Source organism: Tubulanus polymorphus, chromosome 2 (genome assembly GCF_964204645.1).
Source record: "Tubulanus polymorphus chromosome 2, tnTubPoly1.2, whole genome shotgun sequence".
NCBI lineage: Eukaryota > Metazoa > Nemertea > Palaeonemertea > Tubulaniformes > Tubulanidae > Tubulanus > Tubulanus polymorphus.
This window is the reverse complement of record NC_134026.1, coordinates 13,831,395-14,072,961: the sequence shown is the minus strand read 5'-3', so window position 1 is coordinate 14,072,961 and position 241,567 is coordinate 13,831,395. Positions and strand designations below refer to the sequence as shown.

General features: G+C 36.5%; 3 protein-coding genes and 3 long non-coding RNA genes across 8 annotated transcripts; 4 read left to right on the top strand and 2 right to left on the bottom strand.

Moving 5' to 3' along the window:
• The first annotated feature begins 46,902 nt into the window (after positions 1 to 46,902).
• On the top strand, positions 46,903 to 48,702 carry LOC141900558 (uncharacterized). Its single transcript, XR_012618720.1, has 6 exons — positions 46,903 to 46,943; positions 47,661 to 47,730; positions 47,806 to 47,890; positions 47,970 to 48,052; positions 48,179 to 48,249; positions 48,537 to 48,702. It is a non-coding gene; the product is annotated as an uncharacterized LOC141900558 (long non-coding RNA).
• Positions 48,703 to 64,662: 15,960 nt separating this feature from the next.
• On the top strand, positions 64,663 to 70,513 carry LOC141898938 (uncharacterized). Its single transcript, XM_074785091.1, has 2 exons — positions 64,663 to 66,966; positions 67,133 to 70,513. The coding sequence occupies exons 1-2, from the start codon at positions 64,663 to 64,665 to the stop codon at positions 70,511 to 70,513; spliced, it is 5,685 nt and encodes a 1,894-aa protein (XP_074641192.1).
• Positions 70,514 to 75,646: 5,133 nt separating this feature from the next.
• On the top strand, positions 75,647 to 215,401 carry LOC141900754 (cytosol aminopeptidase-like). 3 transcript variants are annotated; one of them, XM_074787780.1, is made up of 14 exons: positions 75,647 to 75,863; positions 95,128 to 95,490; positions 98,105 to 98,229; positions 101,087 to 101,247; positions 107,334 to 107,514; positions 108,640 to 108,786; positions 127,924 to 128,079; positions 141,768 to 141,892; positions 164,274 to 164,362; positions 173,791 to 173,893; positions 183,139 to 183,218; positions 185,813 to 185,962; positions 212,691 to 212,790; positions 215,272 to 215,401. In XM_074787780.1, the coding sequence occupies exons 2-14, from the start codon at positions 95,305 to 95,307 to the stop codon at positions 215,334 to 215,336; spliced, it is 1,668 nt and encodes a 555-aa protein (XP_074643881.1). In that variant the 5' UTR covers positions 75,647 to 75,863; positions 95,128 to 95,304; the 3' UTR covers positions 215,337 to 215,401. The 3 variants fall into 3 exon arrangements, with proteins under 3 accessions (XP_074643881.1, XP_074643882.1, XP_074643883.1); XM_074787781.1 differs by lacking the exon at positions 95,128 to 95,490; XM_074787782.1 differs by lacking the exon at positions 108,640 to 108,786.
• On the bottom strand, positions 86,446 to 86,780 carry LOC141898505 (uncharacterized). Its single transcript, XR_012618567.1, has 3 exons — positions 86,691 to 86,780; positions 86,576 to 86,608; positions 86,446 to 86,499 (listed from the first exon to the last, which is right to left on the bottom strand). It is a non-coding gene; the product is annotated as an uncharacterized LOC141898505 (long non-coding RNA).
• On the bottom strand, positions 86,809 to 88,763 carry LOC141900547 (uncharacterized). The gene is made up of 7 exons (XM_074787501.1): positions 88,692 to 88,763; positions 88,131 to 88,335; positions 87,858 to 88,045; positions 87,537 to 87,783; positions 87,409 to 87,459; positions 86,963 to 87,142; positions 86,809 to 86,881 (listed from the first exon to the last, which is right to left on the bottom strand). Exons 1-6 carry the CDS (start codon positions 88,757 to 88,759, stop codon positions 87,038 to 87,040), a joined length of 864 nt encoding a protein of 287 aa, XP_074643602.1. The 5' UTR covers positions 88,760 to 88,763; the 3' UTR covers positions 86,809 to 86,881; positions 86,963 to 87,037.
• On the top strand, positions 87,139 to 87,667 carry LOC141900548 (uncharacterized). The gene is made up of 3 exons (XR_012618718.1): positions 87,139 to 87,220; positions 87,394 to 87,501; positions 87,563 to 87,667. It is a non-coding gene; the product is annotated as an uncharacterized LOC141900548 (long non-coding RNA).
• Positions 215,402 to 241,567: the final 26,166 nt, after the last annotated feature.

Genomic DNA, 241,567 nt, shown 5'->3' with positions numbered 1-241,567 from the left:
TTATTCAAAAACGAATAACCACTAGTTTGTAAATAAACAAAATGAATTATTTACTTGCGTAGAAGTAGTAATGTTTATTTTCTTGCAAGACTTATAATGATAAAATCAAATAACTCTTGCTAGTAGACTATTGATGTGTTTTTAGATACCCATTCAACAATAGCCAGAATCATAGAATAGTTCAAAGTTCTTCAATTCGTCTTAAATTTAGTATGATATGTGAAACTGGGTCTACTGAAAATTCGAAACCCTGCCCTATTTCAGTAGTATGAACTAACTGATAGCTTATCATAAGAGATTTCAGAAAAAAACAACATAAAACACGAAACAAAACATTCTATTATTTTTCTTCTCAGATAAGCCTTCTCAGTAGAGTTCGATTCAGACCGACATGTCTTTTGCAATCCTTCACAGTAAAGAATGGATTAAAAAACGATGTTTTAGGTCAACTGCCAGTCCTTAACCCTGGGCCCAGTTTCACAAACAAGTTCAACTCAAATTTTTGGTGTAATTGCCATTGGTTACTTCATGTTTTCAATGAGGACAACAATTAAAACATAACTGTTTTAGGCTTAAACTGTTTCGTGAAACCGGGCCCTGATCAGACTTTTTATCAGGTATTTACTATCAAGCCCGACTGAACTAGGCCACCGTCTGATGCTCTCTCTCAAGTCAAGTTGAAATAGACATTTCCAACTGCTCTAACAGATAAGAGCGCGTACCAGGACGCACGTGGTTATGTTATTATTTATATATGACGTCATCGACAAACTCGTCTTGGAACTAATGACGACCGTATTAATCGGATAGAATTGATACGAACTTATTTCCACTTTATTCCTATGGAAGACCTCAGACGACATTCGGGATAATTCAATTTCAATTTAATCTTTATTGCACCGTAATATACAAATGACATTATTGGCTTTTTACAATAAAGAGGAAAACAAAGAAGAATACATGTATAGTATATATCAAAACCAGATAAAATTTATAGCAGTCTATATACAAACATGATAAGATAGGCAGATACACTAGTTTCTCTATACGCAGATACACTAGTTTCTCTATACTTATGACTAGTATTCAATATTCCGAGACGGTTCATATGAGTAGGTTATGTACAAGTAAAAAATCTGATTCAGTAAACAACGTCATATCATATCATATACATACACATAGCTGAATCTAGCAAGAAGCCTTTATAAATTTCCCAAGGCTATACGCCATCTGTACCTAGTTGACATAATGGTTCTGAATTTACCCTCACTTGAGGACCTCCTCATTATGAGTTTTCCGGTTTGCTCGGCTACCCGTACTGGCGGGGTAGTCTAGAGAGGCCAATGAAAACTCCGGTTTGCTGAACCACAGTAATAGGGATAATAGGCTTTCAGATCAAAGGTCGAAGGGTCGAGCTCGTAAAAAAATGAAAATAACAATAATTTACAGTTGAATTAGTCGCGCACACTCCTAATTCAACTGTAAATTATTGTTATTTTCATTTTTTACTCACTCGCCCCTTCAACCTTTAACCTGAAAGCCTATTATCCATATTACTCTTAAAATATTCATATATATATAACATAATTTACATGAATAACATTTAAATTGACAGATTATTCAATATAAAAGTGTAAGCTCTTATAGAATAGATATATAGATATATAAATAGTTATTTTATAAATTTATATTCATATGGAAATTGTAATCTCAGTAATAATTTTGAACCTTTATTATTCTTTAATTTATTCATATATTCATCATGCAGCTTCATCTCGATTATGGGTACCTGATATCAATGCGGTTGATATAAGCTTAGTTTCAGGGTTGAATCGGAATATTATAAACGTTGATATTAATAAACACTCCCAACGAGCATTAGTCGATGCAGGTGCATCAATTTCATGTATTGCTAGATCAACGGTCGAAGGATGTATCAAAAATCCCATATATAGTCATTCGGATATAAACATTATTAGAGGAGTTTGTGGGGAAGCACATTCAGTAATTGGTAGAATTGATGTACCCATTTGCATTCAATCTCATGTATTAACACATAAGTTTTATGTATTCGATAGGCTACATACAGATGTCATTCTAGGACTGGATTTTTTTGAAGGAAAACAATGTAAACATTGACCTTGCATCAGGCACAATTGAATTTAAAGATGTTTCGATTCCATTAAAGATTCTTAGGAATAAACAAGAGCTGTACAGAAATAAAGCTAAAACGATTAACAGCATAGTTATTTCACCAAATACTAAACAAATAGTTCAAATAAGTGTAGATACGTTGGCGGAAGGTTCATTGGTTGTTTTTGAACCATACAACCACAAGTTATTGAATAAATGTTTAGGTGGAGGTAAAACATTATGCAAAATCACGGACGGTAAAATTTTCGCTACTATTGTGAATCCTACTAATGAACCGATTCAAATTTCAAAAGATTATGTGCTTGGATTTGCATACAATGTAACTGACGATGATTGTTTCGATTTCGCAGATGACAATACTAGTGCAAACATTTTCTCCGTTGATACTGATATACCACGGAATTATGATGAAAAAATTAAAATAGCGGAAAATTTAGGCATAAAAATTCCAGAAAACTCAGGATTGACTCTGGAACAAAAAGAGAGATTAATGTATTTAATTGGATGTAATAGGTCAATATTTGCTAGTAACTTACAGGAAATCGGCAAAACTTCATTAGTTACCCATAAGATAGAAACAACTGATGACGACCCTATAATTCAAAGACCTTATCGCAAAAGTCCACACTTGAGACAGGTAGAAAACGACTTGGTTAACGAACTGTTAGATGCCGATCTTATTGAACCAACTGATTCTGTTTTCAATAATCCTGTGGTTTTGGTCAGAAAACCAGACAATACGTATAGGTTTACTATTGATTTTAGAAAACTGAATTCGAAGACCGTAACGCAATCATTTCCACTACCTCATTTTGATGATGTATTTGACACTATAGCCGATGCTAAACCCATGATATTTAGTAAATTAGATCTTAATTCAGGATTTCACCAGATACCGTTACATGAAGAATCGCGTCATAAAACAGCTTTTCAAACGACACAAGGCAAAATGTGCTTCAAAAGAATGCCGATGGGAATTAAGAATGGTCCTATGGCTTTTCAGATGCTTATGTCAAAATGTTTAGGTCATTTGAATTGGCAATATGTATTGTGTTTCATTGATGATCTAATCATATTCTCTCAAGATTTTGACAGTCACCTAGTTCATTTATCAAATGTTTTTGAGAAGCTTAAACAAGCCGGTCTAACTGCCAAACCGACTAAGTGTGAATTTGCAGTCCCAGAAATTGAATATCTGGGTTATACCTTATCTGCTGAGGGTCTTCGTACTTGTAAAAAGAACATCGAAAAGGTTAACAGCTTTCCAGTTCCGTCCAATGTCAAACAATTACGAAGTTTTCTAGGGTTGACAAATTTTTACAGGAAATTCATTCAAAATTATGCATCAATAGTTTCTCCCTTGAATGCTTTGAACTGTAAAGATGTGAAGTTCAAATGGACCCCTGATTGTCAAAAAGCTTTTGATACGCTTAAACAGGAATTAACTAGTGATCCAATTCTGATATTCCCTGATTTCAATTCTCGTTTCTATCTCTCAGTTGACTCTTCGGACTATGCTATTGGTTACGTTTTGTCTCAGAAAAAGAATAATTTAGAACATGTTATCGGATATGGTGGTCGCGCGTTACGTGTAAACGAAAAGAAATGGCATATTAGTGATAAGGAAGGATTAGCTTTGATTGAAGGAATTCAGAATTTTCATCCCTACCTGATTGGAAATGAATTCACTGTGTATACTGATAGCAAAAGTTTAACGTATATTCATGAAAACCGACTAAACAAACGTATAGGACGTTGGGAATTGGCTCTTCAAGCATATAATTTTTCTGTTGAACACCGACCGGGTAAGAAAAATGGCAATTGCGACGGTTTAAGTAGACGAGATTATGATAAACCTCCTCCTCCTAGACCTGATGATCCTTCACAAGAAACTGTTTTCACAGCAATGACAAATGGATCTCAGTCTTATGAAGTCGTGTTTGATTATACTAGCCCCGTGGTGGCTGAGTTAACTCCTGATACTTATAAGGAGATTGAACTGATTAAACCTGCTAATATAACTCAGTTACAGCGGAATTGCCCTGAAGTTTGTCACATGTTGGAACATAAGTTAGATCCATCATATGCTGTCAACGATGAAAAACTGTTTCGAAAGCTCAGTTGGAGGGCCGACCAATATGGTATTATCGATGGCACGTTATATTATTTGTATACGCCTAGAGTTACTGGTATTCCTAAAGCCGAGAAGGTCATCCCAGTTCTTGAAGTTCCTAGGTCATTACGGTCGGAAATATTGAAAGCTTACCATGATTCATTATCGTATTGTAACCAGGATCAGACTAATTGGGATACACTAATGCCAAGTGTAATGATGAGTTATAGGCATGTTCCTTCAACTGAAGGTTCAGGTTTTAGCCCTTACCACATGTCATTTGGTCAAGAAATGCGTCTACCAATAGACACGGCTTTAATTCCACGGCATTCGTTAGCTACTGATCATAAGGCATACTTATCACATATATTAAGGCAGCTGGTCATATCACGAAATATCGCTAACGAGAATATTAAAAGAGCTCAAAATAAGTATAAAACTCAGTTCGATAAAAAGGCATTAAAACCTCAGTTTCAGATTACTGATCGCGTTTGGCTAAAAGTCATGAAAGTTAAGAAAGGAAAATCACCAAAACTGTGTAAAAAATACGTAGGTCCCTATTTCATTCAGTCAATAGCTAGTAAAGGGGCTTATCAATTACGAAGAATCTCTGATAACGTTTTACTCCCATCGCATGTCAATGGGAACCGTCTTAAGTTATACAAAGATCCCTCATCGCGTCCAAATTATGAAGAGGTCGCATGGGATGGTTCAACAGCTGAGGAAAACCCTGAATTATTCGACGAGATTCATGGGCGCTTAAAATATAAACCTAGCAATTTAGCTGATACTCCAACTGACACTCAAATTTCGGCTGACGATAACAAAGATAGACCGGTAGTTACTGAGACTTTCAATGAATCAGATATTCAGAAAATTCTACAGTACAAACTAGAAAGTGGTTTATGTAAATATCGCGTAAAATGGAAGTCAGATTTAAATCGTGGAAATTCTTGGGAATTAGGAAAATGGATCCCAAATAAACTAATTCGACACTTTCACGAAAACTATGCGGCATCAGGCAAAAAACGTAAGAAACCTTGCAAAAGTAAGTTTTTTGATCGCATTACAGACAATTCTGATAATAATCAGGGACATCAAAACGATCGAAATGAAAACGAGAATGACGTAGCGAATATTATAATCACAAATAGAGATAGATGTCAGGATAGTGAAGTAGAGATACGTGAAAAACCTAGAAGAAAATTAAATGGAACCGTAATACAGGGTGTATATGTTACTAATGATCGCTTCCAGGAATTTGATAATCAGATGTCTAATGAAGACTCATCAAATAATGAGAATGTAAATAGTGTATATTGTTCAGCTCGATCGTAAACTCACCAAGATCATACGAATCAGGATAGCGTTAAGAGTAGTTCAGATTCAAGTAATCGAAGAAGCTATCGAAGAAGCTATTCGGACGGGAAATCGTCGAGCATTATGTCCGTGCCCTACAGGAAAAACGGTTGTTGCTACCAAATTTCAAAATAATGTGCTATTCGTAAAATATTACCATGACAGTCCATGGTACCGGGCATCAAAACGAGATTGGTTTGAAGTAAGTGATTACGGAGAGAGTCTTGAACATGTATGGGGTATATATCATGTCATCTTGGAAAATGAAAGGCCTCCCACCGAAACCGAGCTCAAAAACATTATACCTACTGCCGCTCGAGCCGTATCAACACGTTTCAACGACCAGGGAGTCTTAGAATACTATGTTTTATTTGGGCGGTTCGCTCCCCCTGCATGGCGGCCTTGGTATGAAACACCTCCTGGCACACAAAGTCAGTACGCTTCTCGTTTAAAATCTATTTCTTCGAAACTCAGTAGTAGCTACAGTAGGTTTTCTTAAGCTTTCCAGGATATCATATGGATATCAACGATGAATTGATCAGCTTATTACTCGTACGTATATTTTCAGTTTATTTACGCCCTGAACGGTTCAAAGATCGGATAGTTCATACGTTCAATTAATATATACTAGTCATTTTAAGTAGAGTGCATGAAATCTTTCGTAGAAAACACGCAAATAACGTCATTGTAAATCTAATACGAGACATAACTGAGATGAGTGTACGGTACGGTATGAATTTATCAATGATATAATATAACGTGGATTAATTGAGACTGCGATGATAGGTGTTAAAACAGTTCAGTTATGCTGGTGGTGTCATCTTTGCTCAATTACTATGGTTATTCTTTATTTACTTCTGACCACTTATTTTGGATGATGATAATTTTTTCCTTTTGGCTGATAAAGGTAACTGTATTTGTGTTGTGTCATTGCCTGAACTCTGCTCTGATGTCAAATGTTGCATGTTACTATCATTGTGTCACGAAGTTATTTCCAGTCAGTAATCGAAAGATCTTCAAAACAGAGAAATGCGTACTACTTGCAACTTGCATCACCAACTGATCTTCGGGACGCTATAACAACACAACACGTCGCTACTTCTGTTCGTCGCAGAACCAACCAGAATTCGGGGATCGTTTGCAGATCATTCAAAATTACAGTTAACGTATCATCGCATCGTCCGTATATAACGACAACATGTGACTCTTTCGTGAATGACTGATAATCCGGATGTTACTGTCCAGCGTTTGCACATTTTTGCGCGGTGAAAGTCAATCTTTCATGTTTTCGCGATGGAAGGAGTTTTGATGAACTTATAGTATCTGCGTTTTCCGCAAATTTGGAGGACCAAATTTAATTGGACATGGGGCATCTGTCACCCTGATATAATTTGCATATTTCATTATCATATAGATCTACAATGTCATATCGAACAGTTCATAACATTTCATAGCTCTACTACATATTATTAATAATAATAATAATAATAATAATATAATATAACTTATGACTATAGTGTCAATATGTGCTTTAAGGTCGTAATCAACATGTGACATTACTCAACATGTTTTCACGATAATTAGCTATAGTCAGTGCTCATCGATAATTAATTAATGTCTCTCAAACATGTCGCTAGGTGTTTATTTGTGCGTCCTGATGTCTACAACTTGTCTGACACCTAGTTCTCACATTATACTCATGATTCTGTATATAAAGACTATGTAAAGCTTTGATAATCATTCTCATTCCGGGATGCAATAAAGATTGTACATATAAGGTTTAACTGCCTTGTTGTTCCTGATGGATGGAATCCTGTACCGCTGGTGTAAATGCTAGTTCCCCAGCCAGCCTGCCGATACAACAACCAGCCGGTTACACTTTTTCTATTTTGTATTCTATTTCATCTGGATTTGGTACAAGTGATAATTCTTGTTCATAGAAATAACCTAATATTTCTTCATCTTTTAGATCTTCTAATTTATAAACAAAAGGTTTAGTTAATATTATCTTTTTAATCTTGAATATTTCTTCAGTAAAATTTGGGGTATAACCTTTGTAAAAGGTTTTTCTATATTTAGATATTCTAACGTGTTGTCCTATTTTAAATTTAGGTTCTCCGAAATCATGTGTAACAAATGCTCCATACAGATTATTCCAAACTATTTCCGAATTATCTTCTTTTCTAGCTTGTATAGGTTTCATATTTATAGAACTATGTTTAGAATTATTATAACCTTTCACTAAATCATCTAATACATCGATATATTTATATGTTTCATTAGCAGTAAAGTATTTCCACATTCTAGTTTTCAATGTTTTATTAAATCTTTCTATAATAGATGCTTTTTTATCTGAGTGTGTTGAAAAATAGTCTACATCGTTATCAGATAATAGTTTTTTAAAATGTTTGTTATAAAATTCCTTACCTTCATCAAATTGTATCTTATCTGGAATAACTTCTTTAAAGTTAGATTTAAAAGAATTTGTCACTTCTATACCAGTTTTAGTTTTGATTGGAATTGACCAGGCGTATCGACTGAATATGTCTATAACATTTAATATCCAGAAATATCCTTTGTTGTATTCTTCTAAGTTCTTCATGTCAATTAAATCTGCTTGCCATTGTTGATCGATATATGAAACCATAACTTTTCTTGTTAAATAAGTTTTATCCATTTTCTTGTAGTTTTGATATGTTGGTTGATTTTGTAACCATGATTTCAATTCACTATATTTTATATTACCATGTGGGTGCCGTACGGCACCATTTTCATTATCAGATTTAATTTTATTCCATAATTCTGAAACGTTAGAATATGATACTTCACTTGGATACTAATCATGGATTATTATTTGAATCAATATCAGATAAAGTCTGTGATTCATTTATATCAGTTAATTTCTTTTCTTAGCTTTTTTTAATTCTGAAGATCTTTTACCTAATTCTCTTGCCCATTTAATTTGTTTCATGGATCTAGCCTTTTTCTTAACGCTATCACTCATTTATTTTAGTTAATTTTTGTTCTGATTCATTTTCTGTTTCGATGTTTGGTTGTAGTACATCTGTTTCGTTCTTACCTGATTTATATTCCATAGGCTTGATGTTCGAAAATGTTATGACACCAGTAGAAATTAATGTCATAACCGATCCTAATTGAAATGAAGCATAACCAACCCATTTTTGTAATTCAGTCATAACTAAGTAGTCATTTTTCAAATCACTATATAATTTATTTTCATCATCAATTGGTATTAACTGGTTACATAATTTTGAATAACATTTGACAATACCATCTGAAATAGAATCATTTATTCTAGCTAATCTAGCTTCTTCATAAATCTTAAAATATTTTATTACTTTATCTGGTTTCATAGCATCTAATTCTTGAAAAGTAATAGTCTTAGTTAAAAACTCTCTACACTTTCCGCTAGCAATCAATAGTTCTAGATGATGCTTACAATATAAATAGTATTCCTAATCTATATTGTTCTTAACTTAAAATGGAATTAGAAACAACTGGATCCTTATTATCACTGATACCTAAATCATCTAATGTTTTTTCAATATCAATACTATTCTTACTCGATTTCTTTGACATTTATATTAGAGAAATTTAATAAGAAAAATATTATAAGTATTATAAAATGATACTAGATAGTTAAAATTAAAGAATTCTAGTATTGACTACTGATACTAGCTATTTGAATTTAAAGAATTTCTATTTGAATCTATTCAAAATATAAAGTATTCTCTTTTTGAAAAGAAAATATTAAAAATATAATAGAATTCACTAGCTAGTTGAAGTTATTGTTTTTTAAATATTTTTTATTTAAAATAGGATTTAATATCTCACTACTATTGTTTATCTATAGGAGCAGTAATCATAAATGTCCAGATAAGTCATTTCGGATTCTCGATAATAAATCCTAAAACTGAAAATAAATTCAAAGAAACGACTGGTGGAAATACTATTTCATAAACACACATATATTTTATTCTACAATCATTATCGATTTCCACATTCCAAGCCGCTCCACTCAGGCCCGGTAAGTTATGCGTGGAATGCAGGAATCAATAAAGTATAATACAACATCTGTCACTGTGTGTCATTAACAACAGCTTAATGACGCAATTGAAATTCCGACAAACGTAATGCATTGAAAGCCTATACAGTATGGCAAACGACTACAGTCTCATGAGTTGAAATATCCTTTATTTCTGATTCCACGTCCATCTATCTTCACTTTCTTGATTCAATGGTCTTCATTTTGTTATCTAAAAGATAAATATCTAGCGTAGAATAAAACTAACTTGAAGTTGTAGTTGTAAAATATTAATTACAACACTTAAACATGACCATTTGTGGCGCATCTTACCAGGATAAGTTTTACATGTTTAACGTTTCCCGACGCCTTAATAACAACAAAAACAGTACTTACATTTATAACTGTAAACTCCTAAAATTGTGTTTATAGAGAGGATATCCTATTCGTTCCTATGCTTATGTGCTGCGCGTTTATAGCTGCCAGTTATTCACTAGCTAAACACTGTCTGTGCAACAGATGTTCCTTTGTAATGTAATTGATTAATCCTTTTCAACTGAAATAGCACATTCGATCAATATTCAAATGAGGTACACCCTATTCAACTGAATATAACGTGCGACAGATGCTTTTGTAAACAACCTAATACAATTACATACAGGTGGTTTGACATAGATCGAGAGTAACCGGTTTTCTAAGCGCTTAAGCTTCAACGTATTTTTCATTATGTGTTGAGTTCCATAATTCAACAAATGTCTTTGCTTTATCCAGTTGATCTAAATATAACTGTAAATCTAGTTTATTAGATTTAATTATGTTTTCCTTCTTTTCTAAAGGCCTTAAATTTTTCCAACTCCAAATAAGTTTTTTATTGTATTCATCATTCATGTTAAATTTAGATATTGGTACCACATGATCAATATGGTAATAATCCCCATAATTATCTATATTCATTTTATCATCGAATTGATATATTATCCATGATATGAAAAATTCATCTGAACAACCCAATAAATTAGATAGTGTTTCTGAATGTGTTTCTTTGTTGAATAATTGTGTTAATCTAGATCTTAAGCATTGTTTCAATCTAAAATTAAGATCTGTTTGATATCTTTCTCTCATATATTCTGTCATATAATCATTATAAGCCTCTCTATTATCTTCTCTGTATTGTTTGGTATATAGTTTAAAACAAGTTTTACAGCAATATTGAAAACCATCTTTGCTAATCTTACGCTTACTAAATTCTGTTAAAGCTAATTTATCTAATTCACATTTAGAACACTTCTTGTAATATATATTTATAACACCAGTGTTATTTGTAATATTTATAGTTTGTGGTTGTTCTGGTTCCATTTATTATACATATTTTTTTATACTAAAATGATTTTAGTAAAAAATATACCTATATTTAAAATATACCTATGTATTAGATACCCAGGATTATAATAATTATCAACATTTATTGCGCCATTAGTATATGTTGCAATGGTAAAAAATATTAATATACCTTTAATAGATCTTCTTGGGAAGTTAATATTCTCATTAATTATTTCATCATTTGCATTAATAGTTACAGTTTTAAATTTATCAATATAATCATATAATAATGAAAATCCTTGATTGTATTGAGTTTGAATTATACTTGAAATATTTTCATCAGTTACTGTATCATATTCTAAACATATATTCGATAATTTATAACTCATATCTTTATTAACGCTAGATATTACAATTTCATTAACAGGAGCAAATGTTATTTCGAATATAACATCTTCTTGAATTGCGTATTTATATAAAGGTGCATTATTATTTATCAATTCAAAGTCTAATGGAATTTTATATTTGCTTCCATATATACTTTTTATCAATTTATCTATAGAATTAGTTAATATTGCATTATGTGCTTCTGATCTTAATTTATTTTGGTTTTCTGATTGGATGCCTTGAAATATCATATTATTTCTATTTTCTTCAGTTAACCATAAATCTTTATAATGCATAAATAAATTATAATCATCTAATGAGAAAACTGTTTCTGGACCAATCTTTATTGTTAATTTTTTAATCAAATATCTTCCAACATTATCAACAACATAATTATTATTATTACCGATTACTTTTATATCGGCTGATAAATAAATACTATTTGGAACATAAAAAGTATTTTGTGTTAATCGAGGAATTCTAACATATAAAGTTTCATCGGGATTAATATTAGAAGGGTTATGAGTAATTATATGATGTGATCTTTCTGCTTTAATAGCATTAGATATTCTATGATTCTTAGAAGGATTGATATAACTCCCACTCATTTATTCAACAAAAAAATTAATTATTTATTTTTTATCATGTTTACTAACCCAAAAATGATAGCACTTACAACTGTAATTTAAAATAAAATAATATGTTCAGCAGCAAAGTTAATAATGTTTCCTGCAGATTTCAATATAAAACCAACAATTGATGCAATAACTGCTGGCAATGCTGCAGCAGATTTTTTAGATAGTTCCCATGAATATTTTGCTAATTTCTTTAAACCATCCTTAACTTTATCTTGTATAGAATTATTATCATTCGGGGGATTATCTGGTTTATTTGGAGTAGGAGTAGATTTCAGTGAATTTGATATAGCTAAACCTATTGTTGTAAATAACATAGTTACAGCTGTTAGAATTGAAAGAATTGTTATTCCTTCTAATTTGAATAACAATTTTATTCTATCTTTTAATGATATTTTAGAATCTGGTTTTATCAACAAATCTTTAAAAATAACTTTTAATCTATTAATATTAAAATCATATGATTTCAATAATGATTTAATTTCTTCTTTTTGTACTTCTAAATTATCTTTTAAATTATTAATTTCTTTTTCTAAACGTAATTCTTTTTTCCTATATTCTATTTCATCAATTACTTGACGATCAAGATCAGACTTTAATTGTTCTATTTCTTTATTTTTATCAGTTAATTCTTTTTCTAAATTTCTAATTTCAATATCTCTTATACTTTTATCATGCGCAATTTTATCAGATGCATGTCTTATACTTTCAATTTCTCTAATTACATCAACAGAAAATATATTATTTAAATCTTCTAATTCTTGATCTGTTGCATCAAGTAATCCATTTGGTAAAAGTTTTTCAGTTTGAACTTCTCTTGAATTAGGTTTACTAGTTTTGGAATTAATAACTTCTTTAGGAATTTTTTTGGTCTTAAATTTTCATTAATTATCTTCAAAAAATAATCATTTCTTTTTTTAAATTCTCTTATATTATCATCTCTTTCTTCTTGTGTAACATCAGTTATAACATCATTAATGATTTTCTTAATTCTATCTGGTTTTGATAAATTAAAAGTTGATTGTTTTATTATTTTATCGTTACTTTTAAGATTTGAAATCTTAAAATAATAGTCATCTTTCAAATGCCAATAATAATCACCATTTGAATATTTTAAACCTTCTACTAAATAATCCATACCTTTATTTGTTATATTGAAACCAGATCTTTTTAACATTGGTTTAAAATCGTCTTTTAAATTTTCATACTTTAATTTTTTTTTCTAATTCTGGTACTTCATTTTGAATATATATTCTCGATTTAGCTCCTCTAATATATTCATCTGTTGATGGGGCTTTAGAACCAGGAACAACTTCTGGTAAATTAGTATTATATTCTATTTTATTATCATTACTAAAACTTGGTTCACTAAAATCAGGTGGTTGTTCATCACTTATACCAGGTTCATCTAAAGGACCCAATGGAAAATCTTCTACACCTTCTACATCCATTTACATAATAAAAAATTAAAATTTAAAATATAATATTCCTCCGATTACAATTCCTATAAAAGTTATAGCTAATTTAGTATTTTCCTGGGATTTATTATCATCATTTAGTTTAATTATATCATGTTGAATAATATCAGCTTTTATATCTTCTGATGTATTGTAATCTTTTATTTTAGAATCATTATTTAATTTAATATTATTAGTTTTAGTTTCGGTTGATTGAATGTGTTTTTTATTTTTTTCACCTTCCATTAATTTTGGAGCAGTAATAATCTTTTTATTTATATCATTTAATCCAAATGAATTATTTATTGTTGCAGTTTTAATTAGATTATTATAACCAATTATGCTTCCCATCTTTAATACTAAATCATTAGAAATAATTAATAGATTAGGGCCTATACAATAATTTAATCTAATATGTGATTTATCTAAATAATTTTGATATCTTACAATGTTTTCTGGAATCGATCTATTTTTATCATAATGAATTGAATCTTCAAATAATACTTTGAATTGTTTCTGCGCATCGAATGAAGGTTATCATTTCCAATTATTGGGGATCTTGTTTCAACTTACGCACCTAAAGTACATATCAAATAAGTTCTAATAGATTGATTTATTCTTTGTATACCAGCTTTAGTAAAACCTTCACTATTTTCTAAAATGAAATTAACCCAACCATTATTATTTTGTTGTTGTATATTATTTTAATATTTTGGTAATTCATTCCAATTTAGTGTTCTTATATCTGAATTTGTCATTATTTTTCCAAATTCTTTAGTATATAATATTCCTAATCCACCCATTGTTCCAATTTTTGCTCTAAAATCTTTATTTGAATTAATATTAAATTCATTACATATTTTATAAAACTTAGAAAAATTAATATTATTATTCAATTCTTTAAAATATTTTGAACCTGGTAAAGGACATTCTAATTCATCTAATATTAATTTTATTTGAAAATAAGTATGAAATCTAAAAAGTGATAACATCAATGGTAAACTTGGTTTATTCAAATGATCATTCCAACTAATTCCACATCCTGTTGTTGCGCAATAAACAGCAAAATTTAATTGGTTCTGCCAATACTTCATATTAGATTTTAATAACCATTGTTTTGCCTCATTTAAATTTTTAAAATTAATTGTATACACATGAAATATATTTTCCATCTTTACATGAAAATTATTACTTTCAGTAACATAAATATATAAATCAATTAATGAATTTAAAACTTCATTTCTATATGTAATATCCCTATTAAAATCTATTGTTGGAATATTATATTTAATTGATTTATTATATTGGGAAGCTTTTGGAAACCCCATTTATATAATTAAAAAATTAATAATTAACTAATTCTTTTAATAATTTATCTTGTTCTTCAACTGTTATATGACCATTATATAATCTAGTGTATTCTTTAATTTATTAATTTCTTTTATATTAGTTTTCATTTTTTCTTTATTACTTTTTATATTTAATTTTGAACTTATACCAGTTAAAACACTTGAACTTAATCCTAGTACGCCAATTGATATAGCTAAAGGTGTTAATGGACTGAATATTGCTAGAAATGTTATTACAGAACTAATTGTAACCGAACCACTTATGATCAAATAATATATAATTTTACTTTTTAAATATTTTTTCTTTTTTATCTTTAAGTCACTTTCAAATTCTAATATTTGTTTTTCTAAATATATTTTTAATTTAGTTTTATTTATATCATGAGGAATAATATCAATATTATCATCCATTTATTTAGCAAAAAAATTACTAATTAGTAAACTTATAATCAACAAATATAACAATAACAGTTCCGCCTAAAATCCAAATTATTTCATATTTCTTCTGTTCATTACTTGGGGTATAATAATCTGATAATTTAGGTTTACATAGATGTAATTTTTTTTTATTTGTTACTGCGTTATATAAACTCATTGCATCATCAACTGATTGAAAATCTATGTGAAATCTTCTGATCATATAATTCCTTGTTAATATAATCCATATAGTTTTGTCTCTTTTCTCTATATTCTTCTGCTGCTTTATTGTATTTCTCTAATGCTAAGTTATGTCTTTTTTGTTCTGTTAATGATCCATTTTTATCAATATGTTTAAATAAATAACCGCCACCAGTAAATGCTAAAGCGTTAACAATTGCCGATCCTATAATAGTTATAACTGCAGAAGCCATTTATTTAGTAAAATAATTATGCATTTATATGGGAGGAATATATTTTTGTTTTTCTAAATAATCAATAGTTAAATTAGATAAAGTAACTGCTAATGTTAATTTTAAAATATCATTGATATCAAATCTATCAACATTAACACTTCCCATTTTAAATACTTTTTTTAATACCATTGAATAACCAACAGTTCCAACTGATAGTAATGCTCCATTATATAATCCAGTTATTATCCACTTATTATCACTCATTTATTTATCAAAAAAATTACTATCATCAAAATATTTAGTTATCTGATTTATGATTAATTCAACATTTATTTCATTACTAGTTTCATTTGTATATATTTCAATTATTATTTTTTTAATATCATCGATGATAAAATCTTCATCTAATTCATAAAATCTTAAAGATTCTGTAATTAAATTAGTAATCTTTTCTACATTTAAAGTTTCTTTATCTATTGTTGTTTCATACTCAAATGTTGTTTCATTAGAAAATGTTATATTTTTGATATGTGTAATTACATCATTAACGTTAAATTTCATTTCTTTCTCACGTTTAAAATCAAATCCAAAACATATGCTCGGCCCAACAGTTATATTCATTTATATAATGAAAAAATTACTCTCTACATCTTATAACTAATTCATAAATTACAGGAAAGTTATTCAAATCAATTAAATATCCATTGTGATTTCTTATTTCTAATTTAAAATTATTAAATTGAGGAATACAGGGTTTAAAAACACATTCTGTTAAATTATAATTTATTTGAGTTCCAAATTGTTTAACATTTTTTAGCGGTAAAATATTTAGTATACTAGAACTACAAATTGTTTCTTTAGTTGCTTCGAAAGTTTTTGTAGGCTCGATTAAATTGCAATAGATATAAAAGTGTGTAAAAGGTATTATATTTGAATTACCATCTACGTTTCCTGTAACGGTATCTGGTACAATTCCTAACAGTTTAGCTATAGGTTTTTTTACCATAAATGCATGTTGACTTTCATCTTATACCTTTATTTTAATTTTATTTGTGCTATCACTTTTTATAAATCTAATTAAAAATTTATCATCTCTTCTAATTTTCAACCGTGCTCTACGATTAATTTCTTGAGCTAATGTTTCTAAATTATATAATCCTGGTTTTAAAATTAGATGAAACCATTTATCTACATTTCTAATATCAAATAAAACAGTATTATCTTCAATAGTTTTATCCGATATATTATAAAAAGAATTACATAAACTTATATTAACTAATTTTAAATCTACACAATTCTTAAATTCTCTATCTAATTGTACTAGTAAATTATGAGATTTATAATTTGTAAGTCTTCTAGAATCAACAAATATTCTGTATTCTTTTAATTCTACCATTTATTTTACATATTTTCTTATTCGAAATCTATTTCATGGTGCCCCTTTTCATTCTTACCTTTGTATACGAAATAGAAATCTCCAGAACATAATTCTTCTAGATCTTCACTTGATAATCTATGAAATCTATCTGGTAAATATGTTCTGAATTTATATGTATTTCCTTTTAATCCTTCATATTCTAAGTGTATAACTAATTTATCTCCATATTTGTTAGTAACTGTATCAATATTTGTAATTAGATATTTCTTATGGATTATTAATTCTTTTAACTTCTTAAATTTATAATCTACTGATTTGACATTTGAAGTATCTTTTATTCTATCTAGAAATGATTTGTTGTTCTCACTGTGTGTTTGTTTACTCTCCATTTTAATAACATATTTTTATTAAAATTTGATTAACACGTTAGAATTCTTTTCATTATCTCGTTCTCTTTTGTTTCTTCTCTTTTAAATTTTAAGTATTCATCTAAATTACAACCATAAGCAACTGTATGAATTCCATCATCTAGAATATATCTTTTATCATCAAATGGGTTTAGACTTATCTTCTCTATTTCTTCAATAAACATTTCATGATCTTCAGATCTTAAACATCTCATTTTATGTTTTCTAACTTCTTCATTGAATATACAATTGATGTAATCTTTGAAATGAATATTCTCCTCTACTACACTTTTGGTTATTCCTTTTAACTTTTTAGCTTCATGTTCTTTAGTTTTATATGAATACATTTTAGTTCTAATACCGATGAACTCTATCATTTCTTCACCACCTAATTCATCCTTAAACTTCCGTGGAACTTTTTTATTATCATTGCTAAACAATTCATGATCTTTAGGATAATTACTGAAATCAAAATGATGTTTTAATGTTTTTAAATCATCAGTTATGTTATCAGTTTTTATCTTTAATATGTAAGAATCTGTATCAAAATATAGTATTTCTATATGTTTTTCTCCAAAAAGTGGTTGTAATACATTATAATAGAATTCATACATTAGTAATTTTGATAATTCTAAAACTGATGCTCCAACATAGATTGGTTTATTAAATTTCATTGATGTTCTTCTCATCTTAACTGCAGCTAAATTTTCATCAAATATTCTGTTACCTAAAAACTTAGAATATGATTGTAAATGTCTAATTCTTTTACCATTACTAACTTACTCAATATCATTTCTATTTCTAATATTTTCACAAGTCTTACCATAGAATGCATTGTTCATTAACTTGAAGAAATCTTTTTCGAAATCAGTTTTAGCTTCAGTTCTCTGTTTGGTGTTGAAATCTATATATTTTTCTAACCACTTAGATTGACTAAATGAAATATATCTATGAGTTACCATTAACTTTTCTGTATGAATATGATTTTCAGGTTTAATTCTTTTTTGGTAATTTGATAATTCTTCATGAGTTACGGTTTTATGTTCGGGACAGTAAGCTATATTTCTAGATTTAAATTTTTTATCTTCAGGATATTCTAAATCTACAACAAAAAAGTAACCAGTATCTGAATCATCTGCAATATCTAGAATTCTTTTCTTCCAATCAAATTTATCATTATTTTCATTCTGTAAAACTTCAGTTAATTCAAATACTCCATAAGGTTGTGGTTCCATCATTGCCCAACCATACAAATTATTTGCATCTATATATAATAACTTATATCCGGGGTTATCATTTACATCGAAATATCTATCCCCTAATACACCTGAAACTCCTCATCTTATAGATTTTTCAAATAATAATAATTGATCTATATTTGTTAACAAATCCATTTTTATATCTGTAAATTTTAAACCACAATCCCATGTTAAACCAGGTGATGAATAACAATGACATGGATCAATATTGAAATATTTTAGGTTTACATCTCTAAACCTTTCGAATATATCGGTTAATAATAATACATCTGATTTTAAATATAAATCTACTAATTGTCCATGATTTTCTATTTTGAAATGATTCCAAATATTCAATGTTCTATTATATACTTCATCTTTAATATATTCATTTTTTAATTCATCATAGAATTGTTCTTTCAATAATTCAGTTATGTTAAAATCATTATGATTTTTATAGAAAGAATATGGAATTGCGCCTTTATATCTCATTAATTGGAAATCATCATTATTTGGGTAGTGTTGCTTTAATATTTTTAATTCATCATCAACTAATGATTTTGATAAGTTATCTAATGAACTATTTAAAAATCTATATGAATCTATAAATCTTAGGCAACCAAATTGGAATGATATATAATTCTCAGATGTTTTAGCTAACATTCTAAATTTATAAGTTGGTATTTTATCTTTTGATCTATTTGAATTTAATCTTTCTATTTCATTATTAATTTCTTCTATTTTATGACATAACTGTTTGATGAATAAATGTGCATCATATCCTGATAGATTATGAAATATAACTGGTACAAAATTAATTTTCTTAGCTTGTAAGTTACAATTCTCATGTGCAGCGCCTCTAAACTTTCCGTTCAAATGATCATGGTCTCTTACTTTTTTATCTTTATAATTAAATATCTTTTCACAATAATAACATTTATCTGCAGACGCAAATTCTTCTTTATCTTCTTCTGTCATTATAATTTCTATATCTGTATTCAATAATTTACTAAATCTTATTTCATATTCAATTAATAAGTCACAAAAATGATTGATAACATTTTCATTTCTATAATTATAATATTCACTTTCAATTAGTTCTGGATAATCAGATTTAATATATAACCCGAAAGCAGCAGCTGATTGATGAATCTTTTTAATAGTATTTGTTATTGGCGGTTCATCTGAAAAATCATTTTCATTAGAATTTAATTTCTTTCTTTTATAATATATTTCTTTTCTATCTTGATCAGTTAATTCTTTATTTAATGATTCAAAATCTCCATATATTACAAATGGTACTTTATTTTTGTAATCATATTTTTTGAATTCTTATATTTTATCCTTTTCATTTGGTAAAACTAATTAACAATAATCATGATTTTCACATAATTGTTTATGATTTAATAATGTACTTTCATTGCTGAATTTATGTAAACATTTTCTACATAGATATATTTTATTATGGTGATCATTTTCTGTTCTAAAGAATAAATCTATTTGTTTAATCCACATATAATGATTCTCATAATATAGTATATCTATAACATCATTTGAATCATAATCTTTTGATAGATATAAAGGTTCTAATGTATAATGTTTATGTTGTTACCTTTTGTATTTGGTAATTAGATTAAATCAAATACATTTATCTTTATATTATTATCTCTCACTATTTTTGGGATGTTTTTAATTATAACAGGATACTTATCTATCTTATAATTATTTTCAAATGGTTTATGATGAGTTAATCTACAAATATTATAAGTTGCAGGATGTAAACAACTTATTATAGCCCATAGAAAACATTTATCATCTTCATTTTGTACATTTATTACAGCATTAGTTTTAAATGGTAGTTTAATATAACTCGATGCTTCAATATCTGGTTCTTTATAATATGATACATTATTTTCATCAATTGGTTTTGATTTAGTTAACTTATTATATTTTGTGTTATAAACATGTAAAGTCATAAATATTATTTCATCAAATATTAAACCAGATCCTTCAAAATATTTCTCTTCTATTTTAGTTTTTACTTCATTATAACATTTATCTAATTTATCATCTATATGTTGTTTAGATATAATATGTTGTGAATGAGAATTTATATTATGTATTGGTTTATCTTCAGATTTTATGAATTTAACTTTAGAAGATATACTTATTTTAGGATATTCAACATCAGTAATTATTTTTATTATTTCTTTCATATTTTCTAAATGTTTTTTATTTTCTTCTAATGTTTTTCCTTTATGAAATTTAAACTCGATAGCTGCTGGACCAATATCACTTTATCACGGTTATCTCTATATCTTTTTTATTATCTAATGAATTAATATATTTTCTTACATCTTCCATGTATGGTCTTTTATTGTTTAATTTATTTTTTATGCTTTTAATTGTCTTCTGTTTCTTATCATTATCTTTATCAAAATAATCTTCACCTAAAATATCATTATTCTTATTTCTAATATGACTTTTAGATTTTAAATGTTCTTTATAATATCTTTTATCACTGAATGATTAATTACATGTATCACATTTGTATGTTTCTTTTTCATTCTTTAATTCATCTAATTTAGTTTCTAATATATCATCTTCATACATCGACCTTTGATCTGAAAGCCTATTATCCCTATTACTAACCACCCCTCTTTGCAGGGATGCGGTATGATGTTTGATCTGACAGTTTCAAGTGGTTAATGGCTGATTCAAGTGCTTACAACGATGCTTATTACTTCGTGGTACATGGTGGTTTAAAAAAAGATTTCATAATAATACGCTCACCGCGTGGGCTTCGTAGAGAGACCACTACCTGTGACCTTCCCAAATTTTAATTGTCCTGTCCGATTTGGTTTCATCCAATTGAGAGACTGCCTTTTCACGTTAGGGCATTTTTGGATCACGTCACTCCAGGAAATGGCTTTTGTGCCCCTTCGTCGGTTCCACATGTTTCATTTGAGCTATAGACCACAATGGTGACACCATGATGGTCAGTAACTGACCAATTGATATATCCCCGAGTCTGAACACTTGACTTCGAATTTCGGAAATTTATCATGTAATGTTTGTTTTCAAACAACTAAGGAATCATCATTGCAAATTCATCACTGACCATCACTGACCACCACTGACCAATTGAAACTTCTTGAAAGAACGATATACCGGTACCGCATTTGGTGTGAAACTAGAAAGGATTCGCCATTAAAATTCATAAATTGACCATCACTGACCACCACTGCCCAAGTGAAACTTCTCAAATATCGTGGTCGAATTCGAAAGTGCTTGTCGTCGTATTGCTATTTCTAGAAACCAGCAGAAAGTTTTTCAACTGTTTTTGAATGGCGTTGACATGATGGAAATTTATTACCCATAAATGGGTTACACATCTGGATCACAGCACCTCACTTGCCGCAGTGCGTTATTTTCACTGCATAGTAATGCTAATACATAAACTTTTTTACTACTTGACTCGTATCATCTGAACAGTACTGCGTTTGAAAACTCAACGAATAGAAAATGTTTGCGGGAAGCGCCTACAAATAAGTTATAATAAGATTAATTAATCGATGCATGAAAAACAATTAAATCACAAGGTGACTAACACCCGTCTTTTAACCAATCTGTGCGATACCAATTAATTAAATCATTAAACGCATTGGGTTCCTAATATTTGAAATCATGTGATACAATAGTTGTTCTTTAGACTTGGCCACTTTCATTTCAGACAACCGCGTACTAGACCAGTGGTCACCGAGGCATTAACCATACCTTCAAGTTTTGAAAATTCGATGGTAACGCGGATTCTTCGCCTCTAAAAACTGTTTCGTTAATAGTTTTCTTTATATGAAAAGTGTTCATAGGAATTGAAATTTGGAGTGATATCAGTTACAGCTGTAACCCTTTATCATTGTCAGTTCTTTTTTGGAATTCTAGTAGATTAGTGAAAATATCAATGATGAAGTTCACTTATTATATCAAGTACCGTTTTTACTGTCGCATGCGAGTCGAAACAAAAATATCTATCCAACTGCATATCTTCGGGTATAAACTGTGATATCCTTCAGTATGTTATGAATATCTTTAAAAATTTGTGTTCTAGTATAATACCCGAAGGTTAAACTATCGGACACATAAAAGATTCGCCATAATCAAAGTTTTTAAGAAAATCTTTCTTCGAGAAAGAAAGATCTTTAAAAGAAGGATTGGCGTCAAACTAATCCATAATGGACTGTTGTGAATTTATTGAATAATCCACCTGAGAAATTTCGGTACTCGAAAAACGCCTATTCATATAAATCAAAAATGCATGAATAACTTGACGTTATTTGCGGGTCTCATGAAACACTTTCGTGCGCTCTTTTTAAATCTAAAATAGCATAAATACATGCGTGTTTCGTTATAAACAAGGTTAAATTCCAAACGCACATGAAATATGGAGCCTGTATCACACGATATACACATCTTGAATTTTCTCTAACTACCTCGGCCTTTTCCAATTGGGAATGGTTCAGTTTTTTAACGGCCGACATTCAGAGGCACCTAAAAAACCGGTTGTATAGCACTTGAGATTTTCAGTGTAGGGCACATCTCACATCGACTCGGCTCGCGGTCGGTGGTTTAATGGGAACACATCTGGTTGCTACTAGTTTAACAGTTGACGAATTCAGAAAACTTTTTTCAAATGTCTTTGATAACTTTTTAAACATAGTATTCTTCTTAATTACATTTCGCTGATTCCATAGATATTTTTTCATGAAAATTGCTCCAGTTATAACGGATTTAAACATACATGTAAAATGATTATTTTCAAAATATTCAATTTTCTCCGATTTTGAAGAAATTCTGACACAATATCATCTCCACTCGACACATGATTTTACTTCGGCGCCTTTGAAGGGAGTGTCACTTGTTGTTGAGTTCATATTTAGTCAAACAAGAAGATATGCCTGATTCCTTTTTAGAATTTAGATTTCAACGGATATCATCAAATTACTAGAAAGGGACAGCAGCTTTCGGTCATCCGCAAAAAATACCTAAAATGCTCTCCTAGGGTTATGGAAAAACATGTCACGAAACATACGGAAAATCCTTTGTTTGGTAGACTGAAATTATTGAACTCTTAAATAGCAACATTCAGAGAAACAAAAACATAAGAATATATTCTCGCCCACCCTTTAAAAAAACAACGTGATTTCAATTGAAGATGACACGTAGCCTCATATCAAATGATATAAACGCATCAGAGCCTATATATTCATTCTCTTTACGAGGATGGGTCTCCACATTCATAGGATACGATACGAGATTCGTGGGTACGAATGATGAATACAACTGATAAAGCGCCAATTTCACTGATTCTTGCACATAAAGGTGTTTTAGAGTAATCTAGTTAACAGGTGTGTTTTAGGAGTATTTTGAATTTAAATTCAAAACGGGGTTCATGACGAATATTGAGCATTCTAGGGCTGGAGCAAGAAACGTGTGGGATCGTCCGCCAATGGTATCGTCAAAGAAATAATAAGGAGCCAGTCCGTGGTGGCTATTGAAAGCGACGACCGCATGTGAATGCATTGATTGAATGACATCTCAAAAGTCAGATTATATAAAATTGAACATGATATAAGGATAGGTTATTCCATATATACTGGTAAAAATGATGCCCAATATGTGATATAAATGTTCAATTAAAAAGTAGAAACCGAATCCATAATTCAGTCTGGTATTGTTATAACACCAAACACTCAAATTTAATCCTTTGTTAGATTGGTAGCCAGTGTAGATGAGCAAGAATAGTGGTCCCTAATTTTAATGTGGACTGTTCAACAAGTTGGAGTTTGTGTAGAGATGAATGAGTTTAAAATGGAGTGGAATTTAGATAATACTGTTTGAATGTCTATTACTCAATCTTTTTATTGATCATAAAAAATTGTGGTAAAATATTTGACTCTAGGGTTGGTTTTAGATTGTATCTCTCCACGCCAGAGGTAATCACGGATATTGGACTACACAAAATTCCTGGTGTACAGCTCAACTTTTTAAATCCCTGGAAAATCTCGCCACGGATATATCTCAGTAATGATTAATTTTCCCACAAATTCTCCCCTTCGAAAAACCTAAACAACCAATATACGCTTGCTCTAAGTTTGCCAATGCACTATTGTGACCTTTTCTAGCTATTTGCACTAGCTGTTTGTCGCAAATAGATTGCATCCTCTATTACAGGAGTAAAGGATATAGCTCTGGGACCCGTTTCTCAAAAGATAGTTTAAATTAACCATCATCCAATATGATACATGACTAAATACACTGAAAAAGATCAACTATGTACACATTTCAAATTTCAAACCATGTTTTATCATTAGAAAATTACGACACAACGTTCGATCTCTCACTAGAGATAATCTTTTTGAATTTGTACACTGAGTTTTCGTATCGTATTATCGTATTTTCAATTCTCTGCTTTTGAGTCAACAAGTACAAAGTTATTTTAGCAATGAAAATTTAATTGTCATTATAAATGTTAACTATCCGCTGGTAAACTTACTAACTTTTGGCAACTGACCTTAGATCGTGGAATGGTCTCAGGTGGCCTGCTGATCCACTCTTTATTTATACTACTAAAGAAATATACAGTATAAGACGTAAAAAGTATATGAACATATTATTTATCTTTATATCGCGATAATTCGTGTACGTATGATTGAAAAACGATATTCTATCGAATCTCATGGTACTTATGATTATTGTGTATAGAATCAATAATTAGCAACCCTCCACGGATACGAAGCAGCCTAAGTTTACATCCTACCAAAATTATCCTCGAAACTCTCAGCATTATTTCAAGGGTCGGTCTTAGAAAATATATGAAGGACGTGCTCACAGGTTAACGAGGCCAAAAATCTTCCCCAAAATTTCAAATTTTTACAAGCAAAGATAATATACTTCATGCTTTTGGTACAGAAAAAAATACATGTCCACAAAATGCAAATTGTGTTATCAAAGTAAACGATTGAGTGTGGAATTGTTTCGAATTCAATGTTTTCCCATTAACATTCCGGTATTTTTCAATAAGATAAGTCAAACTATTGTTGTGATGGCCAGTTGAATACTTCATCATTATATTAAAAGATATGTTAGACTTAATGCATCTTTTCTTAGGCCTTACAGCTTTCTCTATTGGTTAGCGTTGTGATCACTCAAAATTAACCATAAGTTATTCTCACTGATCTACTACATCTCTATAACAAAAATATATTTCATATCAGGCAATTAGCTTTGATCTGTGGTCAGTGGACAGCAGCTACGAAACATTTAAAACTACTACATTATCATTCCATCTATTCATGTATATATAATATGATATGATATCTTCTTTGTTCAGTTTAAAAGTCTTGATCGTAAAAGTTTGACAAGTTTCGCATGTTGGTACGGATACGCACGTTCACGCGAGTGAAATGTGCACGTTACAGGCCCAAATGCGCACGTTACAATTACAAATGGAAACGTTGTTCGTTCAAAACCCTACGTAAAAATCTTATGCATTTTAGCGGAATTTCAAAGTTAGCTCGCTACCTACAACAAAAATCGGACAAGACTTTTTCAAGCGACAAATTTAAATGTAAGAGCTAGTAGTACTAACGAAGGATTCACTAAACATATAAATTACTTATGGGGGTTCTGGTTAGCACTGGTAACTGGTCTGTACTGGTCAAGCATTGGTCAGTTACACAATTTTTAGATTAATGCCCACATCATATCTAGTTATTTGACACCAAACAACTTAATTGTTTGCAAACAAATAATTTACTATATGGTCAGTACTGGTCATGCATTGGTCAGTTAAAAGACCATAGTCCACGCCACATTTGATACCAAACATGATTGGATTGTTTCGTTTCGAAAATTTATCTGTTGGGCAATTTGTGGTCAGCCCTGGTTCGTTAGGTTCTTATTTTGCGGGCATTTTATCTCGAACCACCGAAAGACCGAATCAAAATTAATTCACCAGATCGATAATTGCTGAAAATGAAGATTAGTGTTTAACTAATAGACCTTGTCTGAACAAAATGTCTCTGGTATGGGTCCTATGGAATCATGTCCTTAACTGTACACCGAACTGTATCTTTGTACTGTATCTTTTTATGTTCACTACTACTCAGGGGCGGATCCAGGGGGATGGGTAGACAGTATTGGAAGGAAATTTAAGGGCACCTTTCTGATCTTAGGGCAACCCAGTATCCAGGTCAATGCGAGCGCCGAAGGCGCGAAGTCCTTAGATGGGGTCTGGGGGCCCACCCCCATAAAATTTTGAAAATATGGTACCATTTAAAGGCTTTTAGAGGGCTTCTAGAGGCTAGCAGAGCAATCCAGAATAAACGAATTCGAGACAAGATTTCAACACATGCGGATAAAAAATGAAGCTGGCGAACCCATGAAAGAATGGTTGTCGCCAACTTCGCCTAGTGCCCCTATAATCTTTAAAAGTGCCCCTTAACAATTATACAGAATACGGCTAAGTGCCCCTTCATTGTTAACAATCGGCAAAAATTGCCTCGTCTTCACATTTATCCTTATGTCGTGTGCCATCTTCCAAACCGAAATTGCCCCTAAAATTTTAAAAATTAGGCAAAAAAGTGCCCTTTTCTTCAACATTTTCCGCGTATAGTGCCCTCTTCTAAAGTACGAGTGCCCCTTAAGCCCTCCCTGAAAAGGCAAGGAAGGACAAGGTGCCCTCATCTAAAGCATGAGTGCCCCTTGCAAAAGGAAAGTGCCCTTTTTAATTTATCATGATTAAAGGCTTTACAAATATGATTATCTCTCCTCACTTTCTTGGCAGCAGTATATACCGATTAATTTCATAATTATGCCCGGATTACGGACACGGAATTAGCGGTTGTTGAGATAATGCCGTCAAAAATATTGCCGGTGAAATTTCGAAGGGCACTTAAAAATTCTAGACCGTATTGGGCAATACGGCTAATACGGTCTGGATCCGCCCCTGACTACCGTAATTGACTATGATGTTTTCAAGTGGTCTTAAGTAGCGCTAATAGCCGAAAGTCGTTGATTTATGTGAAATTTATATACAGCGCCACCCGTTGATAGTAAAACTAACCCGAGCAATACGGGTGTTAAATAGATACGCTAGCAAACCGGCATTCTCATAATTTTTCGCCACAACACCCCCTCCCAGCCTCCAACCTCTCCAGGCGGAGGCGATAATAAGCGAAAATCGGATGTGGTGTCGTCTTACTCTTAGATATTGAATACTTTCCGGTCGATCAAACACAGCGCGCACGATACTGATTCACCACTGAATTCATAGATTTCGACGTCACCGGCCGCGTTAGGGTGGCTATGTAATATCCTGAACGCCGTAGGTCGCGTCACCTCCACCTGTCGTACAAACTCCGGAGTTGGCCACTGTCTTAAATCTCGACGATTCGATGACGCACTGATTGCATATTACTCTGTCGCACGGTGACCCAAAATACCTATACGCACTGCGACCAGGAACAGGATGACAGTGCAGAAGGACCAACTGCTCGCACAATGCTAGACTCTCGTTGGCCTGACCACTCACTGATGACTCATGGACAACGACGTCTTCCGGCTTCGACGTATCTCTTGCTATCTCTGATGGCTCGGTCGACGGTTCCTCGGCAATTACCGGCAGCGACTCTGCAGACGACTTGGCGACGGATGTCGGAGACTGTATTGCTGACGTCTTTACACTAGTGGGCGGTTCGGTCGGTAGGCTATCGACGACGGTTGATAGTTTAACGCTTGCGACAGTCGGTGGATCATCGCTGAGGACGGGTGGAAGCTTCTCCGTTATTGAAGGTGGAAAAACTTCCTCCATGGTGCCCGACATCTCTCTCATAATTCGGGTGACGACGTCGGAGGCCGATCACCCTTCCGATTGACAGTTGGCGGGAGTGACCTCCATTGCCTGTTCTCTCGTCGAAGTTGCGGCCGGTTCGGGCGTCGACTTGCTCATCTTCTTCTAGTATTTCTTTTGACTCTGTTCTTCGCGTTTAAACTTTCTCTTGCCGGATACCGCGGTGACCGTAGACGTGACGTTCGACTCGGACAAGACTTGTGCTGGCGGGTCTCGGTCCCACGAGTCTTCCGCAACTTCGAGAATGCGCACTCTTTCCTCATGGTACTTGACGTGCCTGCGAGCCTTCAGCTTAGTGGCGAACTGCTTCCCACATTTCTCGCATTCGAAAACCTTTCCCTCGCGGGTCCGGCCTTTGCAATACCGATTGTGCGCGTGGACGTTTTCTTTGTCCACTCTTCGCGCACAGTAGATACATTTAACTTTAGCTGATTTATCCCTACAAAATAAAACGGATAAAAACCATGAAGATTAATAATGTAGGCGACGCCTGGGCTAGCACCTGTCGCCATATCTATCAGGTGGTCTCGATGTACGCCCGAAAAATGTGGTTCTAAAATCTCTGAATAGTTGGGAGTCCTCAGGTCAGTTGCGGTTAGCTCAAGGTAAGGTTTCAGTCGGTCGAAATGCACGGTCATACGCTTGTTCGAATTAGGAAGCACTATAGTATAGACTACGTCGTTTATTATCTTGAAAATCTCGCATGGTCCTAAATCCGGTCGAATCATGTGTCGACGCTCGGTACGCCATCGTTAAGAATGGTAGCTGCTCGTCCCAGTCGTCCTGGTTTTTATTCACAAGCATGGCGAGCCCGTTCAACAGGGTGCGATTATACCGCTCGACTAGTCCATCAGACTGCGGATGGTAGGCAGTAGTTCTAGTCTTAGGCCTACGCATTTCTAGCATGCCGCAAATTTCAGTCATTAGTTTTGACTGGAAATTAGACCATTGATCGGAGTGAAATTGTCTTGCTACTCCAAACCTACTTATAAATTCTCGGACGAGTGTTGCTGCTACAGCCTTGGCTTCCTGATTAGGTAGAGGATAGGCCTCTACCCAACGAGTAAAATAATCGGAGACAACTAAAATTACTGTGTTCCCGGCTTTCGTTTCGGGTAGCGGCCCCAAAATATCTAAAGCTATTCTTTCCATAGGTAGTCCGATGCGATAGTCTTTAAGTTTTGCTTTATTACTTCTAGGTGGACTCTTCCTGGTGGCACATAGGTCGCACACCAGAGTTTGACATCGTCCCGAATTTCCGGCCAGAAATATCTTTTATGAATACTAGTGAGGGTCTTCTTGTAGCCAAAATGTCCAGCGGTTCTAGAGGCGTGAATCTCGATGAATACTTCGTGACGGTAAGTTTTAGGCAAACCTAACAACGTGGACGGTTCTAACCCTTGTCTTTCCTTGGTGATATACAGTACGCCGTCGACCAATCTTAATGGTTCCCACCGGGTTGCTAGAAATTTGCTGGTAGCGCCCTCACTCGCCACATCCTGCCAGCCTGGTCGGTTTTGGGACTTATACCGCTCTACAATCCATCTCAGATCAGGGTCGTTTGCTCGTGCTTGGCCTAGTTCTGTCGGCGACCATTTTGGCGCGCATGATAATTCAGTGGAACAGTCTCTGATAGCTCTCACCCGCTTGACGTGGCTGCATGGACTCTCGATTGTCTCATATCTCTCAGAGGCCCTTAAGCAATGCTGACATTCCCTACGACTCAGAGCATCTGCGTTCGTATGAAGACGGCCGGGACGATGTTGAACCTTAAATTCATATTCTGACAGTAAGGTAATCCACCTGGCTATCTGTCCCTCCGGATCTTTAAAAGACATGAGCCAACGTAGGGAACCGTGGTCAGTGCGGAGCAGAAACTCTCTCCCTAATAAATAATGTCTAAAATGCTTGACGTACGTGACTACTGCTAATAGCTCACGTCTCGTGACGCAATAATTTCGATCTTGTTTTCACAAGGTGCGACTTCCATAAGCGATTACTTTCTCTACCCCATCGTGTACTTGTGACAAAACAGCCCCCAAGCCTACCCCACTAGCGTCTGTATCTAAAATAAACAGAGTATCCGGGAGTTGATACGCCAGTATTGGCGCTGTCATGAGCACGTTTTTCAATTCCTCAAAAGCGTACTGACATTCCGTAGACCATTCAAATTTCCTTCCCTTCTCGATAATCTGTGGAGGGGTTTGCAATCGATGCAAAATCCTGGCAAAAACTCCGGTAGTACGATGCTAAACCCAAAAATGATCTCACGTCGGTTTGACATCGCGGTACAGGCCAAGTCTTTATTGATTCTATTTTATCCGGATCGCACGATACGCCGTCCTCGGAGACTACATGTCCTAAAAACGCAACTGATTTCTCAAAGAAGTGGCACTTCCTGGGTTTAAGTTTTAGATCAGATCTTCTAAGCCTTTCGAATACTTGGCGCAGGTTGTCCAAAGTCTCTTCAAAATTCTTTCCGAATACTATGATATCATCCAAATAAACTAAGCAAATCTCATACTGCAGGCCACAGAGAACCTGTTCCATGAGTCTTTCGAACGTCGCGCCGCTATTACATAACCCAAAAGGTATGTTTCGAAATTGAAATAGACCATCTCTCATGACAAATGCGGATTTCTCTCTTGTAGATTCTGATAGCTCGACCTGCCAATAACCAGATGCGAGATCCATAGTCCAAAAATATCGAGAGCCAGAGAGAGAACGAATAGAGTCATCAATTCTGGGTAGGGGATAAGCATCTTTCATAGTGACATCATTCACACGCCGATAATCTAGGCAAAATCTAATTCCCCCGTCCTTCATTGACACAAGAACTATCGGACTAGCCCACGGTGAAGTTGACGGTTCGACCACCCCGCGATCTAGCATCTCTTTGACTAGGCGACTAGCTACTTCTTGTCTTGCTGGTGGTAAGCGACGAGCCTTCTGTCTAACCGGCTTAGCGTCCCCTGTGTGTATATCATGCGTAATTCCCGGGGCTACACCTAAATCTGCGTCGGACCGAGCGAAGATGTCTCGATACTCTAAAATTAACTTTTCGACCTTTGACGCTTCGTCTGGTTGCAAATCTTTCGTGCTTCTCTCGACAAGATCATTTAAAAATTCGGGAGTCTCTTCACTTGGAGGACTGGGAGTATGCATGGCTCTCACATTACTGGGTTCCACTCTAACCACGGGTCTCAAATAGCCAAGGGATGTCCCCTTACAAACAGTAATCTTGTGTGGAGTAGGATTCAAAACTCTTGTGGGTGATATTAGATTCTCGGTGTCGACGAGACTTCTCGCTGTCAGAAATCGATGTTTGTGGCTAAACTCAGACGGTTCTATCATAGCCCACTTCCCGGAGTGGTGCTGTACATCAGTCGTTCCTTCCAGCACTTTTTCGCTGAAAGGTGGAATAACGACCCGTTGACGGCTTCTGACGTGAGTATTGTTCTTATCCAGCTGGCATTTCTTCCCGTAGATAATTTGTTCACCGTGGCACGTAATACTTTGCCTGGCTGGATGAATCTGGCAGTCATAGTGTGAAAGAAAATCTAAACCTAGGACAGTTTCATCTTCGATGTCAGCCACAGCGAACGGCCAGGGCATTACCTCACCGACCTCAAGTTTACCATATGTTTTCAGATGGGAATTACTGATATTGTACAGCTGTAAATTCGATTTTTCTAGATTCTCTTTTGATGCTGGGTGTAATTTCTCGAAAACGCTTTTACTTAGAACTGAAACACACGCACCGGTATCGACTAAAAATTTGGTTTGTACACTATCAACTTTCCCGTTGATAATTATACTAGATACGGTGTTGCTGATCGCGCTCACAGCAACTCGTTCATCTGAGTGGGTTGGTGATGAGAGTTTGATTTTTAAGCTCTCCTCTGGCTTGACTCTTTGAGCCAGGGGTCGCCCGTTTCCCCGTCTCGGTCCTTCTCGGCAGTTTCTAGAGATGTGTCCTGCTTGACCACAACTATAACATACTATAGAATGATTGTCTCGACGAACGCTCTGTTGAGATTGAAGGCCTACCAACTGCTTCACCATTGTCGTTAACTCGGTCACCTGAGATCTCAATGTCTCAATTTGGTCATTCTCTTCTACTTTCGTTGCTCTTACAAACCCGTGGGAGCCACGCTCTCTATCTTCCTCCAATCTCTTAAACCCCTCTAGTTCTACGGCTAAACGGACTAACTCGTCGAGCGATTTACAATGACTCTGATACAATTGCATACGCAGCTCTCTATCGTCGATCGCGTCTGTAAAATGAGTGCGGACCAAACGGTCTCTCTGAAATGGGTCTAAATCAGGATAAGCCTGTACCGCAAGGGAAAGTAGCTCTTGCCCCAGTTCTCTTAGGGTTTCTGTCCTCTTACGCCTTCTGTTCTTAATTTCAGCTAAGAAGAGTTCAGATTGATGGCCAAAACCAAATCTCGAGCCGAGTATACCGACTAACTCACCATAATCAAGCCGGCTTCGATGCGACAAAGTGCAAGCTAATTGACGGGCTGGGCCTGGAAGGTGTACGAAAAGAAAATCTGCCTTGGATCCATCGTCCCAGCGGTTGATACGTGATACCGTCTCAAAAACTTAAATATAATCTCGCCAAGAACCGTTACAGTCGAAGGTTTCGGGCTTGATTCTACATGCCGGGTTACGATCTTGAGCGAGGCGCTGACTCTCAAAATCAAAATTTGACCCCAAAGGAATTCGGTCAAGACGATCGCTCGTTTCGACATTGCGCTCGAAACGGTCTGCATAATGGGAACTCTGGTCTCCGGAGCTAACTCTACGAGGAAGCGTTGTCGTCTCAAACACCTCTGAACCTTTCTCGAGTGCATCAGTCGCGGTAACTGCTTCCGTTACGGCTGGGGAATCTCCTACGACTGTCGTCTCTCTGTCTAAGGGCTGACGACGGGTAAGATTCCCATCTCTTCGAGATTGCGATACCTCGTCGCTAAGACTTCGGGGTTGTCTACGAGCATTACTCCTAGTCGAAGGTCTACCTCTCAGATCACCATCCACGTCAACGGATTGAGTACTCATCTTTTCTAAGTCACTAAAATTCGAATAATAATCTTAATCATCATGTACGAATTCTGAACGAGTCTATGTTCCACTCAGTGCCAAAATAATAAAGATAAAAGAAAGGTTATGCTAAAATTCTCGTTGAGTTTCTTCTGTGCAGGTCTATCAACTAATCGATCAAATCAAATCAATTTCATCCCACCGCAGTAAATAGGATAATAGGGGTTCAGGCCAAAGGTCGAAGGGTCGAGCTCATAAAAAATGAAAAATAAATTCACGCACGCTCGAATTTATTTTTCATTTTTTACTCGCCCCTTCAACCTTTAACCCGAACCCCTATTATCCTATTTACTCTTAAAATATTCATATATATGAATAACATATAAATGAATAACTTCTAAAATCAATTTTAATAAAAAATTTGATATTTAAATGGAAGCAAATAAGAAGTACTACTGTCCAATATGTAAAATCAATAAAGATAAATCCCAAAAACCAAGACACAATAAAACTAGAACACATTTAGAAAATAAATTTAAGTTAGAATATAAAGATGATATATTAGAAACTAAATTAGATGAATTAAAGAATGAAAAAGAAACATACAAATGTGATTCATGTAATCAATCATTCAGTGATAAAAGATATTATAAAGAACATTTAAAATCTAAAAGTCATATTAGAAATATGAATAATGATATTTTAGGTGAAGATTATTCTGATAAAGATAATGATAAGAAACCGAAGACAATTAAAAGAATAAAAAATAAATTAAACAATAAAAGACCATACATGGAAGATGTAACAAATTATATTAATTCATTAGATAATAAAGAAGAAATAGAGATAACTGAAGCATTTAAAAGTGATATTGGTCCAGCAGCTATTGAGTTTAAATTCCATAAAGGAAAAACATTAGAAGAAAATAAAAAACATTTGGAAAATATGAAAAATATTATAAAAATAATCACAGATGTTGGTATACCCTAAAATTAGCATATCAGTTAAAGTAAAGTTTATAAAATCTGAAGATAAACCAATATATAATATAAATTCCCATTCACAACATATTATTTCAAAACAACATATAGATGAAAAATGAGATAAATGTTATAATGAAGTAAAAACTAAAATAGAAGAGAAATATTTTGAAGGATCAGGTTTAATATTCGATGAAATAATATTTATGACTTTACATGTTTATAGTTACAACACAAAATATAATAAGTTAACTAAATCAAAACCAATTGATGAAAATAATTCATCATATTATAAAGATAATAATATAAATGGATCAAGTTATATTAAACAAATGCTGTTATAAACGTATAAAATGAAGATAATAAATGTTTTCTATGGACAATTATAAGTTGCTTACATCCAGTTGAAGATTACAATAAACATACTTATAGATTAACAAATTATATACAATTTGAAAATAATTATAAGATAGACAATTATCCAGTTAGAATTAAAGATATCCCAAAAATAGAAAGATAAAATAATCTAAGAATAAATGTATTTGATTTAATCAAATTACCAAATACAAAAGGTGATAAAATTGAACACTATACATTAGAACCTTTGTATTTATCAAAAGATTATGATTCAAATGGTGTTATAGATATATTATATTATGAAAATCATTATATGTGGATAAAACAAATCGATTTATTTTTTAGAACAGAAAATAACCACAATAAAATATATCTATGTAGAAAATGTTTAATAAATAGATTCAGTAATGAAAGCACATTATTAAATCATAAACAATTATGTGATAATCATGATTATTGTAAATTATTTTTACCAAATGAAAAGGATAAAATATTAGAATTAAAAAAATATGATTACAAGAATAAAGTACCATTTGTAATATATGGAGATTTTGAATCACTAAATAAAGAATTAACTTATCAAGATAGAAAAGAAATATATTATAAAAGAAAGAAATTAAATTCTAATGAAAATGATGTAATTGATTATTCAGATCCCCTAATAACAAATACTATTAAAAAGATTCATCAATCAGCAGCAGCTTTCGGGTTATATATAAAATCTGATTATACCGAACTAATTAAAAGTGAATATTATAATTATAGAAATGAAAATGTTATCAATCATTTTTGTGACTTATTAATTGAGGATGAAATCAAATTTAGTAAAGTATTAGATACAAATAAAGAAATTATAATGACAGAAGAAGATAAAGAAGAATTTGAGTTTGCTGATAAATGTTATTATTGTGAAAAACTATTTAATTATAAAGATAAAAAAGTGAGAGACCATGATCAATTGAATGGAAATTTTAGAGGCGCGGCGCACGAGAATTGTAACTTACAAGCTAAGAAAATCAATTTTGTTCCAGTAATATTTCATAATTTATCAGGGTATGATGCACATTTATTCATCAAGCAACTGTGCCATAAGATAGAAGAAATCAATAATCAAATAGAAAGATTAAATTCATATAGATCAAAAGATAAAATACCAACTTATAAATTTAAAATGTTAGCTAAAACATCTGAGGATTATATATCTTTCCAATTTGGGTGTCTAAGATTTATAGATTCATATAGGTTTCTAGGTAGTTCATTAGATAATTTATCAAAATCATTAGTTGATGATGAATTAAAAATATTAAAGCAACAATATCCAAATAATGATGATTTTCAATTAATGAGATATAAAGGCGCAATTCCATATTCATTTTACAAATCGCATTATGATTTCAATATAACTGAATTATTAAAAGAATGATTTTATGATGAATTAAAAAATGAATATGTTAAAGATAAAGTCTGTAATAGAACATTGAATATTTGGAATCATTTTGGAATGAAAAATCATGGACAATTAGTAGATTTATATTTAAAATCAGATGTATTATTATTAACTGATATATTCGAAAGGTTTAGAGATGTAAACCTAGAATATTTTAATATTGATCCTTGCCATTGTTATTCTAGGCCAGATTTAACTTGGGATTTTGGTTTAAGATTTACAGATATAAAAATGGATTTGTTGACAAATATAGATCAATTATTATTATTTGAAAAATCTATAAGAGGAGGAGTTTCAGGTGTATTAGGTGATAGATATTTCAATGTAAATGATAACCTTGGATATAAGTTATTATATATAGATGCAAATAATCTATATGGTTGGGCAATGATGGAACCTCAACCTTATGGAGTATTTGAAATAACAGAAGTTTTACAGCATGAAAATAATGATAAATTTGATTAGAAGAAAAGAATTCTAGATATTGCAGATGATTCAGAGACTGGTTACTTTTTTGTTGTATATTTAGAATATCCTGAACATATTAAATTTAAATCTAGAAATCTAGCTTACTGCCCCGAACATAAAACTGTAACACATGAAGATTTATCAAATTACCAAAAAAGAATTAAACCTGAAAATCATATTCATACAGAAAAGTTAATGGTAACTCAGGAAGATAAATATAATTATGTAGTACATTATAGAATGTTGAAGTTTTATTTGAATCAAGGAATGGTTCTAAAAAAGTACATAGATATATTTCATTTAGTCAATCTAAATGGTTAGAAAAATATATAGATTTTAACACCAAACAGAGAACTAAAGCTAAAACTGATTTCGAGAAAGATTTCTTCTAACTAATGAATAATGCATTCTATGGTAAGACTTGTGAAAATATCAGAAATAGAAATGATATTGAGTTAGTTAGCAATGGCAAAAGGATAAGGCATTTACAAACATATCCTAAGTTCATAGGTAACAGAATATTTGATGAAAATCAAAGAAATTTGATGAAATATCAAAGCTATTGATGTATGAATTCTATTATAACGTGTTACAACCTCATTTTGGAGAAAAGCATATAGAAATCTTATATTTTGATACTGACAGTTACATATTAAAGATAAAAACTAATAACATAACAGATGATTTAAAAACATTAAAACATCATTTTGATTTTAGTAATTATCCTAAAGATCATAAATTGTTTAGCAATGATAATAAAAAGGTGCCTGGTAAATTCAAAGATGAATTAGGAGGTGAAGAAATGATAGAATTTATAGGTATTCGATCTAAAATGTATAGTTATAGAACTAAAACTCATGAAGCTAAAAAGTTAAAAGGAATAACCAAAAGTGTAGTAGAAAAGAATATTAATTTCAAAGATTACATCAATTGTATATTCAATGAAGAAGTTAGAAAACATAAGATGAAATGTTTAAGATCTGAGTACCACGAGATGTTTATTGAAGAGATAGAAGAGGTTAGTTTGAACCCATTCGATGATAAAAGATATATTTTAGATGATGGTATACACACAGTTGCTTACGGTTGCAATTTAGATGAATACTTAAAATTTAAAAGAGAAGAAACAAAAGAGAATGAGATTATGAAAAGAATTCTAGCGTGTTAATCAAATTTTAATAAAATTATGTATTATAAACAAGCACACAGTGAGAACAACAAATCATTTCTAGATAGAATAGAAGATACTTCAAATGTCAAATCAGTAGATTATAAATTTAAGAAGTTAAAAGAATTAATAATCCATAAGAAATATCTAATTAAAAATATTGATACAGTTACTAACAAATATGGAGATAAATTAGTTATCCACTTAGAATATGAATGATTAAAGGGAAATACATATAAATTCAGAAAATATTTACCAGATAGATTTCATAGATTATCAAGTGACGATTTAGAAGAATTATGTTCAGGTGATTTCTATTTCATATACAAAGGTAAGAATGAAAAGGGGCACCATGAATTAGATTTCGAATAAGAAAATATGTAAAATAAATGGTAGAATTAAAAGAATATAGAATATTTGTTGATTCTAGAAAACTGTTAAATTCTAAATCACACAATTTACTAGTACAATTAGATAGAGAAGTTAAGAATTGTGTTGATTTAAAATTAGTAAATGTAAGTTTATGTAATTCTTTTTATAATATATCGGATAAAACTTTTGAACATAGAGGGTTTATGATTTATATGAGAAATAAAGATAAATGGTTTCATCTATTTTTAAAACCAGGATTATATAATTTCGAATCATTAGCGCAGGAAATTAATAGAAGAGCTCGGTTGAAAATCGGGGGAACTTCTGTATTTGAAATTAAATTTATTAAAATTGATAGTACTAATACAATAAGAATAAAGATAGCTAATGAACAACATAAATTTATGGTAAACAAACCAATGGCTAAAATGTTAGGAATTAAACCGCTTACAGCCCCCTTCGCGCTGAGAAATATCTTATTCCCAGTCAGCAAAGGGTCTGACTATTTCAGATGGCTGGGAGTCACCTTCATTTCGGTCAACGAATTATACATCTAGACTTCACCTACGATGTAACGTAGCACAATACACTGGGTTCGAATCCCGTAAATCGTTCCACGAACTCGGTCCCTCAGCGCAATTCGTTCAAACAAAGTTCCCATTTTTTGTCTGAATGAAATTCAATTAAATGACCAATAGAAACTTATTTCCAATCAGGAGATCTGCTATCCAAAAGGAAATTCCTTAAAAAGTCCTCGTAAATTACATTCAACTTGAAGAAAAATATAAACTAAAACCATATATATGTACCATACAAACTTTTTTATTTCACAAATTTCTAAATTTGAATAAACACCACATTGTTCTGATATAAATCAACTTACACAATTTTAAAATTTGAATATACATGTACATAGTTCTGATTGACTTGGAAATTTGAAAATTGGATTACAACACGGCCTTACAGCATTTTAATAGTGCATACGGTTCAGATGATGTTAGGTGACATTGAGTACAATATGGTGAATATTACAAGTCATTGATATACAAATATGGTGATTGTCAAACATTTCTCTACAACGATCGGGTTACTAAGATATAAAAAATTATTATGTGTAAAAAGTTAAAAAGCAAACCAAAATGGCCAAATTAGCTCACCTGTTGCCGAAGTGTGCAGAAAATAAATGTTATCATATATATATATATATATATATATATATATATATATATATATATATATATATATATATATATATATATATATATATATATATATATATATATATATATATACCGGTATATATATGCCAATGAGTCCACACATTTACAATGGACAAAAATTTTCCACAACTTTAAATGTTCCTATATTAAAATAATTAGCATATTTTTTATGTAACTAATCGACACCACATTTGTGCTGTGTAATGATCCCAATAACCATTATCAAAAATACATCATATACATGTTATATGGAGTATTAGACAAAAACATTAAGTCAAAAAGCAGTAAGTGAAAGAGAAAAAAGCATGTTGCACCCCCCAACAAAAATATGTTTTGGTATTAAGTCCATTCAGGTCAAGCATTTATAGAATTAAAAATATAACCAGAAAATTATAGTTTAAGTAGGCTAGGCCAAGCAAAACTGGCAGCTTGTCAAAGCGGCATCATAGGGGGGGGGGGGCGATGAAGCATCTGCCCCCCATAATTTTGGTTACGACCAAATTTTTTGTAATGATCACCATTAGGCTATATATTGTGATTTCGCTGAAATGAAATGAAGTGGTTTGCCCCAATAATACCCGTAATTCCGGTGACGCGCGTGCATGTATTAGCCTAGAGACATACGATCATATCGAAAAACAGTACAGGAAGGCTTATTCGTACTGGTGTATATATGCTGTTTGCGAGGCCATATGTCAACACGACAAGTGTTTTCTTAACACAACACTCATCAGCTTATAAGTTATTATACTGTACTATAGGCCTAGATAGATAGAACAGAAAACAATTAACAAGACTAGAGTCAGAGAGACATTAAAATTACGTACGGTAAAAGATAAACATACCACCACAATATTCAGAGAAATTTTCCTTCCACCAGACGCACCACTTAGTTCTTGACTTCAATTCGTGTTCATTGATGAGTGATGACACCGCCATAAAATCATGACAATCATGACAACAATAAGACGGATCGGAAGATGAAGTTGAATCGTCCGCCATTTTAGGTACGTAGGTAAAGTCTAAATGTATAATTTGCAGACCGAAATGAAGGTGACTCCCAGCCATCTGAAATAGTCAGACCCGTCAGCAAAGACAGGTTTTAAAGACGCCCGCGATTGTAGTCGCCGAGAAGTACGCTCCGTCAAAAAGACAACAAAAACAACTAACGAAAACACGTAAGATCGTCACCGATAGTAGTATACGAAGCATAAACATACGGAGAATCTAATGAAGCCAATCTGTAAGTTCTCTACTCGTTAGAATTGTTAACTTTACCGTTGAAAGGAAAACAGCAAAGTTTCGAAATTCAAAATGGCGCCACCCTCTCCTACTACACAACAGCACAGCGGAAGCGCTACTTCCGCCCTACTGTCGTTGTTGGACCTAGAAGAGATGCCAACGTCACAGGATGTTCTACGGCTGCAGTACTTAACTCTTGCTCGTGAAATACACCCAGATAGGAATAATTCTCTGGACTCGACCTCTAAATTCCAAAAATTGAATGCAGCGTATATTCAATTGCGAGAAATATTGCATAACAGTCAAATTTCATCACCGTCAGGCAGTGACAAACGTCGAAGATCCTTCCGCGAGGACGATAACGTCGGTATTCCAAACAAAAGTATAAACATTAGTGAGAAATCGCAGTCACTCGTTATTGATCTTTCGCATTGCAAGGACAAAATTAAGCTATTTCACTCGGAATTTAGATCGCAGTATGGAAACCCTGTTGATAGAGGGGATCATGGCGTACATTTCAGCGGTGTGTATGTTGACACTCAAAACATTGCATTGGGAACGGTACACATTACCTTGTATAAGGGATCAACTAAAAAATCTCCGAAACTACACATTCAGGGTTCCTCCTACTTAGTTTGGCTAAGCGAGGCCTTACCTCAGTTGTTGGAGAGAATCTTCAAGAAAGTTCCATCGCAATCTGCGTTATCCGTGAGTTCTTCAAAGCAGAATGACAAAAAATCCTGCTGCTCCGCATGCACCGGGCCGGACACGAACAGCATGATCCAATGTTCACTATGCGAAGGTTGGACCCATAACAAATGCACCAGCCTGTCGAAAAATGAACTAGCACTTGCGACATCAGATGTTAGAGAGCTCTATATATGCAACCCCTGCGGCACCGCACTTACAGTAGCGCCGGCCAGCGATGCTAGTTCGGGGCACGCGTGCGCATCGAACAAGACAGAAGCACAAATCCAAACTGAGCCACAACCTTCGAATACTCGTACCGCTAGTTGTCAAACCGATATGACAGTAATTGACGGTGAAGACATAATGAATATGTTTAACTCGATGCAACAATCAACGGTAAACTTATTGCAGCAGGTAAATCAATGCTCACAGTCTTCTCAAATAAAACAGCTGCAACAAAAACTTGAAGATTGCACAAAACGCGTAGACCACATCAACGAACTAATGGTCGCAGTGAGTGAAACGGCTAAGACAACTGAACATTTAAAGAAAATCTCGGACCGGAGTGTTAACCGCACACGCGATATCTTACAGAAAGTCTGTAACACAGAAACTAGACTCGATAACCTGCAAGATATAGCCTCGAAATCGCTTGAGGCCATCCAAACGTTTCAGTCACAAGGAACCGACCTTGATGACAAATACTCTATGATATCATCGACGTCGTCACTAGGATTATACGGGGACAACGAAGAATCTAAATCGAAGCCAGCCGGAAAAACTGTGCATAATCTAACGCGCCGCAAAAGAGATAAGTACCGCGAGGTTCACAACAATACGTATTACAATCAGCTAGAACGCCCCTTGTACAGTGAGAGGCGCCATGGACTGGAAAATAGATGTGACAAATATCCGCCGGAAATATCTAGAGAGAGCAACCGTGATATCCGTGACAACACAAATCCGCCAGAACGCGTGCGTCGCCAAAATAATGTGTTTATCATCGGAGACTCGAACATCCGATATATCGACACTAACCGCTCTGTGAACGATCAATGTCAGGTTGAAAAATTTACGGCGTATACAATTAAAGAAGCAGGGCAAGTTGTCGATAGAATTAGAAGCGAAAACCCTGCATGCATCGTTTTGCATGTTGGTAATAACGATATCCGAAACCTACATTGTGCCAATACCTGTGTAGATCGCTTTGTTAGCCTTGTGAACAAAATTAAGTTCTACTTCCCAGATACACGATTGGTTATTTCCCAGATACCGCCTAGATTCGACCATCAAAGTCTTGGTGACCAGTCTGCAACCTTTAACTATACCGTCGAATCGCTTGCAGCTGCAGATAAAAATGCTTACGTTATCCGTCACGACAACCGGAATGACCGACGTCGATACTACAGAGACGACCTCCACATTAACAACAAGAACGGTATAAGGCAATTTGCGAACAATCTAGCCACTGGTGTAAGACGGGCTCTAAAATTATTTACCCGTCCAAGAATACATAATTAATTTAATAACCACTACTGAAATTTGTTTATAACACTCCTCCGGTTAGGAAGAAGTCTCCTGCCTGAACGGAATAATAATGCTCCTACTTAATATATGTGCATGGAATATACATGGTCTCTCTAGCCAGTACATGGATAAATTAAATGATGTATGTTTCCAAAACCTGGTAAAACCATATGATATTGTATGTCTTACGGAAACCCATACCGGTGAAGATTTTATCCCCCAACTTGACGGCTACTTTACGATCCAGAGAACGAAACCCACATATTAATAGGAACTACGGCGGTATTGCAATTCTATGTAGAGATCATCTAAAAAAGCAGATTAGAGTGACCGAGAGGCCCTCCTCAGAAATAATCTGGCTAAAATTCACAGAATATCCTAAATCTAGACCTATCTTCATTGCTATATGTTACCTCAGCCCTCTAAATTCATCATTTGGTGTAAAAAAACTCAGAGGAAAACTTTGGGATATTGGAGCGTGGATGTGTAAAGTACTCAAGCTTGGGGGAAGTGTTGCTTATAGGTGACCTGAACGCAAGAACAGGATTGAAAAATGAATGTACCAATATTGATGAAAATGATAGAAAGTATCTGCCAGGAATATCAGAAATGAATTTGTCTATTCAGAATATCTCCCCACGGAGAAATAAGGATTGCACTACTAATAAAATGGGAAGAAACATTATCAATTTGTGTGAAGGCAATAATCTATGTATTTTAAATGGTCGTTGTCCTGGTGACAGTTTTGGGGAATATACATGCCATCAATGGAACGGCAGTAGTGTGGTTGACTTAGCTATAGCCAATGAAAGCCTATATCCACGCATTAAATATTTCTATGTGCACCATCTGACTGAGCTATCTGATCATTGCGCTATTTCACTCGGCTTTGAATACAAAAGAGATGTACCTCCTAGACCCAAGAATTCCTCGGTTGGTCAGTCTAATTTTTATAACAAGCAATTTTCTAAACTCAAAGATGTAGAAGAGGTCAACTCTTACCTTTCTAATCCGGAAATATTGTGTAAATTAGATCAATTTCTTAAGGGTGAAATATGGACTACTGAAGGTGTAAATATCGAAACGTTAAATGAAATAGTGAATAATTTTGTATCCATATTGAATACCAATGTCAAAACAAAGGTTCAGAATCCTAAGGTGCAGAAGAATACCGGTAAGAAGAGTTGGTTTGATAAGGAATGTATGTCGTTGAAAAAGAACTTACAGTTAACAGGCAGAAAATTACGTTATGAAACAGATGGGGAGAAAAGGCAGAAATATTTCATTTTAAAAAAACGATATAAGAAAACTCTTAGGACAAAACGTGCAATATTCAGACAATCTGAGCTGTCAAAATTAACTTCGCTAAATGTAGACCCAGGGAGTTTTGGAAAATTATCAAAAATCTAAACAAGGATGGTGAAAAACCAGTCAATGACAATTATACCCCTAATTCTACGGAATTTATCAACCACTTTAAGTCGCTGAACGCTGCCAAAATTTGTCATGAAAATGTTGTCGAAGACAACTTACCTGAAGCCGACAATGTTTTTACAGAATTAGACTACCGGATTACTGAAGAAGAAATATCCAATGCTCTGTCTAAACTTAAAAACAGTAGATCCCAGGGCTTGATGGAATAACTAACGAGCTACTTAAATATGGCAAAGACTACATTATCAAACCACTTGCCAAATTGTTCAATTTCGTTTACTCAAACGGTATATTCCCGACATCTTGGTCCGAAGGTCTTATTGTACCTCTGCTAAAAAAAGGCGACAGAACACTGCCAGATAATTATAGAGGAATCACACTGGGTAGCTGTTTGGGTAAAGCTTTTTGCCAGGTTCTCAATAACAGACTTAGTAATTACCTTATAAATTAAAACCTAATAACCCCCAACCAGATTGGTTTTATGCCAAAAAGTAGAACTACAGATCACATGTTAACTTTAAAAAAACTCGTAGATTCCAAATTGTCCACCTCGGGTAAATTGTATTGTTGCTTCATAGATCTCAGGAAGGCATTTGACTCTGTATGGCATCAAGGTCTCATACATAAACTAAGAAAATCTGAAATTGGAAGTCACTTCAATAAAATAATTAAAAGTATGTATGAAAACATGACATGCCGTCTAAAACTAGGACCATTTTCTGCATCTGATAAATTTGAGTCTTGCATTGGAGTACAGCAGGGGAACGTGTTGAGCCCCATGCTTTTTAACCTTTATGTGAATGATATTGTATCGATTTTTGATGAAGAATGTGATCCAACCACCATTGGGAAATTACTTGTAAATTGTTTGTTGTACGCTGACGATTTGGTACTCGTGTCTAATTCGGAAAGGGGTCTCCAGAAATGTCTCGATAAACTGTCAAAATACTGTGAAACATGGAAATTAGAAATTAACACTGAAAAGAGCAAATGCATGATTTTCAACAAGAAAGGACAAATGTCGATTCATTCTAAATTTTACCTAGGCAATCAAGAAGTTGATATTGTAAAAGAGTATAAATATCTTGGTTTGATGTTTTGTTCAACAGGTAGTTTCCAAAGGGCTAGAGAGGAACTATTCAAGTCAGCGAGTAGGGCTATGTTTGCAGTACAGAGGTTAATAGGTAGCCAAAATTGCCCCCCTGATATATCGCTCCAATTATTTGACACTCTAGTAACCCCTATACTCCTATATGGATGCGAAATATGGTTACCTAAGAGAAACTTAGCAAAACGAATCCATAAGAATATGGACAAAAAACCTTTTTACCTAGAAGAATCATTCGAAAAAGACGACCTAAACAAACTAATGGTTAGATTCTGTAAATATATTTTGATGGTCAATAAAAAAGCTACCAACTTAGCGGTTCTGGGCGAGTTGGGTAGACTACCTTTGTATATTAATGCATTTGTACATATTGTCAAATATTATAAACACCTGGTTGGCTCTGTAAATAGTATGGTAAATATTGTGCTAATGGACTTAGATGTAAATAGTGACTGGAATACCTTCCTGAAATGTATCATGACATTAACTAACTGTGAGGATTTACTAGACAAAGGTGGATTCATCTCATTTACTGACATCAGAAACTTCAAGCATATACTCCAGGAACGCTACAAACTATTTTGGAAATCTAAATTACATTCATACAACAAATTGAACCTATACAATCAATATAAATTTGACTTTACTTTGGAATACTACTTACTTTCGGATATACCTAAATCAAATAAAAGAGCTATCTCAAAATTAAGAATTAGCGCACACAAGTTAGCCATTGAAACAGGAAGGTATACCAGTACACCAAAAGAACAAAGACTTTGCACAAGTTGCAATGTAATAGAAGATGAGCTACATTTTCTACTTGAATGTACAAAGTTACAGGAGCTCAGGAAAGACCTTTTGACGGAATTTGAAAAATATTATCCTCTTCATGAAAATGAGATCAATTCTGAAAAATTCAAAATTATCATGTGTTCCCCTAAACTAACCAAAGCTCTCGGAAAGTTCACCGCATTGGGATTCGAACAACGTATGTAAATAATCGATCACTGTTATTGTTATTTAAAAAAAAAAATGTTTATTCATATTTTTCAACTGCGTTTTTAGTATGATTTCCTATAAATTTTGTATTTTACCCTTTTCTCATCTTTATTGTAAAAAAAAAAAAAACCTGACTAGTATTTTATATTACTCAAAGGACAATAAAGATATATTGAATTGAATTGAATTGAATTAGAGTGCATCGCTGGAGGGTTTCCGATCCAATTTGAATTGGTGCGGTGGCGCTCTCAATGCGGAAGTTTTTGTGAATTTTTCAGTCGGCGACGGACGTTTATCGTTGTAAGTGATGTAATATGTAAAAAAATGCGAGGAAACCTATCTCAATTTGTTTTTAGCGTTGCAGCGGAACTAATAAGGAACATTTTGATATATAACATGACTATAGTACACTATCCCTGATGGAATAATAAGCTCCACTCGACAAACTCGTTCCCGTGCATTTTTATCTCTCTGTTTTACACACACAGCCCCTCTACCATCAATGCCTAACCCCTGTTCGACCAACTGTGGGCGTTTTCCTTTGAAACATAAGCCTAATTGTAAAAGATAAGCATTAATCTATGTTAATGCTGCATCTTTATCATGAAACCTAAGAAAGATAGATTATTCTTTTATTTAGGCCTATTCAAATTTTCTGTCCACTACCACGTGGAAATAAGACCCAGTCAAAATTATGCGTCACGCTTTGACGAAGAAATTGGTTCTAGGCTATAAATTTTACGACTCAAACGAATCTTTTCCTCAACAAAGCTGCTTTTAGTTTGATGCAAAATGAAATTTGCTTTTAAAATGTGTAACTGGGCCTAATCAAAAGGATATTTCAAAAGCAAACTTTGCCGGGCCAAGAGCCATATTGAATTCAATTTTTTCCGAACCATTATGCCTCTTTCATCATAACATTATTTATCCTATTTCAAGATCTTAGGCCTACAAGTAGAGAGAGGACCTACGTTGGGTTCAAATCGGAATTTTAAGATTTATTTCATTTAATTCCAGGTTTTCACTGTAGATTATCAAAGACATGTGGCGTTGTGGGAGTTCATAGTTGTTTGATAATCCATCATTTGTAAGTGTAAGGCTATTTGAGGGATTCGAAACCGACATTTTGTAAGTTTTGTAGCTTTATTACGTTTAATTCCAGATGTTTATCATGACACGTTTCATTTTGGGGGTTTGTCAGCGAGTTGGTATGCTGTCGGCAGAAGTAGTTTGATAATTCGTTTCATGTAAGTAAACAGCTATTTGAAGGATTCGAAACCGAAATCTGTATTGTGAATTTTTTAGTTGTATTTTGTTTGATTCTAGGTGAATAGGACATGATTCATTTTGGGAGTTTGTCCGCGAGTTTGTATACTGTCAAATGAAGTTTCTTCGTCAATTTGTCGTATGTAAGTATCAATCTATAGGTTATATAGGCCCTATTAGGGGTTCGATACAGAAATTTGGTGAATTCCTCAGATTTATTTTAATTTATTCCAGGTTGTTATCAGAAAAATATGTACTTTATTTCATAGGTTGGTCTTTGATTGAAAACTAAAAATGGATGATAGTTCTAAATTTGATGTTGATTCACATGACCAATCTAGTAAGTATGGCTCACTCGTCTTTTAGAATAAGAGACCTATTGCATTAATCCTTCAATTCAAGTTGCTATACAACCTTTTATACAGATATTTACCTTATCAATATAAACATGTATTTGCCATTAGCCATACAATTCAGTAAAACTTTTCCCGTCCAGATTTTGAAACATCATTTGACTCAATTTTTCCTCCTAGAAAATTGCTTTAGCTCATTCCAATGTTCGCAGTAAGAGTGAATGTAGCATGTATGATTCCCATCCATCAATTTTGTCTTGTTTCGTATTTTTAGCGAAAATCTTGAAAAAGTCTGACGTCGAGGCAGGTGGTGGCCAGACAAAGACATATTCTTGGGAAATATTTAAAGACGCATGGCAAACACACTTATTGTTCAATTTTTTCCTATCCTTATTTTGAAATTGAAGTATTGTAATAAACTATTGATTTATTTTTGTTGATCAACGCAACTAGTTTGTTGTTTTCTTTCTTAATTTACATTTGAATTGGATGGTTATCTTGCGTAGGAGTCAGTTTGTCATCGAAGCAATACAGTCTAACTTGTTGACGTCTCAGATGCAGCGGGGCAGGGCGGTCATTATATTGTGGACTTATCCAAATTACACTTAACCAGCCCAACGTGTTTCAGTGTGTAAACTCTGCCGTACTCGGCATTATAAGACAGTGAGGAATTGAGTTTTAGTCACCCGAGCCCTCGGCTTGATTCGACCAAAAAGACCTTAACTGACTTCACAGAATTTGATTATGAGTCAAGGATTTTCTAAATTTCTGAATGCTTTCTCTGGTTTTAAGATCAATTCAAATTCAATCTTCAAAATATTTTATTGAAAGAAATTCTACTGAAGACAGATTTTGAAATGAAGGATATATCCAGGCAAATAATTACAGCAAAATCAACTGATGATCATCAAGGTGAAGTTTTCATTCATCTTCGGCTAATTTGTCTACCCCTGATGATTGAAGTATTTTGGTTACTCGTGCCAATTAGTCAGCCACAGTCGATTTTCATGCCATCTGACCTCTTTCAATCTGTAATTAAGCAATCAAATGTAAGAATTACTTAGGTAAGGAGCGAAATAATATATAGATAGCTTAGGAGACTATTTGAAATCATGAGTTTGTTGTGAAAATCTATTACTACAGTCTCGTAGAGCATAGACACCAAGCCACGTGGCATTGGTATTTTAAGGGCTATTCAGTTTACTCCAAAACAAGTCAATGATTAACATTAAAAAAGCTTCATATCAAGGGTATGTCGCAGGACTCGTGACGCCCATGAATTATCATCCCATAATTACAATGAATCCAATTCTGCATGTACCGGTACGTTAGTACGACTGATTACTAATCCAAATATTGCATTACAAAAAAAAAATTACGCAAAACGTCAAGTACTTACAGCATCTGAGACTGTTGCGCTTAAGTTAGCGTGTTAAGTTACGTCTTTGGCTGTCAATGTCGAAAAAGCCTAATTTGAAACATACATTTGCGCACTGTGGTTTAATATTCCTGCAAGAATCCGCAAAGGAATGGAAGACCGTAGTGACCAGTTCATTCTACGAATAATAGCTGGAAAGAAAGTAATCAAAATAAATTGTCATGCACATTCAGTGTAAACCAGGCCATAACTAGCTGCTATTAAGGCATTCCACTGACTGGCTCTACCCATTATATTTAGGGCCTAAATCTATTCTAGGCGCATCCCCCCAAAAAGCTAGGCATTAAGTAAGTAGCCAACAATGATCATTGCTTCACCAAGTAGGCCTACTCATTTGCTACCATACTCATATTATTAAAGAAATCATTTAATACATTCCCTGGTTAACGGATTCTCACCTTAAAATACATCATAGAACTATAACGGAATATCCGTTATAGTTCTATGAATACATAAACTCCGCTGTCGTTGTCATCGATACGAGTCGTCAACTGAACGCGGAAGTAAAATTCCGTGTGAAAATTCCTACAATTTCTGTCCGTATCACGTTGATTTGACCCCGAAATCTTCAGGAAATGTAGCCAACGTAAATTGATTTACGAATAGAATTAATCAATTGACTCATTTTAGAAATCATGGTTTCGTGAAATTCATTAAAGTCCTAAAACTCGCGATAAATTTAAGCCGAAAATGATTTCAACCATCCACCATGTCGTTTCATTAGTAAAACAATTGTTGCGCGCCGGCGCTGTACTGTGATAATGCATGGTTTCACTAGAATTCGAACCCTCGACCACTCAGTCGGGAGTCAAACACCTTATCCACCATGCCACAGGACAGGACGCTGTTGTTATCGTTAGTGGGAGTACCGGACAGGGCGAGTCGCGATTGCTACTATCATCCGGTGTTATCTTTCAGTAAGTAATTTTAAGTTTAAAATAGGACGGAGAGTGCATAGGTATAATCTACGCGGAGCGAATGCGTGTTATATTGCTATCAGAATTCTACATTTCAATTAGAAGCAGTTAGTTGTCGAATCTGATAGAAGATGAATTTTATGTGCGAAAAAAAAGTGGAAAATATGTAAATAATAATAATAACAATCAACAGAATTACAAAAGGGTTTTCGACGAAAGTCAGAAAACCCTAATTAGAGAATCTTTAAGATTTGATGAATTAGATGAAGATTTTATCATTGATGATATTAAAAGAATAATAACTGGAATATATGAAAATGAAACTAATAATACTATAAATGTTGAAATAATTATAACTAAGATAATTAAATATTTTGAAGATAGTAATTTTTTTGATAAATAAATGAGTGATAATAAGTGGATAATAACTGGACCTACTCTGCGCGGTTGCGCCACCGCGCGGGATTTACGCGAAGCAGCAGAACACAAACACGGCCACTCTCAATTAGAAAGTTGTGTGCATTTCAATTATTTCGGCTGTTAGGGTTTTAAGGCTGAATATGATGTGATATGGCGATGTTAATTAATGATAATTCCGCAGTGAAGCTAGTCACGTACGGTGCCGATTGAGTGTACAGCTGCCAAAAACACTGAAATGTGCGTAGTTGCGTAACTATTTGCAGTGAATTGCAGACGAAACATGAAGCCTTGACGGCCGTTTAGAAAAAATTTATACCAATCGCAATTGTAAAATAAAAATGAGATAGAACCTTAGTTAAAATTCTGGCCATTTCTAAAATGTTATTAATTATTATTACTAATTTTTAGTCAGTGCGGAACGTTTACTTTTCCAACAATAATGCGGGGTGGTAGGTAGTCATGCAATTCAAGTCATCATTCATTACACGTTACTTCCGTGTTGTTGAAAATCTCGCGAGTCCTGGACCAAACCCCATTGAACAATGTGATCTGTGTGCTGGCCACAAATGCACACAGATCACACTACACTACCCATTACACACTCCAGTACCCACAGCTTTCATATATCCATCCAAATATTTAGAGTGTCTTTCTTCCTGGATTATATAATGGAGCATTATTATCAGTTGGAACTGTTGGTTATTCAATGGTATTAAAAAAAGTATTTAAAATGGGAAGTGTTAATGTTGATAGATTTGATATAAATGATATTTTAAAATTAACATTAGCAGTTACTTTATTTAATTTAACTATTGATTATTTGGAAAAACAAAAATATATTCCTCCTATATAAATGCATATTTTTTTGCTTAATAAATGGAATCTGCAATTATAACTATTATAGGATCGGCAATTGTTAACGCTTTAGCATTTACTGGTGGTGGTTATTTATTTAAGCATATTGATAAAAATGGTTCATTATCAGAACAAGAAAGACATAATTTAGCATTAGAGAAATACAATAAAGCAGCAGAAGAATATAGAGAAAAGAGACAAAACTATATGGATTACATCAATAAAGAATTATATGATCAGAAAATTTCACATAGAGATTTTCAATCAGTCGATGATGCAATGAGTTTATATAACGCGGTAACCAATAAAGAAAAATTACATCTATACAAACCTAAATTGTCAGATTATTATACCCCAAGTAAAGAACAACAGAAATATGAAATAATTTTGATTTTAGGTGGAACAGTTATTGTTATATTTGTAGCATATAAATTTACGAATTAATTATATATTATTTTTTGCTAAATAAATGGATGATAAAATTGATGGTGTTAATATTATTCCCCATGATATAAATAAAACTTAATTAAAAACATATTTAGAAATACAAATATTAAAATGTGAAAGTGACTTAACGATAAAAAAGAAAAGATATTTAAAAAGTAAAATTATATATTATTTTATTATAAGTGGTTCAGTTACAATTAGTTCTGTAATAACATTTCTAGCAATATTCAGTCCATTAACATCTTTAGCTATATCAATTGGTGTGCTAGGATTATCATCAAGTGTTTTAACTGGTATAAGTTCAAAATTAAATATAAAAAGTAATAAAGAAAAAATTAAAACTAATATTTAAAAAATTAATAAATCAAAAAACACATTAGATTATATAATGAGTTTAAATGGTCATATAACAGTTGAAGAACAAGATAAATTATTAAAAGAATTAATAAATCAATAATTTTTTAATTGTATAAATGGGGTTTCCAAAAGCTTTCCAATATAATAAATCAATTAAATATAATATTCCGGCAGTAGATTTTAATAAAAATATTACATATAGAAATTTAGTTTTAAATTCATTAACTAATTTAGAAATTTACGTTACTGAAACACAGTTTTTTATTTCTAAAATGGAAAATATATTTGATACATATGAAGTTACTTTTACTCGAGATGAATATCATATATATAAAGTAAAATATAATATGAAATATTCGCAGAATCAATTAAATTTTGCTGTTTATTGTGCAACAACTGGTTGTGGTGTAAGTTGGAATGATCATTTAAATAACTTAGATAAAAATTTGAATTATTCTGATTTAAAATTAATTCACACAATATTTAGATTTCACACATATTTTCAATTCAGAATGATATTAATTGAATTAGAATGTCCTTTACCCGGATCTAAATATTTTAAAGAATTGGATAATAATATTAATCTATCTAAGTTTTAATTTAAGTAGTAAAATATGTAATGAATTTAATATAAATATTAATACCGATCTTAGAGCGCATGGTAAATAACAGGGTATTGGTGAACAGTATGAAATAAAAAGAATTGATTATATGCATAGAATTGGGGCTTATATATAATTATAAAATTGATAATAATAATGGTTGGATTAATTTCATTTTAGAAAATAGTGAAGGTTTTACAAAATCAGGCATACAAAGAATGAATCAATCAATTAGAACTTATATGATATGTATTTTAGGTGCGCAAGTTGAAACAAGATCACCAATAGTTGGAAATGATAACACTTCATTTGATACACAGAAACAATTCAAAGTATTATTTGAAGATTCCATTCATAATGATAAGAATAGATCGATTCCAGAAAACATTGTAAGATATCAAAATTATTTAGATAAATCACATATTAGATTAAATTATTGTATAGGCCCTAATTTATTAATTATTTCTAATGATTTAGTATTAAAGATGGGAAATATTATTGGTTATAATAATTTGATTAAAACTGCAATAATAAATAATAAGTTTGGATTGAATGATATAAATAAAAAGATTTTCACTGCTCCAAAATTAATGGAAGGTGAAAAAATTTAAAAACATATTCAATCAACAGAAACTAAAACTAAGAATATTAAATTGGATAATGATTCAAAAATAAAAGATTACAATACTACAGAAAATATAAAAACTGATAATATTCAACATGACATATTTAAAACTGATCATGATAATAAATCCCATGAAAATGCTAAATTAGCTCTAACTTGTATAGGAATTGTAATCGGAGGAATATTATATTTTAAATTTTAATTTTTTTATTATGCAAATGGAAGTAGAAGGTGGAGAAGATTATGAAATGGGAGAAATGGGAAATAATAATGATGGGTATATTGATGATGATTATAATGATGCAGAAACTAATATTGATAATGATGATGGATCAGCGCTTAATTCTATTTTAGCAGAGAGCTTTGGTTCTAAAGGCCAATCAACAGATGAATTTGATAGAAGAACTAAATCGAGAATAAATCCTGAAAATGAAAATCCAGATTTAGTAAAAAAAAGATTAGAATATAATGAATATATTTATAAATTCAAACTTGTATTTGAAAGATCTGGGTATAGTATAAATGATAGAGGCGCCAGACTTTTAGTAACAGAATTAAAATCTTTAGATGGTGAATATTACTATCATTTGAAAGATGATTATTATATTAATATCACTTATAAAAATCAAAATAAAATATTAGCAGAATCAACTTCGAGTATTTTGGGCCATCTAGAATTAAAAGAATAAGTAATAATAGTAATGAAATAGAAAATGTTACACAAGAAGAAATAAATCAAAATAAAAGAGTATTTAAGACTATTTTAGTATTTTAGAAAGAATAAATGAATTATTTGTAACAATCAATAATAATTTAGAAACAGAAACAACTTCTGAACAGAATATAACTTCCAAAACTAGTAAACTTAAATTAAACGAAGTTCAAACTGAAAAACTTTTACCGAATGGATTACTTTATGCAACAGATCAAGAAATAGAAGCTTTAAGTATGTTTTCTGAAAAAACAATTAGAGAAATAATAAGTATACGAAATGAAGCCGATAAAATTGCACGCAAAAAAAATATTAGATATAATAAAATTAAACCTTTAGAAAATAAATTATTTGACACCTGAAAAGAATAAGAACAATTAAAATTAGATAGAGAATTTAAAGTTATTGAAGAAATTGAATTTAAAAAAAGAAATGCATATTTAGAAAAAGAAATTGATGATTTAGAATATAACATAGAATTTCAGAAAGAAAAAATGAAATTATTATCAAAATCATATGATTATTGTATTAATGGATTAAAAGTTGTTGTTGAAGAGTTAATAATAAAACCAAATTCTAAAATATCATTGAAAGACAGAATAAAATTATTATTTAAGTTTGAAGGTATAACAATTCTTTCAATTGTAACAGCTGTAACTATGGTATTTACAACAATTGGTTTAGCTATATCAAATTCATTAAAATCTACACAAATTCCGAATAAACCGGATAAACCACCTCCAAATAATAATTCTATACAAGATAAAGTTAAGGATGGTTTAAAACAATTAGCAAAATATTTATGGGAACTATCTAAAAAATCTGCTGCAGCTTTACCTGGAGTTATTGCATCGATTGTTGGTTTTGTTTTGAAATCTGCTGGGAATATTCTTAACTTTGCTGCTGAAAATATTATTTTATTTTTAATTACAGTTGTAAGTGCTATTATTTTTGGGTTAGTGAATATGATAAAATTAAATAATTAATTTTTTTGTTAAATAAATGAGCGGGAGTTATATAAATCCTTCTAAGAATCCTAGAATATCTAATGCTATTAAAGCAGAAAGATCTCATCATATAATTACTCATAATCCTTCTAATATTAATCCTGATGAAACTATATATGTTAGAATCCCGAGATTAAATCAAAAATACTTTTTATGTTCCAAATAGTATTTATTTGTCAGCTGATATAAATGCAACTGGTAATAATAATAATTATGTTGTTGATAATGTTGGAAGATATTTGATTAAAAAATTAACTATAAAGATTGGTCCAGAAACAGTTTTCTCATTAGATGATTATAATTTATTTATGCATTATAAAGATTTATGGTTAACAAAAGAAAAAAGAAAACCAAAATAAATTAAGATCAGGAGCTAATGACGCAATAGTAACTCGTACCGCAGATAATTTGATCAAAAAGATTTATGGAAGCAAACATATAATTCCATTAGATTTTGAATTGATAAATAATAATGCACCTTTATATAAATACGCAATTCAAGAAGATATCCTATTCGAAATAACATTTGCTCCTGTTAATGAAATTGTATTATCTAGCGTTGTAAAAGATATGGGTTATAAATTATCGAATATATGCTTAGAATATGACACAGTAACTGATGAAAATATTTCAAGTATAATTCAAACTCAATACAATCAAGGATTTTCATTATTATATGATTATATTGATAAATTTAAAACTGTAACTATTGATGCAATTAATGCAATTATTAATGAGAATATTAACTTAAGAAGATCTATTAAAGGTATATTAATGTTTTTTACCATTGCAACATATTCTAATGGCACAATACAGGTCGATAATTATTATAATCCTGAAATAACAAAAGTAGAAATAACTACCGAAGGTATAGCAAATAAAATATTTTGTCAAGGAATGAGAATGATAGATCAGTGGCCAGAAATTAGAAAACATTTTATGAATGAAAACATCTGAAAATTGTTATATTAATCAAATTGATTATTATACCGGTAATAAATATGCATTATGGTTAGATTTTAGAACAACAGAGGATAATTCATTACATGGTTCTGGAAAAAAACACTAAAGATGGAATGCAATTATTCATGATAAAGAATAAAGGAATCAAAAATTTTAAAATGCACATTTATATTATATCTGATGGCAATTAAATATCATAAATTCTCAATTGAATAGTGTTATGTATTGAAATTTTAATTTTAATAAAAAAAATTATAATAAATGGAAGGAGGAATATATGAAATACAAAGTCCAAGTGAAATGATATCAGATATATATTATATAATACCTTATGATGAATACAGTAAGTATTTTGGATAATACTTTAATCAATTCAAATATAGAATAAGTAAAATAGATAATAATATTGAAACAAAAATAGAAGATAATATTGAACCTAAAATAGAAGATAATATTGAATCTAAAACAGAAGATAATATTGATTCTACATCTAATGATAATGAAAATATAGATATTATACCTTCTACATCTAATAATGATATAAAAGTTAAATCTGATACCAAAACCAAAAAGACAAATGAAAAATATTGTGACTTATGTAAGAAATATATATCATATAAAAATTGGGCATCACATAAGAAATCAAAGAAACATGTAGAAAAAGAAAAGAATAATAATCATAATAATATATCAGATAGTAATATAATAGATAACTTAATAAATACTGTTAATACAATTGAAACTAATGATACCATAGATATTATAACAGATAATGTAATAAATAATGTTAACCCAATTGAAACTTATTATAATGATATAACAGATAATGAAATAATTGATGATTCTAAAAAACATGGTAACATTTGTAATTTAGATATTTCAAAAAGTAATTTTTCTAAACATAAAAAAAATCTCAAGCGCATATAGAAAATGAAAAGGTGTTAGAAGAACATGAAAAGAAATTAGAAGAAATAGAAAGAAATAAAACGTGTCAATATTGTAATAAGAAAATTGAACCTGTTGATGAAAATACTCATTATAAATCAACCATTGTTAAATAACCCAAAGAAATATATCAAATATTTTAATCCTAAAACTAAACAATATTATATATTCTATAAGCTGTTATTTGATAAATTATTAGCTTATGCAGAAGATAATCCTGAACAAATATATAAATTATTATATTTTAGAAAAATAGATTTAAGTTATCTAATAAAAATTTTGGATATCATTTTGATTTTGATGATTTTGATGAATACTTTGAAAAATTAAGAAAACAAGCTAATATACCTACTAATTATCGTTTAAAGATGGCTCGACTAGAATTAATAAATCTACCTAAGAATTATGGTGAATTAGATATAAACAAAGATGATTTTATAAATGTATTAGAAACAAAATTAGAATAATTATTATAAAACTATTTATATATCTATGTACTAGACGTACGTAAGAATCTTGGTAAGAATCTTGGCAAGAATTCTTACTCGTACGTCTAGTACATAGATATATAAACAGTTTCAGAATAATTATTCTAAATATAAATTATATATATATTTGTTCCCCTGTGTAAACATAAATTATAAACATAAATTATAAACATAGTTTTAATATATAATTTATTCATTATTATATATTTCATTAAATAATTTATATATCTATGTACTAGATGTACGAGTAAGAATCCAAGAATTCTTACTAAGATTCTTACCAAGATTCTTACTCGTACGTCTAGTGCATAGATGTATAAATAGTTTCTATAATCTTGCAAATTTTATTTTATAAATTTATATTCATAGGGAAATTGTAGTCTCAGAAGTAATTTTGAACCTTTATTATTCTTTAATTTATTCATATATTCATCATGTAATTCAGTAGGTATAATTTGATTTTCTTCCAATGATTGTTGCATAGATTTTCTATCTTTGTTATAAAATAAAACTAAAAATCTTATATTCTCCCTAAAGTCTTTAACAATTGAATTATATTTTTGATTTAAAACCCACGTTGTTATCCCAAAATGTCTCCCAGAGAAAGCTAGATAACATAACTCACTTTCTCTCACTTTTAAATCATGTAAATTTGCACAATCATCTATAATGAATAATGTATTTGATCCTTTATAAATATCAATTGCTATTTTAATACAATTATCTAAATTTTCTTTTACTGTTTTAGGATCTAATATAATAAACTTTTTTATCTTAACTATATCTCTATTATATGTTTTATTCATTTCATAAGTGGTGCAGAATAATATTATATTATCAAAATGATTCTTATAAATAGTTTCTAACAAATCTAATATGAAATGTGTTTTACCACAGTTTGTTACCCCAGTAACTAACATATTATGCGGTTCAAATATAAATAAATCTTTATTAATTTATTCTTTTAATTTTACTAGATAAAATCCATTCATTAAATTTATCATCATACCCTTTATATTTCACGGAAGAATACTTGTTTCCTTTAAGAGTTTTTGTTTTCAATACTTTTTCTATTTTATATTCTATTTCATCTGGATTTGGTACAAGCGATAATTCTTGTTCATAGAAATAACCTAATATTTCTTCATCTTTTAAATCTTCTAATTTATAAACAAAAGGTTGAGTTAATATTATCTTTTTAATCTTAAATATTTCTTCAGTAAAATTTGGAGTATAACCTTTATAAAATGTTTTTCGATATTTAGATATTCTGACATGTTGTCCAATTTTAAATTTAGGTTCTCCAAAATCATGTGTAACAAATACCCCATATAAATTATTCCAAACTATTTCTGAATTATCTTCTTTTCTAGCTTGCATAGGTTTTATATTTATAGAACTACGTTTAGAATTATCATAACCTTTCACTAAATCATCTAACACATCGATATATTTATATGTTTCATTAGCAGAAAAATATTTCCACATTCTAGTTTTCAATGTTTTATTAAAGCTTTCTATAATAGATGCTTTTTTATCTGAGTGTGTTGAAAAATACTCTACATCGTTATCAGATAATAGTTTTTTAAAATGTTTATTATAAAATTCTTTACCTTCATCAAATTGTATCTTACCTGGAATAGCTTCTTTAAATATTGATTTAAAAGCATTTGTCACTTCTATTCCAGTTATATTTTTGGTTGGAATTGACCATGCGTATCTGCTGAATATGTCTATAACATTTAATATCCAGAAATATCCTTTGTTGTATTCTTCTAAGTTCTTCATGTCAATTAAATCAGCTTGCCATTGGTGATCGATATATGAAACCATAACTTTTCTTGTTAAATAATCTTTATCCATTTTCTTATGGATTTGATTTTTTGGTTGATTTTGTAACCATAATTTTAACTCACTATATTTTATATTTTCTTTATCAGATTTAATTTTATCCCATAATTCTGTAACGCTAGAATATGATACTTCACTCTCTTGGTTACAATATAAATCTCTTAAATATTGTTCTTTTTTCATCTTATTTCAATCCATTAATAATAATTTAGATTTAGTTTCAATTTTTTCAATTGACTTATTTTCTGGTATAATAGGTTAATCATCGGAATCATTATTATTAGATTTATACTTATATTTATATATTACGCCGGAGAATATAATAATATATAAGTAATTATTTCTTCCACTATTAGAAGAATCAGATGGATTGTTATTTGAATTAATATCAGGTGATTCATTTATATCAGTTAACTTCTTTTTCTTAGCTTTTTTAATTCTGAAGATCTTTTTCCCAACTCCCTAGCCCATTTAATTTGTTTTTCAGATCTAGGCTTTTTTTAAATATCATCACTCATTTATTTTAGTTAATTTTTGTTCTGATTCATTTTCTGTTTCACCGTGTCGGTGTCGTACGGCACCATCTGTTTCGTTCTTACCTGATTTATATTCTATAGGCTTGATATTCGTAAATGTTATGACACCAGTAGAAATTAATGTCATAACCGATCCTAATTGGAATGAAGCATATCCAACCCATTTTTGTAATTCAGTCATAACTAAGTAGTCATTTTTTAAATCAACATATAATTTATTTTCATCATTAATTGACATTAACCGGTTACATAATTTTGAATAACATTTGACAATACCATCAGAAATAGAATCATTTATTCTAGCTAATCTTGACTCTTCATAAATCTTAAAATATTTTATTACTTTAGCTGGTTTCATGGCTAATTCTTGGAAAGTAATAAAAACTCTAGATTTTCCACCAGCAATTAATAATTCTAGATGGTGGTTACAATATAAGTAGTATTCATAATCAATATTATTATGAACTTGAGCACAATTAGTAACAACTGTATCATTATTGCCAGTAATGCCCAAATCCTCAATTGTCTTTTCAATATCAATACTATTCTTATTCAATTTCTTTGACATTTATATTAGGGAAAAAAGCGAAAAAAAATATTATACCTTCAAATGATACTAGTAACTCTTTAGTTAATACTAGCTTAGTTAAGTTAAAAGTAGTATTAGTAGTACTAGTATTAACTAGATTTGAATAGCTATTTGAAGATATGTAATTTTCATTCAAATCTTATCAAAATATAAAGTATTCTCTTTTTGAAAAGAACTATTAGAATTCTAATGAAATAAAAATAAAAATAATGGCTAGTTGAAGATATTGTTTTTTAAATATTTTTTATTTGAATTAGGATTCAATACCTCACTACTTTTGTCTATCTATAGGAGCAGTTAAAATAACTGTCCAGATAAGTCATTTCGGATTCTCGATATTAAATTATATTCCATAATTGTATAAATCTTTCAGCTTTAATTATTTGATTATTATATAATTCATTATCAATTTTATCACGTTTAATTCTATTTTCTATTTTGGATAAAGGTTGAATATTCATCCAATTACATATTGTTTTTATTTCAGATTCATCTTCTATTGATGATAATGGGATAACATGATTCAACTCCCAATATTCTCCATGATTCTCAAATTTCATGTTATTATCGAACTGATATTCTATCCATGATTTAAAAAATTCTATAGAACACCCTAAATAACCAATTGATCTATCAGATTTTATATAATTTCTGAAAACTCTGTTCAAACTAGTTCTGTTAGTATGCTTTAATTTGAATAATTGATCTGAATTACATTTTACTTTTTGGTAATTATTGATATGTTCGCGGTTATCTTTTATCCAATCTCTCATGTATTCTGGGTTATTTTCTCGATATTGTGCATTATTTTGTTTCCAACATGTTTTACAAATATTTCGTAAACCATCTTTGTAAATCCTTTGTTTATAATATTCTGAAGATTGTTTATTTAATTCACAATTCAACATATCTTATGATAGATATTTATAACACCAGCGTTATTTGTAATATTAATAATTTGTGGCTGTTTACTTCCAAACAAATCAAACTCGGCCAGACAAAATCAAACTTGGTCAACATCAAACTTGGCCAGACGATCAAAAAGTGAATATATCTCTTCCTTCGGGTTGGACAAGACGACCATATCCAAAGGCAGGATAGAGAGGCGTTTCTTGACCAAGTTTGATTTTGTCTGGCCGAGTTTGATTCCGGCCCAGTTTGATTTCGACCGAGTTTGATTTTTCCGGTCTCTTATCCTAGCGAAACCAACCGACCGAGAGCGTCACTACGATGGACAGTCATAATCAATTTTGTTTTGTTTAGTCGAGCAGACTTTTGTACATACGTAAAATCATTTGCCGGGCGTATCGATCGTCACATCATTTTCAACTACGACTGTATTGATTCGCTCTCGGTTGAGCGATTTCGCTTCGATTGTATATAAAATGTATATATTTCTACATTTGATCGCGATTGAATAATGATTTGAGATCGTCGCTATAATTTTCTATTCATCTCTCACCGTAGGCCTACGCCCGAGTAAGGTGACTTTAAAGTAATTTCGTGACTTCGTATAATTTGACGTTCCCGACGCGAGACCGTACCGAGACGCGTCCGAGGTGTAAACTTTATGAACTGGAGAAATGATTAAATTCAGGAGTTCAACTCTTGACATGATAAATTTTATACAAGTCTTACATTTTCTTCTTTTCTGAACGAGGAGAGGAGTTCCACCGCTATTTTCTGTCTCAGTGCCAATTATTATCATTCGTCTTAACGAGAGGACCAGTTCGATCGGGGACGTATCGGCAGTAGTTAGACGAAGACCATCAATCGAGGATTCGAACCCTCAATCTTTTTATCGACTGACGGCCTTTATCCGTGGGTAGTCATGACAAAGTGTCATATACGTGAGAGAACGGTAGATGTTGGGAGAACTACGTTCGAACCCGTGCGAAATCCTGGCCAGGTAGTCGCTACGAGGACGCCGAGCCCTGATCATGGAATGAGAAGACTGAATATTTTTATTTGATTATAATTTCGACGAGAACTAATATCTTTTCCCTGAGGAGGAATTACTTCCCTCAAAATTTTCGTATAACCCGATTATATTGTCTCAGGGCGAACCCTAGTAGCAAACGCCTATTTCATTTATTATATACATAAACACATAAAGATACGCTACCCAGGAGAGAAACGCTACAAAAGCACGAAGATTTGAAATACATGTTTGAAAACCATCAAAAATAAAAATTGTCGTTTCGTCATGGAAGTTTTAAATAAATCCTTGTAGGTCACCTTGTCTATCATGCCACATGTATGCAATACACAGAAATGGCGGCCAATGGCGAAATTTGTGGAGAAATTAATTAATTTCTCAAAATAATGTTGATTAATCATTCGAAACATACATAGAATTGGATTATTTCGAAATGTACCTGTGTTAGTTTGTGAATTAAGCCATTCATTGTGAACTGAAGTGAATAGAAAGTATATTTTTGAAGTGTTACTTTTTTCAACCGTGTTTTGGTCCTTGTCATCCCTAACGTTGGTATAAGCCCATCCGATTATAAAAAGCTTACCACCAACGATTAGGTAACTAACTAAATCATCACATGTGTTAAATGTTTGTGTTGATGAAGGCGATTAGAGGGACACATGGCATCCACTACATATAAAACAGTAGATAGATTTCTGGAGATTTAAAGTTTGGATGCTCTGATGAACTCTATCAGCTGTTGGTTGGTTAAGGCATAGCTCAGTGCTAAATTTCTATGGTTACAGTACATTGCAGGTGACACAAATTATTCGCCTGCTGCCTGGCTACGATGTACCTGGTACCTACGTGCATGGTCTCTTTTAGATGGATGTCTGGATGGTATAGTACAGTGTTCATGACTATAGACCCGGGTGACCCGAATTCCCCACCTGCCTGAAAATCTCATAGCGGAGGTAACGCGTATATCTTTGCTGCACACCGATCTCCTTGAAAGGTCCAAATGCTATTTTTGTGAAAAAGTACACGGGCCTCTCCATCTGATACTTTTAACACAGGGTAGATTAATATTTAACTAATACTTTTAAACAAGATTTCTTCAGAATAAAAAATACGTCTGATAGTATCATTTTTTATGCATGTTGCCACAGGGGTTTGGCGATGGGCTTGGATTTAATTTCCGGGTTATTGATAATCTCGCGAGAATGGCGCTAAATATGAACTGCGAATAAATTCAAAATATCACGGAAATACCTTGTGTTTATATTTGTAAGGAATAATTCCTGAAATTCTGCTTTATTGTATTCTGTATACTGTATTTGATATATTTCTATGGTTGTTATTTCATGGTTTCTGGTCATGGTAATTCTATAGCCTGAGAATTTGTATAGTTCAATAGATATATCAGATATTGAGATTTTTGGTCACTTGTTATATGGATTTAGACCTGTAAGGTTGTGTTGCTGTATTTGAGTAAAGGGTGAAGATTTAAATTGAAGGTTTAGACAGCCAAATATTACGGTAAATTGCTAATATAAAGATATTCTCTTATGTCAATAATTATACAAATTTATTTATGATAATTTTCTATTTGTTTGTAGTTAATCGTGCATCCGTGTTTGTGACGTCTGAAAATAAATGTCCTAATGATTTTTTGCCACGGAACATGAATCTTACGTATCGGTTGATCTTCACATTTTATTAACGTAATAATGGCTACAGCAGCAACTGGCCAACAAGATGTTAGGCCAAAAGAAACAAGAAATAGGTCGCTGACCGAAAAAGGTGTCGAATACCAGAAGGAGAATAAACTGAAAGATAGAAAAAGTCTCCTGAAGAAGCTGAACAACCTGTCTAGTACTCTTCTGTCAGTTATTGAGCACAGTGACTATGATGTTGTCCAGAATTCATACAAAGACTGGATCAAGACGTACGAGAATTTCTTGCAAGTTTCAGATGAGTACTGTCTTCTACTCAGTTCTAAAGAAAAAGAGAATTTGTCGGTCGAAAGTAACGAGATGAATACATACTTCAACCAAGTCAAAATGGCGGCTGAAAATACTTTGTCGGTACTCGCAAGATCGAAACGGTCTGCTGAATCCAGGAAGTCTGTTAGATCAAAAGCTAGTTCAGTACGCTCTGATTTGAGTAAGGGTAGCTCCATAATATCTGCTCGTTTGAAAGAAGAACAGAGAAAAGCAGAGCTTAATGTCTTGCTGAATAGTATGAAGAAAAAACAGACTCTTGAGCTTGAGAAATTGCGGCTGAAACAACAAGAAGAGTTTTTAGATTTGAATACGCAGCTGGAAGTTAGTGAAGCGAAGAGTAACGTGATTGAAACACTTTTAGATAGGGAATCGAATAAGTCAATGATTGATGATAAATCGTTCCTTCCTGAACCATTTCCTACATTTCTGAAAAATGAAATAGCTGAAAATGATGGTTCTTACAGACCTTTGAATCCACGTGCTACTACGTTCATGCCATCTGATGTCGGAAGCGTTGTTAATGCGGAACCAAGAGGTCTAGATTCGATTGTGAAGCATATCAAAAAGCCGTTTGTTGAAATAAAAAAATTTGACGGAAATCCTCTTGAATACCGGCGTTTCATCCGTCAGTTCAATTCTAGAATTGCTGAGAATACGGACGACGACGATGAACGGCTAAACTTTCTCGAACAATTCACAATTGGTGAGGCAAATAGAATTGTAACAGGTCTTAGCTATATTGGTTCAACACGAGGATATCAAGCTGTTCTTACAGAGTTTGAAGAACGATACGGTGACTCGGCGATCATTGCAAATGCTTTGTTAAAGAAAGCTATAAACTGGCCTATGATTAAGTCAGACAACAGTAAAGGCTTGGACGAATTCTCGATTTTCTTGTTAGAAGTAGAGAATGCTGTGAAAGATATAGATGCATTGAAACTTCTTGAGTACCCTGACAATCTGAGGAAGTTGGTGGGTAAATTACCATGGTCGCTTCAAGATAGATGGAGAACTATAGTACAGACAACGCGCTCTGCTGGTAATACTATAAATCTGAATACCTTAGTGAGTTTTGTACGGAAGGAGTCAAAAAAGGTGAACGACCCGATTTTTGGTAAAGATATGATGGCTGCTGCGTTAGATCAGAAGAAAGACAAAAAGTCTCTGCGAATATCACAGGGTAGCCGAAATACTGTTGCTGCACAGACGGGGAGCATTTCTCATACGAATCAACAAAACTCATTTAATCTTGCATTGAAGAAACCATGTATATACTGCGCTGGCGATCATGTATTAAATGATTGTAAAGACCTGTCTAATGTGGTCTTTGAAGAAAAAATATCTTTTCTTAAAAGAAAAGGCCTCTGTTGGGGTTGTCTCCGATCTGGACATCAGAAGAGAAATTGTAGATTGAAGATGAACTGTGATATATGTAAACGGTTGCATCCAAGTGTACTGCATGATGATTCTAGGTCACTTCCTGAAAACCCAGCAATTATGACACGAAGAGATCAGAATCAGAACACGATATCAGATGTAAAAGATGGAATTCCCTGTGGCGCCATAAATGATGGTGAAAAGAAGACAGATGGATTCTGTACTATGGCTATACTTCCAGTTAGAGTGAAAGTGAAGGGAAGAATTCCAGAAGTGATAACTTTCGCCTTCCTAGATCCTGGAAGTAGTATTTCTTTTTGTACTTCGTCGTTGTTGAAGCAGATCGGCGGTATTGGCAAGAAAGTGAGATTGAATCTCGACACTATGGCGAGGTCTACAATGCTTGATACTCAGATTGTTCATTGTTTAGAAGTCAGAGGTTTGGAAACTGAAGACGTAGTTTTCATGCCTGCTGTTTATACTACAGAGCAGATGCCAGTTTCACCACTGCATGTGCCAACAGAAGATGACATCCGTAAATGGTCGCACATGAGTGATGTTAAATTGCCTAAGATAGATGCAGAAATTGGTCTGTTGATTGGCAATAATATTGCGGATGCATACACACCGTTCGAGTTACGCATACACACCGTTCGAGTTACGGACAGGCCCTGCTGGATCACCACATGCTTCCAGAACTAGACTAGGATGGGTCGCCTGGAATGTTTTTAGATCTGGTGATGAAGACGATGATATAGTTACCGACACTGTTGACAAAATCAGCTGTGCTGTGAGTTCTCTTGATCAATTGGTTCAGGAAGCTATAGATTTTGACTTTCCTGAGCGAATTGCTGAAGATAAAAAACAATGGTCAGTTGAAGATCATAAATTTATGACGATGATGGAGTCCAATGTAAAAATAGAGAATGGACAGTACCAATTACCAATGCCATGGCGTGACAAGAATTTGAGGTTTCCCAATAATATTCGGCATGCTGAGAAACGACTGTCAAATCTGAAAAATAAGCTGTTGAAAAATGACAAGTTTCGACATGACTATAATGTCTTTATGGACAATATATTGGCTAAAGGCTACGCGGAACAGGTTCCTAATGAAGATTTGCGTTTGGAAAATGGTCGTATATGGTATATACCTCATCACGGGGTATATCACCCCAAAAAACCTGAAAAAGTCCGTGTCGTTTTCGATTGTCCTGCACTTTATGGTGGAGTGTCTTTGAATTCTCAATTGTTACAAGGGCCAGATTTGACTAACACTTTGGTTGGTGTGTTGATACGTTTCAGACAAGAAAGAACCGCAATAATGGCAGATATAGAATCTATGTTTTATAGAGTAAGGGTTGCACCGGATGATAAAGACTGCTTGAGATTCTTATGGTGGCCGGATGGTGATTTGAACAAGAAAGCCATACCATTCCGTATGTTAGTTCACTTATTTGGGGCAATCTCATCCCCGAGTTGTTCTAACTGGGCTTTACGCCGGACAGCCACTGACAACGTTAGCAAGTATGAAGTAGAAGTTACCAATACAGTCTTGAAAAACTTCTATGTTGATGACTGTTTGAAGTCTCGTGTACAAGATGGTCAAAATCCAGAATTTGTGATGAAACTGATATCTCTGTGTAAAGAAGGGGGCTTTCGACTCACCAAGTTTGTAAGTAATGATCGTTCTGTAATTGAAAGTTTGCCAGAAGAAGAGCTTGCTAAATCTTGCAAGGAGTTGAAGAGTCTAGATTTTGGTTCGCCAACAGAAAGAGCATTGGGCGTCCACTGGAATATAGAGAACGACACTTATGGCTTCAGGATAACTTCTAAGCATCAACCAAATACACGCAGAGGGATTTTGTCAACGGTCAGCACAGTCTATGATCCTTTGGGTATTGCTGCCCCATATGTACTGCCGGTGAAAATTCTGCTACAGGACTTATGTAGAGAGAAGCTTTCATGGGATGAAGAAATTCCTGAAAAATATCTGAAAGTTTGGGAGAAATGGCAGGAAGGTTTACCTGGCCTTGAAGAGTTGGCTATATCACGATGCTTCAAACCTCAATGGTTTCATGGTTCTTCGAAATCTTGTCAGCTGCATCATTTTGCGGACGCAAGTGATGTTGGGTACGGCACTGTATCATATTTGCGCCTTGAAGATGAAAATGGTCAAGTACATTGTTGTTTTATATTTGCTAAAAGCAGAGTAGCTCCTTTGAAGAAAATGACAGTTCCTAGGATGGAATTAGCTGCAGCTGCATTACTGATTAAGATGAATAAGATGATGTTGGAAGAATTGGAGTACAGTGTTTCAAATGTATATTTTTGGAGCGACAGCACTGCAGTACTGAAATATATTGCTAATGAGACTGCTCGTTATCACACTTTCGTAGCGAATAGAGTGAATTTAATTAGAGATGGTTCAACTATTCAGCAGTGGAAGTTTGTAGATGGTCATCTGAACCCAGCAGATTATGCGTCTAGGGGTTTGTCACTGGATTGTATAGAACAAAACTCAGTAGTATGGTTACACGGCCCGGAGTTCCTTTGGAAGCCAATATCTGAGTGGCCATGTCAACACGGTGTTTTACGGTCCCTGAGTGATGATGATGTTGAGTTGAAGAAGACTTCTAATGCTGTACTTTCGGTTTCTGATGATGATCCTATAAAACATCTATTTAACTACTACTCAAGCTGGCATAGACTCAAACGTGCCGTTGCATGGTTTTTAAGGTTGAAAGATTGTTTGCTGTTGAGAGTAAGTAAACGTCTTTCTGGTGAAAACGCTAATGCTGAACGATTGAATACCAATAAGCTGAGTACTGATGATCTTCAAAGAGCCGAGCTGGCAATTATTAAATGCGTACAGGAAGATTATTTCAGGAAAGAATTAGTGATTCTCCGTTCAAATGATAGAAAGTTGATTCCCAGAGGTAGTCAATTGTATCAACTAGATCCTGTTTTAGAAGACGATATAATCCGTGTTGGTGGTCGGCTGAGAAAAGCATATTTTCTTGAATATGAACAACGACATCCGGTTGTATTGCCTAGATGTTCTCATGTGTCGAAATTGATATTGTTGAGTGTTCATGCATCGGTCGGGCATCTTGGTAAAAGCTCAATGTTAGCCCGATTGCGCGAGCGTTACTGGATTTTAAGGGCTAATCAACTGGTTAAGGATATAACGAGGAAATGTGTTTTATGTAAAAAGTACCGTGGTCAAGTTTGTAATCAGAAGATGGCAGATCTTCCTCAAGAGCGATTGTTGCCTGACAATCCGCCATTTACTAATACGGGAACAGATTACTTTGGCCCGTGTGAGGTAAAACGGGGTCGTTGTATTGAGAAGCGTTATGGTGTTATCTTCACCTGCCTGGTAACTAGGGCTGTTCATTTGGAGGTCTCGCCTACTCTGGACACATCTGGTTGTATTAACGCTTATCGCAGATTTATCGCACGACGTGGAAATGTACGTCTAATTCGATCTGATAATGGAACCAATTTTGTTGGAACCAATCGAGAGCTACAGAGGAATATTGATTGTTGGAATAAGGACCAAATCCATGATTTCTTATTGCAGAACAATGTCAAGTGGATTTTTAATCCTCCAGGTGCGAGTCACTTTGGAGGTGTATGGGAACGCCTCATTCGTTCCGTCCGTAAAATCTTGTTTTCATTGATGAAAGAACAAGGTTCAAATCTAAATGATGATAATTTATCCACATTGTTCTGTGAGGTCGAGTCGATTTTGAATAGTCGACCTATATCTACGTTATCAAATGATCCAAATGATCTACAACCTTTAACCCCGAATCACCTATTACTGTTACACAAAGGATCTACTTTTCCTCCCGGACTATTTGACAAATCCGATTTATATACTCGACGTCGTTGGAGGCAAGTTCAGCATATTGCGAATGTTTTCTGGAAGCGGTGGACATCTGAGTATTTGCATCTCCTGCAGATTCGCAGTAAATGGAATACTGCGAAACGAAACTTATGTGTTGGAGATATTGTCTTCATCGTCGATGGATCCATCCGTAACTCGTGGACTCTATCGCGTATTTCAGAAGTCCATCGTGATCGAAAAGGTTTTGTTCGTTCGGCTTCAGTAAGAACGGCAAAGGGTACTATTTTTCAGCGTCCTATTGATAAGCTGTGCGTTCTCGTCGAAAATGAAATTAAACTTTAGATTCTCTTTGTTACTTTAGATTCATCGTGCTTAACAGTCAAGAATAGGTTTTTGTTTTTGGACATTATCGTTATTATGTTAATTGAGTTTCTCAATTAGGGGGCGGGTATGTAAGGAATAATTCCTGAAATTCTGCTTTATTGTATTCTGTATACTGTATTTGATATATTTCTATGGTTGTTATTTCATGGTTTCTGGTCATGGTAATTCTATAGCCTGAGAATTTGTATAGTTCAATAGATATATCAGATATTGAGATTTTTGGTCACTTGTTATATGGATTTAGACCTGTAAGGTTGTGTTGCTGTATTTGAGTAAAGGGTGAAGATTTAAATTGAAGGTTTAGACAGCCAAATATTACGGTAAATTGCTAATATAAAGATATTCTCTTATGTCAATAATTATACAAATTTATTTATGGTAATTTTCTATTTGTTTGTAGTTAATCGTGCATCCGTGTTTGTGACGTCTGAAAATAAATGTCCTAATGATTTTTTGCCACGGAACATGAATCTTACGTATCGGTTGATCTTCACAATATTGTTTATTTATCCGCTATAAAGTTCCGATAAAAGATTGGTCGTTAAGGATCATTATCAGACGGTCGTGACGCTCTATATAAAATCACAAGGGATGAAACGGAAGTTGAGACAGTCACGTGACTTAACGCTTCTTATTTGACAGAATGCAAACCTGAAGCATCTAAGATGGAAACTATGATACGAAAAATATTTGAGAATAACTTATACATTCAAATGCATTTTTTGTCTATGAATTATATATTTGATCATAAATTATTCTTTATTAGTTATTAATTTCATATGAATCATAATCTGACAATTGATATCGGTCTGTGAATATGTTAACTTTTCATGTCAAAGTTTTAAATGTGATGACATCATCAGAATGTCACGTGACTGTGCCAACTACCCCTGTGAAGCTGGCTACCGGTTCCCGGTTCAAAACCATTTTGAATCGGGAGCCGAATCGGGAACCGGTAGCCGGCTACCGGTTCGGCTCCCGATTCAAAATGTGAAGCTGGATACTCATTCGATTCGACTCTATTGCGGACAGCAGGTAAACATAATTACATAACTATGTCTGCTGAAATGAGTGCAACCTTGACTTCGGCCACCAGGCTAATCGAGACGTCTGAATTAACACCATGCGTGTGACGATTTCCTCCCGATTCAAAATCATTTTCAATCGGGAGCCGAACCGGGAACCGGGAGCCGGCTACTGGTTCCCGGCTCCCGGTCCAAAATCATTTCAATCGGGAGCCGAACCGGGAATCGGGAACCGGCTACTGGTTCGGCTCGAGCCCCCAGTGAAGTTCATTACTTGTTCCTTATTCCTTATTACTTATTCAGAATTCATCTCCCAATACAAGTAACATGTTACTTGTTCCTTATTGGGAGAAGAATTCTGAATAAGTAACGGAATAAGGAACAAGGAACAAGTAATGAACTTCACTGGGGCAAATAACAACACCTGTTGGAATATCACATTCCCGAAGGTTTGGGTCCCCGATTACGACAATTTCGGTTGTAGGCGCTTCTTCGGGCTTCTTCGCATCATTGGTTTCGGTTTTTCCAGGTTCAATATCACGCTGCTTGACTAACGGACAATCACGCCTTATATGATCCGGTGATTTACATTCATGGCACAATCGGTTATTAAAACGGTTTGGACAGTCAAACAATTTATGATCACTGTTCATGCCCATAGACATACAACGCTGGCAGTGACTGTCACAGAACAAGCGCATGAAAAATCCCCAATTTTCGTGTAGTTGGGCATCACGGTTTTAATGTTATTTAACTGCAAATATCTAGGTCCAGTGAATATAGAAGTTCCTTTGATGACACCATTTTTATAGAACCGCTAACATAGTCTCCGAACTGAGATATAAAAGCTACGATTGTTCTATCATCCATTTCGATAGGAGCGTCTACGACTTTAATATTAATCACATTCACATCAACGTCAGTAAATCTAACGTTAGTTTTCAGCACCTGGAAGGTCCCGTTGGACAGTGTAGATTTCGTATCATTATCTGTAGCAGTCACTATACAATAAGAGTCAGTAAGTTGAACTGAAAGAATCTTACTCACATCGACTTTCGACTTGAGACCACCTACAACATTCAAATGAGACAATTTTCCTTTACCAAACTGTCTCAAATCAAATTTAACTGAATTCTCCCTGGTAATACTTGATTTTTGTTTACTTTCCATGGTAATATCTCCTCTAATCCACTATTAATCAACAATATTTGCGGAGGTCCAAATTAACGTGTCTACTAGTAATCCGCCATCTTGTTCAATGTCTATTAATCTTTTTATTGATCATGAAAAATTGTAGTAAAATATTTGAATCTACGGTTGGTTTTAGATTGTATCTCTCCACGCGGGAGGTAATCACGGATATCGGACTACAAACAAACTCCTTGTGTACAGCTCAACTATATCTCAATGATGATTAAACATTAATTTTCCCAAAAATTCTCCCCTTCGAAAAACCTAAACAACGTGTACGCTTGCTTTAAGTTTGCCAATGGACTATTGTTACCTTTTCTAGCTATTTGTTCTGTTTGCCGCAAACAGATTGCGTCCTCTATTACAGGAATAAAGGATACAGCTGCTCAAAAGTTAGTTTAAATTAACCATTCACCATTATACATGACCAAATACACAATTAATATGAAAAAGATCCACTATGTACACATTTCAAATTTCAAACCAATATTTATCATCAGAAAATTACGACACAACGTTCGATTTCTCACTAGAGATCATCTTTTTGAATTTGTACAGTGAGTTTTGGTATCGTATTTTCGTATCGTATTATCGCATTATCGTAATTCTCCGCATTTGAGTGTGACTATTCTACAAGTATAAAGTTATTTTAGCAATGTTTAGCAAGTTTTAATTGTCATTATAAATTTTCGCTATCCACTGGTAAACTTACTAACTTTTGGCAACTGACCTTAGATCGTGGAATGGTCTCAGGTGGCCTGCTGATCCACCCTTTACTTACACTGCTAAATAAATATACAGTATAAGACGTAAAAAGTATAGAATATAGAAATATAGAAGTACTATTTATCTTTATATCGCGATAATTCGTGTACATATGATTGAAAAACGATATTCTATGGAGTCTCTTGGTACTTATGATTATTGTGTATAAAATCAATAATTAGCAACCTTCCACTGATACGAAGCAGCCTAAGAAGACATCCTACCATAATTTTCCTCGCAACTCTCAGCATTATTTCAAGGGTCGGTCTTATATGAAGAAAATATATGAAAGACGTGTTCACAGGTTAACGGGCCAAAAATCTTCCCCAAAATTTCAAATTTTTACAAGCAAAGATAATATACTTCATGCTTTTGGTGCAAAAAATGCATGACCACAAATTGCAAATTGTGTTTTCAAAATATCGATTGAGTGTGGAATTGTTTCGAATTCAGGGATCTCCCATTAACTCTCCGATATTTTTCAATAAGATAAGTCCAACTATCAGATGGCCAGTTGAATACTTCTTCATTATATTGAACGATATGTTATACTTAATGCATCTTTTCTTAGGCCTTACAGCTTTCTCTATTGGTCAGTGTTGTGATCACTCAAAATTAACCATAAGTTTGAATTCTCACTGAACTACTACATCACTATAACCAATATATATATTTCATATCAGGGGATTAACTTTGATCTGTGGTCAGTGGACAGCAGCTACGAAACATTTAAAACTACTACATTATCATTCCATCTATATTCATATATATATGATATGATATCTTCTTATGTTCAGTTTAAACGTCTTGAACGCAAACGTTTGACAAGTTTCGCATGTTGGTACCGATACGCACGTTCACGCGAGTGAAATGTGCACGTTACAGGCTCAAATGCGCACGTTACAATTACAAATCGAAACGTTGATCGTTCAAAACCCCACGTGAAAATCTTTTGCATTTAGTGGACGATTTCGCTCGGGGAAGTTAGCTCGCTACCTACAATAAAAACAATTCTGACAAGACTTTTCAAGCGACAAATTTAAATGTAAGAGCTAGTAGTACTAACGAAGGATTCAGGCAATACACCGTGTCATTTCTAAAAACATTTAACCGGAAATTAGACAGGACTTGTGTAGCTTGTACAGGTAAAAGATCTTGTTATATTTACGTTTAGGCCAAATGAAATTATTTGATACCAGACACGACAAAGTTGTTACCGAAACAGATAAATATATCTATGTGGTCAGTATTGGTCAAGATTTGGTCAGTTGAATAGTTGTTAGATACCACACCATATCTAATTATTTGACACCACACACGACTGTGTTGCTTCTAAAATAGAAAAATTACTTTAGGGTCAGTATTGGTCAAAATTGGTCAGTTAATTAGTTGTTAATTCATAGCCCGCGCCATATTTAGTCGCTCGACGTCCAAACACGATTTTATTGCTTTACTAAAGTAAATATAAATTACTTATGGTGGGCTCTGGTTAGCACTGGTAACTGGTCAGTACTGGTCAAGCATTGGTCAGTTAAACAATTTTTAGATTAATGCCCACGTCATATCTAGTTATTTGACACCAAACAACTTAATTGTTTGCAAAACAAATAATTTACTGTATGGTACTGGTCATGCATTGGTCAGTTAATAGACCAAGGTCCACGCCACGCGTTATTTGATACCAAACATGATTGGATTGTGTCGTTTCGGAAAATTTATCTGTTTGGCAATTTGTGGTCAGCCCTGGTTCGTTAGGTTCTTATTTTGCGGGCATTTTATCTCGAACACCGAAAGACTGTATTACTAATCAATTCAACAGATCATTAATTAATGGAAATGAAGATCAGTGTTTAACTAATAGTCCTTAGTGTGAATAAAATGTCTCTGGTCTGGGTGCTATAGTGCTTACTGTATCTAATTCTTTTTATTTTCACTACTACCGTAATTGACTATGATGTTTTCAAGTGGTCTTAAGTACCCCTAATAGCCGAAAGTCGTTGATTTATGTGAAATTTACATACAGCGCCATCCGTTGGTGGTAAAACTAACCCGAGCAATACGGGTGTTAAATAGATACGCTAGCAAACCGGCATTCAGACCGGCTACCAGTCTTCACGCGACTCGACTCTACCAGTACCGCTATCGGAGCCATCCTTTTCTTATCAGTTGGAATTACGATGATGATGGCGTCGCTGGCGACGGCGGTTAGGCATGGAACGTTTCGAAATGTTCTGTCAACGAGGCTTATTAAAGTAAAATCTGGATTAGAGCATCCGAAGCCTTTTTCAATTTGCAAGTGGTATTCTATAACAGCATCGTCTAATACGGTAGGCCCTAATGATATGTAATAGATGAAATCTAAGTGACGGACGCCTCGTCACAGCTTGATTCAATTTTTCATAGTAAGAAATGATAGCGATTGGGGAAAACAACCTCAAGTACGGGGTAACGAAGTCGAAAACACTCAAAATATTGTCAGTGACAAGGAGCACACTTAAATGTTGTTAATGAAACCACAGGGGTTTGGCGATGGGCTTGGATTTTATTTCCGGGTTGTTGATAATCTCGCGAGAATGGCGCTAAATATGAACTGAAAATAAATTCAAAATATAGAAATACCTTGTGTTTATATTGTTTATTTATCCGCCATTAAGTTCCGATAAACAATTGGTCGTTAAGGATCATTATCAGACGGTCGTCACGCTACTATGTAAAATAACAAGGGATGAAACGCAGTTCAGAGTTGTGCCAGCCAGTCACGTGACAGTCGCGCTTCTTATTTGAATGAATGCAAACCCGAAGCATCTAAGATGGAAACTATGATACGAAAAATATTTGAGATTAATTCACATTCAAATGCATTTTTTGTCTATGAATTATATATTTGATCACAATTCTTTATAAATTATTAATTTCATATGAATCATAATCTGACAATTGATACCGGTCTGTGAATATGTTAACTTTTCATGTTAAAGTTTTAAATGTGATGACATCATCAGAATGTCACGTGACTGTCCCAACTTTCTGGCTGGCATGAATTGAACTGCGTTTCATCCCTTGTTCTTTTATATAGTAGTGTGACGACCGTCTGATAATGATTCTTAACGACCAATTGTTTATCGAAACTTTATAGCGGATAAATAAACAATATAAACACAAGGTATTTCCGTGATATTTTGAATTTATTCGTAGTTCATATTTAGCGCCATTCTCGCGAGATTATCAACAACCCGGAAATAAAATCCAAGCCCATCGCCAAACCCCTGTGAATGAAACTGGAAAGAGAATCAACTCCAATATTTCATATTGAAATTGTACTGTAGTTGAACCCACAGCAATGAATTAATGAAGAAATTAAATCAACTTAGTCAAAACTTGGAAAATTTAAAATTAATGCTCGAGTTAAGGGGTGGGAAGAAAGAAGATGAAACTGTAACTCTGTAACTGTAAATTTGATTCATTTCTGAAATTTGAGCTTGATATATTATAAGCCCAAATTTCAGAAATGAATCAAACCTCATAATTCTTGAATCTTATATTATAAGATCAAATGAAATTTAATATTTTAATTTTTGCGAGAAAAAACTTGAAAAATTTCTTATAAATCAGGTCTCGGTACCACTGTCTGCTAAAAAGATTATTCTTTCGATTTAGATAAAGTGTCATTTTTTAATGGTTTAAAACTCTTTGTGAAACCATAATGTAACCAATGACATTTCTATGGTGGGAACTGAGAGGGGTTTTTGCAATATTGAAGAATTTTGACATGGTAGTTAATTTAGAAATTAGCTCCATTTGGAAATAAAAGGAAGACGAGAAGAGTACAACGCATTTCTTAATTACCTTCAAAAAGAAAAAAAATCGAATACGCGTTGAAACGCACAAATCGGAAAATTATTTTCTGCTAGAAAAAACTCGAATTAGCAGGAAATGCGAATGTCAGTACAAAAATTGATTTCTCTTGCGAAAAATATACATTTCTTTCTAATCCGCCTGGAATACGGTTCAAAATAAGCAGTGCACGCGGCCAGCGGTTCCGAATTCCTTATTTGGTGAAGAAGGGGCGGAGACTAATGTTTTTGCCGACCGCGATGATGTTGCTGCTCGAGAGCGAGACTACGCCGTGCCGATCCGCCGCCGCGCTGGCCGAGGAATTTTACGACTAACGCGACTCACCGCAGTTTTTAGGGTCGTTACTTTTGATTAAAAAAGTGTATTTCAGTGCTGCCGCTGAGAATGACAGCTGCGCGCGCGAGAGCGTAATTCTCCGGGATTCGAACCTGCGTGCCGAACCGCGTGGCACCGGGCCGCGGCCGCGTTTTGTTATTATGAATTCGCCCCTGTTGCTAAGGGAATTTCAGCTAATTTCAACTCGATCAATCAACGCGGTTCATTGTTAAACTATTCATCAACCCAATCTTGTTCGAAATTTCATGAAATAAATACATTCTAAAATAACCCGATCCATAAGTTACCGTATTTTAGTTAGTGGAATGCCGGATTTTAGCGTGACGTAATTCTACTTCCGATTTCCCCATGAACTTCAAACCGGACGTCAAGTGACGTCATTTTTTTCTGACTTTGTCAGCTAGTCAGAATCGGTTAAGAAGACACTTCGTAGTATCCACATATACGCGTTTACCAAAGGGACGTCCTCCAGGCGCCTTCGGCGCCCGGCGTCCGTCTATTAGTGATAGTTCTCGCTATATGTCATTCCCTCCCTGCAGAAAAAACAGCCCTAAACTTCAGTGTTGCCAGACTTCCGGAAATTTCCGGAGTTCCTGGAATCGAAACTTTCAAAAAAAAATCCGGAAATTTTCTTCTCCGTACTGCGCGAAAATGCCGTTAATTTTTATTAGAACGGCCACCGATACGCATTCGCTGTGATGATTGCACCACCACTCATCGTCATGACGACGCCGCGCAGCTCCGCGGTCGAGAGGCTTTTGTGTAAGTATACAGAGTAGTGCTTATAACTTTATTGATTTTATACTCGAATGTGTATTGTAAAATTTTGGAGTTCAATAAACTTCTGTACTGTAACCACGACTTGACTTGCTGATGCGCCGCGCTTGTATTAGATCATCTTTATCAGAGCATTCATAGGTACGTCCCTTCAAGTTACACATCTATGATCATCTATATAGGCTTAGACCTAAACTATCTATGATCCGTCCTTTTTTGAATGTTCCATTTTTTTTATTTTCAATAGGCCCGTATGCAATAGTTCCCCGGAAAATGAGTTGCATAATATTCACGGATAAATTGATTATTAACGAAATTTTAAATATTTCCTTGCCAACTAAGCGCTCAAGCGCTACGATCTTGAATTTGTGAGCGTTCATCGGCGCATTTGAACTGCAATAATTCAGGACTCGACCCGTAATGCGTGAGAAGATGCTGATCGTCAACGAATGAGGATGTGCCACATTGGAAATAGCCATTACCTTCCAGAATATAATAAGTTGTTCATGGGTTCACGATCGCTCTAAGTGCTCGGAAAACGCTTCTAATTTCTGAAATTTTCTTGGGGGGGACCCCCAAACCCCCCGAAATGGCTTCGCGCCTACGGCGCTCGCAAGTTTGTGTATGTCAATAAATACTTCCGGATATAGCAAAGCTAGGTGCTGGCAACACTGAAACTTCTACAAATTCATTCTAGGTGTAAACAGGAAAACCTCAAATGCAGCAACCAGAGGAGAACTTGGCCGGTTTCCCATTCTCCTGTCTGTCATCCCTCAGCTTATTAATTATTGGTTCCGTATATGCAAACTCTCCCCCTCCACTCATTAGGAAAGCATATATTGACTGCCTGAGTAACTCAACTGTTAACTGGTGCTCGGGCATCAAATCCATACTTGACTGCCTCAATCTTGAGAATACCTGGCTGAACCAAGGCTTTAGTCTCCGACCGAGCACAATAAGAACTATAAAACTACAGTCACAACGCCTTTACTCAGACAAATGGCTCCAATTCATCAACGATCCCTCCAATTCTAAACTCCGTAGTTATAAACTTTTCAAAACTGCATTCTACACGGAAAATTACATTATGTCCCAGCCCCTCTACATTAGACGGCAATTCACAAAATTAAGAGTTTCTAACCACTCACTTCACATAGAGACTGGTCGTCACATCCGCCCAATTACCCCCATTGAAAACAGGACCTGTAAGCTCTGCAACTCAAATCAAATTGAGGACGAAAACCATTTCCTTCTCGACTGCACTGCTCTCTCAACAATCCGTGCTAAACATCTCACCAACATCAATGATATTATCCCTTCCTTCTCAACCCAAAACCCTGATGAACAATTCGCCCTCCTCTTCTCTAATTATAACAATGGTTCTGAAATAGGCAAAGTTGTATGTAACCTGGTAAATGATCTAGCTACCTTTCGTCACAACTCTAATTAAACACGGACACAGATACCGCTTTACTCTGGGTTGAGTGGACTATATAGATACACATGTATGTGTGTGTATATGTGTGTATGTGGATGTATACGTATATGTGTATGTATGTATATTTGTCTATGTGCGTCTCCTTAGCGAGCTTCTCGCACAATCAATTTGGAGCAACGTCGGTCCTCTCGTTGAGGGTCAAACAGCAGCGCCCCCTTAGCGAGCTTCTCGCACGATCAATTTGGAGCAACGTCGGTCCTCTCGTTGAGGGTCAAACAGCAGCGCCCCCTTAGCGAGCTTCTCGCACGATCAATTTGGAGCAACGTCGGTCCTCTCGTTGAGGGTCGAACAGCAGCGCACCCTTAGCGAGCTTCTCGCACGATCGTAACGGTCCTCCCGTTGAGGATCGAACAGCGGCGCCTCTTTAGCGAGCCTTTCACACGATCGATGTTGGTCCTCCCGTTGAGGATCGAACAGCAGCGTCTCCTTAGCGAGCTTCTCGCACGATCAATTTGGAGCAACGTCGGTCCTCCCGTTGAGGAACGAACAGCAGCGCGCCCTTAGCGAGCTTCTCGCACGACGGATGTCGAGCGATGTCGGTCCTCTCGTTGAGGGTCGCACAGCAGCGCCCCTTAGCGAGCTTCTCGCACGATCGATGTCGATCCTCTCGTTGAGGGTCGAACCGCAGCGCCCCCTTAGCGAGCTTCTCGCACGATCGATGTCGAGCGATGTGGGTCCTCTCGTTGAGGAACGAACAGTAGCGCGCACTTAGCGAGCTTCTCGCACGACCGATGTCGAGCGATGTCGGTCCTCTCGTTGAGGGTCAAACAGCAGCGCCCCCTTAGCGAGCTTCTCGCACGATTAATTTGGAGCAATGTCGGTCCTCTCGTTGAGGGTCGAACAGCAGCGCAACCTTAGCGAGCTTCTCGCACGACCGATGTCGAGTGATGTCGATCCTCTCGTTGAGGGTCGAACAGCAGCGCCCCTTAGCGAGCTTCTCGCACGATCGATGTCGATCCTCTCGTTGAGGGTCGAACAGCAGCGCCCCCTTAGCGAGCTTCTCGCACGATCGATATCGAGGGATGTCGGTCCTCTCGTTGAGGAACGAACGGTAGCGACTACTTCAGCGGACGTGTACGGTGGACACGCCAGCACACTCCGCTTAGGAAAACTCCAACTCCTGCTCCTGAGAACTAGAGATTAAAATAAAAAGCATAGACTGATAGAATATGCCAGTAGTTTTATTACAACCGTCTCCCCGAACAACCAGTTTTCGACTGGCTAAACAACTCTGGAAGACGACTCCCTCTGCCTGCGGACTACCACCCGGACCCAAGATGGCAGCACCATCCAATACCCGACTGTACAAGTTACACTACCACATAAACACTCAGCCGTATACGACACGTTACTTGATCTTGGTCTTATATTTCCCAATAAAATCAACTTAAGGTCTTAAGTCCCAAGTTAGTCTGAATACCAGTCGTTGTTACCGAATACCGGTTCCCTACAACCAACGGCTAGGTACTAGACCAGTTCCAAGTGGGCTTAAAAGATATGAAATAACTAAACTGATTTACCATCGGTTGCGGCAAGCTGACTCATATCTGTCATAAGACTCTCCATGTGGTTCAACTGCGGATTGATTGGAATCTTCCACACGACTTGTAGGCTTATCGAATTGCTTTATAGGCCTAAAGCAATTGAGTAGTAGTTAAAATATACACATGATCAGGGATGAAAATGGCCCATACTGAAAAAGTTGGAAAATATTGAAAAAAAAATTTTTTGGGAAACAAAAATCAGTAACTTTTGGCCTAAAAACTTACTTTCTTTTGGTCAAAATGTCAATAGTTTGGGCTTGAATTACAGCCGCTCTTTGAATGAGATGCCATATTGGTTTCTCCGACTCCACAGTTGTGCTAACTACTGCCAAAAGCCGGCTTAGGGAGCACTCCTAACTACGGAGCACTCTGATGTGAATCCTTAGTTATGCCATCCAATAAGCCTAAAAGTTCCACCATAGACCTAGGCCTATCTCTTCGCACCCCCAAAATGAATTGGCTGTGACTGTGTAGGACTACCGGTGCCGACCTGATTACACTTCACCTGCGGTAGGCCTAAAAGCCTGGATTAAAATATCATGCCAAACGAACGAAATCAAGAGTAAAAGTCGCCCCGAATATGTCCGGTTTGTTTAGGCCTACCTACGGTCCATGGGTGTATTGTTCGGCAACTGTTCAGTGACATAGAATTGGCCTACTGAATTGAATTATTCAAAGAACATTCAATGAGTCTATTGTTAGTCTAGTTGATAGCCTAACCTGTCAGTGGTTTAGTTTCACGATCGGATATTTTCACAAACCACACGTTGGTATAAGCCCATCCGATTATAAAAAGCTTACCACCGACGATTAGGTAACTAACTCAGTTGATACGAGCAAAAAGATTTCATTTATCAATAGTACTTACCCAACAAGCCGTGCATAAACGCTAAACATAATTCCGAATCGAAACAACGATAATGGCCGCCACGTTGATGTGATCCTTGAATCTGATTGGTCGAGTCATACGAATCAATCTGATTGGTCGATAGATATATATCAAATCTGATTGGTCGAATCATACATACCGTTTCCGGAGTTCACCACCAGAGGGGTGTTGTGTCGCTACTCAACGACCCAATATGCATTTCTACCACATACGATATAATAATGTATGGGTGCTAACCACGTCAGCTAAATAATTGGGGCCAAAATTATTGGGTCCTAGTCCCAATAAATAGAAAATGACCCAATACGACAGAGAGGACCCAATACTCCGAGTCTCAGAATCACGCATGTCCCGATAAGTTGGCGTTTATAAAACTATATATATATATGAGTCAAAATATGATGTCCTAAAATTTCGTTACGTCCTGAACAATTCTAAATTCAACCCATTTATATTGTGGGATCACTCTTGTAAAATATCTCAAGAGAAGGTGCGAGGAATGGCCATACAACAGCAAGAATTTGAAGTGATGACTACTGAATACAATTAAATGAACACTTTTTAAAAGTAGTTTGTCCTAATTTCATTTCAAAAATTTTTGGTGTCTTTTTTTAGCAGATAAAATCATCGATATTTTTTCATACTTTGGGTTGCACACAAGACTGATATCTTTACTCCATTGAAAATTGCTATAACTTTTGCTTTTTATTAAGACGTATGTAGTACAATTGTTAAAATAATAAAATGTGGAATTGATGGCGAAACAAATTTGATCCGGACGTAACATATGGAGTCCTATTTGTTACGTCCAGGAAAATTCCTATAAATAAGAACGATTCCGGATAGTACTTAAAATTTTGCCGCTAAAATAAGCTTGACCTTCCAGAATCATCAATCGTAGATAATATTTGCATTGTTCAGAGGATCTTTCTTTATTCTGCATATAAATCGTTGAAGAATTATTTTGGTGTCAAAAAACGTGCGTCCCGAAATAAAAAAGTTGTTTACGTATGGAGCTATAAGCCGGCAGACGATACCTTACACCGCGCAAGATTAGCCTCTACAATGTATCCGTACAGTAGCGCCACCCCAAACTAAGTTTGTTTCAAGATGGCAGACGATGTCGCGGTCGATGGAAAGTACGTATAAAAAAAACTTTTGTTACGTCCTTGACAAATTGTATGTATGGTTCGTTTAGTATTGAAATGAATATTTATTATTGCCTGCATACCTAGAAATGACTCGTACCATGAAACTTTCTCTCATAAAGTAGCAGGGGGCAAATAAATTGAGTTATTTCACGTCAACTAGCGTCAGCAACAAGCGCTTGAAATGAGACGGTGCTGCTTTTACTGTTATTTCGGGTCGTGTCCTATTTACGTCCAGTTGTAAAAATAACTTCTGCTTACAACTGGAAGGTATTTTTACAGGTTACTGCCTTTGATTTGAAGAAAATCACTAATGAGTTGCTCAATTTCAATTTGGAACATATTTCCATATTTGCATTGCCTAGGCCTAATTCTCAATGCATTGGATGTAACAAAGACACTAATAATGAAGAAATTCCTTTTCAAAATTTAGAGTCACTGTTACGTCCTTGTTGGAAACTATAAGATTCGCCCAGAGAATGCTATTTAGACCTTTGATTTAGACCATAAATGAGAATCTGCATGGCATTATACTCGTCACAACAGACCTAGATATTTTTTTAGGTGATTTTATGGCAACAATAGCAAGGATGTAACAAAGACGCTAAATTTTTGTGTCTTCGTGCATCCTGAACTTATAAAGAATAATCTGTAACGAACCAAATCTGTAACGAACCAATTTACTGATTTGCGGTATAGAAGCAAGTGACGTTAACGGCCTAGAGGCCGCAATTGATGGCCGATTTTTTTCAAACTTGGTAGACAACTAGGGTATCACCTGGGGCAGAACCCTATTTAAAATTGGGTCGATTCGATTCAAATTATGGCCACCAGGGGGGCCGACATGAAAATGGACGTTAACGGCCTAGAGGCCGCAATTGATGGCCGATTTTTTTCAAACTTGGTAGACAACTAGGGTATCACATGGGGCAGAACCCTATTTAAAATTGGGTCGCTTCGATTCAAATTATGGCCACCATTGGGCCGATATGAAAATGGACGTTAACGGCCTAGAGGCCGCAATTGTTGACCATTTTTTTCAAACTTGGTAGACAACTAGGGTATCACATGGGGCAGAACCCTATTTAAAATTGGGTCGATTCGATTCAAATTATGGCCACCAGGGGGCCGATATGAAAATGGACGTTAACGGTCTAGAGGCCGCAATTCATGGCCGATTTTTTTCAAACTTGGTAGACAACTAGGGTATCACATGGGGCAGAACCCTATTTAAAATTGGGTCGCTTCGATTCAAATTATGGCCACCAGGGGGGCCGATATGAAAATGGACGTTAACGGCCTAGAGGCCGCAATTGATGGCCAATTTTTTCCAAACTTGGTAGACAACTAGGATATAATATATGCTGCAATGGAACCATATCTCTTTTCATCTCATTGACTCAATGTGTCTTAACTTTTTCAGAGAAAATAAGAGATCCGTACGATATAAATTAGGGTAACTCCACGTAATTTCGGAAGCCGTTTTTTAATCAACTAATTTCACGGGCATTAATCTTCGACTATAGGAATTGCCAATAGCACTTTTTTTCATAGCCGCATATTTCTGCGGTCTAATATCATTAAGGAATCGTTTAAAACGAGTTCCCTTTAAAAGATATGTCAATTTATGTCATTTTAAGAGATAACATAATTTCGGAATACCTGGTTACGTAAATTCGGAAGCACTCCACATAATTTCGGAAACGAAATAACGAAAATATTTGCTATCATTTATATGTACTCACAACGCGTCGTTCTTGGACAATGTCATGTTGGTAAAGTAGGGGAGGTAGCTATATGAACGGTAGTTGGACAATGCCATTTTGGTTAAGTAGGGGTGGTAGCAATGTCATTGAGGTTCGAATCCCATTATTAAACTATTTTAATTTCGCGCAAATTTTACGACGATTAATCAATGTATATGTCATTTCATACAATGTTTTTATATAAAAGAAATTCTTTTTATATAAAGTTGATGAGATTAAAAAATACTGATGCTTCATAGCAATATGGCAACGCTAGTTGGACAATGCCATTTGGGTAAAGTAGGGGTGTTAGCAGGTGATTGATGTTCGAATCCAATAATTAAACTATTTTAATTCGCGCAATTTTAGCCGATCAGCTGATTGAGGGTAAACAAATAAACAGAAGCAGAAGTTAAGTATTTCAAACTTTTATATTTCATAACATATTCGTATTGCACAACCCATATATTATTGCTGTTATGTATTTTGAAAAAATAACTTATATGCCTACCTGATTAATAAAATATCAGGCTCATAAAAAAATAAGATTTGTACCTATAAAACTAAAAACTTACCAAAAACCTAACATTTACATCCATAAATTAAAAATAAAACATATATTCCACTGATTAAGTTGACAAAAATATTTTGATTTTAGAATGTAGCGAACACGTCCATCGTATTTTGGAATTCTTCTTTTGGAAACTCTAGCTGCATCCTGTTGTTGATGACTTTTGGAGGGCTTAAATCATAGATGATGTTTTCTGTGGGGTGCTCCTCGATGATGTCTACATCCGGCCATATAAATGAATTTTTAGTTTCACATGGTTGGTTAAGAAACTGTACCATCACTACGTCTCCAAAGGCAAGAATCTCTAAGATCTGAAAACAGATTTCATGAATTGGGTAAGCCATTGAATGCATTTGTTCTCAGAACTAATTTCAAGGAATCGTACCACTCCAAAATAAAGATGTTTTCGTCCACGATTGCCCTCTTGGTATAGCGCTATGTAGACACCCTCACTGTTAAAAGAAAACGACCATTTTCAAGTCAGTATACAAACAAGATCTAAACTACAATTCTACAAGCCTACCTAATATTTATTTCTTGTACTTTAGGCATACTTGCTTCAGGAATTTGATCATCATCTTGAGTTTGATCATCATGGCCCTGAAATGCATGTTTTTCATTGACAAATAATGAATCATTGAATTAACATTCTCAAATGGTTTTGTTATCTACTTACTGGAATATTTGATTCCTCTGGTCTCGATGAAATCTGCAAAAAGAGCGTGACAGGAAAAATGTAAATAAATGGTACATTAAAACCATAACCTATTTGCAGCACTATTTTAACTTACAGTTGTAGTGAGTCTTTTTTGCCTCTTTTCAATTCTCTCTTGTTCTTTTTTTTCTTTTAGATTTTGCTTAGCAACCGCATTCGCATAGGCATCGTCAGCAGTAAGTATGAAGTATCTTTTCTCTTCACATTTTCTCTTCTTTTTTGCTAGTGTGACCACAGGGTAATCCAAAACATCGTGATCTGGATCAGCTGATAATGTTTTGAGAATCGAAATGAGATATCTCATATGGAAAAATATTTGTATTTAATTCATTCTAAATTCTCTGTTACCTGGGGACGAGTTGTTATCAAAAGGAAATATAGGTGGCGCTTCTGTCTCCGCTGTTAAAAACTGAAAGATATATTTCATAAACATATGTGAATACTCCATTTAGATGTGAATGTAATGTGAGGAAAACAAATCATGAAAAATAAAAGGATATTTGTTGATTGTTCGTCAGCACTTGAAAACTGAAATGTAAAATCATTAGGTGTAAGTAACAACAAAGAACACAATAGAACCAATCTGAATCTGTTATTCCAACACAGGTAAAATAATAATACTAATTAACAAACAATGAACCTATAATTAATAAAGTTTTTTGTTTCACACCTGAGATGGATTTTCACTCGTTGATTGATTCTAGATAGTAATTAAGGTTACAGGTCATTGCAAGATATTTTAAATGATTTTGTCTATATTTACGTTTTGTATGTTTTAGTGTGAAAAGTCATACCTTATTTGATTCCGACAACGGAACATCACTACATGGTGTAGGATCGGCGATCTAGAATACCAATACACATCATTGTATTCAAATAACAACTTGGTGAGATCATATGACCCGGATAGAAAATAACTCACATCAGCAATGACTGTTGCAATTGTAGTTGTAGATGGAAGAAATGCCTCTGGTGGAATTATAGAAGGATCGAATGGATAAATCCCGCACGACCTGAATCCATTAATTAAGTGTTCAGGCGAGATACTCTGCCAAGTAGGTGTAAAGATTTCAAAAAAACAACTCTTGTTGATGATCCGACCTGGATTTTGATTTGAGAAGTTTTGACAGAGGCGATTCCATGAGGACTTTAATGTCTTAAAACACGATCTAAAAAAGAACACATACCGCCGCGGTAAACATTAAATTAGATTGTATAAATCAATAAGGGCAAAAAGACCTACCGATCTAGAGGCTGTAGCCAGTGTGATGTGTGCTCTGGGAGTTCAACTAATTTGATGTTATTTTCGCGAGCCAGTTCCACCAATTCTAAGAAATTGTGGCTATTATGACCATCTGATATCAAAACTTGCGGGCGAACTCGGCCGATTGCTGGTAAAAAGCTCTTCTTAAACCACAGTGTTGCGATTCCCTATTATGATAAAAATTATGGAAAGTTAGATAGATTAAAAGTAAGTTGTTGATTCCTGGTTATGTATAGGCCTATTATTTGTAACCTGCTTTGTCCATCCACTTTCAGAAACAGACACTGTAGTTCCGGGAGGTGCTCGATTGGAATCAACAGACTGCAGTGATGCTGCCGTTTTCCCTTTAAAAATTACATTCGGTGCTAGCATCTGCCCTGCCGCATTACCACAAGCCATGATGGTAATAGTTTCACGATTGCCACTAATGCGTGCCTGCACATATCTGCTTCCCTTTCTGTGAATGAAACACAATTCTTAGTCTTATTATCAAACCTTTATGAGATATCTGTTTTATATTTTCAGAGGACTTGGTGTGCATTTTATGACAAATTTACAGTTGTATTTGATTCAAAGGGTCATTGATTCCATTAAACTATGATAATAAATGCCACAATTGATACAATATGTTAGTTTATTTGCTGAAAGTTCGAGATTTTGACTAAAAAATTGGTTAAAAATCATGCATGATAGTGAAAAAATGTACGGGTATGTATAGGTATATATCTACATATTGCACTGAGGAATATTAGCCTACCTATCTATTGACACAATGTCTAGAATTATCATTGAGCTAATGTTCAATTTTCATACCTAGCAACTATTTTCCCAGGGACATGGGAAAACTGCAGGCCGGTTTCATCCATGTTCCAGATGTGCATTGGTTGAAGTCCTGCCAATGCAAATTTTGCTGCTCCAAAAAACATCCCCACTTTTTTTACATTTATACACTGATGCCTGATGGCAGCAGTGCCTTCGGGCTTGCGCAGTGTTACTGACGGATTTCTGGATTTAAACCCAGCCCAAAACTGATCACTTGGGACAATCTAAAAGAAAAGACTGCATTATTAAATTCATGCTTTCAAATAACAAATCCTAATGATGTTGGCTAATTGACAAGCACCTCCTTGAACGGTTTTCCACGTTTCAACGCAAGATCTCCAGCATATTTCAGGAAATTATTCTTTGAGAATCCGTATCCCAAATCAGCCCTGTTTTTGGCAAAATCGGCGAGCTTTTTCTCATCTGCCTCCGTTAAATGTGTCGGCCGGCCTAGTTTTGAATCTGCCGGTATTTTGCCACTAACACCGTCGTGCAGAGTTGATTTTGGAACTGCAAAATTCTTAGCCGCCGATAAAACTGATGAGCCATTTCTGAGGGACTCAATGGCTTCACGCATCTGAGCTTCCGTCCACTTTCGATACACTTTTGGCATTCTATAAAAAAGAAATGAAAACATGACCTTCTTTATTATGAACCGAGGTGAAAGAAAATTTAAAAAAAATATTTCGTTAGGCCTGGATAGATTGTTTCTGTAATTTGTTATGACAGCCTAGACCAAGATCTTATTTTGACTGAATCTGGATGGTAGTAGCCCTACCTGAATTCATGAATGAATGAGCCTAGAGAAAATAGTTCTAAACCTGACTTTCTTTCTTTGATAGGCCTAACTAATCAGCATCACAGTCTTATTTAATGTGGATAACAGCTGTGTAAACATACGCGTAACTAATCTAACATAATTTCGGAACTTCCGAAATTATGTGGAAGAGCCGTGAAAGCTGGGTGTGGGATTTCCGAAATTGTGTAGGCGAGCGAGTTCTTGAAAATCGCCGTTTTTTTTTACGATGAGCGTATTCCGATAGAAAATGAATGTTTATAAACAAACTATCGACTTCCTATCAATAGGCCAACTTCTTGGCAGTGTTTACGTATCGGCTGCCACGAAATTCCGTAAAAGCGGGGCGAATCAATAATTTACTTACATGACTGACTTTTTCGCCCTGCCGCGCTGATTTCGTGTGCCAGAAAGAAATGCGTACTACGTCATCAAAATGGCGCGGAATCCCGTGGAATTCCCGGGAAATACCAACCTACCTCCCCTATATCTAATTTGGCCTAATCCACGTAGGTATTCCCTCTCCGCGACCGTGGAGATGCTGTAGAAAAAAAACTTCCGAATTTATGTGGTCTTCCGAAATTACGTGGAGTTACCCTAAGAGTTCGTCAATTCAGCCCTGAAAGACCGAAGAGCCGTCAAGAGAAGAGACAGATGTACTACCACTTAGAGAAAGAAAGACGAAAAGGAGATAAGGAGGCTTATGAAGAATTTTTACGAAAAGATGCCGAACGTAAACGCCATTACCGCCAACAAATTTCCAGTGAGAAAAAAAAAGAGCTCGCAGAAAAGAGCAAATTAAGAATGCAAGATTATCGGCAAAGATTGAAAGAAAATAATGGGCGGCCAGTTACAACAAGAATGGCTCGTGAGAATTTGAGAAAATCTTGGCGGGAGTCCAAAAAAAGACTTCGAGAGAAACAAACTCCGCAATCGAAACGACGTGAACTCGAAAAAAGAAGAATGAATTACCAATTGAAGAAAACACAAAATGAATCGAAAAAAGAACCTGTTAAGTCTGAATCAAGTTCCACAGTTGACACTGAAAAAGAAATTGTCAATAATATCAAGAAAAATTTAAGAGCACATAAGGTATCAAAGAAGTACAGCAAATACAGAACATTAGTAACACTTGTGTGTGGAAAGTATAAAAACAGTCGCGCAGCTAGAGCCAAACTTGACATATCATATCAGCACTGGAAGTATGCCTCACTATTAGAAGAGAAACCTTATCGATGTGACAAATTGTCCGAAGAAAGACGAAATTTGATCAGAAAGTACTACTTAGAAAAATCGACGATTTTGCCAACTAAGAGAACCGTCTCCCGAAATGGTATTCAGAAATGTGTTCTGAGTGCCCCGATTAAGATGATCCATTCAGAATTCGGGGATTTTAAAGTAGGATTGTCAACATTCGCGAAGCTTCGTCCTAAAGAATGCCTGACTATGGATAGGAACAAATATAATCGCTGTTTGTGTGAATACTGCATCAACATTGAGTTCAAATTAGATGCCATCAATAATTTAGCTCACAGAAAAGGAGTAAAAACAGCTGATGTTGGTAACAAGTTTCAATTGGTCAATACCAGTATGTGTCCTAAAATAAGGACCTCGGCATATCATGAACCTGCATGCATTAAGCGGACCTGTAATAAGTGCGGTCCTAAGCTTACAAGAAGTATCTTGAATGAAAGAAAACTGGATGGAAAGCTGCCCCTTCAATGGAAAAAATGGGTGGATGGTAATGAAAAAACCAAGGATGATAAAGATAAGAAGGTGAAGGTTTTGATGGAGAAAAATGGATCATTGAATGAGTGCATTGAAGAATTGTTGGTGGAATTGGTACCATTCGCTGAACATCTGTTCAATGCCAGATGGCAAAACGATCAGTATAAATTGTTGAAAGAAAACCTACCACCAGGATGGGTGTTGACTGTGCAGGATTTCAGCCAAAACTATAGGACAACATACCAAGATGAAATACAATCAGTGTATTACCAATATAAACAGGCAACGCTGCATCCAACTGTTGCTGTCTATAGGTGTCCAAACTGCCAAGATCTTGTAGAAGAAAATATTTTCTTTGTATCAGATGACTTGAAACATGATGAATATGCCGTTGATTGGTTTAAAAGAAAGGTACATGATCATCTAAAAACACGTGGTGTTAAAATAGAACACGAAGTCCATTTTTCAGATGGATGTGCGAATCAATATAAAGGGAAAAACCTATTCTACTTAATGTCAGAATTCTCATTCATGCTCTATCATTACAATCAATTCTCGGATAGCCGGGTAGCCTGTCGGATAGCCTACTTACTCGTTAACTTTTACTACTTAATCTGATTTACTTTAATGAAATAATGAATAGTGCAATCTGGACCAGGGTTTGTAGTTATTGATGTGGCAATTTTTGTTAAGTTTTTTTGTTATTTCTTATTATTCTTAATAAACTTTTAAAAATAATCTGTGTAAGTTGTTATGAGTGAGATTTCAGAGTAATTTTGAGCAACTGCGAAAATGCTATCATGCGCATAATGATATTACCCTAGTGAAAGTAAAACCATTACACTATCCATCGTGGTGTTTGAAACAGTAGAACTTGCTTAATTCGGGACTGCCCAAAACCGGATTATTTTGAGTAAAATACATGTAATTTGAATGCAATTAATCTAACTGTGCTAGAATATCTGTCCAGATAAAATGAAAAACTGATTATAAGAGATCCGGAGTAAGCAAGTTTTGTTGTTAGTATAATGTGCTGGTTGCCTCCAATGGACAACATATTCTTCCTGATATCAGCTTCTGTGTGTAGTTCAGGAGTCAGTTGCTCAAAAGTTCGTTAAAGATAACCAGTGGATAAATACCATAGTAACATTGAACTTTTAATTGTCACTATGTCAACTATCCACTGGTTAACTCCATCCTGCTTCTGAGCAACTGAACAATTCCGTTGGTTTGATGATAGCAGAAACCTGCAGACACAAAGGCTTAGAGGGACAATATGAAAACGATGTAACATACATAGCGTCGAATTTTGGAAATTTATATCAACATGGACTTTTCTCGATCAAATATGTCAAAGACATATTGACAACAAATATTCAAAGCGTAATTGTCAATTCCAGCCTCTGTGTTTCGGCCCTTTATTAAGAAAGATGGAACAAAATCTTCCTTGACTGTTTCATTTCATTATACCTAATTTTTTATTAGATTTGATGATAATATTTATTGTTCCATGTTTCTTGGGTTAGTTGTTAAGGTGCATCACCGAGCCGTGGGCCTGCTGTACATGCTAAAGCAAAATGGAAAGCATATACAACATGTTCATCAGTACAGGTTAACTCGGATACTCACAACAATAAACTTGAATACAAAGTGTTAGTAAACAAATAAATAAAATGCAATTAAACTAGAAAAAATTAATTTAATTCCGGCTGCAATATTTTTTCAACATTCTTACATCTTGCATTTAAATTTCTTGCCAATCCTATTCTCTGGAAAATTAGGGAGTTCCAAATGTCTCCCAAAAGTCTTATTAAATGATATTTAACTTATTTAACTCGTTTGCACAAACTAAACCTGCGAAAATTTGAAAAATGTAACACTTTGGAATATCCTTATCGCGTCCTGTTACATCCAGTAATATTTTTGGAGATAATCTCTGAAAATAATGTTTCAACTTCATAGTTTCATGTGAAGGGACGTCTAATGATTATTAATTTTTACAGTGACATTGATAAAATTATGAAAAGAATAGAACATCATGCCGATAAATCAAATTTTTGATTTACATTTTGTGTCCCAAGTTACGTCCAGGAATTTTCATTAATTACATAATTAAGGTTGTTAGGACTGATGAACTATCTTTTCCATTTTACTTATACTTAGGTATACTCTTAACTACAGAATAATACTGTTGGATTCAATTTTGTTCATGATTAAATTTGTAATTTTGGCATTTCCCGGACGTAACAGGAATTTTAGGACACCATATTTTGACTCATATATATAGATGCAGAACAATAACAGGGGTGGCGGTATATACGGGGTGATATATATATATATATAAGTTTTTCACATTAGGCCTATATTGATACCTAAGCATATTTTGTTTCCATGATCAATTGCAAAGTGTAGCCCATTGTCTATGATTGTGGTGAGTTTCAAGGTCATTAGTTGTTCTATATGGTCATAGAAGAATAACTAAGTATTTCCTTATTATTTGGTACGTAGGCATACTTTGTTACGATGATCAATTGCAAAGTTGTAGCTCATGATATATTCTGTGATTAAGGTGAGTCTCAAGGTCATTGGGCTTTGCATATGGTCAGCAGGGGGTGTTGAATACTAGAAAAACCTAGTATTTCCATATTATATTGGTAACTAGTCATTTTTTGTTACCACAATCAATTAAATAATCATAGCTGCTGACATGTTCTATGATTGTGGTGAGTTTCAACTTCATTGGTTTTTGAATATGGCCACCAGGGGGCATTGAACAATACAACAACTTAGTATTTCTACATTATATTCGTACCTATGCATATTTTGTTTCCACAACCAACTGGAAAGTTGTAGCTCAGGACATGGTCTATGGTTGTGGTAAGTTTCAAGGTCATTTGTTATTCTATATGGTCACCAGGGGGCGTTGAATAATGGAATTACTTAGTATTTCCTTATTATATTGGTACCTAGGAGAGCGAGGGAGGGAGGGAGGGAGGGAGGGAGGGAGGGAGGGAAACATATGTCTGGTGGGCTAAAACGCTAAAACGCTCATCAGATTTTATGAAATCACTTTTCAAAACTGGTTTCAAAATAATAAATTTCATCATATAAGATTTGAATCGTTGGACTTCTTCAAATATATACAGTGTATGCACACCAAAGATGGTAAGCCCAAAGTATCCACGTCAATTCAATGAAAATGTTTTTATTGAAATGACAGGTATACTTTTGGGAGGTATCTCAGAAGCATATCGTACAATTTTCAATTAGTCATCCATCTAAGTGTAATCAACCCTCATCCATAGATAGAAAAAGGTTGTTTGAGAAAAAGTAATGTTCTCACTGTCAAATGTTTGTTTACCCTGTTTTTGTTTACTTAAAACTCGAACCAAGGGAAAAACCCATGTGTCAGAAAACATCTCAGAAAAACATTGCACTAGGCCACACCAAAAGAAAACCCTGCTTCTTGGGCCCGACTGACCCAATATTTCATCAATTCAAATAATCATTTTCAGAATAAAACATTATTATCATATCCCTGACTAAAAATTTAGTCCATTAAAAATTATTTACGGCGACCCACTGTTAGAAGAATAACCGATATTTTTTTTTCTATAAAAAGAAAAAAAAATGTCCTACCTACCTACCCACCCATTTTGGGATCATTCATTTATTACGTACGCATAAAATTTTAATTTTTAAATCCCTCTCCCCTTTGTACGCAAAATCGGCCATTTTTTCATTATACATTAAGCATTACAGTACGCAATTGCACTGACCCATCCCCTCCCCTAATGCATACAGAATAAATGAATGACCCCTTATAGAGCCTTACAGGCTCAAGGAATGAAGAATCTATTTGGTATGCTTACGATGCTAATAACATTAAATTTTCCTTTTCAGAGATGGTTGGAAAAGAAAAAAGTGATATACGACCAAAATTTAAACAAACAACAACTTGTAAAACTATGTCAAACTTAATAACCAAATAAAGTTTACAAATCAGAGCAGCTGATTCTCGATTCTGGACAAGAGCTACTGATATTACCAGTCAAACATTGCGAGCTCAACTCAATTGAAATGGTTTGGCACCAGATGAAAGCATATGCAAAGAAAAGAAACACTACAAATAAACTGAAGGATGTAGGAAAGTTAATCATTGAAGGCAGAGAACAAGTCACAGCGGAAAATTGGAGTAATTACGATGATCACATGAAGAAAATCGAAAACGAATTATGGATTAAGGACAAATTATCAGACAATCTAGTAAAAAAATTTGAAACTTATGTTGTTATGAATCTGAATGTTAGTGATGAGAGCGAGGATGAGAGAGAAAATAAGGAAGAGAATCAGGGTGCGGAAGATGACAGTGAGAATGAAGGAAATGAGTCTAGTGAGGGAGCTGAGAGCGAGAATGAGGTTTGTGCAGTGTGTGGAGAGAAGGAGGATTGAGGAGATGATCAGCTGGTTGAATGGGTAGCTTGTAGTATGTGTGATCGCTGGTTCCATGTTTCTTGTTTAACTAATCATGATTCAGAAAATTTTAAATGCAAAAGATGTGAAGATATTCTATGCAAATCAATGTATTTTTTGGAACCGTAAATTATCTTATCATATCTAATCATGTCTAAGAAATTCATTTACTTCAATCATTTGATGTACATGTATATACGATCTAAACTGGTTAATTTCGTTAAGTAGTCAACCCTATACAAATGGAGCGAATTTAAATGACATGGTTTCCAGAGCAAGGGCTCTTTGACAGAGCAACTGAGCATATATTCATACAAATCACTCATTAAAGCATTATCCATTATCCAAATTCTACGAAGCTGAATTTTGAAAGAGGGCCTCGTTAAAATTTATATGAGCTTTTTCACGAAAATCCGATCGCAATAATATCTGTTTTAAAAAGCCAATCAGAAAGCAAAGACTCCTCTATGATTGGTTTCGCCGCAGAGATAAGCAGGTGTTCACGTGAACCCGCGGTATCGTCTACTGTTTTACTTTTGGGTTTTATTTTAAGATCTAAAATTGTATTTCAATATAGATTTCTGTGAAATCTTTATTTGATTTGATTTTTGGGAGGGATATTTTTAATTGAACCACAGAAAATATCACTGACAATTGGCAAAGTCCGGGAAAAATAGCTTTTTCTCAAATCAGATGGATGACCTTGATATGCTATTGTGTTAATTATTAGGTATTGACTAGTCTGAGTGCCCCTTGGGGCTCTTGTTTTTATCTGACCCGTAAATATTCGATATGGCTAAGTGGCGACAATTGTTGTTCGTCATAATTAGCCATGTTTACACATTTGTTTTCAAGTGAAATTTTGAAGAGGCTGATTAATCATCTGCTATGCTAGACTCATTTTAGACTGAAGAAGGGAGGTAGTAACCACCCGAAATATTTCTTATATGTTTTAATAAACATTTTATCATCTAATTCTTTTATTGTGGGATTTTACTCGTATCTGCTATGCTAGCTGCTATGGTAGGAGTTACTATCACAAAGTCACTGTTAACAGGCGGGTGGTTTTACAGTCACCTCTACTGCTAGTGTGCACTATCAAAACCAGATGTTTCAAAATGGTCACTTTTCAATAGTAGACTCTTTGAAACAGCCACTATAGAAAACCAACCGAATTGAAAGGAATACTATTTCAGAGTGACTGTTTTGAAATGTATACTTCTGGAAAAGAAGCCGATATCGTTAATTGCTTATTGTTCTCAAGTGGCTACTAAGTAAAAGTAGACGTTTGGGCTCAAAAGTGCGATAGACATTTTCTTGAATTCAGCCTTTCAAGTCCTCCATGTTTAACAATTCTGCTATCAAATTATCATTTTAATTGATGAAAAATAATCTATGACTCGCAAATCAGTTTTGTCGAATTGATTATCTTCATCTGAATGACATCCTGAATCAAAGTAAATTGCATCAAAAGGGCTATGGGATATGCCTTCACGAAAAACAGCGAGGCTCGTCATAAAAATCTAAAATGCTTATTTTTAGGTAGTTTGATGCATATTTAGTGCGTTTAATGTGGACACAGATTATCCGGTGATCTTTCGCAACATACTAACTGACAAGCTGTTTGTACGTTGTGACAATCAACAGATATATATCTAATATAATGATTTTATTGTTACTTTTATGAATAATATAGGCCCTATACGATCAAATAGCAGAGATAAATACTTTGCCGTATACAGCTAAATATTCACTATGTCTAATTCGGCCTAAATCACTGACGCATGGACCTGTAACTAATGATAGTGAATGAATAAAACCAGTATCAATGACCGACCACAGGCACTCCTCGATGGGCTTTGGGTACAGTTCCCAGAGTTATTGATAATGTAGCTGTGTTATGAGTGGTTATTCTGCAATCAAATAAAATGAACAACAAAAAAGCATTGTTTATTGCAAAAGCTATTATAATGAATAGTTCTTTGCGATATTAGTTATGATATTATTGTAATAATCATGTTAGGCCTATGATAATCTCATTCATCCAAACTGTGACATTTATTGTAAATGAATGGAATAAGCAAATAAAACGAAAGAAAATTTACCAAACCCTGTGTATTACATACGTGCTAGTTTTGTGCGCCTTCACGCTGATAGTGGATAAGTGAATGACGTTTCATAAACGTCATATGGGCAGTATCTGTCACTCATATGTTTCCATAATGTCATGCGCAGCGAAAGGGTTAAGGGGAACTGCTGATGATGACAATGATGTGTAGAAATGAATGAGATGTTTGAAAAGAAAACTAGCACACTTGGACTTTCTTACAGTTCTGGTTGGTTTTTAATATACATATACTACTAATATGAAATCTCTGTTGAAATTTCTATGATTCTTTTCTTCTAGGGACGAGGTTTGGTATTAGGAGTTTTCGAAGAGAAAAATGAAGATAGAAATGTGTTGTTTACTAAATGTGGAGAAAAATATAATGAAGAAAGAGTTGCAGGAAAAATCGAACACTTATTAAACATGTATGTTTTTATTTATTTACAGTATATCATAGGCCTATTACAGTGATCATCTCATTTTCTAATGCTTAAGTGTTGGGTTTAAGCTCCTAGGTATAATTCCTGTTGGTTAACCGTTGAGTCTTGAATATTTTTTGACTTCTTCATAATGGCTTTAAAGACCTATCCAGAAATACCTTGCTCACAAAATGCTGCGTGTCTTTTGAGGGTGAGAAGAGTATAAAATTCTCATCATCCGTTGTGCAGGCATGCTGCATATGTATAGATATGGGGTACAAGCCGGGCTCTGCACCAAGCACGCACTTAAAGGACAGGAATTTTTTCGTTTTTTTTTTCTAGTCCACTTGGGACTTAAGTCCCAATGGGCTATTGCGTTCACTTTTCATCCGTCGTCCATCCATTCATCCGTAAGCCGAATCCAGTTATTTTGGGAATTTTAAAGATGCTTCAATGTAATGTCTTGATATTTGGTTTACACTTGTATCAACCCTAGGGACATCTTCAGCCCAAAAACTGGCTCGGTGACCTTGTGTGTCACCTGTGGCGCCATATATGTTGGACTGGCTGATAATTTCAGATGTTCCAATTTTGTGCAGGTACATATTCATTCCTGGTTAAGACCCTGGACACCAGGAGGAGTTTAATATGCTTATTAGCCATATGCTTATTCAGCAAAATAAATTCAATTCAATTTTACTTCCATTGAACAAATAAAACAAATCCAAATCAATTTCTAGTTTTATAGAGCAATTTTCAGAAAATTCAATTCCGCATTCAAATCAATAAAGCTAAGCGTACATTGACAAAGCGACTGGAGACAACTTGTTGCTCGTGAGTGAATACCTCGTGCACATCGAAAATCTAGTAAAAGCCAGCAACTCATGCTGGTTCATGCTGGTAGCACGTACATCATAGCGCGTACATCAATAGCAACTGAGATGTGTTAACTAGCAAATATCCTTGAGGGCATCTGATTATGGAGCGTTCACATCTACGGATATGACAGTAACTGAGTACAACTAGTTGCTCAAAAGTGAAACATGGGCAACTGGCTGGAACTGGAGATAGATGGACGCTAACCAGTCATTAGCTACAGTCGTTAGCTTGATCGCATCAACAAATTTGAGTAACTGATTGTATCCAGCCAGTTCCTCGCATTCACCGAAAACTGTTGCTGTCTAGTTGTCTCCTATCGCAGTGTCGATGTACGCTAGGCTAGACCAAGCGAAAAGATTTATTTGAGGTATTTGTTCCTGCAAGCTCCAGTTGCTGTCTGAGCTAAACACAATTGCATTGTGTAAATTAATGGTAATGACTGTGCTGAGCTGGGGTGTATTTTGACAAATATGATCCACATAATGCGTCATTTGCCATTTTATGAAAAGCTGACAGGCTGGCCATAGTGCCCCTTGGGGCTCTTGTTTTCTCATTTATACTTAGGATTTTCCAACAATTCTGCACATGCGTATTTAGCAACGTCACTTCAGTTGGAATAAACCCTACCTGAAAAAAGGTAACTCATTCGTCCTGGAATTAACGCTTACCTTTCAATAAGTAACTGAACAACATACGACCTTGGAGTAACAGCAGATTTATGAACAGTCGCTGGTGAACTCTCCAACCCTTCTCTTTATCAACCTTAACCCTTTCGATACCACATAGTGTCTCGGCTGTTGTACCGGAGGGAATTTAGGGGATTATAGGGGGTATATTTGAAACTTCATAGAATAGTTACCAAAGTATCTGACACAAAATTTATATAGCATGTTGTTGATAACTTTTGGGCCAACAATGTAGACATAAATAATTTGGATATAAGTGAACTTGAGGTCAAGGTCACATACTCCAAGATGGCCCCCATGAAAAAAATTCATGAAAAATTTTCAGATAAACTGCTCTGTCTCCCAGCAAAATGCACTGATCTATTCAATTCCAACTGAAATTGTATGCCATATATCCTTCCTTTATGTAGTAAAAATTTCAAAGCAATAGAACAACTGAAAAATGTATTTTTCCACCCATTTACCAACCGATGTAAACAGACTTCGCAGAGGGAAGTGATGTTGACAGACGAAAAATCCCGGGGCCCTGAAAAATCCTGAACAAGATTTTTCACCCAATTCCCTTTTGACCTTGTAATTTAGATTATCAATTAGAAGCTTACCATTGACAATTTCAACATTATCGAGGGCATGATCAATATTTGAAACTGCAATTCACAGCCGCCATGGATGCTGTGAAACGAGCTTGAATCTTTGAACATATCGATGATGATGTTCGTTCTTTCCGATATGTTTATAGCAGGTGGTCCACCACCAGTCTTTGACAGGCTTTGCCGTTCCTTGGTAGCGATTCTTGTTGCGTTTTGTTGATCGTTTTTGAATTTTGATCGACATTCATCTGGTGTCCTGACAGCCTCTCCTAATGCTGTGATTTGATCGGCAATTTCACCTCACGCTTTCTGTTTTGCCACTTTAGTTATCGACACGCTGAATTAATTGAATAGTACATTCTGGTTTTCTTGAACCAGCTGCGTCAAGAGCAGTGCCTCTGCCAAAGTAAAATTCTTTCGCTTGTTTTTGACAAGTGTAGCGCTTGCTGAACTTTGACGTGACGCCATTTTAATTATAATACTAATTACACTTATTATATGCGGTGACGTCACTTAACCAGTTTAGTTAATTCGCTAGTTACACTACTTTGTGAAACTTGATTTACACCAAAAATTAACTAATTCGGTTTAAATGTTTACACTTTTTCGTGAAACTTGGCCCTGTCTCAACAATACTTATTTTGTACTTGGCCCTGAAAAAAGGTATCAAATGCACAAACCCTGATTTCTTAACTTTTTTTCCAACAGATCCGGGGTTCCATTGAAAAAGGGAAAGAGCAGGATTTTTTATGGTTTGGACGATAACTTTCCTAGCATAGCAGTTGTGTGTTTAGGGGAAAAAGGCAAAGGATACAATGAGGAAGAGCAACTTGATGAAGGGCGAGAACATATACGATCGGCTATAGGTGGTATGATATACTTTTATTACTTTTTAGGATTGATTGTGTTGATCCTTATGCAGCTGTCAATCTGCTGTCTGTACATTGTCTGTATAATTCAAATTTCCAATTACGTTTCAATGAATTATTTAACTTTTTACCTTTAGAGAAGTTATTGCCATTGCTGTTATCTTTAAGAGGCTTTCAGTGATGTGAACTTAGAAAATGGAATGATCGGATAGAGCATTAAAAATAAACCTAAAGGAATAGTTAGCCAGAGAGTTCTAGCGGAAAATTCTCAAAGCCTTGGAAAAAGTATTTGGGACTTTATTTGTTTTCTGTCTTGGTCGAAATAATTAAGTCTTACTATGTTTGCCCTTCAACAAGGAAAGAAAAACAAATGCTGGTAAAATTTGGTTACATCTTGTTCTTGTTTATCCTCGGGTCCTGGCGTATAAACTATAAACTGGCCCTTGAATCAGGGAAACTAATCTATCTGACTCTAACGCCTGCTTCCATATTTGATCAACAACTTTATTATGCAACAGCTATACAAAAAAATCAACTCAAAAATTTGATATGTAACAGATGTAACAATTTTCAATATAAGGTCACAGGTCCGAATCTTCATCCTTCCCTCTAAAGTGACATCCTGTCTCTTTAATCATTCTTAAGTCAATATCCACTAAATTAAACAAAATCTAAATTAACTATAGCTTAACATTAAACTTTTAAGAGCTAAACTATTTCTATAAATTTTCTGAAGAAATTACTAAACTTAACACTTGTAATATACATTAATTGGAATGATTCTTTGTAATTTTACCAAGATTTGTATATGAATTATATCTAAATCTATTTCTATATGTGCATACACTTAAAACAACTATCTAAATACAATGTAGTCATACAAATCTAATGTTCAACTTTCAACGCAACACGCGAACCGAAAACGAATTATTGAGACTAGATAATCTCAAAATTGACTTTTAACACAAATTACTCTTCGGTGAGTAATCAAACATATTCATGCGACAATATATGTTTGCTGATTTCTAATTCCGACCAATGAATGAATTACGCTTCAAATTCGGTTTTTCCTTCCGAATGATTGTTTCACTGTTTATACAACGCACAACTGAAATTATTCGAATTAAATTCCAGAGGACAGATGTTGCCTATGGAACGCTTATAAACCTTTTTCGAGGTTTCAACATCAACGACACGAATTAATCCATCTTTTCCTGGATAGACCGATTTGATTTCTCCCAATTTCCACTGCCGCCTAGGAAGATCCTTATCGATAACTAGTACAATATCTCCGTTTGCAATGGAGACAACCATTTCTTTCTCGCGCTCAACTGAGGTAGAATCTCTTGGATCCACCTACACCAAAACGGACGAACGACTTCTTGACTATGTCGCCACTTGTTACGCAAATTGTACGGAATGCAGTCTACACTACTCGGTGCAGTATCTCCGCTGACTCGTCCCATGATAAAATGATTTGGTGTCAACATAGGTTCATTTATCTCTACCAACGGTCTCGAGTTCATTATTCCTTCAAATAATGTAACGACTGTACGAAACTGCTCATCGTTTAATTCACTACCTCCGATTATTGCTTTTATTGAACGCTTTGTGGCTTAAGTATTTGTTTCAAATACACCACCGAAATGTGGACTAACAGGTGGATTCCAAATCCAGTTTACTCCGTTATTTGCTAAGTTATTCGATATCTTATCTTGATCAAGACTATCAAGACAATCAACGAGCTCCTTCAACTCTGATTCTCCTGAAACAAAACTTCCACCGTTATCTGATAAGCATCTTTTAGGCCAACCACGCCTTGCCGCAAATCTTGAGAATGCGCAAAGGAACGAATCTGTATCCAGGCTATCAGTAGCTTCGAGATGTACCGCTCTGACTTGCAGATTGACCATCAAAAGGAGGTAATTTTTCGCCCAAACTCTGCCTATCTTAACTGAAAATGGACCCGCGAAATCCAGACCGATGTCTGAAAACACATTCCATGATGGGTTTACTCGAATACTAGGCAGAGGAGCCATCTGTTGACTGAGATGCTTCTTTCGTAACCATGTAAGACAATACGCACAGTTGTTCACGATTTTCTTAACCGCAGTCAACCCTTGTAAAATCAGATATTTTCTACGAAGAGTGTTAAGAATTTGTACTGGCCCTACACTATGTGCAGTATCATCATGTGCCTGTACTATCAAAAGTCTTGTAATGTCCCTCGATTTCGACAGAATTATCGGAAATTTTGTTCTTCTGGTAATAATTTGCATCTTTCGACTCTCGTTTGCGATCGAAGAACTCCGTCCAGGTATGGGTTCAACCATGCGATTTTACTACTGAGTAATACATTTTTCTTCTTTTCTAATGCTACTTTTTTTTCACTGAAAGCTTCTCTTTGACCTACTTTCACTAACTCTACTTCCCCTGCTTTCAGTTCATCAGGAGACAATACACGATCATAATTTATGCTTGAGTTACACGTTTTACAGTTCAATACAAATCGCTTAACCCACGCATAAATTTGAACCAGCGAAAACTTTCCTGTTGAGGATGTACCACCGTTTTGTACGGGTAACCATCTAGACCATCGACTAGGCTTCAAACTCCACACAAATTCATCGAGTGGAATATTTGTCATCGAATCATCATTTTCTTTGCGATTTTCTGTATTTTCGATGTTTAAATCCAACGCACGAATCATAAACCCAGTAGGTGCCACCATAACTGTTCATCTTTCAACGGAACTATACTGCAGCCTCTTGACGCGACATCTGCCGGATTACAGCTTGTTGGTATGTATCTCCACTGAGACGGAGAGGTAACTTCATGAATTTTAGCAACACGATTTGAAACGAAAGTCTTGTAACTTCGACTTTCTCCTCTTAACCAGAACAAAACATCATAAGAGTCGCTCCAGAAAGTAGCTTCTATTGGTAATTTCAGCACTTTACATACTCATCTTGTCAACTGCATACCAATTTCCGCAGCCATTAACTTGAGCTTTGGAATTGAAATACTCTTTGTTGGAGCCAACTTCGATTTTGCAGTAACTAGTCTGACAGTAACTGAACCATCTTCATATGTAGTTAACTGATACACTGCTGTGGAGTAAGCTCTAATCGAAGCATCACCGAATGTATGTAAAGTCACTGATTTTACATCTTTTTGAGTCTTCAAACATCTTGGTATGTGGAGACATGAGATCGATGACAAATCTTCACACCACGATTTCCATTTCTGACGTAATTTTGACGTAAGAATCTCATCGCATTCTAGTCCTTTCAGCCAGGTTTCTTGCAGAATGATTTTCGCTTCAAGGACTTAAGGTGTTATAAGTCCCATCGGGTCAAATATCCAAGCAATATGACTGAGAACTTCACGTTTCGTTATACTGTCGTGGTATTCTGGTATGTTAACTTGATATTCAAATGTGTCTGATTCTGCTTTCCAGTAGACACCCAGAACTTTGGTTTTTGGCAATACATCGTCTTGAATCTTCAATCTATCGGATTCCGGAATATCTTCTAAGACAGACCTGTTATTTGAAATACATTTTCTATAATGAAATCCTCCATCTGTAGCCAAAGCCGTTAACTGTTGTCTGGCGGCTATGGAAACATCTGGGTCATCCATTGAACAAATGGTGTCATCCATGTATGTTTTTTCGAATCAACTTCATCAGCTGCAAGCGGATAAACTTCTTTCTTCATTTTCGCATGAGTCTGCCATACATACTGAGCACAGCAAGGAGAGTATGTTCCACCGAATACATGCCTTTTAAATTCATAGACTTCAATTTCACCGGATGTCTGATTTTTCCAGAGAAATCTATGATACTTTCGATCTTCTGGCTTCATTTCTATTTGCAAATACAAAAGAAAGATCCGTGAAAGATCTGCACCCATAGCCATGAGTCCACTTCTGAATGGAATCAAAACTTCAAATAAATCAGCTTGAAGTTTCGGTCCTGCATATGCTTCAGAGTTCGGACTTTTTTCATTGTACTTCGACGATCCATCAAAATCGGAAAATGAGGTAAATACCATGCATCAACATTTTTGAACAATTTTAACGGACCTTTGAATTCGATATAATCTTTGGTCAGGTATTCTGCGATTGTTTCTTCATACGATTTTTTGATGTCCGGATTGGAATCAATTTTCTTCATTAATAATTTGAAGTCTGTTCAACGCTACTGACTGATTATTTTCCAGATAGGGACTTTCATCCTTCCAAGGAACGCCAATTTCATAACGCTTGCCGTTGAACTTCAACGATTGCTCCAGCTTTTTCTGAGCTATTTCTTCGTCAACCGATAATTTGGATCTTGATACATCGAGACCCGATTTTTCTATCTCCCAAAACGCTTTTAGGGTAGAATCTAACAAAATTTCTTCTTCATTCGGATTTTCACGATTAGCGAAAATCGTTTGACATGATGCAACATCGAACTGTGTGTTAGAGTACAGCCAGATACTCCTCACTGTCGTCTACTATTACAATTCGACCCACGATGATACGGACGTAAACATCGAAAACATAAACCAAGCCTTTTTGCAGTAGTCCAACGTTCATCGATTTTCATCTTTCGGAAACGGTTGCATTTTACTTCAGTGTGTTCCATTCCACACATGCTATATTTTACTGAATTACCCACGAAGGTACCACTACGTTTATTCGGTAATTTTCTATCAACAGTCTTCGAATCATTCGATATTCCATGAAGACCCTTAACTGCTTCACGAGCTTTCACCTTTCGCACAACAACTTCTGAAAAACATTCACTTAAGGAAGCTAGACCTTCGTCACATGATCTCGAGCTTAACCAGTCATAGTACTGTACGAGCAATATCTCAGGAATCTTTCGAGATACAATGCTATACCAAGCACCATCACCGAGATCATCACCTTTTCCTCCAGCTTTCAATTTTGTAACTGCAATGACGAGATTATCTGACAATATTTCTAATTTGTCAATATCATAAACTGACGGCTTTTCTGACTTTTCCAATTCATCTAAATATCCCTGTAGTTTCCTACGATTACCACTGAACTTCTGAACAAGTAATTTTTTTGCCGCTTTGTATTCCTCTAAGCTATAACCGAAACCCTTTATCGTATCAATAGCTTTTCCTTTCAACGAGTTCATCAACCGTAGCATTTTATTAGCTGCTGGTTCTATTATCTCTAGTACTTGACTACTAATCAGTATCTTCTTTACTTTCTAAGACCTTTGCTATTGTTAGGAGTCTGGTCAAAGTGCTTTTTTCTATTTTCTTAAGTTTTTTCAGCTCACCTAAACCACGGTTTTGAAGTACTTACTGTTGCATCAACATTAGCCATGATTGCGAAATATTGTCAGCAGTTACTGAAGTCTAATTTTCTGATGTTTATACTTGCTGTTTCTGATGTTCTATTTCTATTTCATGAGTCAGCTTTACAGTTTTCTTGTGTTCCCGGGTTTCGGCACCATTTTATATTCTTGTTTATCCTCGGGTCCTGGCGTATAAACTATAAACTGGCCCTTGAATCAGGGAAACTAATTTATCTGACTCTTAACGCCTGCTTCCATATTTGATCAACAACTTTATTATGCCATTGCAAAATGTCATTGCAGTCCTATACAGATAAAAATTACTGTTTCGAAACATTTGGTTCTTAATGTGAAAATTATTTTTCCCGATATTTGTGATATCACCTGGTTATATCGTAACATCATAACCAAAACTTCATAGCCCATGGGCCTCTTGTTTTCGAAAAGGCTGATCCCAGGTGGTCACTTATACACAAAGGTATTATTTCAATAGTAAATGTCAAAAAGTAGGAACCAGAGGGCATTTGACCGTTAAGTGATTTAAAACTTGTTACAATGTTATGATGCAAATCATTCTGTTAACTGTGAATACGCAATAATTCTACTACAAATATGTCTCAATGTATAAAACCCATGGGCCTCTTGTTTTAGACATTTTTTGATTCATGAAATGTTTCTTGAATGAATAACCTACGATAAATGACTGGATGTCTTATTTGATTATCAGTTTTCAAACTTGTCTCATTTATCTTCATACATTTAGTTGGAATCAACCAGCTTAGAGATATTGGCGTAACGGATATTGATGTAGATTCGTGTGGTGATGTTGAAGCAGCGGCAGAGGGAGCTAATTTAGCTATATATAAATATGAGGATTTGAAGTCAAGTGAAAGTCATTCAAAACCACTTTTTGTAAAATGTTTCCATGATGGAGCAAATAAATGGTGAGTATTCTTTGACCACTAGTAGTGTACCCCCAGTGGGTTGCAGTGTTCACTTTTCGGGTTTCTGTGAAACGTGGGGTAGCAGATTGGGAGCACCGCATGGGGTACCATCATATATATTAAACCAGGGGGGTTTTGATATCAGATATTGACGGCGATAAACGTGGACTTATTTTTATAAATTGATTTGGAAGAGCCGGCTATAAAAGAAATTAGGCTTAAAAGATTCTGAGATATTAGTAACTGAAGTTTTTAAGTGGGCCGCCAGATCAACGGAATCGGCTGTATGTTGTTTTTATCAGAAACATGTGTATAGAAAGTGATTATGTTTACTTATGAAGTTCAACATAATAGAAAAGTGAAGACAGCTTTTCACTTTACCATATATATATATGTATTCGTACAAAGGGTGTAGTTGATGGTTCGTATCTGTAAAGTTTGATGTAAATGTCTGGTGATAATAAACAGCCGATGCCATGTTTTCGGTTTTCCGTTTCACTGTTTCCCGGTGAGATCCAGTTGCCCGCTTCAAAACTTTAGTTACCGATATTTCAGAATTTAAAGCGATTATTAAGCCGGCTTTTCTAAATCAGTTGATTTAGTCCACGTCCACGCTTATCGACGGCAACACCTGGTATTGAAAAACCTGGATTTAATATTAATGATGGTACCCCAGATTGGGGCCCCATATGGGGGCCCCAATGCGCTACCCCAACACTTCTGCAGGGTTTAGGAAACTAAACGAAAGTAACACCTTTCATATTCTTCCTAACTTGATACCTGCATGACGAAAGTGCTTCTTGTAAACCATACTTGATCAAAATATTAAACCAGACTCTTAAATCAACATTTTAGAAAATATACTTCACAATATTCAGCTTGCAGTTCAGCTATACTGGTGAGCTGGTTCACTATACTGGTGAATGTTGGAGGGTGACCTCGGTTCATCACTTGCAACTAGAAATAGATCAGGTGTGCTGCACTATTAGTCCAAAATGGATAAGAAAACGTTTGATATGTTTTAGGGGTAATTGAAAATTTTGATTTTCTGGATTATTTAAGGGCATATGAAAAATGTATCTAGCTTTAAGACAATATATTGTAGATTCAATTCTTCCTCTGCAGTAAATGGCATCGTGGCACGGTTTTAGCAGAAGGTCAGAATTTTGCAAGAAGACTGACTGATGTTCCTGCGAATAAAATGACTCCTACAATTTTTGTCGAGGAAGCTACAAATAAACTTGATAAATTTGGTGTTAAATGTGTTGCTAGGTAAGTGAATTGAATGAATCTTTTCATCCAATATGAGTGAGCTTATTTTTCATTGCTCCAACATGATTTGCATTTAGTAATATTGTTTGACTGTAGAGGTGAATTATAGTGTAGAGGTATGCTTTTTTCGTCTGGTAATGAATTTTAAGTATACAAATTTAATCTTATGCGGATCATTCACTGTTCGTCCAATCAAAATCCTAATTGAAGTTTTGAAGCTGTTGGGTTTTGAATTTGAAACTCCCCATATCCTAATTTTGTTGATTTGGCTTGACCTGACCTTTTGAACCTTTGCGACGATCTGCGGCGATCACATGGGCTCCCCCAGCTACTCACTGCTCTTCAATGGCGCACTTTGATCTCAAGTAGGTAAGTAGGTAAGCATTTTGTCTCTTGCCGAATATGATTGAATTAGCTAATTTGATATACTCAGTTTTTGAGTGTGCCCATGTTGGGACTTCGGCTGATAGAATTCTGACTTTGATTTATTTCAGCAATGTCTTGAGCCTGCAACATTCTTTGAAAATGAAACGACTGCGACGTGATGGTCCACAAAATAATTACAGAGTTGTGATTAGCAGTGAAGTTTTGGCTCGCATTAGCGAGCTTATGTCATCGGTCTGGCCGATCGATAATCATTTGTATGCTGAATACACTACGCTCAAAGCTATTTTTAGCACACTCTTTAGCAATTTCATTAGCCTGTAATGTCACTACTAATGGGCGAGTAGAACGGATTAAGCAAAAACATATTTTGTAATTTGTTTTTCTTTATGGTGCGCAAAGTTGAAAGCCGTGGGTTTCATATTTTTTTAGTTAACCAAGTTAACCAAAAATTTGATTTATCTGAGCACGTTCTTTTATGCAGCATCTTTAATCGTCCAAAATTACACATATGAAAATTCAATGCTATTTGCGTCGGAAGAACTTTATCTCCTCAAGATCCAACGCTTTGTTCGGTAGTTATGGGCTTTCAAAGACGAAACCCCCACCTCTCGGTTATGTATAATTTCTGTTGACCCGGTTTGAACTCCATCATGACGTCATAGCATTTGTTGAATATGTAAATGATGTGGATCAGCAGGTGCTAAACAAGATGGCGGCACAATTGAAGAGGTTCTTATCATTTCTAGCGTGAAAACTGATACTCAAGGCGTATGATATAACGATTTATTGTGTGTTCACAGGGCTGCCAAGTGTTTCAATTTTGGCGGAATCGTTCCGATTCGGCCAATGAAAATACGCCATTCCGACAGGGTTAAAAAAATATGAATTCCATCGCAAATGTCCTGATGTCCCGGAAATAATTTCAAAAATACGATTTTTATTATAAAACTTCTTCATTTCCTCATAATGTCTATGAAATACACTAAATCAAATAAATTTGATGGAAAAAAATTGTTACGGAAAAAGCGTGAAAGTAAAGGAGTGAATTGAATTGACCTTCGTTCAACATCAGCCGTATTCACTTTTGATTTGAATTGAATTGGGTAAAATTGGTTTCGGTCGGTAATTAGCTCAACCATCAACAAGATGGCAGACGCTGGGCCGTCGTCGCACAGCGATTCGGGATCCGCCGATGAATCTGGCCCAACAACAAAAAAACGAAGCGAATGCAAAAATTCCGAAAAGACTATAAGTTGACATTTCCTTGCGTAGCCGAAAGTAAACGGGGAGTTAACTTTGCGTTCTGTTCGTCTTGTGGCGCTGATTTCAGCATCTCTCACGGCGGCCTGAACGACGTAAAAAACATTGCGATTTTGGAAAAAATAAAAGCACATTGAAGATAGGGAAAATATCTTCTTTTTTTCGTCCGGACTCGAAGGAACTGGAGGTATTTAGGGCTGAAACCTTGTTTACATTTTTCCTAGTTGAACACAATCTGCCCCTGGCTGCAGCTGATCACGCGAGAGAACTATTCAAAAAAATGTTTCCCGGTCATTATAATTCAATGAACTATCATTGCGGGCGTACTAAAACTTCACACATAGTTGGCGCTCTCGCTGAGAAATTGCTTCATCTTAGTAGGTTCCTATTTGACCCCCCAAAGTTCCTTCTAAGATATCCTTCTGTCCCTATATGCGTAAGGACAAGGTTGGCAGCCCTGTGTTCAATGATTCATCTAGTTTTGAAATCCTGTGCACAAGGTATCATTGCATCAAGATATCTTACGAAATTCTGGTTTCAAATTGCGGAAATTTACTTCTGTTTTTGGCACACGGCTGATTCACTGATGATACTGATCGGCTGATAGCATTGAATTTTTTAAGATGAGTCAGATATTTACATGACTGGAATAATTGTTTTATCATCATTAATTGAAGTCATTTTATTGACGTTCGCATTAATGATCCGTTTTGGAGCCTGATTATTTGTATTTGTTTGTTAATCGCGGTATAGTGATGAGCGTTTGCGTTGAAAACAGTTGTGCACAGTGGCCTAGGCAATATTGCCTCATACTCTTGTGTTGACTGCGTGTATGTATCAGTTAAAGATAACGTGCAGCGCAGGTCGTGCGTAACAACGATCTTGAGTGAAGATGTAAGCTTGCCCGCCTACTTAAAATCCTATCGTGAAACCATGTCAGTGGATAAACTTAATTGTGTCATTAACCGGCACTGGCCTCAAATTTGCATACCTGGCAGCTTCTGTCCTAATTTGGGCGTATGATAATGATAAACCGCTGATGAAACCCAGGTTTTCACTTTGCCGGGTCACTCATAGTCCTAGTTGTTTTATATGTCATTCTATGAATGTATAAAAATTATGAATATTAATTTGTTGAGACGAAAATTCCCGAAATCAATTTTTCAAAGATTTCATTCTCGGTAAAAAGTCAGTTATCACTGACCAAAATTAAGTCCTTTTTGATACATGTATATCTTCTCTTTTCTAATTTTCAATGAAATGAATTTGTGCGTACAAGTAGCGTATGCATGGATCATTGGTCCTTTATATAGGAGAGCAGTGAAATTGGGAAGGGGTGTAATGAATTATTGTTCAATTTATTAATTGATAGATTTTCTTCAAACTTCATACACCGTGTTCGTAATTGCGCATTTATCCCAGAGAATCATGCAGTTGTGTGATTATTACATGCAATTCTGAGACACAGTTAAACTTCGTTATAAGGCCACCAATGGGACCTGGCTAACTTTGGCGTAATAACGAGAATGGCGTTATAAAGAAAAACGCAACTTTATGCCAATTCATGAGTTATTTGTGAATGCAAATTCCTTACTGAACAAATTGATGCTTAATATTTACAGATAAATTTATTATTTACGAAATTTCGGACCAAAACCCCGCTGCGAGAGCAGTGTCGTGTGACAGACAGTGTCAGTAGCAATTATTTTTAAACATTTTCTTGCTAACTAAGCGTTCCGAACCCACATTGGAACATTGGAAAGAGCCATTACCTTCCAAAATATAATAGTTGTTCATGGGTTCAAGATTGCACGGAAAACGCTTCTAAATTCTAAAATTTCTCTTGGGGGAGGGCCCCCAAACCCCCCCCAAAGAGTGTAGTGTAAATAGTGTGGCTCTGGGCAAAAAGCGTGGGGGTGTTATGATGGCAGCATTTAACACTATATTAGATAAGGCTGAACGGTGCCACAGTGATATGATGGCGGTAGATGAGAAAGGCAGTAATATGAGGGGTATTATAACGAGGTTAAGATCTATCTCAATTGTAGGATTTTGATGAAAATTGTTTGGTTAGGTTTTATTGGAGACTGTAGTGACCGAAGTACAGGACCAAAGCCTTATGTTCCCATATAATTACCTCGCTGGTTTATTTCCTCTATATCTTCCGGTTGTACTAAGTACTTACAATAACCGTGTATACATACACTACACAGACACGTAAGCTTTTTCATGCCCCCGGCTCAAAATAAGTCGAGAGGGGCAGATTTACCTCACGCATGCAAACAGCCCTAAAACTCCAATTTTTTTAGTGCCTCCCTAAAATTCCCTAAAATTTTAGCCTTTTTGCCAATTTTCCTAAAATATCCCAATTTTTACTTTCCGGTAACATCCGCGCTGTGTTGCATCGCATCGTCTCTGATGATGTTGAGGGACATGGCATGGTCTGATGTCTGAAGTGAAGGACATCCATTCTTCTGTCTTGTTGATCTCACCCATATCAAATGGCCAGGGGAAATTACACTACCTCATGTATTTTTGCAGGTATGGAGGGATATCAGCTTTAGGTGTCTTACCTATTTTGTATCTCAAAGGTTAACCAGGAACTGGGTATAGTATGGGTTTCTCATAAAGTTTGTTACCAAGCTTTCAGATTAGTTATTCATTAGTCATAATTAGGGTTGTAAGTAACAATTTTTAACAATTACCCATTTTCTTCATCAGTACACTCTAACGATCCACAGGATATTTACTACTCTAAATATTATAAGCACTGTCATGCTGTAAAGATCGATGAATCAAAGTGTGTTTTAACATCGTCGTTCGGCGGATCCACTGTTCTCCTCTCCATGAGAATCAAATCAAGTACTAATAAATTTATTACTCTTAGCTGCGGGCTTCAAACAGTCAGTTCCTTTATCGCATATTAACTACAATAAATCATTGGAGTACCGGCCAGTGGTATAGGCCTAAACTAAACGAGCCGCACTGATGCAGCAGAGAAGAGCTGTTGTGGTGAAGAGGTATCATAAATGGATTTGTTACACTACCAGTGATTCGACAGCGGGTTTCATCCATTTATGAATATTGTATTTTTCCTACAGTACATAATGATCTTTACCAAATCCACGGGATATTTACTAAAAACCTCTATATTACACATTCTTATCCGTAAGCTGGACTCAAGCTTGATATTCGGAGTGAGCGTCTTGGATGCCGCGGTGGATAGGAGATGGTTTCTAGGTCGCTTGAGGTGTTCATTGAGTTGTACGCGACCTTTAGGCCTACTGAGCTTGACTGTTTCAAGCAACCATAGTATAATTGTTGTGATTATTTACGGAATTTGCAATAAGAAATTTGGCGACATTGCTGCGACGCGAAGTAGGCCTACAAAAAATTTGTTTCTTCATAATCCGAAAATAAACTTGATTTTACTGACTGAATACCCCAGAGACCTACCCTGTTAAATAAGGTGTAGGAATACAATGTTTAGGAGGGTTGAAGTTCAATAGGCCTAAGCTTCTGTCCGGTAGACTAGTAGCCTCTACTAGGTTAAACTATATTCCCTGTAAACGAGGAATCAGATTTATTAGAATACATTTGGGCTATTAGTGATTAACTGGTTCTGACTTGCAATGATCAATCACAATTATCAACGATATTTGATTGGCAAAGATGAATATTTCATGGAAATTTCATCTGAGTAGGCAGCTTTATAAACTAGATTTCAGTTTGAGTTTTTTCATCATTAATAGAACTGCCCTTGTACTAATTCCTGATGAGTTAAGTTACTACGGAGCCCCGGATAAAAAGATCTTTTTGCGTTTGAATTTCTTTTTGTTTGAACAAATTTTTTGTCAGAACAAAACGTTTTTCGTTCGAACCAAAAATATTTTGTTCGATCGAAACAAAATTGATTTCGTTCAAATAAAACTTTTTTTTGAAAAATTTGAAAAAAATTGTTTTCGCTCACAGTATAAATATTACATAGCTTTTTATTCGAACCAATTTTATTTTCAGAATTGGGGCGAAAGGTTTTTCGTATGAACAAAAAAGATATTGACGAATGAACAGAATTGTTTTCATTCGAACAAAATTGTTTTCGCTCAACAATTTTTTCGCTGAAGAAAAAGATTATTGTTCGATCAAACAGAATTGTTTTTTTTAACATTAGTATAAAAAATTGTTTTCGCTCAACAAATCCATTTTGTCGTGACGTACATTTTTTGTGCGAACTATAACATAGCTTTTTTTCGAAACTATTTTTTTGTCAGAACGAAAAGATTTTTGTTCGAACAAAAAGTATGTTGTTAAATCAAACAGAATTGTTCTCATTCGAAAAATTTGTTAGAACAATAATGTTTTCTATCAAATTTTTTGTTGGGGACAAAAAGTTTTTCTTTCGAACAATTACATAACGTTTTATTTGATCAAATATTTATTTACAAACGAAAATCGAAAAACACACATTATTTCTGTAGAAACAGTTTATTTCCTATCAGTTTTGTAGTTAAGACTAAACCTCATTATTAGTTAACTCTACACTGAGATTTATATCAGTTCACTACAGTCATCCATATCATACCCTTTTAAGTAGGCCTTATTGACTGTAGACCTTCCTTTTATAAAACCGTGTTTACTGTTGAACAAGATTCTATATTGCCTTCATTTTCAATAGGATGGTGTGCTTGCGTCAGGATACACGCAATCGTGTTCGAAGGTGTCCTGACACTAACAAGAATACAAACATGGTTGTGCAGAAAACCTGTTATCGCTGCTTTGCAGCTATATTTGAAATTAATCTTTGTGGGTGTAAGGTTGGTAGATCTGGTTGTTTCCTTCAGAATGCATTGATACGCACGCCATGCATGGCTGAGCACTGCCGTGATTTTGAATGGCTCTGATAGTGGACTTGCACCAAAAAAGAAATATAGAATGATTGTTCCTTTGGGTACATTTAATGTTTAATGACCAGCTCCCATTTAAGACATTGATTTAAGACATTTCTTGTTTTATTTTTCTGTGGAGAATTGTAAAACCCATGGTTATCAAAACACCGGCCAACCAGTACGAACCAAGGACTTTAGTGTCCGGAAAGTAACAGATTTTGTGAAATAATGAATTTGATGTATTAAAAATGATATGAGGGAAATGAAACCTGGGAGTAATCATTTGAATGGAGGTCGCTCGCGCTATTCAAATGCATGGAATGCGCTGTATCAATCATCGAGTGCGATTTGGTAAGCAACGCCTTCGCTTCATAGATAGCGCCTTTTTAGTGGAAGTGCCTTTTTGGAGCGATCCGATATGCGTGGTCCCATTGAATATGCCCTAGTTTAGACATACGCAGTGAGCTAATTTTTCGTCAAATTTCTTCGCAATTTGGTACAAATTTTGTGAAAATCGACCGAAAATTACCAGATTTATCGACGATTGATTAAATTATCACTCATATCAGTGCTGTTAATTGGTAAGTTCATTTAAATAAGCATAAGTGAAAAAGCCGGACGTTGCGGTCAATGACGAATATACCATCTTAAAGTCGTTCATTTGTGCTATTCAAACCTACGATTTGTTACGTGTTGCATTGCGTCGCAAAAAAATTTCGAGCACTTAAAAATGCTTATATACCACCTAGATAATGCATAAGTGCAGAGTGTCTTTACTTTATTGAAGAACTATCATGCTATTGTTAATTTTTAAGCAATATGTATCTTAGCCTGTAAGTAGTAGTATTGGACTGACTTGTTTTCTTTTTCAAAAGATATATTGTGTATTTTTTTTTTCGTTTAATCAGAATCTATTGATTTTTTTGAAAAACGTAGAAGCGACGCAAATATTAACAGCCTGGAAGTGAATATTATGGATGGTTAGTACACTTTAAACAAAATTATCTTTCATACTGGAAATACAATATTTCAAAAATGTTTTGCTAATGAATATTTTTTATTTTGGCTTTTAGGTGAACACTCTTGTAGGATCAGGCTTTGCTGGATATGTGGGGTGGATTGCGCATTTTATCGCAGAGAGAGAAAGAACCAGATAATCACAAAAGGGACACATCAAGGAGATATAATCGCCATATATATTCTGCTACTATAATAATAATAATATGTGTCTTATATAGTGCTAAATCCAGCCAGGCTGCTCAGAGCGCTTTACATTTTTCGATATTATTACCCCGGCCAATTTTATACTCTAACATGTATCAGTCATCTCTCCCTGGGGAGAAGTAACACCGAGCTGCTAACAAATGCTCAGGAGTCATCTATCAGGTCAGGTACCCATTTACTCCTGGGTGGAGAGAGGCAATGAGGATAAGCGTCTTGCCCGAGGCCACTACGGCAATGTACGGGGTTCGAACCCACGACCTGGCTTCCCAGAGTCGAACGCTCTAACCACTCGGCCACACCGTTCCACTAAATCTCTACTAAATATAATAATAAATCTTTAGCCTCAAGTTGAAGTTCCTCGTATGTGTAGTTTGCTTTGCCTAAAAAGAAAAATTGTTATGATACCTACAATTTAATTACAGGAAAGAATGAATATTTTATATTATATAGTAAATAAAAACCAAAGTTACTTTCATACTTCTGCTGTTTTGGCCTATTAAAAAATTTAATAGGCCAAAACCCATCATGGAAATCCATAGAAGCAAAAACAGTACAAATCTCATTTTCTAATGAGTAATATTTATTTATTATAGCATACCTTTTCGAATTTAACACACATCAATCTTGATTTAATCACGTATTCAATATGGCCATTGCAATTATATTCATTTCAAATCTCGAAAAAAGTGATGGTTCAATTCTTTTTGTGACAATAAGTAAGTTGTACAAGTTAAAATTCCAAATCTTATACTTTGCTTGTGATAACAAGTAACCTTTAAATCCTAATAGCAAACGGCAGTTTGCTTGATTTTTATGCCCCCAGCTCAACTCTAGTTGAGAGGGGGCATATAGATTTACCCCTGTCTGAATACACCGCTGCCGCCGCCGCAATTGACGTAAACAGCCTAGAGGCCGCAATTGTTGACCGATTGTTTTCAAACTTAGTTCACAAGTAGGCTATCATTTCGGCCAGAACCCCATTTAAAATTAGGTTGATTCGATTCAAATAATGGCCACCAGGGGCCAACATGAAAAACGACGTTAACAGCCTAAAGGCCGCAATTATTGACCGAATAATTTCAAACTTGGTACACAAGTAGGATATCACTTGGGCCAGAACCTTATTTAAAATTCGGTTGATTCGATTCAAATTATGATTCGATTCAAATTATGGCCACCAGGTGGCCAACATGAACAATGACGTTAACGGCCTAGAGGCTGCAATTAATGACTGAATCATTTCAAACTAGGTACACAAGTCGGATATCACTTGGGACAAAAGCCTATTTAAGATAGGGTTGATTCAACTCAAATTATTGCCACCAGGGGGCCGACATGAAAAATGACATTAACAGCATAGAGGCCGCAATTGTTGACTGATTTTTTAGCCCACTTGGGACTCACTTGCGTTCACTTTTCGTCCGTTGACTTTTCGTCCGTCCATTCGTTCGTTCGTACGTCTAGTGGACGGAATCCAGTTACTTTTGGGAAGTTTTGAAGACGCCTCAATGTAATGTCTTGGTATTTGGGTTACAAATGCATCTACCCAAGACGCATCTTCAGCCCAAGAACTGGCCCTGTCAGATTCAAGATGGCCAACTGGCAGCCATTGTTGTTTGCCAAAATCACTTTTTACACATTTTTGAACTTTTTGAGGAAAATTTTGAAGACGCTTTGATCAATTACCTTGATGTGTCGTATGTATTTGATTCCCCCAAGGGTCCATCAGCTTAAGAAAAATTGGGTCGATCGGATCAAGATCAAGATCAAGATGGCCGTCCTATGACCTTTTTCGTGCCCAAAATCTCAATTTTGGTCGAATTCTGAGTTCTGTAGCTTCCTACTGGTTTGCCATTTCTCATTGCAATTTGTGATGGGTATTCTTTGGAAATGGAAATTTTATACATGAGACAGGTTTTTTTGATCAGCCAATTATGACACAATTTGCGGCCATTTTGGTGTCATCAGTACTGATTCGTAGGTGGGAAAAAGTTTTTCCACATTATATTGATACCTAAGCATATTGTGTTACCACAATCTACGAGCAATTATCTCACTGGAGGAAGCTCGCCCTATATCAGTGTACTACACACTGGTACGATCAGTAACGCTGTCAATCATACAGTCAGGGGTGTTTGGGATTCGACATCGCTGGACAGCAGTGCTGCGCGTTGATTCTAAAAGCAATCCATTGAGGTAGTTTTAAGATGACGTAGCCAACTGACGCATGCGTATTTTGCACCAGAATGACCGCGCTTACGAAATCCACAGCTCAGTGAAAACATTTTGAAAATCGGTTGATAATTAAGATTTTTACGATATTATTGGATCTCCAGAGATTTTTAGTAAGTTCTGCAATAAATATATTTTATAAATCACATATTTTATATGTTCCTGACAGTTCCTGTGAATGAAGTATGCAGTTTTAAGTATGAAGTGTTGATGAATGCTGGGATGACATTCCGATGAATGCGGAATTAGGGTAAAATGCTGCAAAATCTTACAAAAATACAATACATTCACCTCAAATATGGCCGATCATCATTTCGACTGATTTTTTTCTAGAAATGGTGATCACATAGGTAAATAGTTGGTGTATCTTCTTAACAGAAATTGATTAGAAACTGCATGGACACTGTTTATTTACTACAGAAATTCAGAAAAATATATCCTTAGAATACATCAATCACGGACAACCAACTCCACAGTTTTTCATCGACAAAGTTGTATGAAACATTGTCGTTCTTTCCAATTTCACATGATGTCATTGAATGTTTTGTTGGTGTACTAAACAAATATAAGTTATCTCGAAAATTAAAACAGAAATATACTGAAAATTGTCTTGATGCAATACATGTACACAACATGGAAATATTAGATTAAAAATATGAAAGAGTAGTTACCTCTATTATACCTTTATAAAAGATGAAAATTACTTCTTGGACCATGAAATACTTTATTTTGTAATTTGTACATATACTGAGTTTTGATATTCTATAGTCTGGCTCATTTTATCCATGTCTGTTGAGGTGAATACATCACACCCAAAAATCCGAACAATAGGCTCATCAATTAGCCCTGCCCCGACTAGTCAGCCATCCAAGACCAATCTTTCGGCATTTTTGGGTAGAGCTTGGCACCCAGGCTTAAATGAAAGGTGAGACTCCCCTCACCCTGAAACAGCTGTCTGCCGCTCTGTGATTTTTCACTTTCGGCCTATAGGGGGCGCTAAATACGGGGTATTCGTTAAGAAGGAAAATCGTCAAATATATTGCAAATTTACGTGAGGCGTGACGACGCCAACTGAAGAGTTAAAAAGTTGTTGACCTTTTACACGTCAGCAGAGTATGGTTTCATATATATACGCATGAATCGTTCACGATATGTTTTGTCAAACCCAGGAATCCAACGTTTAAAATCATATATTGTTGGCTGTTGCCTAGCGACCTAATTTTTGCGCTGTTCACAGGGCTGAAAGTTAAGTTTCTGTTAATGCAAAGACACGGGAATTATATTTATCAGTTTTAGTTAACCAAATAATACCATAATTCATTTATAGAGACTGCCCGTGTTCCATATGACGAATCATAATGACCATCATTGTTGAAACGCCGTTGCTATGACACCATAGATTTGGATGTCTCCATCCTTTCAATTAATGGATAAATGGATAACCGACACTCCTGTTGCTGTGAGACATCAACATCAAACAAACTCCGTTACCATGGAAGCACATACTGTTAAAGGTTGTACTCCAACATTGTTGACTGTCTCCATGGTAACCAAGGCGGCAAATGCATGAAAATGCCTATGAAATGATTTTGGTTACGGTCCGATCTTGAGTTGTCACAGAAAAGTGATACTGGTATCGATTCCTATGTTTTTGGGGTCGCTCTACCCGTTTTTGGGTAGAGAAAAAAGCTACAATCAACTTATCACCAGGTTTTTAAATCTAGATAATCAAGTAATCTAAAATATTCATTTCTGCATGGGAAAAAAAGGATAAAATATCTTAAGTCGGTCAGAATAAATTCATGTTTTTATATTGCATAATATCTAAATCGTTTAGCACAAACCGTGACAAAGACATAATTTGATGCACCTTTTTCCCAATTTCTTACATTTACACAATTTTTTACAACCCTTTGTGCATTTACAAGTGACTATCTCATCATAATTTGTTGGTATAGCCTCGATGAATCTGTGAACAATAGTCAGTCGCCCATTATCAAGCGCCCAACCACCTGAATCTTTAGGCTCTCCAATAGGATTTACTCTATCAGCTGATAACCAAACTTTACATTGATAATTTGCTCTCAAGTAGTGAAGGTTCAGTGCATCTCTTGTAGGTGATAGTGCCGTTAGTTCCTTCGATTTTCTCTGTACAGTTCAACACATGCTGCATTCACTTCCGTACAATCTACAGATAAATCTCTCAATTTCATCTACCGTAAAAACCGGCGTATAAGTCTACACGGCGTATAAGTCGAGGTCGATTTTTAGACCTACATTTCATGATTTTAACATATATCCGGCTTATAAGTCGAGTCCCTTCTCTTAGAAGAATAATTACTAGTATCATTGTATTGAATAGTTTGTTTTGATAAGGATGTGTGCCTTCACGCACGCCGCCACGCGTCAGCCTGATTGCTGCTGTGTGTTAATCAATAGACTGTTACACACACTCAGGTATAATACACTACCATACAGTGATACAGTAGTGTGAGTCACACGCTATATATAGCCTAATGTATTAAGCGCTGCTATGAGCGCGCATATATGAATACATGGTTTTAAATGAAGCTGTGTCAAAATGAAAGAAGTTTTTTTCATTAAATAACTTTATTTATCATGAATAATTATTCAAACTGTTATAGCAGTAAGAAGATGAACACTGTCTTTTTTGTCTGGTAGAATCAATATTTCTTGTGACCTGAAAATACTTCGTAGAAAACTGTACTCGGCGTATAAGTCGAGGTCAATAATTTAGTGGTAAAATCAGGGGTTAAAAACTCGACGTATACACCGGTTTTTACGGTAAATTACCGTCCCTACCAACGCCTTCAAGAAGCTGCGATGAGGCCTTGAAGATATCCCAAGCAGTTTTCTTGCCTATTCCTGTCAGCGAACTTGTTGTGTCGGTACTGGTAAGGGCATGCCATCCGAGGATATTGGTCAGGATGTTATCATTGATTGATGCTCTTAGTTTCTCAATCACATAAACTTTGTTTCGACTGATCATTACCGCATCGATGTCTTTAGCAAAATGTAGCAAGAGAAGCAGAACATCCATATCATCAGCCAATACCACCACTCTAGTTGCATCTATAAATAAAAATAGACAGATAAATATCGACATAACATGATACATGTAAGCAGCTTTACAAATGTGAAAAATCAAAATATTGATGCTGAGGTATATGCAATTTCAAGCCAGGAAGTTGGGATAGGTTGTTGATTATCGAAAAAAGCAATGATATTTTACTTGCCATTTTTCACTGCATGAAACATGTGAAATATGATCCTGGTGTCAGCTTCCTCATGTAAGCATTCCAACGCAGCCATTTCCCCGGCGAATGACGAGGTGGGGTTCCTTCTTCCTCCACTGGTAATTATATTTACTTCGTGTTCCGATTTAATCATATGCTGACGAAGGAAATCTACCAAGTCTGCCTTGTTTTCCTCGCATTTGATGAAAGCTTTCCAGACCTAAAAATTTACATTGAAGATTACCAGTACTATCTTGATAGAAATGCAATTAATCAAAATTGAAATTTCGAAAATGAAATTTATTAATGATATTCTACTTTTGTAAAAGGTGTTTTCTCTGTTATTAATTGTCGTACTCCAGGTGTGTTTATCTTTTTAGACCTCTTCTCTCTAGTAACTCTCTTCATTGATGTTTCTCCATAATATCTATCAAACAACATCGATCTGGAATGTATCATCAAGCTTCTGACGGTAAACCTGAATATGATAAGAAGTACGCATTTAGAAAGGGAGCTTTGTGGTTAGGGCAATAGGTGAATAGACACTCTCGTCTGGTCTCTAAGTGAGGTGACCCCACGATATCTCATTTCATAAAATGAAAACTGACTATCCATCGGTGTTACCTTTTGACGGAATAATTCTGCATAATCTCCAAATGTGGTACACAGTTTCGATGGACTGCCAATTTTTTGAATCATTGCACATCCATCAATTATCACTACTGATTTTCCAGTCAGCTTTCATTTAGTCATGATCTATCATACACATCAACAGAGCCTTCCTTCGCCAGGATATTAACAATCATACTTTTTGACGTCTGTCTTATATCCCCACAGTGGGTGGTTAGTGCAGGTGGAAATTCTGCCAATTCATGCTTGAGAATATATGCCATGTCTACGTCACGACCATTCTGTGAAGCGATAAATAGTTTCCGCAAGAACTTAGCAGAATCAGAATCTAATTTGTACTTTTTGGTAGTCTTTGGCTTTTCTACAGGAGCATCGTATAGATTTTTGAATGTCTGTGCCTTCTGTTGTGGGATTGGATGAAAGAAATCAGTTGATTTGTCCATAAGTCGATTAGTTATCACTGCCTCGACATGTTTTCTACCCAACTGTGATGCGGAAAGAAGATCCTTCGTTATCTTAACTGTGGCAACTTCGTTGGTTACGATAGATCTAGGAAGTCCCGATGGAGCACTTTCAAAGACCTTCAAAAAAAATAAAATGTGATCATAATTGAGCACATCATGTACGAGCGTATCGAATTAGAAATCTCACATTGAAATCGGTAGTATACTTACTCTAAAACTATTAAGGAGACTGAGTTTTTCGATTGCTGCTTTGTCGCTGGATACTCTACGAGGCAATGCCTCCTTTCGTGTAGTAATATTACTGTCTGAATCTGCATCTGCCAAACCTAACAACATCTTTGTCTCTTGCATTATTTGTGATTTAGTCGCCCACGTGATGCAGAATCGATTTCTTGCTTTTTCATCTAGAATGATAATGTATGGTGGTTGAGAGCCTGTCACTGAAATTAGTTTATTAAACCACTTTCCCCAGACTTAACGGGATCTGAAAAGTATCTTACTAAAAATGTAAACAAACATTTAGAAGAATGTGACCCCCATTGCAACTGAGTGTGCAAAAATTCCTAGTTTTCAACCAACCTGTAGAAACCCCGATAATTCCATTCGCCAATTTACAGATCCTGTTCATCCATTCCGTCGCTGGATCAAACGAGACTTGATTGAAGCTGGTGGCACTCCTCTTTGCAACAAAATTTCCCATGACAAATTCTCTGAAGAAAAGATGAAAAATTGAAGTGCATTTTACAAAAAGTAGGAGTATAGATCCTGTATTAATATCTCTACGTATTATTACAGAGGAATTCTCAATAGTAGATGTGTATGCGGCCACATCTAGCCACTTTAAAGAAATATTTTGTTGGACATAATGGCTGCAATATTTCTGTATTACCTACCGATAAACAGTTGGTGCTGTTTCTTCCACGTCTTTCATCTGAGCCAGATATACCCCAGCGTGTGTAGTTTGTATGGTCGTAGACAGTTTGATTGACAGCGTTACTGATCTTGTGTACAGAGATATAGGGCGAGCTTCCTCATGTTAGATAATTGCTCGTAGCCACAATCAATGGGAAAGTTGCAGCTCATAATGTGTTCTATGATTTTGGTGTGTTTCAAGGTCAATTGGTTTTTGTATATGGCCACCAGGGGGCGTTGAATAATACAATAACTTCATCATCATCATCATCATCATCATCATGTTGAGGCCTTTTGATGTCCGGCTCGTTTGGTAATTTACATAAATTTAGGTGATATTTAAGATATTTCTCGATGCTCATAGTTTGATCTGCACCTAGCCCATCTTAAAGATGCGTGTTAAATGTTCTTTAGATCAGTTAGAATGGTTAGAATTATTGTAACATTACATGACTAGTTAAAAATATTGATATCAATAATCTATCGGTATCATTTCGAGTTTAGATTTTAAAGAATAATAAAGTTATCTATATATAGTTAATAAGTTCTAATAGTTTTTTAGAGAAAGACTTTTGAGATAGTTATCAATACTCAAGTTATCTAAATAAGTTTTTCTCAGTTATTTCCACATTGATAAAAAATGTGATATCAATATTTAGATATAGCATGAATATTATAAATAGTGTCGTTTTTGATATATTGTTCTGTTCCGGTACACATCCATGCTGTAGTTGGGTTCCACTCTTCTTCTTGACATGCTGTTGTTGCTCCTTTTTTTTTCTGTTCTTAGCTAATTGGATCCCGTTGAGTGTTGCAGGTTCGATCCTTTTTAATTTTATATAATTCTCTACGCATTGAACCCGATCATTTACATTGGTAAATATCACTCTTATGGGACGTGGTCTCGTTTGATTTTTATTGCCAATTCTTCTGATGTCTCTTAAGTTGGCTGCACCAAGTTTAATGATACCATTTAGAAATCTTTCCACCCGAGAAGTGTCGTCACAAATAATCTTATTATCTGATTCAGGTATGTTATATATGATAATGTGTGACCGTCTCTCATCATTTGAAGAGCTATTTGAAACACTGATTTCCTCTGTCAATGTTTTTGTTGAAGTGTTAAATCCAGCTTCCATTTTATGGGTAGATTTCTTGAAGACCATATTTTCACTCTCAATCTGCTTAATTTGATTTGAAAGAATATCGAGATTTTTTGAGTTCGTATCCAATAGTCTACTATGAGTCTCGATTTTTTCTCTGATGTCAGCTATGCATTTATTTGTTTTATAGCTTTCTTTTGCAGAAACTTTTTGATGTATTTTGGTAATCCGGGATTCTAAAATTTCTATAGCGTTAAAGAATATTTCTCTCATGTTCTTTATCTCCAATTTAATGGTCTCCATCTCTTGAAATTTCTGCTCAGTTTGAAAATCAGTCAAACATCGACTACACAGATATTTAACCGGCAGATTCTCTGCATTTTCAGCTGCGTTGGAGCAGTTATTACAAATTGACTGACCGCACTTGGAACACTGGACGATCTCGTTTTCAAAATTAAACAGACGGTTACATTTAGAGCACGGTTCATAGTTTTCCCATTCATCATCTTCTAGTGTTGAATCACAATCACTGTCCAGTTCTGCTAGACTCTCAGCAAACTTCAGAGCTTCTTCATGAATTTGCTCTTTTTTGTCACAGCCCTTTACCTTTGTTGCCATGGTTTCCCTTGTCTGAAATGGTTGCTGACTGGTGGTTGCTAAGTTGCTTGGATGATTTCCCACAGATTTCACTTTTAAAACACTCACAGATTTTCTTAGGGAAGATCGTAGTTGTTGAAGCAATATTCAGAAGAATCCCTGTGTATTATTTAACATTGTCCTGCTAAGTTAGATGGCTGGAAGATGTTGTTTCTGTTAAATATGTAGAAGTTACATGGAGCTTAGATGTTCATTCTTCCTTCCATCCCCATGGTCACTAGGCAACTTAGTATTTCTATGTTATATTTGTACCTATGCATATTTTGTTATCACAATCAATTAAAAAATTGTATCTGCTGACATGTTCTTTGATTTTGGTGAGTTTCAAGGTCATTAGTTTTGTATATGGTCACCAGGGGGCGTTGAATATTGAAGTTGTTAGATTGTTGAGCATTTGAAACCACTTTCCAAGTGGGCATGGTGTCCCTGGACCCTTAGTTTATTGAAATAAATATGTAATACTACTGATGTTGAAATTTTTGGGTAAGCAGGTCCATTACGTTAGCAAACGTTGGAGCCTGGCTATCTTGTAGTTAGTTTACAACACTGATGATTTTGATATCTTTAATACTCAGTGCACGACGCGTGTTGATTGCATTGTCAGCAATAACGCATTAACCGTTAACCATTTATGTATCGATTACGTGTAGTAATAGATAACGCTTCCCACGCTTTACTATTAAAAGCTATCATGAATGAAACTATTGAAAGCCACATTCATTCAGTTGATGAACTTGATTTCAACAGTAACCGGCCATCCTGGTTTAATATATGTACTGCCCTGAAATTGAAAAAGTTATATAGCAGCTTCTGATTTTGTTTGTCCCGAGTAGTTTATGTTCAAGTTTTAGTTGTTTTATGTCATTGTCTCACGGGATCAAAATTGTCAAGTCCAAAATGCCCATAATTAATCTTGCGTTTCTGGTGTTCTTCCGCTGTTTTCCTGTTCCACTTGGTCAATCGTAAGACTAGCTATAGGCCCTCAGGGTACAGCTAGCAGTTGGCCTTAAGGTGTCTGTGAACTGCTTCAGGACACTCTTGTTTAATCATGGATGTGAAGCTTGCACCCCATGGACTGCATGGTGTTTGGCCTATATCATGGGTTCTTGGCGATTGTGCCGAGAGCAGACTGTATCCAGTGGCCATGGTAAGTATACTTACTGACGTTTTACCTTGATAGTATGGATTTAACATGTACTGCATCAACACAGTTATTTCCTCTCACTTTTCTAGTTCTGAGTCAACACGTAAACCCATCATGGAAAGTTTCTTTCTGGTTTACACTTAGTACACATGTTCTCTAATATCATTCTTATAGAAATAATTGTGGCCATGATATTTTTAACGTATTTACAACAAACCCTGTAACTTCACGTGGCAGTGAATTTCAGGCCGAGGGCATACAAGGCTTTACCTCATTCTAGTTCTTTCTATCTCAAACAATTAAGTTCTAAAGCAAAATTGTTCAAATATTATTGTTGTTACTGTTACATTGTGACGACAAATAACTTGACATTACGAGGTGTAAATGTAATGTTTATTTTTTATCAATAAAGTTTTAATAAGTTGTACAATTGAGTACCTCACTTTCTCTGAGTTTTTGCTGTGGCTTTAATTAGTGTGCTGTTAAGAGGCATTCGGTGATGTGAAATATGAAAAAGGAGTTAACGGATAGAGCATCAAACATTAATCTACAAGGGAATTACTAGTGGAGTTCTAGCTCTTGATGAAATTAAGCCCAGAAAACACATTTCGGGACTGTCTATTTAGTTTACTTTTTTCCTCAAAATAGTGAAGTCCTTCTCACTGTCCTGTTCTCCTGTGATATCTTCATGGAAAGACAACATGATCTGCTTGTAAAAGCTAAACCACTATCATTATCAAATCACTTGTATTAAGTTTTTTTCGTTGTAACAATCAGCAGTAGTAACTACGATATTCCATGAACGGTTTCATAAAGTTTAGTCTTAGTCTTTAAGCCAAGCCCCATGTTAAAGAGATCCGAGTTAGGCAAGTTATACTGTTTTTTCCATGTCTAATGATTCTCTAATGACTCTCCTTTGCCCTAATGAAATGCATGCTGAGCTAGCCACTGTACTAATTGGTCCATTTATTTCTATTCCAGGGACAAGAAATGGGTTCAATCTGAAAATATGGGGGCATTTCTTAGTGTTGCAAATGGTTCGAATGAACCATTGAAGTTTTTAGAGCTTTCATACAATGGTACAAGAGAAACGTCCAGATCATTTGCTCTCGTTGGAAAAGGTATTACATTTGATAGGTATGTATATTGTAACGGATGAAACTCCAGGGCCAAAAAACCCAATTCCTTTTCGGACACAAAATCCAGGGGCGAACTACACCCACAAAACTAATGACAACACCAGACGTATACTATTAGAACGAACGTACATTTATGAAAGTACCGTGGCTGGGACTGGCTATGGTCAGTAACAGACATTTATATAGGTTCAGTTTATAGGAGTCATTCAAGTATACTAATTCATTCTGAACGGACTGATGTCAGTAAACCATACATACACTTTACATACAGTAACTATACAATACAATCACTGGGTAACACCCTCACTCTAAAAAGATTCAAGGATGTATTTTTTGAAAATAACATGTACACACGTTCTAGAAAATCTGACAATGCTATAAATTAATACAGATTCAATCTTCAAATCATAATGATTTGGAAGATACAGCACACATTAATTTTAAAGTAAGATTACGTGCGCGAAAGGGCATCTGAAACAACATTACAGCGTCTTTTGATACGTCTTATGTCTAAATCATACGACTGCAGTATCACACTCCAAGCCATGAGACACTTATTCTTGTTCTGCATCTTGTACAAGAAAGTTAATGTAAATATAACTACTGGAAAGATTTTCATACTTGCATAGACATCAAAATGTTCCAAAGCTAAGATTATAGACAGGCATTCCTTCTCAATTGTCGAGTTATTTTTCTGCGCGGCTACAAACTTTGAAAAGAAGCATAAAGAATGTTCCAAACCGTCGTCATCATCTTGAGCTAAAACTGCGCCTGCACCCAAATCACTGGCGTCAACTGAAAGCTTAAATTGTTTATCGAAATTTGGAGCTGGGAGAAAAGGAGTTGACATCAATAAATGTATTGTTAATTGAAAAAGATTTCTCACAAGTTTCACTCCACTCAAATTGTGCATTCTTTTTCACTAACTGTGTTAAAGAAACAGGGACTTGTGTGAAATTTTTACAAAACTGTCTGTTGTATCCCGCCATTCCTAAAAAACGCATGATGTCACGCTTGTTAGAAGGTGGTGAATACATCTTAAAGTTCTTCAACAGTTTATGGGCTTAAAATAGATTTCAACCTTCATGTTATACATTAAATATTCTTAGCCTCCTTGAATGTGCCCTCTATTTTAATCATCATTATCCTTTTTTACGCCTTGGGTAGGTATCCGTAGGTACCCAGTGGTGGAATTGATGATATTGTGAGCATATACTTTTCCTAATATCAACTAAGAAATGCTCAGAATGCACCTAAATGCATCTCATTTTCAAAGCTTAGACCAGACCCCCTTTTTGGTGAATTGCACCTGCGGCCCTTTCTCCAAAAGCTAGATTCTGAATATTTATCTAAATTGCTTAATGGCATTCTTCATTTATTTCAGGTCTGCCCCCCCCCCCCTCCGTTCTTACAGCTCTACAAAGTGTCTTCCAGTTTGGATTCGCTTGCCCGATTCCCTGTTATAAATAGCGACATATGCTTCTGATTTGCAGTGGTATGTGACAATATAAACCGTAGCGAAAGTGGCTTTTTTGGCTGGAAAGTGGACCATTTATAATAATAATAATAATCAACAGAAATACAAGAGTAATATTAAATTAAATATTTCTTACCGAGTCTTAGACTGATCTAGCTCTTCAACAATAATGCAACAATCCTGACAAAACTTGCCCCTTTGATAAACTTTGTGGCTATACAACTAAACCAGAATTCGTGTGATTTTTATATCAGGAAAGTACCCACATTGTTTGAGTAAAAATCACCAGTTTCCCCTGAGATAGGATAAAACATCAGGATTTCTCTGTATGACTACTGCTTATTCAGGGAAAAGACATTAACAGAAGGACTTATCCAACAGGAACTGAACCACAGAAATGTCATTTCAGTGCTCAGTAATTACAACAAAGGTAAAATTCAATATATGAAATAAAATAAATATCTCTAAAATAAAACTAATTCTACACATATCTCAAATAACAGAATTAACTATAAAAACATTGTTTTGACAGTCAACAAATTAACTTCATCTGTATCTAGCCATCTTTTTAGATTAGTTTCAATGGACCTCTTACTTGGTGACCAAACACCAACTCAAAAGGACTAAAACCCAGAGAATTTTGAACCGCTTCTCACATAGCAAAAAATAGAAATGGTACTGCTTCATCCCAATCTATGTCATGTTGTGTACTATATGTTCAAAGTATGTTTTTGGGGTTTGGTGGAAACGTTCAAGAGACCCTGAGATTCTGGGTGATGAACACTAGAAATATTTTGTTTAATTCCTAACTGATACATAACCTGTTGGAATATATACCTATAATATATATCAGACTGCACCGATGTCGGTACCCCAAACAGTGTTAAAGAATTTAACACTGATTTTTCAAATTTCCATTTGGGAAAATTGAAAAATCACCAATGAAGTACTTGGGAATCTTAAATTCATTTAACTGTGGGAACCATGGTCTGTGATTTCTGGTTCTCACCCCGCTTATTCTTTTTCTGAGGAGAAAAACATGTACTTAGAGTATGACCAGATTTTTGGTTTACCTTAAGGCGGGCGTAGGTCGGCCTTCGACGGCTTGCGACTCACTACGACGCGACTCGCTGCGACCGCCAGCGACGAGCGCGTTGCAACGAGCAACTGACCTACGCTACCTTGCGACTGCCAGCGACGGGTTGCGACTGCCAGCGGCGCCAGTCGCAATGAGTCACACATGTTCTACTTTCTGCGACGCGACGCGACCGTCGCAACCGATATACGCGCGCTTGCGACTGGGAGCAACTAGTCGCACACAGTCGCTGACAATCGCGTCGCATCCGACTTGCGCGGCCACTTGTGACGCAACGCGATGACCACGTCAGGTCGCAAGGCCGACCTACGCCCGGCTTTAGGACCACAGTAGGTAGTACACGTTGCCCTATTGTTATCGTGAAATCCATCACGTCTAACGATTACGTCCGTGTAACGCCACATACGCGTCTGAAACTTTCACAGTCGCTTATATATGAAACATAGAAGTTTGAGTTCGTATATGGTGAATTTTTGTTACTTGGTTAATTGAATATTGCCGAAATGAAAAAATTTAAACTCTTAAGTAGTGCCGCCCCTGTCAAGAAGAAAACCTGTGTTAGTCCGCACTTAAAATAGTGCCACGCATACATTTTTGAAATAGCGATTTACATAGGCATATTCTCTGACTTGAAGGCATATTCTTGACTGATGTATTTTGTCGTTTCGTGGTCGAAAGTTGGGTATTTTCTTGGTGTGTGTGTGTGAGTCAGCGGATTAATTGAAATGTTTACATATTGGTGATATGGACCTCAGGCACTTGAATATGGGCTTTGACCTTGTTGGTAAAAATGATAAAATTTACCGTAATCTACGCTAAAACACCACCGGGGTTGCCATCTTAATCATCCATGATGCAACTGTTTTACCCATGATCCAATGCACACCCCTCGTCTAACTATACTATACAGAAAGGCTGGAAACGATCCTATCTCTGTAATGCTTAAATCTACCCGCAATTATTAAATGACATGGTTTCCAGAGCAATGGCTCTTTTACTGTGCAACTGAGCATATATTCATACAAATTCATTAAAGCATTATCCATTCTCCAAACTCTACGTAGCTGAATTTTGAAAGAGGGCCTCGTTTAAATTTATATGAGCTTTTTCGCGAATATCTGATCGCAAAAATATTGGTTTTGAAAAGCCAATCAGAAGGCAAAGACTCCTCTATGATTGGCTTAGCCGCAGAAATCAGCAGGTGTTCACGTGAACCCCCGGTATCGTCTACCGTTTTACTTCCAGGTTTTATTTTTAGATCTTAATTTGTATTTAAAGATCAATTTCTGTGAAAGCTTTAGTTGATTTGGTTTTTGGGAGGAATATTTTTATGAGCACTACAGAAAACATCATTGACCATTGTGCAAAGTCCGGAAAAAATAGCTTTTTCTTAAATGGATAGATGACCTTGATATGCTAATTAGCCATGTGCTCAAACTACAAATACAATCAAATTCTATTCAGCAAAAAAATATTAAATCCAATTTAATTTTACTTTATTGAACAAATTTCTGAAAATTCAATTCTATTCCGCATTAAAATCAGTAAGACCAGGGGAAAAGATTTATCTGAGGTATTTTTTCTTGCCAGATCCAGTCCCTGTCTGTGCTACTTTTGTATTCTACGATTGATTGTGTAAATTATTAGGTATTGACTCTCAGCTGAGAGTGTATTTTGACAAATTTAACCCACAGAATGCATCATCATTTGCCATTTCATGGAAAGCTGACAGGCTGGCCATAGTGCCCCTTGGGGCTCTTGTTGCAGATCGCAGTACGTCGAGCAACACTGAAAACTCTCTTACTATTACCATAAAGTAAAATGATTAATCGTCATTAATTCTTTGGACTTTCCCGTTAGCAATCCGTTCTTAGAGCCCGATTATGTGTATTTAGTTTTGGCACAGTTATGAGAGCGTGCGTCAATAACATTAGTTACAGTCCTGTCGGCAATATCACTTTATACACACGGTTTTCACCGTGTATGTATCAGTAATAGATATTGCGCTCTACGGAGCGAGTCGCGCGTAGTCTACAATCCACACGCTTGTTTTGTCAAAAAGGTCTTGAATTAGCAGAAGAAACATTATTCACAACTCTTAATATAAAAAAATTTTCCTATTGTGAAACCATTAAAAACATTTAAGTTGGTAAACATAATTTTGTCAGTAAGTTGTTTTAAACTCGAATGTGGCCGGTTTAGTTTCAGATTCGAAATTTTCACAAATATCCCACCCGATTATAAAAGCTTTAACCACCAACGATTAGGTAACTAGCTTGTCAGTAACGTGCCTACGCCCTCATCGTAGTTGTTTTTAATTGTATCATTCTCCTGGCTCTATCAAGTCATAAATTCCCATAATCATTCTTTCGAACAAGAATGCTAATGAGACTGCTGGAAAATATTCATTCTGTTCCACTTGGTCGATGGTTAGACTAGCTCCAGGCCCTAAGAGTACAGCTAGCAGCTGGCCTTTGGTTCAGTCTGTGAAAAGCTTCAAAACAATGGTATAAACACACGGATGTGAAGCTTGTACCCCATGGACTTCATGGTCATTGGCCTATGTCATGGGTTCTTGGCGATTGTGCCGAGAGCAGACTGTATCCGGTGGTATGCTAAGTATAACTTGATAGTGTATGGATTTAACATGCACCGATGGCTAAAATGATACCTTCGTTTCACAACCCTTCTAATCGTATCTTAGGCAATATCAATCCTTACCGCAACGTTTTTGTTGATTTTGTTGATCGAGCTTACATATTTCATGTCTCAGGACCTTGAGTCCTCTAGTTTTCAAACTTGCAGGGATGCTAACTGCTCCGTTTTGCCTTAACCCTTACAATACCACAACCGTATGGCATACGGTACAAATTGGCAAGCTAGGATACCCGTACCGTATGTGATACGGTATCGCTTAACCCTTCTTCTAGAAAGGCATATCTATCAGTATCAGCTGGTGCATCTGCATAGAATCCAAGATGGCAACAGCCAGGAAAAAAACAATTTGGCTGGATGAAACGGTTCAGTAGCTCGAAGTAACGAATATGACAGCAGCAGTTCAGATGATCAGACTTAGTCAGAAAATAGGTTTATAGTGCCGGCAATAATTTTGATGATGAAAATGAAATCAGTGACAATTTTTTTAGACCCTGTTGATACGGTTGTCATGGCAACGGACACCAATAATAATGAAGAACCAGAAACTGTCCCTCCTCAAGGTCACATATATCCAACTATTTGTCTTATATGTAAGCCCAAAGGTTATCAACACCATGGTATACAATGTATCTGTGTCAAATAGATAGGTAACAATTTTCTGAGGCCTGAAATTATACCCCAATGAAACCCCTTACATCCGGCCTTCCGTCCTATCGGTGGAAAAGTGGGTAAATGAGTGGAAAAATAAATTTTTTAGTTGTTCTATTCTTTTACTACATAAAATGAGGATATATGGCATACTATTTCAGTTGGAATTGAATAGATCATTGCATTTTGCTGGGAAACAGAGCAGTTTATCTGAAACTTTTTCGTGAATTTTTTTCATGGCGGCCATCTTGGAGTATGTGACCTTGACCTCAAGTTCACTTATACCCACATAATTTATGTATACTTCGTTGGCCTAAAAGTTATCAACAACATGCTATATAATTTTTCTGTGTCAGATACCTTGGTAACTATTCTATGAAGCCTCAAATATACCCCTATAAACCCTTAAATTTCCTCCGGTACAGCAGCGGAGACACTATGTGGTATTGAAAGGGTTAAAGGGCGAATGCCATCAAAATTGTACTTTCTGCGATTTCTTAACCAGAAGAAACTTCAGTAGAAGAAACTGATGAGAATATAATTATTTCACGTATCTGCCATAGGTATTGTTTCATTTTGATAGCCTGCGATTGTTTTAATTGACATTGAAGTGTAAGCGAGCATTCACCAACTCATAAGGCCTCCACGTGCGCTTGAGCGCTAATAATTTTTACACAAGGGCTTGTCATGATTTGATGGGAGGATGGATGACACCAGTATCCCCATATAAAAAAGAATAGGGATACTGGTGTCATCCATCTTCCATCAAATTGTGACAAGCCCCTGTGCATTTTTAGACTGTTGCACATACACATGACTACGTCATGAAGGTTATAAGATGGTAGTGAGTCGATGACGTCATTTTCGTGTCGCCACTTATAACTTGTTGGTGGGAGTTCAGAGGAAGATTTGTCAAACAAATGAATATTTTAATATTATTAATGCAGAGTGTGAAGTTTCGCTTTTTGGTTTACCTTTGTCAGCGATATGATGTTGGCATTGAGCCATTTCATATAAAATCGCGGTATGTTTTTTTATGTGAGCATTTGTTTCATTGGTTCTCGGCTTAAACGACGTATAATCGATGCGATTGAAGACATGGCGAACCTCCGTCGATGACATGGTCAACTGAATTAAAATTCTACGAAAAACTGTTTTTGGCAGGAAAATTCTTAGCTCTCGTGTATAAAATTGCAATGACCTCGATTGGGGGGCATCGTCCTATGAGCGAATGGGATGGGCTGTTTTTGGGATATACGGGGAATTCCGGCGCTACCAAAATAATTATGGGAAAGCCATAGAATGGCGTACGTTTCATTGGACTAGGTGCCGTATACGTGCGAATTTCAAATGCTCATTGCTGGTGAGGATGTAATTATTTCACACATCCGCCATAGGTATTGTTTCATTTTAATACCCGGTGACTGTTTTGATTGACATTGAGGTGTAAGCGAATATTCACTGCGCGCGGAGTGCTACACGACACACAAGCTCGTACAGTACACTACTAAGGGTGATGCTATAACGCGTGCATGTTTACAGTACACTACTAAGGGTGATGCTATAACGCGTGCATGTTTGACATGAAAATAGGCTGAATAATCATTGATGAAGATGAGCGCTGTGTTTTCTGTTCGATAGAATTTGTAATAAATTGAAATTTTGTGGCTGTGAAAATACTAAGTAGCTAACTATAAGGTCTGTCGAGGTCTGAATATTGTAGTGGAAAATTCCAGCATTTAAAACGATCTAATAGCCGATTTCTTCTGTACCGGTATTTTAGCTTCCGCGGCCAACATTGGAAGAGGTTTCCAAGACCCATTATTCAGCCACCCTCTGATATGTGACATCATATGAATTTTCGGCCATCCCAAAATAATGGTCTGTTTGCCGTAACCCTACCGACCCGACTTCAAAGGTACTGAGTGAAAATGTTTTTCTGTGATTCATTGAAATAAATTTTATTTTTGATAAAAACGGCCGACCGACCAACCGACCGACCCACTGCCGACGTATGAGCATCGTGTGAAAACATGCCTTGACAGGTGGCCCAGTTTAAGTTTTCCAGGAAACTGGCAGTGTTCCAATAAGCTGCCATTCATTCTAATAGTGACTATATTCAAGCTGGTAAGGTAAAAGCGCGCACATATTCAATGTACTGTTTCATTTTTAACACAGAGATGACGCTCTGGACGAAGTTATAATTTTAGAATAATTCTTAAAATCTACGCTATAGGACAAATTTCTGGTGCACAACGTAGATGATTTTTTGCGATATTGTTTCCATGTAAAAAAGCCCAAAGGTGCAAAATTTGTTTTTTTCTTTGCCCTAAAATTTAGCAAAAAATAAATTTCTACCTACCTACCGACTCCTTCTGAAAAGTTGAGTCAGTGTTACGGCAAACAGCCAATTATTTTGGGATGGCCTTATTTGTACATTTTTTCATATTGTGAAACAAAATTTTTTGAAATTAAAAAATAGTTATCCTGCCGCGCCTACCTGTATCCTACAAAATTTTGGACGTGGACCGTAAACAAATGTATATCTTTGGTCTTATTTGACTGCAAAATAATTCTTTAAGAAAGATAGGCCTAAAATACAATATAAACTTGTGGAACTTTGAAGTCACTTATTAAAAAGATTTTTCAAGCAATTCCCTTATTCCAAACAACCTCTAGCTTTCAAGGTAAACCACACTTTGCCCATGGGCAATTTATTTGAAATATTTCCCTAAATTATTAGAAAATGCCGATAGTAAGACCGTGGGCAAGTTTTTATCTTTGAATGGGCGAATCACGGCTGCAGAGTGCACCTGTGATAAGGCGGAAATAGTTCCACGTGAAGGCAAAGTGTTTAAATGATTAGACAGTCGGAGGTGGTTTATCAACTTTTTTCAACTATAGTGCTGCTATTTTCCCAATCAAATTGCTAGATTTCGATCGTTTCTCGTAAGTCAACACTTTTCAAGTGTAATTTTGATGTGTGTAGAGATACATCAATTCAATTCAAATCAATTTATTCATCATAAAAAACAGACAAGTTTGTTGATGATACATGAATTAAAGGATTACAATATAACACATTTAACATGATAAAATATGGATTATATACATAATGAAAAACCGACGTAATACTTTCAAATGAGGTTAACGCAAATAACAATTTACATTATCATTATCAATCAGATGTTGACATTACGAGTCGTATTAAAATGACACTACTGTTTAATTAATTATTTAATACATTGATTGGTGTATTTCGCCACATTCAGTAAATCACTACCAGTACTTATTTGGTTGTTAAAAACAGCTGACAATTCTTCAAGATTATTTATATTTATCATATACATATCACGTTGAATGGAAAATTTATTGCACCTAAACAGGAAATGTTCTTCATTTTCTACTAATTGACAACTTGCACAAAGACGATCGTTGGGCTCTAGACCTAAATGTCTCCCTTTTTCAATCATAAGTCCATGCGAAGAAGTCCTCAATTTGCAAACAGATGATCTCATAGAAAAGTTTTTAATACATATTAAGTATTTTTCCAGATAGAAGCCTTTTTTGATTTTGTTATAGAAGATGTATCTGCTGTGATTAATGTCGTTAATTTCAGATTTCCAATAGGCTATAAAATGATTTTGTAATGACACTTTTACCAGGTTAATATTTCCTCTAAAGTTATCCCAAATATGCGAGAGCTGCAATATATACAGAAGTTCTTTAATACCTGACTGATAATTGTTAGGCTTATCTATATCACCTATACTATCCAGGAATGATATATGTACAAGCGATTCATTTTTTGATGAACTCATAATGGAGCACCAATATATCACGACTAGCGTATTGAATGGCGGCGCCATGTTTAAGCTGCGCGTGTATCATTGAATAGTGGAATTACAGGGTGGAATTATCTTGATTGTATCCATATGAAGTTTATTAAAGGTTAGTGTCAACAAATGGTCCATTACAGTCCCTCTAATTTATGTGGAGAGATGCTCTTAACCTGCAAAACCGTGGTGTGTTTCGTGTTATCATTGACCTACGTGGTGACTGACCTTGACCTTGCAGCACGTCCTAGTGTGATGGTTTTCTGACGATTATTAGCTAGTACGGTGCCAGGTATGGCTCGCAGCTGCTGGTGAATGAGTGCTGACGTCAACCCGGTGCATACCGGGAGTGGGCAGGAAAGAGTTAAAAAAGGTACCTACTGTCTGACATTCTACTGAAAAATTCCGGATTGATTCACCGCATAGTTTTTTCATAGGGAGCATTTTAGTATATGAATCAATTAAGATGATTGACAGACGTGGGTGCGGTTGTATCAGGTGTTGAAGACGTTCGATGTAAACAATAATTTCAACCACATGCGCGACGAAAACAGGGACATCGAACTAAGAAGCGCTGAATTTTTTAATTACATGTGATTTGAATAGGCATCTGTGCTGGTTTTTCAAAAAGCTGAATCTTAATTGACTCCTCCTATTGCATAGGCCTAAGCCAGGACTTCTGGAATTGAATTGAATTCCACATAGTTATTCTTATTCGCCTGTAATTTGCGATGAATCTTTTTGAAAATTAGCTTGAAGATTGGGTCTGGCGAGATGTCCACCCCTATTGGAAAAAAAGGTCATTGGTGTTCAAGTATGGCTGCCATTGGGGTGGCCATCTTGAATTTCTTGTTTGCCGATGCAACCCGCAATTCTTGATGGATTTCCACAAAATTTGGTGTGAGGATCAGGGTCAAGCTGTCCATGCCTTATGTATATGGAGGTCATCGACCTTCAAATATGGCCACCAGGTCAACCATCTTGAATTTCTAGCACGGAATCGCCTGCAATTCTTGATGCATTTCCAGGATACTAGGTGAAAGAATTTTGGTAGGTGAAATGTCTACCCTTTATTGAAAATTGAGTTCAAGTATGGCCACCATGGTTGCCATTCTTCTTGGATTTCTTTTCAGCACGATGCCTACACCAATTCTTGATGCATTTTTTCATGTAATGTGATCTTTGGGGCAGCTAAAATGGGCTTGTCTTTTCATGTAAAGATATATTAACAGAAAATGAACATTGTCGCCACATAGCTTATACCTCTTAACTATTTTAAAACTTGTTACATCGTTACAATGTAAATCATTCTGTAAAACATTGAATACTAAATCATTCTTCTTCTACTGCGTCATGAAGGTACAAGGCCCGTGGGCCTCTTGTTATCTCTATTTAATGATGTTAGCACCTGTCAAACATAGTGAAATAATAGTAACATTATATTCATAACAATAAACTGTGCCGCGGCGTAGACACCCTATAGTGGTATTCCCATTATTCAACACACTAGGGTGGAATTTTTCAAATTTTCAAATTATCTCCAGGACTATAGGGTAATGATTAGTCAGCATTGAAAGGGTTAATGATCGGTTGCGAACAGACACGCGGGTGGCAACTGTAGTAATGTATATAGGCCTACTGCTGTTGCCGCGCGCGTACGTGGTGAGCACCTTAAGATGTACACTGTGTGATGATTTTTAGTGAGCATTCATCGGCGCATTTTAACTGCAATAATTCAGGGGTCGACCCGTATTGCATGAGATGCTGATTGTTATAGAATGAGGATGTGCCACATTGGAAATAGCCATTACCTTCCAAAAGATAAAAGGTCGTTCATGGGTTCAAGATCGCTATAAGTGCTCGGAGAATGCTTTTAATTTCTAAAATTTTCTTGGGGGAGGCCCCAAACCCCCCTAAAATTGCTTCGCACCTTTGGCGCTCGCGAGTTCTGATGGCTGCGCCTTTACCTTGTTCGCCTGTGTGAATCTACAAAGAAACTGCGGATTTCAAAGTTAGGCGTTCTCGCAGTTTCATTGGCTATCGTGTTGAATATACCATTATGGAAATTATAGGATGGGAAGGATTGGGCAATTACTCAATACTTTGTAGGGAAGTTAGATATGGCCTCTGCGCTGACACTATTTTGTTATTGAACCAGATCGTTACATTGAAATAAACTAAACTAAAAACGCAATAATACCTTTATAGAACAAATAATCAATTTATTTTCACAATTCCTCAAAGAATTTTTCAGGATGTCGGGAAAATAGGACTACTTTTGCTGTGGGAAATGTCCGTTAAATGGTAATAGACAACATCACAGAAACCCTGGAAACATGTATTTGTTTTCACTGATGACATCTCATGCATCCACTCACTACTAAACTCTCTCCTACCATATGGACTCTATGGTCCTCTTGTTTTGTCATTAGTCAATGCTGGAAAATGGGCCTCAGATGCGTCAAAAACCCCTTGAAATTTCAAAATATTTTGGGGAGAGGGCCCAAAACAAGTCTTAGCCGGGACTATGCAACTGAACCCAGGCACTTATTGATCTTAAACTTGACCAGGGGAGCCTCTAAAATATCACCATTGACCCCCAACTTTCTAGCAATAGGTTAGTTTAGTGAGAAATAACCAAAGTTTGATTTGATTTGGCTTAAACCAGAACTTATGATTATTACATGCATTCTGAGGCTTTTTGGTTTACCTTTGTTAGCCATATTGAAGTTGGCATTGAGCCAAATATGTAAAATCGCAGTACGTTTTTAGGCCAGTGGTAGGCTGAGCCTATTACTATACAAATGGAGCAAATTTAAATATCATGTTTTCCAGAGTAAAGGCTCTTTGACTGTGCAACTGAGCATATATTCTTACTAATCATTCATCAAAGCATTATCCATTCTCCAACCCCTATGAAGCTGAATTTTGAAAGAGGGCCTTGTCAAAATTTGTATGACCTTTTTCGCGAAAATCTGATCACAAAAATATCTGTTTAAAAAGCCAATCAGAAAGCAAAGACTCCTCTATGATTGGCTTAGTCGCAGAGATCAGCAGGTGTTCACGTGAACGATATACGATTGAATAGGTTGATATTCATCATTTCTTGCGCAAATACTGATACTTAAGGCGTATGGTATAACAATTTAATGTGTGCGATGTGTTCAATAATTCATCTAGTTTTGATATTCCATGCATAAGGTAACATTGCATCAAGATATCTAACGAAAATGTGGTTTTAAAATGCAGAAATTTACTTACGTGTTCGCCACACGGCTGATTTACTGATAGCATCGGATTTTTAGAGATGAGTCTGATATATACACGACTGGAATACTTGTTTAATCATCATTAACTGAAGTATTAGCGATCCGTTTTGGAGCTTGATTATGAGTATTAGTTTGTTAACTACGGCACAGTGATGAGCGTTCGCGTTGAAAACAGTCGTGTACAGTCGCGTAGGCAATATCGCAATATACTCTCGTGTTCAATGTCGTGAAATTATTAAAAACGATGTCAATCGATAAACTTTGTTTCATCAGTAACCGGCACTGGCCTCAAATTTGAAGAACTTGTAGAGCTTCTGTAATGATTGGTCCATATATGATAATGAAAAACCTCCAATGAAACCCAGGCCTTCACCAAGTTTGTACCGTATCTTAGCGGGTCACTCATAGTTTTAGTTGTTTCAGGTCGTTCAAGGGATGTATTAGAATTTTGAACATTTGTTCTGACAAAAGGCCCATAATCAATTATTGGAATATATCATTCTCCTGTAGTCAGTTATCATCAAAAGTTCACACTGACCAAAATTGAGTCCTTTTCATATATTTTTTTCTTGTTTAATTGTCAATAAAATGAATTTTTGCGTACCAGTAGGCTACTTGACAGATTTTTAACTTCCCCACACCAGTTTGGCGAGCCACTGGACCATTGGTCCTTTATTAACAATTATGGTGGTCTCTTTTCAGCGGTGGTATATCTCTTAAAATGAGTAAAGACATGGATAAAATGCGAGCTGATATGGGTGGTGGAGCATGTGTTGTTGGAGCATTTCTTTCATTAGCTAAATTGAAAGTACCCATTAATGTAAAAGGTAGGAACAATGCAGCATAACAATGTCATGTTAACAATTCTTATTGCATGTACTGTAGCACCACTCACCAAACAACTAAGTGTGTCCACTATTATGGTTACTTATACCTTGGAGTAATCATTTGACTGGAGAGAGCTCGCCTATTCATTTCGCGCAGCGTATCATAGTTGCAGTCAATCATCGCGCACCTGCTACACAGTGGGCGGGGATTCCACTTCGGCAATTTCCGTCAGCACTCGGCGTAACTCGGCGCTTAGCAACTAGTAAATAACACTGGACAAAATGGCGAATGATAACATAGCGTACGGGTTTAGTCAATCTGATTTTGAGAATAATTCCGAATCTGAAGACAGTGATATTTCGAATTTATTTGAAATTTACTGTTCATGTAAGTCTCAAGAATTGGACGATATAATTGCGTGCGAATCACATGCTTGCAGCACAGTTTGGTATCATATGCCATGTGTGCCGAATTTGAAAAAACGATTGGACGAGAACGCCGGAGTTTTTCTGTGTTCCAATTGCAAAAAAGGTTGGTCGTTGCAATTTTGTGTCTCTCCATCTGGATCTAATCATCTTCACGAAATAATCGTTTGTAAGTACAGATATTTTATTCTTTCTTGTAGGGCAAGCTGCTGAACACACTGTTCTGAAAGACTCCTCAAATTCGATAAAGGATGACAAAGTCAAAGAGCTTCAAGTAAAATCTCAGAAGAAATCAAATGTTCCAACAGTAAAGAAACGAAAAAAAGAACTCAGAACTTTCAGAGTAAGTATTCCCGCATGGTGATTTAAAATAATTATTTTTTGCATTAATAATAATTTAATATTAATAATTAATTGCTCTATATAATATATAATAATAATATTTTAACATCATATTATTTCATTTTCAGACAAGGCAAAATATTCATTGAGTGAGCTCCAACAGGAAAAAATTCAGCTATTTTGTGATGCTGTAAAGGATATTCTTAACTCGGATATAAATAATTCGGAACTTTTGGAAAATGCTACCACAGTTTTAAAATTAACTGAAAACCCGAATTATAAAGACACTTGTTAACAGAACTTTTGGAAAAAATTTGGATTGCTGTGACAGCGGGAGACAATAAAACACAGTTTCCAAAAAAACAAATCGCAGTCTTTTCGAAATTTCATGAAGTAGCTACTTTGGCACCAGCCATGAATTTTATACAAAGGTTCAAAACAGCATCAGAAACTCCTTCCATGGGTAGTGACCATTTTCTCATACAGATAATTCTTGAAAATCTTCTTAAAGAAATTCTGAAAAAAGGTACACAAATCCTGATAAACAATCACTGGAAATAAATGCAGGTAATTTGACCTTGACAGAGACTGAAAAGCAAGTCGTGTACTATTTGGGTGGTTATGTATGTGCCAAGCTGATTAATCACTACAGAAAATGTAAAAATCAACATGCACATATATTTACGAACTTAATTAAGTTATGGGAAGTGTCTCCGGGAGTGTCAAGTACACAAAATTTCATGGTATATACCAAGAAATGGACAGAAATTGTGAACAGGGGGGGTTTATTCGAGATGTCAGCGACTGCATACAGGTTCTTTGAAACGTTAGAAACCATTATTAATCCAATCTTAAAGACAAATAATGTTATGAGACTTCGTCAAGATTTGCGTTCAAATGTTGAAGAGACAGTTTTGAATGACGATTCAATACTAACAAGCTGGTCATTACTAGTGGCAAATACAGAATGTGATTCAATTAAAGATTCGTTGTTAGCTAAAGTGGTTGACTGCTGGGTTACAGTGCGACTTCATGCTTTCAGTCGCGCGTACATGTACCTGTCACAGAAAGATGGTTAAACTGCCAAAAAACGAGAAAAATGTTTAAGAAAAAATTAAAAACTCAGAATGAGTGTCATTGAATTTTTACCATTTAATGAGTTGATCTTCGTCTAGGTATAGGTGCTGAATTGATGACTGATTCGCCATTTTCTTGAATGATTGTGCAGTTTCCTCTCGCAGAACCTTTTATTGTCTTGGAACATGCAACAAGCAGTTTTCTTGCATTTTGTTGAAACTCTTTCACGGACGGGTTATCATTTGAGCCTCCACATCTACGTTGCTTGCTATAGTATATCTCTGATTAAATTTTGCTGTCAATACGTACTGTACACCATCTTCATTCAAAAGCTCATAAATCAAATTGACAGCGGATTTGACTGTAACAAAGCATTTCATATAGTTTTTGATTTCAAACCATACAATGTATTATGTATATGTACATACAGTGTAATTGTTTATGTAATAAATAATATGATATCCATCAATGAAACTTACCAGTTATTCGCAGTCCTTCAAGTGTTTCTCGACTTAAACACATTCTTCTTCGTAATCCGATTGGCAAATCGACTTTTCGGAGGCACTGAATTTCCCAATTTTCAAAGAATGGTATGAATTTATTCTCCAACCACTGAAAAAAATGAGAAATAAAAAATTTGCAATCTTTAGCAACCAAGTTTATTAATTGAATGCACGACTGACTCCGAGATTATGCTTACATCTAATCTGTCCAGGTTTTCTCTTGTGAATGGTGCAATATACTTATTGCGTTGATGAATACTATCAACAGTATTTGACACATTCAAGCAATCAAAAAATCGATTCATGTATTTTATCAATTTTCGTGTCGATTCGAGACGAGGATCACCCTTCAGTTTTGATGATTACTCCAAGCTTATACTCATTAGAAATGTGATATATATTGAGAAACATTCCTAACATAGAGGAATTTTGTAGCTCTGTGATCATGTCAAGATGGCTGTCCTGTGACCTTTTTTGTGCCCAAAAATTTCAATTTTTGGCCTGAATTCTGAGTCTTGTAACTTCCTAATGGTTTGCCATTTTTCATTAGGGTTTTCTGTTACATCACAGAAAACCCTATTGAGATTCACGAGATTATTAGGGTTTCTGCTGCCTCGGCAGAAACTCTATTGGATTCCTGCTGATTATTATTTTAACATATTTTCCACTGAGTTTCGTCACATAAAAATCATCTTCTATTAGCTTTTGACTACTAACACCTTTGAAACGTAATGTTAAACTCTGATAATAATATAACAGTCTCTTTCTGCGCGTAGTTTCTATGGATGTACTGTGCTTCCTATTTTAAACTTGAAGTTACTTAAAGATAACACCGGTGGAAATAGCAATCATCAATCATGGCGCGAATCTGAAAGTTTGTGACGTCATTTCATTAATAAATAATGAAGGAAGGCTCCGAGAATATCCAAATCACAGGTTACTGTGAATAACTGGGGTTCGACCATTCACAAGTTAAAAATGTACTTCCTTGTTTGTGAAGTAAGTTTATTCATACTGTTATTAAAAGCAGTTCCTTTTAAACATTCTATAATAGTATAGTTTTGTTCGTGGATATCAATACTTCGAAAAATCAACAGCGGTTTATTTATTTACTGTACCAGTGCGCGTTTTCTTAATTGAATTGAATTGGTCCAGTCCAAAAGGTGGGTCATACTAGATAGTGTCAGAAAATGTCAGCGTCGGTGATACCTTGTTATCGTCGATATTAACCGGTCTAAAGTCCGTTTATACATCACATACATTACAAATTGGAGGTTTCTTGTATATGTACATCACATCGTGACGCAGCGGCGATGGTAATGTCATAGAAGAACAAAGTAAGTTGAAAATACCTACCCACTGCACCGATAAAGAATGTTTGCTAGCCAGAGACCAGTGACAGTCAGTAATGGGGAGTGATGGTACCGTTCGTGATTATGTTTTTATAATGGTTATTGGACGTCAATTTCATATGTGAATTGTAGTCCCCAACTGATCGCTTGACTTGTCAGACGGACTTTTCACTCCTCTACTAATAGTAACACTATGAGGCCTTCCCTCCTGCATAGTTTACCCTATAGGCCAAATTTGTGCTTTGGGCCAAATTCGGTTTTCTTATCTAGTCGACTTTTTTTCGGAACTAATAATAACCGAATATGCGCTTAAACTGTCACTAGGGAATGGTAAAAACACTGTAGCTTCGTTCTGCTCGATGTTATTTCCCCCAAAACCTGGCACATTAGTATTTTGCGCGTAGTAGCACATGTGGGTCAACATATCCATGTTGTGAGTTGACCCCTAGGTGGGACTCTTTCAAAAAAACGGAAAGGAATTGAGAGAATGCGAAATTAATAACCCAAAAAAGTATTGGTCGATGCTAAACTCTGCGAGCGGAACAAAAAATAATGAGGCTAATATAGATATCGATATTTTTCTTCAACATTTTATGAGATTAAATGATTTGAATAATGTTAACAATGAAACCGATGACGGTGATGAGCCCCCAGACGTGGGTGACCCTCCTGTCTATGACAATTAAATTTTGAACAGTGATATAACCAGTGATGAAGTAATTAAGGCTATCTCTTTACTCAAAAACAATAAGGCCCCAGGCATTGATGGAATCACAAATGATATCCATTTTTAGTTGATATATTACAAAAATTATTCAATTTAGTTCTTATAACAGGATATGTTCCTGAGATGTGGTCTATAGGCGTCATCAAACCCATTTTCAAAAAGAATGGCGATCCCTCTTATCCTGATAATTATAGAGGTATTACCTTAGTTAGCTGTCGTGGTAAGTTATTTACAAGTATCCTAAATCAAAGATTGTCAACATTCCTAGATACGAATGACATTATAAGTGAAGCCCAGGCTGGCTTCAGTTCGAAATATTCCACCATTGATCATATTTACACGCTTAAAACAATCGTAGAGCTGTATCTTTGTCAGGGAAGAAGACTTTTTTGCGCCTTTGTTGATTTTAAGAAAGCTTTCGACTCGATTTGTAGGGTAACGTTATGGCGAAACTTAATTGCTAACAGTGTTAATGGAAACTTTTTCAATGTGGTCAAAAATATGTATAATTCCATAAAATCATGTGTTAAATTTAATGGTTGCATGTCACAATACTTTGCAGCTGATAGACGCTTAACCCTTTCGCTACGTGTGACGTTTTGGAAACGTCATATGAGTGACACGTGCTGTGCGTATGACGTTGTAGAAACGTCATGCACCTATTGATTTATAACTCGAACGCGTACACAGCAAACAGTATGGAAACGCATGTAAGACAAGATAGTTAGCTTTCTAAACAACAGATGGCGAAAATGCGTCAGTAGTTGGTGCTGTCAGCCTGTTGAGCACATGGTAATTTGCGCGGGATTGAGATGGCTCCCCACTTACGTACCTCTACCAGCGGAAAAGGATATCCCATATCAATTGAATTTCTTTCATCCACACCGTAGCATCAATCACCAAAGACTGAGATAGGCACTTGGGTGAAAAACTGAAAAAAAAAATTTCTAACCCATCCTGACCCCCCCCCCAACACGCCCCCCCCCTACAGAAAAGGCTGTTGGTATGATTTTTTACTGATTTTCACTAAATAACATCATAATCTTCGATAAAAACACGAAAAATCGGGGTTAAAAACAATTTGAAAAAAATCGAATTTTTCGGAAAATACCTTACGTAGGGGGCGGTGCAAGCGTGTACGCAGCGAAAGGGTTAAGACAAGGCGAAAATCTCTCACCTATCATCTTTTCGTTATTCTTAAACGACATTGAAGAATTTTTCATTGATCGTGGAAAACCGACTTTGTCATTTATTGAAAAACTAAATTTGAATCGTGACCCTGATATTGATACTTTACTGAATTTATTCATAATACTATACGCAGATGATACAGTTATTCTTGCTGAGGATGAGAAATCTCTTCAGCTACACTTAGAACCTTATTTGAATATTGTGCCGCTAATGGTCTCACTGTAAATTCAGAGAAAACTAAAGTACTCGTATTTGCGCGAAGTAAATCCCAGATAAAAATGATTTCGAAATTTATGTTTGGTGATCAACAGTTTGAGGTAGTTGAAGATTATGTTTATCTCGGAGTGAAATTTATTTGGAATGGTAACTTTGCTAAGGCAAAAAAGTATTTTTACGATAAAGCTATGAGAGCTATGTTTTCGATCGTTCAAAAAGGCAGACGTTTGAAATTGTCCATAGATGTTATGTTTAAATTATTTGATATGTGAGTTGCACCAATAGCCATGTATGGGTGTGAGATCTGGGGATACGAAAATCTTGATTAATTAGAAAATGTTCATTGCTTCTTCTGTAAAATCTTAATGAAAGTGACGAAATATTCTCGCAACTTACAAGTTTTATCAGAGCTAGGACGTTATCCTTTGAATATAGATGTTAGACGCAGGATTGTTAACATTTGGGTAAAAACAGTATCTGGAAAGCAAACCAAACTTAATTCAATACTTTATAAAATATCTTTCAATTTATTTTTAAGGGATAAATTTAAGAGCCCTTGGTTATCATATATAAAGAAAACCTTTGATGACTGTGGTTTGTCCTGCATTTGGATGCAGCAATTCATGACTTACAGTAAATCTTTTTCAAAACGAATAAAACAGATACTCCGTGACCAGCACCTTCAAGAAACCGTATCTGCCATAAATACTAATCCGATATACACAAACTTTAGGCAATATAAAAATGGTATTAGGTTAGAGAAGTATATAATAGAACTTGGTGATGACTTAGGAACTAGTTTATTTGAATTTAGGGTCGGGTCCTATATTATACCTGTGAACAAATTTTCAAACCATTTAGACAGAGCCGATAGAATATGCCCCACTTGTAATACTTTAGGTGATGAATCCCATTTTCTGTTTGACTGTACCTTACTGAACGAACCCCGGAAAAACTATTTGAATTTGAATACCTTTAATATCCTTGATATTCTGAAAAACCCAGCGGTCAAATTAGCTAAATTCATTATAACCGGCTTAGATGTATATAGATCCCTCCAATAGTACATATAGTATTGTAAATAGTTGATGTATATATATTTTGTTAAGTTTTCATTCTCTAAATTTTAATCACTACAGTATTGTTTTGTAAATATTTGTATATACATGTGTAATAGTTTTCCTCCATATACCATGGAAATGGTTGGAGTGTAAATAAAATCGTAATCGTAATAGGAATGTAACAACTGATTTCGGGTGAAATCTTTGCTCGCATCCCTGAACGACATTCTATCCAGAAAGGCATAAACCCGTTATCGCTGCTTGCAGCTATATTTAGGGTTTTCTGTTTCGTCACAGAAAACCCTATTGAGATTCGCGTGTTTCTTATTAGGGTTTTCTGTTACATCACAGAAAACCCTATTGAGATTCGCGTGATTATTAGGGTTTTCTGTTACATCACAGAAAACCCTGTTGAGATTCGCGTGTTTCTTATTATTATTATTTTATCTCACACTATTTTCACTAAAAGAACAAAGGCTTTGTTACCTTGCCGCTGTTGTCGATACAATCCGTATGGTATCGTTCAGCTCACTGAGATCTACAAATACATCGCATGTTTTTTCACGAATCATCGTTACAAAAGCACTGTCGGGCCGTAAACATCGAAAATTGAGCCCCATTCAAAGAGCCGACATGTTTTTCTAAGTCGTCTTTCCGAAATCTAACGCATGTTTCTTGTCACGTCGATTATCAATTCAACCATAAATTAACAAATTTATTACCCAAAGATTGCACATTCAATCGCGGTTAATAAAACTAATTTTAACAATAGCCCATTTTCCTCATCAAATCATATTACCGATACACAGGAAATTTACTACTTTAGATTTTAAAAAAAACTGTCGAGCCGTAAACATCGACGAATCGACGTGTGTCACTACATCGTCGTTCCGGGGATCAGCTGCGAGTTTCACCTCATCATGAGAATCAAATCGAGTACAAATTAATTTATTACTACCAGTGATTTGGCCGTGGGCTTCAAGCAGTTAGTTTAACAATACCTATTTTTCTTTACCAGATCAAACCGTGTATTTACTAAGATAAATCGTTAGTGTACCGGGGACTGTAGGTCTAAACTAACACGCCGAAGAGATATAGCGGAGAAAAGCTGTTGTGTCGACGAGGTATCAAAATGAAAGTATATATTACTTTATTTGGCCGCAGGCCTCGACCTCTATATCAATACCATCAATACTCATATATTTCCTACAGTACATACCGATCATTGTCAAATGCACAAGGTATTTACTAAATACAAGTATATAACAAACTCCTATCCGTATGCTGGACTCATACTTGACATTTGGAGTAAGCATTCGCTGTGGGGGAAAGGAGATCGTTCGCTGTGTCGCTTGAAGTGTTTATCGAGTTTTACGCGACCTTAAGGCTTTAGGCCTACCGGCACTGACCTTTACTGTCTCAAACAAACACAGTATAATTGTTGCGTTTATTAACGGACTCATTTGATTGAACCCTCAAAACAAAATTTACGATATTTAGGAGGGTTGTTATTCAATAGGCCTACGACCAATCTGTCCAGATGTTAGGCCTACGCATATACATAGGCCTACATAGGCTAGTAGCCTCTACTAGGTTAATGCTAAGTTCACTGTAAAGGAGGAATCAGATTTATTAAAATGCATGTTAATTAGTGATTAACTGGTTCTGACTTGCAATGATCAATCACAATTATCAGTTTTATTGCCAAAAGTGAAGATTTTTTTGAAAATTTCTTCTGAGCAGACAGCTTTATAAGCCAGACTTTTCATTTGAGTTTTTTCATCATAAATGAAACTGGTATTTCATTATTCCTAATGACTTAAGCCGGGCGTAGGTCGGCCTTGCAAAGGCTTGTGACTCACTGCAATGCCATTCACTGCGACCGTCAGCGACGATTGTGTCGCAACGACTCATCGACCTACGCTCCCTTGCGACGGGTTGCGACTGTCAGCAACGCCAGTCACAATGAGTCGCACGTGTTCTACTTTCTGCGACACGACACGACTGTCACAACTGACCTACGTGCTCTTGCAACAGGCTGAAACTAGTCGCACACAGTCGCTGACAATCGTATCGCAACCGACTTGCACCGAAACATTGGATGCAATGCGAGGATCGCATCGCGTCTGAAGGCCGAACTACGTCCGGCTTTAAGTTACTGCCGAGCCCCAGAAATATCTTTTTTTTTCGTTCAAAAGACCTTTCACTTGAAAATTCTTTCCTCGGAACAAAATTTATTTCGTTCGAACCAATAATATTCTGTTCGAATGAACCAATTTGAAAAAATCATTAGAACAAAGTTTTTTTGTCCAATCGAAAGGTTTTTCGTTCGAACAATCGTTCGATCGAAACAGAATCATTTTAATTTGAACAGAATTTTCTTGTCAGAACATTAAGTTTTTCGTTCTAACAAGTATATTGTAAAAAGTTTTTTCTCCAAACGAAAGGTTTTTCGTTCGAACAACCGTTCAATCGAACAGAATCGTTTTAATTTGAACAGAATTTTCTTGTCAGAACACTTAAGTTTTTCGTTCGAACAAGTACGTTGTAAAAAGTTTTTTCTCCGAACCAAAAGTATTAAGTATTTCGTTCAATCGAACAGAATTGTTTTCATTGAAACAAGATTTTCTTGTCGGAACATTAAGTTTCTTGGTCGAACGGCGTGTTAAGGTCGTTTTGGAAATTTACTTGGTCTGGTATATTTTGGATTACTGTGTATGTCATTTGTCAGGACATTTAACAGAAGACGACTTAGGATACTACCTAGCGTGACTCCACTAGTAAGACTGACTTATTCCAAGATGAGGCGTTCCGTTGATTTGGGCTACAAGTTTTCGTTCAGAGATAACTGCTGAGCCATTTGAGTGACCTATCATTGATACTGTTTCCTAATAGCCTGTTTAGTAATGGCTGATGTTGTGCCTTATTAAATGCTTTGTCGAAATCCACCGTTGAACAGGATTCTAAGACTGTGCAGAAAACCCGTTATCTCTGCTTTGCAGCTATATTTGCAATTTGTGATGGGTATTCTTTGAAGTTCTTTTATACCTGAGACAGGTATTTTTGATCAGCCATTAATGATGCAGTTGGCGGCCATCTTGGTGTCATCAGTACTCATTCGTAGGTGGAAAAAAGTATTTCCACATTATATTGATACCTAAGCATATTTTGTTACCACAATCAATTGGAAAGTTGTAGCTCATAACGTGTTCTATGAGATCATTAGTTTTTTTCATTAGTTTTTATATATGGCCACCAGGGGGCATTGAACATGCAATAACTTAGTATTTCTATATTATATTTGTACCTATGCATATTTTGTTACCACAATCAATTGAAAAGTTGTAGCTCATGACTTGTTCAATGATTGTGGTGGGTTTCAAGGTCATTTGTTACTCCATGTAGTCACCAGGGGGCGTTGAAAAGTAAAATAGCTTAGTATTTCCTTATTATATTGGTACCTAGACCTATTTTGTTACCATGATCAATTGCACTGTTGTAGCTCATAACATGTTCTATGAATGAAGTGAGATTCGCGGTCATTGGGCTTAGCCTATGTTCACCAGGGCAGACCTGCTAATCCCCATGGTATTTCCGTATTTGGTACAGATTTTAATAGCTAAATACGGAAGTACGGATGGTCCATATAAACTATGGTTTTTCATATGTTCTTTTCAAAATACGGATTTGTTTTATCTTCCTGTATGAAAATACGGCTAAAGTATATCATCACATCTGTGAAAACGGTTATGAACTTTCAAAAGCGGGAGTACGGGTTTGTTTTCTTCTACTGCTCGCAAATCGGGTCAGAGTATTGAATATATGGCAGTGGCATACACGTGCGTCCATCTCTTCTTTCACTGCATTGCTACTGTGTATGATCAATATAATCTCTTTACACACACTATATACACACAGTCACTCGTGACAGCATACCAATGCTCACATATGCGTGTACGTTATAATTACGTTTTCATACCGTGTTTGAATGAAAAGTTTTTATAATAAATAAACTTTCAATGAATATTTTATCGTTTCCTGAAAAATACTAAGTAGTAGACAAGTATGAATAAACGTCGTGATAAATATTTCTTCAGCTGGTAAAACCTGGGGTTAAAGACTCATTGACTTATATGTGGTTTTTACTGTATTTCGTGTGGCCAGGCTTTTTTATTTTGAAGGTAGGTTTAATGTTGGAAGGCGAAATAAAAATGAAAATGAAATTGTTTTTTTGTATTTTCTTATGAAACGATTATTTTCCTGACTTTATTAATAGACATTTTCACCCTTGGGGAAAACCCACTACTCAACCTTTCATCACCCGATAGTGGCAGCACCTGCCTGATTGATACCTTTTCCATAATACTTAGTAGATTCACTCCTGGGAAAAGATCGATATTGCTAAATTAATGCTACATTTTGAACATTATGTCTGGGTTAATTGAGGTTTTTAGCATTGGTTGATGTCTATGACCTCATGCCATTGCTAGTAGAATGGATCGAAAGTCGTAGTCGAAAAAAGCACTGACTTCTCATTTTCATAGTTACTTCAAATTGTAACTACGTTCCCGTAAAACAGAAGACAGAGCTGAAAATGACTCAAAATAATTTTTCAATTATTCCCAACAAGATTGCATTGCCAGATTTCTGATTTAATGGCCAAAAAAGTTATTCTATCGCATTTTTCTCATTAGTTATCTGGTGGATGAGAGGGGGTTATGCAATCGGCTAGTGATATGTCCGCATTGACATTGGCAGTAAAGAATGGGGAATGGCCTCTTCTGAATAGAAAAACATGAAATTATGTACCTCCGATTTATAAATATCATAGTGTTTTAATATCACTGTTATTCCAACTATCAGTATTCATCGGATTAATTGGGATTAATTTTCGGCGTCAGAATACGTAATTCTAGAGCAGTGGTACAACAGGCCTTCTCTTGACTGAAGCCTGTACAGGTAAATTATGTGATTGTGCGGGAACGCCTTTACAAAAGTTAAAACCATTTCATGATGTCACGAAACATTAAATGGTAAACGGTAGGCTAACACCATGATATGATTCCACCAATGAAGACGGATAATTTTATTCAATTTTACCATAGTTGTTTATAGGGGGTATATCATTGTTAAAGTATGCCGAGAACGACCATGTTGTATCATCAATCAGTTGACTGACAGTTTATTGTAAAATTCCATCGGTTCAGCTATATTCTACAATAAGTTTTCACTTTAAGATGCCCAACCCGCCTCCGGCGCACTCACCAGGCGGTAGCAGCCACTCAGCAGATAGATTCGCTTTGAAATGCACGCTGGAAAAAAAACTTTTATCTTTTCCACGCATTGAACACCATAACAGTGATTAAATTTCAACATTGTTTGTCGTGAATTGCAATATGCGATGGTTATTTGCCGCTACTGTAGTTCTTTTCGGAATTCAATCCAGCGGCTTCGGTAGCTCAGTGAGGTAAGGCGTGATGCTGTTGCATGCACTATCTGTGCTGAGTGACAAGTGGGTTCGAGTCCTGCTGACTGCTTACAACACTTGTGTGCAGGCAACACTTCAAAGGCCGTCCAGTCGTGAGGTTAAATGAACAAAACAATAGGGTTAAAAACTAAGGTCCGAACGACGTAAACAATCAAAAACAGTCAAACAAGCAATCATCAGCCTGCCTCAATAGTGACACCAATGCCGGCATTGCTCTCTGTGCGACGTTTTGATGCGTACATTAGTCCGCTTGATCTATAACTATTATGCAACAGAGTATTTTGCATTCAGAAAAATCGTTCTGTTTTCGTTTTCATTATTCAGCAATAGGGCATAACAGTTCATGCAAGGAAAACCACAGTCAGTCGAGATTACCCTTACAGTTGTATGTTAAATACGAATATTGTGTAGACGAAACTAGTGCCGAAATTGTTGTATTAAATAAATGGGTTTTAGTATATAAATCTTGATTGATATAAATCTCTTAGCTGGGACATGATGGAAAACATCAGAATAAACTAGTTTCCTCCTTAACAAAATAGCATTAACAAGGTTAAACAATACAAATAGTATAGGCTAAATCGTTCAGCAGAAAAATGAAATTCATTTCAATTCTTAGTCTGTGGTCCTCCCAATCAACATCGTCATAGAACATTTTCCGGCAGATGTAAAGCATTAACCACTTAATACCTTACCACAGTATAATCTTCTGTAAATGCTTCAAGGCCCATGGGCCGCTTGTTACCCTCCGATCCTCAGATTTTGGAACTCATTGGCAGGAAGAGCAATGAAAAATTTAAAAAGTAAACAACATTCAATTTTATTTTTTTGATTAATTCTGTTTTCTGATACTAATGATACTCTAAAGGAAAGTACTGATTTTATGGCATAAAACTACTGTTGCTTAATCGGAAGCTACTGACGGACATTCATTAAAACTACTCATGTGAGCTTAGTTTTACTGAGATAAATATGTAATACTACTGATGTTGAAATTTTATGGGTAAGCAGGTTTGATACCATATTAACTATTTTGAAACTTGTTACATCGCTACAATGTAACTTTCTGTAAAACATTGAAAACTAGATCATTCTTCTTCTACTGCGTCATGAAGGTATAAGGCCCGTGAGCCTCTTGTATTTTTATTTACCTTTGTCAGCGATATGAAGTTGGCATTGAGCCAATTCATGTAAAATCGTAGTACATTTTTTGTGTGAGCATATGTTTTATTGGTTGTCGGCCTAAACGACATATAATCGATGCGATTGAATACATGGCGAACCTCCATCGATGACATGGTCAACTTTGTTAAAATTCTACAAAAACTGTTTTTGGCGGGAAAATTCTTAGCTCTTGTGTATTAAATTGCAATGACCTTTATTTGGGGGTGTCGTCTCTAGTATCGAATGTGATTGGCTGTTTCTGGGATACACGGGGAATTCTGGCGCTACTAAAATAACCATGGGAAAGCTATGAATGGCGAACGTTTGATTGGACTAGGTGCCGTAAAAGTGCGAATTCCAAATGCTCATTGCTGGTGAGAATATAATTATTTCACATATCCGCCATAGGTATTGTTTCATTTTAATCCCCGGGGATGGTTATGATTGTCATTGAAGTGTAAGAGAACATTCACTTACAGATAAGGCCTCCACGTGCGCGCAGAGTGCATTAGACTGTTACACACACAATTGTACAGTATACACTACTATATATAGTGCTACTGTAATAACACTGCTTTCTGGCGCGTGCACGTTTGACATGAAAATACGCTTTAAGCCATCCCAAAATAATTGTCTGTTTGCCGTAACACCGACTCAAGTTTTCAGGATGAATCGGTAGGAAGGTAGAAATTTTTTTTTGTAAAATTTTTGGTAAAAAAAAAAAGAATTTATCACCTTTTCTTACATGGAAACAATATCACGAATCTCGTCGTGCACGGGAAATTTGTGTTAAGCCTAGATTCGAAGAATAATTCTAAAATTATAACTTCGTCCAGAGCGTCATCTCTGTGTTCAAAATGAAATAGTACATTGAATATATGCGCGCTACATTACCAGCTTAAATGTAGTCATTAAGAATGAGTGGGAGCTTATTGGAACACTGCCAGTTTCCTGAAAAATTTAAACTAGGCTACATGTCAAGGCATGTTTTCACACTTCAAACATACGTAGTTCATGCATCCGTAGTGGGTCTGCCGTTTTAATAAAGAATAAAATTTATTTCAATAAATCCCAGAAAAAAGTTTTCACTCGGCACCTTTGAAGTCGGGTCGGTCAGGTTAATGCAAATAAACAGACCATTATTTTGGGATGGCCTTATGAATAATCTTTTAAACTTTTATAGCAGAAGATGAGCGCTGTGTTTGATTTGTAGCAAATTGTAATTTCTTGTGACCTGAAAATACTTAGCAGCCAACTAGTTCTAGGTCTGAATATTTTAGTGGTAGAATCCAGGATTTTTATCGATCTACTTGCATACGCCGATATTTTACGGTACCGGTATTTTATCTTCCACAGCCATACATTGGAAGAGATTTCCAAGACTCAATATTCAGCCATCCTCCGATTGCTGACATCATATGAATTTTGTTCTAGAATTATTCATATTGTGAAAAATACTTTTTCAAAATATTGGATAGTTTCCCTGCCGCGCCTATTTGTACCCTACTAAATGTTGTGCGTGGACCGTAAACAATGTATATCTTTGGTCTTATTTGACTACAAAATAATTCTTTGAGAAAGTTAAAATACAATATAAACTTATAGAACTTTGAAGTCATGAATTAAAAAGATTAAAAGTAATGCAGTAAAGGCAGTAAAGCCCTTGATCCAAACAACCTCTAGCTTTTTCAAGGTAAACTGCACTTTGCCCATGGGCAATTTATTCATACAATGGGAGCAAATTTTAATTTCATGGTTTCCAGAGCTAAGGCCCTTGTGACTGCAACTTAGCATATATTCATACATATCATTCATTGAAGCATTATCCATTCGCCAAATTGTAGTGAGCTGAATTTTGAAAATGGGCCTCGTTAAAATTGATAAGAGCTTTTTCGCGAAAATCTGAACGCAAAAATATCAGAAAGCAAAGACTCCTTTATGATTAGCTTAGCTGCAGAAATCAGCAGGTGTTCACGTGAACCCGTGGTATCGTATACTGTTTAATTTCGGGGTATTATTTTAAGATTTAAAATTGTATTTCAAGATTGATTTCTGTGAAGTTTTTAGAATTTGGTTTTTGGGAGGAACATTTTTATTTTTGCAGTACTGAAAATATCATTGACAATTATGCAAAGTCCAGAAAGAATAACTTTTTCACGAAATGCATGGACGACCTTGATATGTTAATTAGCCATTTGCTCAAACCGCAAATTCAATCAAATTTCATTCTGCAAAAAATCTACTTTATTGAACAAGGTTAAACAGCAAATCCAATTTAATGTTGTTTTATTGAGCAAATTTCAGAAAATTCAATTCTATTCCGCATTCAAATCAATAAGACCAAGGGAAGAGATTTATCTAAGGTATTTGTTCCTGTCAGCTCCAGTCGCTGTCTGTGCTACTTATGAAAACACGATTGAATTGTGTAAATTATTTGCCTGGGATTGACTAGTCTATCGCTGGGAGTTTATTTGGACAAAACCCACAGAATGCATCATTTGCTATTTTATGAAAAGTTGACAGGCTTGCCATGGTGCCCCTTGGGGCTCGTGTTAGAAGAATTAGGTAGTTATACAAATTAACCGACGACGAATTAAGTGAGTTTAACTGTGTGTATATATATATATATATGTCAAAAAAGCTGGGTTGACTGGCATAGGCCTAATGCAACATAGTCAAAATATGTACTTGGCTACCTATATTCCAGAGGGAGTGGGTTGTTCAGTAGGGGCAATTATTAGGCTACTAATCACCTTGATCTTTCATATATATATTTGTATTCCCAAAGGGCCCACCAGCACTACGCTCAAAGCTCAAAGCTTTAAGCACACTCGAACTCAATTTCATTAGTCTGTTTATTTTACTACTAATGGGCGAATTGAACGGATGAAGCAAAAATATATTTCGTAATTTGTTTTTCGTTATGGTGCGCAAAGTTGAAAGCTGTGGGTTTCATATTTTTTGAGAAATTAACCAAAAAGTCTCAAAAATTCGATTTATTTGAGCACATTTTTTATGCAGCATCTTTAACTGTCCAAAATAACACATGTGAAATTCAATGCTATTTGTGTCGGAAGAACTTTATCTCGTCAAGATCCGAAGCTTTTTTCGGTAGTTATGGGGCTTTCAAAGACGAAACCCCCCAAAATCTCGGTTATGTATAATTTGTGTTGAACTGGCTTGAATGACGTCATAGCATTCATTGAATATGTAAATGAGGTCGATCAGCAGGTGCTAAGTAAAATGGCGGCACAATTGAAGAGGTTCATATTCATCATTTCTAGCGCGAATACTGATACTCACGGCGTATGATATAACGATTTATTGTGTGGGATGTGTTCAATGATTCATCTAGTTTTGAAGTATAACTACACATCCATAATGGTAAAAATCTCTTTCTTCAGACATGATGTTTCATACAAACTCTTTGATTGTCCCCTGCGCGGCGTAAAAAATAAACTTTTTAAAGGGGAAATGGAATGACCATCCCTAATGTCAATCATCTGGTGAAAAAAGGTACAATTTGATAAGTGAAACATGACGAAAATAAATGGGATTATCGTAACACTAGCTCATAACTGTTTTCAATTATCACTTACCACAAACAGCATTCGAAACCTCTTTTTCAGTAATCTGTCCTGGGTGAAATTATACGTTTCATAAACAAAAATCACGACTTGAGGAAATGTACTGAGTGCCTATATTGTTATTGGAAAATTTAATTTTATAAGTCATGACATAAATGAAGAAATAATACGCAAATACTGTGCAATACCACAGTACCTGATCATTCAGTACATCATCATAATTATCAGAATCATGGCACCCATGGTTTGCCTCAGTATCCTTGTGAGTTTCATCTGCAAAATTTTAAGAAATCATTAGTAATAGTATGCAGATAAGCCCCTTTCAAGGCTGGACAGATAGTGATTTAAAAAGAGTTCATTGTGTAATCTAGGCCTACTCTAATTATTTAACCTATGAAAAAGCTAGGAATGGACATGTTGTACTTTGCAATGCATCAATCATGAAATACTTTGCAATGCATCAATCATAAATGAAATAAAGTTTGGATGAATTTGATTTAATTGATTTGGTACACGCCACAGATTTTACCGATTACAGTACATTCAATTTATATCGTCGACTATAAATATTTGATGAAACGCAATGATACTCGCCTTGGAACTTTAATTCAAATAGCAGACAGACTGTTCTAACTTAGAAATAAAGCATGAAAATTGATTAAAACGGTAAATGTTTGCATGTGTGCCTGTATGCTTACTTCTAGTCCTTTGCTAACCGTAGTGGTTCGAATCCTGTAAATACCTGATATTTTTTAAAGTCTTTTTTGATTATTTATATTTTTATAAACTCAACAGCGAATGCAAAAACATATAATAACCTTTTTATGAATTAAGCCAAATGAAAATCTAAACTCTATAGACTTTCAATGGTTGAATGGACACTTGTACTTGGTTTTTGTACGTTACGGCCTGGTAGTGATCGAACCATCCATTAACAATGTTATTCTGTTTTGAAAATATGTCTTGTAATGAGAAGAGTCATGTAACTATTCTTATTCCAAAGATGCATTTTATGACAAAATATATTCACAATCACACATGACATGTGCTCATGTGTTATTCACACAAGTGATGTGCTCCACAACATGGTAAGCGATTTTTTCTACCGGCCACAGTTAGGTTTCGCACTGCGCATGTTCTGAATATACCGGAAGTAAACAAACCGTGACGTACGCGGAAGTAAAGCACATGGCTAGTCAAAAGTCAATTACAGTGTCAATAGGTATACGTTATTCTGCGATGATAAATCGAAATTTTAAAGTTAAAATCTGAAAAGATTTCCGATCCGTTTCCTTCTATGACAGGTTGTAAATATTGAGACAAAAATAAAATGGAATTCAGCATATAGAATGAATTTACTGTGTTTATTTCTTATCATGAATTTAAGTGTTTATTTCTTTACTTAGTACAGTACTGCTTGCAGAAAATACATTTCCAATCAAAATTTAGAATTATCTTTCGGTTTAAAGTATGAGGTAGATACACCACATGGTACAATCGATAGCAATAGTTGCATTCCTCCTAGAAAAGAAATAACAGAACTGTATATTGATATTGATTAATGTTCATTTATATATGAGTGCTTCTGTCTTAACAATCAAAGCATAAAACATGACTTTGACCCTCCCTGCAATTACTAGCCATAATTCCCTTGTTACATTGTATATTCTTTTGGTCTTTTTAATTTATCTCACCTAAATCTATTCAAGTTATACTTACCCAATCAGAAGACTTGCCATTTTCATTTCCACAGACATGGCATATGTTACTTATATCATCTAGGATAAAAGGAGAAAGATAGCCAATCAGTTTGTGTAAGCCTATACAGTATTAGTACACTGTTGCGGCAAATGGAAAACATGGCATAATAACAAAATTGGCATTATAAAGACTGGAACTTTCATCAAATTTAAGTTAGATTGGGCAATTTGGTTCTCTGAAATGGCATGTAGCGAGCACTGGCATTAAAATTAAAAAGGATTGCATTATAATGAACTTTGAATTTAATAACTATAAGGTCGAGGGCCTACCTGATTCATTAACAGTGGCTGATGTCCAACGATGTGAATTTGCATTTGGTTGAAATATGGGTCGTGTCAGTACCTTGAAGAACACTGCCAGCATACTGTTGAATACACATATGTAATTGAATGAAATTTGTTAAACAATAATCAATAATATTGAAATTAAACAAATCAATCCTACCAAAGTAGTCAGCACGCCACAACTATGCCCATCAAGTTGTTTCTGGTGAGGCGGTTCGATTATGGACCATTCAATATCATCAATGTCATGTCTACCAAGGGCTGTGGCTCAGTAAGTCAAGTAGGACCTTACATTGAGATGAGAAATAGTTTGGAAATTATACATAATACATTGACATCGATAGAGAATAACGCAGTTTTCATAATGATTTCTTACTTAATATTCTTCAGTGCTTGAGCTTTTTTAAAATCAGATGCTCCAAACGGATCAAGGTAGACGATTTCATAGTTTTTGGGCTTGATCATCTGATATGAATAAAAAAATGCATTATTTCTAAATACTTAATATTTGACAAATAAATACCGAAATTATCAAATAATTATAATTCTACATACAACCAGAACCCAATGATTACTATCCTTGTTGTAGCCGCCAATGATCATATATTTGTTTTCAAAATTTATCTAGTAATCAAATAGATTTTATGAGGAGTCTCAAAAGTAAATGAAAAACGAGAAAAGTTATCAAAGTACTTCATACTTTCTTGAATAGACTATATTTGTATCGTGATTTGTTTCCTGCGACAATCGGGGTTATTATATAAGAATCAATAACCGTACAGTCATACATACTTTTTTCAGCTTTAAGGGCTAGGGCCATGTTTATCACCTGAATAAAGAGCAAAAGATATTGATATGAAGTTCAATGAAAAAATGCGCATGGGATGATTTATTATCCAGTAACAATACATGTTGTCTAGAACTGTATGAGATACTAATTAATACAAACAAGAGTTTTAAGATCTTCCGAAACAACACACTACTTACTCACTAGTAATAACATAGGAATTTAATTTCAAGGACCGCAATCCCTCATCGGTCAAGAGATGACTACCAGATTTGGCAACTACTGTTCTGAGTATTGGATCTTCCTTTTTGTCCAAAATACATTGGACATGAAAAAACATCATTTGTGGCACACGTATTTCATGTAGAAGATAGAGAGAAAAAGAATTAATTTCAATTGCGACTTACATGTGTTGAACTTTACTTCCGCGTACGTCACGGTTTGTTTACTTCCGGTATATTCAGAACATGCGCAGAGCGAAATCTAACTGTGGCCGGTAGAAAAAATCGCTTACCCCACAACACAGATCACATGTGTGATGGTTGGGATCACATGTTTTTTGTGTCTTTCACACATGGTTTTCACATAAATAACATGTGTGAATTTTTTGTGAGGGATATCTTTAAGGTTAAGAATTGAATTGATACGTTAATATACGTTAATTCGTCATGTGCCTATATTACAAATTCAATCAAATTTTATTCTGCAATATATATCCAATTCAATTATATTTTATTGAACCAAACCTCATCAAATCCAATTCAATTTTATAAGGTATCCAAATCATTGAGACAAATAAAAAAATTGACCTGAAGTAATTGTTTCTTTCATCCCCCTGGCCGTGTCACTTAAAAATGATTGTACTGGGTAAATAACATGGGAGCAGAATGTACTTATTTTGACACGTCAACCCACAAATAGCATCACTCACAAAATGCACAGGCTCTTGTTTAAGATAAGTGTCAACAAATGATACTCTGAGTCCCTCTAATTTATGTGAAGAGATGTTCTTGTGTATTTATCTAACATTATCTATCGTTCAAAACAAAAAGTATTTTAGGTTACTTGATCTAATGTGGCCAATCTTTGTCAAATTGCGCACTGTAGTATTTATCCTTTTACTTCCTTATATGATGTGGTTTCAAGTTTTGAGGGGAATACCCCTGGTCCCTGCTGGCATTCATGCTGGTCTAGCAAGTTAATAATTTTTCTGAACATGTAGAATGAACATACTCTGAATATCCTCGTGCAAGCCTGTAAATAATTTTTTTGCCAGTGCCTGCCACATGTCAGGCACCAACTATAATGCTGCCTGACATTAATGAGTTGGTGCCTGCCATTTAGCAAAGTACTACTGTTTTATAGAGAATTTCCTTATTACTATCATTAAAAACATATGAAGAATTGCACACAACCTTTATTATATTGGGACTTCAACATTAAAATTTACTTTCACAATACCATAAAATCTCTAACAGCTATCAGGATGAACCTTTCTAACTATACCATAAAATCAATCTCCAATAACAGCAAACGAAACCGGAACCAACAACAGGCGATAGAATACATTCATGATTAAACTTACAGGGTGTCACTTGACTTTGACTGATTACAATATTTTGTTTCTTATATATTTACATGTGTGTTATTTACTACCAATTATAATCTATTTTGAACTGTTTTATTTTTACTTTGATTGTTTCATCACCGCACAGCGGCAATGGTATACATTTATATAACGCTCGAGTTCATCGTACTACCACGTGTCAGTTCATACATTAGTATATATGCAAATAAGCAGTGAGCCGCGTACTGCGTGTATGGCTGTGTGTATAGTAATCAGCTGAGTGAGTCTATATATAGCACAGTCACTCGGCGATGATAGTATACACAGCACTCTCACACATCGGCGGGCACTATTGTCAGCCTCTTAAATCGTCAATTAAGACAAACTAATTGACAAATCAGTGAATTAAAATCTCTGATGAAGGGCCTCGGCTTATTGGGCAAAGCTTTATGAAATCCATGTATTTTAGGCTAAAAAACTGCCCTCGGCTTATTGGCCGGAAAATACGGTAGCGCGATTTCACCGCAATAAGCAACGGAATTGATCAGAAGACAATTGGCGCGATTTATCGCAATAAACATCGGAATTAATTGATCGGTGATAGGAAACGGTGCTATTTATTTTCATATCGGTTCAAAAAAGCTAAAACTATTAGAACCATGAAAATTTTCGTGCCGGTCAGCGTGACAGGCAGGAGCGATTTTGCAACGGACATCGAAGCGTTTTGAGCCGGCCAATATCCGTGACCGGCCGCTTATTTACAGCTTGCTAGTGTGATGTCTGATGAAGCAACTTGTATTTCAACTTGTATTTCTAATATCTAAATCTGTCTCCGTTTAATGTTCTAGGTTACATTCCTCTGTGTGAGAACATGCCAGGTGGTAATGCTGTTAAGCCGGGTGACGTCGTAAAAGCAAAAAATGGGAAAACTATTCAGGTAACAAAATATCAAAAAAAGCTAGGTGCTATTGATAATCATCAGTTAACTTTAGTTCACTTTTAACAGATCTCAATTCATTCATATCCTCAATTCATTCATATCTAAATAATAATAAGAACGCAACTATCACAATCTTCATGATGATAATGAGTTTATTTACATGTTCAAACGTTTCGATCGATTTCGACTCATCTCTTCGAGTCCTTTTCAAGAAATGACATGAAATGATACAAACTATGTATAGTATATTGATACTAATTACAGAGAATATCATGCAGGCGTGAAGTGGCCTAGTTTACAAAGTACAAATGGATTATAAACATATCAAAATACGTTCAGTAAAAATGAGACACCATGTGTGGAGAGTTGTTTGTTAATACTTGGTTTTTTGGATTTTATATATAATGCCTCTTTGATGGTGATTTCGAAGTCATTTTTTCCAGAATCAACGATTGAAAAGTTGTTTTTTAAAGAAAAATTTGATGCACAATTTTTACATGATGTTATTGTTTAACTATCTGGATACTCTTCCGAAATTATATCATTCATATCTGTAAGAACAGAAAAAAATAAGCGAGGTTGGGCAAAGTTATCTTTCATTTACCCACAGTAAGGATTATCATATCTATTCTAACTCGAAAAGTAATTGGTCTTACAAAATTGCTTGAAAGCCTACTAAAAAGAATAATTTTAAGGATGAAACAATGCTGAGATGCTGCTTTGCAGGAAACTGTTTATATTTTCGTAATTTTAGGGTTTCTGACCATTCATCGGTAAACCCTATTGTATTCCTTGTGATTATTATTGATGGGTTTCGTCATGTCTGTCTGTGGACGTTTCATTATGAAGCGATTTAAGCTGGTATTTTTTGGACCGATAATTCTATGAATTGACACATCCTACACATTACAGTCCTTGCAAACTTTGTTACCTTTGTGGCCCATTCAATGCCCATAATTTCAATGAAGACCATATAATCATCTGCTATTTGGAGCATTTCCAGATTTCTAGGGCATTGCTTCTTCATTGTAGCATATTTTGCTTCAATCATCCTTTTCAGATCAAATTTAAGTTTAGTGCATTAGAGGGGCTTTTTAGTTCCTCTATATCATTGATATAGGGGAGGCAACATTCAAGTACAGTTTGAACTATGTCATCATAGTGAAGTGGCGTAAAGAAGTCCCACATGGATGCATTTTCATTATTCGGAACTAATCGTCTTAAGGCCAAAAGGAGTCTCGCTGCTAGTAGTATCATTCTGCCACTGATGTAGTATTTTCTTTTAGTCACGTTGTCTAATGATCATTCCAACCAAGATTGGCCCAGTGCAATTATCATGGCATCATTTTGAGCAACATCTGAAATCTCATCACATGTCCTAATAGAAAACACCTCCTTTCTCATTAATTCCCTTGGTTGTGAGGTTATATGCCCAGCCATTATTTTGGAAGCTATATTCAACTCGCGTTTTGCCGGGACATATTTTCCTTTTCGTTCCTTACAACGTCTTGTAATGGCGTCTCATATTTTTTATGAAACCCCAATCGAAGCATTCTGTACATGGGCCATACTCTGTTGTGTTAAAAGTTGTTGTTGGCCTTCAAGAAAGAAGTAATTCACCTTAACCAGACTCAATAACACGTTGATTATGTTGGTGATCACCTAATAACCGTAGTTTTGTAAAATCTGGATAAGTTCCTGTTTTTGATCTTAAAATAGGGATTGTCCCCGTTATATATTAATTTGGTTGGTAAATTTTGTTTGATTTTTCGATTGAGTGTCCCTTACAGACCCACCACACCTGCCGGGAGCGAAACAGGGGGTTTGATTTTGAAATCGGAGTACAGATATAGATGTGTGATCGGCGGTCGAGTTAACAGAATATTTTTTTAAATCGGAGTATATAATTGGAAATTCGGTTCCGGTTCATCCAAACAATCTTCCATTCAGTCTGAACCGGCAAGCGACTAATTGGGATGAATTTTTCTGGCTGCCTAATTTAATACATTGAGATTCTGGAAAATAGCTATATTACAAGGTTTAAGATCATTTTGTCCATTTTTATATTTTTTTGGTCTTTTTCTACGTGTAAATAGTCCGGTAGTTTATTGTCATTTTTTCTTGGGTAGATGTTGATGTAGAAGTCCTCTAAGTTGACTAGATAGGAAGAAAGCACATTTCGAAACGCAAATCTTCCAGATGGGAGTATAGCCTTGGGGTATCCGAAGTGTAGTTGTATGACATCGACGGTGCAGCTCCGATGAGGATGGGTTTCTCCGTCAAGGGGTGCGCAGTTGGTACTTCACATCTGGTGCTGAATTTGCCTAAAAGTAAAAGTTTTACAATGGGAGCAGTTATGTGTTTCTAATATACAGTGCATAGTTAGGTCCGGGAATGTATCGCAATCAAACGGACAGAGCTATGCGCATTGATAGACCGTCAGTAAGAATGCAGCGCAGACACGTGAATATTGAATACATGTTTGTACACTTACATATATACAGTCTTGATCTGGTTTTATTTATATTGTCACGATTAGGTTTTTGGTCGTTTTTAATGAGACTGATGTCAAGAGGCAACTTTCCAGTCACCATTGCGCGTAGATAGACTGAGCTTGCTATCTATCCTAAGGCCAAAAACGGAGGCAGTGTTCCAGCTATCGCAGCAATGAGACTGAGTTTACAGTCAAAACATCTGAAACAGTAAACTAATGCGTATGTGATGATATAGAGCAAAAGTGGTCAGACAGTTCTATGCGTATTGATAGACCGTCATTCCTGTTCGATCTAAATCACAACATACCTCAAGTGTCAAAGTCGGGATATGTAGGTGTAAGTAGTAAAAAAAAGTGGCGTTGGGTTTAATTAATAGACTACGCTAATGGTGTCGATTGTGATTCTGTTTACTACGTTCCGTCCGCTTGCGTCCAGGTGTATAAGTATATTGTTAAGACTCCAAATATGAAGGTTTTGTTGAAGCATGATTTCTTGGTGTAGGCGTTCTTTTAGTGAGTTTTTGAAATAAATTATAGTGTTGATGCGGCCAGAGCCTTGTTCTAGATTGTAATGATTTTTGTACAAAATGGATTGTGCGAGAAACAAAAGGTAGTTCGCGAGTGTGCGTTTGAAGAAATCTCTTTCTATTGTTTTAGTAATTCTTGTGTAGACAATGTCTTGAGTGATATTTATAGGTGTGCTTAGTATGCGTTGAAAGATTGGTTGTATAGATGAATATAATTGCTGTGCGTCTGTGCATGAGTATACTACATTGTCATTCGTTGCCACGCGTCCACAAATTTTCCAATTTGGATCAGTTTTCATTTTCCAAAGTACTAGTTTTGAAGCTGTTGCAAGAGTATTATGAAGTAATTTCCAATGAATATCACTAAATCGTCTATCAATATGTTTATTATAAACTTCATTCCAAATTTCCGGCCAGTTCAGATCAGTATTTAACATTTCAGTAATTTTGGTTTGCCCTCGGTGGGATTTGATGGAGATTTTTTAATAATAGAATTCCATAAATTTGAGATGATAAAAGTTTTCCTATAGTACACTATATTACCAAATTGCACGTAGAAGTTTTGGTTATTCATCAGGATCTAAATTTTGGTCAGATAGAATTAGTTTCCAATGATGCGGTATCGCATTGTATATACGTTTGTGTTTAAATTCATTTGTTAATGGAGTTTCGTTAAATGCTTTGTAGTTGCCACGATTATCGAATAGATGTTGTAGACTGATTATACCGTGATGTATGTATTCTGTGAAATTGGTTGTTTTGTTGAGCTTAATTTTTGGGTTGCCAAAAAAATGGTTTTTGCAGAATTTCGGTAATGGTCTCAGTTGTAACTAGATGTTGTTGAAAAACTGTCCATGATTTTAATAAATGTCTGTAGTAATCATTTATAATGACTTTTTTGGGAATTTCATTGTGAATGATGTTTGAAATATTCATCAGTAGTACAGTGCAAGACACTTCATCAAACTAGGATACTGAATGCCGTACTGTGTATTTATGTACGAAAAAAAAATTATGACATTTTTTCGGACAAAATGAACTCTGTGGGGTCCGAACCCCCCCCCCCCCCTACAGGCCTGTCTCTTGCAATGGGTTTTTATTTAGGGTTTCTGCTGCTTCGCAGAAGCTGTCTTGTAATTCTCGTGATTATTGCCTTTTTCCACTTTCCAGACAAATGTTTTTCATAAAATCTATCTCCTCTCAGATTCGACTACTAACAGCTTATAAACGTAATTTTCAATTCTGAGAGAAATATAACTCAGCATCTGACCATTTCGAATTTGTGTATAGTAGAACATACTAAATTAAACCTGTATAATTACCGGGTCTAAACGGCGCAAGAATAACGCAAAGCATTGTCATCCATTGATAAAAGACCATCCCAAAAAGCCTACAAATTACCGAACAACCGCGACCGTCAAACTCAACCGTGAATCACGGATTCAGACTAACAATTAGTCCGGATCCTTCATTTTCCGCGAACAATATACAACCATTATAGTGGATGGTTGAAATCATTTTCAGCTTAAATTTATCGCAAAACTATGGCGAGTTTAAGGACTTCAATGAACTATGATCCCTAAAATGAGTCAATTGATTAATTTTATTCGTAAATCAATTTACATTGGCTACATTTCCTGAAGATTTTTGGCTCAAATCAGCGTAATATGGACAGAAATGGTAGGGATTTTCATATGGAATTTTACTTCCGTGTTCACTTGACGACTCGGATCGATGACAACGACAGCAGAGTTTATGTAATTTAAGGTGAGAATCCATTAACCAGGGAATGTTAGACATGATTTCCCTAACTTCTAACTGCAGTTAACGTCACCTTTCCACTGGGTGGTGCTATGATATGTGTACATATGGTAGCAAATGAGTACTCGGCGAAGCAATGATTGTTGGCTACCGGTACCTACTTAATGCCTAGCTTTTTTGGGGGATACGCCTAGAATAGATTTAGGCCCTTACTAAATGTAGTGTGTAGAGCCAGTGGAAAGCCTAAGTAGTTAGTAAGGGGCTGGATTACACTGATGTATACGACTATTTATTTCGATTACTTTCTTTCCAGCTATTAATCGTGGAATGAACTGGTCACTACGGTCTTCAATTCCTTTGCGGATTCTTGCAGCTGGGGGGAATGTATTTTAACCACAGTGTGCAAGTGTTCATTTGAAACCAAGCTTTTTTGTCATTGGGAGTCAAAGTCGCAACTTATGTGCAGCTGTCTCAGGTGTTGTAAGTACTTGACGTTTTGTGTAATTTTTTTTTTCTTATGCCATGTTTAAAATATTTGGATTAGTAATCAGTCGTGCTAACGTACATGCAGAATTGGATTCATTGTTATTATGGGATGATAATTCAAGAGTCATCAAGAGTCCTACGACACGAAACTTTTTAATGTTTATCAGAGACTTGTTTTGGAGTAAACTGAATAACCCTTAATATTCCACATCAGGGGCGGATCTAAAGGCAGACAATGACAGGAGCACAGAATTAAAAAAAGGGCAATTCATAAGAACAGGTTCTATCCATGACAGGCGAGCGGCGAAACGTTCGGGGGGGTCTGGGGTACCAGAAAATTTGTGAATTTCAACCCATTTTAATGCAATTTCCAGGCACCTGAAACTCAAAAATGACATCCTGCAATATTTCTTTAAGAGATGGGAATTTATTAATATGGAAACAATGTCTGTATCTCCTGAAGTCGATGTTTTCGTTTAGGCATGATGCCTTCAAATCTGGGGCCGTCAAATCTTATTGAAAATCTTAAAAACCACGTTCACGACGTTAGAACAACTGCGAAATTCGCGGAAGTTATCGTACCGGATGTAGTTTATTTCCGGGTTCACACTAAAACGCGGATGTAAATAACGGACTGCGGACTTAAGTTTTGTGGGTGGAAATCGCGGTAAAAAAAAAATTTTCGCACTTTTTTCAAAAAGGGCACTCAGAATTTGCGACCGGAGCACGTGCTCCACATGCTCCCATCTAGATCCGCCCCTGCACATGGCTTAAAGAGCATATGCCATCAAAATTGAATATTGTGTAAAATTCATTTTCAATTGTGATGTACCGTAAAAACCGGTGTATAAGTCGAGTTTTTAATCCTTGATTTTACCACTAAATTATTGACCTCGACTTATACGCCGAGTACAGTTTTCTACTAAGTATTTTCAGGTCACAAGAAATATTGATTCTACCAGACAAAAAAGACAGTGTTCATCTTCTCACTGCTATAACAGTTTGAATAATTATTCATGATAAATAAAGTTATTTAATGAAAAAAACTTCTTTCATTTTGACACAGCTTCATTTAAAACGATGTATTCATATATGCGCGCTCATAGCAGCGCTTAATACATTAGGCTATATATAGCGTGTGACTCACACTACTGTCTCACTGTATGGTAGTGGATTATACCCAAGTGTGTGTGTGTGTGTGTGTCTATTGATTAACACACGGCAGCAATCAGGCTGACGCACGGCGGCGTGTGAGAAGGCGAACTATTCAATATAATGATACAAGTAGTTATTCTTCTAAGAGAAGGGACTCCATTTATAAGCCGGATATATGTTAAAAATCATAAAATGTAGGTCTAAAAATCGACCTCGACTTATACGCCGCGTAGACTTATACGCCGGTTTTTATGGTATTCACAAATATCAAATCCGGGAGTGGTTTGAATTTCAGGCTTCGCTTACTGGCCCGCACACGTGCCTGTGTTGATTGTCATAGTTAACATCATAAATAGTGCCACCCGTGGGTTGAATATGAACTATACGCACGGAGTGAAGGATAAATAGATGACTATTCCGCTAACTATTACAGCTGATTCGTGCTCCTTTTTTCAATAAGTCACATCTCAGGTCGTTATATGTATACTTAAGTTTCTTCTGATTAAGAAATCGCGGAAAGTACAATTATGATGGCATTTGCCCTTTAACGGTCGGTGTCAATGCTCTGCAAGACAGTAGTGATAGATTTTTCACGACAAACACACAATAAAATTGGTCTCCTAAGATATCGTTTATACTTTCTTTCACTCCTCTATTATATTACATAACTGAGTAATTCTTACATTTGATTGCTTAATTACAGGTTGAAAGAGATCAAAGGGCATGAATCGACTGTGACTGGCTTATTGGTGCGAGTAGATAAAGCGTTGAGGTTTCAAAAGGTGTAGCCAAAATGCTTGTATCATCAGGGGTAGACAAATTATCCGAAGATAAATGAAAACTTCACCTTGTTGATCGTCAGTTGATTTTGCTGTAAATTATTTCGCCTGGATAAATCAACAAACACATAATACATTTCAAAATCTGTGTTCAGTAGAATTTCTTTCAATAAAATGAAAATTTATGTGACATTCATTTTTATGTATTCAAGATTGAATTTGAATTGATCTTAAAACCAGAGCAGAAAGCATTCAGCGGTTTAGAAAATCCTATTAGTAGACTCATAATCAAATTCTGCGAAGTCAGTTAAGGTCTTTTGCTCGAATCAAGTTGAGGGCTCAGGGGCCGGTTGCATAGTCATGACTTAGATTTAAGACCAGTCTAAGACCAACTTAGTTCTATAGCCAATCTAACAACTTAAGACCAGTCTTAAGATTTAAAGGCCGAGGAGCAGTATAAAAGCCCAATCAATGTCAAAGATGGCAGTACCCATGAAGCAATAGTGCAGTGGAGAGCTCCAACGGTTGGAACTGGAAATCTCTGTCAGTTATCCGATTTGGACCCTCCTTTTTGTCAGACATATGTATTAATGTGTAATATATTCATTTCTGCAGTCAAAAATGTGTTTTAGGCCCTCCTCTATGAGAAATTAAGCTTTTTAGTTGGTATTTCCTTCAAAACTTGAATCTTTGAATGACAGAGGGAGGAGTTATACAGTGAATTAGTGTAGCTCACAGAGCACATGAACAGTAATTTGATACCTATAGTCATCAATATACATAAACAAAACATAGCCTCATTCATAGTACCAAAATTTGGCAACATCAAAACTTTTTCTATGGTCAATGGATCAGTCTGAAATTTCGTACACTTGTTTAGCTATCTACTATCAATGTTGTGTCCAAATTTCATGGAAATCGGATAAAAATTAATGATTTTCAAAAAATTTGAAATGTCTCTAAAATCTTTAATCTTGGCCCTATCTCTTCAAAAAAAGATCGCTAGCATCAGATTTTCATTCCCACTATGACTAGATTACTTAAAATTAGTTTAGAACTTGATATGAAAACTTTGAATTTGTCAAATTTAACTGTGTGTGACCTGCTTTTTTGTTGTGAGCCAACCTCGCTCACTCTAAACATTATAAACAAGATACTGTAGTTAGTGGGACGGCCGGTCTCAAGTGTTTGCCACCCGGTTAACTAGCATCCATACTCCTCGGCCTTTAAGACAACTTTTCGACTTAAGTCACGACTGTGCAACTGGCCCCAGGAGCCTAAAATTCAATTCCTCGATGTCCCTGTAATGCCGAGTACGATGGAGTTTATACACTGAAAAATATTTACACTGAAAAAACTGAACCCGCTATCAATTGTTCGAAGATTTCAACCACCAATCAGAATCTTTGATATATTTGTTATAAATCAAACGTGGCTTCCACATCAAACTGATATTAATTTGGTTGCTAGATTCTGGTCCTGAGAAAAGATGCCTGGAAATTGCCCCAAATTTCAAAAAATTTTCTTTGGGCAGGACCCCCAAACCCCCCGTAATGGCTTTGCACCATCGGTGAAAAGCATCACTTCGCGCCTTCTGCGCTTGCGAGGACAGAATCAGGTCAAATTGAAATCCAATTTTTTAGCTCACTTGGGACTTTAGTCCCAGTGGGCTTTTGTGTCCACTTTAATTTTCGTCCGTCCGTCCGTCCGTAGACGGAAACCAGTTATTATGGGAAGTTTTGAAGAGTCTTCAAGTTAAGTCTTGATTTTTGGTTTATGTATGTATCTACCCTAGACACATCTTCAGCCGAAACACTGGCCCTGTCAGAATCAAGATGGCCGACTGGCAGCCATTGTTGTTCATCAAAATCAGCACTTAATGACGCAATTGGCGGCCGTCTTGGTATCATCAGGTGGGAAAAAGTTTTTCCACATTATATTGATACCTAAGCATATTTTGTTACCACAATCAATTGCAAAGTTGTATAGCTGTAAAGTATAGCTGTAAAGCAGCAATAACGGGTTTTCTGACATTTTACATACATGTGACCTGAAGGGATTCATTGTTTGAGATTCCATCAGTTATTAAGTTATAATAATATTGATGATTGTGCTTTATTGGCAATCTACTACTTTACATGTATTCAAGTGCTATATAAATGCTATATATGTATGTGTATATATATATATATAAATTTTGAAATTTGGGTTTGTACATTTTAGATTAATAATACCGATGCAGAAGGTAGATTGATTTTGGCAGATGCTCTGTGTTATGCAGATTCATTTCAACCCACTGGCATTCTTGATATAGCTACACTAACGGGTAATATACTTAATTCAGTTCCTCAATTCCAACAGGAAATTCATGCCATCTTTTGCTCCCGTGGTGAGTGATATTCTTAAATGATATGTTTTTTCGAAGCCTCCAATATATCTGAAGCTATGGCTGTCATTTTGAATTTCTTGTTTGAGCTCCACATATATCAAGTAATGTGCGATTGCTTTCAAACTCAGTGTATGTGATGGGGTCCGTGGATAGAACCTCTAGAAAATCAGCTTTCTCGCCTTTCCAATATGGTAGCCACAGTGGACCTCTTAAATTTGTTGTAAGCGTGCTCACTTTAGACATTACTTTAGATTGTGAATTTTGTAGGGTCGAGATTATTTTTACCTTCATGACGTAGTCCCTCATTTTGAGATATGAGGCTATGAGCGTCTATTACACCCCTTAAAACTACATCAACTTACCTCAAACTGACTGTTCTGTAATCCGATGGAAGTTAACTATTGTTTGGGCATAACTTTATAATCCTAAATAGCTTTTGCCGATAGTAGTAACTCAAAAACATTTGACTACGAATAATCAGATGATTGCCTGGAAATCACCTCGATTACTCGTAGCTTAGCCTGTAGCACGAACGAATAAACTAGCGAAACTGGCGTCATCAAAGTTCATGTAAATATTAATTTTCTACTGGACCTGATCCCAAAAGCGCGAAACCAAACTAAAATTCACAATGTCATGACGCCTGCGCATTCATTCAAAGATTTCTCAACTAAGTTGATTTACCCGACACATTATACGCATTTGTTTGAGTTGTACTATCAATCTACTATTTACCAGAAATAGTAGATTGATAGCCTATATGCACATAGATGACGTTAGTAGTATCATCGAATGGTTGCTATTGGCAATCGTTAAAAGATATTGAAAAGGTGGTATGAGATGAAAAGGTGATAAAATATGAAAATATAATAAAATACCATCAATTGACTTTTTATCACCTTTCGACAGTTTTTCATGTTTTCATCACCCTTTTATATGTTTTCACAATCTTTTTGTATGTTTTCATCATCTATTTAAACCTTTTTATTATCGAATGACATATAACCATGTTTTGGTGGCTTTCGCCTTCCATACCCACCCCACTACCACATCATATCTCCAAGTGACCCTTAACCACAGTGACGATATGCCGGGTGACAGTCATCATAGCCAAATGACGGTTGTGGATTCTCTCTAAGTCTGCTTCCTCCAGGTCGGGGTGCTCTATGGTAAAAAGATCCCGCTTTCTCGCAGTGCGTGTTTATTCGGTCTATGGGGACCACCGTCTCTCGTTTCCTCTCATAACAGGAGCTTTGGGCATCCAAAGGTGAAACAGAGGAAGGTTTGGGTATTTTCTGGCCAGAACATTGTACAGTGAGTAAATTCTCTGTTGTCTGGCCATAGATACGAATGTTATTAATACCGTGTTTAACCACGACTGCACAACAGGTGACTCCTGTTGTTTTAACCCCTTCCTCTAACTGCTCCAGATGCTCCACAGGGTGAGCAATGATGAACAGTTCGTTTGTGGATTGGGAATCTTTGAAAATGGAGTCACTGAGGAGTAAAATCTGCAGCTAACCCGACCTCCGCCGCACTGCCAAATACTGATAATTTCGGTTCAAGAACGCTGCCCATTCCACCGTACTGCTCAACAAACCTGGATGAGGTCCTTTTCAGAACCTAAAACCGGCTTGTTGAGAGGTGGATTGGCGATCTCCTTGACGAAGCGACCGCAGTCTTGATTGCCTGAATAAACACACCCACCACAACCATTTTAGGGTCGTACATGTGCGGAGCTGGCTCGTTGTCAGTCACTCCGATCAGGAGTTAACTCCTCCTTGGACCACGAGCTGACTCAGACTGTTCAGGGCTCCTCGGATGGACTGGTGTTTGGTGGGTTCAAAGGCCTCTCCGTTTTTTCATCCACGACTTGTTTGGGGAAACCTCTACTATGGGGCATGACAGAGCTTCAGGTTATTTAAACGCACTGTCCCAACCTTGGTCCCTAAACCCTCCTCCAACTGAACCCGGTAAGTGACCTCAGTGAGTTTCTCAACAATTATGTAAGGACCCATCCAGCGCTTATTGGACTATATCTCTGGCTATACCTCCATACTCGGTCACCCACATTGTACCCCCATGCTGAGCAAATCTATCGTAATTTGCTGCCTGACGTCGTTGGGCTTTCCAAGGCGGTCACGGACTCTCTGATGAGCTTCAGTCGGGTTTCTACACATGTCCTGGCTAAACTTGGTCAGGTGGATAAGTTCCTCAGGAGGGCTAAGACGTCCAGTGGTAGGGTTATCTCACTGGCCTGGCCTCAACCCACTTGGTGAAAGCGTCCTGCACCACAATTATATAAACGTTTCCACGTTTTGTTCGTTGCAGCGGGCCAACAATGTCGATATGCAGCCTTTGCCCTCTCCTACTGATTGGTGTTGGTACCAGTGGCGCTTTAGGTCATTTAGAAGGGTTTTGCATTGCTGACATTTACGGCATTGCTTGACAAAGCTATTGACTGCCTTCGCCAGTCCAAAACACCAAAACTGTTGGCAGACTTTACGTTCTGTCTTAGTCGTCCCTGAGTGCCTACCGGAAATACTATTATCGAGGTGAGATAGGGACCTTAGGTAATAGCACATTTGGCAGAACTACCTGGTTTTTTACTAATATGGCGCTTGACCCTCTTGGAATCTGCGAGAGTGAATCAGCGTGTTGGTCGGGTATTATATATTTCTCTGGTTCAACGCGCATTTCGCCATAAGCCTGCATGTGTACACTCATGCAATGACGAGCATGTTGTGGTCGCATCGTGGGGTAAGTTCGATATTTTTCTTACACAATTTCCTTGCTAGTTTGAGGGTTTTCCTCTAATAACTTCCTTGTGTTTAATACTCTAGAATATTCTATGATAATATGGAAAAGTTAAATATTAAATATTCAGATGGAGTTGTAGGTGAATAGTTCTATAAATTCCATAATTGTTTAATTCTAGTGCTAGAATCTAGGTATAAGATTCAGAAAGTATAAGCGTTTGACGGTTAACCCTTTCAGTGCTATGGACCTGCTCAGCACGCTTCTATGGCGTCACTTTGTGCAGAGCACGCGTATTAGCTATTCTTTTCAAAATGACTGCAGCACAATGCCGATCGTTTTATTTTGAATTGCCAGCACTTTCCAAAAAAAAATCTTTCAAAAATTGTATCAAAATCTTGTAGATTGCTCATGGGTGTAAAAAATGGAAATAATAACCAAAAATTTGAAATTTTTTTTTATTGTCATTATATAACCCTTCTTACCGTACGGTGCTGCCAGCTCTCCATAATCATTTTATTGGTTTTTATTTTCGCTTTTTAGTGACTTTTTTCGGAAAATGGTTGTTTTTAGTATGGTCAGCCATATGTATCAAAATGGCCGCTATGGGACGCCAAATGTCAAAATCGTGAAAATATATATTCACAATTAGTTTTATGCGTTTCATATGTGAAAAATAGATTAATTGCAGTTATTTAAAGAAAAAGTCAAATTTTGACAAAAATGCTCACACAGGGCCAAAATAGGCCTCAGCAGCGAATGGGTGAATAGATATAGATAGCTAAGACCTAACTTTAAGATTATGATTATGAATTGCATTAAACTTAGATTATCGCCAGTGCCGAGAATTTTTGTTCGTCGGCTGCCAGTGCCAATCCTGAATTGACCTGGTTGTAACTAGGGGTATTCAACTGATATCGTAATCATCAGTGCCGAGAGTCTTTTCCTCCGATCATAGGCTGCCAGTTACCAACGCTCATGTGTGAATTGTGATTTAAGTATTGCGTCTAATTGTACATAGTGTAATACACTTGTATTCTTTTTTTAAAATCCGGCTTCCGTTTTTGGTATTGAGGCATCCGGTCACATTACTCTTGACACCGGACCTGTGCTCAATGTCGAAATCGTAGTCTGCCAGCCTTTCATTCCAGCAGGCTTCTTGGCCTGATTGAATATTGGATGACTGAAGCCACTTTAGGGCTGTGTGGTTAGTCCGGACAAGGAACTTACCGCCCATTAAGTTGTGGCGGAAATAATGAATTGATTCGACTAGAGCAAGCATTTCTCACCTCGTGGCGCAACAGTTCTCCTCCCCGCCTCTCAAAACTCGACCCCCATATGCTATTACTCGTTCTGTTTGATTTCCTTGCAACTGCGAAAGAAATGAACCTATAGCCCAGTTACTAGCATCACAATCAACTATGAATTTCCCCGATCCCTCTGAAAAGTCAGGAAAGCTTGTCAATGAATTTTTAATTTGTTCGAATGCTCTTTGCTGACTGATACCCCATTCGAAAGGCTGACCCATCTTTGACAGGGTTTACACATTTCTGCATATCCCATGATAGATCTTGGATGAAGTGACGAGGCCAGTGAAACTTCGTGCTACTGATACATTGCTAGGGGCTGGCCAACCTTGGACATTGTCAACTTTTGCCTGGTCAGTTTCAATTCTGCTCCCGCTCACGGCGTGGTTCAGGAATCTTAACCGCTTTTGGAGGAGGTGACATTTTCTTGGCTTCAATTTCATAGTAGCTGCTTTGAAACGACTGAATACCTCTGACAGCTTAGAAATGTGGGGTACCACATCAGCAGAGTCGACTATGACGTCATGGAGATAGATCAAGGCTGTTTTCCATGACACCTTGTCGAGAGCCAATGACATAAGCCGTGTGAAACAGGCTGGAGCATTTGTGAGACCAAATGGCATAACATTCCATTCCCACAAACGGTTCTCAGAACAAAAAGCTGTTTAAGGTTTGTCACATTCTTGGATCACCACTTGCCAGTAGCCACCGGTCAGATTCGATAGGCAAGAAAATACCCACAAACTCCCCTCGACGAACCCTAATGGTTTCATCTAAAAAAATTGGCCATTTGCGGATTGCTACCTTCCTATCCCGCGGACATACCGGATATTTGCCAGCCAGGCACGGAGTACGGTTCCCACGACCAACCATACCAACAAAAACACTATATCTCTGCTTGAAATATGCAGTGGCCACGACCTTATGTCCTCCAGGGATATAACAAGTCGTGCATCCTTGGTCTCCAATGGTACATGGGTAAGGTCATACTCAAGAACTCTACCAGGGTAATAAATAATGCAACCATTCTGTTCAAAGAAGTCACTACCTAACAGGCACTCCTGAGCTCAGTCATCGGCTATTACTAGGGGACCATGAATCTACAGGTTCCCAACTGAAGTTCTACCTTGGCCACCCCATGAACCTTCATGTTCGCGCCCGTGGCAGTGGCTTATTCAAAGTCGACTGGCAGCAGATTTCCCTGACCGGTCCTACGACTCTTCTCCCAGAAAGAGGTTTTTAACAAAGTCTAGAGTATAGACGTACGTGTTGAACCATTAGGAACACCAGAGCAGTAAAGCCCAGTGTCTCTAAAATCGACATGACGGACCAATTTCTCAGCCACGGGGCAGCTCGGACCTATTGAAAGTTGTTATTGTGGTTGTGACCGTATCTTCGTGTGACTTTATCAACTGAAAGTTATCTGGGCACTGAGGTAAAACATTTGAAAGTGTCTCCTGCCTCAGAGGAGAACCATCCGAAATTCCATCACCTGGTTGACCGACCGACAGTGAGGTATCTGGGTAAGGAGTTAAAACTTTTGAAGTTGCCTGCTTTTCCAGATATGTATGACCTGTCGTATCGGTTTCACCAAAGATTTCGTTCCCTACAATTTCCCTTACGCAAGGGTCTAGTGAACTATTTACAATTTGGGCTCTTATCATGTACGGAATCGCTTACAGATGAAGGAACATGTTTCCGGATTCTACGGTGTGGAGGCGATTCCCTTGCCCCCTAGTGGACCACCTGTAATCCTTTCCCTGTTACCCGGGGCAGTTTTTGGCATAATGACCTCTACCGGAACATGTATAAACATGTAACCTGTGGACATGTATCCGCTGTATGGTCCGGTTCTCGACACCACCAGCATGGATTTGGAGTTGGACTGAGTCTGTGTGTTTACCCTGTCCTCCAAAACAGTCCATCCGGACATTCAAACCCTGGACGAGGCCCATGAGTTCCTAAAGTAGCTCATCCGTCTGACTGGCCTTCACATCATTTACATGTCGACAATTGGGTCTGGACTCTTGTCTCTCAGTCAGGCGCCACGCAGTCTCATGACCCCGAGCTAATGACACAGCCTACGATAGGGACTGTGGCTAAGCCACGTACAACTGCTCCCTAACACTCGAGGGTACCGCCACACCTGCCAAGAATTGGTCATGTGCCAACTGATCCTGCAAACTGTGATCAACCCCTGGGTATGCGCTCTGCGCGAGTTCTGTCAATGCATCCGCATAGTGCCTGATGTTTTCTTGGGGTTTCTGCTCTCGAGATTTCAACATCATTTTGAAATCGGAAGCTGACTGTGTCAATGACATACGGTTCTTTATCCCCTCAACAAAAGTATTGTAATCCAGGGATGGGGCGAGACGAGGTTTTTAACCGCCTGGTATGACTCGTGGTCCAGGTACGTTAGTAAATGTTGTTTCTTAAGCTCACTACTACATACACCGGACAATGTGCAGTAGCTCTCAAAATGCTCTAACCAGACGGGAAAATTATGCCCCATACTGTACATTTTGGGGCACAGAATTTTTCCACGGGCATCCTCCCTGGTCCCTGATGGGGATTCAGATTCCCTTTTTATGCTACGGGAGACAAATGTGGTAATTGAGCTTAAAAAATCATCCAAACCTGCAGTTGGATTGACCCCTTCCTGGGCCGCACTTGGTTGGCCTGCATCCTGGTCAGAATGAGTCATTCCTAATGTGTATGTAATATACTGAACAAAAACTGATTTAAAAATAAAATTTCAAAAGTTATTTTATGAACCTCTCAACCTTTATGAATAAACTGTAGCTAGTGTCTGAAATTATTCCCGCTATTTAAAGCAAGCGTATAACAACGGTTTAACTACTGAAGAGTATCCGCGATACGCAGGCGTAAGGAAGTAGGTCAGACACACTACTCACACACACGCTTCTTGAAAAACTAAGGGTAGTGATTCAACTCGACAATAATTCGGCCGTAAGGCTCCAATCCCATTGACGCTGCCACCAGTGTAACGATCCTGTCTTCTAAATCTCTAATACCTCATTTAAGGATGATCTACGCTCCGACGATAGGCTATAAAGGGGAAATTTATCCCGAACAAAAGAACAACAAACTTACTCGGGCAATGGATTCACTGGCATTGGTTGACGTCTATGACGTCATGCCAATGCTAGTAAAATGGAACGAAAATGGCGCCGACTTTTCTCATTTTCATAGTAACTTCAAATTGTCCCTCCGTTCACGTAAAACATTAGAAACGGCTGAAAATGACTAAAAAAAATGTTTCAATTATTCCCCACAACATAGCGTCGCCAGATTTCTGATTTAATGGTCCAAAAAATCATTCGATCGCATTTTTCTCGTTCATTATCTGGTAGATGAGAGCCGGTTAAACAATTGCGTAGCGATATATCCGCATTGACATTGGCAGTAAAGAATGGGGAACAGCCTCTTCTGAATAGAAAAACATAAAATTATGTACCTCCGGTTTATAAATATCACAGTGTTTGGATATCACTGTTATTCCAACTATCAGTATCCATGGGATTATTTGGGATTAATTCTCAGCGTCAGAATACGTATTTCTAGAGCAGTGGAACGGCAGCCTACTCGTGACTGAAACCCGTATGTGATCGAGCGGGAACGCCTTTACTAAAGTTAAAACCATTTCATGATGACACGAAACATCAATCGGTAAATGGTAGGCTACCACCATGATACGATATTACCAATAAAGATAGATCATTTTATTCAATTTTACCAGAGTTGTTTATTGGAGGAAAATATCATTGTTAAGTACGCCGAGAACAACCATGTTGTATCATCAATCGGTTGACTGACATTGTCAAATTTGATTCGGCTATATTCTAATATAAGTTTTCACTTTAGGACGCCCTACCCACCTGCTGCGCACTCATAAGGCGGTCGCACCCTCTTACGCACTCGGCAGAGATTCGCTTTGTAATGCGCGCCGGGCGGGAAAAAATACCTTTTATTATCTTTTCCATGCGTTAAACAACAGTGATTGAATTTATGCGTTGTTTGTCGTAAATTGCAATATTGCGATGGTTATTTCCCGCTGCTGTAGTTTTTTGGAATTGAATCGAGCGGCCTCGGTAGCTCAGTGAGATAAGGCGTGATGCTGTTGAATCCACTATCAATGCTGAGTGACAAGTGGGTTCGAGTCCTGCTAGCTGCGAACAGTGTGCGGGCAACACTTCAAAGGCCGTACCGTCGTGAGGTTAAATGAACAATCCAATAGGAATAGTCTTGGGAAACAAAGATCCAAACGACGTACGTAAAGCCAAACAAACAAAAAGACAAACAAACAATCATCAGCCGGCCTCAGTGACACCAACGCCGGCATCGCTCTCTGTGACGTTTTGCATGCGTACATGCATCAGAGCTTGGAGCTCTAAGATCAGAGGGTCTTGCAATTACATTCAGAAAAATCGTTCTGTTTTTTTTTTCATTATTCAGTGGGGCCTAACAGTTCATGCGTAAAAATGGGTTTTTGTATCCAAATCTTGATTGATATAAATATCTTCGCTGGGACATGATGGAAAACATCAGAATAAACTAGTTTCGTCTTTTTAACAGAATCGCATTTATGAGGTTTAACAGTACATATAGCCTAGGCTAAATCGTTCGGCAGAAAATAAATTCATTTTCAGGAATAAAATCGTACTAGACAAATAGACCTTCAAGTCTGTGGTCCTCCCAATCAACATCGGCATAGAAGATTTTCCGGCAGATGTAAAACATTATAACCACTTAATACCACAGTATAATATACCAATGCTTCAAGGCCCATGGCCCTCTTATTATGCATTACGCCACTTTCTGATTTTATTTGCCCTATTCTTGAAAAAGTTATATTCATTTAAGCTTAAAGTATATGGACATATTTAACACATTGTGCTGATATTGGTTGCATATTAAAACCACTTCTTGTCAGTCAGATTGCTGATTCGATGCAATTAAGATTCATTGCTACAAAGTATAAGACATTTCTTATCGGTAAATAGTACGACAAGATAGATAACTATCGTTTGTGCTGCTTGGTATCATAAAACCAGGTTAAACCATCAGTGACCAGGGTTTCTTTCTTGTTTCCTCAAGGATCAGTTGTTGCTGGAATCGGATGTGCTGCTGCCGGAGTATTTTCAAATTCTTCCTCAATGTGGGAGCACATGGAACAGGTAAGTGTAGCGTTACCTCCCGGTATAAATGTAGCTTTTATGGAATTAGCTTCCGATTTACATATTGGAATGGGGTTTGTGTCATTGGAAAATGACGGGGAATGGATGGGGTATGAGTGGCCGGGCTGGTCAGATTTAAGCTGGGCAGAAATGTGAAACAAGGTATTTTAGGCCAGTCGTAGGCTGAGCCTATTACTTATGGTGCAAATTTAAATGACATATGGTTTCCAGAGCTAAGGCCATTTGACTGTGCAACTGAGCATATATTCATACAAATCATTCATTAAAGTATTATCCATTCTCCAAATCCTATGAAGCTGAATTTTGAAAAAATGCCACGTTTAAATTTATATGAGCTTTTTGCGAAAATCTGAACGCAAAAATATTGGTTTTAAAAAGCTAATCAGAAAGCAAAGACTTCTCTATGATTGGCTTAGCCGCAGAGATTCCTCTATGATTGGCTTAGCCGCAGAGATGAATGGCACGGATCAAATAAAACGAACAGGTATCAGATTAAGCTTCTGGACGAGAGCTATGTGCTCAATTTATTAAATTTCACCTAGGAGATACTAAGAAATATTTAAATCACAGCTTGGCCTAGATCAACAGAGATCATATGTACTTGGTAGAATGAATGCATGATGCAGTAGACTCTGCCTGAGTGGTAACGCCGAATTGGAAAATTGTAACTGCTATCCTGATTATTTACATTGAAAAATAGTAGGGACAGAAAATCGTAAAACCATTAAGATAACTTATCAAAGTTGATTTTCCTGAATCATTAAACCTCTGACTAAAAATGAACTATATAAATATATGTATAGGGGGTTTACATTTTGGTTTACCATTGTCAGCTTTTTTATGTGAGCGTTTGTTTCATTAGTTCTTTGTCTAAATGACGTATAATTGATGCGATTGAAGACATGGCGAACCTCCATCGATGACATGGTCAACTTAGCAACTAGGCAATTTATTTTGTTGTTGTTGTATTTTTGGTTTACCTTTGTCAGCGATATGATGTTGGCACTGAGCCAATTTATGTAAAATCGTGGTACATATTTTTATGTGAGCATTTGTTTCGTTGGGTCTCGACTTAGACGATGTATAATCGATGCGATTGAAGACATGGCGAACCTCCGTCAATGACATGGTCAACTGAGTTAAAATTCTACGAAAAACTTTTTTTTTTGTGGGAAAATTCTTAGCTATCGCGTATAAAATTGCAATGACCTCGATTGGGGGCGTCGTCTCAACGAGTGAATGGGATTGGCTGTTTTTGGGATATGCGGGGAATTCCGGCACTACTAAAATAATTACAGGAAAGCCATAGAATGGCGTACGTTTCGTTGGACTAGGTGCCGTATACGTGCGAATTCAAATGCTCATTGTTGGTGAGGATGTAATTATTTCACACATCCACCATAGGTAATGTTTCATTTTAATGCCCGGTGATTGTTTTGATTGACATTGAAGTGTAAGCGAACATTCACTTACCCGAGGCCTCCATGTTTGCCCGGGGTGCTAGATGACATACACACAAGCTCGTACAGTACACGTGATGCTGTAACGCATGCACATTTGACATGAAAATAGGCTGAATAATCGCAGCAGAAGATGAGCGCTGTGTTTTCTGTTTGATAGAATTTGTAATAAATTGTAATTTCTTGTCACCTGAAAATATTAAGCAGCAAACTACAAGTATAGGTCGAGGTCTGAATATTGTAGTCGTAAATTCCAGGATTTAAAACGATCTAATAGCCAATTTCTTCTATACCGGTATTTTAACTTCCGCGACCAACATTGGAAGAGGTTTCCAAGACCCAATATTCAGCCACCCTCTGATATGTGACATCATATGAATTTTAGGCCATCCCATATTAATGGTCTGTTTGCCGTAACCCGACTGACCCGACTTCAAAGGTACCGAGTGAAAACTTTTTTCCTGGGATTCATTGAAATAAATTTTATTTTTGATAAAAATGGCCGACCGACCGACCCACTGCCGATGTATGAGCTACATATGTTTGAATTCAAGTTTGCGTCGTCTGAAAACATGCCTTGTCAATGTGGCCTAATTGAAGTTTTCCTACCTACGGACTCATCATGAAAAGTTGAGCCGGTGTTACGGCAAACAGACAATTATTTTGGGATGGCCTTATTTGAATATTTTTTTCATATTGTGAAACATATTTTTTTTGAAAATATAGAATAGTTTCCCTGCCGCGCCTACCTGTACCCTACAAACTTTTGGACGTGGACCGTAACCAAATCTATATCTTTGGTCTTATTTGACTACAAAATAATTCTTTAAGAAAGATAAAATACAATATAAACTTGTGGAACTTTGAAGTCACGAATTGAAAAGATTTTTCAAGCAATGCCCTTATTCCAAACAACCTCTAGCTTTCAAAGTAAACCACACTTTGCCCATGGGCAATTTATTTTCACCTTTAAATAGTCCAGAAGTTTTTATTAGCTTTCTCTTTGTAGATATTGATGTTAATGTTCTCCAGTTGTCTAGATCTAATCCTGTAGAAAATGGTACATTTCAAAACACAAATTATCCATGTTATGTTTTGGCAAAACTTTTTTAGGCTGGAATTAAGTCTGGTGATCGTGTTTGGCGAATGCCATTGTGGGAATTCTATACCCAACAAGTGAAGAAGTCAGAATTAGCCGATCTAACTAATATAGCTATGACAAATGTAGGGGGTGACTGTTGTAATGCTGCAGCATTTTTGAAGGTATGTACTACGTTGTTATATCATTGCTTGCTGAGATTAAAGTAATCATTAGGGTTTTCCGTTGTTTCACAGAAAACTCTCTTGCAATCGTCGATTATTATTTATCCACTTAATTTTTTACAAAAAATGTATTATCATTATTGCGCTCTGACAACGTTTGCTAGAATTTTTTTAGATGTATTCGTCGAATTAATCTTGCGATGAAAATACAGACACCGAACTGAAAATACAGACACCGAACTAGATAAAGGGTTCGCCATTTGTTTATTAATAATTCCTAAATTCATAATTTTACCCAATGACCTTGAGTTTGGTGTCTGCGTCAGTCAAGAAATGGATTGCTCTGAGAATATCAATCAGGGAAAGTGAAATCAGCTCTGTTTTAGCCCACTTGGGACTTCAGTCCCAGCGGGCTATTGCGTTCACTTTTCGTCCGTTCATCCGTCCGTCCGTAGACAGAATCCAGTTATTTTGGGAAGTTTTGAAGACGCTTCAATTTAATATCTTGATATTTGGGTTACACGTGTATCTACCCTAGGCACTTCAGCCCAAAAACTGGCCCTGTCTGAATCAAGATGGCCGACTGGCAGCCATTGTTGTTCGCCAAAATCAGCACCTGTTACAAGTTTTTGACCTTTTTGAGTGAAATTTTGAAGACGATTTGATCAATTACCTTGATCTTTCTTATATAATTGAATCCCCCCAGGGCCCATCAGCATAAATTTGGTCAATCGGACTCAAGATGGCCGTCCTATGACCTTTTTGTGCCCAAAAATGTCAATTTTGGCCAGAATTCTTAGTCCTGTAGCTTCCTACTGGTTTGCCATTTGTCATTGCAATTGCTGATGGGTATTCTTTGGAAAGGGATGTTTTATACCTGAGGTATTTTTGATCAGCCAATTATGACGCAATTGGCGGCCATCTTTGTGTCATCAGTACTCATTCCTAGTTGGGAAAAGGTTTTTGACATTATATTGATGCCTAAGCTTATTTTGTTACCACAATGATTTAGAAAGTTGCAGCTTATAACGTGTTTCATGATTGTCATGAGTTTCCAGGTCATTGGTTTTTGTATGGCCACTAGGGGGCGTTGAATAACACAATATCTTAGTATTTCTATATGATATTTGTACTATCACCCTGATATAAGTTGCATATTTCGTAATCATCTATATCCACAATGTCATATCGAATGGTTCATAATATTTCATATCTTTAACTACATGAAATGCTTAATAATAATAATTTTAGTATTAATAATGTAATATAACTTATGAATATTGTATCAATATGTGCTTTATCGTAATAAACATGTCAGACTACTCAATATGTATTCAAAGTAATTAGCTTTAGTCGGGGCTCATCATTAATTAATTTGTGTCTCTCAAACATGTCACTAGGTGTTAGTTTTTGAGTCCTGATGTCTGCAACTTGTCTGACACCTAGTTCTCACATTATACTCATGATTCTGTATATAAAGACTATGTAAAGTAATCATAATTATTCTCATTCCGCGATGCAATAAAGATTGTACATATAAGGTTTAACTGCCTTGTTGTTCCTGATGGATGGAATCCTGTACCGCTGGTGTAAATGCTAGTTCCCCAGCCAGCCTGCTGATACAACAACCAGGCGGTTACAGATGGCGGAGAACCGGGTTTACCTTCACAGATCGACGGTTACAGTACCAATGCATATTTTGTTATCACAATCAATTGCAAAGTTGTAGCTCATGACATCGTTTATGATTGTGGTGAGTTTTAAGGACATTAGTTATTCTATATGGCCACCAGGGGGGTTGAATAGTATAATAACTTAGTATTTCCTCATATATATTTCCTTATATTGGTACCTAGGCTAATTTTGTTACCATGATCAATTGAAATGTTTAGTTCATGACATGTTCTATGATTGCGATGAGTTTCAAGTTCATTGGGTTTTGAATATGGTCACCAGGGGGGTTGAATAGTAGAATAACTTAATATTTCCATATGCCCTATTTTGTTATCATAATCAATTACAAAATTGTAGTTGCTGACATGTGCTATGATTGTGGTGAGTTTCAAAGTCATTTGGTTTTTGTGCATGGTCACGAGGGAGCGTTGAACTTCCCAAGTGGGCATGGTGTCCCTGGACCCCTAATTTAACGGCTAAAACGCGTTGAACGATGTTAAGTGATTGCAATCTGAAAACAATGATTATGATTAGGGAGCATCCATAAAGTACGTACGCATGAAAATGACCAAAATTATGAGGTCCTACCTTTCGTATGCATGACGTACGCATTTATATTGGTAGTCCTACCTTGTGTACGCAAAAATCAATAAATCCCGACATTAATACCTCCATCCTGCCGATGCTTGTTTATACAGTAAATAAACTGCACTGCCAACCTAAGTTCACAAAATCCAAGTGGCCCCAGTTTTGCCTATCCAACAATTAAATCTATGTAGTAAAATGCCAGTGGAAGGGTAATTTATTACCTTTAATTACTTAAACAAAATCATTTGAAGGCTAACCGACAACAAAGATATAATCAGTTGCCAAGTACAGAGTAACACAGTGACAACTGTGGTTTGGATTGCTAGTTTAATGTAGACTATGTTTCGAAGAAAATGCCAATACCGACTGGAGTGGAGTGGTGGATCAGAGGAGGCTACTATAAATCATCTGCATAAACCAACCTTTGCATATGATGCATACAGAACATTGGCGGCCACAGGCCCTCGGATTCAGGCCACGTTTGCATCATTACTCACTTGCTTGACAGAAACGACTTAGATTGTTACCACCAATTAATCCGAAAATTGTTAAATTGTAGCTCATAATATCTAGCACTACATCTTTGTTATCCTATTTTGGCTAAACTTGGTACAAAGAGTACTCCCAGCTAACAAAAAAACGTTCAAAGAACATTTTCTGGAAGTTTTTCACTCATGTTTAAACATTAGAGTTTAACGTTCATACAATGTTTGTATGATGTTTTCTTGTAAATGTTTTTTAAGGTTCACAGAATGCTTTTGATAACATTCACTGAACGTTACTTCATAACCTTTCTGCAACCATTAAGTTTGATAAAAACGTTCCTTTAACGTTTGTATGACATCACATTATAACGATATCTGTCCACTTTCACCAGCTCCAAAAAATCCTTCCACAACTAATGTTAATATTTGAATAATTATACATTACTTTTGTTAAATAACTATGTATATAAACATATATAAAATTGAAATAATTTTCCCTTAATCCTCCAGTGCGTTATCGTCGTCAATACCAGTAGCTGGTGGCAGCTTTCTCGATTCCTAAAATACAAACTAAATATCATAACCTCATCTTTTCATAATTGTAATTCACTTTGTTCAGAAGTCCATACAGTAGACTTTGCTCAAGTCTGATCTTTTGGGATTGTAAAAATGTTTCCGACTTAACTGATATCCGAGTTGGATGTTACATATTTTATATTTATTGTAACAAAAAATATTTCAAAAAACATCGAAGGTTAATGGTTTTCTGTGTTGTTCGGATCTGACTTGGGCAGAGTTACTGTAGCATATTCCAGGAAAACTGGTTCATAAAAACAAGTTATAGCCTTTTTTGAGGGACTTAAAAGAAATTTTTACTAACTTTAGCAACGTAATTGGACCTTCATGGTCTATGAGGGGCATGTTTCAGAAGTCGCCAATTAAGTCTTCAACTTCCTTAGACTTAACCCCCTTGAAGTTCATCATGCATGACCCTGAAATAAGAAAGAATAGATAAAAGTCACTGATTGTCAAATGTTCATATAATGTTAATAAAAAGGCCAAAAAATCTATTGTTTTTAGGACGACGGTACGTAGTACACGTCGTCCTATTGTTATCGTGAAATCCGTCACGTCAAACGATTACGTCCGTTTAAGGCCACGTATGCGTCTGAAACTTTCACAGTCGCTTAAATATGAAACACAGTAGGTTGAGTTCGTATGTGGTGAATTTTTGTTACTTGGTTAATCAAATATTGCCGAAATAAAAAAATTGAAACTCTAAAGTAGCGCCACCCCTGTCTAGAAGTAAACCTGTATTAGTCACTTTGTTAGGCACTTTGTGGGCATTCAAAACATTATCAAAATGGACCAATCTTTGGCTATTCACCCCACCATTGGCATATTTTTCTTCCAATAACTCTTTGTTTTTCTCAGAAGCTTTTAGGTACTCTAAAAGAAACGGTCGACGTTCCACATTTTCGCTACTTCCGACCGCTTTGAAAAGCTTTATTGTATTATTCTTGCAATTCACATTGCCAACTCTTTCGATGTAGACATCAATAGCTGTCTTCTTGTTTGCATGAACATGTTCCAGATCTATTTCACCAGTTGCTGGGTCTTTATTTGGACCCAATATCGTGGACGGAATAAACAAATTTGGGTGGGCGCGAGTTAATTGCCGTTCATGTGTTCTACCTGATTAAGGTAAGATCCGCCACTATATCTAGTGGTCACAAATGTTGCAAGTATATTCTGTAGCAGATGCAATTCACCGCAATTGAACTGCTGCTCTTTATGGGCTGGATTCTCATCCCCCACCATCAACTCTGATGCAATCAATTTCTTTTTGTTGATCATTGGACCGAAAAAAGACGTGCCTGAAATAGGCATTTCCATTAGCATTCGGATATCGTTGGCATGCAGAGACAGCGACTTATCCAATAATTTTAGTGATTTTACAATGCCAGCATAATCATCCATCGTCGAGCTAGATCTAGTTAAATGGTAACAAGTCACTTGTAAGACAGATTGCTCCTGATTCATAAAATCTGTGCGGATTCCCTTTTCTTCGGAGCCAGATACCATCAGTGTTTTGAACTGGCTTGAAGTAGCGAGAGTATTTAGGCGGAATTCAGCTGCATCATCCTGATTCAAGTAGAAGATATTTGTGTTGTCATTCTCCATAAGAGCATCCAAAGATCTATACATAGCATTAGACCAGTGGTCATCAATATTAATTTTTACGTCGAAGCCTTTACACGCTCTTTTTGAAAGGATATTAGTTGCTCCATGATACCGAACACTGGAACGAGTACAACGATTTTGTGGTATGCATAGCTCGACTACAGTACCATGACTAACACTCTCCCCTATCGCTTTCGATATTGTCCGTCTAAGCATTTTTGGTTTCCTTTGTCAGCAGTATGAGGTTGGCATTGAGCCAATTCATGTAATGTCGTGGTACGTTTTTTTATGTGAGCATTTTTTCGTTGGTCCTCTGGTTAAACGATGCATGATCGATGCGATTGAAGACATGACAAACCTCCGTCGATGACATGGTCAACTTTGTTTAAATTCGACGATCATCATCATTGTCATCATCATCGTCACTGTTGTCATCTTCACTATCCGAGTCCACAAATAATGGCTCCACTTCACTTTCAATAAGCTGATCTCCCCCAACTGGAATATCTGGCATTGCTTGTTCTTCATCCCTTTGATAAGTCATCTCAACAGCATGATCATCAGTAGATTCATCGGTTACAATGGAAGTATCATCTGCAGTTGTTATCACTATCATCAGCATTACTAGATAACGGCTCAAGCAATGAAGGAGTAGCTGACAATCGTGTTGCTTAAGAGGCTTTCTTTGCCTTATGCCGTGCATCACGATTTGCTTTGCTTGGTTTTTTTAGGAGATCTTTCTCTTCAAGTCGCAATTCAAACCTCCTATCGCAACATTTCTATAAGAGTTTTTGTACCGCTTCAGCTTCTTCAGTTAAATTCAACTCAATTTTTGTTTTCAATTTTTTATTTAAAAGTTTCATTTCTCCTCGGGAATCACTCCTAGTTGGGCACATCTTAATTCACTGACAAGACTTGCGCTGGTTGTTATTTTCTGTACAACATTTTTCTTCCGTTTAAATTGATATGTTTCATTCACCTGGAAATACAGGGAAATTATTTCATGATATATTCATCCAATGTCAGGTCGAAATTCAACGAAAATCCCAGGTACAGGCAAATGGGGTACCGGCAATCCTACTGTGGCAAGCGGAATCCCACCATAATGCGCCAGGTTCGGTAGTGTACAGTACGACGTCGACGCTGGATTTCGTCTCAAACTCAAATTAAAATCTAACAATTATGTCTCAAATTCTATGCATGAAGAATGAAAAACGTGCCACATGAATTCTTAAACCTAATCCGAGTTTATTTAGATGAGTGATTTGCCTAATTTTTGGATTTGAAGACCGAAAATTGAGATCAAATTTACTTGAAAATGAACTAATTTTGATCGAGGTCCTCTGATATCTTAGTGGCGCCATCTGACAGGAATGCATAGCTGGTATGCTGGTTCCCCATTGTATATAATAAGCTGTGAAATTTCACTTTTAAAAAATATTTCCCTAAATTATTAGAAAATGCTGATAGTAAGACCGTGGGAAAGTTTTTATCCTTGAGTAGGCAAATCATGGTGGCAAAGTGCACCTGTGATAAGGCGGAAATAGTTCCATGTGAAGGCAAAGCTTTTAAATGATTAGACAATCGGAGGTGGTTTATTAACTTTTTTCAATTATAGTGATGCTATTTTCCATATCAAATTGCTAGATTTCAATCATTTCTCATAAGTCAACACTTGTAATTCAAGTGTGATTTTGATGTGTGTAGAGATACATCTTGGCTAGCATATTGAATGGCTGAGCCATGTTTAAGCTGCGCGTCGATCGTTGAATAGTGGAATTATAGGGTTGAGTTATCTTGATAATTAAAGGTTAGTGTCAACAAATGGTCGATTTCAGTCCCCTAATTTATGTGGAGAGACGCTCTTAACCGGCAAAACTGTGGTCTGTTTCGTATTGTTGGCCTACGTGACTGACCTTGCTTGAGCGTTCGCTGCCGATATGCCGCTTCAAAGTTATGAATAAAGTATTATATAACTGATTGTTAATGACATACAACAAATTAACCTTTAAAGAAAGGGCAAATGCCATCAAAATTGAAGAAACTTTAGTATACATAAAACGACCTGAGATGTGACTTATTGAAAAAAGGAGCACAAATTAGCTGTAATAGTTAGCGGAATAGTCATCTATTTATCCTTCACTCCGTGCGTATAGTTAATATTCAACCCGCGGGTGGCGCTATTTATGATGTTAACTATGACAATCAACACAAGCACGTGTGCGCGCTTGTATGCGTAGCCTATGTATAATCGATAAAACAAACACCATTTGTTCACTGTATTCACTGACCTACAGCGCTACTCACTTTTATACGATTATCATGTTATATACGGTAGCAACACTATACTATGGTAAGAGTTTATTAATTCAAATCACTCCAAAACGATAAAATATCGCATGAAATGTCTAGCGAAATGATTGGAAGCCTTGAGGGTTTGTCAGAGATGACGTCAGTAACACGCACCTGCTAAGATAAACAATAACAGTGAGCACATGCTGAAATTTCCGATTTAAAAGTCATATTTCTCAGTAATGGGTGAACTAAAATTCAAATCAATTCCATATTTGATATTTGTGAATACATCACATTTGAAAATGAATTTTACACAATATTCTATTTTGATGGCATATGCTCTTTAAAGAAAGGTACCTAGTGTCGGACATTCTACTGAAAATTCCGGATTGATTCACGGCATAGTTTATTCATAGCGGGCATTTTAGTATATGAATCAATTAAGATGATTGACAGACGCGGGTGCGGTTGAAGACGTTCGATATAAACAATAATTTTAACCACGTGCACGATGAAAATAGGGACATCAAACTAAGAAGCACCAAATTTTTTAATAACATGTGATTTGAATAGGCATCTGTGCTGGTTTTTCAAAAGTCGAATCTTAATTGACTCCTATTGTATAGGCCTAAGCCAGGCCCTCCGGAATTGAATTGAATTGAATTCGACACAGTAATTCGCCTGTAATTAGCGATGAATCTTCTTGAAAATAAGCTTGAAGATTGGGTCTGGCGAGATCCTACCCTATTGTAAAAAATGTCATTGGTGATCAAATATGGCTGCCATTCGGGTGGCCATCTTGAATTTCTTGTTTCCACGATGCAGCCTGCAATTCTTGATGGCTTATCACAAAATTTGGTGTGAGGATCAGGGTAGGTAAGCTGTCCATGCCATTAGTATTTGGAGGTCATCGGCTTTCAAATATGGCCGCCAGGTCAGCCATCTTGAATTTCTAGCATGAAACGGCCTGCAATTCTTGATGCATTTTCATGATACTAGGTGTAAGAATTTTGGTAGGTGAAATGTCTACCCCTTATTGAAAATTGAGTTCAAGTATGGCCACCAGGATTGCCATCCATCTTGGATTTCATTTCAGCACGATGCCTACACCAATTCTTGATGCATTTTTTCATGTAGTGTGATCTTTTGGGCAGCCAAAATGGGCTTGTCTTCTCATGTAAGGATATATTAACAGAAAATGAACATTATCGCCACATAGTCTATACTATCTTAACTATTTTAAAACTTGTTACATCGTTACAATGTCACTTTCTGTAAAACTTTGAATACTGAATCTTCTTCTTCTACTACATCATGAAGGTATAAGGCCCGTGGGCCTCTTGTTCAATATTCAAGTCCCCTGGCGTACAAAAATGACCACCATCTTGATTCTGAAGTGTCCCAAATTATAATCAATTAATTCATAATTTTACCAAACGACTTTGAGATTGGTCTCTGCGTCAGTCAAAAAACGGATTGCTCCGAGAATATCAATCAGGGAAAGTGAAATCAGCTCCGTTTTTAGCCCACTTGGGACTTTAGTCCCAGCGGGCTATTGCGTTCACTTTTCGTCCGTGTGTGCGTCCGTCCGTCCGTAGACAGAATCCAGTTATTTTGGGAAGTTTTGAAGACGCTTCAATTTAATGTCTTGATATTTGGGTTACAAATTGGTATCTTGATTCTGAGGTGTCCCAACTAATAATCAATTATTCTGACATGATCTCAATTTGCATTTTTATCAAATCAATGAGCTTGCCTACCTTGAGAAATTGTTGAATTTGTTGCTTCAAGTTGAATGAATTCATTTTTGTCATTATTATTCTCGTCCGGGACTAAATTGATAATAGAAAAATCTTCCAAAATATGATAAAAGTCACTGTCAACCATTGTGTTATCTTTGGTTAACAACTGTCCACTGCAAACTAATTTCACTTCACATGCTGCACCAAAAAGTAAAAATTTAACATTTTTCGTACTTATTAGACACAGGTGAATTTAATACATCACATATTCACGATATTATGTATTTACCTTTCTGTAGTAATTCTTTGTATGATGAGTTAATAATTACACATTTTTTCTCCGTGTCCCTGTCAATAATTAGTTTGAAAACACACTTCCTGAAAAAAATAATTTTTTACTGTTTGGATACTATTCTACCCTGGCATGCAGGCCTACACCAAACATAATTTTGGGAGTTCAACACTAGTAATGAATTTTGTTACAGATTGGTGGCTAGGGATTTTGCTTTCGACACGGCCTAGCCTAAACCAGGTATTTTTAGGAACCTAGGACAACCACTTTATTTAAAAGAAAGGAAAGACTAAAGCCCAGGTCATTACATACATGCTGTAGTTTTATGTGAATTGCAGTAGAAGCAAGACAGCAGTAGAAATGTAATAACTGAATTTCAATTACCAGATTACCGGCATCAGGCTAGGCTGAAAAAATCAGCCGAAAAATTCTAAAACATTACTTCTAATAATAATTCTAGAAATTTTCTCAATACTGCAATATCTAGGATTTTGTTTTACATTCGGCAAACAGAAGAGTTAAATGTGTTCACTAGACACACTTCGGGTCTTGTTGAATAAACTATTCATTGAATATAATTGATTTATTCGAAAATCCGTTTTTATCTAAAAACTGGACTAAATCACAAACCTTACCTAATTCGGTATTTCCGTCGGCTCTGCCATGATGTGATTATACGTAGGATTGTAATTACCGTGGCTAGAACAAGGGCTAAGAGAAGCATGAAGCCTGAAAATGATTGCTTATCGGGGCTGCTTATTGACGAAACTATGTGTAGCCTGAGACTTGCTGTAACCGTGAAATAGATCGTGGTGCCACCGTCTAGCTAGTTAGTTACCTAATCGTTGGTGGTAAGCTTTTTATAATCGGATGGGCTTATACCAACGTTAGGGATGACAAGGGCCAAAACACAGTTGAAAAAAGTAACACTTCAAAAATATACTTTCTATTCACTTCAGTCCAGAATTAATGGCTTAAATCACAAACTAACACAGGTACCTTTTGAAATAATCCAATTTTATGTATGTTTCAAGCGATTAATCAACATTATTTTGAGAAATTAATTGATTTCTCCACCAATTTCGCTATTGCCCGCCATTTCTCTGTATTGCATACATGTGGCATGATAGACTAGGTGACCTACAGGGATTTATATAAAACTTTCAAGACGAAACGACAATTTTTATTTTTGATAGTTTTCCAACTTGTATATCAAATCTTCATGTTTTCCATTATAAATGATGAAGAATAAATTCTGGTTGAAGAAAAATGTAAAATATAGCAAAGCAGCTATAACGGGTTTTCTGCTGTCTTAGAATCCTGTTCATCGGTGGATTCCGACAAAGCATTTGATAAGGCACAACATCAGCCATTACTAACTAAACAGGCTATTAGGAAACAGTATCAATGATAGGTCACCCAAATGGCTCAGCAGTTATCTCTGAACGAAAACTTATAGCCAAAATCAACGGAACGCCTCATCTTGGAATAAGTCGGTCTAACTAGTGGAGTCACGCTAGGTAGTATCCTAAGTCGTCTACTGTTTAATGTCCTGACAAATGACATACACAGTAATCCAAAATATACCGCAAATCAATTGTGACAAAGTATTGATGCGAATGACCTATTTAGTTCATCGACCATTTACCGAACACTATTATTGTGCCCCAGCATTTGGGGTCATTCTACTTGAACCCCAACATTCAATATGTCCACCAGATTCTGGTGATGATAAAGTCATTTTGATTTTTCTGCCAACTTCATTTCTTCTTTCATATTCATCTAACATTAAACATCATTAAGTTTGCGTCCCTTTATTGAAATTAGGTTAACTATCTCAATATATCGATGTAACTAGGAAGACCTTATTTAAAATGTCGTGATTTTTATGTTGACTTTTTGCGATATTGTCTGAATAAATTGCCATTTGATCACGACATTTTAGCTAAAGGAGTGATAATTATTTCGACGGTATGCGGTTATGTTGAGATACAGACGTCGACATTGATGAAAGGTGTGATCCGTATAACGATTTATTGTGATATTAACACGATATATCGACTAAATTATGTCGATAAATCGCGATATATCACGTTTGTTCGACATAATTTCGTCATGATAAAAGGTCGCGACGGTTTTGTACGGGTCCCATATATACGGAAGTACGGAAGCGATAAAGGGTCTTGAGTTGTCGCGTTCCAACTTGACAAAGTCGCCATATTTATGTCGACATATCGCGATATATTGTTTCAAGTCAACATGAATATGTCGACATATTGTGACGTTTTGACGACATATTTCGTTTTCTCAACCATTTTCCTCGCAACAATTCGACATATTCATGACGACTTGAAACTCAGTCGCCATATAACTGGCGTCCTCATCTTACATTTCGACGTGTCTTCAAATGACGGCTTGTCCCGTGGAAAATGGGCGAAAAAGCGAAATTTGTCATGAAAACGTCACAATATGTCGACATATTCATGTCAACTTGACGCGATATATCGCGATATGTCGACATAAATATAGCGACTTGTCGAGTTGGAACGCGACAACTCGAGGCCCTTTATCGCTTTTGACATATAAGCTTCCGTACATCTTTAGACAAAGAAATAATATGTGATCTTTCATTAAGTAGGATCACTTGAATGATCGCTTTAATATCACTTTAAGAAAAAAAGAATCTGCCAAATGACCTTAATATTCGACACTATATCAGATTAATCGACTTCAAAATAGGCGAAAGCATAAGTCTTTATTACGTTATTAATTGGCCTAATTATTCAAAAGCTAAAAAGTGGGCGACAAAACCAAAAAAAATTAATTGTCGCGGGCGATAAAACCAAAATAATCAATTGTCGCGGGTGATAAAACCAAAATAATCAATTGTCGCTGGCGATAAAACCAAAATATTGAATTGTCGCGGGCGACAAAACCAAAAAAATGAATTGTCGCGGGCGATAAAACCAAAATCTTGAATTGTCGCGGGTGACAAAACCAAAATATTGAATTGTCGCGGGCGACAAAACCAAACTAATGAATTGTCACGGGCGATAAAACCAAAATAATGAATTGTCGCAGGCGATAAAACCGCGACGAATAAAAAAATTGTCGCGGGCGATAAAACCAAAATAATGAATCGTCGCGTGTGACAAAACCAAACTAATGAATTGTCGCGGGCGATAAAACCAAAATAATGAATTGTCGCGGGCGATAAAACCAAAATATTGAATTGTCGCAGGCGATAAAACCGCGACAAATAAAAAAATTGTCGCGGGCGATAAAACCAAAATAATGAATCGTCGCGTGTGACAAAACCAAAATAATGAATTGTCGCGGGCGATAAAACCAAAATAATGAATTGTCGCGGGGTGATAAAGCCAAAATATTGAATTGTCGTGGGCGACAAAACCAAAATATTGATTTGTCGCGGGCGACAAAACCAAATTAATGAATTGTCGCGGGCGATAAAACCAAAATAACGAATTGTCGCGGGCGACAAAACCAAAATTATTGTTTTGTCGCTTTATTTTAGTTTTGTCGTTTTGTCATAATGTCGCCCTCATTTGCAAATACGTGTTTTTTTTTACACATGGCCCTTATCAGCCACCATACTAAAGCCTTAAGGTCGCGTAAAACTCGATAAACACTTCAAGCGACACAGCGAACAATCTCCTTTCCCCCACAACGAACGCTTAACCTAGTAGAGGCTACTAGCCTATGTAGGCCTATGTATATATCCGGACAGATTGGTCGTAGGCCTATTGAATAACAACCCACCTAAATATCGTAAATTTTGTTTTGAAGTTCAATCCAATAAGTCCGTTAATAAACGCAACAATTATACTGTGTTTGTTAGAGACAGTAAAGCTCAGTACCGGTAGGCCTAAAGCCTTAAGGTCGCGTAAAACTCGATAAACACTTCAAGCGACACAGCGAACGATCCCTTTCCCCCACAGCGAACGCTTACTCCGAATGTCAAGTGTGAGTCCAGCATACGGAAAGGATTGTGTTATATACTTGTATTTAGTAAATACCTTGTGCATTTGACAATGATCGGTATGTACTGTAGGAAATATAGAGTATTGATATAGAAGTTGAAGCCCGCGGCCGAATAAAGTAATATATTCTTTTATTTTGATACCTCGTCGACATAACAGCTTTTCTCTGCTATATCTCTTCGGCGTGTTTCGTTTAGGCATACGACTCCCCGGTACACTTATGATTTATCTCAGTAAATACACGGTTAATTTGATAAAGAAAAATAGGTATTGCTAAACTAACTGCTTGACGCCCGCAGCCAAATCACTGGTAGTAATAAATTAATTTGTACTCGATTTGATTCTCATGATGAGGTGAAACTCGCAGCTGATCCCCGGAACAACGATGTAGTGACACACGTCGATTCGTCGATGTTTACGGCTCGACAGTGCTTTTAAAATCTAAAGTAGTAAATTTCCTGTATATCGGTAATACGATTTGATGAGGAAAATGGGCTATTGTTAAAATTAGCTTTTAAAAACTGCGACAGAATGTGCAATCTTTGGGTAATAAATTTGTTAATTTATGCTTGAATTGATAATTGATGTGACAAGAAACGTGCGGTAGATTTCGGAAAGAGGACTTAGAAAAACATGTCGGCTCTTTGAATGGGGCTCAATTTTCGATGTTTACGGCCCGACAGTGCTTTTGTAACGATGATTCTTCAAAATACGCACGGGGTATTTGTAGATCGAAGTGAGCTGAATGATATCAGACGGATTGTATCGACAACAGCGGCAAGGTAACAAAGCTTTTGTTCTTTTAGTAAAAATAGTGTGGAAGAAAATAATAATAATAAATATAGCTGCAAAGCAGCGATAACGGGTTTTCTGCACAGTCTTAGAATCCTGTTCAACGGTGGATTTCAACAAAGCATTTGATAAGGCTCAACATCAGCCATTACTAAACAGGCTATTAGGAAACAGTATCAATGATAGGTCGCCCAAATGGCTCAGCAGATATCTCTGAACGGAAACTTGTAACCGAAATCAACGGAACGCCTCATCTTGGAATGAGACGGTCTAACTAGTGGAGTCACGCAAGGTAGTATCCTAAGTCGTCTTCTGTTTAATGTCCTGACAAATGACATACACAGTAATCCAAAATATAACGGACCGAGTAAATTTCCAAAACGACCTTAACACACTGTTCGACCAAAAAACTTAATGTTCCGACAAAACCACGGGCGACAAAACCAAAATTATGAATTGTGGCGGGTGACAAAACCCAAAATATTGAATTGTCACGGGTGACAAAACAAAAATAATTAATTGTCGCGGGCGATAAAACCAAAATAATGAATTGTCGCGGGCGATAAAACCACAGTAATGATTTGTCGCGGGCGTTAAAACCAAAATATTAAATCGTCGCGGGCGATAAAACCAAAATAATGAATTGTCGCGGACGGCAAAAACAAGATATTGAATTGTTGCGTGCGACAAAACCAAAATAATGAATTGTCGCGGGCGACAAAACCAAACTAGGGGTCCAGGGACACCATGCTCACTTGGGAAGTAGTTTCAAATGCTCAACAATCTAACAATTTCAATACATAACGCCCTCTAGTGACCATATACAAAAACCAATGACCTTGAAACCCACCACAATCATAGAACATGTGAGCAGCTATGATTTTGTAATTGATTGTGATAACAAAATATGCCTCGTTACCAATTTAATATGGAAGTACTAAGTTATTCTACTATTCAACGCCCCCTGGTGACCATATGCAAAACCCAATGACCTTAAAACTCACCACAATCGTAGTACATGTCATGAAATACAACTTTGCAATTGATCATAGTAACAAAATATGCCTAGGTACCAATCTAATAAGGAAATACTAAGCCATTCTACTATTCAGCGCCCCTGGTGACTACATGGAATAACTAATGTCCTCAAAAACTCACCACAATCATAGCCGATGTCATGAACTACAACTTTGCAATGGATCATGGTAACAAACTATGCCTAGGTACCAATCTAATAAGGAAAAACTAAGCTTTTCTACTATTCAACGCCCCCTGGTGACTATATAGAATAACTAATGTCCTTCACAACTCACCACAATCATAGACGATGTCATGAACTACAACTTTGCCATTGATCATGGTAACAAAATATGCCTTCGTACAAATATAATATAGCGATACTAAGTTATTGTATTATTCAACGCCCCTGATGGCCACATACAAAAACCAATGACCTTGAAACTCACCAAAATCATAGAACACGTTATGGGCTACAACTTTCCAATTGAATATAGTAACACAATATGCTTAGGTATCAATTAATCGTGGAAAAACTTTTTCCCACCTACGAATGAGTACTGATGACACCAAGATGGCCGCCAATTGCGTCATAATAGGCTGATCAAAAATACCTGTCCCAGGTATAAAACATCCCTCTCTAAAGAATATCCATCAGCAATTGCAATGAGAAATGGCAAACCAGAAGGAAGCTACAGGACCTAGAATTCTGGCCAAAATTGACATTTTTGGGCACTAAAAAGGTCATAGGACGGCCATGCTGATGGGCCTTTGGTAGATTCAAATATAAACGAAAGATCAAGGTAATTGATCAAAGCGTCTTCAAAATTTTCTTCGGGCGACAAAACCAAAATAATGAATTGTCGCGGGCGATAAAACCAAAATAATTAATTGTCTCGTGTGATAAAACCAAAATAATTAATTGTCGCGGGCAATTAAACCAAAATAATGAATTATCGCGGGCGATAAAACCAAAATATTGAATTGTCGCGGGCAATAAAACCAAAATAATGAATTGACGCGGGCGACAAAACCAAAAAAAAAAATTGTTGTGGGCGACAAAAACAAAATATAAAACCAAAATAATGAATTGTCGCGGGCGTCAAAACCAAAAGAAGAATTGTCGCGGACGACAAAACCAAAATAATGAATTGTCGCTGGAGATAAAACCAAAGTAATGAATTGTCGTGGGCGATAAAACCAAAATATTGAATTGTCGCGGGCGACAAAACCAAACTAATGAATTGACGCGGGCGTCAAAACCAAAAAAAGAATTGTGGGGCAACAAAACCAAAATAATGAATTGTCGCGGGTGACAAAACCAAAATGGTGAATTGTCCAGGCGACAGAACCAAAATGGTGAATTGTCGCGGGCGACAACCAAAATAATGAATTGTCGCGGGCGATAAAACCAAAATGATGAATTATCGCGGGCAATAAAACCAAAATATTGAATTGTCGCGGGCAATAAAACCAAAATATTGAATTGTCGCGGGCGACAAAACCAAAAAAAAAAAATTGTCGCAGGCGACTAAAACAAAATATAAAACCAAAATAATGAATTGTCGCGGGCGACAAAACCAAAAAGAAGAATTGTCGCAGGCGACAAAAGCAAAATAATGAATTGTCGCTGGAGATAAAACCAAAGTAATGAATTTTCGCAGGCGACAAAGCCAAAATATTGAATTTTCGCAGGCGACAAAACCAAAAAAAATTGTCACGGGCGACTAAAACAAAATATAAAACCAAAATAATGAATCGTCGCGGGCGACAAAACCAAAAAGAAGAATTGTCGCGGGCGACAAAAGCAAAATAATGAATTGTCGCTGGAGATAAAACCAAAGTAATGAATTGTCGCAGGCGACAAAACCAAAATATTGAATTGCCGCGGGCGACAAAACCAAAGTATTGAATTGTTGCTGGCGACAAAACCAGACTAATGAATTGTTGCGGGCGACAAAACCAAAAAAAGAATTGTTGGGCGACAAAACCAAAATAATGAATTGTCGCGGGCAATAAAACCAAAATAATGAATTGTCGCGGGCGACAAAACCAAAATGGTGAATTGTCGCGGGCGACAAAACCAAAATGGTGAATTGTCGCGGGCGACAAAACCAAAATAATGAATTGTCGCGGGCGACAAAACCAAAAAGAAGAATTGTCGCGGGCGACAAAACCAAAAAGAAGAATTGTCGCGGGCGACAAAACCAAAAAGAAGAATTGTCGCGGCCGACAAAACCAAAATAATGAATTGTCGCTGGCAAAAAACCAAAGTAGTGAATTTTCGCGGGCGATAAAACCAAAATATTGAATTTTTCGCGGGCGACAAAACCAAAATATTGAATTGTCGCGGGCGACAAAACCAAAATAATGAATTGTCGCGGGCAACAAAACCTAAAAAAGAATTGTGGGAGCGACAAAACCAAAATAATGAATTGTCGCGGGCGACAAAACCAAAATGGTGAATTGTCCAGGCGACAAAACCAAAATGGTGAATTGTCGCAGGCGACAAAACCATAATAATGAATTGTCGCGGGCGATAAAACCAAAATGATGAATTGTCTCGGGTGACAAAACCAAAATAATGAATTGTCGCGGACGGCAAAAACAAGATATTGAATTGTTGCGTGCGACAAAACCAAAATAATGAATTGTCGCGGGCGACAAAACCAAACTAGGGGTCCAGGGACACCATGCTCACTTGGGAAGTAGTTTCAAATGCTCAACAATCTAACAATTTCAATACATAACGCCCTCTAGTGACCATATACAAAAACCAATGACCTTGAAACCCACCACAATCATAGAACATGTGAGCAGCTATGATTTTGTAATTGATTGTGATAACAAAATATGCCTCGTTACCAATTTAATATGGAAGTACTAAGTTATTCTACTATTCAACGCCCCCTGGTGACCATATGCAAAACCCAATGACCTTAAAACTCACCACAATCGTAGTACATGTCATGAAATACAACTTTGCAATTGATCATAGTAACAAAATATGCCTAGGTACCAATCTAATAAGGAAATACTAAGCCATTCTACTATTCAGCGCCCCTGGTGACTACATGGAATAACTAATGTCCTCAAAAACTCACCACAATCATAGCCGATGTCATGAACTACAACTTTGCAATGGATCATGGTAACAAACTATGCCTAGGTACCAATCTAATAAGGAAAAACTAAGCTTTTCTACTATTCAACGCCCCCTGGTGACTATATAGAATAACTAATGTCCTTCACAACTCACCACAATCATAGACGATGTCATGAACTACAACTTTGCCATTGATCATGGTAACAAAATATGCCTTCGTACAAATATAATATAGCGATACTAAGTTATTGTATTATTCAACGCCCCTGATGGCCACATACAAAAACCAATGACCTTGAAACTCACCAAAATCATAGAACACGTTATGGGCTACAACTTTCCAATTGAATATAGTAACACAATATGCTTAGGTATCAATTAATCGTGGAAAAACTTTTTCCCACCTACGAATGAGTACTGATGACACCAAGATGGCCGCCAATTGCGTCATAATAGGCTGATCAAAAATACCTGTCCCAGGTATAAAACATCCCTCTCTAAAGAATATCCATCAGCAATTGCAATGAGAAATGGCAAACCAGAAGGAAGCTACAGGACCTAGAATTCTGGCCAAAATTGACATTTTTGGGCACTAAAAAGGTCATAGGACGGCCATGCTGATGGGCCTTTGGTAGATTCAAATATAAACGAAAGATCAAGGTAATTGATCAAAGCGTCTTCAAAATTTTCTTCGGGCGACAAAACCAAAATAATGAATTGTCGCGGGCGATAAAACCAAAATAATTAATTGTCTCGTGTGATAAAACCAAAATAATTAATTGTCGCGGGCAATTAAACCAAAATAATGAATTATCGCGGGCGATAAAACCAAAATATTGAATTGTCGCGGGCAATAAAACCAAAATAATGAATTGTCGCGGGCGTCAAAACCAAAAGAAGAATTGTCGCGGACGACAAAACCAAAATAATGAATTGTCGCTGGAGATAAAACCAAAGTAATGAATTGTCGTGGGCGATAAAACCAAAATATTGAATTGTCGCGGGCGACAAAACCAAACTAATGAATTGACGCGGGCGTCAAAACCAAAAAAAGAATTGTGGGGCAACAAAACCAAAATAATGAATTGTCGCGGGTGACAAAACCAAAATGGTGAATTGTCCAGGCGACAGAACCAAAATGGTGAATTGTCGCGGGCGACAACCAAAATAATGAATTGTCGCGGGCGATAAAACCAAAATGATGAATTATCGCGGGCAATAAAACCAAAATATTGAATTGTCGCGGGCAATAAAACCAAAATATTGAATTGTCGCGGGCGACAAAACCAAAAAAAAAAAATTGTCGCAGGCGACTAAAACAAAATATAAAACCAAAATAATGAATTGTCGCGGGCGACAAAACCAAAAAGAAGAATTGTCGCAGGCGACAAAAGCAAAATAATGAATTGTCGCTGGAGATAAAACCAAAGTAATGAATTTTCGCAGGCGACAAAGCCAAAATATTGAATTTTCGCAGGCGACAAAACCAAAAAAAATTGTCACGGGCGACTAAAACAAAATATAAAACCAAAATAATGAATCGTCGCGGGCGACAAAACCAAAAAGAAGAATTGTCGCGGGCGACAAAAGCAAAATAATGAATTGTCGCTGGAGATAAAACCAAAGTAATGAATTGTCGCAGGCGACAAAACCAAAATATTGAATTGCCGCGGGCGACAAAACCAAAGTATTGAATTGTTGCTGGCGACAAAACCAGACTAATGAATTGTTGCGGGCGACAAAACCAAAAAAAGAATTGTTGGGCGACAAAACCAAAATAATGAATTGTCGCGGGCAATAAAACCAAAATAATGAATTGTCGCGGGCGATAAAACCAAAATAATGAATTGTCGCGGGCGACAAAACCAAAATGGTGAATTGTCGCGGGCGACAAAACCAAAATGGTGAATTGTCGCGGGCGACAAAACCAAAATAATGAATTGTCGCGGGCGACAAAACCAAAAAGAAGAATTGTCGCGGGCGACAAAACCAAAAAGAAGAATTGTCGCGGGCGACAAAACCAAAAAGAAGAATTGTCGCGGCCGACAAAACCAAAATAATGAATTGTCGCTGGCAAAAAACCAAAGTAGTGAATTTTCGCGGGCGATAAAACCAAAATATTGAATTTTTCGCGGGCGACAAAACCAAAATATTGAATTGTCGCGGGCGACAAAACCAAAATAATGAATTGTCGCGGGCAACAAAACCTAAAAAAGAATTGTGGGAGCGACAAAACCAAAATAATGAATTGTCGCGGGCGACAAAACCAAAATGGTGAATTGTCCAGGCGACAAAACCAAAATGGTGAATTGTCGCAGGCGACAAAACCATAATAATGAATTGTCGCGGGCGATAAAACCAAAATGATGAATTGTCTCGGGTGACAAAACCAAAATATTGAATTGTCGCGGGCGATAAAACCAAAATAATGACTTGTCTCGGGCGACAAAACCAAAATGGTGAATTGTCCAGGCAACAAAACCAAAATGGTGAATTGTCGCGGGCGATAAAACCAAAATAATGAATTGTCTCGGGCGACAAAACCAAAATAATGAATTATCGCGGGCGACAAAACCAAAATATTGAATTGTCGCGGGCAACAAAACCAAAAAAAAATTGTTGCGGACGACAAAAACAAAATATTAAAAAATAATAATGAATTGTCTCGGGCGACAAAACCAAAAAGAAGAATTGTCTCGGGCGACGAAACCAAAATAATGAATTGTCGCGGGCGATAAAACCAAAATAATGAATTATCGCGGGCGACAAAACCAAAATTATTGTTTTGTCGCGTTATTTTAGTTTTTTCGTTTTGTCACAAAGTCGCTCTCATTTGCATATATATGTCAAGTGTGAGTCCAGCATACGGAAATGAGTGTGTTATATACTTGTTTTTAGTAAATACCTTGTGGATTTGACAATGATCGGTATGTACTGTAGGAAATATAGAGTATTGATGGTATTGATATAGAGTTTGAAGCCCGCGGCCGAATAAAGTAATATATTCTTTTATTTTGATACCTCGTCGACATAATGTCACCCTGATATAATTTGCATATTTCATAATCATATAGATCTACAATGTCATATCGAACAGTTCATAATATTTCATAGCTCTACTACATATTAATGATAATAATAATAATAATAATAATAATAATAATACAAATAATAATAATAATATAACTTATGACTATAGTGTCAATATGTGCTTTAAGGTCGTAATCAACGTGTGACATTACTCAACATGTTTTCACGATAATTAGCTATAGTCAGTGCTCATCGATAATTAATTAATGTCTCTCAAACATGTCACTAGGTGTTTGTTTGTGAGTCCTGATGTCTACAACTTGTCTGACCCCTAGTTCTCGCATTATACTCATGATTCTGTATATAAAGACTATGTAAAGCTATGATAATCATTCTCATTCCGGGATGCAATAAAGATTGTACGTATAAGGTTTAACTGCCTTGTTGTTCCTGATGGATGGAATCCTGTACCGCTGGTGTAATTGCTAGTTCCCCAGCCAGCCTACCGACACAACAACCAGCCGGTTACAGATGGCGGAGAATCGGATTTACCTTCACAGATCGACGGTTACAATAACAGCTTGTCTCCGCTATATCTCTTCGGCGTGTTTAGTTTAGGCCTACGATTCCCCGGTACACTAAAGATTTATCTTAGTAAATACACGGTTAATTCGGAAAAAAAATAGGTATTGTTAAACTCCTTGAAACCCGCAGCCAAATCACTGGTAGTAATAAATTAATTTGTACTCGATTTGATTCTCATGATGAGGAGAAACTCGCAGCTGATCCCCGGATCGACGATGTAGTAACACACGTCGATTCGTCGATGTTTACGGCTCGACAGTGCTTTTAAAATCTAAAGTAGTAAATTTCCAGTGTATCGGTAATATGATCTGATGAGGAAAATGGGCTATTGTTAAAATCACTGTTTGAAGACCGCGACTGAATGTGAAGTCTGCGGCAATAAATTAGTTCATTTATACTTGAATTGATAATCGAAGTGACAGTCGGCCTGCGGGTTGATTTCGGGATGACGACTCGAAAAACATGTCGCCCCATTGAATGGGGCTAAATTTTTGATGTTTACGGCCCGACAGCGCTTTTATAACGATGATTCGTGAAAAAACACGCGGGCTATTTGTAGATCTCAGTAAGCTGAACGATATTATATGGATTGTATATGAAACAGCGGTAAGGTAACAAAGCCTATGTTCTTTTGGTAAAAATAGTGTGGAAGAAAATAATAATAATAATAATCACGCGGATATCAATAGGGTTTTCTGTGAAATAACAGAAAACCCTAATAATCACGCGGATATCAATAGGGTTTTCTGTGAAATAACAGAAAACCCTAATAATAAGAAACACGCGAATCTCAATAGGGTTTTCTGTGATGTAACAGAAAACCCTAATAATCACGCGGATATCAATAGGGTTTTCTGTGAAATAACAGAAAACCCTAATAAGTGTTGATTTCTTAATTTTTTTCAATTTCGTCGTTTCGTTAGTTTGTGTTGTGGTCCTGGCCTCAGTCCACAGGTGCCAGCACCCTCCACACGTTTTCAAAATGGCCGCCATCGAATCGACGGAAATTTACTCTCACTTTACGGCCGATGTGCACATGGATTAAGATCGTCAGGTGAGGAGTTTTAGGTATCAAACAAACTACGAATCTGTTGTGCGTTGATTACAACAAAAATTAGACGGATATCTTAAGAGACAATAAAATGACAGGCAAATTACTCGTGAATCAAATTGACTCACGAAGATTTCATTGAAAAATGACCTTCCCATTCCTGACTCTGGTTTATGAAAATATCCGATCGTGAAACTGAACCACAGTCAGGTTACTGACTACCGTCTAGCTAAAGGCTGGCTTATGTCGACAAGCAACGCGACGCCTACCGATGCAACTGGGTTGATCGCCGATTAGCGGCAACTAGCGGCCTACGAGAGGCCGCCAGTTGCTCCTCAATCGGTTCGACATAAGCCGGCTTGCGACGGCAACGCGACGCCTACCGACTCGTCGCAAGCCGTATCCGGCTAGTTGCCCATGTTCTACTCCGGCCTACGGTAGGCGGGCAGTTGCTTTCGATCGCAGCCGACATAAGCTCACCTGCGACGCGACGGAACTGAGCGCAGGGGTTCCAGCCAATGAAAGACCGCATATACATAGTACAAATTATCACCACAAGTTAGCGTCATTCGTAATTAGTCATAAAATTTCAAATTCAAGTAGTTCAAAACGTAAACCAAACCTTCAGCATGGCAGAGGACTGGACCGAAGATCTAGAAACGAAATTGGTAGAATTATGGTGTGAGCGGCCATCTTTATATGATGTCGCTAGCACGTTGTATTCAAAACAGAATCAGAAAGATCAAAGTCTTAAAGAAATAGCTTTTCTAATAGAAATATATTTCCTAATAATTCAAATTTATTCTCAAAATGCTTATCACGTGACCATTTGAGCCGTTGCAGTTGCTAGTAATCGCAACCGACATAAGCAGGGAAGCAACTGGGAGGATCTCATATCCCGCTAGTCGGCCTCAGTTGCTGCGAATCGGAGCGCAGTCAACATAAGCTGGGCTGCGATGGCGGTTGCTCTCAGTTGCGTCGGTAGGAGTCGGTAGGCGTCGCGTTGCTTGTCGACATAAGCCAGCCTTTAAACTGCTACAGCAGGGAGTCGCCCTTTGTTGTGACGCTACGAGTTGCCAACCATCAACACAAACATTTGTCAATGATTTGCACTCCAATTTATTAGGCCAGCCGTAGGCTAAGCCTATAACTATACAAATGGAGCGAATTTAAATGACATGGTTTCCATACAAAAGGCTCTTTTGCTTGCCAAGTGAGGGCATATTCGAACAAATCACGTATTTAAGCATAATCCATTCTCGGGATTGTAGGGAGCAGAATTTTGAAATAGGGTTTCATAAAAATGTTTTCTGCATTTTTCACGAAAGTTAAAATTTCAATTTTTATCAGCCAATCAGGAAGTTGTGTCTTCCCTGTGATTGGTTTATCTGAAAATATCAGCAGCTGTTCACGTGAATTATCGTGATTTCATTACTGGCGCTTTTGCGCATGACTTCATGTATCAACACGCGACAATACTTCCGCGTTCGCTATTTGTTCGCTGATTGGCCCATTTACTGGGAAATTCCACAGAAGCCTAATGTGGTTTGTTACAAGCGCTGTGATTGGCCCGACCCGATTCTGGCAAGGCTTTAGCTTAGTGGGTTCGAATCCCTTGACAGGTGAAGATGATGGATCCTATCCTGATGATGATCTATTGAAACAAATAAGTTTCCCGGTTGGGCAGCCGCGGATACTTACCGGAAGTGTTCCGGTTCGATATTTCGAGGTTTCTTTGAATTTTGGAGTGATATTGAAATCCGGGAAATACCGGGGGTAGATTGTGAAAACCCATTGCATGATATTTGTATTACTTAATCAACGAAAAGCGTCGGGACGCGCCAGGAGTTTTCACGATACAAGTAGCGCAATAGCCTACTTCTTCGTGTTCGTCCACATCAATTTTCACTCCGCCGATCTCTGACACTGCTCTGTCGCCGTCGGCGCTGTGATTGCACTTTCGTACCACCAACATTTTTTATTTCTATATCAGGGAGGTCTGGAGAATAAAAAAGTCAAAATTTGGATATCACATAGGCCTGATTTCATCGAATAAGTCGACCATGGTCGTTACGTTTCCGCACTTATTACCACCTAAAACCGTCTGAACAATTTTGTCACAACCAACATTTCGTTTACAGAAATCAGGTGTTCACGTGAACCCGCAGTATCGTCTACTGTTTTACTTCCGGGTTTTATTTTAAGATTTAAAATTGTATTTCAAGATCGATTTCTATGAAATCTTTAGTTGATTGGGTGTTTGGGAGGAATTTTTATTTGCTCTACAGAAAATTCATCCTTGACAATTGCGCAAGGTTCGCGAAAAAATAGGTTTTACCAAATGGGGTGTATGACCATGATATGCTAATTAGCCATGTGCTCGAATTGCAAATTCAATCAAATTTTATTCTGCCAAAAAATGTTAAATCTAATTTGCTTTCCGAGAGTTAATGGTATGCTGCATGGAACAAAGTAGTTTTGAGATGGGTCTTGAAGCTATTGAGGTCGAGAGATAACCATCTAGATAGTTCGTGAGAGTTCCAAAGTTTTGAAGACGCTTCAAGGTAATGTCTTGATATTTGGTTTATACGTGTATCTACCACACTAGACACATCTTCAGGCCAAAAACTGGCCCTGTCAGATTCAAGATGTTCGCCAAAATCAGCACTTTTTACACATTTTTGAAGTTTTCGAGGGAAATTTTGAAGACACTTTTATCAATAACCTTGATCATTCGTATATATTTGAATCCCCCGAGGACCCATCGGCATGAGAAAAATTGGGTCGATCGAACTCAAGATGGCCGTCCTGTGACCTTTTTTGTTCCCAAAAATGTCAATTTTGGCCTGAATTCTGAGTCCTGTAGCTTTCTAATGGTGTGCCATTTTTCATTGCAATTTGTAATGGGTATTCTTTGGATCTTTTATATCCGAGAGGGTATTTTTGACCTGGCAATTATGACGCAATTGGCGGCCATCTTGGGGTCATCAGTACTCATTCGTAGGTGGAAAAAAAGTTTTTCCACATCATATTGATACTTAAGCATATTTTGCTACCATAATCCAATTGGAAAGTTGTAGCTCATGACATGATCGAGGTGAGTTTCAAGCTCATTGGTTTTTGTTTATGGCCACCAGGGGCGTTGAACAATACAATTGCTTAGTATTTCTATATTACATTCGTACCTATGCATATTTTGCTACCACAATCAATTGGAAAGTTGTAGCTCATGACATGGTCTATGATCTTGGTGAGTTTCAAGCTCATTGGTTTTTGTATATGGCCACCAGGGGCGTTGAACAATACAATAACTTAGTATTTCTATATTACATTCGTTCCTGCTGTCTGTGTTAACACACGATTTTACTATGTAAATGATATTGAGCAGGGAGTGTATATTGATAAATATAACCCACAGATTACATCATTTATAAAAAGCAAATCTGACAGGCTGGCCATTGTGCCCATTGGGGCACTTGTTCATATATCACATTGAAAAAAAATTAAACGACACTTTCATATATATGGCCACGCCAACGCCGTTTTTGAAAAATTTTATCGACAAGACATCACCAATACACTGGCTATTAATAGTCAGATGAACGATCCTATCAGGAAATTCAAACATTCGGACAACGACGATCTATTGATGTCGATTAAGCGTCGATACGTAAGGAGGGGAGTCAGGATTGTGATTGACCGCTGCAATAGACCAGAAGCGGTCTCTTTTTCTCTTGTGGTAGAATAAAGCAGCCGTTGTTATATCATTGTTCGTGTTTATTGGTGGAAATCGGCCGGCAAAAGGAGACCTCCGATGTATTCGTAAATTGAGGCGACCTAGGCGATTTTTTACAGTAAAATGAATATCAAAATCTATTTTTTCTAGGAATTTGTCACAAACAAAAATTGGTTGCATCTAGATATTGCTGGAATAATGGAAAACCATTCTGGTGAATACCCATATCTCTCAAAGGGAGCCATGTCTGGTAGGTAAAGTGATTAGTCCATTCCATCTGTTATTGTAGTCGCTCAGCAGTCATCCAACACACTGAAAGCCAGAGCGCATGCTGTGATTAATTTTTCCTACCAATTGCGCCTGTATAGGGTTTTTAATCATGTAGATAGATTAAATAGTTTCAGCGCATCTATGTACATGTATAATCATTTCAAATGCATGCCTTTTCTTATTATATATCCATCTATAACGGTTGAAGTATCCACCTAAGAACATCGAATTTTATGCAGGGGGCCACATTGAGAAACTATGTTAGCATGATCAAATCCTTCATTACTCCAGAAATAAATGTAAAACTTGGTACAAAGTTTTGACTTAGTATGAGGTCCATTCCTATTTACCTAATAATATCTACCTAGCTACAATACCCCAGTTTTCAATTGGTGTAGACAATCTTACCTGTTTGTTACCTGAGCAATTGCTCTAGCACCATACATAGCTTATAGGCAGGGTATCAGAGGCATACTGGCTCATCTAGTGTAATGGTACACCTAATTTGAATTGAATTCATGTACTGTGTGCGCTGTGCTACCAAAAAAGTCTTAATGGATTTCTGTCTTCAAATGCCAAGTCCACAAAGGGATGTTTGACGCAAATTTATTATTACCCATCGACCCAAGAATGCAAGAGGTATCGTAAACACCTGTGTTGTCTGTCTGTCCGTCCAGGCAGGCATGCAGATATTGTTCCCGCTCTACAGGCTTAACTTTTGGTTGATTTTGGTATGTTTGTTTTAGGTGTGAGGAGAATGAACCCTTTTTTTTGCGGATATAGGTCATCAAAGATGACCGCCACATTTAATTTGATGAGTAGATTAGCAATTCGGGAGCTTTTCCCTTCTGCTTTGAATCAGGCCATCCATGATGGCCGCCACTGTTATGCCGGTGTCTAAAATTGCCAATTTGGAGCTTGTTACTGCTGTAAGGTGAAGATTTTTACACAGAATTTATTCATACTTAAAGTGTGGGTTCATGATGGGAGTTGGACGAGTCCTATGTTTGGCATATATAGGTCATCGAAAGCAACCAAATTTCTGTGTGAAATTGGTATTATTGACCAGGTTCTTGCTCTACAATACTCTACTATAGTTTTTAGCCCACTCGGGACTTTATTACCAGCGGGCTGTTGCGTTCGCTTTTCGTTCGTCCGTCCGTAGACGGAATCCAGTTATTTTGGGAAGTTTTGAAGACGCTTCAATGTCTTGATATTTGTGTTACACATGACCCTAGACACATCTTCAGCCCAAAACTGGCCCGGTCAGATCCAAGATGGCTGACTTGACAGACCGACCGACTTTTTACACATTTTGAACTTTTTGAGGGAAATTTTGAAGACGCTTAGATCAATTACCTTGATCTTTCATGTATATTTGGAACCCCCAAGGGCCCATCAGCGTGAGAAAAATTGGGTCGATCAGACTCAAGATGGCCATCCTATGACCTTTTTTGTGCCCAAAAATGTCAATTTTAGCCCGAATTCTGAGTCCTGTAGCTTCCTACTGGTTTGCCATTTTTCTTTGCAATTTGTGATGGGTATTCTTTGGAAAGGGATCTTTTATACCTGAGATAGGTATTTTTGATCAGCCAATTATGACGCAATCGGCGGCCATCTAGGTGTCATCAGTACTCATTCGTAGGTGGGAAAAAATTTTTTCCACATCATATTGATACCTAAGCATATTTAGTAACCACAATTGATTGGAAGGTTGTAGCTGACAACGTGTTCTATGATATTGGTGAGTTTCAAGGTCATTGCTTTTTTTGTATATGGCCACCAGGGGGCGATGAATAATACAATAACTTAGTATTTCAATATTTTATTGGTACCTATGCATATTTTGTTACCACAATCAATTGCAAAGTTGTAGCTCATGACATCGTCTATGATAGTTGTGAGTTTTTAGGACATTAGTTGTTCTTTATAGTCACTAGGGGGCGTTGAATATTAGAATAACTTAGTATTTTCTTATTATATTGGCACCTAGGCATATTTTATTACCATGATCGATTGCAAAGTTGTGGCTCATGACATGTTCTATGATTGTGGTGAGTTTCAAGGTGATTGGGTTTTGCATATGGTCACCAGGGGGCGTTGAATAGTAGAATAACTCAGTATTTCCATATCAAATTGGGAACGTGGCATATTTTGTTATCACAATCAATTACAAAATCATCGTAGCTGCTGACATGTTCTATGATTGTGGTGAGTTTCAAGGTCATTGGTTGTTGTATATGGTCACCAGGGGGCGTTGAATATCGAAAGTGTTAGATTGTTGAGCATTTGAAACCACTTCCCAAGTGGGTATGCCATAAAGAATGACATGGCTGGAAGATTGCTGAGTGTATGTCAAAGACATTAAATAACAAATAAATTTCACATCGTCTTTTGGTATTTGACTACCGGGGTACTTTATATTTTATTAATTTTCAATGGGTATTTTTCGTTGTTGTAGGACGACCAACAAGAACAATCGTGGAGTTTTTGGACAGACTTAGCAAGAATACTTTTCTTACTTGATTGGATCACTATCACCGCAATCATTATTGATCATACAAGAAAATAAAGTCATGTTTAGTGCAAAGGAAGTCTTTAAGTCTTGTTGTTGGGTGAGGAATGAAAACACACAGTCTATGAAAACACACATCCATCAATCTATTATCAAGCCACACATATGAGAAAAAATGTGATATTCATCCTTTATTCCTTGATTCTGTCCATCAAAACAACTTGCAGAGATACCCCCAGTGAATCTGAGTACTGGTCCCTGATTCAATACCTTATACAAATGTCACCTTCGAATAAGGAACCAGGAACCTTTTATGATATCTGGTTCAGTTACTAATTCAACCTGTTAAACTGGCTCTTTATTCAACTTCGTATGTTTTCTTTTACCTCTACCGGTACTCTAAATTGATTCAGCACTATTGGTTTGCCATACATGCAAGCCTCTATTGAGAGCATTTAAAAATACCAACGGATGACCCTCTTGAAAAAAACCAACCGAATTGAAAGGTAGACTATTTCAGAGTGACTGTTTTTAGATGTACAGAAAAGTAGCCGATAAGTGTTAATTGCGGCTACTAAGAAAAAGTAAACGCTTTGGCTCAAAAGTTGGATACATGGTCTTTGATTCAGCTTTTAATCCAAACTGTGAAGCTGGCTACTTGTTGGACTTAAAGTTTGTATGTTTTATTTCGCTCTACCGTTATTAAAGCCAACTATATCGATTCAAGAGGCTCCTATTAAATCTGACTGGAGCCTACCGGAACCGACTGGAAACCGACTTTTCATACAGTGAAATAAGTTTCTTGAATGAAATAAACTTTATCATAGATTTTCATTGAAGTTGTCGTATTAAAGTCTTTGAATTCAGAATTTCTAGACCAATTACATACGATAATTATGAAGAAATTAGGGTTCCTGGTACGATTGGCAAACATTGTGCTGGCGTTTTAAAATAAATGGGCGAATGGGATTACTAATTAATGCACATGCATATGCCACAATTTCTGCTGCGTTTTACATTTTGGCTACTTATTGTAAGAAGATTACTCGCATTCGAATCTAATACTAAAGAAAACCGGTACCGATTATAATGATTTCATTGTTCGTTACCTCAGGAGCCAACACTGGACCGGTACTTCAGAGTTTAAAAATGCATTTACGTAGTAGTTTATACTGGACTTATAATTAGTTAACGGCAGAAATTCATGATAAATGTGTATATTCAGAGTGATCAAGTTATAGCCAGTCAGGCCTTCAGGCTATATCAAGTTATAGCCAGGTGCCTTCAGAAAATAACTTATTTATTGACCAAAAAGAAAATCTTAATAATTAGATTGATGCAAAATGATAAATATGATGTATATATATAATGCAGGAAGGAGAACGAATTTATGGCAAAAAAATTAGGGCCTCCATCTCATGCCTGGTAATTAAGTAAATTCCAAATAGAAATGCTCGCCAACTCATTTTCTTAGCTGTCGGGTCTAAAAATTACTTGTTTGTAGAATTATTTGAATACTTTATACATAAGTGGCCGGCTATGTGTAAAATTAACTTGGGGAAAAATGAGAAATAAGGTATCATTTTTGTCCTACATCGCGCAATAAATGAATCCAAAAACTAAAAAATGCTAACTACAGACCATGAAAAGAGATACCTTTTTTCTCTTCAATCTGTGGGTGTTTAACGTTAACGTTTAACGTGTTATTTTAATATTTTTATATATAATGTTCGCATATAATGTTTAGTCAAAGTGTTTACATGTGTATGATTTCATTAGTGATGAACAGAATTTTTATTTAATACTCGACTTTTTCTCTCGATCAGTATACGTGTATTTAATGTTCTCTGCTAAACTGTCGTTTTTCTCGTCTGTTTGTCATCGTCGGGAAATCCATTGAAAAAAATTGTCACTTGAAATCCCGCTCTCCCGAAAAATCATCGCACTAAGTAGAGGTAAAATAAAATATACGCGCCTGCAACAGAAATCTTTGATAGTACGACGTACCGGGTCTAATAACCTCGCGCAGCTGATCATTACTATCAGCTGCGCGAAGTACCCGGTCTAATTACCTTGCGCAACTGATCATGAAAATATCCTAGCTGCGCGAAGTAACAACTCGCGCAACTGATCATTACGCGATCGCGTAACTGGTTCGCGCAGATCGTCAGTGTCTGACCTTTATATACCTGGTGTAGTTCTCCACTGCAAAATCCAACTTCAACAATAAACCAAATCATCAGATGTATTTTCGTTTCATTTATTGTTCCCCGCGCGGCGTAGGAACGCGATTCAAGAAGAACCGTTGATCGCAGGACTATGATATTACACAGTATGATTACCCCTAGGGAGAGGATGTGCCCTAATGATTCTTGGGTCCAATGATCAAAGGTCAAGGTCACTACAGGTCATTCATGTAAAACCTTGTGAACGTGATTCAAGAAGAACCGTCGATTATAGGACCATGATATAACGTAGTATGATTACCCCTAGGCAGAGGATGTGCCCTATTGATTTTGGGGTCCAAGGACCAAAGGTCAAGGTCACTACAGGATATTCATGTGAAACCTTGTGAACGTCATTCAAGAAGAACCGTTGATAGCAGGACCATGATATTACGTAGAATGATTACCCCGAGGGAGAGGATGTGCCCTATTGATTCTGGGATCAAAGGTCAAGGTCACTTCAGGTCATTCACGTGAAACCTTGTGTCGTGAATGTGATTCAGAAAGAACTGTTGATAGCAATACAACGATATTACATCATATGATTACCCCTAGGGAGAGGATGTGCCCTATTGATTTTGGGGAAAAGGTCAAGGTCACTAGATATCATTCATATGAAAGCTTGTAAAAACGATTCAAGAAGAACCATTGATAACGGAACAATGCTATTTCATAGTATGATTACCCCTGGGAAGAGGATGTGCATTAGTGATTTTGCAGTTCTAGGGTCAAAGGTCAAGGTTGGTAGACGTCGTTTGCCTAAAACCCTGTAAACTCAATTCTTAAATAACCATTCATAGCAGGAAAATGATATTTCATAGTATGGTTATCCCTGGATACACTCATCATTTTTCTATACCAAATATCAGTGTCTTCAGGGGTCATTCATTCTATACTGGCTATCGCGGGGGACATAGATACGTAGTATCGAATTGTCTTGTTTATTCACTGAATTCAATCCTCATTAAGGATTCATCGTCACAGTGATTGACTAAAATACACAATTCCAAACTATAATAACAGGAAAAACCGTACCAACCTAAATCAATCAGAAATAATATGCTGACCGTCGTATTGGGCCATGATCTAACAAATTTGCAGTGCTTCTCAGACTCAATGTAAACGACATTGACTGCTAGCATCAACGCGTAGCACTTCCGCATGCCAACATACCACAAATAGGTAGTGACACATACTGGCCCAACAGCAACGATCTGCAACAACTGAATCAACACAATGTCTCTTTCCCAGTCTGACACTAGCTGAAAAACTTGACGTCATCCATGGTGAAAATGAGAACTTCAAATCGGTGAGTTTAGAGATGTCATTGAAAATGGACTAAAATAGTATCTTAGAAACTTTGTATCTTTTGAAATAGCCTTTGTTCCTTCTCGTTGTAAGAGACCGTAACAACGTCTGATATTCGAGAAAAGAATACAAGTAATAAATCAGGATCACTTTTTCGTTCTCGGTCTCGACCAAACATAGGCTGAGCCTATTACTATACTAATGGAGCGAATTTAAATGACATGGTTTTATCCATATATTACGTGTTTAATCCATATATTTATAAGAAAGGAAGAAGAGACCACATAATGAAAAATCAAATGCTTACACCAAAAAAATTGAAAACAGAAGACACCCTTCCATCTGCAGCCCTGACAACACTAAGTACGGCAGCAGATTCTCTTTACATCTGTTGCAGGCTAGATACGAATTCCCAGAAAAATAGTAAACAACATACAAATTCTCAGACAAATAGTAATAGATACAAATTCTCACGTAATTAGAATTCAAAATACAAATTCTCAAACAAATAACAATACGGCCACGCCAAAAGAAATCCCGATATTCCGTTGTAACAAATATTCATTTGTAGAATAAAATTTAATTGCCTACAGACCCTTTTTCAAAATTTCAGGTGAAATTACTTTTTTCAAAAACACATGCGGCCGACCGACTACCAAACTGTCCATTCTCGTAAATATTTTTTTTTTCTTATTTCAATCAATTCGTGATGTCGGCACTGAGATCAACATCATTAAAAATATTTTATTACATCGGATTTAACAATTTGATTCTGGATATGGCGCAGCCATGCTCAGACAACTTTGCTAATCGGACATTGATTGCGACCTTGGATTGTAAAATTCCAGGAATACCGTTCAAAATATAGTTTTATTGATGGGTTTCGTCGTCAGACGAACCCATCTATGGCATCGTCGTCGTGTCTGTCTGTCTGTCTGTCGTGTCTGTCGTGTCTGTCGTGTCTGTCGTGTCTGTCGTGTCTGTCGGTCGGTCGGTCGGTCGGTCGGTCGGTCGGTCGGTCGGTCGGTCGGTCGGTCGGTCGGTCGGTCGGTCGGTCGGTCGGTCGGTCGGTCGGTCGGTCGGTCGGTCGGTCGGTCGGTCGGTCGGTCGGTCGGTCGGTCGGTCGGTCGGTCGGTCGGTCGGTCGGTCGGTCGGTCGGTCGGTCGGTCGGTCGGTCGGTCGGTCGGTCGGTCGGTCGGTCGGTCGGTCGGTCGGTCGGTCGGTCGGTCGGTCGGTCTGTCCGTCCGTCTGTGGATGTTTCTTTATGACACGATTTAAGCTGTTTGTGTGGACCGACAATTCTGTAATTTCACACAGGTATTCTCTACTTGATGTAGATGGTGCAGCTTGGTTTATATTTGATTCCGATGGTTATAAGTGCTCTAATTTGGTTAAAAGATAATTAACGTTACTCGCTAGTTCAAGCCGCTGTATAGCGCGTTGCTACGACGACGCTCGATCAACATACTGGTACTCGCTGTGTAATACTGAACACGTATATACCTGTAGATATTGATCGTACTAGCACCGGTTTTAGCGCGCGCTGATCGGTCTTAACACTTCTCGGAACTGCTGTGCTAAATGCTGAGAGGCCGAATCTATGCGCAATCATTTATTGGGCTCGTCACATGACCAGTGGTTGAATGAGATGTTGACCTATAAGCCAGCAAGAATGTATAAATCTCTTCACGCCAGTTTTTACCCTCGGAGTGTGCGATTCTCATAGCCTTTAGAAGCGATCTGTTCTGACGCTCCACTTCTCCATTCGCTTGAGGCCACAGAGGAATTGTACCCTTACGTTTAATACCGTTTCTAAACATATAATTATCAAACTCAACTGAAATAAACTGAGGACCATTATTGGCCTTCATAAACTCTGGATAACCCTGAACAGAGAACATCCTATCTAACCTGTTCAGGCGCGGATCCAGGGCCATACAGTGACTACCGCACAGTGAAAAAAGGGCACCAACTTTGAAAAGGGCCAGTATTAATGCCCAGCGAGCGAGTTTGAGTGCCATTCATTGGTATCGCCACTAACTTTGCCTTCACATTCAATTTGCTTGTGCCTTTTTTAGATTTTTGGCGAAATTTGCCCTTTTTCGATTAAATTTATAGAGCATCAATAATGTCTCTTTTAGAATAGTGCCCTTTTGAGTAAAAAAATGCCTTATATTGCCTTTTATGATTTTGGGCAATCTATTTCATTCGCATTTTGCTTTAGGCCTAGTACAGAAAAGCAATTATTTTTTTATGGCGCACAAATTGTGTGCCCTTTTATTTACTTTTTTTTCAAGGGCATTTGAAAACTGAGACTACCGCACGTGCTGCATGTGCGATAGTCTGGATCCGCGCCTGCTGTTACATATTTTATCAGTTTTAGTTGAATACATAATATCCAGTTCAATGTACCTACTGATCCGCAGCAAGATTCCGTAGTAACTAAAAAATGTTTGTAATGTTGGTTTTTGTTTGTGTTGGTGGTTTCTTTATGGGTATCAGACAACAAACGATGTAGTATAAAATTGTGCAAGTTGTTGTTTGATGCTTTGATCTATCAGCGCTGACAATAAATCAGCCAGGTGCAAAAATAATTCTTTCTCGGTTCTTGTGCTGCGATATCTGGCAAACATTCAGAATTATTTTTAAACTTAAGAATAGACGGAACTGTAATTGGTTGGGTCGGAACAATGAGGTGCTTTGATAATGTGGTTTGTGCAGGGATCTCGCTGTTACTTCTTGATACTCCCGACTACTTTCTATAAAAGGAAGAACCGGAAGTATAGGAAGACATTGTTGTTTTGCTTTATCCTGTATTATAATAGAATTAGTTAAATTATAAATGAAAATTGGTATAATGAGTATAGAATGATTTTAGATTTGATAGTTAATTACATTGTATTTCTGAATCAAAAGTTTACTATTGTTGATTGGAAAAAGAAACGATGAGTTTGTTCCATAATCTAGGTGAAAACTAAGTTTTGAAAATATATCTAAATTAAGTATCCTGGATGTTAATTAAGGACAAGACCTTATAATGGCTTAAGTTTTATGGAAGTTTAATTGTGGCAAATATCAATACTAGCTCTCTAAAGTTTCTGTTGGTGTACATGTCTGTTGGTAACTCGTAGAGAATAGCTGCTCTCTCAACAATGATAAGCAAGGAGTGAGTAAATCAAAGCGCGTCATGACAGGAGGGTTGGAAAGAAAAGTTACTTTGGCAAATCAGTTTCTCAAATAATTTTAGATTAGCGAATCATTAAGGCTAATTCTACATGTCCAAAACCGTCATGACAGCTAGGTTGCTGCTCCTTGCCAAAAGTCGAACGGGAGAGTCGGCATTCTAGGAATGCCGATCTTTTCTATAAAAGAGGCCCGCAGTCTTGAGAAAGCAGACCTACTAGGGACGCATGTAGCACCGCTATCCACTAACACTGTGGTACGGACACCATAATTACATCAGTGCAACACGAGCTTTCACCGATGTTGTTTACGTTATCACTAACTGTAAATGTATAATCATCGTCGCTTTCATCATTGTTTCGTACAGTTCTCACAAACTTTCCAGTTTTACCCCACTTAGACTTGGGCCTACTACCCTTCGCATTGTCAAATTTCTTGCCTGTTTTGCACACAGTTCCGAAATGTCCTACCATCTGACATTTGTTACAAGTCTTACCCTTCGCAGGACAATTATCATCGCGGGCATAGTGCCCCAAGGGGCACAATGGCCAGCCTGTCAGATTTGCTTTTTAAAAATGATGTAATCTGTGGGTTATATATATATCAATATACACTCCCTGCTCAATATCATTTACATAGTACAAGCGTGTGTTAACACAGACAGCAGGAACGAATGTAATATAGAAATACTAAGTTATTGTATTGTTCAACGCCCCCTGGTGGCCATATACAAAAACCAATGAGCTTGAAACTCCCCCAGATCATAGACCATGTCATGAGCTACAACTTTCCAATTGATTGTGATATTAAAATATGCTTAAGTATCAATATGATGTGGAAAAACTTTTTTCCACCTACGAATGAGTACTGATGACCCCAAGATGGCCGCCAATTGCGTCATAATTGCGTGGTCAAAAATACCCTCTCGGATATAAAAGATCCCTTTCCAAAGAATACCCATTACAAATTGCAATGAAAAATGGCAAACCATAAGGAAGCTACAGGACTCAGAATTCAGGCCAAAATTGACATTTTGGGAACAAAAAAGGTCACAGGACGGCCATCTTGAGTCCGATAGACCCATTTCTCATGCCGATGGGCCATTGGGGGATACAAATATATACGAATGATCAAGGTTATTGATGTCTTCAATGTCCCTCGAAAACTTCAAAAATGTGTACAAAGTGCTGATTTTGGCGAACAACAATGGCTGCCAGTCGGCCATCTTGAATCTGACAGGGCCAGTTTTTGGCCTGAAGATGTGTCTAGGGTAGATACATGTTAAAACCAAATATCAAGACATTACCTTGAAGCGTCTTCAAAACTTTGGAACTCTCACGAACTATCTAGATAGTTATCTCTCGACCTCAATAGCTTCAAGACCCATCTCAAAACAACTTTGTTCCATGCAGCATAGCATTAACTCTCGGAGAGCGCATTTGAACTGTCAAAGGATACTTGCGCGTGATAAATGACAATTATTATTATTATTAAAACTTCCCAAAATAACTGGATTCCGTCTACGGACGGACGGACGACGGACGAAAAGTGAACGCAATAGCCCGCTGGGACTAAAGTCCCAAGTGGGCTAAAAATGAATTGGATTTAACATTTTTGGCAGAATAAAATTTGATTGAATTTGTTATTCGAGCACATGGCTAATTGGCATATCAAAGTCATACACCCGATGGATTTGGGAAAAGCTATTTTTTCGCGAACTTTGCGCAATTGTCAAGGATGAATTTTCTATAGAGCAAATAAAAATTCCTCCCAAACACCAAATCAACTAAAGATTTCATAGAAATCGATCTTGAAATACAATTCTAAATCTTAAAAAAACCGGAAGTAAAACAGTAGACGATACCGCGGGTTCACGTGAACACTTGCTGATTTCTGTAAACGAAATGTTGATTGTGACAAAATTGTTCAGACTGTTTTAGGTTGTAATTAGTACGGAAACGTAACGACCATAGTCGACTTATTCGATGAAACCAGGCCCCAAATTAGGCCTATGTGATATCCAAATTTTGCCTTTTTTATTCTCCAGACCTCCCTGATATAAAGATAAAAAATGTTGGTGGTACGAAAGTGCAATCACAGCGCCGACGGCGACAGAGCCGTGTCAGAGATCGGCGGAGTGAAAATTGAGGTGGACGAACACGAAGAAGTAGGCTATTACGCTACTTGAATCGTGAAAACTCCGGGCGCGGCCCAGACGCTTCTCGTTGATTAAGTAATACAAATATCATGCAATGGGTTTTCACAATCTACTGCCGGTATTTACCGGATTTCAATATCACTCCAAAATTCAAAGAAACCTCGAAATATCGAACCGGAACACTTCCGGTAGATATCCGCGGCTGCCCAACCGGGAAACTTATTTGTTTCAATAGAGATTGATAGGATCCATCATCTTCACCCGTCAAGGGATTCGAACCCACTAAACTAAAGCCGTGCCAGAATCGGGTCGGGCCAATCACAGCGCTTGTAACAAACCACATTAGGCTACTGTGGAATTTCCCAGTAAATGGGCCAATCAGCGAACACGTAGCGAACGCGGAAGTATTGTCGCGTGTTGATACATGACGTCATGCGCAAAAGCGCCAGTAATGAAATCACGACAATTCACGTGAACAGCTGCTGATATTTTCAGATAAACCAATCACAGGGAAGACTCAACTTCCTGATTGGCTGATAAAAATAGAAATTTTCCCGATTTCATTTTCGTGAAAAATGTAGGAAACATTTTTATGAAACCCTATTTCAAAATTCTGCTCGCTACGATTCGAAATTTGATTCGATTTGAAATATTAACTGTATGTACATTTATTTTGCAGACGAATTAAATCCGGTGTTGTACCTCGCGATAATTTCTAAATATACATTATTATTAGTATCTCGTATGAAGATCGCCCTCCACTGGATGTTGATATCGAAGTATCTGATCACATACTTGATCAGCAAATCACATTGGAGGAGGTTAATAGAGCATTTAAATTGCTAAAAAGAAATAAATCTGCAGGAATAGATGGTATAAAAGGCGAGGTATTTATCGCTGGTGGCAACCCAATTGTTACTCAACTTACTATTCTTTTTAATATTATATTAGATAGTGGTCGCTATCCCGAATCATGAACCACTGGCTATATTGTTCCACTACACAAGGGTGGTTCAAACAATTCAGCAAATAATTACAGGGGCATAACCATCTTGTCGGTATTTGGCAAACTCTTCTCAATAATTTTGAATACTAGATTAACTTCATGGTGTGAGGCATACTCTGTTCTATCGGAGGCGCAAGCTGGCTTAAGGCCAACTTATAGTACAACGGACCAAATATTTGTATTGAATTCGGTTATAAATCACCTGTTAAACAAGAATTGCAAACTATACGCGGCCTTCATTGATTTTTCGAAGGCGTTTGATTTGGTTGACCGCTCGTTATTGCTACAACAACTCTCTGTGAGTGGGATCTCGGGTAAAATATTATGTATTATCAAATCTATGTATATGTCCACAAAATAACGTGTAAGATATCAAAACCATTACTCTGATTATTTCATTTGTGACACAGAGGTCAGACAGGGTGAATGTCTATCACCTTTACTTTTTAGTCTCTTTATCAATGATATGGAAAGCTGTGTGAAATCCGGAAATTATGAGGGAATTGATATGGGAACTCTGAAACTATTATTACTCATACATGCTGATGACACGGTAGTGCTGGCTGATTCTCCTGACTCTCTTCAAGTGGCGCTCGATAATGTTTATATCTATTGTGAAACCAAACATATTAAGATAAATTATGATAAAACAAAAATAGTTATATTTAGGAAATCTGCTTAAACTCGGTTATATAAATGGACAATTAACGGTCGAGTACTTGAATGTGTGAGTCATTTCAAATACCTAGGCTTGGTATTAAATTTTAATGGAAAATTTACTCAAACTATAGACTCGCTAGCAAATAATGGAAAAGCAGCGTATTTCACATTTCGCAAATATCTTTTACGCTACCCAAACATAGCAACACGCTTAGCACTCAAGTTCTTTAACGCCATGGTTGTACCGGTCTTAAACTATGGATGTCAAATATGGGGGTTTCAGGTAGAGAAGAAATTGGGGCGCATTGTTCTTAAATTCTATAAATCTCTACTGGGTGTAAAACAGACCACACCGGACTTTTTTGTGTATGGGGAATTAGGTGAATATCCACTGTTTATTAACCAGCGACTACAGGTACTGAAATACTGGCTAAAGATCACTAAATCAAAACTTGAAAAATTTGCAAAAAGAGTTTATGATTTCATGTTCACCGAGTGTCAAGGTTCACTTAACATAGTAAATTGGGCATCAAAAGTTAGGGATCTGTTGAATAGCCTGGGATATGGGGAATTCTGGATTAATCAGAGGGTAGAAAACGAATTCTGGTTTATCCGTTCAGTCGAACAACGTATGAAAGATATTTATTGTAAAAATTGGTTTAACGCAATATCTACGTCTAAGAAAGCGTTATACTATCGGGACTATAAAATGACTATCATGTATGAGCCATATCTGGACATGTCAAAATTTATTAGAACTACTATAGCAAGATTTAGGTGTTCAAGTCATGATTTAAAAGTGGAGACTGGTAGATGGACGAGACCCCCATTACCGTATGCTCACCGCACATGCTCCCGGTGTAATATTAATGCAGTTGGAGACGAATATCATATCGTTTTGATATGTCCGTTTTATGATAACCTTAGGTTAGAATATATCAACTCGAGATACCGGAACAACCCAAATACAGCGAAATTTTCTATTCTAATGCGTAATAACAATGATTTTTCAAACCTTTCGAAATTCCTTAAGAAAGTTTATATACTCAGGCAACCTTAACTTATTATGTAATCCACATACATGTATCAATGTTTGTTCTATATATATATATATATATATATATATATATATATATATATATATATATATATATATATATATATATATATATATATATATATATATATATATATTCGGATTCGTTGTCCGGGAGCCTAGTGTAAATAGTTAAGATATTATATATATATATATATATATATATATATATATTATATCTTAACTATTTACACTAGGCTCCCGGACAACGAATCCGCGGGTTCCGGGGACAACCATGTCCGCCGGGGACAACGTCGACCGCGGCCGGACAACAATAAGCAATGAACCCGGGGACAATATCCGGGCGGCAAATAACCTATTTACATGTTCTATCACAAGGCGAGCATACGCGGTCCGGGTGTCCAGAGGTGGACACGGGGACACGCGGACGACGGTTCTTACATTTTTTTTACTTAAGCTGGAAAGCGTAACTGATATCGACTTAGCGTTCTACTCTGGCGGCGCTTGAAGTAACCCGGACAGTCCGAATGAACGGTTTGTTGTTCAATCTCGCGCGCTGCTCGCCTTCTATAGAGCGCGATTGTCCCCTGCGCTCTCATTGGCTGGAACAAGCTCGGACACGCGTGATTGGTCACGCGTGCCACGTGACTTCGAGGTTGGCTGAGTTCCAGTGACAATGAGGGCGGAGCCGGGCAACCGCGCGCCGGCTACAAAGAGGTCGCGGCGGACACGAGAAACAACACAACAAATAATGATAAAAACGGTAAATAAATGCTATACATCAGCAAAGAATATGTGCTAGGAAAAAAAATAGATTAAGAAGGGTTCGAACCCCGCACTCCGAAAGGTATACAAAATAATCACATTAAATACAATTCAACCAGAAGGGTTAAAATGAATAGATGCGGGCCCGGAATAACTGGACGCGAAACATCGACCTATTTACAACGGACATTTCATAACGATGCTACGCGGTTTCGACGAATTAATATGGATAAACAAAAGGCATTAAACAGGATACATATATATACACAATAAACAGGGAGCGGTGAAATCCAGGAGAAAGGTGATTTAAAATAAGCCCCAAAATTTTAGTTTCAAGGGACGACAATTAGTTTCAACGCACGACAATCAGTTTCAACGGACGGACGATCAACGTTTCAACGGACGGACGACAATTAGTTTCAACGGACGACAATTAGTTTCAACGGATGACAATTAGTTTCAACGGACGACAATCAGTTTCAACGGACGACAATTAGTTTCAACGGACGACAATCAGTTTCAACGGATGACAATTAACGTTCCTCCAGCTGGCACGCAACGCAGTCGATCGGGGCGTCGTCGAAACCGAAGATAATCATGTCCCCGGTCTCGAGTGGATGGACGTGGACTTCTGAAAACGGCTGCGACGAGCTTCAGGCTGGTGGCGTCCAGGAGATCCCCGAAGCGCGGGCCCTCTTTTGACAGAAGGGGCATCGAACAGGTACTCCCGGAACTTCCCGGAAAGTAGCCGGGCGGCCATGGACGGTCGGGTGTACATGTGCAAGCACCCTTCTCGATTCCGGGTTACATCTATTCTCTTTCACCGGCCGCGGCTCGTCTAACTCGATTATCGCCGGCTGTATAAGGGCCGAGACATCGGCCTTTGGTAACTGCTTGATAATTTCCGTCGGCACGTACGTTGGGGTTTGGTTTCCCCACCAAGTCTGACAGTTCGCGCCGAGTATTTATGGCGAGTACGCTGGTACGCTCTCCGGCTCTCTCGTTCCTTTCTCCAAGCTCTGTATTTCTTCTCTTCGTTTCTCTTCTAGCCTCCTTCGGTCTCTCGGTCTCTCTCTTCTCTCTTGCCTCCTCTTCTACCCTCCTCCGCTGTTCTACTGCTGCCTTGCGCGCCTCTTCCGACCTCTTCTTTTTTCCCAGCTCGTCTCTTTCTCGCGCGACGGCTAAGTTCCAGGCTCCTCTTTATCATCAGTTTTCTCCTTCTTCCGTAACTAGTTCTTTCGATCAAACTTCTCCCGGGTTTTACAGACGCGACATCTACTGGTTTGCCGACTTCTTCAGCTTCTACATCGTTCGAGGTGCCGTCAGGGGTGATTTCCTCAACAATGGTTGTAGTGTCTGCCGCTGTCAAGTCATTCTGTTCCATCTCCGGCTCCTCTCTCTTCATTCGCCACGCTTTCCTCTTTCTTTGCTTTTGGTCTCTCCTTCTTTTTTTCTCTCATCTATCTTCTTAATCGGTGTCGTCACACCTTCTTCCTTCCTCTTCTCTTTCTCCTTAATCTCCGTCGTCGCACCTTCTACCTTCCTCTCTAACTTTTTCTTCCCTCTCTTCTCCTCACGATCCGCACCTGTTAACTCCACCTTCCTCTTGTCTCCTGCGCACTCAATACTGATCTCTGGCGGCTGGTCCCACCCTTCCTCCGCGATCTTTACTACGCACTGTGAAGTGCCATGGTGACGTCTAGCGTGGCGTCGAAGTGTGTCGCCCCGTCACTGATTCGGCCGCACTTACACTCGTACTTTACGCCCTCGTGTGTCACCGCTTCGCACTTATTTTCATGGCGCTCAAAGTTTTCTAATGATCGGAAATGGTCCCGACAACCATGACATTTGAAATTTGACGACCTAAAATAAAAGAACAAAGAGCGATTGACTACTTTGCTGTTTAAAACAGTAGACAGTGCCTACAAGTAGAGATAATCTGGGCGTTGGCGTTTTCAGCAGGTACGGCCCCTGGGTTTACGACTAGTCTCTGTATCGTCTGTCATCGTCATTTCGTCTGAGTTCCGGGCTCGTCAGTAGAGATCGGTACTGCACTCCTAAATACGGCTTAAGTCGATCGAAGTGCACGATCTAAGGAGCGCTGGACAGCTTGTCCTGGACCTCATACAGGGCGTCTGATAGTCGTTTTATTACAGTATACAGCCCGGTCCAGTTCAACTGGAGTTTGCGGTTTGGATTTCCGTCCGTCAATTTGGGTTGATAAGAGCCAAACCTGGTCGCTGGCGTCGTACGGCTTCCCGTGACGTTTTTGGTCGTAAAGTGCTTTCCGTCGCGATGGGTTTTTCAGGAGCGCCTTCCGAGCATCTCTGTGGGTTACTTCTAAAGTACGAAACTTCGAAATTAAGAAATATGCAACGAAATTAAGAAATGCTAAAGTACGAAACGAAAAACTATACGAAATGCTAAACTACGAAACGAAATGGCCTTTTTTTCGCGGGTCCTGCTAAAGTATAAAATGTAATACGAAACGAAAATTTTGGCGCTATAGCAACGGATTCGTGGAGCTGGCTTAAACATGCGCACCCGGTCTAGTGTGGCAGGGTTCCGTGCCGCGACTGAGTTTAGCGATGCCATCAGGGAGAATGATCTGCGCATGCTCATATACAACTGGAAGGTAGCGATTAATAAATTACGGGTTAGAGAACGAAGTGTGCCTTAAAATATATCCTGCAGTGTTTAGCCTAAAAAATTAATACCTCGTTTCTCCATAGTATGGGCGTGTGTTTGAAATGTGACCATTTAGTTTCGTATTTCGGTTCGTATTTAAGCACTACTGGCAAAAAAATTTCCATTTCGTAATTTCGTAGTTTCGTTATTTCGTTTCGTTTCGTAATTTCGCTCCATATTTCGTAATTTCGTTTCATATTTCGTAGTTTCGTACTTTAGCAGGACCCATCTCTTTGTGCCGTTTCCATTAGGGTCTGTACGCTGGCAGTGTAGTCGTTGATGGATGGATGGATACCGGTCTTTCGGAGGAAGTCCGACGATCAGATCTATGGGTAGATCGATCTCCCTCAGAAGCATCAGGTAGTTCGGTGACGCTTCTGTAGTGGTGTGCCGGGCGGAATGATAGGCCATCGAGACGTAGGGAAGTTGTAAGTCCCAATCAAAAGGGTCGTCAGTTGTTGTTAAAGACAACATCGCTTTAAGGCTCCGATTGAAGCGTTCCACCATACCGTCGCTTTGAGGACGGTAGGGGCTGCATCTGGTTTGGTGGATCCCCAGTAGGGTACAAATTTCGCGGAAGAGATGGGACTGGAAGTTTGAGCTCTGGTCTGAGTGCAGCTCCCTCGGCACTCCAAAACGACTAAAGAATTCGGTCACAAGTTTGTCAGCTACCGTCTTGGCCTCGATGTCCGGTACAGCGTAACATTCTACCCATTTTGTGAAGTAGTCCATTATGACTATAATGTATTGGTTCCCTGCCGTGGTTTCCTGCTGAGGGCCCATGATATCGACCGCTACTCTTTCCATGGGGGATCCAACATCGTATGACTGTAACTCCGCCTGATATCTTTTCGGTGGCGGTTTCTTCCGGTATTGCAACACTTTACAAAGATCTATGTCGGACGGTGAAAATAACGAAAGTAATCATAACCTGTTATGCTGAAAAAAATGATTATTTAAATCTATGCATGAGAACCAATGAGACTAAGATGGTTACCGAATTTTGTGGAAATTAATTTGATCAAAAACCTGAATGATTTTAAAGATAAAAGTCTCAACCCATGAAGAAGCTAAGGCCACGGATTCAGGTCAGATTTTTTTGGCAAAGTAACAGGACACTCCTCATCGTCCACCGAACTTTTCATGTGATGACCATTCGGGTATCAGATCAAGATAGATACATACATCAAGGTCAGATGATTCAAGCCTCCTCAGAAATAGTTCGTTATATCCAATAAAGTAAAGTTTCTTACTTGAGACGAAATTCTATATTTGTTATAACCGATGAATCGTTGTATCGGAGTTCGTTATAACTAAGTTCATAAAATACGCACATTACAGTGGAACCTTGTTATAACGAACTCCGATACAACGATTTATTGGTTATAACAAATAAAGAATTTTGTCTCAAGTAAGCAACTTTTATTTATTTCATACTGGATATAGCGAACTATCAGTTATAACAAACAGATTGTCTGGTCCCGTGAAGTTCAATGTAAGGAGGTTCCATTTAGCAAAAAAACTGTCAATCCATTTTAACCTATGAAAAATGCTTGAATCAACATACCACTGTCTATCAATTGCTTATCGCTTTGTCTTCGTCTTTTTTGCCGATCGTGGTCCAATTCACTGTGCTCGCGTGCGATCGACTGACGATTTCCGCTGTTTGATTCATGTTTGATACCTCGACCTATTGAAAGATTAATGTATATAGGCCTATATGATGCAGATTTCAAAATGTCGACGATTGCGTGATTGATAAGTATTTACTTACAGACTCGACGTACATCAAAAATTTAGATATTCTTTTAGTTTACGTTCGTTTAAAGTAAACTGTGTTGCGATCAGCATATCTCGAATCCGCTGCCTTCTTTGAGATGCAGCGTTCGTGTCAACATTTTGTAATCCGCAGCTCCAGGAAATGAACTTTGAGACAATGTTGTCTGCCAGTAGCTGCGGATACTCTGAATCAGGTTTCATTTTTGTTTGGTACGGCGCTCAAAATTTCATCTGTCTGTTGAGGATTTGATTTATCGGTCTCCCTCGCTTGCACTTAGTAAGAAAGCAATGATAATGATAATCGACTCTCTGATGTAACAAGTATCGAAATATCTCAGGTAGTTACCTGAACTTAAAATTGCGTGATCTTAAGAATGCATGAGCTTCATCTATACTACGCATAGGAGACAAATGGCGAAACTTTGTCACGAGTTGGTACGGTCTGTGCGCTATGCATGAACAAGTTTTCGGTACCAAATGAAAGATATTGGTCGTGTGTAGTTTTAGGATCAGATCTTTGCTGATACGATAAATTTTAGATAGATCTTTGGACCCTTTAAGTTTGGACGCTCTGCGTGACGTCACTGCGCGCGCTGATCAAAATATCAGTTGCCCGCCGTGAGCATCCAGCTTGCCTACAGAGACGCGGATAACCTGAATTCGCCTCCTCTGTCTAGGGAATCTAATAGTGACGATTACTCTATTTATTCGTTCTTCTGATTTTTGCACATAGCTATCTGTTCGAAATATCCAAAGGCTTATTCAAAGTCAAATACAGGGGCCAGTTGCATAGTCATGGCTTAGACTTAAGACCAGTCTAAGACCAACTTAGCTCCATAGCCAATCTAACAACTTAAGACCAGTTTTAAGACGACTTTTGGACTTAAGTCCCAGTACGCTTAGTTACATATCACGCAATTGCAGCAGTAAGACCGCCATACAGCCAGTAGAAGAGAGCCCTAAAACACATTAATCATAATTGATAATCAACAAGATATGTGATGAGTAAAGTGTAATTAACTCACGAGCTATGTCATAACTTCCTTTGCAATACGGTAAGTGTTTATCGAGGCGCTATACGCGCATTGTGCAATGTGGACATTCTTTCGGTTTCCGCACGTCTTTGTTTTCATTATCTCGCCGACATTTCCGATATTGCGGGCTCGATCTGAAGATTTTAAGGTATCGGCCATGAACATTCAACATTTTACATGGAATAAAACTTTCATAATCAATTTCAATTTGATCTACCGCGAAAATGTTCTTGTTCATTACCCTGATGTACATACTGTAAAAAAAACTGACACAAACAATAAACTATAAAAGAAAGTAGAAATTCAATTAAATAAAACTTCTGGAATTATCATCGATGAAACAAAAATTCCACAAAGAAGTGTCATTCTGACCAGTACCTAGTTTAGCGAATTCGTTCCAGACCAGTGGTGCACAAGTCGCAGGTGTAGAATAGGTGCCAAGGATCAGCATAATAAACCTGAAATGAAATTGATGAATTGGTGAGAGCCCCAGTTGTGGACTTGTGTGATAGTATCTGGGAGGACCGCTGGACCGATAGAGGCAGAGCAACACAACAACCAGTTTCACAAAGGTATAGCAACATTTACATATCTTCGGTGATTTTAAGGGACTTTTCTGTAGAGCAAAGTCTCTGGAGACTTATGATTTTCACCTCGTTCATAGAAGATTTCTATATTGCACAATGCTTAGTACAGCATTTTAGATTGAGATTTTCCCGTGTTTCCCGCGTTTAAATTGTATTCTGGATGGTTTCTTTAATATAGGTCTTAGAGTCGTGTTAAACTGGATCAATTTCCAGTGTTTCGTGGGTTACTGTCGGATACTATCCGTGTTCGGATGATACCTAGTGATCAGTGAAAGTGAATCAAATGAGCGTTCTCTAGCTTGCATACAAGCGATCTGTTCGATGCGTTAAATCTTTTTTTCTTTACATAGTGAAATAATCATTATGTATACGTATCTTAAGATTATCTGTAAAATACTATATTTGAGTGATACACGATATGAGTAGAAACAGGTTGTTGTTATAAACAGTATTCATTTAGTAATCAAAAGAGTTATATAATTAGTGTCATCACAGTTTGGATAGTTTATTGTTAATTTGGCAGTCTGTCACAGTCTGGATCACTTCTCGGATCTCTACTCGCATTTACAATAAATATCAAATAAACACTTTTACTCAGGGGAAAGTAGAGTCAGATAGGCCGAGATAAGGCTCGATACTCAACGCGTTACAACCGATAAAGGCCAACCTGCGAGTCGAGAGCATGGATATAAGATAAATAGATATTCGCCTCATGTCATCGAAAATAGACTATTCAGCATTCTCCTCAACTGGTTTTGGAATTAAAGAGACGTTCGACCAATGATTGCTACCGATAGAGCGCGCCACTTTGTATTAAGTCTCCCTAAACATATGCGCACGATATCGGAGATGCAGATGTGAACGTAGATACATGTCCGTTAACACAAAATACCAAGAGATCTACTGTGTAGGCTTTTAGCTCAGCTCTGCATGCAATTCTGTAAGAAAGACTGGGGTAAGCAATTGTTCAAGAGTCAAATTTTAGATAAAATGTTTGTTTCAATTGAAAAAAGTGTGAACTTTAAAAGTCTGTTAAGTAGACATTAGGCCCGTGAGGGAATCGTGCCCCTGGGGGTGGTTGGCGCGCCCAGTCTCTCCTAAGGTTGGAGAGACTGGGCGCGCCAACCACCCCTGAATCGGGTTTTAAATAAAGATGTCCGTTTTAACTGAAAAAAGCGAAGCTTAAAGGTCTATCAAGTAGGGAGGAAATCGACCAGGACAGAAGCTCACAAGTTCTTCAAATTTGAGGCCAGTGCCGGTTACTGACGAAACCAAGTTTATCGACTGACATGACTTTTAATAATTTCACGATAGGATTGCTTTTATGTAGCTAACATCTTCACTCAGACAAATCGTTGTTATGCGCGACCTACACCATGGCGCCAGTAAATGGTAGTATTACCACTGCAAATGGGCAGGATATGTGTATACGGGGGATTGCTGAGGTAACTGTGGGTATAGGTGGCTTAGAGTTCATAGTCCCGATGGTTATTTTAGACGACCTTACGCAAGACTGCTTATTGGGTAATAACTTCCTGACCAAATTTGGATGTAACATTGACTGTGGAGAAGACTGTTGTTATTGGCAAGTGCCGATTAAGGAGTCAGACAAACCCAAAATTGCCTTCACGACAGAGCGTCATCTATACGAATGGAACATAATGCCTTTTGGGTTGTGTAATGCACCAGCTTGTTTTTTGAGACTTATGTCCATGGCTTTAGATAATGTTGCTTGGAAAACCTGTTTAATCTACTTAGATGATGTGATCTGGCATCACACCTAGACTCTACCAAGTCTTCAAATGTTTTTCGAGGGCAAATTTGAAGTTGAAACCGAGCAAATGCTCCCTGTTGAAGAAGCGAATTAAATTTCTTGGACATATTGTCAGCGGAGCTGGTCTCGAAACTGACCCGGATAAGTGCGCCAAAGTTTTTGATTGGCCTATACTACAAAGCGTCACTGACGTGCGCAGTTTCATGGGTCTGGTAACGTATTATTCAAAATTTATCGATGACTTCTCTAACATCTCTGCTCCACTTAATACTCTCTTGAAGAAAAATCAAGTTTTCAAATGGGGTCCACTACAAGAGAAAGTGTTCCAAGATTTAAATAGGAAGCTGACTGAACCCCCAGTATTGGCATTTCCGGACTTCTTACCGACTGCGGGTAAGTTTATCTTATAGACTGTGACGCTAGCAATTTCGCAACAGGGGGAGTCCTCAGTCAGCAGCAACTGGACGGCACCGAAATAGCCATTGCGTATGGGGTAGGGCGAAGAAAACTATTGTGCGACTCGCAGAAAAATGTTGGATATGGTTGAACACTTCCGCCATTATCTTCAAGGGCGACCAAAACTCATTCGACGGACCATGCTGCGTTGAAATGGCTCAACACTTTTAAGGAACCAGAAGGTCAAATCGCTAGGTGGTTGGAACGACTTCAAGACTACGATTTCCAAATTGAACATCGAGCTGGCAGGCTACATGGTAACGCTGATGGGCTCTCTAGAATACCAAGGAGAGCACGAAAACATGGCGATTGCCCGAAGCTGTGGGGATACAGGTCTACCTTCATCACCAGGTATCAACCTAATTAAAAAGGGCGCCCCCATACAGTTAACATTTCAGGACCTAGTAGATGTCCAACAGACATCCAGAAATCCAGTTGGTAAGCACGGGTGGAAAGGGTAAACCCCCAAGACATGATTTACAACAGTGTGGCAGATTGTTGAGGAGCTTGTTTGGTTTGTTTGAGCGTCTACACCTTCAAAATGGTTTACTAGTCCTCAAACCACTACCAGGTTCCGCAAATCAATCACACCGTGTAGTTCTCCCATCGAGCACCGCCGAAAATGCAATCACTGAATTGGGTCAAGGGTTGGGTCTACAAAAACAAAGCTCAAAGCAACGATTATGGGCAATGGGACTAACGGGCATGGTGCGACGTTTTTTACAAAAATGCAGAACATGTGGCAAATGTAAATCACCTGCGAAAATGCCTAAAGCACCTGTGTCAACACCTGTTGGTAGGCGTGGCCAACGAATACATGTCGACACTATTGGTCCCTTGCGTCAAACCAGAAAAGGGAACTGCTATATACTAGCAGCACAAGATGCTTTCACGAAGTGGCCAGAGGCATGGCCTCTACGAAACGACGAAGCTCACACAGTTGCCCGCAAAATGGTTGATGAGTGGACCACCCGAGAACGCCCCTACTAAATACCGACTGGAGCCGACTGGAACCGACTGGAGCCGACTGGAGCCGACTGGAACCGACTGGAAACCGACCGGAGCCGACTGGAAACTCACTGGAGCTCTAGATCTAATATACTTAGCTCTAGATCTAATATATTTAGCGACGTGACTCGCATAAAAAAACAAATAAATAGAATGAATGTATATGATTTTTTTCAGTTCGCTGTATGTTTCAATAAAGGATACGATGATTTGTTAAAAGCTTTTCCGATGTTCAGGCCCCTAGTTGTCAATGTCCAGAGTCAAAGGTGACCAGAGTTGAATTGTTTAGCTTAACAAGACAATAGTGAATATTTAAGTTTAATCAAAGGACAAGAGCGTAGAGAAATTTAGAAATACAATACAAAGACAGTTACAATCTAAACGAATTAAGGCATGGCAACCTAGGGGATCTTAACGAGACAATAGTGAATATTAAAGTTTAATCAAAGGACGAGAGCGTAGAGAAATTTAGAAATACAATACAAAGACAGTTACAAACTAAACGAATTAAGGCAAGGCAAACTAGGGGATCTTAACAAGATAATAGTGAATATTAAAGTTTAATCAAGGACAAGAGCGTAGAGAAATTTAGAAATACAATACAAAGACAAACTAACGAATTAAGGCATGGCAAACTAGGGGGTTAACCCGAGACAATAGTGAATCTTGATCAAAGGACAAATTAAAGAAATTTAGAAATAGCACATAAAAACAGTTACAAACTAACGGATAATCAGAATGAGAATTTTGTTCTGAGGGATAGAAATTATTAGTATGATAATTAGTGATTAGTTCTTGGCGAACTAAATAAAAAGCGGTAATGGCCAAGATGGGTCATTCTATTTCAACAACTAATAGAGGACAGCCATGGATTTTAAAAGGTCAAGAAAACCTTCGCGACGCCAAATAGCTTCCGATGATCAGAAACGGGCTAGTCAGAAACGTGGCAACAAAATTAAAAATGATTCGAAAGGTAAGAATATTACAAGAGAATTTTATCAGATATAATAAATTTACAGAGATTTTACTCTTAAATTTAAGAGACAATCTATCTATTTGAACCAAAGATATAACTTTTTTTGTTCTTGACATTCAAGGGTCACTTTTATTCATGCGGAATTCATCAAAGTTCAATTTTAGGCCCGATTCTTTTTCTTTTATGATTGTGTCATTTGTTCAAAATTATTTAAACTTACCATGTTTGCATGATACAAACGAATGATTTGAATTATTATTATGAGAAATAATTAAATTGATAGCCATGCAATGTCCGTCGAATAGCCTTCTCCAAATATGAATGTGATGTATTTATTAACATGTATTTATCTACAAATGTTTTCAATCACACATAAATCAACTTCTCTAAAATTTTTGAAATACGTGGTAGAATTGACACAGGCCGATATTGTTTAACAAATTATCACCTTTCTAACTGATGTCTGACATTTTAAAATCCGCATTGATAATTGAAATTCTGAAAACTGATGATACAAATTTCCTAAAACTAATATTGTAAATTTTCTTTTAGGTAAAACCAAGTGGCCTTGCGGGGTATGTATGCTTTCATGCGATAAGGAACCCAGCGTTTATTGTCCTATCTGCAAGCACTGGTGTCATGCTGCAAGCGAGAAGATAGGGTATGAAGAATTCGAGCTGCTGGGCCAATCGAAATTGAAATACAATTGCAACAAGTGTTTTTCCAAGCCCGGTGGATCTATTATGTACACCCGCCTACTCATCCTATACGAAGCCGCTATACTAAGAAAGGAGGGCCTTCATAAAGCAGCCAACATGGTGGCCATCAAACTGGCCAGTTTTGGACAATTCGAACAGAAATTGACTCCTGAAATAGTCGCTGATGCCGATCAATTATCGCGAAACATTGTGAACGTACCAGGCTTATTCCTGTGCGTGTTAGAGGAGATGGAAACTGTCTCTTTAATGCAGTTTCCATGGCTTAATTAGGAACCGAAATACTTGCCGATGAACTCAGAGTCAGGACAGCGACAGACCTCGTCAGAAACACGAAGTTCTATGAACAAGAAGCAGAGAACAGGGGATACGCATTAATATCGCCATCTATAGAGGAAACATGTAGGGCTGCAGCAACTGATTACGCCTAATCGCCACAAATAACAATTCACGCATTGGCGACAGTTATTGGGCGCTACATACGAACTGTATATCCACCTGTGATTGGTATGATGGACCAGCACGTGAGACTGCTAAATACCGAAATGGTGCCTCGTGAATGCCATAGGAAAATGTCACCTCCAATTAATATATTGTGGACAAGAATTGGAGAGTCGCACGGAAATGTGTGGATACCAAACCATTTCGTCCCTTTGATAGAAAAGAATCGTTTGAAAATGATTTCAACGACCTCGTGTAAGTGTTCATAATTTTAAGTTACCAAACTTCGTATGAAACGAAGATTCTTTAAATGATTTCTGAAATTATCTAGTGAGAGTTTTTACCAAATGAATATATGCCTTAATTCACCAAATTCTATCATTGCAGCGGTAGACAAGGAAAATGTGCTTTATCTTTCGTCAGAAGAAACGTTTCCAAGCTTAGATCAGACACCGAGTAAGTTTTATATAGTGTTCCGCGGTCCCTTTCTCTATTGTCTTTTTCCTCTATTACAAACTCCGGTCCCTGGCGAGAAAGTCGACCACGAACACAGAAACCCGAAAGGAACTCCGGATTTAAATATGATAATACTCAACTTTTATTCTAACAATTTAAATTGAACTTTAGTCTCAACAATTTACAAAATTCCCTACCTTTTAATTTAGAATTTTGTTACAAATCCCGCACACAAGAAGATGCAATTCAACCGGATAGCCGAAAGTTATCTGTTCTATAGTCTTCTAATGCTTCCCCTGAAAATGCTTTCTAAAAGAGTCCGCTCTCTCGAGGTGCGGCCCCTTTTATACGGCTGCGTCCACACCCAAGAAAAATCCAGAAACCTGCTTGCGGCCAGCCGTAAAAGGGAACGAGCAACCAACGCAGCACCACGACGCAGAGCTGGGGTCCTGATTCCTAGACTTTTCATTCGCTGCTAACTTTAACCCGACCCTCGACGTCATGATACCTGCCGGTCTGCTCTCCTTCTCAACCGCACCGAAGAGATTACATACTATTTTTCCAACCCTCAAACTCATTTATTTTAACTTATCCAATGAACACAATTCCCACAATGAACGATATTTAATTTTGTCTAAATAGTAATATACAATGTAAGCCGAAATATCATCTTTCTTATTTATATTCTTTATCGATATTAGTACATTCAAATTTAAACACACAAACTTTTATTAATTAAAATAATAAAAACCCTTTAATGTCACTCTTTAATATTCCTCCTTATTATCGATTTATCAGACTAAGGGTCAGCGAGTGTTTCATAAGTTTATTTCATAATTGCTCATTTCCACGAATTCTTCTCATGACTACAGCGCCGTGATTACCTTCAAATGATTTAGAATGCTCGTCTGATACCAGTATAAAAGTTTCAGACAAACAACCATTAAGGCGGAAAATGTATTATCGTACATAACGAACAATGCGTGTGTTCTCCCAGGACATGCCAAGAAACCTACGTATATAAATCGTTTGATCTTTTTGAAAGTACAATTCAGCTGCGGATCAATAGTGTCGACTCTCAATCTGAAACAAATAAGAAAAAAAGTGTACAGAAAAAAGCAAGTCTTCTTTTTTCTGTTTTAGAAACCACACGAAAGGAGAAACGCATGACCAGTTTTAAGATGTCACCACGAAATTCCGGTAAGACATATATACTTAACATCTAATAACTCTACATAAAGTTCAAGCTGCATTGTTAGCTTACATTCCATTTTGTCTTTGCAGAGAAGAGATCTTCGAAAAGAGTGAGCTTTGAGAACTGCGTTAGTCCTTTACAAATGCAAGATTCTGACAGCCCATCAAGACAGTTTAATAGTACAGCTGCAGGTACGTTACGTCGTCATGTCGTCATACTGCTCGATCTATTAACTGCTCGATCTATTTAATCGTTTGGCAACAGGACTATCATTAATTAAACATGAAATCATATCTATAGGTATTTCTGCGCCGTTTCCGGAATTTGACGAGTCCAGAATAACAGTTCCCGCACTTAAAAAAGTCGATGTAGATTGTAAGTTTTGTAAAAACAATTGAATTATTATAACAACATTTGATAACTAAGTTATAACAGGAACTGATTTTTTCTATTTCTTTTCAGACAAAATCGACGCGAAGACACGCCTGATCAATGCAAGGGCGGATCTAGGGGGGTGGACCGAGTGGACCAGTCCACCCCCTTGAAAAATTAAAAGTGCCCTCCTGGCTTTCAGGAATGTCAGAAAAAAAAGCAATAGAAGAAAATTTTAACACTCGATTTTTAACACTCGATCACTCGAACACGACTATATTTACATCGCGCGATTCGGCAGTCAAGGACGTTGCCTTTGAAAATGGCATTCATGCTGCTGTGCTGTCATATCTAAGGGCACCTATTATGTAATAGGGGCACCTATAATGCCAGAGAAA

What these genes read in the sequence shown, in the direction of transcription:
- LOC141898938 (XM_074785091.1), top strand. Translation starts at nt 64,663, where the DNA reads ATGGCTACAGCAGCAACTGGCCAACAAGATGTTAGGCCAAAAGAAACA. An exon ending in TCGAGTTACGCATACACACC is followed by an intron (nt 66,967 to 67,132) that starts GTTCGAGTTACG and finishes CAATTGGTTCAG; the next exon opens with GAAGCTATAGATTTTGACTT.
- LOC141900547 (XM_074787501.1), bottom strand. Translation starts at nt 88,759, where the DNA reads ATGCACATCTGGAACATGGATGAAACCGGCCTGCAGTTTTCCCATGTC. An exon ending in CCTGGGAAAATAGTTGCTAG is followed by an intron (nt 88,336 to 88,691) that starts GTATGAAAATTG and finishes TTTCATTCACAG; the next exon opens with AAAGGGAAGCAGATATGTGC. An exon ending in TTGCAACAGTCATTGCTGAT is followed by an intron (nt 87,460 to 87,536) that starts GTGAGTTATTTT and finishes TTGGTATTCTAG; the next exon opens with ATCGCCGATCCTACACCATG.
- LOC141900754 (XM_074787780.1), top strand. Translation starts at nt 95,305, where the DNA reads ATGGTTTGGCACCAGATGAAAGCATATGCAAAGAAAAGAAACACTACA. An exon ending in CATGATGGAGCAAATAAATG is followed by an intron (nt 107,515 to 108,639) that starts GTGAGTATTCTT and finishes CTTCCTCTGCAG; the next exon opens with TAAATGGCATCGTGGCACGG. An exon ending in TGATATAGCTACACTAACGG is followed by an intron (nt 173,894 to 183,138) that starts GTAATATACTTA and finishes TGTTTCCTCAAG; the next exon opens with GATCAGTTGTTGCTGGAATC.